At 39.7% G+C, this 237,834-nt stretch overlaps 2 protein-coding genes across 11 annotated transcripts; one reads left to right on the top strand and one right to left on the bottom strand.

Annotated features, from left to right (window-relative positions):
- Positions 1-38,733: 38,733 nt before the first annotated feature.
- DOK6 (docking protein 6) lies at positions 38,734-211,359 on the top strand. Its single transcript, XM_083450221.1, has 8 exons — positions 38,734-39,523; positions 113,014-113,121; positions 133,983-134,097; positions 149,827-149,946; positions 158,034-158,223; positions 168,582-168,720; positions 177,861-177,978; positions 205,601-211,359. The coding sequence occupies exons 1-8, from the start codon at positions 39,458-39,460 to the stop codon at positions 205,738-205,740; spliced, it is 996 nt and encodes a 331-aa protein (XP_083306347.1). The 5' UTR covers positions 38,734-39,457; the 3' UTR covers positions 205,741-211,359.
- On the bottom strand, positions 208,759-229,216 carry CD226 (CD226 molecule). 10 transcript variants are annotated; one of them, XM_083450218.1, is made up of 7 exons: positions 228,914-229,216; positions 228,304-228,624; positions 222,697-223,044; positions 220,233-220,344; positions 216,965-217,028; positions 215,627-215,724; positions 208,759-215,184 (listed from the first exon to the last, which is right to left on the bottom strand). In XM_083450218.1, exons 1-7 carry the CDS (start codon positions 229,023-229,025, stop codon positions 215,142-215,144), a joined length of 1,098 nt encoding a protein of 365 aa, XP_083306344.1. In that variant the 5' UTR covers positions 229,026-229,216; the 3' UTR covers positions 208,759-215,141. The 10 variants fall into 10 exon arrangements, with proteins under 10 accessions (XP_083306344.1, XP_083306340.1, XP_083306343.1 ...); XM_083450214.1 differs by having other exon boundaries at positions 215,638-215,724; positions 216,965-217,031; positions 228,914-229,215; XM_083450217.1 differs by having other exon boundaries at positions 222,697-223,047; positions 228,914-229,215.
- Positions 229,217-237,834: the final 8,618 nt, after the last annotated feature.

Consider the following 237,834-nt stretch of genomic DNA (forward strand, 5'->3'; position numbering starts at 1 on the left):
GATAATTTGGGCATAGGCAGATCATCAGGTAACCTAGGCCTGAAACAACAAGGTCAAATCAACACCTTGAATGGGGCCCAGAAGCATGCCGGTGACTGGTGAAACAAAAGCATCATAATATATTGAACAAAAGCAGCTATGTTCTGTACCAGCTGAAGTTTCTGGATCCTTTTGAAAGGGAGCACCATGTACAGCATATTACAGTGCAGTAGTCTAATCTGAATGTAATTAGTACATGCATGACTCTAGGCTAGGTCCACTGTTTTTAGATAGGAGCTCAGCTGGCATATCAGCCTAAGCGAGCAAAAGACATTCCATTGCCACCACCTGTGCTCCCTGTTCTCATCAATTGGGATTTTCACCACCGGAAGGAGGTGATCACCGAAGCAAGACAAGAGACTAGTGGAACTCAGACAAGATCAGGACCATGGACAAGGACCAAGGTGCTGATTCAGAGTTCAGCATTTATAGCCTGGGCTATGGAGTCAAGATTAAAGCCCAATTCTCTGGCATCTAGCAAGGGCTGGTGCCTTTTTTACACAACTGCGGCTTCTTTATATAAAGTGGGGTTTCAAACTGCACATAGCAGAAACAGGAATAAAACTGTGGAAAGATTATTCCACTGCTATGCTTTTAAGGCTCCTCTAATGCTGCATTGTAAAGAAAGAACAATACACTTTGATTCATGTCCCAAATGACCCAGAGGGTCAGTGATTCCTATTGATTCATGCCATCAATGCTACCTTTTCCAAGAACATTCATTTTGTTTTCCTGCATATGGAAGTGGTGTTTGGATTTCACCCTCCCCTGTTTTCCCTGGAAGAAGAGAACAGAGAATTAGTGAGTTTGTATTGTAAACAGCAGCACTGCAATAATGAGATATTTCACTTTAGGGCATTATGACGGAGTAGCTGCAACAAGTAGAACAGTTAGTCTCAGGCATGGTGTATAATCTATGCAGGACTTTAAATTAATTATCTGAGTAGAATGCATAATTATAAGCACATTTATGCTGGATGGCATAGAAGACAACAAAACTTGCCTGCATGCATAGATATGTATAGATATAGGTATTTTAAATTTCATATAGATTAATATAAAATAAAATCTCTTGTTTTACATGTGCCAAATGAATTAAACGTTCATTCATGTTCACATCCCCCCCTTTTTCATTTTAATTAGGAACAGTTATCCATATAATCCTTGCTGATATTAAGATTAATCTTGTTTGAAGGCTATTCACTAAATTGGGAGCCCTTTATGGAGCAAAAATATATAAGGTTATTTACTTTCACTAATGAAATAATTTTTCATAGGTTTGATTGTGGCTCTTCTTTCTTAAGATTGGGAAAGCAGTCCAGCTGAGTTGTGGAATGCAATCACTTTTCAGTGGAGCAGAACATTCAATATAGATTGTCAAATGGCAGCAGTAAAGTAGTCATATGCAGCAAAATTCTATGCCCAGAAGTTCGTCCATCTTCAATGGGACTTTCTGAAATATGTATGCAGAAGATTACAGCCTTCAGCATGAAACACACAGAAATAATGCAATCCATATTTATTGTATTTAGCTGATTTTCGTCATTTGGACTGTTTTTACTGTGTTTATTGTATTTTGTGAGTTGGAGTTTATTTTTTAAATTAAAGGAAGATTTGCATTTTTAATGAATCAATAAACATACAAATCTCAAGTCTGCCATTACTTTCTCAACATGATACCTGCATGCATTGAAGTTATTTATATGCTAAGTATTGCTGAGAACAAACTGATCATGTTCTCATTTTAATGTGAATAGGTATTATATCATTTCTTTTCATCATGAACATTATTTGGAGCTGCACGTTGGTAACTTAAATTTGTAAACTATAATGTCAGGCATGGTCCTGTGTTAATTGGTTCTATTGATCCCATTAATTCTCTGTTAGAGGGTAAGTAGTTGGGGTTTCAAGGTCAGTGGCAATACAAGCAATGACTTGGACAAAATATCAGCATGTCTTAAAAGTAGAGAGGCTGGAATTGACTAAAACATAATATCATCTCCACCCCTCCCAAAGCCTGGGCAAAAAAGTTGCATTTTGACTTGCTGAAGAAAGATGCACAATATTGGTGCAGAACATTTTGGAGGAAGAAGCATTCCAAACCTTAGGGACTACCACTGAAAAGCCCATCACATGTTCCACTGCTCCTTGAGCCATGCTCAGCAGTGGCCTAATGATTAGGGCCTCTCTCACATATCTTAATGCTTGGTCAGGTCCATGTGGCAAAATATTTGGGGTCCAAGATGTCTAGGGCTTTACATGTCAAGAGAAGCGCCTTGAATTGGGTCTGGAAACAGATTAGCTTCCAGTGCAGATGTTTCAAAACTGGTGTAGTATGCCTCCAGACAGTGGTTCCTCTCAGTGTGTTGGCTGCCTTGTTCTGTCCCAGTGGAAGCTTATGAACCATCTTCAGGGGTAACCCCACATAAAACAAATTACAGTAGCACACCCAGGACATGACAAACGTATAAAACTGTGCTTTATTTGTCCAGGATAAGCCATGCCTTTGGGACATGACAGATGCTATATTGTATCTTCCCTACTCCTGTTTTGCACTCGTAACACTGGAAGAGAGGCCAGGTAGTTGAACTCATGAATGGCCTTTCCATAATAAAGTGTTGCCCAAATTCCCAGTAGGTTGCTGCTAATATGGAAAGTGTTGTGGAATCCTCCCACATGCTTGAGATAAAATCAAAACACCTGGGTTAATGGGTTCCACTTCCTCCTCAGTCAAATCATCTGAAGAATCATTAAGGGAGGCAAAAAAGAAAGTTTTGGGTACAACTAGCAGAATTTGTCATGCATCACTAAGGAGTGTCAAATGTTGCTGATCTTGACATTGGCTTTGTTGACTGCTTGAAGCATGAAACGAACTACTGAACACATGAAACAATCTTGAACGACATGGAAGTCTACATTTTGTCAAAGTACAAGCAAGATAGTAGATAACTAGAGACAGGTTCCTATGACTAGCAATTAACATTCAAATGTGCAGGACAAGAACTGTAACATAGATAGATGGTGTGATGGAGAGAAGTACTAGAAAGTGACATGTTGGTAGGAGGGACGCAGTGTCTGAAGACAGTAATATTCAGTGATAAAGATCCAAATGTCAGTGCGAACCTACCCATGTGTTCCTTCATAGGAGTTTATCGTCACAATAGTTTTGAAGCTGCTTCCATGCCATTCTTGTAAATTAAAATGAATCTGACACTATCTTTTAGTGACAATGGTTTCTGCTGAAATAAAATATTTGCACATAATTAGGCAGTCTGCAATGAGCAATTGCTAACCAGTTTAATGCTCTGTTTCTTTGTGTGGATTAAGGCAGCCCTGGGAATAATGTATCAACCAGCTCACTTCTGTGGTTGTATTTTCCACATGGCTGTGTAAAATATTTTGAGCACATTCCTTGAAAATAACCGTTGGCATAACTATCTCAGTATATCAGTTTGGCCTTCACACCAAATAATCTGGCTAAGCTGTTGTGACAGGCTCGGCTGGCTAAATTGCTTCTGCCTTATTTTGATGTTTCAAAATCCATGCATATCACTAGGAGTAATTTGAGAACCTCTTAGCTATGGAGCCTTAAATTCAGTTCAGCTCCTCTCCGCACAAGATTTACAGAAGAGCCTGACCTGTCAGCAGTCTCACCACTAGGGATGAGGAAGAAAATCAATGCAGTTTGCATCTAAAGGCAAACCTACTCAATTTGCACTTCTCAAAACAATATGTGGACCAAAACTCTCACTTCTCCAAATTTTGCAATACAGTTCCCCAGACAAGTAGTGCAACAACAAAAAAACATATTCTAGGGTAAAGTGGGTATAAAAATGCATACATTATTGAAAATAACATTGTCATATTGTAGGAAATCTTGCAAAAATGTGCATATTAACCAAATTGCATACAAAAAAATGTGTTCATTGGAAGAAATTTGCAGGAAAATGTTGATAAATTTTCATGAGTATTTTTTTAAAAGAAAATGCAAATTGGTGTGGAAAAACAGACAACTGAATTTAAGACTGGAAAAGTGAGAAACGCAGAGAACCAAAATTGACAGATTTCTCCATTCCTACTCATCATTCATCAGATCTCAGTCCAGTAATTATGTGATATGAATGCACAGGCTCTAAAGTGCACATGAGGTTCATAAGCACTTCCAGCATGTTTAAGGAGGGGTTCTATGTGTGTACACATGAAGAACTCCTCAACACAAGGGAGAATTGATTGACCCTGGATCCCACATTTCACATATGTGAAATGCATGAGCAATGGTGGTGTGTGTATTTGTCCAGTGCAAATATTTCTAGCAGGGCTGTGTGGCTACAAGACATTATCCCACTATTGTAAAGAGATGTGTATGTGAAACAGCCTTCTCATTTGTAATGACATAGTATCACATTTCACTCTGCAGTTCACCTTAGCCTCTGGATTAGGGTGTCTGGTGCAATGTGTTTTCTTCCTCCCTTTTTGCAGACACGAGTACTATGGTGGAATGAAACTGTTGATTCAGAATGACTTGGACATTAAAAAAAAATCCTGCTAAACGACGTAATTAGGAGAAGCATTCTGTAGCTCAGAGGAAGCCATTGATATCCCATTCTTAAGGCCAGGGTCCCTAATGGGCTCTAGGCCTCTTTTGTACAGCCAAAGTAGCTGTATGCTTGTGTTCCAGCAAGCTTTTGGATGAACAGACAAGCAATTTGGCCCACTGGAAGGATGCATTGTAATACTTAGGAGATGTTCCAAATTCCATTTAGTTGGAGATCACTTTGGGCACAATTGCTCAACATTGCTTCATTCCACTCCACCAGATTGCCTCCTGATAGTTGGTGTGTTTTGCATTGAAGCAGCAAAAGTCAACAACAAATGTAATTTTAGCTTTGAGCCCACCAGCTTTCCTGGCACAAGAACCTTAGCAGCTACCATTTGGTACGAGGAATATGTGAAAGAACAAGTAGCAGCAGGAGAGTGCTATTGTGCTCGGGTTCTGGTTGTGGGCTTCTCATGGACTGGTTGACCACTGCGAGAACAGGATTCTGGGCAAAATGAGGAAGATGGGCCAGTAGGCTGGTGATGCTTGTGACAGCAATGTTCAGCTCTCTTTATGATCAACATTATTTCTCATCTTCAATTATTAATTTTTGAAAAAGTTGGCATTGCTATTTGCCACGACTAGCTTAGCAGATGTTAAGTTAGATATTAATGAGCTATGTGCCTTAGGTATGCTTATGTGAGTTAGTTCAAGCAACATTAATTACCCCTTTGATGTTCTTTTACATTTGAGCCTAGAATATCTGGATTGCTGGACGTGACCCCCACATATGTAACTAGTCTACTGCCTGCTATCAAGGCACATTTCCAGCAGATATTAGGTTTATAAATATTATTCATCTTTTTAAAAATATACCAACATTAATTTATCATCAGTTTCAAACACTTTCAGTTAATGAACTTTTCACATTCTGCCGTTTTCACTCAGCATGTGTATTAAAACACTGCCACAAGTTATGATGAGGCAAATGTGTCAAGTGTTTATTGTATGATGTCATTCAGCAACCAACTAGACTAAATAATCTACATTATGTCATTAGCTAGCTGAACATGACTCATAGTTTAAAGCCACTTTGACATAATTAACCGTAGAGATGGATTTTTCCTTGTTATATATTTTGGGTTGAACATATAGTTATTCTTATGCCTTACATAATCTACCATGGTATTGATGTAATTGGGGGAGATCCCACTAAAAACTATGAAAGCATGTTTCTCTCTCTTTTCTTTTCTTTTCTTTTCTTTTCTGTACTTTACACAGGCATCTTCCAACAAGTCCATAGGGGCACACAAGCTTCGCATTCCATTTTGTGTGTGTTTCCACCCCTCCCATTCAGTGCTTAACCTTCCCCCTGCTGTATGGGAAGGTCTATGTGGACACAAATGTGAACAGAATTTTCTGTGTGAGCAGGAACTCTGATAAATATCAGGGAATAGAGTGGGGCGCGCACACAATCCTGTCCTTAATCCACACATTGGAATTTGCATGTTCTGGCAAACACCAGAACGCACCTCCTACCACATGATTGCCTTCTCTGAAGTCTTCCTGCTTTCTGAGATGAATTTCCTACTGCTATCACACTGGCCAGAAGCTACCATGGAGAACCATTTCTGGAAACTCCCTTTCTTTGAAAGCTGTTGTAGATGACAGTGATTCAGTGGTAGGAATTCTGTATATACATAGCCCTAGAATAATTCTGCATGGAATTGGAACGCATGCACATAGCACCAATTGGTGCATGAGAGGATGAATATATCTTACCTGGTATGGCGGTTAATATATTCTACTTAGGATACTTTTTTCACATTGAAATCATTGACTATAAACAGACATGTTAAAGACAACATGAGACATGTTAACTTTAACCAAGTTCTATCGCCTTATGTCCATGGTTCTTGTTATTTACTGAGTTGAATAGGATCCAAAATGCAGCAGTCTGATTGGTCCTAGAACAATAGGATTCAGAATGCAGCAGTTTGATTGGTCCTAGAACAATGCAGCAGTATGATTGGTCTGCAGGAGCCACCCAATCCGGCTCCAGATGGAAGTGAATCCACAACCTGATTGGCCTACAGGAGAATTCCGGAATTAGCCAATCACGTGCAGCCCATTGTGTAAATAATGTATATAAAGCAGATACTTTGAGGGGACTTTCATTCCTCCTCACCACTATGAGCTGAATAAAGAGCACGAAATCCACTCTCAACTCTGAGTATATTTCAGTTCTGTGCACATATTTTTTAATATACATAAGCTACTGAAGTCAACTGTTTCTTGCACCATCAAGGTAATATTAGAAGCTCTGGGGCCCATGGGGGAGGACATGTTACAGCTCCTCCTGCCCACACCAGTTTTCAACAATGTGGTTTGACTACAAAGTGTGCAAGGGCCTATTTTAAATATCAAATGCCCCTTTCGCTTGAGCTGACTGTGCTTTGCAGTACATGTGAAAATAGTGTCCACACATTGCAATATGCACCCCATTTAAAATGGCAAAGGTCTGAAATGCATGGGTTGTGTGCTGCAGGCATATTTGCCAGAGAATTTTGTGTTGGGAAGATTATCTCCATTCTATGTGGGTCATTGCATAAGGATATCTCCTACATTTAATTGTTGTTTAAATGCTAATTGGTCTAGGGGAAGATTTATAATTGCATTTAATTTGTCAAGTGCTGCAATGTAATTTATATATTAACACAGTCCTTGCCATAAGGAGAGGTTATTAATTATAGCACAGTAGGTGGGCTGTGGGAATTGCTGTGCCCTTTTGTACATTGATGGTGTTATAAAAATGCTTTATCTGCCAGCCTAATTTCTACAATCTGATATTGGCTAGTAAAATAGCAGCATGCTGCAGGCATCATTTAGTTGCTGAATTAATATGAATAAAATGAAGAAGTTGATAATGACTGCAATCTTAACTCTTAAAAAGATGGATAAAACATTTTAGGAGTGAAATATAGGAATACTTTGGGTGCTGAGGGAAATTTTAATTCATATAAATATCTGCTGAGACTGGGAGTGGGGAGGTTACTACAGCACAAAGCTTTAGTGTTTCCAGTTTAGTTATTATAAATCCAAAATTCCAATTTAAAATAACACACATACACACAGAGTGAAAAATCTTTTGTCCATTTCCATACCAAGAGAGTCCTGCATCTGAAAATCTGCCAGTGCAACAGATGCTTGTGCAACATTTACACTGATAGTAAACTAGCATGACGTGTTGGCACAGGAACTGCAGCTCAGCTTTACCAATGTTCATACTCCCATTGTTTGTTATCTATTTCATTTAGCAGCATGAACGGCACAATGTTACATATGGCTTGTCAGAAATAAGCTTCACTTAGTTCCCTGTGATTTACCATGGTACTGCGGTCTAAGAGACATTTTGTAGCAGGGTACAATGAAGGAATCAAGATATTTTAACCTTGCCACTAAAAATCCTATTTAAAATGTTCTCCAACCCCCATCCGACTTAACAGCAACAACAACACACACTCCAGTGGAGACGCGTGACTCAACCAAAGTAGCCAGACTGTGAAAATGAACCAATGTATTTTAGTCGGCTAGTTTCTCCAGTTTCCATATTTAAATAATTTCTGGCTCTCACCATGTGTTGCCAATATTTCTATGGTCTCCTTCAACTTTTGTTTCATTGTTGAGGAACATCAGAATGTCTCACAAGAAAGCTAAAGTTCATTTTATTATGACTTTATGACTTTTACTTGAGGGGTGTTAGATTTGGGGTTTTGAGATGACTCATGTCAACACTCAGACACTTCTAGGCACAGGGGTCAGCTTCCATTTGTCCATATTTTTTGCACTCAGAGAAAGCTTACAAAGAGAGTGGGTCTTAATTCAGAATAATTGTACCTTTTCAGAACTATCCTCATCTTGCTTATGGTTATATGAATGACTCGTGCCCAATTTTTTAAGTATAAGCAATTCAAACCCAACAAGTGTTGGATTTGAGAGAGATCATCTTCCTGATTCTTGGTACCAGATTATTTTGTGAGCTCATAATGAAGTTATCCTTTGGTCTTTTTTTGTCTCCTTTCCAGAATCAGTTATTTGGTTTTTTATCTCTTCTGTACAACTAATATTTTACAAAGGAATCAAAGACCATGCTAATTCATATCAGGAATCTGATATGAAGTTACTTCTGTTAGTTCCAACAGGAATAATGGAAGCATAAGTAAGAGTAGAACTTGAATACTTTCCTGTTCAGAAATAAGAAATCCTTTTGCATCCCCAGAAAATGGCTGCTAACCCTGCTCAGGGATGGGAAGCGGTTGCAGCTCATCATCACAGGCTCCCCCTCTGCCTCTGGGGGGGGGGTGAGAGAGACATCCCTTCACTGCCAAGCATTGGGTTTTCCTCTGGCCGGCAGCTTTGGATGGTGGGATAGCCTGCCAAATCTAAAATTTGAACTGCCCAATCATAGGCAGGCAGGGAGGAGGAGACTGGGTGATGGACCAGAGTTAGGAAGTCTTCACCCTGGAGAAATTAAGTTATTCATATCTATAAACTCCTGACCGTTCAACAGAAATTCCAAGGCCTTATAGGTGAGGGATGATATTAACAATCTTCTTATTAAACAAGCTTACAGTGTAAATGAGCTATACAAGTCAAAGTCAACTGTACAGATTTGGGGCTCCTGCAAGGTTAATGCCCTGTTCATTAGGATATGATGTGAACATTATAAAGGAAATATATTGGCATTCTATGACTTCAGGATGACCATATTTTCTAGGAGAATGCTTTCCCATAATTACCTGTAACTAAATAAGCACTGAATTAAGATGAAGACCCTAGAGGCAGAGCTTCATGCCTGACTTGAAATCAGCAGTGCGACACTGAATGAGCTTTCTGTGCTTCCTAAATTTAAGTCCAAGATGAATGGAAGCCTTTCTTAGCTGAGGGATGCTTACAGGTGAGTAGCATTTTCTACAGATTAATTTTGTGTGCTAGTCACATTAACTAAGCAAAGTTAATAATTCAGTTAAATCTTAGGGGATCCTCTGCTCTGAGCAGATTCACATATTCCTCCCAGCTATTTCAGACCCTCAGTTTTATTCCCTCTCCACACACACACCTTGGCTGTATGTTTGGTCAGTCATATGACCAAAGGTGGACAACTGGACAATCCCTCTGCTACTGCATGATCCCGTTCTGGCTTTCCTGGTCCTGTACTGTTATTTGTTAAACAAAGGTCCATAAGACAACACCAAACTGCATGGCAAATATCACATTTAGCTGGGCTCCAACAAGGTTTGTAATATATTGTGCCTGAACCAAAGTGAAAGATCCCAAAGGCAAGTTTTATGTGACATATTTGGGTTTTAGGGAAAGCAGTTCTCTGCAGGGATGTTTTGCATAATAAAAAACAATGTTGTAAATTCAAATGGCTTCAACTGCAATGTAAGGATTTCTTTTTTCTGGTTTTGAGGAGTGTTTCTTTCTCCTTCTTTTGTAGTATGATAAATATTTTATTCAACATTAGAAGACCTTCTATTTGTACTACAATAACTGTCAAAAGGAAAACATGAGGGCTAATGCCTGATCTCTGTGGTCAAATGTCTGCTTAAACATTCCATGCAGCTTGTACAAGGAAGGATGGAATTTTCAGCTCTTAATTGCTTTTACCAGATGCCATCTGTTCATTGATTTCTGACCTTTCTTTCTAACTTCAGTATACATGGAGTGTCCACAGGTGAGCCAATTAGATCAGAGATGTTTCATGCTGACAAAACAACCCAATTAATGCCTACCTGTCGAAAATCAGTTGGGAAAAATTAATACTGATGGGACCATGACCTTATGCAACCCTTATTTCGGCATATGATACATTGGATTATTTTCTCTGATATGTGACATAATTCATTGTTCATTTTTTTGTTAGTTTCCTGTTTTCTTCCATTTTTAGGCCTGCCCGTAATCAAATGAACTGAGGGCAGATTTCACATAAAACCACTAATAAAATCATTACATTCAAAATATCAAATGGCAACTTATATAATGAAATGATGAATAGCAGACACCCCCAACAGATATTTCCTCCTACCCAATTGTCTCCCACAGCTAACACTCACAGAGGTGTATAAAATGGTGCCCTTCCATGAATAGAGGGATTCTTTCTATTTGCAGAACAAGATATGATCTATGGAAGCCTCCATTAAAAAGAGGGGGGGGAGTTGGGGAGGTGTTTTTCACCAATCCTCCCTTCCCTAGACAGCCCACATACCACTTTCCACATTGCTCAGAAGAATCCTGGAAGAGCTTTCTGGAGAGCTCCAGGAAGAAGGACTCAGATACTATAATCTCTTCTCCCCTTTCATTAGTAGAGATACCTGTGACGTAATTAAGATGGATTATGTGACAACAATAAAATACAATAGTTTAAAAATTCTAACCTTCTGCACACCCAGTCTAAAATCTAAGTTAAAATTGAAAGAGGTCAAACTTCATAACTTCTTGTGCTGAGCCTTGAAATGCATATTGAAAAAGTGTTTAAAAAGAAAAAAGTGTGCTCTTTGTTATATTTCTACATTTTAAAATATTCTGTTACACCTTGTTCCAAATCTGCATTCATGGAACAGAAATACCAAAACTTGGGAGCTAAAAGATACAGCCTTCGCAATTTGTTCATCTTTCCAATAGCCAATAAAACAACAACAAATCCTGCCGAACTGTGTTTAGAACTGGAGGTCTTAAATGACACCTGCATTAATTCCACATCTTGTCGACACCAAATTTGTTCATTCAAAATTTATGCTAATAACTAAATGATTAAGCAAGAGTCATTCACATTCATTATCGCCCCACACAATCATTTCCCCAGGAGATACCTCAGTAAAACAAATACATCAGTATGTCACAATTAACTAGCGTGTGCTTATCATAATATTTGAACTTTGCACATTTTTTAAAAGCCACATCTCAGATTAAATAAACTCATCATTGCTGAAATACAGTAATGTTTAGGGTAGTTTGCAGCACAGAACCTATAGTATATATGTGTCTACTATCTAACTATGAAGAGGAATCAAAGTGATACCACAGTCAGACAGAGGCAAAGTTTGAGCTTTCAGTTCTGGAAAGGACATTAGGGCTATTTCTCTGGAGGTTCTGATGCAGGGCAGTGGATTTGCTGCTGGAATGTTAAACTGTGCACCTTCCATATGCTCACTTTGTGTACTTCTAAATAAATTCAATTATTGCAGAAGGCCATAAATCTCCAGTGATCCCACCTTCCAAATTATCATAGAACTTCTCACAAGTAGCAGAAATGGGAATATCATTTGCTTTACTGTGTTCTGTATAGCATACCCTCCAACATTTATCTGCTGAAAATAGAGATGTCCTATTCAACAACAACAAGAAGAAGTTTATTATTTATACCCCACCCATCTGCCTGGGTTGCCCCAGCCACTCTGTGTGGTTTCCAACTTATAGAAAAACATAATAAAACTTAAACATTAAAAAAACTTCCCTATCCAGAGTTGCCTTCAGATGTCTTCAAAAGGTTGTTTAGTTATTTATCATCATCATCATCATCAACATCATCATCATCACTTTAATTTGTATACCGTCTTTCTATCTTACAATACTCAAGGCAGTTTACAAGCTGAAGAACAGAAGAATGTACATCTTATAACAATCTAATGCAATACAAAAATGTAATAATCAAACATAGCTTTAAAATAAGCAACCTATATCAAATAAAGTAACATTCAACCATCATTAGAATAGTATAGAATAATAATATCAGCATATAAAAATTAAACAAAAATCCACTCTTAACAATTACAATAAATAATTTATAAACTATATCAATAAAATAATGGTAAGCCACAGTGCATAAAATAATACAATGCAAATTGAGAAGCAGAGATTGGAGGGTGGGGCAAGGCAGGTGGAAGAAGGCCTTCCTTGATGAAGTCTCTCCCCTCACAGTTTTCCTCCAGGCACAGCTCCCTTATTTATCTCTTTGGTTTGTGGGTCACTTAAGTTCATATCCTCCAACAGTTTTCCAATGAAAATAGGGATGTCCTAGGGGAAAGCAGGACATTCCGGAATCAAATTAGAAACCAGGACGGCGTCTCTAAATTTGGGACTGTCCCTGGAAAATAGGGACACTAGGAGGGTCTGGTATAATTTAGAACAGCTAGCTAAAACTGGCTTTTAGAGAGCACCTATATATTAATAAGCAATAAGTGGCTTTCTTTTACAAAAGCCTAATTTGAAAACATTTTCACAATGAACTAGCCTTTTAAACATTTAAAACTTGTTATTTGTTCTAATCCTTCTAACATGGTTTCTGTTTGAATAATATTGTGGGCTACACAGTTCATACTTGCAGAGAACCTATTCTTAGTAAAGACAAGGCTACAATGCTGGATCCGACTTGCCATCAGCACCTCCTAGTTTAGATATGAGCAAGCTCCACTTATCTTCCAAAGAAAAGATTGGTAAGAGCAGAGACATTTATACTTCAGCTCTTCAAGATGATGGATCCTGTATCCCACTGCAATTCTATACATGTTTATTCAGAAGTCTAACTTTGTTCAGTGAAACTTTTCCAGTGGAAATGTGTACAGATTGCTGTGTTAATGTCAGATATTCAGCTATGCCTAGCTGTTGTAGTTTCCAAATCACCTTCAAAGGTAGCCCCACATAGAGCTCATTGCAGTAATCCATACAGAAGTTAACCAGAGCCTGTACCACTCTGGTGAGACATTGCGCAAGTTGGTAGGGGCTCAGCTTGAATACTAGATGGAGCTGATAGATAGCCACAGAATTAACCTGCACCTTCATGGACAGCTGTGAGTCCAAAATGACCCCCAGACTGTGTCCCTGGTCTTTGAGGGGCATAGTTATCCCATTAAGGACCAGGGAGCCCCCCACACCTGCTTGGCCTCTATCCCCCAGAAACAATGCTTCTGTCTGGTCAGGATTCAACCTCAATCAATTGACATCCCTCTCTCTGTGTGTGTGTGTGTGTGTGCGCGCGCGCGCGTGTGTGTGAGCGCGCCCGTCTGTCTGTCTGCCTGTCTTGTCCTGTCCTGTTTTTTAACTGTTAGGTTCCACAGCTCATAAATGATGCCCATCTCTATGAAATCTGTTTCTATAGCTCAGGGAAAACTTGAGACAAGACTTGTAGCCGATGCATTTGCAGAGAAAGATGTAAGTTATTCATAAATGTGCTTATCTGGCCATGGATCTGCAGAATAGTTTAGCCCTGCTAGCTATTTTCCTAGCAAAGTGATTCTGACTGAAACCATTCTTAACCATCAGCTAGAAAGCTGTGAAACTAGATCCATTTGATAGGAGAAAGAAAGAAAGAAAACAAAAAAGGTGACACCTGCTTTGTGCATTTCAGAATAGTGGCTAGAACAGTTTGAATAAGCAGGTGCTGAATGCATTATCAGAGATAGCACAGAGAAAGGTTATCTGCATGCACTGCACATTAAACATTGATTCTACTGCATTTAAGTTATGTGAAAAATTGTCTCCATCAGCAAATGATTTAGCACATCAAAGCCTTTGTTTTTTAAAAAGTGCATTTTAAAAGTCTTTAAAATGTTGAAGCAGGTTGAGAACCTTTATTTACTTCCTTTTTGTGTACTACCTCTTTTTGTCACCCTATTCTCTATGCCAATGAATTTCCTGGTTTCGGGTGTTGAGTTATGACCACTCTGCAGGCAAAATGAGAAACTGAGAAACAAAATAAATTGTCAGTGTGTGGGCGGGGTGTGTGTGTGTATGTGGACAGCTCCAATGTTTTGCAGCAGTGGGGGGGGGACCTTTAGTGTGGGGGGGAATAAGGGCAGAACCCCAGCGCAGTTCATTGGAGATTCAGCATTCTCAACGGCAACAGATTGCTGAGTTTTTCCTTGGTGGAAAAACAAACAGAAAACAGGAATGGAGTATGGGAATGGAATGGAGTATTCTGAAAGAAAGTGGGGTTGGCTGACAAATGCTGAACAGGACCACTTTATGCCATGTCACAGACTGGTTTGATCCAGACTCAGAGAGTGGTGGGAAACCCCCAAGGAAACGGGGCTCAGAACCAGGATATTAGTGATGGGAAGACAATGAGTAGTCAGAGGGAGATGAGAGAGAATCCTGCAAGGAGGTGCCAGAAGCTGAAGAGGTAACAGGATTTAGTGAGCAGGAAGAGATTGTGGCAGAGAGCAGCCCAGAATCAGAGGTAGAAGCTGCAGCGGGAGAATGGGATGAGGGAGGCCAAGAGACAGAGATGAGTCAGGCTGGTGAAGAGTCATGGGTGTCTTCCCCTCCTGCTGTGACAAGCTCCCCTAACTGCTGGTCTCCCAGAACCAGGAAAGGCATGAAAAGGGCAGAGGAGAAGTTAGCTTCACACAAGCACAGTCTCACATTGCTGGGGGGAAACCCTGGTGAGAATGGGACTTAAGCAGCTGTGGGAAGACCTTCAGTCTCCGCAACTGCTTCATAGGGGCAAGACCTACCAAAGAAGGGTTGCTGTGCTCATTAGGTCTGATCCTGTTTTTTCTAATAAAGAGTTAACACCACTTTGTGTGATTTACTGCTGGCTCACTCCTGTTACATGCTGCAACATTTTGTTGCAAGTTTCACTTGTATATACTAATAGTGTAGCCAAAATAAAGCACCATGTATATTTTTTAGAGATGGCTATGTAAAGAAGAAGAAGAAGAAGAAGAAGAAGAAGAACCTGCCCAATGAGAACTGACCATAATCTGTATCCACAGACTGCTGAGTACCTGTTGGGGAAAAAAATAAAACTGTAGTGTGATGAACGGGTAGGAATGATATGGACTATCCTGAAGGAAGGTGAGACTGACTGGGAGAGTCAACAGGAGTGCTCCACACTACAAAAGTAATAACTCTAAATAAATAATAAACATTTTGCTGTAGGTTTCAGTTGTATTCAGCTAATATCTGTATATGTGAATATACCATTGTTTGTAACCATGTTCATTTCAGGGGCCATACTAGTCCTGCACATTCATAGGCCTGCTTAGAAACCTGCAGATCTGCTATCTGAAATGTCAGAAATCTGGGAGTATTAAGGTGGGGTGCCAGATGACAACCAGTATGAGCTGAGAATGAACTCCCCCTAGGACACACACTGTTTTCTGATTACTGCACCTTACTGGACGGAAGTAGTGGTCATGAAAGATGTCTTATGTGGGAGCTGGTCCACCATTACTAATTTTTTCACTGACGAACCCCCGATAAGCTTCTAGAAGACCCTTGGAGCAGTTTCTAAACCACTGCTATAACCCATCACTTCAGCACAGCGTAGCAATGTATAGAATTGGGCTGGACTGAAGCAGGAGCTTACTTTTATACAAGTAGAAGTTCAATATCAAAAATCCTTTAGCTCATGCTCAGGCAAACCTGCTTGCAAGTGTTTGAATGTGGAAACATTAGCTGCTTTTAAGTTGTTCAGATGCAAAGCATGAAAATGAGTAAGCACTGATTTATTGGGCAATTTAGGAGTACTTCACAAATAAATTAAATCTATCTTCCCAGGCTTCAAGAAAACAAATGACTAATACATAAGCACAAGTATGTGTGTGTGTGTGTGAGAGAGAGAGAGAGAGAGAGAGGGAGGGAGGGAGAGAGAGGGGGAGACTAATGGGGGAGATTCAGAAGCAGCAGTGGATTTGCAATTGGAATTGGAATAATTTTACCTATAAAATATACCAAAGATAAGTACTGTAATTTTACCTCCAGTTATACATTTGCTTAAGTATATATAATCATAAGAAGAGCCCTCATGGATCAGACCAAAGTCCAGCATCCTGTTCTCACCGTAGCCAGTCAGATGTGTATGGGAAGCCCACAAGCAGCACATGAGTGCTAAGGACGTGGGTGGCACTGTGGTCCAGCCTACTGAGCCTCTTGGGCTTGCTGATCAAAAGGTTGGCAGTTTGAATCCCTGCAACAGCATGAGCTCCCATTGCTCTGACCCATCTCCTGCCAACCTAGCAGTTTGAAAGCATGCCAGTGTAAGTTGATAAATAGCTACCGCTGAGGTGGGAAGGTAAACAGCATTTCCGTGCACTCTGGCTTCCGTCACGGTGTTCACTTGTGCCAGAAGCAGCTTAGTCATGCTGGCCACATGACCTGGAAAGCTGTCTGTGAACAAATGCCAGCTCCCTCAGCCTGAAAGCGAGATGAGCGCCGCAACCCCATAGTCACTTAACCATCCATTTGTCCTTTACCTTTTTACTTACCTACATGAGCGCAATAGCACTCTCCCCACATGTGCTCTCCAGAAGCTAGAATTCAGAGGAATATTACCTCTGATACTGGAAACATTGCACAGTCATATGACTAGTAGCCACCGATAGCCTCATCCTCCATGAATTTGTCTCTGAGCTGCTCAGGGGTATCTAGTCCTGTTTCACCATTGAGGCAAAACAGGAATATACCACTGCATTGCACTGCCGCTGCTACCATTCCCACCATGCTGCCCCAAAAGATTTCACTGGAAGCTGGTGCCACCACACAAGCCAGGTAAGGGAGGCATCAGTAGGCTCTTACATAAATCTTGATAACTGGAACTCTGTCCTACCGATTTGAACTGTGTACAAATGGAACTGCTAGGAGAGACCAGAAAATGGGCACTATAGTTTAAGATGCCGTACTACCAGTGGTGGCTTCCAATGAGATATTGCAAGATCTTGCTGAAATCTCAAAATTTCAGCAAGCTCTTGTGAGATTTCAGTGTGATCTTGTGAGAGTTTGGTGAGATCTCATTGCTTCTCTGCTGCTTCTCTGGTGGAGATGGCAGGACAGGCAGAGTACTCATGGGCTTCACCCTGCCTCGTGGGTAGGCCAGCCCTGGAGTTGGTGGCCATCATTACATCCCATGGAGGCAAATTCTATACTTTAAAGTAAGTTATGCATGAAGAAGATCATATGGGTTGCTGGGTGGATTACATGTATCCTCCTTTTATTCTGCTGTAGTTCAAACAGCATATGAGCTCTGTTCTTCTTAAGCTATAGTATCTTAAACTATAGTGCCCATTTCCTGGTCTCTCCTAGAAGTTCCATCAACAGAACTACCTGGGCTGTACACAGTCAAATGTGCATTCATTTCTATAACCTATAAACCGTACAGCTATTCCACTGAAACTTTCTACCCGCTATCTCTTAATTTCTACGAATAAAGCTGAACTTTCAAAAACTTCCCATAAAATATACAAGGCAGAGCAAATCGGTAGGACAGAGCTCCAGTTATCAAGATTTATGTAAGAGCCTAGTACAACTTTTACAGCCGCTGAAATCTAGCCGTTGAATAATTTTTCAAGATGTACATTTCAACATAAAATTAAAGGATCTCACTTATTTTTATAATGATCCATACTCTTCTGGAGAATAAAACATAGATCACTACTTTGCCAGCAAAAAGAAAGGGGGGGTACTCTTGTGATAAGAAAAGGAGAGAGGGAAATGCAACCATCTGCTTTTATCTGCAGTATGACATCCCCAAAATGACTTGACTATAAGCTTCATTCTTGGTTTTTTTTAAAAAAGAATGCACAAGCACAACTAATTTATCCATTAGACTCAAATCCTCTACATTTAAGGACATGGGCTTAGGTATACCAGAGGTGGGGAGCTATGTTCAGCCTCCTGGGCAATGCATTCCAATGATAGGTGGATTAAAAGTGGGTGGGGCAAATTGCACACATTCAACCTAACCCAAAGACCTGTGGCTAAGAAACAGAGGGCAATAGCCAACTAAGTTATACTCAGAGTAGTGCAGATCCATTAAAGTACAGTGGTAGCTCAGGTTACATACGCTTCAGGTTACAGATTCTGCTAACCCAGAAATAGTACCTCGGATTAAGAACTTTGCTTCAGGATGAGAACAGAAATCGTGCTCTGGCGGTGTGGCAGCAGCAGGAGGCCCCATTAGCTAAAATGGTGCTTCAGGTTAAGAATAGTTTCAGGTTAAGAACGGACCTCTGGAACGAATTAAGTACTTAACCTGAGGTACTACTGTATATTGGTTTCAAAAGGTCTACTCTGAGGATCACTAACATTGGATAACACTCAGAGCCATGGCTCACCACTTAATGAGTTTTCTGTTTGTTGAAGCAACTGTAATGCACTGTACTGCATGCTTTATGATTTTCTATTGTATTTTTGCAGATATGCCACAGTCCACCTGAATGAAGCTCGGGGAACATGGGTGGTTCACAGGGCATGGTTTGTGAACCCCTGATCCAAAGCATCTTGCCTAATGTACACACCCATCCATGTCACAGTGCAAAGACAACTTTAGCTTCACTTTGTTTGAGCAATGGTGCAGAAAGTTCCATTGATTTACAGACACTCAAGTATGTGCACATAAAGTTCCTTCTTGCTGCTTGCTTGCTTACTGTGCCTGTTCAATGGGAAGCACCCCTCCAACAGAGAGAGCTCAGAGAGTCACACCAAAGGCTGTTACTGAAAAAACATGATGTTCCTAGGCAATGCACCTGTTTTCCAGAAATGTGGACAAGCAACAGAAGGACATCACCTTTATACCTTGCCTTCCAGAGCCATGGTAGATGGGTCACACTAAACGGATCTCACACGAAGATGACTATTCAGATACTTATTCTATTATGGGGTCTTTTTATAAAATACTTGGCGAAGTCCAGTGTCAGTCATACTCAGAGTAGGTTCATTGATTTCAGTGGGTCTACCCTGAGTAGAATTGTTGGCTTTCACCCAAAGTTCTTTTTTTAAAATAAAGTCTTTATTAATTTCAAATCAAAAGCAAAAAAAAACCTTAATCAAAGCTACAAAACATAGCAGAAGCACAGAGATTGTATTTTCAAGATAATGCAGAAAATTAAAAAGCAGCAAAACACATCATGGAAGCCAAATTTTGCAATTTCTTGGGAGAACAGAGTTTCGTACATTTGAATTTGACACTTAAGAAATGAAATCCAACCAAACGGCATAGAAAGACGTAATTTGTGAGTTATTTTCTCTGCAATGATCAGAATCCAAATATTCTTTAAACAAGAGGTTTAATTCTGGTGTCTTCCATTTCTGAACCAAATGAGTTTTTACTGCAGCCAGCATTCATATGATAAGTTCCTTAGATCAGAAGGTCATTGTTTTATCATCTCACAAATTGAAAAGGGCAAGTTGTGGGGTGGGGAAAACAAACTTTAAAAAAAAAAATTATTGAAAAATATCAGTCCAGAGTTTGGATGCCAGAAGGCATTCTTACCATGTGGAAAAATGCCCCTCCTACCACAACCACACCAACTGTTTTGTGGAGTAGTTGATGTCATATGAGAAACCTGCACAGGAGTGGAGTGCCACCTTTGCAGAATTTTTGAGGAATATTCCCTTAGATAAACTGAGGTTGATTTAAAAGGCTTAGATGCCCAAATTTCATTCCGCTTAGAGTCATATGTTTTCATTTGTAAGTCCTTCTCCAAGGTACATTTAAAAGCTTCTAATCAGCCTGCAGAAATAAAAAGTACTCATAAAGAACAGATACCAATCCACTGTCCTACTGACCCAGATTTAATAAAATCACCCAGTGTTTTTCATCTATGATTTACTTGCATGGAAACTTAGACGACTGCCTTACTTCTGAAAAGACATGGTTAGGATTGTGCTTTAAGTCTTTGGAAGCTGGCCTGAGAGCTTTTATAAACCATGCTGGTAGAATATTAAGTTTAGGGCATTGATAAATAAAATGCACCCATACAGAATACGTACTCAGGATGTTTTTCTAAACTGCAATAAATTACTGCAGATTTCTGGTTCATATGGCTTTTGACCAGCAAGTTGTGCACATGACCTATTTGCACAAAATATTGTCAAGCATGTGTACTAATGATTAAATTTGCAGTCAGCCTATTGATTCAAAATGGTATTCTCACTGCCTCAAATGAGATCTCTTTAAATTTTACTTATAACTTTTGGGGGGAAATTAAACCTCTAAAATAAATAGGATTTCATTTGTTTTTCCTCATGAAAGCATTACTTTATGTACAAGCAAGGGTGCTTATACATAATGTCATTCTTCGCCTTCTGCAATGAAGTAAATAATCAAGTTGCATTAAGTTGAACATAAATTAAGAACAATTAAGTGCACTTTAGAAAGATCAATTAGGCTGCAGTGCAATAGAAAATAGTGGATGCAAAGGCACTGTTAAAAACTGAACCAAACAAACAACCATGCCCTAGTTTATTATGCCTCATAAACTGGTTTTTATACTTTATTTGTAACAATGATCCAAAGTAGCATATAATAATCTTTTAATGAAGAGTAAAAGGGAAGGATTTTTATAGTTCAGAGAGAGAGAAGATAAGTACAAGGATGCTGTGTGAGAGAAAGACTGATGGTGAATGAGAGGGGAAGGGGAGATAAATGTCTTCTATCTAGTTTTTTTAAGGAAAGCTTTCATGCTCAGTAATTGGCATTTGAAGTTTGTAGACACTGAAATGAAACAATCTCTACACAAATTAATTGTTCCTGCCTAATGAAGGAAGGAAGGCAGCAATATTTGTGTATCCATGTGCAGGTGTATTGGGTGGTGTGTGAAGAATTAAAAAGTGAGTGGAACACATGCCTGGCAAATGTCTTCATATGATCCCTGTGTACCAATTTCATTGAAGATGACAATAACATAAGAATATAAAAAGAGCCCTGCTGAATGAAGCCCAAGTCCCATCTGCTCCAGATTCTCTTCTCACAATTGCTAACTAGATACCTTTGGGAAGCCTTTTGAGCAGGAGCATTTTCCCACCTTCTGAGCCAGCTTTGTCTGAGACATGCCCAAGGAAAGAACTAGGATGTAGGCTGGGGCACCCAATGTGGCATCTTCTAGATTTGTTGGACTCCAACAACCATCAGCCCCAGCCAATGGTCAGGAATGTCGAAGGGCACCTGGACTACTGGAGGGTACCACGCAGACTACCCCTAAGCTGAGTGTTTCAGCCTTGCTACTTGCTGCAGACACTGTCAAACACTGACCTGAGTTGTGGCTGAGAACTCAGACAAGTTGCTGGACAGTCACCTGTATGCAGGTTGAACACAGTCGTAGCCAGATCTTCTTTCCAAACTTGTACAACCAACTGAAAGGCACTTCCAGATAAAGTGGTCTGGAGATTGCAGCATTAAAGACTGTAGAATAACTATAATATGGAATCATGATAGTAAGCTGCACTGTTTCAGCTAGAACCTCTTCTTCTTCTTCTTCTTCTTCTTCTTCTTCTTCTTCTTCTTCTTCTTCTTCACACCAACAACCCAGCCTCCTCCCTGTCTTTCCTAATCCATTTATTTTAAGCATAGGAGTGATGGTAACTAATATGGGTAGAATATTAAGGTTTATTTTGCATCCTCACATTGTAACATTACAGTGCTTTTAATATTGTAATACAATATTGTCTATTTGGAGGCAAGACAATAAATTAGAAAAAATAGGAAAATCAGTCTTAACTATTTTGCTAAGGAGTAGCTTTTGTATTCATTAAGCAATAATTACAAAAGTAATCAAGGAATCTATATAAAATTGTTGGCTTGGGCTGTAACAAATTAGGCTGCATCCTTGAGACAAGACAATAATTTACTTATATTGAAATATGTGATCACTGCTCCCCTTCCCCCTTTAATGTCAATACAACTAGAAGGATGCTACTTGGGAGCATCAGTGTGTTAAAAATAATTTATAGCCCAGTTATACAAGGGCAGTTTAATTAATCAGATCAAAATTAGAATTCAGAATGTGCAATGTTAGGCCTATAATAACGTTGGTGATAATTAATCTCCATCAAATCTCTGCTCCTCTTGATAAAGGTTGTACTTTAATTAACAGGTTAGTAGTGCAGTTAGTTTAATAGCTGATTTGGAAATATTTATTCTTCTGAAATGATATCAAAAGTAATATTATCGGTGTGCCAGACTGTGCTAGTTCCAGAAGACCACCAGTGGGTTGTATCCAACAAAGTCCATCTCAAAGCCAACCCTGGCCCTGTCCTTGGGCTTGTCTCAGGCAAAGCTGCCTCGGAAGTGAGCTTTTTCTTGTGCATGTCTGCTGCTCGATGTGTCATGAACCCAAGCATGGCTTGGGTTGTGGTTTGTTGCTCCAGGCATAGCCTGGCAGAGGAGTGAAGCCGGGACCACGCTGCTCATTTGCATCAAATCACAGTTCGACATTAACTATAGTTTCACAAGACATACAAACCAGGCCGTTTTCACACAATAGTAAGCTGTTTCTATGGTTACAATTGTAATATAAATGTAAAATAACAAAATCAGCAATCATGAATTATTCATGGCTCCAAAGTGTGTTGAGATTCTCAAGTGTGTGAAGAATGTGTGGGCATGAAAGGCACTGATTAGTACATTAAAGCTACAGGCTCAGTACCAACAGCCACAAATACAGGCTTGACACATTAAAAGTGAAAATCACCATATGCACACAGAAAAGGAATTTTGTAAGCTGAAGCAACTATCTTTATGATCCAGCTGGAAAAACAGCTAACAGTTTCATCAAGTGCCTCTGGATCCAGCGAGAGGAGGAGCAACAAATGAAAATGGATATTTCAAAATCCTCCAGGCATGCCTATTCAGACATGTGATTCTATATCCCATGAGGAAAGTGGAGGCGAATCTCTGCAGTGGAGAACCTTCTGTGGTACCTCGGGTTACATACGCTTCAGGTTACATACGCTTCAGGTTACAGACTCCGCTAACCCAGAAATAGTGCTTCAGGTTAAGAACTTTGCTTCAGGATAAGAACAGAAATTGTGCAGTGGCGGTGGGGCAGCAGCAGGAGGCCCCATTAGCTAAAGTGGTGCTTCAGGTTAAGAACAGTTTCAGGTTAAGTATGGACCTCCAGAACGAATTAAGTACTTAACCCGAGGTACCACTGTAGACTGATAATTCTGTGTCACAAATAGCATGTGATGCCACCACAAGAAAAGGAGTTTCTTCTGGCAAATGGCAGCATGCATGGAAACAGGAAAGAGTATGTGAGGCTAGAGTAGACATTGTGCCCTCACTCTCCTTCCAACATCCAGAATCACAGGTGTAAGGTGATCATCCAAAAAAGGCTAGAGAACTAACAGGCCTTAGATTGTACATGTCTGTTCTATCTATACCTTTCTTTTATGAGTGCATATTAATGAGTACATAAATAAGGGTTTTGTATCCATCTATGATATTGATAGGGAAACAATTGACAAAGACTTTATACAAAAGCTACCCACAATGGCAAACTTCAAGAGGAAAGTCTGCAAAAGAATCTATCTAATGATTAAAAAGGTATGTTGTTCATTAAGTTATTTCTGGTCTTTTGAGTCGAGTTCAGTTTCTTCACTTGTAGGATTTGTATCACTCTTTTAATGTAGAAATGGCTTAGTTCTTGCATTAATATAACAGGGGAAAGATCACACCCCATCTCCATAAAGCAGCTTATTAAGTATGCAAAGACCTTTATGCACTGTAATAAATTTTAAAATGAATTCTATATTACAAGCATGATTTAAAGGTTCAGTGAAGGTTGCCATTGAAGATGAAATGTGTTAACAGCCTAGCCTTTGAGGTCTGACTCATATGCAGTATTTCTTAATGTACTGTACTTAAATTAGAGCAGTAAATGAATAAATATTTTACAGCATCAGCCATTATTTCAGTGGAATATTCTAAATGGGGTTCCCAACACACATCCATAATCTATCTGTATAATAAATATTCTCTCTAAGGCAATAAGAAATGGGAAGCCATCATATTAACACAATGTAAATATGGAATTATACCCGCTTTCAAAATGTGAGTGTGCATTCTTCATACTTAAGCAGTGATCCACAGCCCAGTGAAATCAAAACAGTGACGCCCAAGCCAATTTTGTATTGTTTTTCTCAACAGGACAACAATTTGATTATTGGGTGCCATTTTAGCTGCAGATTCATTTGGCATCCTCTACTCAGTAAATGGATCAAGGCGATTTCCCCAATTTTGTATTGTTTTTCTCAACAGGACAACAATTTGATTATTGGGTGCCATTTTAGCTGCAGATTCATTTGGCATCCTCTACTCAGTAAATGTATGGAAGTGAGAGCTGGACCATAAAGAAGGCTGATCGCCGAAGAATTGACGCTTTTGAATTATGGTGCTGGAGGAAACTCTTGAGAGTCCCATGGACTGCAAGAAGATCAAACGCATCCATTCTTAAGGAAATCAGCCCTGAGTGCTCACTGGAAGGACAGATCGTGAAGCTGAGGCTCCAATACTTTGGCCACCTCATGAGAAGAGAAGACTCACTGGAAAAGACCCTGATGTTGGGAAAGATGGAGGGCACAAGGAGAAGGGGACGACAGAGGACGAGATGGTTAGACAGTGTTCTCGAAGCTACAAACATGAATCTGACCAAACTGCGGGTAGCAGTGGAAGACAGGAGTGCCTGGCGTGCTCTGGTCCATGGGGTCACGAAGAGTTGGACACGACTGAACGACTAAACAACAACTCAGTAAATGGATCAAGGCGATTTTGCTTACTCCATTTAAAATTCAGATATATTATTTAAATGTGTTTGTGTGTGTGCAATTCTATGATATGCTTTTCTGAGCAAAGCACCTTCAAAGAAGTTTACGGCAATTAAAAAAAATACACAGAACCAAAAAGATAAAACCTATCCAAAACTTTCATAACATAATGGTACAGTCTCTATCCAGACAGTAGGACAAAATTACTTGAAGGCCAGTCAAAACAAATAGATATCTTTAAGGCTTCTTGAAAATTATGGAGTGCAGCAGTCAGCTGCAGTTCTTCTTTGTTCCAAAGAAGCGGAGTTGCCACAGAAAAGGTACACACATCACACACCTGGGGTGTGAGCTCAGCAAGAAGGCTTCAGACTGAGATCTCTATGTGCAGGAAGGATGGTACTGGTGCAGATGGTCCACCAAGTAGCTCAGGTCCAAACCCTTTAGAGTTTTAAAGGTTAAGGCAAGCACTTTAAAATGGCCCTGAAAATGCACTATGAACACCTCCCTTGTTCTCTTATAATGACAATGGCGCCTACCTGAGAGGTGTTGGAACTAAGTTTCAGTGAGTTCGGCTGGGGGGGAAAGCCCTAGGCATAAGTTATTTTCCCCTAAGTACATAGCAAAAACGAGTATCATTTCTGAGAGCTGAATAACCAAGATAAACTAGCTCAAAATAAACTCTCCTGCCATAATAGTATTTTTCTGACAATGTGCAGGATGCTTTTTAGAGCTTTATATTGGAAAAAGAGAGACCTCTACTTTCTTTCATTAAAAATGCATGTTAGTGGAACATCATTAAAAGCACATGGATTTTCCTGGCAAAGTAGATTTGGGACCTCAGCCAGGGCATAATAAATAGCCTGTTCTCTGGTTTTATGGAAGAATTTGTCAATTTACCGCTCACTTACTTTCGTGCAGTCATACTGAAGCTGACATTGTCCCTGATTCAGTAATCAATGCATCAGTCCATTGGATAGTTTAACAAACACTTATCAGCTCTTGTCAGCCTCTATGTCGAGTACATTTTACTCTCCCACCAAGTCCTCAATATGATGGACAGGGAGTTTTGCAGAGTTTTTCTTTTACATGACGCTTCCCCACCCACCTGCCCTGCCCAACCAGTCACCGACTCCCAAAGAGCCCAAACTTATTACAAGTCTCAGTTGACAGATATTGTTCTGGATGTTAGAAACCATGTTAAAATAATCTTATAAAAACAACAAAATAGGAAGGAATTGTATCATTCAGATAAATCCTGTTGAATTAATGCTGATGATGTCTCTTCGTGACAGATGATGTGGCCATGTCCTTTGGTGTCTTCATTTTGGTTAGAAAATGTTGTTCCAAACAACTTGGTTTGGGGAAAATATTTGACATTTGTATGTGCTTCTGTGCTTTTACATTATGTTCCTGTGATGTGGGGACTAACAGATTGAAAAAGTGAAGATTCAGGGATATATGAAACATTGAGCAGGATAAACAAAATTTCCAAATTTAGGCTGCAACAGCATGCACACATTTCTGGGGGAAAGCCGCATGAATCAGAGTAGGACTTGCTACTAAGCAACCTTGCATAGCATTGCACAAAATCCAACCAATTTAGACCACTTTCTTTGTTTTTTTAAGCAATACGATTTATACTGAGAACCAGAAACAATCCAAAATGACTGCACAGGGTAGCATGTCACTTAAGACTACCACAAACTCTTATGAGAATTTATGCTACAGTTTTATGCCATCATGGAGAAGCAATACTATCATATGAACATAAGGGTTCTGCTGGCTTACACCAAAGGCCTATACCACAGAATACTATTACTTGAGGTAATATGTCACCATCACGACAGGTGATCATGTGAGTTGTAATTTTCCTGGAAGTCAGCATTTTCAAAAGAGTGTGGATGCAATTCCTGTAGTCTTTGGAGATGGAGTTCCTTCTGCCATTTCTTCTCACATTGCAGTATAGCTATGGTTTAACAAGATAACTTTTTCGCGTAAGTGATCTGGACACTTTTCTCTGCAACCTATTTCAAATCCCATAAGAATTCGGCATCATCATCAGAAAAACATTAAAATCCATGCTTGATAGTGTTGTGAAGAACAAAAGTATGTTTGCATTTTTGCTTCGTAACAACCCCAGCAGCTGAATCATAATTTATTTTCAGGCAAATGAGAAAGACAGTTTACCTGAAGATGATTTATCTCTGTGACCTCAGGAAGATTTATTTGAGCCATTTATCCAAGTTAAACTTTATGAAATGATTGTATTTCTTAATATAAAACATGTTCTTAATGTAACAACTAAATGCAACATCTTACCTCCACATATATAATTTCATAAACAACAGCCTGATTTTTAAAAAAGATTTATATAATCTCTACTTACTTTTCATAAGAAGGTGATCCCTTTTTATGTGTGCTTCTAGTTTTAATGTGCAGTGCAGGTTAACAAAAAAGTATTATCTTCTTAAATTAAGGGAAATTTAATCCAATTGTGATGTAATGTTCAAGATCAGTGGTTCGTAATTAGGGGTCCGGGAACCTCTGGGGCTCTGCAGAACGTACCCAGGGGGTCCAGGGCCCCAACCCTTGCCTCCCCCACACTATTTTTGTCATTTTTGCATAGTAATACTACAAATATTATGGTCTGTTTTAGCGCTGCATGGTTTTTCAATATATTGGTCGAAATCGGTTTTGAAATCACACCACGATAACGATTTTGACCTGGCAATACGCAGCAATAGATCACTCCTCACATGAGGGAGAACAGGGCAGCCAATTTCAAGGCACTGCCGATATCGCATCATGATATCAGCCGATAATGCTGCTGATCTGAGCTGCCTTCCCTCATGCTGAGAGAGACCAAGGCAGCCAATTTCAAGGCGCTGCCTTCCCCTCATGCTGATGGTGAACAGGGCAGCTGACTGACCTCACTTCAAGGCACTGGCACTATTTTCCCCTGGCAGTGAGGCAGAGCAACTTTTCTCAGTCAGCAGGAAAGCAGCAGCAGCCACAGTGGACATGCATCTTTGCTGGCTGCCCCATTGATGGCAGCTTGATGCACCCCCCTTCCCCATCCCTTCTCACCAAGCCATGCCATAGAGGGGACTCCATTCCCTCTCCTTCCCCCACCCATACGATCTCTGCAGCTGCTTCTTCCCTCATCTCCATGCCTGATCTCCAATTTCAGACATTGTGATATATCAGAATATCTCTATGTTTAGCTGCTGATATATCTCGATATTGAAAGCCAGATATTGCTTAGCCCTAGTCTGTTTTTTAGTATGACTAAAATATTTTCTCAATAGGGGCTACCCCACATTTTGTTCAAACAATTGCTTTCCATAGGAAACTACCATAGAGTTATCAACATTTTCAAAAGTAGGGGGGCCGTGGCTTGGCTTTTGAAAAATGTGGGGTCCTCAGTAATTAGCTAATTGGGAACCACTGTTCTAGATTTTATACGTTGTACTCATGACAGTTAACAGTGCAATCCTATATGTATTTATTCAGATATACATCCCATTAAGTAAGTGCAGCCTTTGACAGTTTTTTTTGATGCAAGGGAACTCAGCATGCAGCATAACATATTATACATTTTCAAGGTTTTTGTGGGAGTTATTCTACTGCATGTTTAATAATCAGTAAGCCCACAAAAAATCAGCAGAGTTGGATGTAAACAAATCCTTAGACACAAACATAATTTAAGTCCCATACCACTTTGCTTTGTTAAATCTGACAAGCACAAAGATGTTTGGCTGTAGTGATAGACAAGCCTCAATCTCTTTTGCCTTGCAATTTATGATGTCCACACACAAATCAAGTGACAGCTATAGGATGGGGGATACCGGCTTGGCAGTAGTACATGAAAGCGAGATCTTGGTATTATAGCTGATCATAAGCTGAACATGAATCAGCAACTTCTCATGGCTGCAAAAGAAAGACCAATGCAGTGTTAGACTGTACAGTACTAATAGAACTATAGTTTTCAAGCCATGAAAAGTAATTTCATACTGATCAGAGATCGTCTGGAGTGCTGCATCTTGTCCTGGGAATGAGCCTTTCAAGAGGATGCAGATAAATTGGAGAAAATGTTTAGAGGACAGCAATGAGTATGGGATGGAAAGCAAGTCCTATGAGGAATGGTTGAAGGACCTAGATAAATTTAGCCTGAGGGCATGGCAGCACACTTTAAATAACTGAATGGCAGCCTGTTGCATAGAAGAGGACAAAGACTTGTCCTTTGCTGCAAGAGGGCAGGCCTAGACCTAAAGGTCATAAGTTAAAGGAAGGTAGATGCCAACAGAACATTTGGTGAACATAATAGATGCAATTTGATAATGGGACCAATAGAGGTTGGTGCCCATTGGGACTGGTAGGGCAGAAGGCAGAGATGCCAATGCTTAGAGAAGCCAGAGCTAAAGCCAATGATAGGTATAGCCAACTTATTCTGGTTTTGTCCCTACTGTCTTCCTGCCTAAATTCAATAAGGGCAACTCTTAGAATAAGGAGGAGAAAGCTAACAGCCAGTGACATCCCATAAACCAGTTGTAGATAAAGAGGTAGTCAGGTGGGCACTGGGCAATGGCAGTTTCAGCTTGGTAAGGCAGTGCCCCAACTTACTTTAATGAACTAACTTCCACTGAATGGGATCAATTACCTTAGGGCTAGTGGGCTCTCCTTCCTAGAGATCTTAAATCAGAAGCTGGACGGACAAGAGTTGGAGGATGTCTTTTAGGCTGTCTAGATTCTAGACCAACCCTCTGATAAACGAAGGAAATCAGAGGTAGAGCACCCGAGCACATAGGGATCTATGTTTCCCATTCCTCATGGGTGAGATACATTTATGTTCAGGCCACTTCAGGATTGATTCTATTCATGTTGCAAAGCTTGGGAGGGCATAGATTTTCCCCAAATTGCATTTGATTGTAATATCAGTAAATTCCCACATCCCCTTTGGACGGTCCTGTTCAGGAATCTTCCTGTTGTCTCAACCATCTCAAAAGTTAACTTGTAAAAGTAGGAAATTTTCCAGAGAACTACAAGCTCTGTGCTGTCATTTCCGTTAAGTTAAATGTCTGGTCTCACTGCTGTGCTGTTTCTCTGCCTGCAAAAGGATAAAACACCCACACACCCTCAAGGTCATTGTGTCACAATGATGTGAGATGCAAACACTGCTTTATTTCAGTGATATCTCTTAGATGAAAGAGCTTGCTTGCAAATCAGTTTGGGCTTTTTTTTTAAAAGCACAATGGTGCTTTTTTGCTTTGAAAAGTGAGCTGTCCTTTGCAGCAAGTGAGTAAAGGCAGGGTCATCAAAGGTAGGTTGAACACAACTGATTCATTAAAGCTTCCTGAAGATTTATTTTAAAAGAAGTTGTAAATGGCATCCACTAACGTATTTTCTTTCTTTTTGCTCTGCTACAAACAAGTTTGTTTCACATTAAAAATACTAATGTAAGAAAATAGCAGAGAAATAGTGCCAGGAACTCTAAATGAAATGTAATGTTTTGGACTCCAGGGCTTGATTTATTTGGAGATTAATGCACTTCTTGGGACCAGAGCCCTGAACTTAACAATGCACTGGAGGCATATGTTAATGATCTAGTAAAACATCTCCTGTTGTGTCTCAGTGCTGTGTTTTGAAAGATAATGGAGTGCACATATTCTTTGCTGAAATCTGTAAGATTATTAAGGGCGTGTTGACCTTGAAAAAGGTCCCCTAATCAAAACCAGCCTATTACATTTATTTTTAAAATGAACAGTAACACTATCCTTCTAATCTTGTAATTATGCCTGATGAAACAAAGCTCTACAACAGCATTATATACCAAGATCTTCATTTTTTTTTCTCCCAACGAGCAGCAAAAGGAAATGTTAAAAATAATACAATAGACTATTTTGTTGCTGTTTCATTGCTCTTAACAATTTCTGTTTTGTTACCTTTGGAAAATTCATCTATGTTCTTGCAGCCTTTTCAGAAGCTTGATGGGGTTTTTTCATCCTATTTTAAACAATCAACAAAATCACTGAGTGTAGTGCTGATTGATTCATTGCCACATGTCAATCGGGGGGGGGGGGGTGTTACGATAAAAATATTCCCAATAATAGGGGGCTACCATCCCTTTACAAACAGTGCCATTTTTAAAATCTGCATGCACCAGCATCTTGCTTGTTCACTATGATGCTCTTCATTAGCATATGGTACTACTCATTAGTGTATTTGAAAAATCAGCCACTGTGTGTAAACAAAGATAGGAGTGCCTATCTTATGAACTGGTCCCTGAGAAATGCACAGGCACGTTAACAGTGCAATCCTGTGTGTGCCTACATATACTTCATTCCCATTAGACTAATGGTTTACTCACAGGTAATTGTGCATAGGATTGCAGCTTTAGTGACTACACCTGAGTCCCTGGAGACCATGTTGACTGTGAAATGACTTGATTCTTTATAGAAATGATATTGCAACTACCTATTGCAACAAGTTCCATGGAAACTTCATTGTGTATGTTTTTTTTTTATTCCACAAACCTACTATTCTGTCAGTAAATCTATTTGAGATTAAGCTTTACAGTTTGTGTCATAATGTGTTAAAATCATTGATCAGGTTTATTGAATGTCTGTTTACACTAATATTTTTAGCTGAATACTTGGCTCTTCCACTTATGAACCTTAGAATTTTCAGATAAGAAAATGCCTGGAACTCCACAAATATATTCATGTATACATAATTCTAAAGATCTATAGCAGAAAAAATATTATTATGCCAGTGAAAATGTTATTACATGATGAAGAGAGAAATGGTACTCCAAATCTATTCTCAAATGCATATTCTTGATTATCCATGGCATATCCATTTGAGAATGTATTTGGCACACCATTTTTATTTTCATCACATTATAACATTTACACTAACACTATGGTCAAATGCTCTTGACACTATATAGGTTAAGAACATGTAATGCACTTTGTAGTAATCATACTTTTAAAAACCTACCCCCCAAATCCTGATGTGTTGTGATCAAGGAGTCTATTTCACACCATACTTCTTTAGACACCATACAGGTATATTCCTGTGGTTCCTAATATGTTTTGGCAGCAAACGTCACAGTGCAATGGGGTGAAATGAACTTATCCTGAATCAGCTTTAGATGGATAATCTGGAACATCAAGCAAATAGCCGCTTAAATACAACAGGTGAAAGGAAATTGGTGTGATCAACGAAGGAGATTATTTCAAAGTGTTAGACACCTTATAATGCCATCTACAGGTGACAGTAAAAAATCTGTAAGTCAGAGAAACCCCATATGATTTCTCTTTTCAGATTTGTCTTGTACATGATAGGTGGAAACAGCATAATTTCCACTGTAAATCAGGTAGGTGTATGATAAATTAAATAATCCATCAAAGACAATAAGACACATTAGTACTACAGAAACGTGAGAAATTTAATTTCTGAAATGGTAACTTGGAAAACCACTATATTTACATACTACTCTAGGCTAGGATTCGTGTCAGGGGCTGGCAGGATGCCAAGAAAAGCAAACTGATTGACAGTGTTATCCAATATATGTCTACTCAGAGTAAGGCCCATTAAGTTCAACAGGCTATTCCTGGGTAAGTGTGTTACTATGCTAACAGAGAAAAGAGCTATCTGACTCTTGTCACTGGGACTGGGGCTGCCATGTTCAAATGGAGGTATAGAATTAGTCCATTTATCTGAGAGCTGCTTCTCTTGATATGGTTTTATCTGGTGTGCATATCTAACACACACACCTTTAAGGTAGTTGTAGATTCCTATAACCAGATTAGAAACCCCTCATATCTTGCAGATGAAAAATAATATTGCTATAGTATCCTTGCTTTTACTGGTCAGAAATACTTGCAAATATTGCTGTACTCAATCTGGGTTTTCTTATAATCTTTATATGGTCACAACTTTTCCTAGTTTTGAATAAGGCAGTTTTCCTTGGAGAATTGTCCCTTTGGACAATGGCCTGGTTCTCACATCACATTATACTATAACTGAAAGCAAATGATGGATTAATATGAGCAAACATCATACATGTGAATGCTATTTCCAAGATTACTGTGCCACTCCTCCCTTTCCAGAAAACAAGCTAGATTCTGCCCCAGGGCTCATGGTTTGTTTCTTTCCAAACAAACCATGAACAGTAACCAAGGGATGTTCTTAGCTTACTGCCTGAGTTCAAACAACATGACAAGTCAGAGTTTAGCTTGTTTTTCTGGTGGTGTGGCAGCAGCAGGAGTGAGGTAAGACTAGAATGAGAACTTTAAAGTAGTGTGAACCAGCAAGCACACTGCTCATTCACTTTAAGCAATTGTTTGTTAAACAATGTGGCATGCAAACTGGTCCTTTGTTTGAAACTTACCCCTCAAAGATATAGCACACCTTTTTTGCTTTCTATTCCAAATCCTTAGGCAAGTGCCATATATATTTTATGAGAATTAAATGGATTAATCATTTCCTAAGTTGCATATCAAATGTACCACAAAATAAGATTCATGTGCATGCCCTGTTGAGAGCAGAATAGGCCTCCAGCTGCATGATAAAATAGATGAAACTCTAATGGCACTCTGCAGGGTTCTTTTAACCTTTGTGGGCTTGAGACACATTTTCACTTGCTGTTGTACACCTGAGCACTAATGAGCCATGATTATAAGGTGGATGGGATGACGCATATGTCACATTTAAATGCATAATTTTCTTCAAATGCATCAACAACCGCAGTAACTCCGTTCAGGGAAGAGGGGGGAAATAGGATTTTAAAAATGATGGAAAAGAATATGAAAAACTTTTGAAGTGTCTTTAGCCCATTGCTATTTGATGGACCAGTTTTGAATGTAAAGGGTGCTGTTTACACTGGTAAGCATTCAGACATTCAAGTAGCACAGTCGAGAAATAAATGTATCACATGTGATGCTCCTGTCAATGCGGGATACACCACACAGTGAGAACAGGAATCCATTCCTTTAGATTACAGAGGCTGTTCTCACACCCCTTAACCATTCCCACCATCCAGGATCAATTTGAATTGCAGCAATTAAATGTCCTCAGCTAAGTGTTCTGATCTCACAAATCACAGCCCTCTGGAGATCCCAAAAGGCTCATATAGGATTTCCTCTATCCTAGACATCTCTTTTCATTTAGCCATACCACACACAAAGTAAGTGTGTCTCACAGCGCTACATGCACACCACTACTGGCAAAATTGCAGCTTTATTATGCATGAGTATTTTTCCAGTGCTTCCCTATTTTCCTGTGATGAACCACTTCAGCAATAAAATTAGTATCTGAAAAGACCCATTCCCCCCCCCAGTGAAAATGTATGCAATTTCCCATCCACGCTATTTTAAGGCGTAAAAGCTCTGCTATAATTTATACTGTATTGCAAGCAGAAATATAGGAAAATGGTAAGAACTGCTTTTTAATGCCTGGCTCAGACTCCTATCAGCATTATTTGTTCTCTCCCACCAAATTGGCCAATGACCTTATTAAGATATGAAAAGGAATTTAATTGGGAGGCTGCTGATTTAAAACAATCAGCAATAAAAACAAACATTGTTATGGAGAGGTGGGTAGGAGTAGAGGAGCAATACATCCTGCAGCCATAAATAGTGTTCAGAATTCTGCATCAGCCAGATCATAATTCTGAAGATAACATAGCAATAATTCTGTAGAAAGAACTTGAATCTAATTGCTTTTGAAATATAGGCAAGAACTTTGAGGGATGAATCCACATCAAATAAACATGACATGCTGTAAAATAAAAGTCAAAACACATTACCAGGCAATAATTAATTTCTGACTAGTTTTGTATACAAAACATTCACAGAACAGCTCTTCTGTTGCTCATAATGTACGTACTCAAGCAATTTTTGATTGTCCAAATACTTAGGTACGTGAAAACAGCAAGCAACTTTCCCAGCATCTATTTTCTGACCCACCTACTTATGTCAGCACAAACTGGGCATTCTCCGTCTCTCTTTTCTTACCACCAATCAATAATGGATTTTTGCCTTCCTCTTGAAATGTTTCACTGCTTAGCACAGAACTAAGAAACCTGAGCCAAAAAAAGGCATTTATTCATTCCTTACAGGCTTTGACCATGACTGACTAGGGGCGATCTCTGCCTGCACTGTGGCTTGTCCCCTCCAGCACCCTCTAACACTAACAGTGCTTCAGAAGCTTCTTTTGAAACTGAGATTTCCCAAAGTAATTGCTGATACATATGGAGACAGAATTCAAAGAACTCAGCTTACCAAGCATGTATGCATCAAAGGGGATTGTGCCCCCAGCAGTTAATGTCATTCCCAGGAATTCCTCATCAGCCATCCCAAGGAAGCTCACAAAATTAAAACATCAAAAACAATTAATGCATAATAACATTCCCCTTTAAAACAAACAAACACTGAATGCAGACTGAAACAAAAACATATTCAGAGAATGTTTAATGGGAAATGATACGTATGGGGCTACTGCTGTAAAGACTCTGTCTCTGCTGCCCGCCAGCCAGATGTATCTTTCTTGCATCTTCCCTTCACCTGATATATCCCCCCTTCACTACCATAGTGCCTTTGGCACACCCAAATATTTCCAGGCATATCTCAAACAAATGTCCACATTATGAACCACATTCCAAATATTGTTCTCTCATTCAGTCGGATATACACAAAAATCTGGAAGTGTGTTAGAAGAAATCTAACACAGTTTGAGAACTATCTAATTCCATTCAATATTTCAAGTAATAGTCCAAAGTAATATATTTAGATAATAGAAATATAATGTTGATTTGCTTCATCACACACACTGAAAATTTTCTCTCTCATTTTTGCAGCCTGTCAAAGCAGCCTCAGCCTGTCTCCGCCATTTCACAATCTGTCAAAGTGGTTTGGCCCAGAAATATTAGCAATACTCATTGATGTGTAAAACTCCTAAGAATTATTCCATGTGGGTGACCTGTAGTCTGTTCAAAGAAAACTTGTAGAGGTTGCCCTCTGGAAAATGTGCATGTGTTTCTACAGCAATTTTATAGACCAGCTTTATCCACTTGCTGATACACAGAATGTTTTAAATATAAATACATTAACAGATGCATTAAATACATTACATGTATTTTTATAAGTAAGTCCAGTTGAATTCATTGTGACTTTCAAATTGCAATGAAACAGCATTAGAAAACAACAGCATCCATATGAGTGAAAAAATATTCTAAATAATAGTGGATGGTGCCAAATACTATATCCATCCAGTACAGCCAAAATGTCACTTGGCATTATCCATATTAGCATGAGTAAAAACAAGGTGTATCATGACAGAGGTTCATGAGACCTATGTTTAGCAAATAAAATAGTTCAAGAAGAAAATTAGCAATTTAGATAACATGGTTTGGCAGCTTCTTCAGCTACATACCAGGTGCAAAGCTATGCCACATTTCTAGATAGAGTTGCATGTAACTGATGCTATTTGAACATGATTTTAATAAAACTGGAAAGTGGAAGACTAATCTGTGGTTGTACAAGATGCTTCCAAAATGGTTCAAGATATGAAATGGGATGGTAATCACAGGACATCCATGAGACAAATGCAACTAGGTATTGCAAGGCAAACAGTGTTGTTCCTCTTCTACCCCATCCACTCCCACATCTCCAAAATATATTCAGTATTGCAAAACTTGTTCTCTCCACATCTGCCTAAAGCAGCATTATAATTAAAGATGTGTTTATGACCGGGCAGAGTACAGTAGATATATGAGTGATGCTGCTTAAGAGTTCCATGTTTCAACCCCAGAGGGATTCATACATTTTAGCTGTTTTGGTTTAATTGATAGTGTGCTTGAGGGTGTTTGGTGAATGGAACTAATATGTATTCATGCATATCTCAAACTAAATAAATAAAATTAGGACTGAATTCTCAAAGGCAGTCACAATTCAGCTTCCTTTGGGCACCATTTTCTTTGTCTTTTCCAGAGAGAGATCACTATATCTCATGTGCATTTTGCGCAGATTTCCCAAAGGTTTTTAAATTAGATTTAGCATGACATAGTGAAGAACTCTGAAACTCTCGCTCCCTGCATTGGTCTTGTCCAGTATCCATTTCAATCCATGATACTTCCACGCCCGCTTTCTCTAGAAATTATACCACTTGCCCACTCAGATATGTTGGAGACAATGTCACCCACAAGCCATTGCAATCCTTTGTTAACCATTAACGGTGCTCACTCAGGCCCATCCTCACATTCATTCACTATATCAAGGGGCATCAGGAACTTGGCCTCCATCACCAACATGTCCCAATGACCCTTCCTTTGACATCTGTGAAATCCGTCTGACATTTGAACTGGGAGCCCACAACCGTAGAGATCTACATGTGCAAGTTTGAGAACCCCGAAAGCACACTGTTCCTGATTGTGTGGAGGGGCTCCAGTGAATACCTCATTGTTATCCTGCCTTGAGCAAAGGAGTGACACATGCAGTCATTTGACTGGCAACTGTTTAAATAAAAATACATAAATGCCATTCATTGGGAAAGTGTTTTGCTTAATATTTCTATAGAATTTAATAGAACTTAAACATTTAAACATGCATTTGTGTCCTTTGTTTTAATTAGACTATCATATTATTTCATTGTTTTATGGTATTGTTTTACGCTATGAGATGTCTTGCAAGTGGGCAGCAAAGTGGATTACAAATATTTCATTTATATCCAATCTTTCTTCCATGGATTTTAAGGTGATGTACATAAGAATTCCTATGCAATCTTCTATTTAGACCAGCAATGGGCCCTAAACCAATGATGGGCTGCATGTGGCTGCAGTGAAGGAAGTGTGGGTGGAGTGAATGTGACCTGTGCAGTATAACTTCTTGTAAGAGATAGTGAAAATCACAGAGCTGCATTTTTTGCATCTTTCAGAACCTAAGAAGTGTCTTGCTGGATCCAATCAATGGTCTATACAGTTCAGCATCCTCCCCCACCCCCAGCAGTGAAGCAGATGCCTATGGATAGTCTGTAAGCAGGACCTGAATGATACCCTTGGGTTTCTCCTTGCAGTTGCAAGAAATAAAGGCTGTAATCCTGTGCCTACTTAGGTGGGAGTAGGCCCCCCCCCCACTGAACTGAAGTAAAGATGCGTAAGTAAGAACACGGCACATCTCTTTCTCAGCACATGTCTGCTGTACTCTGGAAGATGTCCATTCCCAGGAGCCTAATGGTGCAATGCTGTGCCATTATTCAGAAGGAAGCCTTATTATATAGTCAGCGGGGCATGCTTGCGAAGGTGTCCATGGAATGGGATCTTTCGGCTCCTACTCAAAACTTGCTTTCTAGAGAGTAAGTTCTGCGGGAACCCAGTGAGACGTACTGTTCACAGGAAACAATCTAGGGTTGTGTTGTGCCCCTCAGCTGCACTTTTCTAACAGCAGCAACACCTGCGTGTGACTCTCGCAGCACTGAACTCACAGGTGGAAAGGAATGGATCGGCTTTGCCTCTTTTTATGCAGAAATCTCTCTCTCGCACACACCCCTCAGAAGCCAGGTGGGGTGAGGGGTCCTTCGTGCTTCTCAACTGACTGGAGAAATGCGCCGCCCCCGGGGGGAACAAGGTTCCTCAGGAGGAGCCCAGCCTTGGCGTCGAAAAAAGAGGAGGCTGGCTGGCTAGCTGGCGTGCCAGGGAAGAAAGCGAGCGTGGGAATGGGAGCGGCGGACATTTCCCCTGCTCGCCCGCCTCGTCTGGCGTTGTTGGGGAGCTGAGGTGTGAGGCGGGAGCAAGAGGGAGGGAGCGCGCGCGAACCCCTCCCCCTCCCCGCTCGCGCTGTAGGGGGGATGGCGCGGCGGCGCGAGCAGCTCCACAGCCTCCGGGTGCCGGCAGAGAAGCAATAGCCGGGGAGGGGGAGAGAGCTGGCGGAAGAGCCAGGGAAGCAGCAGCAGCAGCAACAGCGGCGGCAGCGGCAGCAGCAGCAGTCCTCTCTCGCTGGCTGCTCCAGGCAACGGCGCGGCAAGAGCCTCTCCCCGTCTGCTCGCGCTTGGGTAGAAAGAGCCGCCCGCTCCTCCGCTCCTGGCCGTTCTCGGGCTGCGCGTGGCGCCCCGCAGGAGGGAGGGGGCGGGCTGCGCTGGGCCACGGCGTGCCCGGCACGCGCAAAAGGAACCGCTCTGCCGCCGGTGCCGCCTGGATGTCAGAGGCTCCTCGCGAGCCGGCGGCCAAAGGCGCTCCGCAGCAGCAGCAGCAGCAGCTGGAGAGAAGAGGAGGAGAAGGCGGCGAGAGAGGAGGCGACCCCGCGCACGGAGCTGGGACGCCGCAGCCGGCTCGCCCCGGCCATGGCCTCCAACTTTAACGACATAGTCAAGCAAGGCTATGTGAAAATCCGCAGCAGGAAGCTCGGGGTGAGTGGAGCCTGGCGCGCGCGCGCTTGCTTTGTTCCCCCCTTTTCGCCCTCTCTCTTTCTCGCTCTTGTCTGTCAGCGCCTGGGCGGCGGAGTTGGAGGTGGGGGTCGCCTGGTCAAGGCGGCGCTGCGAGCCAGCAGCCCGCTGTCGTTCCTGCGGCGGTGCTTTGGCAGGCGGCGTGGGGGGTCGGGCGGGCGGGTGGGTGGGTGTGCGGGGATGGCTCGGCGGCTGCTGGCAGCAGCAGGCGCGCTTGGATGGAGCTGCTGCTGCTGCTCTCGACTATTGTTTGCCTCCCGTGCGTGTTTGCCCGCTTGCCTGCCTGCCGAGGTAGAGGCGATTATCTCGCTCCTGGGCGGTGCGGCCCGATCCCTGTCCACGTTTACTCGGGAGTAGATCCAGCAGATTTCAGAGACGCAGGGCTCCCAGTTGAGGGTGTTTATAGGGTTGCAGCCTGCTTAGTGGGAAGAAGCCCATCGGGAATAGCTGTCGCTGCCCACAACCGATCTCGTCTGTGTTAGAAACAATACCTGCGCGCATAAGCGGAGAGACAATGGAAACCCATCACCTGTTAAACTCGTTGCCGCCACCTTTATAGGCGGCAAGCCTAACGACTAAGGAGTAAGTCACACTGAGCACAGCGAGACTTGGATCTGAGTCAACATGTGGAGGATTGTGCTGTTAATCACACACCACTCCCCTACCCCTGCTGTGGCGTGGCTGCCTTTCCCGCAAACTGGGGAGAAGGGCATCGTTCCCTTTAAGCATTTTCCCCAAGCCCTGGCTCACCTTCTTTCCGATTCAGCTGAAATCTATAACAGGTTGAAATTGTGGCTGTGTCGAAGCTTCCGGCACTGTGTTAACTTTGTGACTGTTGTATAGTGTGTGTTGGATGCATTGCGTTGAAAGGTGTGTTCGAAGGCACTCTGTCAGAAGAAAAGCTTTGAAAAGTCTACAGGTTTCAAAATAGCTCCTAGCGGCCTAGAAGTAGGAGGAAAGGTAGACAAAATAGGCAAAAGTAGCTGCTGAGTAGAGTGGCACACAGGTGATGATGGTAGGTAGAAAGCATCTTTTGAATTGTATGCTTGATTTAGTATTGTTGGTGGAGAGGATACAGACTTAACTAGACTAGGCAAAAGGATAATGGTACATTGAGCAGATGGACAGGAGAGTTGGCACAGTGATGGATGCTGCTGTCCCCTGTGACTAGACTACTGTCCAATCTCAGAGTTTTTGGAGGCAAGGTTGGCTTCAGACAAAAGGTTGGAATCACCTGGAAAGGTGTATGAGAAAGTTGAGATAATTATTGGTAGAAGTACTTGCTTAACTTTCAACATTCACACATGCTTTAGAAATGTTTCTTCTTCCTAGAAGCTGGCAGATACTATGACAGTTCCAAAAAGTAGTAATGATAACTGTCTGGTTTTGCTCTAAAGTAAGAACCTCTTTAGAAATTTGTTAGGAAGAAAAAGGAGTATTGACCAGCTTGAAGGCAAATGTGGAAACCATGCAATGAACCTCCGATTTAAAGTTTAATTAGACTTATAGTTTGAGAGCAATACACTGAGATTTGATACGATACCATGGACAGAACCAGTCCTGAGCCATGCGATTAGGATATTAGCCTGTGCCAAAAGGAAAACAACAACAGTGCAATTAAAACCAAGGAAATATTGTGATGCCTGGAAAGCTGCTTGCTTTGGAAATCATGTAAACATCTGTCTGACATCTTAGTGGTCACTAAGGCTATGAGTGGAGAGCTGTACTATGAAACACTGCTAGTCATTATGGTTATACGCTGCCACCAGGATCAGTGGTACAGTGCTCTGTTTGTCAATCTTGGCGAACAATAGTGAGACAAGTCTCTTGCCCTCATGTCTTGCAAGCCTAGCAGATTGACCATTGTGGGAAATGGCTGCTGGAGTAGATGGGCCTTGGTCTGATTCAGGGAAGGTCTTCTTATGTACTAACACCCATATGAGATCTCCTTTTTATTTTATCTGTGTTCTTTTCTTCTTCTTCCCTCCTTTTATCTGATGGGGAAGAATGTAACACACTTTAATAAACAAGTCTTGATAAACAATTGCCACCTCCTGCTCACTAAGCTTACTGGTTTTGATATATATATATTTTAAAAAATATTTTTATTGATGGTTTTGTGCAATCTCTCTCTCTCTCTTTTCTCTCTCCAAGTAACATTTTTTACAGATCAGTTTCATTTGTTGAGGCATTAGGAAGAAAAAGGGGAAAGAGGTGGGGGGGGAAGGTGAGTGGGGGGGGGTCGGGTGGCGATGTTTCTATTTTACTTAATATATGTGGGGGTTTGTGTCAGCGTCACTTGTGCAGGTTCTCTGCTATTCACTTGTGTTCCTTTGGTGGTGCGAGAGGTTGGGGTTGGCCTAGGGTGTGGTTGTTTGTTTGTGATTGGCTGTGGTGATCTTTGATTTCATGTGTGAGTGGGGTGGGTGGGTGTTTTGGATCAGGTTAGCCATATTGATTTGTATGCTGTTGGTGGATTTTTGTCAGTCTTGCTGGGCTGTGTATGTGATAAAGGGGAGCCCTACCGGGGTGAAGGCGTCTTCTTCTGTTTGTCCCCGTATCAGTTTCAGTTTATTGGTTAATTTTTCTAGTAAGGCTGTTTCCCATACTATTTGGTAGCGTTGGTCCATTCCTACTCCTGACAGGTCTCTCCAGTGTCTGGTTATGGTGTTTCTGGCTGCTGAAAGTAGGTGGGTTATGAGTTCTTTGTGGTGTAAATGGCCATTATTGTCTTGGAAGATGTTTAGTAGGGCTAATTCTGGGGTGCTTAGTTATTTTACATATTTCTCGTATGGCTGTTGTCCAGAATAGTTGGATTTTGGGGCACGCCCACCACATGTAGAGGTATGTGCCTGTGGAGGTGCACCCTCTCCAGCATGCTGGTTTTGATTTTGAAGGTGTTTTATGATGGTCAAAGGCGATTAATATTGAAAGGAAAAGTTCACTTTTGCATCCAACTGTTTTTCTTAGTCCTTTGCTGAATGACTACCATTTGAGTTGGCTTGGCTGTTTTATGATGACATCCTTTTCTGTTAGCTTTGTACTGGAAGGAATGTGTTTTTGGGACACTATTGTAGATAGGCTCTCTCCACAGGTGTCCTTCACTACAACACACACACAAAATCTGAATGAGACTTTTCGACTTAAAACCCTGTAAAACATGTAGAATTGTAGCTTTCAAATACAAATGGCATCACTAATCAGCCCAGTTATAATATATAAGGTTATAATGTATATACCAACTCATGGCTACATGGTATTCACAGATGTTCCTAATAAATAAGTTCCTTGCTACATTCCATACTCTTCCTACACTAAAGATTTCCATGCTACTGTTTCTTCTGTTATTACACATCCAGTTTCCGCTACAGGTAAAGTCTATGGTGTTACTGTAAGCCTCTTAATGTATTTGTCTTCTGGAAACATAACTGCACAGACTTCCATGTAGCAAATTCAGCTTCTGTTCGCCAAATGAGGAACATGTGAATAGGAAATGCAGTCACTATTTCTTCTGAGGTACAAGTACTGCTATACAGAAAGGGAAATGCAAGTCACAACTGCTGTTCAATACGTTTAGTGTACCACTATGTGTTGCCTGCTGTACTGTCATGGAAGTGAAATGGTCCACATTTGTAGGTGGGTTTTGTTCAGTACCATGTGAGGTACAATCATGTTGTGGAGAGTTATTTGATGGTAGGAGTTTTATACCCCTTATACAATGGGCCTGCACTGGTCCCAAACTGAACCTGTCCCAGGTGAGAGGTGGGAGGGAAGTATTTTGTGGTTCATTGGCCTATTAGTGCTGCATAGTCTGTTCTTAAATGTTTGGCAGTGATCTGTTGCAGGAAGGATATACATGTTTAGTGAGTGTATGTGGGTTGAAATATTCTTTCGGTTTGGTGTTTGTGTCATTCTGCATAGTAATTTTGTCTGATCTTAGTTGTATAGATATGGTTATGGTTATGATTATGAATGTGGACATTGTGTATTTATGTATCTGCATTTTGCTCGATTGAAATTGTGATTGTTGTACGTCTATGTACTTCAATTTGATTTTCCTTCTGGTAAATGGCTTTGCGATTTGAGGACAGTATGCAATAGATAAATGGACTTAATACTTAAATAAATAATATAATGTTGATAATGTATAGTAGTGTTTCATCTGCCACTGTGGATGTGTCCTAGAGCATTTGGACAGCACCTGTCAGCAGTGCTGATAATGTGGGGCAAATGACCATTGGATGTGCCATCAATGTTGAACATCCAACCAGCCTTTGCTATATTAAATACGCACCAAGAAGGGTTTTACAGTATTAAGAATATACTGTTTGTAAACAGTTGCCCTAGGAGCAAAGAACCTTACTGGAGTGAAAGTAACATTTAATGATATATTCATTAGTTAATCTGGCTATTTTTGTGTTTTCAGCTGTGATCAAGAATGTTTTTCTTTCTCCACCTATGACTATGGACCTTTTTGTCAATTCATCTGGCTATCAGGAACTCTCAATCAGGGTAATATGTTGAGGGAATCAGATGATATCAGAAAACTTGAGTTGGTGTGTGGTGGGTGATCATTCTTCTCTGCATCAATATTAAGCATTATGTGCAGTTGTTGACTTTTAGCAACTGGCTTTCTGGTACCTTCCAAATGTCCATTATTACAACACAGACCAGGATTATTCAGGCTTTCAGACTTCAAGGTGCTTCCATCCCTACTCCAGGATAGGAATTGGCACAGTGGAAATGCTAGTTCCTTTTTAATAATTCTATATTTGGGGGGTACTGTTTTAGGATCAATCAGAAGATTTAATTTACAACCTGGTTCCAGTGTGCCCAGCAATGCAGCAATTTCTTTTATATAGCCACTTTTAATATTTCCCCGCTCTACATGAGGAGAACATATAACAGACAGCAAACTGCATGCTTAAGCTGAAACTGTTATCTCGAGGGACTGTGTCTTATATATTTATATGAATGTGTTCCCCTTCCGAAAGAGATAAGAGAGAGGCCATGTGAAATTTAAAATTCTACAAGTGGCTAGAAGCTTATCACAGTGCTAATATATATTATCTTTGCCCTGGAAGCTGTGCTTTTCTTTGCAGAAAGGGTGTTCAAGGCTAAGGGAAGAATAATCATAAATTGACCTTTGGAACATTTCGCTATCTTGACAGGGCTGTTAATTCTGAGAGAACACAGTGGGCTTGTTGGAATCCCAATTACAGACTATTGCGGTACAGCTGACATGAATGTGTGTGTTTTTAAGCAGCTTAAATCGAGGTAGAAAGGTTCCCTCATGCTCTTTGGCTGGATAGACACCACCCCCAAAATAATGTTTTAAACTGAATGGCAGTGTCAAACAATGTCTTGGGAAGTAATCACTAAATCTCAGCAGGCCTTAGAAGGTTAGTATTATTGCTGCTTGATGCCAGGGCAGGATGACATTAGTTCAGAAAACCTTATTGGGAACACAGAAAACCTTATTGGGAAGCAAGAATTTTTCATACTTCATAAAATAAGGGAAATAAATCTGATAATGCTTTATATTGAAACTAGATAGGACATGGCACAGAGGAAATATTTGGGGTATGCTCAATATTTCTTTACTCATCATGATATTGCCTTTTTCGTGTGATGGAAAATAGTGATGTATTAGGACTTGTAAAGCTTTTGAAAGAGTGCAGAGATTTCTGTTGCAAGTTGGAATTCTGAGATCCCATTCTCTATATATAGTTGTGTGTGTGCGTGCGCGTGCAGACACAAACACACAAACTGTGAAAGAGGCCATAACCAAAAACGCAAAGGCCAACCCCCAAAGTCTTTTGTTAACAGGTGGTAATGATGCCAATCAGTGGGCCAATCAGATAAATCTGTATCTTTGGTGCTTAAGCCCATACAATCAACAATAAAAGTAATGGTTCTGTATAAAGTATATTTTGTACACAATGCTTGAACTGCCTTGGAATGTATTTTATACCATTTATGTTAATGGGTGTGAAGAGAAATTGGAAAAGAGGCATTGTAATGTGAATGAACATTTTTGCCAGTGGCGGTTGCGATGTAATTGAATGAAGGGCTAATTTGTAATGTCTGAAAGCAACAACATGTTTGAACTGGAACAAGTTAAAGCTATGCAATGACTCTCAGGGTCCATCAAAGCATAATTCTTATTTATTTATTTGTTTGTTTATTTTGGGGGGCAGTCTGGATACCTTTCATCTAGATAACACTTCTATTGAGGGGATATTATGTCTTCCCCAGTACAGTTTCCAAACAGCTGCCATAACGTTGTTGTTGTTGTTGTTGTTATTTATTGTATTTATATACCGCTCTATACCCGGAGGTCTCCAGGAAGTTCACAGAACAAAATCAAAATATAAAACTACAAAATATATAATCAAAACAAAAACAACCCAATACCCCCCCCCAAAAAACCCCACATATTAAAAGTGCATAGAACACTGGGAAAATTATATTACTCTCTCCACCATCCAGTGTGATTATTATGTGAATGTTGCTGTTTTTCTTTTAAAGGAAGCAGCACTAGGCAATTCTGAAGATCTAATAGATGGCCAGTAATAACCGGCAATCAGTGCTGTGAAAAATGATGAGAGGAAGGAAAGCTTAAATATGGTTCTCACTCTTCACCTGATACATGTGTTTGCAGGATTTGCCCTGCCATAGAGCACCATGATGGAAGGGTGGATGAAAGCAGGAACTGGTGTCAAGTTCAGCAAGACTTTTTTTAGTGTCAGTCCTAACAGAGTAGAACAATTGGACACTTCAGACTCCAAAATGTCTTGAACCAGCACAGTGTGAGTGTGAATGCATTAGAAAATGGAATTGTTGGGAATAAGGAGCTGATTCAGTCTCCCCAGGTGCTGGGAAGGCCATTAATTCAGGAGGGCCGAAGACAACCCTCTGAAACCTGAGTTTTAGGACCCAAGATCAGCACTGTGTGCAACTGTAGACAGAGAAGTATGTTTGGCAGTAAATGTTTCAGAATACATTGGGAAGTCATGTCATTATACACCATATGAAAACTTGGTGTTTATTTGCCTTGATAATTTAAGAGGGACATTTGGTGGTAGAGCAGATACTTTGATGGGTAAGTTGTGTGCCAGGTTCAATCACCAGCATTAATGGCTACTTGGAAAGGTTCCTCTCTTGAACCTTGGAGAGCCAGTGCTGTCAGTAGAGACAACACTGAATTAAATGGACTTTGTATAAGGCAATTTCCTATATTTCCATAACACATTTCAAATGCTGAATACAGAACTTCATTCAGATGATTTCAGGAATGGCTCATCTATAAAAACAATCTTCCAATCTACACAGTTATACCTCTAATACCATGCATTCGTTCAGAAAAATGAGAATTCGGGGGGGGGGGGCGAAAGGCTAAGGCTTGTAGTCATAACATGATGTGTCAGTAATGCTTATGAATTAAACAAACTGCCATGATTTCAATATTCTTTGAGAAGGTGGATTCTATCTTTCAAAAAAGTAAAAAGTTCATGTTTTAAAAATCAACATTTTTTTGTGAAGCAGATATGAAGAAAGTAGTCCCACAAAGGCTCATACAAGTTTTAATATAAATCTCATAGAAAACATAGCTGCTTTTGCTCTCTTTCAGGCAGGTGGCCAATCCATTATAGAAATTCCTTCAGTGTTTTTGTTATATTCCATCTTTCTTTATGGTTGAGTAAACCTTGGCTGGGAATCAAATTAAAGGTTTTCTGATCTAATGCAACCCATGGACTGACTGTTAAATGATCACTTGGGTGAAAGTGTTCTAGTACTGAAGGAATAATAATGTTAACTTTCTGAAAAGCAAGTTAGGGGGGGAACCACTGAATGCTAATAGAAGTCTTAATATACTTACTTCCTCTTTTTGTTCTAATTTATATACCTCACTTCTGGAGAAAATGGGATAAACCTATCTTTTGGATATATGACAAGATGGTAGGTATTCCTTGGTTTACAGCTTGTTGAATTCTTTACTCCGTGTTTGGATGCAAGTGTTTCTTCCTGTGGTAGAAAAGGTAACTTCTGCCATTTCCCCCTGCAGCCCCTTACACCCTCTGAAAATTTAGTCTGCATTCTGTAAGATCGTCAGAAAGGTTGCAGAGAAAAATGGCAAAAAAAATGCTTCTTCCTGCCTTCAGCCAGTGGGATCCTCTGCTTCAAGGGTACCATGGCTCTGTGGTGTGTCTGAAAAAAAACAGTTAAAACTCATGCATCATATAGCGCAGTGCATTGCAATTGCTACAACAGTCAGAAAAAAGTACTAAGTGTTCTATCAAGGCCTTCAGCAATTTTCAAGTGATTCCTGGGGTAACATTTGAGGACCCCTGTTCTCCTCAAGGCGATGTTCCCACTCAAACCCAACTCTGCATTTAAGACAGAAAGTATTACATCAATTTCAAGGTACCACTTCAAATGTTCATTTCTCCTACCATCAGTTCTACCAACATGTAGGACTAAAGCAGGAATGACAGAGGATTTTTAATACTACACTCTATGAAAATAGGCTTATCCTGCAGCAGGGAGAAGGAAAGTTAAAGAACAACTTGATACTATTTGTCAACAATTCAGAGCAGTTATACGATGAACAATTGTTATAAATACAAACTGAAATGGATGCAAACTGAAGGGAGCCTGGTTCACATTGGGTACAGTGGTACCTCCGTTTGCAGATGGGATCTGTTTCGGAGGTCTGGTCGGATCCTGAGGTTTCCGCAACCTGAGGACTGCTTCTGTGCATACACAGAAGAAGCGAAACCCGTTAAAATACTTCTGGGTTTGCCACACGCACATCCTGAAGTTTACATAACCAGATGGTTACGGAGGTACAACTGTATTGCAAACCAGCTCACATGTCTATCTGCCTTAGGGACATACAAGAGTATATTCTGAAATATTAGCCTTTGTTGGTAGACTCCCTGTTCCAAAGAGTTACAAGCACTCAGGTGCCTTATGCATGTGTGAAAGTCCATGCTAATTATGATAGCAATGGCTGCCTGCATAGGTTTGTTTTCTTTAGGTAGATTTTTTTTCATAGAAGTGAATGGGGAAGATTATCTGGACAAGGACATTTTGTTTTAATGTTTTTGGGAGCCAGCATATGAAGGGAAAGCCAGAAGGGCGGTCTATAAATACTGAAAGAAATATCTGAAGCGGATTACTGGATCAAGTTGCATTCATAGCATACCCTCCAACATTTCTCCAATGGAAACAGGGATGTCCCATTCTATAATGATAATTTTATTATTTATACCCCCACACATCTTATTGGGTTGCACCAGGCACTCTGGGCTGCTTCCAACATGTATAAAAACATAATAAAACATTAAGCATTCAAACAACTTCCCTATACAGGATGGCTCTGGATAACTCCATACTCACCAACATTTCTCCAATGAAAATAGGGACATCCTAAGAAAAAGTGGGACATTCTGGGATCAAATCAGAAACCAGGACAGCTTCTCTAAATCAAGGACATCCCTGAAAAATAGGGACACTTGGAGGGTTTTTTTATATATAATGCTTTTTATTAATTTTTTAACATACATATACAGTTTTAATCCAAATTTTCACAAATTCCACACTTTTGGACTTCCTTCAACTTCTCTGACAATCATCCATATTTAACTCTTGCTTACGCATTTCTTCTGTTCTATATTGCTATTAGTCCCCCCTCCAATCATCCATTTTCTTCTAACAATATACCTCAGTTTTTACAGTGCTTCTTTAAACCCCACTAGCGTTGTTTGTACTTCACATGTACTTTTCAGATATTCCACAAATTTCCCCCAGTCCTCAATGAACTTTTGGTCTCGAAGATATCTAACTTTCCCTGTTAAGTTGTCCAATACTGCATAATCTGTTAATTTCATCCTCCATTCTTCTTTCGTCGGTATTTCCTCTTGTTTCCACTTCTGGGCCAGTAGAATTATTGCCGCTGTAACTGCGTATTGAAAGAGTTTACAATCTTTCCTTCTTATTTCCTTTCCTGTAATCCCTAAAAGTAGGGCTTCTGGTTTCTTAACAAATGTATATTTCAACATTTTTTTCATCTCATTATATATAATCTCCCAGAAGCTCTTCATCTTCTTACACTCCCACCACATATGATAAAACGTTCCTTCTTTTTCTTTACATTTCCAGCACTTATTACAGGTTTTATACATTTTCACTAATTTTACCGGTGTGATATACCATCTGTAAAACATTTCCATGACATTTTCTTTTAATGCCGTACAAGCAGTTTTCCTTCCATAATTTTTCCCAATCATCAAATTGTATATTATATCCAAAATCTCTGGCCCATTGTATCATTACCATTTTAACTTCCTCATCTTTCGTATACCAATCTAACAATATCTTATACATTTTTGACAAAATTTTACAATCATTGTTTATTATATTGTCATGGGAATCTCAGAAGGAATTAAGAGTATATGTGTTTTACGTTTGATTAATCCTACGGCGGTTGGCGGGGATCTGTCCGTTTTGTCTTCTCTCTCTCATTTTTCCAATCTTAAGTTCATTTCTCCACATTTCTACATAATGATACATTTTTTTAAAAGTCCTCAAGAAAACCCAGCAGGATTTTAGTGCAGATTTCTCCTAGCAATCGTATGTTTGTATGCAGTTTTGCTCAATATACTCAGTTTTGCATAGCAATTTCCCCTAACATACGAAAATGCAGTTTCATATCTTCATCAATATATGCATTTGTAAGAACACTCTACCCCAATATATATATATTTGTGCACATTACTTGGCAGGAGAACAGCACTTGAAAATTAGGGAAAGTGTGGATTTTGAAGAATGCCTGTATTTCAGTAAGTGTGAACTAGGGTGGTGCACCTTTAAATGTGAACTGAATCTAATTTCTCCCCCATCCCCTACTGCTACATAAATTTACTGAATTGTAAGCTTTGCTTTCAGATTTAAAATTCATGTATCACATTTTTATCAGCTAAAAATTCCTTTGCCGGGATTGGATTCCTTGGATTGTTGTACACCACGCTCTAAAGATTCAGGGCATTATTGAAGCTCTTGTTCCCTAGAAGAACACAAAAATTTCAAGCTGTTAGTTAAAAGCAGTCAGAAATATTTTTATGATTTACTTCTGTATGCCAGCTGCCTCACAACTTTTCTTTTTAGTGGCATGCTGAGTGAAAGTGTTATCCCTAGAGGCAAATGTCACTGAGTTTTGAGTAAGTCCTTCTGCTTTCATTTACGGAGAATTATTAAAACGAATACAACAATCCTGTAGGCCTAGTAAAAGGCAGTGATTGGTCAGTAAATTAGATTTTACCAAGGGCCACCCCACTCCTTTGTATCTCTTACTACCGACATATCTCATTTTTTTCATCATGACAGCAGTGCCCCCCTCCAGTTTTTGCTGCTGCTGCTGCTGCTTTAGTATAGCAGCTGCACCTAGTGAGGTGCTTCACCTCTGCCTTCTCCCTCTCTGCCTCACTATAGGCTAGACCTAGAGAGTCTTCCCTCAGAGAGAGGCATTCTGGGTGGGGTGGTCATGAAAGTGCCTTTGGCATTGCGGCAGTGACAAATGATGCTTAACGTTAGGGGGGAAGTTTTAAAGTTACAATTTGATGGCTGGTTGTGGAATAGCAGGCACCATGTGAAGGAGTCTCATTTTGCCAATGAAAAGGTTGTCCCTAGTTTTACCATAGACTAATACACCATATGCAGTGTAATTACATTCCAAGGCATTTGTCAGTAAATCATAGCCTATTCTTTTGAAATCTGAGTGCTGTTATTTTTCTTGCTGATTTTTTTTTTAAAAAATGCTGACTGAGGTGTATTCACATGTGCTCCCAGCAGAATCGGAGCAGACTCTCTATGGTTATAATCATATGTTTAAAGCAGCTTGTTGGTGAATAAATTTATTTTCCTCCTGGCGGAGTTCCGATGAGGAGAAGCCTGATTGACCCTGTCCATGTGGTCATGGTATTTACATCCATGCCCCTGGAGCATATGTGGAAGTGACTTCCAGGCTGCTGTCTGTTAGTGTAAAGAGTTCTTGATTGACAGGAGTGAAAATCAGATGCAGCACAATCTCCGGTCTTTAACTTATGTCATGCTGGATGTTTCAGCAACTATTATGAAAGGAGCAATATCTGGAGGATAATCCATCTATGGTTTTGTGTGCTTGGATTACGTGACAAACTGGGGAGTTTCCTTAACCACAGATTTGTATGGTTGATCTGGGTGTGATTGTTTTATTTATTTATTTATTATTTAAATATGCACACGATACTAGAGTAAAAATGGCTCACACTTGAGTAAAAGCTGGTTGTCAAAGACTTTCAGGTTTAGAAAGTCTTTTTGAATAATGCAGTTTTTAGAGATGTCTGAAAGCAAGCAGGGATGATTCCTACCAACTCCTCCATTGGCAAGGAGTGCCACAAGAAAGGGCCTACCACACCAAAGACCCAGTTTCTAGTAAAGGCCTGCCAAATCTCTGGGATTTTGAGATCTTGCAGGGTTGTTTTCTGTTGCTGTAAATCTGTGCAGAAAAACACAGTCTCGTGAATGTTCAAAAAGCAAAGCTGACTTGCAATTATGATTAGAGGCTGCTTACAGCAATTTGAGTTTCTTTGGTGCTTGTATTCCTGGATGGTTTTTTAGATTATACATACCTCTAGGGCTATTTAAATATTCTGTCAGAGTAGTAATCATGGGGCAAGCACCTAATAATGTGCAATCCATGGACTGACATCATGCCTTGCTGTTCAAACCTGTGGCTAAACATGCAGGTGCCTGTTCAGATGGTAAAAGGTGTGTTTGGGCAGAGATTGAAATAGATACTGACATGGGTGTCTCTGAGTGGAGTTTACAGCCCTGCAAAATTGTCTGCTCTTTGTTATTGCTGCTTGTATTGCTATGTAGCTGAATGTGGTGTTGCCCATTACCATGAAACCTAGAGGACTGATAGTCTGTGTGCTTAGACTTTTAGCAACATTGTTTTAAGTACAGTGAGCCATAGACTGCAAATTATTTGGCTTCTGGGTCTTGCAACTTCCTTTCCTTAATTTATTTTGCAAAGAGGTTTTATGGAGTTTCTCTATTGCATTTGATGTGCAATTGTGTTGCACTTTATGCTTAAAAAAAACCAAAACCCTGAAAACAAAAGTTACCACAGACATCCCCCTCAGTCCATACTCAAAATGTTTGTGTTACTCACAATTTGGCCATTTTGCCACATGCAGAATGTGGATGAAACTCATTCCGGCAGACCCCACAAGACAGCCAGTTGATGTAACTGGCTGGATATGTTTGTGTTAAGCAGAAGCAGTTTCATGGATTGAATTAAGGATAAAGGTAAAATTCCACATGAAGGTAATTTCATTTCTTGCGACAATAAAACAAAAAGTCTTAAAGTATCTTTTAAAAAATCCACAAGTTTATTATAGCCTATTATAATCTTTCATAGACTACAGTACACTTCATCGGATACAGGAATTGCTATCCTGAGTACATAGTGATGTCCACCACCAAGAGAAAACCAAGGATCAAGCCACATAGTGATTTGTAGATATGGGGCTTTGGAACAAATGGGAAAGTAAGGCAAGGCCAGGACCTTGGATTAGGACCAAGATGCTGGTTTCAGATTGCATTCACTGATCCTAGAGCTGAGGCAGAAAATGCAAGCTCTCTTAGTAATTATCTTGGAGCAACTGGCAGAGCTTTGTCTATGAGTTAGGCAGTCAAAATGTAAGCCCCTCCTTCTGTCCCGTAAAAGGGTCACTACCTTTGTCTGCATCCACTGGCTTTTTCTACTGAGTGGTGTTTGAAGATGTGGGGAGCGCTCTGAGAAAAGCATATTAGGAGGCATCTATGGAGTATGTGGTCAAATCACTGGAGCCTGGGAATTGCCTCTTTTTTGGCTTTGCATGGGGCTCCAGCAATTATTGACTACCATGTGTGTGTTTGCACGCATGCACAAACACTGTCATTTTATAAAAAGCAAACAGTGATGCAATCTGAGCATTTGCTGGCAAAAGAAAGGCATGGCTAAAGCTGCTCGTGTGCGACTTGGAAGTAGCTGAAGATTTATATGGTGCCAAGCAGTCAGAATATCTTTTAACATTGTCTGAACAATGGCACACCAACTGACTGCTGAGCACCCATTGCAGGAGCCATGCCTAGGGCACATGTTCTGTCTGTCTTGGTGGATGAGTGAGTCCTGATCTCTTTATTGCTACAGATGTGTAGTCAAATGAGTTGCCGTGTCTATGCATAAAGGCTTGTTGTGTCGTGCCTTTGGAGCTGCCCGTCAGCCACATGAAACTTCTTGCATATCAAAAGTATTCCAGCGATGTCACATTATGACAATCTTACTGTTCCAACATCTGTTCTTTTGTTATCTGTAAGCAAGAAAATAATTTAACCAGTGTTAAATAGATGTCCCTTTCAATATGTCAACATTAATTATGCTTGCATGTTTTATTCAAAATTGCAGCTTTTGTTAGCATAGTTTGCCTGCCTTCTAGGCATTATTCTAGAATTATAGCTAGAAATAAAGTTGTGTGTGTGTGTATCTCAAATAACATTAACTTATTGGTCTGTTTGTTATGGCAAAATGCAAGAAGATGTGTAAAGAATACTGTGGATATTTAGATTCTAGATTCAAAGGCTATACACTTTGTCAGTTATATTATCGTAACTCCATTGTAAAGCTACAACACTAGATGGCGCTGTAGAGCAAAAAACTTTATGTGATTTTACATAGGGGTTTCTTTTATTTTCTTATAACGATCCACTTTACAGCATTTTTCCCGTGTGTAGATTCAGCCCAAGACAGGAAAAAGAGCCATTGTATCAGCCCAATCTGATAAATTACTTGGCATTTTTAACTGCCATGTGGAAACTTGTTATTTGTGTGGTTTCTAGCAAGGCTAGATTCAGTCCTAGCATATAGGGACAATTCTGTCTATATGTAGAATCTTAAATGTGACCATACTAGTTACAGCTGCCATGAAAGACTATTAGGGTTCTGTCCAACCAAGACTTAGATGCACTGAAATAGACTTAAGTTAGTCAAGTTTATTGATTTCAGTTAGTTTACTTGGTGTATGACTTAGTTGGATTTATCCTGTAGGATAGTGTAAAGGGGGTCATACTTGGCCAGTATGCTTGTGCAACACTTGTGCTGATAGTGACTGCATCACCGGCACTTAGTTTTACATGCTTTTCTCCCAATCCTATGCACCCTTGACAAAAGGATATAGATAAGCCAAAATGCAGCCTCCATGCCTGGAAGGCTGTAACCGTTGAATTACAGGGCAGGTGCTATTCAACTGACATGAACCATCAGGTTAATGTTTGAGTGAAGAAATAATTTCTGAAGCAGGTCATATTCCAATGCAGCTGTAGATGAAACAATGATTGAATTCGTCCTACATGGATGTTTGTGTGAAAAAGAAGTCAAGCTAATTAATCAGTCCACATTTAAAACTAAGGTGTGGGGATAATCAGAACTCTCCCCAGGCCACACTCCTCACCAGCCCTGCTCTACACCCTCCCCAGGACTGTAATGTAATTTCCCCAGGACTGTAATGTATATTGAACTTTTGATCATGCTTCCCACTTGCCTGGGTGAAGGATAGTGTGATTGTGTAGCAACTAGAATACTGCACATTTGTTGTTCTGACTATTTATGCATGTGCCCTCTGCCCAGACACAGAAATGCTGCCCTTGGGTGGAAAGGGGTTCCTTAACACTGCCCTGGACTGTGGTTAAATAGTACTGATCCTAGTAGAGAACTCTATTGTTTGTGTTCTTTTATTATAAGACTTTCTATCTCCACCTCCCAACCACCTTTGTTAAGAAAGGTGAGAGAAAGTTGGGAAGCAAAGATGAATCAATATCGTATGTTATATTTTAATATATTCTGACCCTAATTAATGACTATTTCTTCTAGCTGAAGGTAATTATTTGAACAGTTCTCCATAGTGTAATACAACTCTTTGGGACTTCATTGTCTAATCAAAAGAAAATCAATGGAAGCTTAAGTTAAATGAATGTAGTCAATTAATAGTGAGTCTTCACTATTGATGAAATGTTTTTTAACTTAAGTTTTTTAAAACAATAAAAGCACCTCTGATTTTCAGTAAGAAAAGTCTTCCTTTGACTTTGAACTTTTCAACTGCTACTGTTGGAAAGCTCTGTTGAAAGATTTTACACATGGAGATGCTCAATGGCTTATTTGCACTCTTGAAACATTGCTTTCCATTGAAGGCATGTCATGTGTTTACCTAATTTGATCATCAAATTACTAACGTCTCAGAACTGCAAAATGCAGTGCTTAGAAAATACTTCTGACTGAAATAGTTCAAAAGCTACAAGAGAGGCCGTATTTTTGTTTGAGGGTTTTACATTATACTGTTGTTTTTGTTACCTTTTCAGGTTACTCTGTGTTTAGAAGGAATCAGAAAAAATTAGGATCTACAGAGCAGAGGGTGTTTGCAGACAGAACCAGTTTCACATGTGGTTATTCATATACCTGTTATGTTCCATTTAAACATATACTTATTATGCCACGGTTGTCACAGAAACACAGACAGCAAACCACAATCTGCAACCAAGGTTGGACATTGAATTGTTAATCTTTGCTTGTGTTAACTGTGGTTTTCATGGCATCCAGACTTGGTGTTCTGGCTTAATCCTACTTTGTTGCATCATTCTACCTCTGTCACCCACCAGGCTAGATTGGAGGGAAGAGTAGTTACATGATGAAACTGTGAAACTAAGACGTTCCCTGTTGCTTCTCAGACCTCTGCATCCTTCCCTCTGCTTGATAATAGGCTCCTTTTCCTTCACCTCCTTGCTGACATGCTTTCCACTATGACTGCCTATTTCTGCAGGAACCTTGTGAAATCATTTTTTATACCTCTTCCGAGGCATACTTGGGTTATTGTCAGTCCTAATCAGACTCTACCAACAAATGCACAAAATGGTTCAAAAAATGGGACCCAGCCACTCGCTTTCTGCAACAATCTACCTACACCCTTTCCTGAAAAACCTAAGTTTTGCTTAAAACCATTGTTCTGCTTATTGTCAACAAAAATGTTAGTGCTGGAAAAGGTTTTTTTCACTGCAAAAAAGTGGCCACAACAAGAAGGATTTTTGTTTGGAAAAATTGGAAGGAAATGGTAAACAAAGAGAACGTTTAGGATTGTGAGTGAGATGTCCAGGATTTGCTGAAAGTAGATGAAGGTCTTGAAGGGGTGAGTGTGTTCATGTTCTCTCCCCCCCCCCTTTTATTTTTATTTTTTGCTGCTGGCTTATGGCAAGAGAGCCAGAAATGTGATGACGCTTCGATAGTTTTTGTCTGTTGCAAAGCACTTTGGTATAGCAGACAGAGATTTGAAGAGGAGGCAGGAGAACAACAAGCCAGCACTAGTATTAAAAAACAACAACCACAAGCTGAGTTTTGTTTGATCATCTGCAAATGGAATGTTATCTTCATCAACAAACCATGGTTAAAGCCAAGTATGCGTAGCTTAGGTCCAGAAGCAGCCTTTGCCACTGAGTGGCAGCACCTCTGAGAAAACATACCTAGTTGCTGATTCAAATGCAAAACCCTGCATTCATTGTTGTATGCTTTAATTCTCTGGACTTAATAACCTGACAATTGATGCAAGCTTCAGGGCAGACAACGGAAGCTCACTTATTTTGAATTCTATATTTAGTGGAGTTTTATTCAAACTCACAATTGCTGTAGAATGTGGTACTTCCATGCTTCCATGTGCATATTAATATTTATGGCTCCAGTTAACATTTTAAAAAGCTGAAATACAACAAAACATCAGGGTAGCAAACCTGAGCTGGTTCTTGCCTCCCCCATGCATGTTATACAAAAGCAGAGATTTACAAAGTGGTTTAAAGGAGCCTGAATTACTTCATTTCTACTGAAATAAAAATAGTCAGATGTGTTTGAACATTTAATTACTATTGAGAAAAGGGGAAAATCTGAAGTGCGGAATAATTGTAGATCCCAAGCTTTTACAGACTTCTGTAATCTAACAAGCTTCAGTGGGGAAGCAGGAGGGAGGGTGTATTTTTCTGTTGCCAGGATACAGAGATCCAAATATAAGCAGATGTGCCATTGCACTATCATAGGAAACCGCCTCTAGACAAAAATTGTACAGTAAAGAGCTGTTAATTCTCTGTTAACTCTTCTCTTGATTTAAGCATGAAATTCGACCCTGGTTGTAATACTTTATGCACACACACACACACACACACACACACACAGAGAGAGAGAGAGAAAATCTATGATAAACTAGGCTTAGACAAATGAAACACATGGCCACTTCAAAACTGTTGCATTAATACTGTTGTGGGGTTTTTTTTGTCATTATTATAACAGCAAACTTTTAATGTAAGCTTAGTGCTGTCTTAAACTTCGGTATTACTTTGTTTGAAATAAGTGTTTTTTTCCTTAGCTTATAATGCTCAGGCCTTCAAACGTTCTTTAGCTCATCTGTAAATGATGTTTGCACGTGTGCAGAGTGTCCTTTTTGATTAAACAAACAATCCCAAGTGAGTTATAATCATTCCAGCTATAATTATGAAAAAGAAGGCTCATTTAGCCAGGAAAGGAGTCCTCCTTTGTTTGTATCCAAAAGGATGAACAGGAGGAACAAAGTCACCTCACCTATTGTCAAAGAAGATCAGTCAGTGGGAAGATTTACTATCAGCAACTCCAGAGATTGTGCAAGGAAAATTCAAGAGGCCTAATCAATCTACTGCAGTTCCAAATAAAAATTTCCCTCCAGATTTAGCAGACTGGACAGTCCCGGAAGAAGAGGATTTGCTGAGTAATTTTATTAACCTACCAGATAAAGAGCAAAGTGACATTCTCACCAAACTAGCTAAGTTACAATCCAGGTTGATCCAAATACAACAGCATGGACAACAAAACATGGGTGAAACAATTGACAGTCAAGGAATTGGGGCTAAACCTGATGTCATGGGACATAGCAGGCTGGTATTCAAAGCAGAATAATAAACAGCTGATTAACTATTTTGAGCAATTTGATATTATTCTGCTACAAGAAACATGGCACAATGACTCTATAATGCTTAATGGATACAAATGTTACTCATTGACAGCCACTCCCTCAGCAAGGGCCAGTGGGGGTCTAGCATGTTTCATCTTCATAAAGTTTAACGCAACTATAATTCCATGTAACCCATTTGCAACAGCTGTGTTGGTTATAGTTTTGAAAGTATGCTTAATGCTGATTAACATCTACATAAAAGGTAAAGGGACCCCTGACCATTAGGTCCAGTCGTGGCCGACTCTGGGGTTGCGGCGCTCATCTCACTTTATTGGCCGAGGGAGCCGGCGTACAGCTTCCGGGTCATGTGGCCAGCATGACTAAGCCACTTCTGGCGAACCAGTGCAGCGCACAGAAACGCCGTTTACCTTCCCACCAGAGTGGTACCTATTGATCTACTTGCACTTTGACGTGCTTTTGAACTGCTAGGTTAGCAGGAGCAGGGACCGAGCAACGGGAGCTCACCCTGTCGCGGGGATTTGAACCGCCAACCTTCTGATCGGCAAGCCCTAGGCTCTGTGGTTTAACCCACAGCACCACCCGCGTCCCAATGTCTACATACTGCCTTGTAAAAAAACAAAACAACGAAAAACCCTACTGTAAATACTACCTGGACAATGTGAGATTATTTCTCTCCATAGTACACCAGCAAGAAGTGGTTCACCTGACATCGGCAGGACGTTTACTCACACATGGAAAAACAGAATATCAGAGGGATCAAGCAATTTGTGGAAGTGTTGGGGGACAAAAAATCCAGGGTACACTGCAGATGCATCAATAAATGTCTGGTCAGTGCAGGGAGAGGGGAGAGAGTCTGTTGCCAACAACCTAGGGAGAGGGTGTCTTTTAGGTTTTGGTATATATGACCCATTTCTCTCTTCCTTCTGTAGACAGTACTGATCCAGATGTACCAATGGCCTGATTTGGTATGAGGAAACTTCCAAAATCCTAAACTATGTACAGTGGTACCCCGCAAGACGAATGCCTGGCAAGACGGAAAACCCGCTAGACGAAAGGGTTTTCCGTTTTTCGATGCGCTTCGCAGGACGAATTTCCCTATGGGCTTGCTTCGCAAGACTTGCGAGTCTTGAGATATTTTTTTCACTCCCCACCACCTTTTTCTAAGCTGCTAAACCGCTAATAGCCTTTTAGCAGCTAATCCACTAATCCCTTAAGCCTTTAATAGCCGCTAATAGCTGCTAATAGCCGCTAAACCACTAATAGCGCTAATCCGCTAATCCGCTAATAGGGTTGCTTCGCAAGACGAAAAAACCGCTAGACGAAGAGACTCGTGCAACGAATTAATTTCGTCTTGCGAGGCACCACTGTAATACCAGAGCTCGACCAGCCTAAGCACTTTGGATCACCACAGTCCAATTATGCATAGCTTTTGCAAATATGTTTTTTAAAAAGTACTGTTGTGTTTTGCTTTAATTTTCCATGTGTGTGTTTTTACCCTTTTCAGCTTATGAAGAAGGGGTAAGAGTTTCTGCCCAGAAGCTTTGATGTTTGAAATGGAAATTGGAGAATATGCATTTCACACTTGCTTCTGGGAGGAAATTACTCTTTGTTGTCATTATAAGCTTGCTCATTACTGCTTAGATCAGAGCTTAAGCACAATTCTAAAACTTAACTTGTTTTCATCTTTAAGTTTCTGCTGTTGCTGCTGTGCTATCAATGTTCTGACTTGTTCTGTTTTTGACACTGACCAGAGCCAGCATTTAGAGCTAGCTTTCCTATGTGACATTAATTGTTGTAAAGGAAGATAAAGGCAGGATGTTAATACTTTGCATTTATATAGAGCTTTTAGTAGTTAAAGAAGTTCAAATCAATTCTCAGTAATCCTTATATGACTATTGCACAATAGGTGAGAGACTAAGTCTCCCTGGCATATCCATGGCTCACGAAATACTGGAACTGGGGACATCTGGTTCAAAGCATACACCTTTAGCTGCTGTACTGGTTTTTATTTAAAAAGCATAGAAGAAAGATGAATGTAGTACAAGGTATTGTAGTTAAAAGGGAAGGCAGGTTTTAGAAGAATTGGGTGTGCATCTGTATACCTGCTTTTATTAAACCAGATTGTTCTGGACCAAACTCACCCAATGCATTAGACACTATCATTACTAAGTGAGATCTAGTGATATGTCGATTTTTATTTTATTTCTTGTGTGTCTCCCTCTTGTTTTATTGGAGAAAACAAGGAAGGACTGGAAAGTTAAGACTTCCTTTCAAGGCTTATATAAATTGTTCAGCATTCTGTAACTCATTCCATAATTCTGTCAGAGTGGAATGCTGCTTATTGTCAAAATTGTGTAGATGGGATAATTTTTTCCTGTTCCTAACATTTACTTAATGTAACCTAGAAGGAAGAATGGACTCTAACAGTTAGAAGGATGATAAGGTGAGAGAAGCTTCCTGGAATGTGATTGTATCTTCCTGCTGCAGGGTATACTGAGGTCAATGCTTTTTAGTATATCAAAACGTATCTCCAAAATGGATTTCTGTCTTACAGACTGAAATGAAGTACTGTACTGTATCTGGAAAGATATTCTACCTAAAAGAGCAACTCTGGGAGCAAAAAACAACAACAAAAAACACCCCTCCAAAATGTTATATTATGTGTTGGTTGAGGATTATTCATATTTAGAGGAACAGGGTTGAGCTTGATAATTCTTCCAAATTTATGGTTTTGTAAAATATTATAGTATCTTAGCTTTCGTTGGTGTTACCTTCAAACCTAGTTCTCTGTGTTACTTTGTTTTAAACTCCCTCCTTGTATTTTATCATTTCATTTTTGTAAAGCTGTGCATATCAAATGTTGCTTCCATAGATACATTTCTTTGCATACATTGTACAAAACATTATAGCATTTTTTTAAAAGATGCTAACTTTGTTAAAATATTGTTTTTACACACTTTTATGGCATATTCTTCTTTATAAGAGTCAATATATGAAGAAATATGTGTTCCATCTCCTTTGTTGTATACAACTATTCTGCAAAGGAGGAAGGAAAAGTGTTGAAATTCACACTGTTGAAGAAGTTGGAGGTTAGCATCTAGAACAGCTACCAACTGCCAGAAACAACGTTGTTGTTGTTGTTGTTGTTGTTGTTGTTGTTGTTCTTCTTCTTCTTCTTCTTCTTCTTCTTCTTCTTCTTCTTCTATTTTTAATCACAAACCACCTTCAAGACCTTGGCCAGTATATAGATTTAGTTAAGTAAATAAGCAATGACCCTTGACTACTGAGGTCTACTACTGTAATCACAAGCTGCAATTTTTCTGTTTGTTTAAGTGCTTAGTACTTTTTATAGGCATCAAGACAGCATTTGTTAAACTTATATCCCAGTCGCAATTAATACAAATAATTAGAATAAACCATATAATTTAGGAAGGGGTTTGGTCCGCTGGCCCTGTCACAACATGATTTGTTCAGTGGAAACACCCAAATGATCGGACAATATTTCAGCTGGATTTATATCTCCTCGTTCTTACACTTCTAGAATATTTATGGCAGTTCTTTTGCCATAAAGGTTCTGTAAAATCCTTTAGAGACAGAAAGGAAGAAGAGAATTGTACAGAGCAGAGAAATAAATGACATCCCATAGCAGCATATTTTTGATAAGTTGTCAAGTATGATTTAATCGGTATGAGCAGCAGTTTGAAACACAAATGTATCTTTTCTACATCCTTCTACAGAGGATGTCATTCCCTATCTAAGACTCCATCTATCTGAGGCATTTCAGAAGTGCTGATCACTGTAGTAACTAGGTGCTAAATCTCCTTCTATTTCTAATGTGTGTGTGTGTGTGTGTGTGTGTGTACACAGAAGAAAGCAATCTAAATTATTTTATACACAATAGTGCAAATGTTGCCCATGTCAAATGACCACACACAGAGCATTATTTACTGTGGGTTGGTAGTTTCAGACCCACAGTCCCTGAGCCACTGAGTATTAAAATATAGTTTTGAAGTTTAATGTTGCTAGGAACATTGGAATAAGGCAAGGAGGGTGGTGTTCATAAGATGCTTAAATTCTTTCAAAGATACAGTTACCTGGCCCTTGGAAAAGGCCTGAAATCAAAGATAAAACATGCTAAAGGCACTTCAGTAAATGGAAGTCAGGACCGGGACTAGAATGAAAAGCAAACTGAAACAAAGCAAAGATTTTATGTTGAGAGACCAGAAGAGGACAGCATTGAGGTCAGGCACATGTATCCTCGCACAGATGCAAGAATAACCCTTGTTCCTGGGGCACATGTAATTTTGGTTTATTTTATTTAATGCTTTTATGTGTCACCTTCCAAGTACAAATAGTTCACAAACAGGAGCCAGGAGTTACCAGTAAAATAGTTGTGATAATGTCTGGGGTTGTCTGATTAACCTAGCACTCCAGGGTGGGCACTAGAGTAGGCAAACATAAACAGCAATTTTTTGTCATCCCTATCATTAAACTAGTATCCCAACAAATTAGTAGCTCCCATCATGTATTGAATTAACATAATAGCGGGACTGAAGGAACAGAACTGATGGAGGATATTGGATCACCACTCTGAAGGCTCCCGCTGATATCTGTTGGAATCGGAGGCTGTGGCTATGGGAGAAGCCGGACTCTTTTGGCATGTTAATGCTGTGAACCCTTCCATCATAGGCTCAGGTTGTATATATATGGTATATAAACCATACATCATAAAGACACGACAGTCTCCACTGTCCCTCATTTCAAAGGAGGAACCCGCGGAATCTCACACCACTCAGAGATGGGGGTGGTGTGCAGCAATATTTTTGTGTTTTTTTAAATTGTAAACTGTCCTTTGATCCTTGGATGAATGGTGCTATAGAAATTAAATAAATAAATCTGTCTTTTCCTTCCTGTGTGTTTCTCTGCCCTGGAAGGCATAATCCAGAGCACAGGATTGATATTAAAAAGAGAAAAAAAGAAACCTCACAAAAGATTTGTTTCCTCAGAGCCGCTTTCTCTCCACTAAGGGTTAAGTGTACAATAACAATATTTTTAGTCTTGACAGCAGATCAAGATTTAATGAGTATGAACTGTTTTGGAAGATGGACTGGCTGTAACAATTTCAACTACAATATAATTAGAGGCTTTTTGTAGTTGATCATTTAATGTCATTCTGTTTTTTTACATTCTGTTTTCTCTTGTCTGTCAGGACAGACAAGAAGAATATTTCATTGAAAGCCTCTTACTTGAATATTGTTTCTGTCTCTTTCAAGGACAGAGAGGCATTTATGGGATTTTTTTTAAAAAAAATGACACAAAATTTAAATGCCATCAAAGTTTGTTTTTATTTAAAATGTATATAAAACATGGCTAACTATTTGCCGATGTCACACATTGGGTCAATATTTTCATCAAGCTATTCACCACATCCCCAAGATCTCATTCCTCATCAGTCATCACCAGTTTAGACCCTATTAGCATATGTAAAGTTAGTATTGGGCCTTCCCTCTCCTTGAATGTGTCCATCACTTTACATTAACTTACATTGAACGTCATATGCCATTTTTGATGCCCATTCATCTAGTTTGGAATTATCCTTTTGGAGCTCTGCACTGTCCCTTTTTGTTGCAACTACCCTGAACACTTGGGTATCATCTGCAAACTTCGCCATCTCACTGAACACCCGCTAACTCTAGGTCATTTATGATGATGCCCAAATGTAGCCAGGGTCTCTTGAGCAGTTTCCTGTTGGGTTTTCAAATGGTGAAGTTCTAAAGGCTTGGAAATGTATTTGGATATTTAAGTTATGTGTCTAAACTCTATTATGATGAATGATTATTATGTTTGTTTTATTTTATAATTATATAAAAATGTGTTTTGCTGTGAATTGCAGGGAAAGGTCTTTTTCTAGCTAAGTGAAAATGGGGGTAGTTGATTTAAAATTGTTAACAACTTGAATAATTTAATTGGTATGATTTGGTTTCTATGATCGTTCCCATAATTTTGTTAAATAAGACAACAAGTGGCCTATCTGAACACTAGCTTAATTTTTATTTTTTGGATGATGCATAATTTCATAGAGCTATTTCAGACAAAGAGTGTGGGGCTATTTTATGTTTTGTAATTCTACTTATTCACATTTATCTGTTGGGTGAGGAGCAATTACAGACTGAGCCACTTGAATAACAGCTTTTCAAGAGCATTTTGCTTAAATTATTGCTAGATGTAGTTGTGTTAGCCTTAGCCCTAGCAGCTCCCAATGTCACGGGTATTTAGACTTTATTTATTCAGTAAATCATCTTGCATGGTGGAAAAACTCGGGCTTATTCATCCTCTATTTTGATTAAAGCCTTTACATATATTGCCATGGTTGTATTTTTATACTTTTTTGTAGAACATTTTATGCTAGGTATTAACTGATTAATCCTCCTGCCTGAAGATTATGAAACCTTCAAATCTGTACACAATTCAACAAATCCATATTAAAAGGCTTTAAGAATTCAGAATCGCAGATTTCTTGGGGACTTGGACAAATATCCATCTTCTGTGTGAAAGAAACCAAATTATTACGCATCATGTGTGTGTTTAAGTTCTTTGGACTGGGAGAACTGATTAGCAGTCCTGGCTGCTTTGTTTGAACATAAGCTTCCTTTCTGATTCTGCAGTGGCAGCGCTCCCTCATCATCACCCCCCCCCCCAATTGCATGCTTAGCAGTGCATGTTCAGGAACACACATTTGAAATCATGGTGCTTTGAAGCTAAATGTAACTTGCCGTGAGCTAACTGCTGATTTGGTTAAAAATCTGCATATTGTTTGACTCATAATTATAAAACCATTTAGCAATGAACATGGGGCACTTGGTTGTGATCTTGCCATAGAGAATTGGAATCTGGTGGTTCATCCAAGGCACGTCCAGCTCCCAAGAGACTGCGATCTACTCACAGCTTCTTTGGGTGGGTGGTGACCAAAGGCAGTCACTAAACTTCATACTACCTACCTAGGACACCCCTGAGATCTATTGGTAGATCACAATCTACCTGTTGGACATGCCTTCAAGTTACATACACTTCAGGTTACAGACTCCGCTAACCCAGAAATAGTGCTTCGGGTTAAGAACTTTGCTTCAGGTTGAGAACAGAAATCATGCTCCGGCGGCACGGCGGCAGCAGGAGGCCCTATTAGCTAAAGTGGTGCTTCAGGTTAAGAACAGTTTCAGGTTAAGAACGGACCTTCGGAACAAATTAAGTACTTAACCCGAGGTACCACTGTATACCACTTAATAGTAAATAAAACTTCTAAGTGGCTTAGAAACAAGGCCATTATTATCCTTTGTCATTTTCAACAGCATTCAAATGGCAGGCATAAAACATTGTCTAGCCTTGACAATCTTTCCTGCAGTGTACATATCTGGATTTGGGGATCGGGGCAAGGACAGCCTCCCAAGTTAGAAAGTATAGCTATGAAACAAGCTATGAAATACCTCTTTCAAACTTAACCTCTTCACTAAGACCTGAGGTGCTTCCATAGATTTAATGAACAATTTAATGCCATAATTTAAGAACTATTTGATGTATGGATTGCTGCTTTGGGATTATGCAATGAGGCTGTTAATAATGCCATTTGCCCATGTTTTAATATATATATATATATATATATATATATATATGTAGGTTTTGGTGTCCTCGGGTGTCTTCCCGTGTAAAAGTTGGGGTGTCTAGGCGACGTTTCGACGAGGTCTCACTCGTCATCTTCAGTGAGACCTCGTCGAAACGTCGCCTAGACACCCCAACTTTTACACGGGAAGACACCCGAGGACACCAAAACCTACATTCCTGTACCCGTGAAAATCTACGAAAGCAAATATATATATATATATATATATATTACTGTTTTTGTAGCCTGTCTTTGTTGAAGTGAATGTAAATGGTGTTCATAGATAGTCTCCCTACGACCCATGACTAGGGGTGGATCTATATAGAGGAAAACCCCACTATAAATAAGTCAGAAATTAAATTGTTATAGGGGGGAAATGCTATGTAAAAATCACATGGATTTTTTCTTTTGCTCTCTTGCACCATCTGGTGTTGCAAGTTTATCACAAATTCGAAATGCTGTTTCTTGAGTAATGTAACAGTCCTAGAATGATATGTGTTAAGATTTAGCAAGGTGGTTTGGCCATTGTGTTCAAACCATGCTGAGGGCTGTGGTTTTTTTCTATGGAAGAATGGGTATCCCCACTCCCTGAATTGAGGATGCATAAACACATTTTTCTTTTATCGTGTTTGGTTCAAAACTACCATTGCATTGTTTAGTGATTTTTAAAGTAAATTGGTACAATTCTTCAGGGAAATATTCCTATCTGAAACTCTGGAAAGCTGGTCCCAGACAGTGTTGATAATACTGAGTTAGATGTACCAATGGTCTGACCTTGGTATAACGCAATTTTTTTACACAAATTTATCTCTTGGACACAAAACTTGCCTTTAATGATCAGTATTTCAGCTAAGGACAAATGAATAATTAGGGAAAACTGATCCCACAGTCTTGTTAAACTAGAGTGTATTAACTCCAGAGTACTGAATATGGATTTTGTTTTTGTGTGTGTGACTCACCAACTTCCTTACTGTGTAACAATCTGAAGAAGAGAAATAAATGAGGCAACTACCCAAGAAAAGTGTCAAACATGCATCTTGCTTTTCTGCCTCTTGCGGTTTTCTGTCAGCTTGATTACTGCTAATCTTTTATCTTCAAGAATTGCTGGCCACTTTTCTATTTTCCTAAGGTTTCATCCTATTCATTCTGAATATTGAGGAAAATGACACAACACACATTTTTTGTTGCTGGTCCTGCTTGAAAACACACCGAAAAAAATCATCTGTGCTTTTACTTTTCCCCATGCTTGTGGTTTTTACAAGAATGGTTGCTAGAACCAGCAGGAAAAACAGTGCAAAGCCAGAGTTGTAGTTGCAAGCAAAAACACTACTGTGGCTCAGTTAAAGCATGCAATTTTGGTCTTTGAAGGCTGTACAGGATCAGGAATGAACTGAATTCACTGGCAGGATTTGAATAAACTTTCACAATTTCATTTGAGTAATAGATATTTTAGAGAAATGATAAGGGATTTTATTTTTGTGTAGGAAAAACAGGATAAAATAAGTAAAACTAAATAACTCAGCAGAGGGAGAGTTGAGAGATGTCCAGAGGAGGAGAGTGAGAATAATTGTATATAACATGATGAATGAGAATTGTATCATTATTTGTTATAAAATTCAATCAATATTCATATTTTTTTTTGAAAAAGGAATGGACTGAATTTTAACAATGGTCAAATCGAATCCTGTCCAAAGGGAAACGGTCTTTAATAATTTAACTCCATAATATTTTTAAACAACAACAACAACAACAACAACAAAAACAGTTTAATCAATCTCTACTATTTTGGTGGTTTTCTTTTTAAAAGCTCAACAACTCTCAGGGCATCCTGGTTTTTACTTTTTGAAATTCGGCAACCCTAATATAGAGTTGCAGCTTTTTGTTATTATTCCTTTATCTGAAGAGCTGTTTTTTTTTGCAATCTTATGTATACTGCACAATATCATTTATGGCTCTTTCTCTGATCATATAGCATGTCGCTAGGGTAATTATTGTAATACTGTAAATTTTAATACCTCGTATCTTGTCATTTGTTAAAATTAACATTGAAATATTGTGACTCAGAAAACTGTTCTGGACTGTAATTAAGAGTTCAATTCTTTTAGATCCTTTCTATAGAATGGTTAATTAGAAGTATGGAGGAGTTTCCCAACCAGTAGTAATCCTAGTGATTGTACATGAGTCATACTGCACACAAAAATCTGTTATGTGTCCCTAGAATAAGAGTGTCAGTTTTATAAAGCCAAGAATAATGAATTAATCCCAGCTTCATAATGGAATTCCATAATCAAGCCATTAAAAATAATTGCTGGCAGACTTCTTATTGAACTTAAAAGCTGGAAAAATATTGACAGTTCAAATATTTGCTATAATTATCTCCTTATATAAGCTTAAAGAGCACCTAATGTTGTTCTCGTTAGTATGCCACACATAAAGAATGCTTTTGGGTTAGAATATGGTAAAATAGTAACTGGTGAAATGACAGTAGCTATTGTAACAAATGTCTGACACTTCCTTGGAAATTTTCTGTCTCGAAGTTGCAAGGACTAAAGTTGTCTGGCAACGTCACACTAATTTGTTATGTCTTCAAGCTTTACAGCAGCAATAGTGTCATTTCACTGGGAAAATCAAAGATCAAATAAAGATCAAATATCATACTATTGATCGTTAGAATATATTACTTTGCATTTTAAGGTGAATTTTAAGTAATAAAATCCGAACAAGAAGAAGGGGTGAGGAGGAGGAGGAGTTTGGACTTTATATCCCGCCTTTTACTCCCCTGAAGGAGTCTCAAAGCGGCTAACATTCTCCTTTCCCTTCCTCCCCCACAACTAACACTCTGCAAGGTGAGTGAGGCTGAGAGACTTCAGAGAAGTGTGACTAGCCCAAGGTGCATGTGGAGGAGCGGGGAAACGAACCCGGTTCGCCAAATTACAAGTCCACCACTCTTAACCACTACACCACGCTGACTCCTACCAGGAAATGTGAGTGGATGATGTGTGCAATGAGCTCCTACAATGTATTGCACCAGATACTTGGTACATGCACCACTCTCCTTGCAGGGGAAAATGCATTTTTCAGTTCCACCTTTACTCACAATGGAAAATGGCAGAATTGTTCAAGCTGTCCTATAAATCAAGTCTGTGGGAATTCAGATTTGTAAGCATTGTGGCATCAAAATCAGTATTATTTCCATGTTTACTGATCAGTTGCCTCCTCAGAACTAAACTTTACACATAGCAGTAATTTTCAGCTATGATTTTCACAGTAAGAAATGGCCTGAAGGGAGACTTTCTTTCTCTGCAATGTATTTGCATGCTTGGCTCCTACTGCATGATAGGGGTGAAAGGGGGCTTTGTGTTTGTCCTTATAACATGGCCCAAAGAACCCCACATTTTCCTAAAATGTACTTATTCTGAGATCCTTTGCAGGGTCAGTAAGGCAACCTAAATTCCCCAAAATTCACCTTCTCTTAGGATAACTATATAAACAGTGATATACCCTCACCCATAAATTCCCCTGGACCTTGGTTTTGTACCAAGGCTAGTTACCATCATAAAATGGGATATTTTGCCTTGATTTGGGGAGACTTGGCAAAGAAACAATGGAAAAGCCATGAGACAGAAAACAGAATAAGATTATCAAGTAACCCACAGAAATGGTGGGGAGTTCTGTCATAAACTGTGAATGGCTACCACAAGCTGAGAAACTTCAGATGCTAGCTTGTGGTCTTTATGATCCAAGGTAAATATTGACAGTATTTAATTTGATGGTTCAAAAATATCTTCTAATGAGATTACTACTGTACCTCACTTTTGTTCATCCCTCTTCACCTGCCCTATGAATGGTATAACTGCTCTTTGTACCTAAGCTGAGAACTGCAGGCTTGATTGGTTGATTATGGCTGCTGAAAATATGAGATAATGTGAAAGTGAGAAGTGACTGATTGTTAGAATGTTGGCTAGATAATGATTCTGTCTTCTTTTTATGAGAAAATGTCTTTTCACTTTCCCCTGTTTCACTGATTTTGAAATATGAACATGGTAGACTATTTATCATTAATATCTGCCGTACTCATAGAATGCAGGTCTATATTTAGAATTTGGATTGTGTTTCTGTGTGAGAGACTGTATTATCATATTTCTTCATGCGGTATGGCGTGCAGAATTGATAAAATTTATTTACAATGGCCTGGCTGTATTTGTACAGTTGTGGGTCTTGTTAGCAATACATATAATTTCAGTAAGACTTGGTGATCAGATTGCGTTATTGTGTTCTTTAAAACTCTAAAGCAAAAAGCATATTTTGTGCCTCCTTTTATTGCATTTTCATTTGTAAAGTGGTCTGCACAACTCCATCTGGAAATACATGTGCCAACTGTACATATCCCTGTGGCACATGTATGATATGACTTTTCCAGAACATATGGACACATGCTTTGTGTTTCAAAATGCATGAGAATAGCTACTCTCTGAGTAAACTTCTTAAAAGTAGCATTTAGCTGAGTGCTGTTTCACATAATTTGTTCTTTTGTTGCATATAATACTATATTATAACTTGACACTAGAAGATCTATGCTTCCTCAGACCAACTTGACAGAACAGCCATTCTAGCAAGCCCATAACCAGAGAATGAGGGCACAGCCATTATCCTCTGCTCTACAACCTACTGAAGAACTGCAGTTTAGAGGTGCATTACCTTCTAAAAGCTTCAGCCATTGCCTTATCTTGTAGCAGCAAACTCAGTTAATTATTTGTGTTATTTGAAGAAGTGCTTTCTTTGTCTGTCCCAAATCAAATGTTAATCAATTTTATTGGTTGATCCAGAGTTCCTGTATTCTTTTTTTGGGAGGGGTGGGGTATGTATTAAATTTTCTTTCCTCTCTGTCTATGTCATTTGCAATCTAATAAGTCTCTATAATGCCCCATAGTCATTCTCCCACAACTTTTCTTTAAAATGCATCTATTCCCTTTCTTGTATGTTCCAGCCTGTTAATCCAAGTGTTGTGATATGAGCAGTGTTGTTCTCAGTTCATTTTCTAGTAATACCTACCATAGAATACCACCCCAACTGCCCCACACTAGGCTGACTTATTGTTCAACTATCACAAGCCCAATATCTCCTCCTTGGTAGTCACTGCCAGATCAGATCCTATTGTATATATATGAAGTTGGAGTTGCTTTGTGTGTGCGCTCTCACACACAAAACATTTACGGTTACTGTCTCTGAGTCTCTACATTGTCTTTTGCATTATTTGTTTGTAGGTTTAAATCTGTGTATGTCATCCACAGATGTGGCTTGCTCATGAATAGGCCAGGTTTCAATAGATTCTTCAGGGATCCTACTGCTTACTTAACTCCCATTATAAGAACTGTCCATTTATTACTAATCTCTCCCTTCTATTCTTTAACTAAGTGTCTCTCTGTAAAACTGCCCATCTTACCCCCTGTCACTAAGGAGATTTTGGTAAGGACTGTTGTCAAAAGCTTTTTCTTTTTACACAAACTTTTGAAAACATCGGTGTGAGGGTATAGATTACTACCATCTGCATTTTATTGAATCTTAAGAATAGTAAGGTACAGTGGTACCTCTAGTTAAGAACTTAATTTGTTCTGGAAACTGTTCTTAACTAGAGGTGTGCTTTCGCTAATGGGGCCTCTTGCTGCTGCTGTGCCACCGGCACACTATTTCCGTTCTCATCCTGGGGCAAAGTTCTCAACTTGAGGTAACTCTTCCAGGTTAGTGGAGTTTGTAACCTGAAGCGTTTGTAACCTGAGGTGTTTGTAACTCGAGGTACCACTTTTTTTGAGAAGCCTTGCTTGTTCTTCCCCAGCAAACATTGCGCAACAAATTATTTGGGACAGATAGCTAGTAAGTTCTTGGCTTTTCTATATAGAAAATAAAATGAATAAATAACAGAGTGAATATGGGTTTAAAGAAACAGATGCCTATGTGCATTAAGTAAGGTAGCTGTTTCTGTTCTCTAGTATCCTGTTTGATGGATTGTTTTCCTGCTGTATTGAGCTATATCCCAATAATGTATTTTTCTGATATATAAATATGTAACATTTTTTAATCTTGCATAACAGAAATGGCTTAAGGGATTACTTATAAATTAACATAATTAGTGTGAATATATATATATATATATATATATATATATATATATTCCTGCTGGAAGTGTCATTAAACAAGTTAATCATTTAAATGTATTCAAGTTGGTTGTTCAAGACTACTCTAGCAAAACAACATTGTCTGGTTGACAAAGCTGAACTTGTGTTAAAGGAGACATAGATACAAGTAATGGAGGTAAATGAAAAGGTTGTACATGTCCTGTTTTTCCTGAAGTTATCTTTTCTCTTTCCTGAACCTTTATCTGTTATTCTCATGTGACACATTTGCTGTCACATAGCCATGACAGCTTACAAATGATGGCTTCACTTGCTTCTCAGTACTAGTCAGATGTTAGATCTTCTTGACCTTCAACAATACGTTTGTGCTTTGTGGTAAAGTCCCTGCATTAACTTCTTTTCAGAAAGGATTAATGAAACTTGCCAGTGACATTGCTTAGGAAAAAAAAAATTCTTACTTAAGCTCCTGCCAGAAAATTCAGATATGCTTCAGCTCTCCACACGCTATCAGATACAGAAGAGTTTTTCTTTTTAGCATACATTCCAGATGAAACTTCAAGAAAGGAAGGGAAAGGCTCTTGCATATTATGACAGCTAGAACAGAGCAAGTGGGAGCTGCAACAAACTCTTGTTGTGCTTAATGCTTCCATTCAGTGCTCCTGTCAGCTGCATGTTTTTTCAGGAAACTCTTAGTGGCAGCAGAAGCAACACTGACAGTGTACCTTGGGTGAGAACAGAGTCTCTCTTAATCTGTTGAAAGCTTCATGGTGGGTAGATCCTAAAATGAGTGATTCACAAGGACTGCAGTATGGGAATATGAGAGGGGGGTAGGTTTTCCCATCTCGAAGCACTTTATCCATCATGCTTGTAGCAGCTGTTATATTGGACCTGGAAATGAGAAGAAAAGCCCAGAGCTCATGGCTATTGCTCACTCACCATCCATCATACAACAGGTGTAATGCCATGGGCTAAAAACACAGGTAAAAAAATGGCAGTTGGTGTAGTTATTTGGGTAAGGGGCTGTGGGTTAATGAAATTGATTGGAGTACTTCATAGCTGTTAATGACTGGCACTTTGTTGTGCAAGAAATTGTGGCCAGTTTTTCTCCTGAAAATCACACCTTTTCATTCTGAAAGCAGGCATGTGTGCAATTTCATGTCATATTTTGTCCCCAGAATATCCCCCTAATTTTAACAAATTAGCAAACTGTTGAAAATGCAACTCAGCCCTATATGACACTACTAAAACTATAATCATTGATGTGTTGTGCCAAGGACATAGTTGGAAGGCTGTTTTGTTTTGATTATCTTTTGTTGTCCTTTAATTTCTTTTTGTTTTTTATATAGTGTAATGTAGTTTGCTGCCATTTCATTACTGTGGTAATTGTTTTATTGTTTTTATGATGTATGTATTTTGAGGATGGTGTTTTTGTCTGAGTGTGAAAAGGTGGGATAAACTTTTTTTATAAATAAAAGGATTAAGTCTCTCTGTGTTTGCCTCTTCAAGTAGCGTACCAGCCAATAATTGATGACTTAGGTGTATGAATAGAAAAGGCCTATCTACTGAGGAACAGAAGCCTGAGACACAAAAACTCTTGTTTTCTTTAATTTTTAGAAACTCTTATGCGTTTTATATAATTTTATGCTGCTGTTTGTCAACTTTTAACAATGTATAGAAAAAATATTTAAAACCACATTAGTTTCATTTGTACTAAGGTTTTGGTATTAGAACCAGAATTTGACATTGTAATGTGCTAATCTTGTAAGTTCAGAGGGCTTTGTTTAGTAAGAGATTGTGTATCTTGAGAAAATAGGAGCTTTTATACACCTGCTCTTTTCAGCTTTTCAAATTACATTTCATTCAAGTGTCCCCTTAAGAGTTCCACTATGAGTATATTTCTGTCACAAATAAACTGTTGGAGAGAAGATGATTTACTGTGATTAGCTTTGGGACTAAGATTTTCCTAAAATATTACCTTAGCAATTAAAATATTACTCCTTTCTCTTTTTTTGCAACTGCCTACTCAGTGGGATGATTTCCATATACAACCTGTGCTAGCTAATTAATTTAGTTGCTGAAGGATTAAAAGAGTATTGGAGTGTGTTAATAAGTTAACAACTTCTGATAATGACCTACTCCCTGCTGATACACCTCCAGTATTATCACCACTTGTGATAATTAAATTAAAACAAAGCAAATATATACCCCAGAGATTAATTAAAATATGATTAATAATTCAGTGACAAGTGTCATTTCCACACACTTCTTTTCTATTTCCCCACACTCCTCCCCACTTCTGACAACACTTTTATGTTTATTGCATTATGATGTGTTGAGCTTTCTTTCCCAGGTGGAAATCAGAGTATTCTATAACATGAAATATGTTCCATACAATTTATTATTTTGAAATTCAATAATTAATAACAAGAATAATTTTATTTATTTATACTCCGCCCATCTGGCTGGGTTGCCCCAGTCACTCTGGGCGGCTTCTAACACATTAGTAAAGGGACCATTAAGTCCAGTTGTGGTCGACTCTGGGGTTGTGGCACTCATCTTGCTTTATTGTCTGAGGGAGCTGGCATACAGTTTCTGGGTCATGTGGTCAGCATGACTAAGCCACTTCTGGCGAACCAACACAGCTCACGAAAACACATTAAAACAATATAAAACATCAAACATTAAAAACTTCCAGTTGATGTTGGATTAAAAGACAAAACTATGCCACTTGTTAGTTTGTAATCTATTTTTCTGTTCACTATGCTATTCTCAATTGTTTGAGAAAGAATGAAAGAAAATTGTATTGAACAGAATCTGGACCATGTTGAGGAATAAACATTGTTGACTTCATGATCTCAAAATTATTCTGCACTGAACAGACACTTAATAACTGATAATTGTGTCATTTTCTGGAAACATTACTTTAGTTGGTACTTATGAGGGCCACAGAAGTACCTATCGTTTATCCTTTTATTATCCACTGACATTTTAAATTGCTTACAAGCATCTCACACATTACAGAAAAATGGGGGAAGCAGCAGCATTTGTTGTTCTTTTCACATTTCTTCCATAATTCACACCTGTAGTTTGCCTGCTTAAGCACCTGCTCAAGGCTGCCTCATGGTGCCAGTGGACCATGTAGTCAGTTTTGGCTTTCTGATGCCCATATGATGAAATTGGTGGTCAACATGTGCTTCCTACTTTTATAACAAGCATATACTGTAAAAGGTTTTGTATATACATCTTAAAATGTCTCCTAGGCATTCACAACCTTAATCCAGTACTAGGCCAACTAGCCACAGCCATTTTCCCTTCTTCAAGCTTCTTTTGGGAACAACGAGAAGGAGGAAATGTCCAGTTTGGCCCATGGAGGCTAACACAGATGTGCCAAAGCTCTGATTTTGACCATGGCTTGAGCATAAATGAATTAATTTAGGCCTACTTTGACTAGATCTCAGGAATACCTATTCACTAGCCTGGCACCCACAAAGACCTACACTGGCACCCCCAACAGGTCTCCAAGCTTTCATTTTTTTACAAAGTCTCCTAGAAAGTTATGACAAAAAAAATGTGAAGTTACCCTTCTAACCAATTTCTGTGAAATGAGCCTGCTTGCCTGCCTCTGCCAGCCAGTGATTTTAGCTGTTGAGAGCTTTGATTGATAAGTGAATTGTTTGGACTCGGTATGGATCTCTGGGGCCCTAAAAAAATGGTATTTCTTCCTCCCCCTTTCCTGCTTCTGCTTTATTTTCTAGTTACCGAATCTACCTGTTTTCTGTTCTGTTTGCTTTGTTTTGCTGCCTGCTGGCATGTGGAGCAGGCAGCTGCTTAGGAGGAGCTTCAGCTGAACACAGGGATGGTGGGGGGACGATATAGCAACCAGTTCTCTTTTCTACCACATGGCTTACTGGAGAAATTGTTCCAAAGTTGTTGGGAAGGAGGAAATCCAGTATAGATGCATCATAATGATGGTGGTGATAATAGTGACCACCTTTTTCCTGGTTGTTCCAAGGTTATTGTTTCTTTTGGTGGGGGAGGGGCACTTCAGGGGCAACATTTTCCTCATCTTTTCCCTCCTGTCTGTCCCAATATTTTTGGGGACGGGGAGAGCACAATGTAAAGGCAGAAACATTGTTGTCATTTTTCAAGAAGCTTCAGTTGACATTCAGTTTCAAATATCAAATTTCTCTGGGCCAGTAATGATCAACTACTAATATGAGATTTTCATATTTTTTCTGTGTATTTTTTTGTATTTCTATTCCATAAAAATAGTTTTAAAAATACTTGCCAGCCAGCTATGTCTCTTTATTTGTGACTTTGCATGTGTATTTATGGCTGGCTGTCATAATTCCAAATTATTCCTAGATTCAATTATCTTTTATTTTCTAACTGTAATCTACAATCACACACCAGGAACGGAGAACCTAGACTAGTGCCTGGAAAAGTTTTTCAAATACTTTTTGTTAATAAAAAAATGGAATAGATGTTTCCATATTTGACTTTATTTTCTTTTTCTGCATTTTTGGGAGCCATTTTGTGTTAGTTTACATCTGTGGTGGCATCTATTTTGTGACTGGCACCGTCTCAAAATTCCAAATGTGTCCCCAGACCCAAAAGGTTTGGTGACCTCTGCATTATCTGAACACCAGCATTTTCAACTAGAGCTGTGTTCATGAAGAATTGCTTAGTTTCTATCTGAGAACTGATTTTACCATAATAGTTACTTGATTTAGTGACAGTGATACTACTATGCTGTGTGTTGTGACATTTTAAATAGACTCATGTATCATCTGTAATCTTGGAGAGTGGATCTCTCATTACCTTCGCAGTTTGAGGGTTTGCAGAATATGGCATTAGTGTATCTAAGGAAAGGTCTATATACTTAGTTTGGATGATAACATTAGCATGTATTCATCCCTACATTAAATGTCTCAAAGCAATTTACAATTCTTATTGTATACAGAATATAAAATTTAAAGGAACATCCAAATGATAGTCACTAAAGGTGTGATATTGCAATATTATAAAAGGACTGTCCTGCTCCACCCCACTAAAAGATGAACGAGTACGAGTAAGGCGAGTACAAACCCATCCAGTCTAGGGAACCACCCAAAAACAGTTCCTCATTTTTGCATGGATGGGCTCTCACCCAATCCATTGCCGACGGCAGACACTGGTCTACCACATCCATTTCCACACCTCCCATGAGAAACAGAACCTCATGTCATCTCCATATTGATGGCAATGCACAATGAATTCCCAGATGAACTCACTCATTGGTTTCATGCAGATGTTAAACAGCCCGGGGAATGAAGCAGACCCCTGTGGAACCCCGTATTGGGTGCACAGAACCAAGCAGCATCCCCCAAGTACCACACTCTACCTACCAAAAGGGTTTGGTACCTATGTTTATAGAATAGCAGCTCTTGTATCTGCATAGCAAAATATATTTGAAACTGTGAAGGGGAGTAGCTGTGTCAAAATCAGCCCTTGATATAGGATGGAAGGTGGGTTTGGGTGTTGTCGGTCAAAGGGAATAATGTTTTTTTAAAACTCTGCCTTGTGATTGCAAGCCCTTTGAGATACTGAAAATAGCTCTTCAGATTTTATAATTGGAGTTTCAGTCCCACTTGAAGCTCCACCAACTGAACAAAAACAGGAAGAGGAAAGAAAAGAGAGTGATTTAATGAGATGACATTGGAAAGCAAATTATGTGTGCCTTTTCTGTGGCTTATGATTGACTAGGAAACCATGAGTATGTATTTACCTTGTACATTTTGTACTTTTGTTCATTGACAGTCCTTTTTGTTGTTGACAGCAAAGATCTCAAAGCAAATTCATCCAACATTTCTAGGAATATTGAGAATACACTGAATAATTATAATCAAGGACAGTGAAAGCACTCTGTAGTTCCAGTCATTCTCAAGCCATTCTCAAGTCCCATTGCTCTGAAGAATTTATTATGGCCAATTCACCACCAAGGAGGGAAAAATAGACATTTAAACATGAACTGATGAATAAGTTTTAAGTTGGATGTAAGGATATTGTAATTAAATTTACTTATTTATGTTCTTTGGTTGTATTTTGCATTTTGTTGATTTTATAAATTTTGTAAGTTGCCAAATGTACTTGTTTGATGCGTGGTATACCAAGCCATGGATAAACAAACAGCTTTGACATGTTCTATTAAATGCAGATACTTAATTGTAGGTACCTAGGCAATCCAGTAAAGATAAAACAGTACCAAGAAAAATACTAACACATAAAATATGAAGACTCTTAGTTGTAGTAAGTGACCTTTTGTACTTGAGCTGATTGTGGAAGTTCACGACAAAGAATTAGTCACTAATTTTCTTTCATGCAGTTTTTGAAAACTTGTAGACCTTGCAGAGGATGAGCAATCAAGAACTGCATTAACTGTCATTATTTCATCACCATAATGTGCAAGCAGCTGTGCTGGTTTTCAAAAAATAAAAAAAAGTTTAGTGGAGGCACTTTTATAGAAAAAATATATCAGTGTATGGCACGAACTCTTATCTTCATGATTTTGAAGCTATTTTTTATAGGTTTCAATAGTTGGGTGTGGGTTTATTTTTCATGCCATGTTTTTAAGATGCAGATATACTCATGTGGAGCACTTTGATATCTGTACATTCTAAACCATGAAATGTGAGAAGAACTGTCTTAAGCAGCAGGGGGTGTTGTCATTCTCAGATTTTGCATCTGCACATTTATGGGGTGTTTCCCCCCCCCCCCCGGGATATTGAGGCTAGTCACATCAGTGAACCTGAGATTTCAAAAGGCAATGTGAGAAACTTCTTCTGGGACATGCCCATTCTTGTGCAACAAGCCAAAGCCTTGCACCACAGAAACACATGAGATCTCCATTTTCAGCCTTTTCTTTTTGTTTTGTTTCATTTGACAGCTGTTCCATTGCAGCTCCTTATCATAGGAATGTTGCAAACAATATTCAGAAAGCGCGTTCAAAATAATGCATGGAGCCTCTTTTCCTACCAAAGGTGATGGAGTGCCCCTTGATCACCAGCAAGAGATGACAAACACCAGCAAGATGATGTATCTCTTACTGGCAACAACCACAGCAAAACTATTCAATAATTCTTATTGGCTGCAAGTGATGTGCATAGCATTCCCTCCAGAAATCAGGGGGATTGTATGCACCTCTCTTGCATACCTTTCCTCATTTACCAGGATAAGGAATGACCTGGTGAAGGAGTGGCTGTAGGAAAGAGTGGCAGCTAAATTGTTATTTTCATTTATTCATCTTATGCAGTCGATAATCTCTTCAAGGCTTTCCAAGTAATGAACAGGAACACTTGAAAAATGTAAGTTAATTTTTAGATAAGGTGGTGCAATCAACAACTAGAGTTTTACAAATGCAGGTCAATCAGTTACCTTTTCTTTTTCAACAAAAGGATTGAGCCATGTCACTGTGACAAATAGTCACTCAATGCACAGGACCCATTCTTCCTTTCTCATGTCCATTTAATCACTGGAATATTGATTCCCTCCCATGTATAAAAGGTAAAGAGACCCCTGACCATTAGGTCCAGTCGTGACCGACTCTGGGGTTGCGGCACTCATTTCACTTTATTGGCTGAGGGAGCCGGCGTACAGCTTCCTGGTCATGTGGCCAGCATGACTAAGCCGCTTCTGGCGAACCAGAGCAGCGCACGGAAACGCCGTTTACCTTCCCGCCGGAGCGGTACCTATTTATCTACTTGCACTTTGATGTGCTTTCTAACTGCTAGGTTGACAGGAGCTGGGATGGAGCAATGGGAGCTCACCCCGTCACGGGGATTCGAACCACCGACCACCTGATCGGCAAGTCCTAGGCTCTGTGGTTTAACCCACAGCGCCACCCACGTCCCCTCCCATGTATACTTAGTACTTATAATTGGTACTTCCGAAAAGTGGTCACCGTTGCATAGATTTCCCCTGATCCTTGTAGTGTGCCGCCTTCTTGTGCTATTTGTGCCATTCATGTTGTGGGTGTGTAAATGGATGGGGAATGCAATACATTATCTGTATGCAAAACTGTGCTTCAGGATAAAGGCTAGTGTATCTTCCCACCATGTCAAGACCATTAAGTATTTTCCTTCCTTTCCCATCCATTGCTGTTGATTACCCTCCCTACTTTCAAAGCATCTGCTTTATGTATGTTGATAGCACCTGAATTGCTTCTGCTAAGCTCTGGTTCTATCTGGACATTAAGTCCATCCTTCAGCTGCTCCAGACACAGCTGCCAGGTTCTGTTCAGGGATAACCTGCTCTATGGATAATGCATGAACAGCATGGCACTGATCCCCCCCACACACACACATCTGAAAACTATCAATTACATGCATGTGAGCCCTAAGTTAGAATGTTAACTGCTTTGAACAGTTTCGTTCATTTCCATTTATTATATTGTCAAGAACGGTGTTGTTCTTTTGCCTATGGATATTGGCAGAAATCGGGTTAGTTTTGTGAAGACTTGTCAAGAAATGCGTGAGACATTGGAAGTGGCAGGAATTAAATCTGCATTATTAAAGAAATGCTGTATTAATTCAATTTCATTTCAAGTAAGCTGTTCCTGTAGGAAGAGATTCCTTGGAAACGAGAAAAGCCAAAATACTAAGTCATTTGCAAAATCTTACACATTTACATTGGCGGCGATTAAGTCCCTTGTGGAAAAAAAAGCCTTTTGGGTAAATCCTCCACTTAATTTTTTGTCAAGAAAACTGTTACATAAGTCAACAAATGCTAGTGAATAGAAAAGAGATACATTTACCACCTACCTCTGATCCACACAGTTTCTTGTTATAAGATGGTAGAAATCTCCACCATATATTTGGAGATTTCTACCATATATAGGTCGACCAGTTCATCAAATTTTGAGAGGAGGGGGTGGGTGGAGGAGAAATTCTCCAGCAGTTTAAAATGGAATAGGAGTAGCGCAGCTTTCTTCTTCTTTAATTAATAGAAGGTTTTGTTTTTTACCCTGCCACTACAAGTGGCAGGAGCAGCAATTGTGTTGGCTGCCTGGACACCATTTTACACCATCCACAGTGCCCCAGAATACCTAGCATTGCTCTGGGTCCTTGTGGGAGACAAAATAGTGGCTCACACACACACACACACACACACAGAGAGAGAGAGAGAGAGAGAGAGAGATGTTGCATATTTGGAGAAAGTTCTGCAAATATCCTTTTTTCTAGGAAGTGGAAGGGGAAGAAAAATCAGGAAATTGTATTTTGGCTGGGCTGTAATAAAAAGCAAAGATTTTATAAATTAGCATGCATATGTCTGAGGCACAATATTGATCTTTTTCCATTGTGGCTTATCTAGCAGGAAGAGACTAGGTGGGTTCAGGGGATGATTACTATTTCACTGAAGGAGAAAGGCATTGATGCATCCCCTCCTGAAGAGGCGCTCGCTGGATCCCTATTAGATAACTACTGCCCAGTCACCAATAACAATTTCTTGAGCAAGGTGATCAAGAGGGTGGTGGCTGGCTACCCAAATGAAGCAGATTAAATTCTAGACCCATTTCAGTTCTGGTTTTATGCCTGGGCATTGCACTGAAACAGTATTATGAGCATAACTGATAACCATTATTAGGAATAGGCAAGAGTGCTACTCTGTTGCTTCTCGTAGCCCTCTCTGTGGCTTTCTCTACCATTGGCCATGACAACTTCTTGGAGTGGCTCTGCGGGTTGGGGATTGAGGGCACTGTGTTACACTGGCCTTGCACTTCCCTGCAGGGCCACTGCCAGAGAATGGCATTAGGGGGGCTTCTGCTCAATCCCATGGCACTCTGGTGTGGGGTACAACCAGGTTCTACCTTATTGCCAGGCTACTTTGTATAAGTTTGAAACCACTGGAAGAAGTGATTTGGGGATTTGGAATTGTCACCATATGCCGATGACACGGTCTCCACATCCTGTCTGCACCAGGAGAGGCTATGCAGGTGCTTGGCAAGGGTTTGGGTGCAGTTATGGACTGACACAGAATCCTGATTAGATGGAAGTGCTGTGTGTAAGTGGTTCTTGAGTCTAAGAGTTAGGGTTCTGTATAGATGAGGAAACAGGCATATAGCTTGGGGGTAGTCATTGCTAGAGGTCCAGGTGGTTTCAGTGGCAAGGAGTGCCTACACCTACTTCTGGCTGTTTTACCAGCTACAGATGTTCCTGGAATGGGGCAGGCTGGTTTCCGTAATCCATGCTCTAATAAGCTAATGATTGGAGTACTGCAGTGCACTGTCCAGATGTTGCAGCTGGGGTATATGTCACTGCCAGGCAAGATGGGATTACCTGACATTGATCTTTTAAGCAATGCACTGGCTGCCTATGGGCTACTGGGACCATTTTAGATGATAGGACTAGTGTACAATGCTTTAAAAGATTGGGGCTCAGGCAGTTACAAGATCACCTCTTTCTAATACCCACCAACCTGAGCATTGAGTTCAGCAAAGAAACCTCTTCATTTGGCCCCACCAACAGGTATAACCATTGGCACAGAGATATAAGACAGCAACTTTTCAGTAATGGTATCCTGGTTGTAGAACTCCCTTCCTGGGAAAGTTCACCCTTCACATAGACAACTTTTAGATGTCAGCTGAAGACACAACTCTTTGCTAGAGTCTAGAGACCAACAGTTTTAGTGCCACTGTCTGCTGCACTATGTTCTTTGTTTTTGGATATATAATTTTATTTCAAAATTCATTTTACTACTTCATTTGTAGACCAAAAAGGTACTTTCTATACAACTTCAACTAGCTTATCAACATATGGGAAGTAAACAATAAAGGTCTGCTGATATAGTGAAATATCAAAACATGCATTTTTTTTTTTTACGGTATTCAGTTTGTCCACTTATTTCCTTCTAATACACTAATATTGATATTTTGAATGATAATGAGGAGGTAAACACCATATGTGATGTCTACACCTGGCATCTTCAGAAGCCTTGCATGTTTACAGCATCATTTTAAGTTAAAACAATAAACAGCTGATATGCAAAGGCTGCTGGAGAAAAGAAATGATTTGTGATCAATGAACTTCTGTTCTAATCTCATTTCACCTTTCAATACTTGCCAGAAAGGATGCCATGTGTGGGCTGTATTATAAGAAACAACTGAAGAAAAATATATATTGAAAAGCGGTAGACAGACATTCTCTAAAAATTGATAAATCACTTTGGGTGTTTCATGAGAAGTGATTTATAAATGAATTGAAGTAAAACATTGGCATTTTTTCTTCAAATCGTTGCTGGTTGTTTTAAAACATGTAAGTGGCAGGCACATGAATAGAATACTACTGTAGCTTTTGATGTGATTTGAATAGACTTATCATGGCATTGTCAGTACTAAATTTTATGCAGGTTGTTTGTATACCCTGCTTTAATTTCAAACACAGTTCTTAAATGCATGAATGTTGATGCTGAGGAATGTGTTAAGATGCACAGGTTGCACAATTCATTGAAAGCCAAATGGCCAGTTGAGTCAATCGGGACGAGGTTTGCTGAAGAAGAGCTAGTTGAGTGTGGACAAATTTAAGATACATTTGAATGGTACTAGTTACATTGCAAGGACATATTTGAAAATTCGAATGATTTAAATATTTGCTGATGTTTCTGTATATTTTGATGAAGGAATTTGGAAAGCTTCACCATCTGTGCTTATAGAAACTAATAAGCCATGACAGTGACTCAGTGTCTGAAAAGGTCATGAGGCTTTCAGCACTGTGTTTGTTCTATGTTTCAGTAAGTACATTTTCAGACAGAGAAAACTGCCTGAGTCATTTTAAAATGTATTATGTTTCAAAATAATTTGCAGTGTCACCACTAGATGAAGGAGGTCCATAAATAAGCCTCAAACTGAGACTTATTTATTAAAGGTTTTACTGCTTGGTCGTTTGTCTGTCCATTTAAGAACTGATTGCTTGTCAAGATTGTTGCCTCAGAGAGAAATTTTTGGAAACACATTATACACTTTCTCTGTATTTTGGAATAATGAAAATAAAGTGAGCCAATCCATATTTTAGAAGCAGCAGAAAGAGCTTCTCAAACTATCATCTTTTTGATAGATAATAATAGCCTGGATGTAAAGTAGAACATGAAAGATTCAGAGTAAAACAGCAACAATACAGAGGAAAGGAAGTTACACAGATATATTTTACATATACAGTGGTATCTTGGTTTAAGAACAGTCCTGTTTACGAACGATTCAGTTTACAAACTCTGCAAAACCGGAAGTAGTGTCCCGGTTTGCAAACTTTACCTTGGTCTAAGAACAGAAGCCGAACGGTGGAAGGGCACCGGCGGTGGGAGTCCTCATTAGGGAAAGAGCGCCTTGGTTTAAGAACGGTTTTGGTTTAAAAACGTTTTAAGAACGGACTTCCGGAACGGATTAAGTTCATAAACCAAGGTACGTACAGTAAGTTTACTTTAACCAAACATTGTAGATAAGACTTTCCCCCTCCTCTTCCTTTATAAACTGCCCAGAATGTTGTACCTAGATTAAAAACAACACAGCAGGTTTAAAATCTAAAAGACTGAGCCATCTGAGCCAAGACTAGTGGAACTTAAAGTGGCATTAGCCCTGAAAAATGGGTGATCTGCAGGAGTGATAGGGGTGGGACCAGGCAGGGGCCACTAACTTTGGACCCTCTGTTCAGCTTAGCCATGTGGCCTGGCAAACTGGCAGAATTTGACTGGCAAAAAAGGTGATGGAAAAGTTGCTTTTCCTCTATCAGGCTTACGCCAGCTCATTGAATTGTAGCCCTGCTCTTCAACCGGGTTTGGATATGCTGTACTCTATATTAACTTAATTTAAGATTATGAAATTATGCTGGCTTCTCAAATTTAGGATTGCTCCCTCACTCTAAATAAAACTTTTTTCAAAATTATAAAAAGACATTACTGCTATACAAAATTTTTACAACATTTTCTTCTGCATTCTAAATTGACTTTGAATTCTCTGCTGCTTGTAATGCATCTTTAATTTATTCCTGTGCTCCTGGTCTTAAAGGTTTTAATCAATAGCTTTGTAGAAATCAATCCTAATTGATTTACTGTTCAATAGAAGGCAGTGTAAAAATCCAATATTGTGTTTTTTTCTGGATAGAGGTAACTGCTTGAGTTCAGTGCAGATTGCCCATTAGATCATCATGGCATTGTCAAGTTCAAAATTTCCATGATTTACTGTAGGCCAGATTAAATTGTTTATGACTGTAGAATTAGCATGTTGCTCAAAGAAGCAGAAATGTTAGCCAAGTGGTTCAATAGAACGTTTATGTTCAGATCCATAGGTTCTGAAGCAGACATTAAATACTGAAGACTTGACCAGCACGTATGCTTGTGGGCTGTGTTGTGGCTCCTATTCTGCAAGAGCTGTATATATGTTATGTATATGTGATATGCAGAACCTTTGGCTGTCCAGACATTGCTGAACTGCAACACCCATCACCCCTGGTCACTGGTCATGCGTTCTAGAGCTGTTGGGAGTTGTAGTTTAGTAACTGGAGAGCAAATGTTTCTCACACCTGCCACATGGTTTTAAGAATAAAATTCTGAGCCACAACAGCCTAAATCATTTGTCAACAACATACACTTTCAGAACTCATACCAAAATATTCCAATTAAAATCTTCCCAAGGTTGGGTGCAGGATATCAACTACCTTGCATGTGTACTGATAGATAACGTTTCCAAGAAGATCAGCAGCTAGGAATGGGTCCTATTAGTTTTCCTAGACTTGGCAAAGACCTCTGATATTATCAATCATAGTATCATTTTGGCAGGTTTGAGACTAGGGACTCTTGTTTTATAGTTTTTCTGTTACTACTTGTTAGGTATAATCTAAACAATGATAGTGGGCAGTTGTTTAAATATTATCCCTCAATTTCTACAAGAAGCTGCTGAGAAGTCTTGAGTCACCCTGCTTTTTTCTACATGTTTACAAATCAAAATGAGGTTGGCCTTTACCTTGAAACTTTGCTTAGAGCCGGTAGAGGGTTTGAAGGGAGGCCAAAAACTGTAGCTAAATCCAGATCAAACTGAGTCACTCATAATGGATGCCCAGGCTGTCCTCAGATCCTATTCCTGACCTTTTCTGAATGGAGTTATACTCCCTTTGAAAGCTCAGATTTGCAAATTGGAAGTGCCCATTGGCCCTATATACTGGTAATGTTAGTGGCCATGAGTACCTTTCCCCTCTGTTTGAGTGGCAAGTGAACTTCTAGGAAATGCAGACTTGTTATACATGTCTTGTCAACATCAACTAGACTAAAAAACTGAAGTACAGCAGTTGCACATTTCTACCGCACTACAAAATTCAGACTGATGGCAAGCATCAGCTAGATTGGACATGTAACTGTTTGGGAACTAAAGTTAAATTTCCTACTATTGAGTTTTCAGGTCCAATTCAAAGTGTTACTTCGTAAATACCTAAGTGGTCCTGTTGCTGAATATCTGAAGGAACAACACACCCCAATATTTCCACACATTCCATAGGAAAAAACCTGTTATAGGTTCCTGCCTTTCTTTACTATATGGTGCACTTTCTGTGACAAGCTGAGAGAGCTGGGCTGGTTATTTTCTTTCCTCTGTTCAGGATGCTGGCAAAGAATGCTTTATAACCTGTTTTACCAAAGCTGACTGTTTTCATGCTCCCATTGTTGCTTTATCTTGTGCTTTTATTTAAATTTGTGTTTTACAATACTGTATGCAATTTATTTGTTTGATTTTAAGATGATTTGGGGGCTTTTATCTTGCTTAGAAAATGGGTTCATTTAAACAAATAATTGTGTTGATGATAGTAATAATAATATAGTAGGAGGTATTCAACTACATCCTACTCAGAGTAGACCCATTGACCTAAGTTGGTCATGGCTGTTAACTTAAATGGGTCAACTCTGAATTGGATTAGCATTGCATACCACCCAGTGTTTCAGAAACTGTCTCCTGCTTGTAGTCTGCTGTTGTGTCTTTGCTAAACAGCATTCCACTTATCTTTCCCAGCCATAAACTTTATTAAAATGTAAAAATATCTCAAGAGAACGAGGAAGCTTATGGTGTGTCTTGCCAGAAATGCTGGCGGAGAGCCATCCCATTTTTCTGCTTACCCAAGAGGAGAAGAGGAGCGCTGGCAGGCAAACCATTATGACGGCTTGAAGAAGCTTGTGAGAGCTTTGTTAAGAAACTGTCAGTTGTCTTAATATTGAAATAAAGGATTAAACTGCAAACTGTAAATACTTCACAAAAGGAAGAAAATTGGCTAATGGAGCATTTTAAAACATAGCTAGGCAATATTTTGCCAAATTATAATTTGGTTTGAAATGTAATTTGGGGCTGAATAATGTGTTTCACACACAAACAAGCTTTGTAATAGTATACAGCCATCTAGATGTTGATGTGGCATCATTAATATTATTAAGAGGTGCCAAAGTCCTCTTGGGTTTTCAGTGTCTCAGGTGGCTTCATCATTCTTACACTTCCTGGAGAAATATTGAGTAAGAGAGTTATGTATATACTCTGAAAACCTATGCTTCTTTCCTGCTTCTGAACTTGGCTGGAAATAAAGTTAATGGTCTGTCCACAATGACGGTATTTCTTTCCCATTTCTAGATGACAACAACCACAAATTGCATGGCTTCCTTCTAGACCTTTAAAAAAACCAACAGTGAAGCTCTATTAAATGATAGCATTATGTCAGGGGGGTGTATAAGCCCAATAATGAATTTGTAGAATGGCATAAATAACAACCCTCTTTGGCAAGGTCTATGAATATCAGTTAGAAAATATGTCGCTGCTGGATATTTGGGAATATATTTGTGCCAAGTGCAATGAACCAGTTGAAAGGAAACTTTCATTTAGACCAAAAATATTGCAGTGTCTCATAGCCAGCATGTGTGTGCTATCTTCTGTCTTCCATGACTTGCGTTGAAGGACTATTCTGATGACCCTCTCAAAATGGAACAGCTGCTAGTTAACCTTTCCCTGCTCCAGTCATCACTGCCACACACTTTGCCAGCCATATGAATGCTGATGGGTGTGCACTGGAATCAAAGATAGGCTGGAAAAGGCGAAGCATGCATCTGATCTATATAGAGGTCCCTCATTGCAGGCATAGCTATAAGAAGACAGGGCTCATTGAAAAAGGGTCATGCTTTTCACCTGTTACATTCCAGAATTCATAGAAATTGATGAAATGAGTGTTGCTTCTGAAAAATGTGTCTGGTCCAGATACCGCATGTAGCGTTCCTTGGAAATGGTCAGCCTTAGCCTTAGTCCAATATAGTGGCAACAGCCTTGGCATGAGCCATCTGATTTGGTCTAACAACCCACCTGTGGATCTCAACCCACTGGTTGAAGATCTACGGTATCTGTGCAGCTCATTTTATAAGCACATTTTATAGGTTTTTGGTAGATCCAGCTGTTAGTTTTGTAAAACTTTTTCTTCTCAACTGTACATACTTCAGACTGGTCAGGGCAACAAATTCAGAGAAAGCAGGCTGATTTCAGGAAAGGTTAGGTTTATAAATAAAAAATATGGATTTTTAAAAAAAGAACATGCAGTTAAGCTCTAAACATGCACCACGTTCCAATACTTATTTGAAAGTTGATTTTACGTCATGAGAAAACTCAAATATAATGTGGAAATTGACACTCAGGGGAATGCTGTGGAAATGGGATAAACTGCCGTGTGAATGCAGGCCTAATTTTTTTCTTAGCAGAAGAAATAAAATTTGATAAAATTTGCTACTTCATCCAGATTGGTCACTGAGATCCTGTTAAAGAGTATATACTCTTACCTGGAGCTAAGCATCATTGAACTCCAGGACACCTGTTTCTAAGCCGACATACTACTGTGAAAACTTTATCCTTTGACGTAAATAGATGTTTGATTGGATAATTCACACCATAAAAATGTGTGTTTTGAAGAGGACTATTTTTAATACCCCCCCCCAAAAAAAAAGAATATTGAAGCTATGTAAAGGAAAGCAGGAAACCATTGCTAATCAATTGAGATAATCAAACCATGACTGTGTTACAGTCTGTTTCAGAAATACTTTGTGGCTTCTGCATGAATGTCTGAAGGCCTACTAACTTATGCATACAGATATGTTGCCTTCATGCAAGTAACTTTCTTGTGTGACAAACAAGTTCATGCATAAATTGTACGGTCATGCCCTTGGGTTGACTATAAGAGTGGAAGGAATCTAAAATTTTAATTAACATTGAGTCATGATGTTGATTTTCAATCTTATAGATGAAAATACTATGAAATATCTGTAAATTGCATGTAATGATATTTATTTCTCCAGGGATGTTCAGCTGAAGCCTGACTCAGTTAATATAAACAGATTTTACATTACAGAATGGAAAATGGTCGCTTCAAAAAGTGTAACTTTTACTTGAGTGATTTTCTTATCGTTGAATTGCCTAAAGGGAATTTTGCAGCTGGCTTTTAGTTCTTATTGCAAATATTTTTTTAGCATAACCATCCCCACTTCCACACATGTATTTATGCATAAAAGCTAAGGATACAGTCATTTCCCCCCACGAAGGTTTCAGTGGATTATCTCTCATATTCTAAATTTAAGGGAGTAAAGATGAATTAAATATGCAGATCACTTTTACAAAGGCTTTTGCATTGGTATTTTGATGGCCTCTGTATTATGTTCAACTGCCAAAACCACTAGATAATTGGGGTTAAATTATATTTAAAAGTTCATTGTCTAATAGAAACTCTTACTTAACTCACATGAATAAATTCAGTTTTACTCTTATGCTTTATTATATTAGTTACTTTGGTCACTTCTATTGCAGGAAGCAAAGGATATTAAGTCTCCAAATAAATTTAGTTCAAATTTATGCGATGCAATAGATCAGGCTAAATCTGCACTTGCTCAATCTGGGAGTACTAAGAGACTGGAATTGCCTGGCAAGAAACTCCCATCCATCTTGGACTCCCTTCTCTTGGAGTATTTCTGACCATGGGATCTCACCCAGTAGTTCCTTAAGCTTTTTGAAATGTGACTACACTCAGCTTTCCTTTGCCTATCTTGAGCCAGTCCTACTTGAGAATTACAGAATTAAGGAAATGTATAATGAAACCCAAGAGGACATGATCACTTCCTTCCATTATTTCCACTTCCTTGATCAGTTCCCTGTTGGTGATGACCAGGTTAAAGATAAATGATCCCCTTGTTGCTTCTTCCACATTCCGGGAAATGAAATCTTCAACAGGCAGTTGAGGAATTTGTTGGACCTGGCAGAGTTTCAACAGATATAGGAGTAGGTGAAGTCTCCCATGGCTACTATATCACTCCTTTTTCAATGTTTGGTAATCTAATATACGAAGGCATCATCCAAGTCTTCAGTCTGACTTGGAAGTCTATAGCAAACATTCACAGGAAGGTCACTCTTGTTTCCTTTCCTACAGTTTTTACCCAACTGCCTTCGATGCTCTAGGTCATGGATCTTTTCTCAAGTGTACATATCCTTTACATATAATGCTGCTACTCCTCCCTTTCTGTTAGGTGTACTCTTTTTGACCAGATTATACCCCTCAATTCCTACATTCTAGTCATGAGTCTCATCCCATTGATTTCAGTAATCAACTCTTAATCTGAACCCAAGTCAGTGTCTAACTGAAGAAAGCAGAGAAGGTCAAATCCTACTCCCCGGGGGGGGGGGGGGATCCGTTAAACTGCTCCCATTAAAGAGTTGTCATCCTAAAGATAAAAGATGTGTTGATTAAATGGTATTTTTTGCTACAGAACCTGCAGGAAAGTTGTTTTAGGAAGCTGCTGATCCTTTAACACTCATTCTTTTCTTCACCTGGTCCTCCTTGAACACTAATAGCCATGGTTTATAAAAAGAAAACAAAGAAGCATAAATGTGAATACTGAGAAATATGTAGGTTATTGTTTGCCATTTACTTCCCTGCTTTTAAAAATTAATGCACTTAGCCCTGGTTGCCCCTTCCTCCATATATCTGAGAAGCAGGGGGATATCTGTTTTCAATCTAGAAAAGAGGAGAATTAAAGAAGGGAAATTAAGCTGCTGGAATGCATTTATTTAGGGAGCCATTTGGCTTTTATTGGAAAGAATTTCCACCCAATTTAACAAAATAATTTTCTTTACAGAACTGTAATTGGCAATTAAAATTATGTTGGATAGACACTAGTACACATTTTCTGCATAAACAGAGCCAGGGAAATAGGCTTTGCTCAAATAGTTTGAGTGCCTCTGCATGGTGTGTTCAAGTGTCAGCTTGATGGTCTTCAAAGAAAATAATGGGAAAATGAGGCTATACCTTTCAAATAATTGGCCTTGAGAGTGTGGAGGCACAGCAAGCAAGCAAGTAATCAAAACTTAAAATACAATCACCTCATTGGCAGAGTCTCATAGAGTGTAAACAACTAGCTAGATGACTTTGATTTGATAAACTACGCTATTATAACAGTGTCTGTGTCATTTACTTAGAAAGTAAACTGAAGGCAAAATAGCCTCTTAGATTGAAAAAGCATAGGGGTTGGCTCCACCCCCCTCCCCATTTGAACCATTTGTACCACTTCAGTTTTCTCTTTCCTATAAAATAAAATGAAACATTTTCTAGAATGGCAAATGCTAACATATTCAAGCTAAATGAGAGCATATAATTTCAAAAGCATTTGTGCAGGTTTCTGCCTTTACATTTTAAATAAATTAACAAGGTTGGCACAGAATTTCAAACCAAACTGGCATTTCAAGGGGCAGATTTTCCCTTAAGTATATTGTCAAATATTATTAGTTACATGTTAACCTTTTCAGATTACATTAGAGACAGCTTTCAGATTCTGCTGCGCAAACTCTTAGCAACATGGCTTTCTGTCACATGGAGAAGAAACAAAAGAGAACAAAATCAAGCTTCCTTCTGGGTCATCCAGGGGCAGCAAGCTCAGAATTCCATTGTGCTTTGCAGAAAAAGAAGCAATCCCATCATGATTAGGGCATAATTACCGAATACCTGCTTTTGGAAAGTCATGTTAACAAGAGTCCCCATCTGTTCATTTCCATGCAGCTGCTTGGGTCATGTTAACTTGAGTGTTTTATCACAGCGCCTGCTATTGTCTAATAGTCTATTCATGAGACAAAAGAGATGAATGGAACTTCTGTAATTTAGCTTACAACTTCAGCATGAAATAATTATATGTAAACTGTCAAATCTGCACAATCTTCCATGTTCTTTTGATTATTTGAGCTGAAAGATAGATTTTTTCCCCCTTGCTAGAAACAGAACATTTTGCAGGTTGTAAATAATGCATTTCTACTTAATCACAAATACGCTTATCCTTAATTGTAATACCAGGATCTGATATTGGTAGTTACACTGATTAAGCCTAAAGGAAGTATGTAATTAAATCCTCTGCAATGGTATTCAATTTGGAGTTTAATATTCTGCTATTTAAATTTGTTTTCTTTTGCCTTCCATAAACAATTTGAATGTGAAAACATAAACATAAAAGCTCCCTCCACATTCATTTCAGTGATATATGTCTCTTATCTTTATTCAAGCACAAAGTGAAATTACATTTATTCTGTCTTGGTGTGTTAGGGCCAGACTAAATAATACTTTCAATATGTCATTGCACTTGTGTTTCTTTCTTTCTTTCAGAACACTGTCCACCTGCCTTGAAATTCACCTCCCCTGAATTTGCTAGTTACACTGGAAGGGGGAAGCTACTGTTTGTGACTTTGAGGGTGATTACCATCAGAAAAATAGCACAGGGGAAAAAATTAACTCCCATTCCCCTGTGTCATGGTCCCAATACAAATTATGGCCCCTAGGCTGTTTGTTTGTTTTCTAAATCAAGATGTACAAATGCAATCACACTTTTATCTTGCTGTCTGGTCTAGCCTTTATTAACACTGATTGTATTGAAGAACAAAGAACAAAAGTTGATGAAACACTGTGTTTCATTCTCTTTGTGTATAAGGATGGACAAAGAGAGGATGGGTTTAATTTAATTTTACCTTTACTTTTTCAATTTGACTTTATTTCTCTAGAGCTTTTAAGCTGTCAGTGCAATGAAGAATAGGGGGGAAAGTACTTTAGTGTAAGACATTGCTGATGCTCTCATTGCTATAACGAAAAGAGGAGTGTTTATCTCACCAAACACAAGCGAGAGTACATTATTGCACCTACTGTGTGTCAGTGGAAGCAGCACACTTACTTTTCTTCAACCATTTCATCTTCAGGTAGCCATCCAGTGGAACTATTCTGCGTAGAAAAGAGGCTTGTAAGCATTGGGCCAGTTAGGAGGATCGTTTGAATTATTGGAAAACTGTTGTGGCACTTTTGAAATGCACTTGAAGGATAAAATCACTCAGATTTGCATGGAGTTTGAAAACAGAGTTAGAGGAAATCCTAAGATGTCTGGCAAAGTACCATTCAGTCTGATTGATTGTGTGGATTAATTTCAAATATTTCAGCCTGAGAATGTGCACAAGTGCTTGCAGACCTTCAAGTGACCACTTGACCTCTCAGCCCTTGGTCATCATGGCTTATAAAGACATGCCAAATGGAATTGACTGGATAGGTCCAGGAGTTTACTAATAATTCCTTGCAAGTGAGAAAGGTGTGCATGCCCTTGATGTGGTAGTACAGTGGTACCTCAGGTTAAGAACTTAATTTGTTCTGGAGGTCCGTTCTGAACCTGAAACTGTTCTTAACCTGAGGTACCACTTTAAGTAATGGGGCCTCTCGCTGCTGCCGTCATGTGATTTCTGTTCTCATCCTGAAGCAAAGTTCTTAACCTGAGATACTATTTCTGGGTTAGCGGAGTCTGTAACCTGAGGCGTTTGTAACCTGAATCGTCTATAACCTGAGGTACCACTGTACTTCCTCTCTTTAAGAAGAACTTTCTTACCCAGGAGCACTGAATAATGATTGCCCCACTGTGAATATCCTCATTTGGAGCAATGTGCTAGAGAAAGAGGTGCTGCTTCCGCTGCAGGTGTCCTTGGAAGAAATGATTATCTAGACTGTTTCAGTCTAACTTTAGGCCAGGATTGAAGCAACCTTGGTTGCCCTCGTTGATCACCTTTATCAGGACAGAGATGGGGAGCAAAACCCTGCTGGTTATCCTTGACCTCTCAGTGACTCTTGATACTATGCACCACTGTGTCCTTGTTTTTCTTCCCTTTCTTTTTCATTTGCTTCAAGTCTTCCTTGAGTTCTGTGTCTTCCTGTCCACTGCCTACTTCTCTTAGTTGTTTGTCTTCATTTGGTTGCAGGCCCAGGTAATTAAAAGAAATAATTAGCTTCCATTTGTGTGGAGGCAGCTTTAGTTACTCCTTTATAAGTTATTAGGAGTTTGAATGGGTAACCCCATCAGTACCTTATGCCTGCTTCATGGAGTGTTCTGGTGTAAATTTTAAGTTCCTGTCTGCGTTGCAGCGTTCCTGCACAGATACCTTGGTAGATGTTTATCGCTGAATTTTCTAATATGATTTTTCCAGTGTTCTGAATTTTTGAAATAAGTCCTTTTTAATTATGAAGTTGCTAAAGTGAACAATAATATTTCTTGGGGTGGTCACCTTTTTTTTTTGTTTGGGACAGAGTGCTCTGTGTATCCTCTTGATATGGCCTGTTTGTATAATGGTTTCAGGATATATTTCCTTTATCCAGGATACAAAATCCTCTCATAGGTTGGTGTCTCCAAAGTTCTCCATCAAAAGGCGTAGATTCTGGTGGTGGTCCCAATCCTGCACATCCACAAGCTGCAATTTGATGTTTTTAAAAACGTCTTAAATCATTATTCCGTTCTTCATGCTGAGCTCCATTGCTTCCTCAGTTGTTGTGGAAATGTTTGGGTATGAGGTCAGTGCTTGGAAGTGGCTGCAGCCTGGACTTGTGGTTCTCTGATGATCTGAAATGGAGGTGAAAACCAGTTGTCCAGAGTGCTACTTCATGATCTTCTGATTCTACAGTTTGTGCAAGTCTTTATTTTGGAGCAAGTTAGGCTATTCTTGCTTCTGGGGAAGGAAGGAACAGCAGATCAAAACACCATATTGTCTTAGTCGCATAACTGCCCCCACTTTGTTATTTTGTAGTAGACTCTGTGTAAGCCACACTGGAAAATTTTGTTTGAATTTATCTTTATTAATGTATAAATAGAAGTGAAATTAATGTGATCATTGGGTGATTGTGCAGTGGGCTTAACAAGAGTGCTGATCATAGTGAGGCCATTTTGATCACAGGAATTGTGCTCTCTCTCATAGTGACTATTTGGGTCTTGTGAGGTAAGAGTGGCTGGCAGTGTTATGAGGAGATATGAAATGAAATCAGTGTGAAGAAAAATGGTGGCTAGCTTATTCTGTCCGCTCTGTCCTTCAGAATGAGTAATTGCTACACTTTACAAGACAGGGCCAAGTGAGAGAAAACAGTATTTTTCTTTCTAGCTCTCAAGTAGCTTCACTTGTCCTTAACCTGTCTGCCACTTTAGAACTAATCTCTTACGTCTTAGGTCTCACACTAATTGATTCCCCAACCTCAATGTGATTCTTTTAAAGCATTATTCCACAATATGATTCATTGCCCTTACATTTCCTTCACCTGAACCCTCAAAAACCCTTCCTTGTTACATCCTACAACCCACACATCAGATTGGAAATCTATTAAAATGGTATTTAATGGTAGTTTTGAAAAAGGTTTCTCTCAATAATTCTGCTTCTAAGTTTGTTCTGAGATAAAATTTCTAGTAAGAGCTTTTGATACTTTGACTCCTCTGTGTAGAAACAGTAATAAGAGTCTGCTGTGCATCATATATTAGAATGTAGAATCTTTTTGATCCTGTGATCCATCCTCTGCTTTCAAGGAACAAATCTATGGGGTGAGTGAAATCATGTGGTGTATGAGTTGAAATAGAGTTACAAGCAAGACTGACCAAACCCAAAGAGTGCTCGCTAATGGTTCCTCATCATCCTGGAAAAAAGTGACAAGAGGGGTGTTGTAGCATTCTGTCTGGGCCCATTGTTGTTCAACATATTTATAAATGATTTGGATGAAGGAATTGAGGGGGATGCTTATCAAATTTGCAGATGACACCAGACTGGGAGTCTAGCTAATGCTGCAGAAGATGGAATCAGAATTCAAAGCAACCTTAACAGAGTGGAGAACTGGGCCCCAACTAACAAAATGAATTTCAGTAGGGACAAATGAAAGGTTCTCTATGTAGACAGGAAGAACCAGCTGCACAAATATAAGATGGGGGATGCCTGACTTATCAGTAGTACATGTGAAAAGGATCTAGAAGTCTTAGTAGACTACAAGCTTATCATGAGTCAAGGGTGTGATGCAGCAGAAAAAATAACCTTTAAACTTTTAATATTAAAGTCAAACTGAAGTTCATAAATGGGATAATGTGTAGTATCTATCGCAGAGGAGTGTATCCTTAGGAGTATCTAGAGAGGAATATATCTTCAGGCAAAATTATTCTTCCTGTTCATTACTATAAAGTACAAAATCATTAAATGTATGGCATAATGCTCTGAAATCCTAATCTAGGCCAGTCCTCTGCCACTCTGTTAAAAATACCTTCTAATTACATTAAGTGAAAACATATTGTAATAACTCTTGTTGAAAGCTGAACCAGTAAATACATTACTGAAATCTCATGGCTGGTTCACTGAATCGTATTTTTTTAATTCTGTTCTGAATGGAACATGTGAAAGATATTTCACTATAAAGGGGATACAATTAGAGAGACTTGGTGGCTCAAAGGATTAGTCATAGGATATTGAATATTTTACATTTAGATTGCCTGGAAACTTCCAATATATAGCTGGCTGTTTAATAACATCTCGTTAGTGTTTCATGGCAGTTTAGTACCCCCATTTGATATGAACAGGTGACACTCATGAATTCATTTTGTGCCATGTCTTAATAATTTTAATATCTGTAGTCATGATGCACACGTGTAAAACAGAGAACCATGAAGACTCCTTATGTGTATTTTCAGGGGAAATGCAGTGTTTTTAAGTTCTAGGTTATCTATATCAAGGAATTCCCTCCTTGGTTTTGTTTGTTTGGTGGTGGTTTTCTAGAGGGAGATGAATTTAATTATCTTTTCTCCCATTTTCAGTATGAAATAGTGTCGCCCAATGTATGTTTACTACTTCAAAACTTGGTTGTCAAAAGATACTTATATAAAAAAGAAGGTTACATATGCATTTCTTCTTTTGACCAATACATCCTATTGTCCACTGTCCATTTTACCTATAGCAAAATGCATCAAAGTGACTATGCTTTGATGCTAACACATATTATAAAAGCAATTTCTTCATTTTGTAGCTGCACATATACTACATGTACTTCCATGAGTTTAGAAGAAAGCACCAAATGCATGCTGAATACAGCATATATTTATCACATTGGGCAGATTTCAGAAATGTGGTGAACCAATTTGATGATGCTAAGTTGTTTTTGTTGTTTTGAAAGGTACAAATAATACAAATCTACAGCCCCATAGGATTTGTGTAAACCAGTGTTCTAGGAAACTCACACTAGTTTCTCCACAATATGAAGAGCTTTCTGCTTCAGCTTTTTTTCTTTTACTCTTTTAAAAGATCCTATGGTGACATCAGTGATCTGTGTGGCAAGCTAGAATACATTAATAGCTCCCTGCATTTATAGCTCCCTCCGCAAGGCAGCTGTATTGTGAGCACTGTCCTATTAATACTAAAAGTCTGGTTAATTCTCTGTTGACAGGCTTGGTGAGCCACATTAAGGAGTAGATTTATTAAATACTCTGAAGAGCAAATCATTTTAGAGTGCTATTTTTAAAACTTCAGAAGTAGAAGAAATGCATTTGCTCTGTGCCATTCTGAAGCTTGATTTGCTTTATTTATTGATGCACTTAGATTAATGTATTGAGGTCACAGGCAATACTTTTCATATAGCATTGTGGGTTGTAAAATGAAAATTTAGTAGAAGGATATTAAAAGTAGGTGGTGAATGATTAATGCCTTAGAGCTTGCTTTTGCATGGTATATATTTGAACAAATCCTGAAGTCCATGGCTACCACTACAGTTTTAGTCTGCAGCATGAAAGTCTCCTTTTTTCCCTGTCTGATTCTATGTTATCAGTGTTGCTGTATCATGAACAATTATGCCCTTTTATGCTGTGACAATTCCAAAGAAATAATGGGGGTGTTGGGGAAAGAGCAGATACTGCTGTATCATGTTACTGATTACCAATATGATGTTTGAGATTGCATTGTTCTCTTTGAAATAACGTGCTTGTGTGTACTTCCCATAGGCATCTTGTTGGTCACTGGGGGAAGAGATTGCTGTACTAGGTGGGCCAATGGCCTGATGCAGAAGCCTCTTTTTATGTTTTTATGTACTTGTGAGGGGTTTGGTAAGGTTTAGGACAATGGTGTGTAGAGATGGATGGTTAACCCTTATGCTTTTCATAATTCTGTTCACTCTGTAGATGTTCAGAACTTCTTAGGTGAAACTGAAAAATCATTGTAGGTTGCTCATCTCATAGGTCACATAAAGCTTCTTGTTATCTGCGTCTTCTCAAAACAATGCTAAGTACTGTATGTTATGACTTCCTCAGCTACTCTACATTTCCTAGTCTCTTCTCAAGCACAGTGGGTTTTTCCTCCTTATGACTGCCAAAGTCACACCCTAACTTAGCAGTAATTATAAGCACCTTGTGATAATCTCATTTGATTCCATCAAGGCTGCTCTAGTATTTGCTGAATCTACAGTTGCTCTTTGGGTCTAACATGTCCAAATCAACACTGCTTTGGTCTGGTTTAAAATCATGGAAATCACCAGGGGTGTGATGGACCAAGGAACCTTGGTCAATGTGGTTCTCCTGTGCCCCCGTCTTCCATTTCCCCATCCTGGACAACTGAAGAATGGTAGAGCCCCAAAATTGTCTAGGGAAGGCCTAGAAGGAACTTGTGCACAATTTGCATAAAACCACTGCAATTTACAATTCTCCCCAAAGGTCCCCCCCCCCAATTTATCAAATGAAAAGGGGGGGGGACTGTAAAACAGGATCATTAAATAGACAGGATCCATTGTCCAAGCACAATTAACATTGTTTTGATTCTGAATATTCAAAAAGGTTTCAACAACACAAAATAATTTTCAAAGTGATCTTACATTCATCGGATTGTGGTAATTAGCACTTTGGGTGACACTGCAATAAAAATGTTAATGGTTGGAAGTGAGTAACATATTAAGGCAGATGTAGTTTATGCTGTGAACAACTATGACAATGTTTCGTACTCTCTTTTAAATTGATGTATAATCCCTGTGTGAGTGCTAAGAATTCAACAGCTGTCTCTCTAGAAATGTTATATTCCTGCATTTAACCCTTTGCTAAGGCAAGCATTGCTGCTAAATGTCTGCTAAAAAATAAAACAATGAACAGGGTGGTGATACAATCACTACTGCAATCAACACAAGATAATATAACCAAGGCAACTATCTGTAAACAAACAATAAACATTCATAAAAATGGCAAAAGTAGTTTCTTTCCAAAATTGTTTTGATCTTAAACAATTATAAACACAGTAAATAAAGAGTTCACTTGTGATATACCAGTGGTCCAGTACTTGGACATCATTCTGGTAATCAGACGTTTTGTCGCTAAAGAGCTTAGTCATTGAGCTGTCAGAATCAATTGTAACAGAATTGCACCGAATTAACAAGTAGAATAAGGAAAATTAAAAATACAGTACATTAACTAAGGCATACCTTTGTAGTAAATAATATACGAGAGAAGACAGTATGCAAATGACTTAAAGTAGGGGTATATCTACAAGAATAAAGGTGAAACAATAACTAGTCTAATCACACATACATAGTTAATACCTCCAGTCCCACTAATACAAAAAATCTCTATAGAAACTTACCTGTCCCCTTGATTGCAAATCTCTGCTAAAAGCACAAGCTGTACATTTTCCTAAATAAGCAGTGGACAAAAAGGGGGTCCACACCCACCAATAAAACCCTCAGAAACCTTGAAAATGAAAGGAGACAGCTTTCACAGCAAGAAAAATATTAGTATCCATATGTATTTTTGTGTTTTTATATTTTAAACCGCCCTGTGATCCTCGGATGAAGAGTGGTATAGAAATTTAATTACTACTTGTAATAGTTACTATGTACAATCAGAATCTATAAACTCAAAATATGAACCTGTGCACATTGCCTCTGATGGGGCACTTCAAGTGGTTCCCCATGCCCCAGAGTTTCAATTGGTCTTTTATAGGGGCCAAGCCATTCCTGTGGAACTCCTGGGCCAGTAAAGACTGAGCAGACATCATCCTGCATACTTTAAGACATCTCCCGAAAGCTGACTTATTCAAACAGGCCTTTGAAATATGAATTTATTTTCCCCACCAGTATTTATATTCTTACTGATCTTTTTGCAACTTCATCAGTTGTACGTATACCTGTTTGCTATATTTTCATGAAGTGTGGTTGATAAATGGAATTCTAAGTGCAGCTGTAGCTGGAGAGGGCAGACTGTGACATAGGAGAGTGGGCTTAACTCTCTCTCCTGCTGACTTTACAGATCACACGTTCTCCCCACCACCACAAACCCAGTGTCCAGAAGTTGCTATTTGGCTTGGTACCAAAAGCATGAGCACCCAGGCTGCCTCTGTATATTTTTTCCTGATAGGGGAAAATTCACATTTACAGGGCAGGAGTGACTTTCATCAGGAAAAAAAAATGTTGAGAGGAAAAGAGGTAAGCACACAGCCCCCTTTACATATTTGAGTTGGTCCTGAAAAGTGAATATTTACATTTAAACCATATATAAAATACATTGTGTCGCTAAAACTGATGCTATTGTTATACTTTTACATTTCCATTAGTTTTGACTGTATTTCGGATGGTTGTACTTGAGAAATATAGGAATAGATTTTTTTTAAAAAAGAACTGGATGCTATTACTTTACCTAGCTAAATAATTAATAGAAACACCATGTTGCTGAATTCTGTTTTCCCACTTGCTCTTCTCAGAACAGGGGAAAGTAGCCAGATGGAATTTACATTAACAAGGTTGGTTGTTGAGAAGAAATGGCTACATGTAAACATGCTTAAGCAGGCTCACAGAAATACAACTTTTCATGGAAAGAATAAAATGCAAGAGACGTTAAATAATGGTGGATTTGTATGGCCATGGCAACAGAAGGATGAAAATAGAACTTTTCCAAATGCACCTAAAATGGAAAAAGCATTTGATGATGCAATTCTTTATCTCTCTGAACTCACAAGGTTGGTTCAGATATTTGAATGGACTCTCCTCATGGTATTGTGTCAAGAAATGTGTGTCTGAAGAGCTGCACCTCAAAGGAACTGGCAGCCATTTCTCTGCCACTGCAACAGCAGCTGATAGACCATCCTGCCAGGGCATTATTTCACATAATCCTGTACCCTGGACAAGGGATTTGGGTCCCTGTGAGGAGCAACTGTTCAACCATCTATCTGGATTAGGCTTGTTATCACTGAGTTGGTGCTCTTCGTCTTCTACACTGAGAAGAAGAAGAGAGATGTGCATTATCTCATCTTACACATATATTAGTATTATTTCCCTATTGTGTTGTTTTGACCTCAGCCCTTCTAAAGGACCTTGTAAAATGCATATTTTCATCTTTCGTGATGATTCTTAATACCGTATATTTGGGGTGATAGTATCCTCATTATTTATTTATTTATTAATCAACCATCATTTATGTCTATGTATTTTTTTATTATCATTTATTATTTAATCATGGTTTATTATCTATTAACCAGCCTTGGGCAGGTTGCAACAATTGAAAACAGTTAACACAAATTACAGTGTAGAGTAGCATAGTAAAGAAACAGTTTCTTTCCATTCTAGTTCCAGTGCAGTGTGGTTTTCAGCCTGTTTTAAATGAAACACAGGCGGTCTGAATGACTTTTAAAGGGTTGACAGTGCAGGATTTCAGTAAGATAGAAAATGTATTTATTTTATATGTAGAATCACAATTCTTTGATTCCACATAACATCTCTGAAGGGACAATTATTGTCTACCAAACTTACGGTACTTTAGGAAGATTAAAGCTTCCCAAAGACCATTGACATATTAAACTGCAAACATTCTAGAGGATTTTGATATGTCTGCATGGTACCAAGAAGTAGCAGATAATAGCTCACTATGAGATTTTTACTTTTTACCTATTAAATTCAAAGGAGCACTCCTAATTCACTGTGGTTAAGTGAACATTTTTTCCTTCTTTGAAGGTGAGGAAAGGAGGGGAAAGCAGCAGCCAGAATTATGCATTCTCTTAGAAGCATATTCCTGTGAATATTTCAAATGTGATACCTGTAAATGTATATGGCTGCTAAATGAGAGGTTTTAAATCTGACCAAGTCCACACAGAACTGGTTGGAAAAATACCGTCACTGCTGCTCAAATATATAGTTTTGTAAGAACCATGACAGCTAGCCAGTACAGCTTCATTATTTACTTGGACTTCAAAAACATTTGACAAAGGACCTTCCTGAAGATTTCTAAGGTAACAGTCATTGGATAAGAGAAGACGGCAAGTCAACAGCTTTAGTGTTGGACCCAGACCAGGATTCAAATCCCCACTCAGCCATGAAACTCACTGGGCGACTTGGGGACAGTCACCAATTCTTAGCCTAGTCCACACCACTGGGTTGTTATGAGGATAATATTTGGGGTGCACAAATGGCACCTTGAACTCTTCAGAGCGAAGGTAGGATATAAATGCAGTAATAAATAATTGGTTAATTATCAGGAAATAGAAAAATAAGGACTGAAAAGAGAGATAGAGATTAATCTCATATTTTTCCCTTAACAGAGCTTTTTAATGAGAGATACCTGAATTTGCTCTCTCCTGCATCTGTCTAACAAATGAGACTATGATATAATTTAATTTTACATCATTATCAGTTATTTAAAACCCATATTGTTTCCTTAGCAATGTCAGATTTGCTGTTTCCAGTGTAGATACTAAGCATACTAAGCTTCCTGTTAAACACTCTTGCACTGGAAAGGTCAAAGGATTGTGTCTGTCTCAAGTCCTCTGCATAATTTATAAAAAGAAAACAAATTGGGCAAATATAGGTTCACTTTCATTCATCTAATTTATTTGTGGGCATGCATTTCATTCTGATCTCTGTGGGTAAGATCCAGCATCATTTCAGTGAACATGATGTGCACTGGCGTAGCGTGGGAGGTGCAGGGGGGCCGGCCGCACCGGGCGCAACATCTGGGGGGGCGTGCTAGCACTCGCAGCTCTCTGCCCCTACTAAAATCCACGGGTTGGGGGGCGCAAATTACTTGCCTTGCACCGGGTGGTGACAACCCACGCTACGCCACTGATGATGTGACATAAAGCAGTAAGCTTTCATTACCATATGTTTTGTTTGTTTTACTGGACATTTTAGGAAGAGGAGAGGAGAAAATGTCCAGAGCTGTTTTTATCAATAAGCACCCATCTTTCATAGTGGCTAGTTCTATCCTTAAACTTTGGTTTACAGCTTAACCCTGAAACCTGTGTTTAGAAATATAAGATTATTTTATTCTTGTTCATTCGCGGGCTGTAATTGTTTACTTTTCTTCTCCCCTGAAAGATAAAGAAAAACAACAAAAAGCAAAACTCTCTCTCCCAAGAGTCTGAGTTGAGTTCTTCTTATCTGGGATTATTATTTTTTAGCCTTTCCTGTGAGTTCATTCATAACTCCTTTTTACTGTAAAATGCACATCTCCTTTGGAAGCTTTTTAAGCACTATTGCCTATTGTGAGCCAGTTGACTCTTGCCTTATAAATAAAGCAGCTCAAAAGACACGTCAAAAACTATCTGATATATTATTAGACTTTAAAGATAGTGCTGAAGCAGTGACATTCATGAATGTAATGATCCCTCTGGGCCAAATCCTCTTTCCCTTATCTTTTCTTTTTCAGCTCGATTGGTATCAAATAGGATCTGAATTCTAATAAGGATTCCTCCAGTTCTGCATGAAGAAGTGTTCACTAAAGCAAAATTCACTTCCTATAAATGATTAAATACAATGGATTGTAGCAGATTTCTTACACAACCCCAACAGGGTCAGGTATTCTGACTTTCTAATTCACATTATTATAGTAAAGATACTGGCTATTGTTGTTTATGAGGATAATCTCAGAAGAGATACCTACAATGGAGGAAATCCATTCTGCCCCCACAGCCTAATTAAGACACAAGATGATATACGTATTTGGGATGAACCAGACCAACAACCTTATTAATGTAAATGCCTGCAATAAGAAATCAACTGTTTCTCCTCTGTTTGAAACCACCAAGTTACTATTATTTAAAGCGAAGACTAGGGTAGCTCCGTTCTGCCATAATTATGGTTGGGGTTGGATGACTCCCACCCTGGCTCCATGCCTGAAATCCACAACCATATGTTCCTCTCTTCACATCCATTGCTGCAGAAAGATTGAAGGAACTGGAAGTAAAACTGGGCTGGCCTGAAGTGGTCTTTCTACACTGCCCAGCCTGAAGTCCTTCTGCCCTGCCCAGCATTGAAGTGGGAAGGGAAATCACCCTCTCCAATCCTCATACAATCTGAAGAGCAAATTATTTTGCACCCCGTCATAGCGCTGATCTGGGCAGAGGGATGGAGAGGAAGTGATTTCATGATGCTGGACCAGGGCCAGCCCACCCATCAGGCAAGATGAAGTGGCCACTTCAGGCAGCAGGATCCCCAGGGGCAGCAGATCTGAATGTAGTTCTTCCTTCCCCCGCTTCTTCCTTAGGTACTTAACCCTTTTTCCCTGGTGAAGAGAGGAGTGCCATTTTGTGGTCTTGTAGTTCGCTTCAGATGCCAAAAAGTATTGGGAGACCCTGTGCTGCACTGCACAAATAAGTTCCTCTCCAACCAAAACAGTACCTTGTGGAGAAGAAAATCACTTGTAGAATACCAGGCATGACATTACCATAAAAGGGGGGAAGAGGAGGTCTAATGACAATAGAGGAAGGTAGCAATAGCTTTTGGGATTCAGTATAATAACATATTGAAAAAGGCATTATCTTGCTCTTGGGAAACCCAGCCAAATTATTCTTGTTGTTATTATGCTTTTTGGAGTGTTGCTTCTTCCCATTCTTGCCACCTTCACCAAGAAACAACATTGATGCCCCCTTCCTTCCCCCAAATTCATGTCCCTCAATGTTAGTTATTGTTGTGATACAAAAGGAAAGAGCATCGTCTACTTATCCATTCACTTTTACCAATGTATTATTACGGAATATAAAGTGGATTGAAGCACTCTGAGTCAACAAATGTACTTTTTGTGGTTAGGCAAGTGATGTGGAAATGAACTGAAAAGTATGGGATGAACATCACAAGCAAATCAGGATGAATTATCATTGCGTGTCGAGGTCCCCAATCCACCCCCCAAATAACTCACAACAGACACGTAATTTTTGTTTAAGATTTTTGGCATGATTTTGGCCACAACTTTATTCAAATACAAACCGTGAGTGGTTGTTTAGGCATTGGTTAAGACTATCTGTCCCCCCGCCTGGGGACAGAACTGACTTCCGGGCACCACCGAAAGACAGTGCGGGGGAAAGCAAGTCGGGGAGGAATTGGAGCTGAGACACAGACCCTCAACTCTCACCCGCCTGCTCCCCGAAGGCTTGCCGGCCCTAGTCCCATTCCAGGGATTGGACGAAAAGATGGCAAGCCCCAGGATTCCTTTAACGGAATTCCCTTTCTGCAGCAACCATGGAGGGGCAGGCACAGCCTATCCTGACCCCTCCTCCAACGGAATTCCCTTTCCGCAGCAACCATGGAGGGGCAGGCACAGCCTATCCTGACCCCTCCTCCACCAGATTTATAACCAATGCCTAACCACAACCTTACAAGTTGTGATGATTTGCTACGCAGTAGGCAAAAACCACCCAGCCAGCCAATTTGCCAGGTGGAAAAATTCCTACCAGGCCCCTGCTCAAAGGCAGACGACCCCATGACAGGCAATAGCAAGGTCAACGCAACAACCCCTTACTCTAGGGCGGGTGGGCGGGTGATCCGTTGCACGCAGCAAAAGAGAAAGTACAAGGCTGCGTGCAGAGTATTTAAACCTTTTTACCCCTCCCACCAAAATTGCAACATAACTTTTACCCCAGCAACCCAGTGAACCAATCACTGCCCCAGGCCATCTTTAGAGACCTTGCCTGGTAACAGAGGGGTGGCTCAGTAGACCCCACCGCAACACGTGCTCTCCCTGAAGGAGAACACGCTTTGCTGTATAACTTCCCACCAAACAAATCAGCATGGATAATTAATAAAGCCTGGACATAGGACTTGCCCACACTTGTGCTTGTCCCGCCACTTTCCCCAGGAGAAACCTGCTCCTTACTGCTGAATCAGAGCAAATGTCAATCGAGTTTTCCACAGACTGATGTCTGCCCTGATTCAGCGGCAAAGCACTGCTTTCCCTGGGGAAGGCAGTGGGGCAAATGAAAAACTACTCAGATTTGTGGCAAGAAAGCTGGGGCAAGTGGAAAACTTAACAGACCATGCTTTCTAGGTGCTGGAAAAGCAAAGTGTGGACGAGCACATAGTCAAACCTCTGCCTAAGTTTTCTTCAAGAAAATCAGGATGAATGCTCAACAAAGATGTCTGGAGGAGCCATGTTGATTATGATCATGTTGATTATGATTTTGTTATCTATGCAAAAAATACTGTAACAAATGTCAGTGTGATCAAACTCATACTGCAGATGTGAGGCTGAGGCTTAGGGAGACTGAATTACCAAGTGCATTCAAGGCAGAAAGAAGGACTTCCTGATATACAGGGTTTGAGGACTTATTTGACACACTATGGAAACAAGTCAATTGTGCCCTATCATGATATAAAAGTATTGGGAGGTATTAAAGTGGGGACTGGGAGACAATAAACTTGCTTTGTACTATAGCTAGCTTTCATATTCAGTTTTCATTTTCAATAAAAATGTTCAGGCTTTAAAATGTTGTTGTAGGTGATGGGATTTACTAAATCCCGTAGTAAACAGCCTCTATTTCCACCTATCTTGTCATTCTAAAGACCAGAAGATGACATGATGGTAAGAATACTGTCACTGAATAAAAGGGTTCAGTATGACAGGACTCGCGGAAATAAGGTTAGATGTGCAAAGCACTCTTGTACCAGCTATTGTTAACATAAAAATAAGTTTATTGGCCCCAGGGCTCATTTTAAGCTTGTAACTCTCTAAATTAGAGCTGTAAAAGTGATTGAATTTTTGTCCTTCAGTGGCTTAGAACAGGTGGCTGTGATTATTATTCCATTCAGAATCTCTGCTTTGGTTTAAGATATTCTGATGCATGGTTTGGATAATGTAATATTTATTTTGACAAATCCCTTTGCTCCCAACATACAATACTTGAGATTTAAGTAGATAGCTACCATCTTTCAGCATAAATATTGTGTTTTACTTTGCATGTGAAGGTCAGCATTTTCAATTCTGAAGCCTCAAAAGGAGGAAGCAGTTTCCCAATAATTATGTGTTCTCATAGTATGACACACTTTCATTGTGGTAAACAACATTTATCTTGTCAGATAACAGGTGTCCAATATCATGCAAATGTATTAAGCCTTTATAACAAAATAAGTGCCATTTCACTAGAATGAAAAATGGCATTGAAGAAGGAAAAAATACGATTTTATAGATGGGGGAAATATTCAAAGCACAAAAAAACTGGAACTAAGAACATTGGAATTGTATGGAATTGTGAACACTGTTATTTAATACAACCATATTCATTTTCTTGCAACTACTGTCAAACAAGAAGGAAATGCAATTGGGAAAGGTTCATGCATAAAATAATTTTAAGGTTCAGGATTGACAATAGTTCTTCACACAGTGAACCATTATACAGGCGACTCCCCACTTACATGGGGGTTACGTTCCGGACCCCCTGCACGCACGAGTGAAAATCGTGTAAGTGGGGAACACCCTCTAAACACCCATTAAATGCCCTCTCTGCCACTCTCTCTACAATCCAGGTCAAAAATGCTGTACCAAAAAATATCTACAACTGGAATTGAAGCTCTGGGGCTAGAAGGAGGCTGGAGGGTGCATGGGAAAGTGACTGCTGATGCTGCATTACCATAGACATCAGCTGTTAGGCACGGAGGCTGAGCAGCCTAAGACAAAGCCCCACTGTGCCTCCAGTCTCTTCTCAACCCTCATTGTTGTCCTCCCTGTGAGCCACAAGGACTCTCCAGCTCTCTCCCTCCATTTCCTGGTATGGATTAAATTATTTAATGATTTTCTGGCACCGTGCATATATGTGGTCATGCACAAGTCAATCATGCATAAGTGGGGGGGAAGGGATGCCTGTACTATAGCAGGCACATCCAACAGGTTGATCGTGATGTACTGGTAGATCACTGAACGTCTGTGGTAGCTCACTGGTATATCACTGGCTCCCCACAAAGAAGCTCAACAAGTTTGACCTGAACCCCCCAAAACAGGGCTCTCCTACCTATAAAAAACAATTTTGACCTGAACCCCCAAAAGGGGGTAGATCACTGCCAGTCTTTAACTCTGTGAGTAGATTGCAGTCTCTTGGGAGTCGGCCACCCCTGTACTATAGAATTTACTACTGCAAGTTGTAGTTTTAGGCAATAACTTTGGTGACTTAGAAAATTCCTGGAAAATGAATGAATGTTTCAAAGCAAGCCGGAGAGAATTCCCCACTGGGGCAACTCCAGGCTTTGCAGAAATAAATAAACTTCCTAAAAGCTCCCCCGCTTCCCAAAAACCCAGTCCATGTGAACTTGGCACGCTTTGTAGCTACAAAATGCTGGCTGACCATTAGGTAGATGGGAGGGGAGGGAAAGATGGGAAATAAAGGCCAGGACTAGAGGGAGGCCTAAACAGGGTCACTCCACACTGAAGCAATTGGTTGTGGGTTGTTCTTTCTAGTTAAATATCCATTAAAGGGATTTCATGTGTGCTATTACAAAATGTAAAATTTTTGTGGGGACAATCATTACAATCCACGTGTAAAACATCTTTCAGGAAACATAGCTAAAAGGGGTGTAGTTGCAGCATTTCTCTTGCCTATTTAAAGGCTGAAACTGAATTCTTCTACAGTTGCTAAACATTATCAGCAATCTCCCACAGTATCTGATCTGTATTTGATTACAACCAATGGCAGCTAAAACTAGGCCAGGGATAAAAGAATAAGTTAACTGTTCCTGAATAATTAAGCAGGTTTCTGTGTGACAACAAGATGTCTTGTGTAAAATACGCATTCATTTACTATGTATCAGTGGTGCCTATCTTACTGGCCTTATTAATTATTTATTAAAGTTTACAAAAATTGCCTGTTCAAAGCTCTGAGATGTGTTCTTTTCTTTTTAACAAACATTTAGAACTTATTTCTCAGCTGAAATCAATGAGAATGAACTTTTATTAGAGCAGGAATTTTTTGCATAAACACACTTGGAGAACATATATTCAGCATATATTCTAAAAATGTAGATCTTTTTGCAATTTGCATAGGAGTGCCTATCTATTCACACTGCATTGCTTTCAGTGGAATGTACACTTGAAAAAGCATCTGAGCGTAAATTTTCTTTAAAACTGTTGACATCATTCATTTTTTCCCTTCCTTTACTCCCAGCAGTTCAAGGCAGCATATATGGTTCCCATTACCTTACCCTCACAACAACCCTATGAGCCACATTAGGTTGAGAGACGGAAAGTCACAAGTTGAACTCTGTGCCTGAATGGGGAGTTGCTTCTCCCCTACTCTACTTCAACACTCTGACCACTACACAATACTTGTTCTCAGTGCATAGTATGTCTGAGTACATGTGCCAATATGTTACATTGGTTGAAAACAATGCAATTCAGATAGCCTGCCTCCTGTGGGTCTCATTCTCTGGTATTTGACTTGGAGAATCTGTGATTAAGGACAGATTTTCTATGAAACCAGTTTCATTTTCTGTGGTCCTTTAAGCAATGAGACAGTAGCTCTCTGTATCGCTTAAAAACAGATGTTGTTGAACTACAACTGTCATCATGCTGGCTGGAGCTGATGGGAAGTCCAACATCTGGAGGGCCATAGGTTCTTCATCACTGGTTTAAAGGATTGGCCACAGCCTGGTAGACTGCCACACCCTCTTGCTTGGCAGCTCTGGAAGCTTGGAATATTGTTGCCACCTGACAGTGACTCATCTTGTTCTGTGGCTCCATTGTACCAGGAAGACAAACTAGCTGGCAGCTCAACCTTGAGAGCTCACAATATGGCTGACAGGTCCACAGGGCCAACAAGAAAGAGAACTTGGCAAGGCTCTGTGGATTGTGCTCAGTTTACCTACAATTCCTTCCCCCTCCTTTAAGCTATGAAGGGTCAGTTCTCTTTGACGCTTATAGGGTATGGAGAATTTATAATTATATGATTTATATGAAGATTCTGTTGAGGACTTTCATAGAGTGGATATAAGATATCAGACACCCTAAATTCCATTAAAATATATCATATACACAAGACTGCAGTATCAGGTTTACTTTGAGCAAAGTCATGCCAAGGGTCAGTCCCAGGATAAGAAACATGTGAAAAAATAATAAAAGTGTACCTGTGTGGGGGCAGATATCATCTGTTACCAATGTGTAACCTCAAACACTCAGTTTATCTGGTATCAGAGAGCAGAATTTATTGACCCAAAAGTTTTCACATGTAGGAATGAGTTCCCATAGTTATCATATTAAGAAGTAACTGCTGGTAGTTTTACACATGCATGTTCTGGAATTTGTATGCCAAAAATGTATCCTGTCACTTGCGGCATATAGTTAAAAGAATAAGTGGGCACACTGCTGTTCATAGTTTTCTGCTGCCAATTAAGTAAAATATTATCATGACACAGAAGGCTTTCTATCTTATGCATAAAGAAACCTACAGATCTTACATCCTCCAAGCTTAGACAGAAAGAGAGTAGGTAACTAGAAAAGCAGCTTATGTGGCCGTTTGTGGTTATTTGAACACAGCTTTCTACACTTGAATGCTTCTGGAGGTGTGATACCGTGTGTTTAATTCAGACATATGCTCATTATGCCTGTAATAAGAGTGTTGCTCTTGATAAAGCTCTCTATTAGATTATCACATTTCTCAAACTCTTCCAGATAAACAGAAGAAGTAGGTTAAAAGAGAACAGAAGTTGAATAAAAAGATCAGAGTTGACAGCAGTGAGGTAGATTAACAAAGAGGAAAGGAAACAGAATTCTAATCCCTTGGAGACTGGGAACATAAGAGGAGACTGTTGTTACTCAAGGACCAGTGAAACCGCTGTAAATTAGGTATTCATTGCGTGAGCCCAGTAGATATCAAAGAACATAAGGAGTGGTACCTCAGGGTATTCACTTTCTCTTCACTTCCCTGGAAATCTGCCATGTTGTAACATTATTTCTAGGAGATAAACTTGTAGGTGAAGTTACCATTACCGGAAGAGTTCAGTGCAGTCTGCTAGCACATTTCCTGTTTAATCGGGACAGCTGCCTAGTCTGTTGAAACCTCAGACTTAATTTAGATTCTGTTAGGGACCGGGCTGGTTTTTTAACACTTCTTTGTTTTTCAGTGCTCTGAAAATGGCTTGTTAAGCCAACTGCAAAGCAGGGGAGGGGAGGGGATATCAAGTAGCCACCTGGACAATTTTATTAGCAACTCATTCAAAAGCATTGACATAAAAGTATTTTTAATGGACAAGACTAGTATTTCTTTTTCTCTGTATTTTGTTTATTTTAAAGGGTTAGGTGAAACAAATCCATAATGATAGCAATTTCCATAATGCTCAAAACTGTTAATCAAACCAACTTTACTTGATTTAATGGAATTTGATCATTAGCTTCCAAAGAACTAACTCTGAAAAGCATTTGTGTGTGTGTGTGTGTGTGTGTGTGTCTTTTCTAATCTGTAGCATATCTGAAGAAAGAAGCTACTGTCACTGTTGTGCTTGGTGTAATTTGTGTAAATATCAAACACCACCCAACCCCTGTTCAGTTGTTCTGCAGCAGTAAGCGAGGAGCTTTCTTGAATGTGCCAAGCTAGCCCTGCGCCTTATGAGTTAATATGTGCATAGCCTTAATTTGAAGTGGGTCTACAATATACAGATGGGCACACATAGGGCTGTCTCCATGGAGCTTTTGCCCTCACATGAAAAATCCTGCATAATCACACATCTCCCATGGATCATGGCTGGCATGTCATAGGCATCTAAGGTGTAAGTCTAGGCAGGAATAATTGGAACATGGTCAAACTGACTCAGCAGATCTTTAGTTAGGATCTACCAAGTTGTTCTTACCTTAGAGCAATGTGGGAGGGACAGGAAAGCAATTTGGTGGGGGAGGGACCAAGAAGACCAAGAGGGTTTTGTGCATTTATTTGACATTTGTATGCTAGTCCATCGCATGAAGCTTTCTTGTGTTGGCAACTCATATTCCAGTGATTGCAGATATGTTAGTTTCTAAGAATTATACTGCCCTGTGTAACCAAAGGTTAATATAATTAATATAATTCATTAATTTTCCTTGCAGATTTTCAGAAGGTGTTGGTTGGTTTTCAAGAAAGCCTCAAGTAAAGGACCCAGAAGGCTAGAAAAATTTCCAGATGAAAAGGCAGCATATTTCAGAAATTTTCACAAGGTAGGTCATAATTATCTGCATAAATGTGTAGTGTGAGCTACTGCGGAGAAAACTATTACAGAGAATATTTTCATTCTCTGCTTTTGAAGCTGTTGAAGTTGACAGCAACATTTCATGATGCTGTCATTATAGGCTCAGACTAGAGCCATCTTTCCAAATTAAGAACCAGATTCCAGTTCTTTGGGGTTTTTTAATGTTCATTTTTTTTTACCATTGTGAAGAATAGGATTCTTTTTGTTTTAGTAATTACCTAAAAATCAAATGAAGCCTGAACAGAAGGTGTCAGTGTCTAAATGCCTGCTGCCGTATCTTTACTAATAACAACAACAATAAAAGATTGACGGACTGACATAGGGATGCTTTAGATTGCAAGGATTTTGAAGACTTAAATGTGTAGCAGTCACTTTGCTACAGTTTAGGCTTTGGACAGTGATTATCTTACATCTGCAACTCAATACATGATTATATGTTATTTCAATGGAACCTATCCTTTCACTCATACTTCAACAAAGCAACTATAATTGATTCAACCTTTTGTGCAGCAATCTTGAGGAGGTGTCTCTTGATAGCTGTTTACTGCTACAAAAGAAGACTGGGGCTCTTCCAGGACTTCTTTGTTCAGAGCTGTAGCAAAGTAACTTGCTGCAAAAGCCAAGATATGCAAACAGCTTTCGGTGGACTGACACACTTCAAATTATAGGCAGGATATTGAAAGTTTGAATATCTCCATCTAATTAAGGTCACTGTGTATATAAGTTAAGGTAAGTTCATATAAGTTCATATGTTGTGGAAAAGGTTAGAACCCATCTCACCGACATGCATATTTTCTATATATAGCATTAAAATATATATACAGGGAACATTCAAGTGCATAGGGAGGAGAATGTGGCCCTTGGGACTCACCCAGGCAAGATATATCCCCCACTAGCTCTGTTTCATACTTTTTGGGTATTTTTGCCTGGCTGGAATGTGTCCTTGAACTGTGCTAATGCTGCTTAGTTGCCTGGATAGAAGGTGGAGGGGTATGTGCGTGTGCATGCATGTGTGTGTGTGTGTGTGTGTGTGTGTAAACTAGTCTACTGTACAAACAGTGCTATTTTTCTAGAAAAGGTGCTGGGACTCACTATGAAAGCCTCCCTTGTTATCTTATAATGGCAATAGCACCTGTCAAATTCCAACTGGAAAAAGCACTGTGAAGAAAAGTAAAAAAATGTGTTCTTGCCTCTCTCACTTTGCCTCTTGCTCTGTCCACCACTGTCAGTGGGCCTGAGCACAAAACCAGGTAAAGCTGTGCCTGCAAAAAGACAGGTGGTCCACAAGATTTGTATCTCATGCCAGCAGGGGCCGCAAACTCTTAACATTCAGCTGAAAAGAAAACTAAGCCAATTTGACATTTGAAAAGAAAGTTATAAAACAAAACATAGGAACAACTCTATAAGCTTTGGCACTCGGCAGGCAGCACCATTGCTAAGGAATTTTGCTGTAAATATCAGGACTATGAAACATTGTAGAGCAGGCTGATTTTCTGGCTTTCTTTATGAATGGCATTACGTAAGAACAAAAGAAAGGTTTTCTGAATCAGGCCACTCTCCCCTCCTGCAGTTTTCAACAACTGGTATTCAGAAGCCTCCGGCTGAGGAGCTTAGTCATTGTGGCCAGTAGCCACTGATAGCTTACTCACAAGAAACAGATGTAAGGCAAGCTGGTGTAGGTTAAACCGGCTTAACATTAAACCAGATCCAAGCTCCGTTCTGTAGTGGTGGGACTATTGCTCGGTGAACCAGTTTAAGCCTGGTAGAGTAAAACAAGAGTAGTCTAAGCCAGGTGTCCTCCATCTTACAAGTGTGCATCTAGTTCTTATATTTGTCCCTATTGAAATTCATTTTGTTAGTTTTTGCCCAGTTCTCCAATCTGTTAAGGTCATCTTGAATCCTGATTCCATGATCAGTAGCAGCATTGGCTACCCCTCCCAGTTTGCTGTGATCTGCAAATTTGATGAGCATCTTCTCAATGCCTTTATCATATATAAATATGTTGAACAAGACCTGTGCTTTGTGTTTTCTATACTGGCAAATAAATATTTTAAGATTGTAACACTATGCCTGGACAGCACCATCAAACAATTACGTTTTACTGGTGTTGTAAAGATGTTTTCTTGGGTGCTCAAGGCAGAAACAAAGTCATAAATCAATACAATTGTAAGAATATGTCAGATTTGTTGAAAGTCTTAAATAACTTGTATCAAACAACATAGTGATTTTGAGTTGTGTACACAGAGAGAGACTGCTTTTGACAAATGATTACTGGAATTAACAGAATTTACAGGTCCTACTATCCTATATCTAGTATATCTAGTATCATACTATATCTAGTATGGAAACTCAATGGACATATAAAAGGTGTGAGAGAGAAATAATGGCTTATGACTAATTCTGTATGCTGAAATGAGTTTTGGACTTGTAATTTCTCAAATAGTAAGATATACACCTCATACCTATATAGCAAACCTCTCCTGAAACCATTGGATATTTCAACAGCAGGTATAGGGATCTCTATATGGTAAAAAAAAAATATCCACTGGGGTTACATGATTCTTTGGCCATGCCTAAATTAACCCATAATCCTGAGGCAGGTTTCTGTTGCACTGATGCCATAATAGAAAGCAAGTAAGGGAGCAGTCCTGTAGCAAGATCTGCCCAGATGAATGTGATTAGGATCCATTGGATCTTCAGCTAAACTAGGAGAATCCCAGTGCAGTTGGGCTATGCCGGTGTAACTCCCTATTCTCTACTTTGCCAGAGATACAGCAGCATATATCCCCTGTCCTCAGTCTGGTTGGCTTAGTGAAGCCTAGCAGATTTTAAGGTGGTATAAGTCCTGAAAAAGGGGCATGGTGGGAGCATGATGAGAATGTGACAGGGTGACTTAGGATGGATTCTAAACCTGCTCAGCATGGTGACATGATCTGGGAACCCAGCGTAAGGTTAGTTAGAGATAGATGATAGATAGATGGATGGATGGATGGATGGATAGATAGAAGGATGGATGGATAGATAGATAGATGATTGATAGATAGATGATAGATATAGATAGATAGATAGATAGATAGATAGATAGATAGATAGATAGATAGATATAGATAGATAGATAGATAGATATAGATAGATAGATAGATAGATAGATAGAGATAGATAGATAGATAGATGATAGATAGATAGATAGATGATAGAGATAGATAGATAGATAGATAGATAGATAGATAGATAGATGATAGATAGATAGATAGATAGATAGATAGATGATAGATAGATGATAGATAGATGATAGATAGATGATAGATAGATGAGAGAGAGAGTATAAACATACAACAAAAACAGTTTAAAATAAAAAATCGAGATTACTCTGAATCTCATGACTCCGGCCCCATTCCTTCCATGGGTCCTAATGATAATATTTACAACTGCATATCAATACTTATCCAGATTTTTATCCTTCTAAATGATCCATACTTTGTGTTTGTTTATAAGTGTGGTTAAAATCCTGCTAGTGTTTTAACCTGCTTACAGTGGTCTCATAGATAAATTATAAACTTTTCCCAATCTTGTCTTCTTTATTTCTGAGCTTCCCAGTTAATTTTGCCATCTCAGCAGTCCATCAAAGTGGTTTGCCATTCTTCTCTGGTCAGGCTTGTCCCTTCCTTCCATCTCTGGGCATATGGCTGTTGTCGGATACATAAACAGTCTTTTCTGATCCTTTGGTATCTCAGTACCTATAATTCCTAATAAGAAAGCTTCGGGGGGGGGGGGGGTTAACAAAAGTTATTTTAAACATTTTTTCATTACATTACATATCATCTCCCATTAATTTTCAATTACTTTACACATCCACCACATTGTTATCTTTAGATTTCCAGTAAGTATTTGTACTTCTTCTATACATCTTTGCTAACTTAACATGAGTCAAATAGCACCGGTATATCATTTTCATATCATTTTCTTTCAGTGAACAACATGCCGTGAATTTCAAATCTGTTTTCCATAGCCTCTCCCAGTCTGCCATTTGTATATTATGTCCCAAGACTTTTGCCTGATGTATCATCACTGATTTGACCTGTTCGTCTTATATATGCCATTCCAGGAGCAAACTATACATTTTCGACAATAATTTTATTTTATTTTCCAAAGCATCTTTTTGAAATCTTGATAACTCATAACTAAAACCTTTCTTTTTATCTGTCTTAAAAATATCATTTAATTGATGATACTGTAACCAGTCTGTTACCAGTTCTCTTATCTCTTCAAAGTATTTTAATTTTACCTAATTTTCTACTTCAGTTAACAGCCCCTCTATATGTCAGGGAACCCCGCATAAATTAAGCCAGCTAAAAGGGTGGTGAAACTCAAACTCTATTTAAAGGCTTGTTTTCCCTCTGCCAGCCTTAGTTTAGGCTGGCTCCAGTCAACAGTAGTCCTGTTCCAGAATTTAGATATGGTGTACTTTACCCTGCCTTAACTTAAATTTAGCACAAGCTTTTTGTTTATAGGATTATCCTGCCAATGTACCAGTCTTTTTATGGGCACTTTCAAGGTTGATAAAACATTTGATATGTTGACTAAAAAAAAAAGATACTTGCAGAAAAAATAAAAATAAACATTTATTATGACAAATTTTCTAAAATCTATTCATATTTTTGTTTTAGTTTGTTGCAGAGAGAAATTTAAAATGCAAATCATTTGCAGATGGAAAAAGTTATTAAAAATGCATTAGGCTTGAAAATGGATCTGTACACACTCATAACATATTCAAAACAAATTCATCCCTTATGACAATTAAACTAAAAGAATTTTCACATCATCAACCAATAAATCTCACTTAATTTGAAAGCAGGTGAAAAAAGAGACAATTGAAATGACTTGTACTAAAGCAGCCACCGTTAATGGCAATTAAAGGAGGAGCTACCTCAAAGCATCAAGCATATTTAACTCTTTCTGGTTGCATTTTTCAGATTACATGCTTCATTTTTAGTTTTTGTCCCAGCAGGTCTTGAACTGTTTTACTGTAACTAATGTATGAGGAAGACAACCACAGAGGCTGCAGGATCATAAGAAGCTCTTTGGGGAGGTTCTAAATCATGGGTAGGCAGACTAAGGCCCGGGGGCCGGATCCGGCCCAAATGCCTTCTAAATCTGGCCCATGGATGGTCCAGGAATCAGCGTGTTTTTACATGAGTAGAATGTGTGCTTTTATTTATAATGCATCTCTGGGTTATTTGAGGGGCATAGGAATTCATTCATTTCCCCCCCAAAAATATAGTCTGCCCCCCCCCCACAAGTGGACTGGCCCCCTGCTGAAAAAGTTTGCTGACCCTTGTTCTAAATGAACCTGGTTCATGTGAACCAGTGCATACATATGGAAGCTATATTTGTGGCTGTTGCATTGCGTACAATTAACTGTGGCTTAAAAAAAAATTACTGTGGCCGCAAGTATAGCATAGCTGTCTCATGTCCTGAACTGGTGCATTGTGTGACATCAGTGGCAGATCTTGGGGTCTCAAATTTCAGCAGCACCCTCCGCCTCTCACACGCCATTCTAAATCATAGTGGTGACATCTCCAAGGCTCTGCACGCAGTGCGTCCAAACCATTTGCTCTCTCCTAAATCCGCCTCTGATAGCATCATAAGAACCATCTTTCTCACTGGTGGCATCCTGACTGTGGAACATCCTCTTCTTGAATGTTCAGCTGGTGATCTATTCAGCATCAGCCCAATACTGGTTTATTTGTCAAGCTTTTAAGTGTTGAAATGCTATGGAGCTACCCACAGCAATGGTTGGTTTTATAAATTTTAATTGATATGAGTATTAGATTTATCAGGTGCTCTTTTGTATTATTATGTGTTGTGTTTATTTATGTGCTTTGCAACTTGACCTGGTATCAAGAATAACTGGATCGGGGGGGGGGGGGACCTAAATAAAAAAATATATGTCTCTGATACGGTTTTTGGTTAATTGAGAAATCATCAAACCATTTATGCAGCCACCAGAGATACCATATGCTCTTCAGTTGTTCACATTGGAGCTAATGTCTGTGGAGATCATTGTTTTTACCATAGCACATTAGTACATTATAACCAGCAAGGAGGGGAATCTGGGATTTCATTGTTTCTTTAACTCAGATCCTGATGTAGGCTACTGTTTTGTTTTTAATGAAGTCTAGTTACTCATTTTGGGGACGCAGGTGGCGCTGTGGGTTAAACCACAGAGCCTAGGACTTGCCGACCAGAAGGTCCCCGTGACGGGGTGAGCTCCCATTGCTCGGTCCCAGCTCCTGCCAACCTAGCAGTTCAAAAGCACGTCAAAGTGCAATTAGATAAATAGGTACCGCTCCAGCGGGAAGGTAAACAGCGTTTCCGTGCGCTGCTCTGGTTCACCAGAAGCGGCTTAGTCATGTTGGCCAGATGACCCAGAAGCTGTACGTTGGCTCCCTCGGCCAGTAAAGCGAGATGAGCACCGCAACCCCAGAGTTGGCCACAACTGGACGTAATGGTCAGGGGTCCCTTTACCTTTACCTTTAGTTACTCATTTTAAATTACAGATGTGTTTTGCTGTTGGCATGCTTACTAAAAATGTATTGCAGATTGGTAGCTTGTTTCACAATTGAACACACACAAGTATACAGATTATGTCACTAGCTCTCTGTGTGTGATAAGTGCCTTTGTATTGAGTTGTCTTACTATATTGTTAAATTATATTCAAATATTTCATTTTTCAAATTTGCATGCTGCCTTTTCACCAAATCGCCCTCAAGATAAACAACAGTAATAACAGAAATATGTTTATATTATAGTTGTGTATACTGTTGTACACTGCCTCATTAATTTGGGTGAGTGGAGTGTATATCCAGGGCAGCCATTGGCTTACCAAGGGCACTCCATGCGTTGGTGACATGGGGCCTTCAGGTTGGGTGGGGTTCCTCCTGCTGTGGCAAAGGGGGTATCTCCTGCTAAGCAAAGCACAGAGTGGCCAACTGGAGCAGGAGCGGTGGTTATGGAGAGTGGCCTCCACTGTCACCTGCCTTGCTGCAGGTGTGATTCTCCTGAATTGAAGCAAGTGGTGGTACAGCTGCTGCCTCTTATTTAGCTGCAAGGCAATCAGATAGTGAAATGTCAATGAGGGCTAGTGGTTGTATGTGGCTCCCTGAAACTGGTGACTTTTTATGTGTCTTTTGTAGCAAAGCAGTTCTGCAGCATGCAGCACTCAGGTTTGGGAGGTGGTGTTGGATGGTCTTGGCATTTCCCCACCTTACAGAGGTATCCATCTCTGGGGGTGCTGTTGGGTTGTGTAAGTGGGGTGGGGTGGGGGTGTTTGTGGCTGCTGCATTGCATTTGGAATGGGCAAGTTGTCAGGGTTCCCCCTGGAGATCCCGCCTCCCAGACTCACCTTGTTTTCTGTCTCTGAGGCTGGTTCCTTCTTTTGCTGGTTTCCCAGAGTACAGCTCCTGCTGCATTCCTGGTGGAAGGAGAAGCTTGAGAGAGAGATGTGGCCATGGAGTTTAGTTGCAGTTTCTGGGGTGCAGCAGCGGAGCTAGCCACTCGGGCGCCCAGAGTGGTGCACATGCCGTGCACCCAGGGGTGGAACGATCCACACAGCAGCGATCCGCCTGGGGGGTGCGACTGGCATGGCAGTGATCCGCCCAGGGGTAGCAATTGGCATGGTGGGGATCCACCTGGGGGGCTGTTTGGCACAGCGGTGATCCGCCCAGGAGGGATTTTGTCACCCCCCCCTCAGGGATGACACCTGGGGCAGACTGCCACCACTTTCTATGCCCCTGCTCTGCGGTACAAAGGTTGTGGTGGAAACATAAGTGAATCCTACGAGTGAGTCTACAGCATTCTCATTTTATATCCTGTTGCTGCTTGGGCTGCCTGGGTTTGATTTGTGATGATCAGTTCTTTCCCATTCTCCCATTGTGTTGATCTGCTGGAACCTAAGCTGCTCAACCCACTGGATTTTAACTCAATATTTGCATCTGAAGCAAATATTTATATACCACTTAGTTACCAATGTTTCTAAGCAAACAATTTGAAAAGCATACAATGGATGAGATTGATTAAAATAATTTGTCAAAACAGAAAAAAATCTTTAAATTGTCAACTGAAATATATAAGTCTTGCCAAGTGTCTGAGGTTCAGTAGGAAAGGAACAGCTGTAATCTTGGTGCAAAGGAAGGTCCACAGAACTGGGCTACAGTACTGAATGTGCAGTTTGTGGTGGATATGAGTCCTGCATCTGAGTCTTGAAAGGCCAGCTGACAGGCTGCCTGAAACCCCTAGGGGTCAGGAAGGAATCCTTAAGGTACCAGGACACAAGCTGTTAAGTGTCTTATAAATTAATACAAGAACTTTGATCTTGTACTATGGTGGACAGAAATGACAACCCTGCTTTATGTGATATTATTTCAATGTAACCACATTTTCATTAACATCAACAGCTGGCAATAATTTCAAGGACATCTGCACATCTGAGTAATTTTAAGCTGTTAAATAACTGTTTTGTTAAGTAGCTTTTGATCTGTATGCTTGTGTGTGTGTGTGTCTATATATAACTTTTCTCCTTTCACGTTCCAAAAAAGAGAGAAATATATGCACACAAGAAACATGCATTACATTTTGGCTTTTCAGCTGAGCTGTTGGCCAGGGGAAAGTAGCCTCACTGTGCTGGCAGCCTTTATGGATGAGGTAGCTATTCTTCGGTTTTGGCAGCATTATTGCAGTCTGTTTCAAAAGACAAAGTGAAATAGCTTGACGAGGACTCTGCCTTACTGCTTAGTGAAAGGTACCCAACATGCATAATTTGCCCTGATCAAGCTTGGCAGTCTTGGCACGTAGAGACTATGGAATGCTTAATGTATGTTCTAAAATAATATAAATACTAGAACCAGTATAGATGAGCCCCACCACCCAGGCTTTTAGATTTCATAAAAGAGATTTCATAGGGATGCAGACAGGCCTGAAAACCATTGTTTATACGGTGCAATGGGATGACCATTCTTGGCCACTGTGTAGTATCCAAAAAAATATTTATCTCTAAATTGAACAGGAAAAATAACAAGCACTTAGAATGTAAATGTTTAATGTTTAAAAAGTAAAACAGTGAATTTGGTAGATAGTTTAGCTATCAGTAGAGAAACTGACTTGAGAAATAGTAAAAGGGCATAAAATACATGTTGTCACCCCTGTTGATGTAGCATGTTGCCTCATCGAAATACAGTGAAATGGCCCAGCAGATCAAATCAGCTGGGGAAAGGTCAAGATAATGGTAAGGTTTTAAGGCCTATTTCTGGATGCATCAAATATTAATTAAAACAATGACTTCACAGTGTGAAGTAATGAGTTGCCAAAAGTTGTAAGCACTTCTGGGAACAATCATCCCACTAAAACCCCATGAACTGCAACAGCTATAACTATCTGCCTTACCATCAGTAGCTCGCTAACAGGATGAATGCTTATAGCAACTATCATACCAACAAAACCCAACCCTACCAGCATACCACTCTCCATGAAGCTATCCACCATAGTCGTAGCTGTGCTAGGAGCACTCTTCGCCCTACAAATTGCAAATGAAACAGCAAATGAAACACCAAAAGTTATTGAAGCCAATGAGGCTTTTTTAACCCAACACTGCACCACCTGCTGCCATCAACCTCACTGACGCTAGGAGAAAGCATAGCCGTACACATCAATGTAATATGGTTTCAAAAATCGGGACCCAAAGAACTAGTTGCCTTGGACCTCCTCAACATCAAAACAAACACCCTAGTCCCAAAAGGACTTATAAAATCCTACCTAACAGTGTTTATCATCACCCATCAAGTTTAGATGGTAATGACTATTACAAAATGTAACCTTTATGCATTTCTGCAATTTGGAAGTGATGCATGTATGACCGGGTTTCTATAGCGTTCTCCACCTCGTGTTACTTCATGTTAACATGCTGTTCATCCTTTTCCTGGTGAAAAATTCCTGGTGTGTTTGTGTGGCCATACAGTGGAACCTGGGTTTTCGAACATATTCCGTTCTGGAAGACTGTTTGACTTCCGAAATGTTCAAAAACCGAGGATCAATGGATGCTGCAAAGTAAATGCAAAGTTAATGGGGGGAAATGAAAAAAACGTGCCTCGGAAGCCGTTCAATTTCAGAGGCATGTTCAAAAATGGAAGCAATTACTTCTGGGTTTTGGCATTCGGGTTCCGAGATGTTCCACTGTATTAGTCAAATGTAGAAGCAAGTAAGCAAGGAAAACAAGAAGAAGCAAACAATCTTGCAGCATCTTAATGGATATATTGTGGCATAAGTTTTACATAGTAAAGCCCACGTCTTCGAATGAAGTGGTATTTAGGCTATGAATCCTTATGCGGAATAAATCTGTTAGTTTTAAGGGTGTCATAAGACCTTGTTGCTCATCCTCATCCTGTTTATTTTTTGTAGCACACTTCTCAGAAGCATCCTTCAACAAGCTTTATGTGGGAAGTCTTTCCTGACATACTGAGTAAAAATTTTAGAGGAATACATACGTCATAGCTCAGGGGTCAAGAATCACCAGAAGATCTCATAAAAATAGAATCTGAAATCCTTAATAACTCCAGACAGATATAGTCCTTAAATGGCACAAAGAACATAGTGGATTTTAATGTGCTGTTGGTTCATGCAACTCTCTCCTCAAAAATGTGTGTTGTGCAAGGCCAGCTAGACAGGCAGAGTTGGGGTGTAGTAATTGTAAAATGATGCACACTGAGGCAAAAAAAATGCCAACTTCATAGATACATTGATGAGTATTGGATTGACCAAGAAAAGGTATCTTAGGGTTGTGCTGCATAGTTTACTGAAAATGTTAACCCAGAGCCGAAAAAGTCAGTGGAGGAAGAGTTGTTGGTTTGGTTCTGCATGGCTCTGATGGCTGTTCTTTGGACGTCTTCACCATTCAGCTGCTGAACAACCTTCTGCCTAATGCTGGAGTTAAGGAGGTAGCCAGCATCACCATGCAGCTGCTCAGAATGGCCTGCTTCAATATTTTAAATAAATAAAATATCTCTGCAATTTCACAGTTGGGAGGGAAGCAAGTTCACCAGGACAGTGTGCCACATCCCTTCGCTCCATCCCTTCATTTGCTGAAGCCTGCATCTAATAATAATAATAATAATAATAATAATAATAATAATAATAATAATAAATTTTATTTATATCCCGCCCTCCCCAGCAGAAGCCGGGCTCAGGGCGGCTAACGACAATAAAACAGTACAACAGTGCAATGCAACACAACACTCTAAAATCATTCATTATAAAATTAATTCAAATCAAACCAATGGCAACCATTGGGCCAGAGCTCCGCGAAGATTGCCGAAGGAGGGAGTCAGGCTGTGCCCTGGCCAAAGGACTGGTGGAACAGTTCTGTCTTGCAGGCCCTGCGGAAAGATGCCAAGTCCTGCAGGGCCCTGGTCTCTTGTGACAGAGTGTTCCACCAGATCGGAGCCACAGCCGAAAAAGCCCTGGCTCTAGTTGAGGCCAGCCTAACCTCTCTGTGGCCTGGGACCTTCAAGATGTTTTTATTTGAAGACCGTAAGTTTCTCTGTGGGTCATACCAGGAGAGGCAGTCTCGTAGGTACGAGGGTCCTTGGCCGTATAGGGCTTTAAAGGTTAAAACCAGCACCTTAAACCTGATCCTGTACTCCACCGGGAGCCAGTGCAGCTGGTATAGCACCGGGTGAATGTGATCTCGCAGCGAGCACCCCGTAAGGAGTCTCGCTGCAGCATTCTGCACCCGCTGGAGTTTCTGGGTCAGTCTCAAGGGCAGCCCCACGTAGAGCGAGTTACAATAATCCAGTCTGGAGGTGACCGTCGTGTGGATCACAGTGGCTAGGTCAGGGCGAGAGAGGTAAGGAGCCAACTGCTTAGCTTGGCAGAGATGGAAAAATGCCGCCTTTGTTATAGCTGAAGTCTGCGCCTCCATGGAAAGGGAGGTGTCGAAGATTACACCCAAACTCTTAACGGACGGTGCTGGCACTAATTGCGCCCCCGCAAGAGATGGGAGTTGCCCCCCCAATCCCATATCTTCCCGTCCCAGCCAGAGGACCTCTGCCTTCAAAGGATTTAGCTTCAACCGGCTCCCACGTAACCATCCAGCCACAGCTTCCAAACATCTGGTCAGTGTGTCTGGGGCCGAGTCAGGGTGGCCATCCATCAACAGATAGAGTTGGGTGTCATCAGCATACTGATGGCAACCCAGCCCAAAACTCCGGACAAGCTGGGCGAGGGGGCGCATAAAGATGTTGAAAAGCATTGAGGAGAGTATCGCACCCTGAGGTACTCCACACACCAAGGAGTGGCGCGATGACAATTCACCCCCAAGCGCCACTCTCTGTCCCCGACCAGAGAGAAACGAGCGCAGCCATTGAAGGACTGTTCCCTGGATCCCCACGTCGGCAAGGCGGTGGTCCAAGAGTTCGTGATCGACCATGTCGAAAGCTGCTGACAGATCTAGAAGAATCAGCAGCCCCGAACCGCCTCGATCCAGCTGTCTATGAAGATCATCTGTTAGGGAAACCGAGCTGTCTCGGTCCCATGACCAGCGCAGAAACCGGACTGGAATGGACCCAGAGCTGATGATGATAAACTGCTCTTGAAAAATTCTTTATTACTTAATGAAGATGAGATGAGTCAATCCATATTTATTTAGTTTTCGGCTAATTTTTTTAAAAGCCATATATGAATGACTACTTTTAGTCTCGCAGGGGAAATTCCAGAACTAACTCATACAGGAAATGCAACAACATTAATAATTTCTTACTTGGATGGACCCCTGGAATGCAATACATCATAAATGTTGCTTGGGAGGATAAGGGAGGATAAGGAGGATTTTTAAAATAATTTTTTTACCTTTATAATATACTTCACGGAAGAGATTGAGCCAAGAAAAAGTGAATACTGCCGCCTACAGTTTCCTTTTGTGTGGAACTGATAGGGCATGGAAGGGGGCTAATTGATTCAGGAGGAGGCCCTGAGATCAGAGAAATAAAGCAGGCAACTATAGCTGCTTTTTCCTGCTCACAAGGAATTTGTGTTTGGCCTTCCCAGGGTCTCTGGTGTAGACAGCAACCGAAGGATACCAGTTCCTGATGCTGATTGTAGATGTGCTTACATCACTTTAGCTCTCACCATATCCCGTGTGATTTTTATGAGTTACCTAAAGCTTGCAGGTTAGGAACTCTGGATTGTGTGTCAAAATTATTGGCACCAGACCAGATGGAGTTTCAGATGGAGTTAAGTGACCAGGTTTGTACAGGTGTTTGATTGGTTGTCTGGATTTGCTGCAAATACCACATTAAAACTGTAAAAGGATGCTCATTTCATCCCCGAGACACCTCTGCTTTCAGGGTGTGTAGACTATTGCTTAAATACCGCTAATCTTGTGCTAACAGGATCCTATCTGTTAAATCCTGAAAAGGCAAGTGCAGCTGTAAAGAAATGAACAGCGATCAGGAAACAAATATTTCAAGTTACTGTGTATCTATCTTTCCTTAAGAAAAACCTCACTAATTTGAGTGTTTAATTGCCTTTCACCTCTGAGATAATTAAGTGAGCAGAAAAAATACACTTGCACTGTGTTTCAATTGGCAGGTAGATGGTCTCAGTTACCACGGAAGTGAACTGATAACAAGGCCTTCAGTAGACTCTCAGGATATAGGTTATGCTGTTTGAATGTCTGCTTCAGCATAGATATAATCTTATGTGTTATTTAAGCATTAAATTGGTGATAAAGCATTGCATGGAATAGGGCAAAATTATGTACAAGTGGTACCAAATTGGATTTTTTTTAAGATGGGAAACTTCCACTGCTTTTTAAAAAATGTTTTAGGTTTTTGCACACTATCCTTGGGCATTCATGCAAATACTTGTGACTCTTTGCCATATGAGTAGCCATATATTTTTGAGTGTGCATGATTATCCATAATTTCTGCTTTATAAGAAATATAAGGTTACTTTAGGCTTCAGAAAATATGTGGCTCCCATGGCAACTTTAAAGATTCCTGGAGATCAACTCTTCAAAGAAGAAAGAGAACGTATGTGTGCAAAATTTCACACTTGCTTTCCCTGGAGGACTCACTTTTCTTTCCTATTATAATCAATAGCAAGGAGAGGGAAAGGCGATATGTATTCTTTTTTGGACATTTTTAGTAGACAAAAGTTTATTAAAAACACTACTAATGTTGTGTTTTGCTAATGAATCTAAAACTGCACAGGAGGCAGCAGTTAAGAGATCCTTGTCTCTGCTGCCACAGCAGGTGCTGTGATTCTTCAGCAGTTTGACTTCACCCCTAGAGGCACACTCCATTGTCTCTTGAGACAGATGGATGCCAACAGAGGAGGTAGATTAAATTTCATAGAACTGTGGAACTAATTTCACCAATTCTGCAAAATTTGCAAGTTCCTAAATGTGTTCTATATATGAATACATGCACTAATAAGGAGAGAAAAAACCACAGTAACTAAGTTAAATATTGTAAGATTGTGGTGTTTTTTTTAATTCAGTGACAAAGGACAAAGCTTTAAAATTAAAAAGCATAAAGTTGTCAGTGCCAGATGGCCTTCACTCAAAAGTTCTTAGAATCTAAATGTGAAATTGTTGAACGATTAACTAAATATGTAATTGATCGCTAAAAGCAGGCTTCATTCCAAAAGTGTTGAAATATGGCCATTAGCCAAGATAGCACCAGTGTTTAAACAGATTTGAGGGGAATCCAAAAAATTATTACTCGTCGGGCTATCTTCAAGCCCAAGTAAATGAATGAAAAACATTTTTTTTAAGACAGACTAGAACTCATAAACATATAGAAAAGCACATTTTGCTAGGGAAAAATCAGCATGGCTTTTGCAAAAGGAAGTCCTTCTTTTAGTAAGCTTTCAGAATAATTTCACAGTCAACAATTATGCATGGTATAACTGGTCTATATCTATCTATATCTATCTATCTATCTATCTATCTATCTATCTATATCTATCTATCTAGCTAGCTAGCTAAAGTCTCCTTCACATGCTAAACCCAACAGAAGGGAACTTCATCTGTAGAATTCCCTAGCACTACATTAAATACCTTCCCAAGTATCCATGCATTGCATATAGTTATCTGAATAGCAGCAGATTATACATATAGGCCTCTATGCAATCTGGAACTCTGCATGTGGAACTGATTGATGTTGGTTTACAAGTCTAGTTTGTGTGGAGTGCTCAGGTCACAATTTTCCTGGTTTGGACATCACAGGAAACAGATTTAATAAAGCAGGAAATCTTTTCTGAAGTCAGGAGTAAACAGTGAGAGGACCAAGTGCTCACTCCTACTCCCCCCAAAAACATGGTTTGTTTAACTGGGAGCATTGCTACTGAACTGGGTCTGTTCTTCAGATTAGCAGATATAGTGGTACCTCCGGTTATGAACTTAATTCGTTCCGGAGGTCCATTTGTAACCCAAAACCATTCTTAACATGAGGCATGCTTTCGCTAATGGCGCCTCCTGCTGCTGGCGCACCACCGGCGCACAACTTCTGCTCTCATCCCAGGGCAAAGTTCGCAACCGGGAGCATCAACTTCCAGGTTAATGGAGCGCGTAACCTGAAGCATTTGTAAGGAGGGCAGTACGTAACACGAGATTTCGCTGTATAGGTGACCAAAGGGGATGATTCTGAACACAATCTTTGCTCTGTAGGAGCATCTGCAAGGAGTACCAATGCAAATGGTATCTGATAAGATTCAGCATCACCAGGTTTTTTAAAAAAATTATAATATTCTGGAAAAAGTTTACTGCAAAATGATTTCAGTAATTTCTAAAATTCTAATAATAGCCATATAATACAGTTTTTATCACTGACTGACTGAAATGCTACTTTTAAAGTTTATATGTAGCTTATAGTTCAGATCTTTGAAAGATTGTGATCCAATCTTTCTCCTTTTTTTCTATTCCAGAGAGAATTTTTTTCCTATATGAAAGGGAGATATGTAATGGATTTGGTGCTCACAGATGAATACACACACTCAATTCTTGTTCCTGTTCTTTGAGTAGCTAGGAATCTTTCCTTTCAAAAAGAAGTGAGACTGTACTGCATGGGGTCGTTGGAAGACTCTTGGCATCACACGCCATCATGTCTGCTTGATCTTTCCTTCCTAGAAACTGATTAGCGGGTATTCAGATGCATCAACTTTGTTTGAATGGGAGAAGGAAATAAATGCTCCCAGAGACAACCAGGTTCTGACCCAGGCTTCTGAGCTTTCCTCTTGTCACTGTTCCGCTTGCTGCCTCCCTTCCTGCCCAGTTTGTAGCCCAGCTGCACACTTGGCATTTATAGTTACAGCTCTCGGGCTAAGCTAATCCCTTCCCTGCCTCTTTTCTGTATTCCACAGTTGTTTGCAAACAAAACCCACAATTTCTTAAATATAGGGAAAGTCTTCATTGCATTTCAATTTGGGCAGTCTTCTCTCTCTCCCTCTCCCCCAGTTTTTCTACATTTGGCTATGGGAATTCCAGTTTAGATTTCAGGAGAGAGGATTAGCAGGGGGTGGAGAGAAGGAAACACACACACACACACACACACAGAGAGAGAGAGAGAGAGAGAGAGAGAGAGAGAGAGAGATGTAGAAGTTTACAAACACATTCCTAACTAATATGGGTACATCTGGATTGCATACCTGCTATCGTTCTCCAAAGCAAAGGACTCAGCATTTGCAGCTGCTTTATTCCTTTGCCCCTTGTTCTTAGAAGGAAAGCATAATCTTTATTGCTTAAAAAAGTGTGAAACAGCAGCTGCCCTGGGGCAGCTCTGACCTTTCTTTATTTTTCTACAGCAAATAAGAAATGAGTAGTTCTCTAGTTCCATTTTGTCCGGCAATATTTCTGTTCAGGCCAACTGACGATGCTATGAGGCCTTTTCAAGTCTGGTAAATGCAGCTACTGCTGTAAAACTTTAACTGGCACTTATAATGGCAATGGAGAGGGTTGCAACTGGGGCATTTAACTCTAAACAATAGGTTCCATTATTTAAGTTCCAAAGGGCCCAGACTTCCAAAGCACTTGGCTATCTGTGTTGCTAGCATCATATTGCCTCAGTGGCTTTCTGCAACTATACTACCTGAAGCAGTTTCCCTGGAGCAGTGAATATGGGTTTGACCTTGGATAAGGGAGGCTTATGCTAGCATTACTACTCAGTCCAAATACTCACTTGAATTGCCCTAAGCATATCGCTGTTTCTCAGTTCCTACACATGACTGTGGTTGTTTCAAGGATAAAATAAGATGAAATATTATCGTATACAACAAAATGATACTCCTCTTGGAATTTTATGGTATATACTTTCTTGCTCCAATGTGTACCCATCTAACTGTGTGAATATTGTGGTTGATTTCATGATGTTTCTCACAAAATGAAGCATGGAAGCATGAGCTCCCCTATCTCTTGCACTTATCCCACCTTTCTTCATAGGCAGTACACTAGGGTTCCCAGAGTCACCCAGCCAGGCACTGATAAAATCCAGACTGCCTTAGCTTTAGCTGGGTTTTGGCCTTACGTATATGCCATTAGATCATTATCTGAGATCTGTATTTAATACATTATTTCAGTGCCGCAGATGCTGCCAGGAAGTTGAATGATTAGCATGTAGTGCCACCCACATGGTTGTGCTGAGAGGAATTCCACCAGGGAATGCCTCAAACAATATGTGGTTTTCCTAATGTTTGTACAGTTTATTTGCTTCAACCTTCACTTCTGTGAAAGAGCTCAGGGTAGCTTAGGTATTATTCTCAAGTTGTCTCCTGGGCAGGAGGTTACATGGTTGTACATGCTTACATGCACAGTTACTGCACCACGCACCAGCATTCTGTTGTCCTCAACCACATGGGCATCCCCATATGATTTGGCTTTCAGGTAACAACTATGTTGTTGGGATAACTTTCTAAAAAGTTGTGTATGATGGCCCCTGTGAAGTATACAGGTTTACTGTATTTTCCAGCCAAATGTTTACTCCATGCATCAATGCAGAAGTATAGACTAGCATCACAGATCCACCTATAATATATATATGAGGAGAAACAATGACTTCTGAGAGACCCTTGCTCATTTTGCCTTTTTTCAAGAAAGTAAAAAAGCTAAGCAATCTTTTAAAAATGTGGAAGTAGTATTAAAAATCATAAATTACTTTTAAAACATTTATTTGATAATTTGCTCCTTTCGTGTGTTTTTTTTAATGTATTTTCCTTCTCTATAATATACAGAAGCAGCTAACAGCCATTATGAAATAAAGGTGTATGTCCAGGGGTGGCCAGATGAGACATTTTGTCTCTGGTGGTGGGTGCGGGTAGGGCAGTGGGTCAGGGCTGCCCTACATTCTTGCCACTCACCTCACTGAGATGACTGTTGCTGCCTCTGCTTTACTTGCCACTGTTGTTTTGGTACCTGTGAAGACGACTAGCATCCCTCCATCTGAGACCTCTATGCCACCACTATGTCTTCTTCACCCACACCCATCCCCACCACTAAGTCCTCCCTGCCCTGGCTTCTCACTGTCTGCTTGCCATGCTGGAAGCCTCTGGCAATTGCTGTCACTTGAGCTCTCCTTGAGGACGGGAAAGAGGGGTTCCAGCCACCCAAACTACACCCCAGCTGGAAATGTAGTTCACTTTAAAAAAAACAATTAAAGTATAATAGCTGCTTCAGTCCAAGGGGATTACCATAGCCAGGCTCCATGACTTCAGCACCATTCCTTGATCCTTTGCAGGAAGTTGGGAAGGGAAGTGGTGGAGGAAGAGGCAGAGTGAGCAGGAATTGGCTTTTTACACTTTTTCTTGCTCAGTTTCTTTGCTTTGGTGCCGCCAGGCAGAAAGAAGAAATCACTACAATATGCCCAGCTCAGGAAGTAATCTTTATCTTCAGTGGGAGCTTCTGCCAAACCCTCCTTGCCACTTTTAAAAATGTTTTAGCTAGCGGTCTGAACACAGAGCTTCTGCGCCTTTTGTGTTAATATATTAAGGCCCTTATGCTTTGTTGTCAGTGTTTGCAGGTGTCCACTGGCTCTTCCATGGCTGCTAGGGAGTCATAGGGATGTACCTCCTCCTGTTCAGACTCTCCAGTCTCCACTTCTGTCTCTCAGCACTCCAAATGCTCTGCACGCTTCTGTAGCCCTACACCTTGTGCTGGGCATGCATACATACTCATAAGTCCAGTCCAGTTCTTTTCTTCCTCTGCATTCCCTTCCCACCACATAGTAGGGATGGGAAGGGGGCTTCAAAGCTACACACAAAGCACAGTCCTCTTCTTTTTAATGTTTTTAAATGTGCTTTTGCCCAGCTGGAGATTCAAGTCCTGCACCTGGAGGGGGCCAGGCAAACCTGGAAATTTCAGGTCAGACCTGAAGATCTGGCAGCTGTACACCTCCATGCTTGAGGAGCCTAGACTAATGAGAACCGACATCATGCACAACAGCTTTAAAACGGAGACTTTGGGGTCAGTCTTCCGCAGCTCTATTTCCCAATTCAAAAGATATGCAATGCCTAAGTTTGCTCCTAGTAAGTGACAAAGAGGTTTAAGCAAACAAAGCAGCAAGTGTACCTGCATCCAGTAAAACTGCTTTCCAGGTGTTGCTTGCTTCCAGAATAAATATTGCTCACTTAAAATGCAGTCTGGTAAGTGCTCAAACCCTAGAAATATTGACCAAGAAGCAGTTTAGCTAACTGCAGGCTGTATTGTGACATGTGGAAGGACCTACAGCAGATGAATCTGTTGGGCACCCCAGTACCTTCTGTCCAAGGCAGAACACTTTAGAAGCTAAATCATGTTTTTTTGTTTTGTTTTGTTTTTTACATAGCAGAACAAAGTTGGAACGAAATGTATCTAAACTTGTGCAAAGGTACTATTGGGTTCATAAAGCTCACGTCTTTGAGGGATTAGGCTCCTAAGGAAAAACTGAATAGTCTGTGGGAAGCCTCTAGAGAGCCTGGAAAACTAATTAGATCATACTTCAAGGTGTTTTTTGTTTGCTACAAGCCAGACACAAATTAGTCCCCAGTGTATACTTAATATCCATAACCCTATTTTCTGAGCTGATCCATTCTTAAGATTATTAGTCAAACCCTGATCATTGTGTTGTTTCCTCCATTCTTGATGCTAATGTGAAATATTTGTGTAAACCAAGAAAAGCAGAAAAAGAGCTTGCTTATTCTGCAGTTAATACATTTTGGTAACTTATTTCTTCACCAAATCCATAAAACCCATGCTAGTTTTCTTGGCTGATCTTTGCCCTTGGAATATTTCAGATGAATGCCAAAGTTGCATTTTCTGGTTCAGGCTTGGATATCCCTAGAATTACCATTTCACTTTAAAGTGAAAGAACTCCACATCAATGCAAAAGTATGTGGTGCTAATTGGCATGATGGATGAACTACTTTCTTCTTGCTGATGCTGTAGAGTTTTCTGAGATGGAAACTTATTTGCTGCTGCTACTGCAACAAATTTGCCAATTTAGGAATTCAGACAAGTGGCTTGTATTATGAAGTAATTCACAAAGCCAAAGCAGATGAAAATGAATAGGCTCTATCGCTCCAAGGTTCTCGAAGTATAATAAAAATAAATAAATCATGTGTGACAGAATGGTTATTCTAGAAACAATTCTGCAGCTCCAACACACACACACGTGCACACACACATTGTTTGATAAAGTCCATTCCACTGGTCATCAGAAAAATGTGGGGACTATGATGAAAATTGAACATTTGGGGTTTTTCTCCTCCTGTTTATAAACCAAACTAAATTCTATATCTCTTCATTTTAAGGTAACTGAGCTGCACAACATCAAAAACATAACCAGACTGCCTCGAGAGACAAAGAAGCATGCAGTGGCAATTATCTTTCATGATGAGACATCAAAGACATTTGCCTGTGAGTCAGGTAAGCAATTATTACCACATCTTCAGCCTGAGTAAATTAAGCTGCTTATGAAACAATGCTTCAGATGGATTAAGATACAGCATTTAAACAGGGTGCCTTATCTTAATGAGAATATGCTATAATATCTTTTTTTAGCATACAGAGATAAATGTGCCCCTCCCCCTTTTAAAAAAAGACTAGTTTGGGTGCTTGTTTCTTATTTTTCTCTGTCTGGACTTGGCTCCTAGTTGGATACAAGACTCTTGAGGCTTTCATCTAAAATTCTAGAGCTGAGTAAACAATGCCAATGGGATGCTATTAAGACAAGCGTTGACGTGAATTATCAGGGGTTGTTGTTGTTTTGCCAAGTATTGCTTTAGGCACTTACTAGGTTAGTAATAATCCTGTCACTATAAGAGAGTAACAAAGAACAGCTAAAATTCCAGGACACAGAAGTTCAGCTTCAAATAGTTTATGGCTAGCTGCTTAGACCAAAGTTATGATAGATCTACAGTACTCTGTACGTTTTATGAAACAAATCATTACCATTTGCCAGTCATCCTTTCTTACAAGATTCAGTATTCTGGAAAAAACAAATTATGTTCTCTGTATGTGAATTCAATATTAGTATTAATTTCTCCCCCTTCACAACCATTAAACTGGCCTGAGCTGCATGTCATGCAAAACCAAACCATGGATGATGATGATAATGATTTACATTTCTATACTGTACCGCCCTTCATCTGAAGATCACAGGATGGTTTACAATATAAAAATACAAACATGCATAACAAGCAAAAATAATAGCTCCCCTGCACACAAGCAGTTTAAATGCCATAGCTTGTTTAATTAGCCAAAGGCCTAATTAAAGAGAGGAAAGAGGAAAAAGAGGAATGTGGTTCCCTGGCAGCTAATGATATGCAGTGAAGGTGCCAGGTGAGCTTCTCTGGGGAGAGCATTCCACAAGTAGGAAGCCACCATTCTCATGTTGCCCTCTGAACCTGTTGGAGATGTGCCACATGAAGAATGGCCTCTGATAATGATTACAGGGTCTAGGTTGGTTCATATGGAGAGATGCAGTCCTTGAGGTGTTGTGGTCCTGATAAACTAACGAAGAGAGTCCATGCCCTGAATGATATATCAGATACTGATGATTTTGTTGACATTTGGAACCCCTTTATAAAATAACCAAATGAACACCCTGATGACTGGCACTCACCTAATACACGCATAGATATATGGGAAATTTTGATGCATTGGTCTTCTGTTTTGGGGAAGGGAGTTCTTGGAATTTTTTCTTGAAAATTAATAAAATGTTTATAAAAACTGTTGCGGTCCTGAGCCATTTAAGGCTCTGTAGGTCAAAACATCTCTTTGTATTGGTCCCGGAAACTAGTTGGCAGCCAGTTCAGTCGAGGAGGGATCTGTGTAATATACTCAAACCATCTTGCCCTGGTGAGCAACCTGGCTGCTGAATTCTGCACCAGCTGAAGTTTCTATACCATCTTCAGAAGCAGCCCCATGTATAACGTGTTGCAGTAATCTAACCTAGAGGTTACCAAAGCATAGATGACAGAAGTTAGGCTATCCCTGTCCAGAGAGCAGTGCAGCTGGGCCAACACCCAAAGCTGATTGAAGGCTCTTCACACTTTGGAGCATGAATGTGTGGACATGTCAAAAGATTGCAGCCACTTTGTTCCTCCCTGGTTGTTCTGCTGCTGCACTGTGATGAGCCAAACCATGGTTAAGACGAACCATGGTTTGGCTCATCACAATGCATGTTGCCTGAATCGAGGCTTGTGGTTTATCTCTCCTTGACTAACCACAAGCTGTAATGAAGGTTTGTTCTATAGTTTATGGTTTAGGGTAAAACAAGATTTTTCAATGTTTGAACACACATTTGGAAGTGTATATGGAGTCAATCAGGGCACAAGTATCCACAACACCTTTAGTTTTATTATTAAAAAGAAAGAAATGATGTCAGGACTGGAATTCTGGTGTGAAATTGCTGCATTGTTATTTGCTAAAGAAAGGGGAATCTCTCTCTGCCCTTTATTAGGTACTTAAGTTAAAAGCATCATATATTTGTGAAAGCCAAAATGCTGCTTTTGAGGTTTAAGAATATGTAGAACAAAAATGAAAATACCAAAACGCAACTGGAAGCAAAGGAAAAACAAAACAAAACAATGGGGTAAACAAGAAAGGTCTGGGACATGGGTGGCGCTGTGGGTTAAACCACAGAGCCTAGGACTTGCCGATCAGAAGGTCGGCAATTTGAATCATTGTGATGGGGTGAGCTCCCATTGCTCGGTCCCTGCACCTGCCAACTTAGCAGTTCGAAAGCACGTCAAAATCCAAGTAGATAAATAGGTACTGATCTGGCGGGAAGGTAAACGGCATTTCCGTGCGCTGCTCTGGTTTGCCAGAAGCGGCTTAGACATGCTGGCCACATGACCTGGAAGCTGTACGCCGGCTCCCTCAGCCAATAAAGTGAGATAAGCACCACAATCCCAGAGTCGGGTCCCTTTACCTTTACCTAAACAAGAAAGAGATTTAATGATCCAAAGCATGATTATGCTAAGAAACAGAAGAGGTAGCATATTAGAATTGTGAATGGTTGTTCTGGTTTTCCCTCAAGAAGGATTAGTAGAATCTGAAATGTATTGCATCCGTAAATCTCTTTCTTGTCTACCCCAATGTGTGTGTTGTTGTTGCTGTTGTTGTTTATTTGTTAATGGATTTGTGGACAGGGAACTTTGGGGGGATTTTTTGGTTTGTTGCTGTTGTTTTTCAATGTAGTTTTTCTTAGCAATTTCCTGGCCACTGGCTTAGCAGCTTTTGTTGTTCCATCCAGGTCCCAGTAAATGTTAGTTTCACACCTTCTCCCTTCACCATGTGCCTGATCAGACAATAAATATGCAATGTTTTAGAAGCACAACACTATCATAATTTTATGTCATAATTTTATGTCATACTTGGCGGATTTGGGTGGCAAATACTGCCTCCTCATGCATCTTCCCTTGAATGGCACAAGCTGTTTGTCAACTACATTCTCATGTGTCATGAAACATTGTGTCCACAGGTAAGCAAGCTGCTCTGTCACAGAGCTTGGCCCCCAAAGTGCAAGAATTTTTCATTAGATTAAAGGAATGGAGCTAAACAGCCCTCCTCATAGCTGATGACTCTTTGGAACATGCAGCTGTGGAAGACTGATACAAAAAGCTTGTTTTTTATTCCCTTGAAGTTTGTATTCCAAAGTTTTAGAAAGTTTTCTTAAAAATAATAATAATGGAAGTGGAAACTTGCTTCATATAGCTGGCTTCCTCCTCTTTTTGTGCATGGAAGTGCGCATTTATTGTGGCCTTTGTTCTCAAAACAATTTGAAATATTTTTCTTCATACCCATTGTTATCCTGCAATAAAAGAAAGCAAACATTTCCTGAACAGATCTTGTGCTGCTTTTCTAGTAATTTAGCTATAAGAAGCAGTGTACTTTTCAGTTCTTGCTTCTCTGCTTTGCTGCTTTCTCTGAGAAAACGCAGATGACTCTGAGAGAAGCAGATGACAGATCGCTTTGCAAAGCCAAAGCAATTCCTAGGGATATAAATGGCTAGGGAAGGAAGCCATCTAAAAAGCAAAAATGGTATTGTCAAAGTGCTCCCAGTGGGTTAGATTGTGCTAGGTCCCATGTGGTAACCAGTATTTCAAAGTGCAAGAGCAAATAGAGTAATTTTTCACAGATATGTATCCCTGTTCACAGATGAGCTAAGTCCATGGACTCCCAAGAGAAAATTACCCAGGCACTATGTTATTGCAAGACTTCCAACTCCCATTTCATTTTAAATCCTTTTAGTGTTGTTCCAGGTTGGACAGGGTGACCTTCTAAAACCTCCTTCCCTGTGGCTGCCTTTCTATGTTCCATCAGTAGTGTATGAAAAGACTAATGCTTAGATTACATGAGTGGTTCCATAGCACCACTGTATCTGTATCTTGACAGCTGACTTTAATGTGGAAAACCCATGTGATTTGAACATTTTTTTGCACATTACATATAAAAGTGTTTGTGTAAAGGTAAAGGGACCCCTGACCATTAGGTTCAGTCACGGACGACTCTGAGGTTGCGACACTCATCTCACTTTACTGGCTGAGGGAGCCTGTGTGCAGTTTCCGGGTCATGTGGCCAGCATGACTAAGCCACTTCTGGCGAACCAGAGCAGCACACAGAAATGCCGTTTACCTTTCCGCTGGAGCGGTACCTATTTATCTACTTGCACTTCATGCTTTCGAACTGCTAGGTTGGCAGGAGCTGGGACAGAGCAACGGGAGATTTGAACCATTGACCTTCTGATCAGCAAGCCCTAGGTTCTGTGGTTTAACCCACATTTTTTGCACATTACATATAGAAGTGTTTTGTAGCAGCTATCAAAACTCAAAAGGTAATGTGAATGTTGGACATACATGTTTTCATGGAGGATGAAGATGTCAGTGACTACTAACCCTTTTAGCTATGTTCTACCTTCTCTGTTGGATGTAGTATGCTTCTGAATACCAGTTGCTGGAAACAGGAGAGGGTATTGTCTCACTGGCCACTGTGAGAACAAGATGCTGAACTTAGGCTACTGACCTGATCCAGAGGGCTCTTATGTTCTTGTGGACTTGTGAGAATTCAGAACATACTTACAGTACTTACTTATAAACCACACTTTAGCTAAAAATGTTCCCAGAGTGGCTTACAAGAATAAATAGAAAGATAGCCCTGTCCTCTGCTTTCCTGCTTGATATTACAAGGCAGGCATAGAAAACTTGCTTCATTCTTTGATTCATTCATTCAGTTTATGCCCTGGTTATGATGGAACTGTGTGTACTGTGTATTCTTGGGGCTGTTGATCAGACCTAGACCAGTTTTCATGTGTGTATAGCGTACGTTGGTACTTTCGACATCTTTATGAAACCAATCAGAATATTTTGCAGAAATCTAGAACCTACCGGTATGTCATAGCCGATTAAGTAAAGCACCATGATGATGACATAATCTTTCACAATATTTTCTGCATCTCAGGAGGAGACATTGTACCAACTAAAAGTATTATTATTTCCTAAACGTAATTTGCTTGTTTCTTGTGTCTGTTAAAAAGTTAATTGATTACCCTAGGCCAGCCACTGTCCTTCCTGCCTTGAATTGTTGAGCAGTTACTTTTGCATAGGAAAGAACAAAAAGAATGAAGATTACATAGAGCAATGATGTCTGTCTATATATACACACAAGCATATATATTGAGCTAGGCGACCCCTGAAGTTTGCAGTCCAGATGAGCGACATTTAACCAAAAAGCAATGCAAATGCAAACAATGGAGCTTAATTATTATACGCAAACAGAATTGTTAAGCAGGAAAAAAATAAGAAAGACCTTAGGTCTCGTGTATGGCAGCAAAGATGGGTTCTACAATCTTTGCTTTTAAAAGAAACAAATGCAGTCCAAAATATGCTTACTGTGACATGAAAACACTACGATTTGATGCAAAGGAAGAGATCCTTTGTATTTTCTTTGGTGTCCTTTAAACATAGCCTGGTCTAATGGGAGATGCATTTGTATGAGCTAATTCCTTGTGGCTAGAGGCTTTCTCTTGAGTGATGCAAACATGTGGGTGGGACCAGCCGGCATCTCTCCTCCCGCTTGCCACAGGGAATGTTATTACAGAAAAGAAGTTTCCATTTGGTTGTAGCTTCAATTAAAGGGCAACATTGTCACAATCTAATCTATTAGGAAATTGTGAGTAGATATTATGATGCCTGTATAAGCAAGCACTTCCTGTTGTGTGGCTACAGAGGCTTAATTTAACTCAAGAGGCAGCATAGTTTCATTTTTGATTAAAATTATGAGGCATACCTTTTGGCAAAGATTGTGTGATATTTTTGAAATGCTATGGCTCATTGGGGTAAATTCATGAGTTTTCTAACTGGAAGGTGGTACGTAATGCTCAGACATACAGTGGTACCTTGGTTCCCAAATGGCTTAGTTGTTGAACAAATTGGCTCCTGAACGCTGCAAACCTAGAGGTAAGTGTTCCGGTTTGCACATGTTTTTTGGAAGCTGAACGTCTGATGCAGCTTATGCAGCTTCCAGCTGAGTGCAGGAAGCTCCTGCAGCAAATCAAGGAACTGTTTCGGAAGTCAAACGGATTCCCAGAACGGATTAAGTTTGAGAACCAAGGTACCGTTATATATATATGTGTGTGTGTGTGTTTACTATTTTCAGCAAATATATGTTCAAGGTGCAACTTGGTGTTACACAAGGCCTCTACAGGTGACCTTCTATAACATGTTGGCAGTTGATATCTTATTTTTATCATTTGGTAGGATAAACACAGTGGGACAGCTCAGTCTTGAGTAGTTCAGCATAGCAGATGACAAACTGCATTCCAGTTGATGGAGAACCTGCGTGTCCCCAACCCCCAATCTTCCTTGGTTGCAATGTCCATTATCTCTTGACTGTTAGTCATACTATCTGGGACTGGTGGCAATTTGAGTCCAATAACATCTGGAGAGCCACAGATTCCCTACCTCTCATTAAAAATTTCCTCATATCTCATAGCTCTGCTGCTGCAACTTCTTGTACATATGGGAGCCCTGATGTGCACAAAGCATGCCTTCCCTGATCCAAAGCTACCATGAGGATGGCTGACCTTCCCTATGTGCAATATATACTTTACATCTGGTAACTGTAAACATTTTATCACTTTTAGTTCATGCTAGTTCATTAATTAGTGTCCCCTTTTAATTAGGCAGCTGGATATTGATGGTTCCAAATGGATTAGTTTGGTTGGGTGAGGGAATGTCACTATGGTTCTCATCATTTTCAAAAGAGCCAAGGCTTATGCATATTTGTTTTCCTTTGTCCCTGTTATCTCATGCTTTGTGTAGCAGCTTGCCTGAGAGCTGGGTTTTGGAGAACACAAAAGCTTGTTGCTATTTTGTGACATTTTGGTTGGTCCTAAAGAATGTATTCTCCAACTGTGGGTTTTGGAATATTTTGGAATATTTGACTCAGTTATATCTCTGATGTGTGGTACTTTCAGCTTTGCAATTGCTCAGATTTCATTATTGACCTTTATAAAAGTACAAACTATTGACATTTTACTGTGTTTGCCAAACATTTGTTAACAGAATCATTGAATTGTCAATCTAGTTGACTGGGACCCTCAATCTTAACATATGAGGGGGGGGAGCTAAACTCTGTTGTCTAAATTTTGAAAATGCTGTGAAAAACAATGTCCATTTCTTTTCTGCAGCTTTCCCAAACTCACTTTTTTTCACTGTTTCCTGATATTTTAGACTTCTCTTTATTTCTATTTTCCCATACATGTTATGTCTTTATATAACAAGCCTTCAAGTAGGCCCCAAAGAAAGTACTTAATTTTAGACTGTGTGTGTGTGTGTGTGTGTGTGTGTGTGTGTGCGTGTGTGAACTAAATTGAGTACTGAGTATACCCACCCACCTCAGCTTGGTCTATTTATATTTCAGTTACTCTGTGAAAGCACCATCATTTGCTTTAATGTCTCAATATTTCTTCATTCAGTTAATCAGTTTGGAAAGTTGGGCAAAGTGAACCTAATCCACCCAGACTATCTCAGGGTAGAACACTGAGTCCAGAGAGAAATTCTTTAAGGTGGTATAAAGGTGTGCTTCTGTGGTTGTCTGTGATTATGATGTATAGTTAAAAAAGCCTTTTCGTAAGTTAGCTTTGCATGAGATCTTTTGGTAAGCTGGATGGGGGAAATACAAAAATTAAGTACAATAATCTGGACCCCTCTCAAATTAAACTATTTAATGCTATCAGTCCATACACGCTACAATCCTCCATGCATCTGTGCAAGAAATATAGAGGTGGGCAGCTTGATCGTGTGGGTTGGACTTAACTGCTGTGGCCATTTGATCTATGGCAGCTAAAGTGGTTATCGCAAGTGTGGACATGTCTTGCTACATTTCATTTCCTATTCTCCTATAACTCATCCTCAGTTCCAGGACTGATAAACATCACATTTAATGGAACATAAGAAACTATAATATATCCTGTCCTCTTAAAATATATCCCCTGACACACCCTAGATCACGCCCTGCATATAAGCCTTGAAGGAGCAACCCCAACCAGCGCTGACTTTACAGCACTGGCACTTGTGGGTTGCTATTAAAGCACAGCAACTGAAAGAACCAAGCCTTGACTTTTGCAGCAGATGTATTATAAACGCAATCTGGTTTTTAGTTGGAAGTCCAGCACTGTGACTCATAGTGCCACAGATTGCTCAAGGTGCACACATACTTGTCATTTTCAGAACTATTCTAGGATGCTAGAACCAGACTTACAGTAGCTGTCAGCTAGTGTAGCATCAGGGGTAACAGCCTGAGCTCAGCTACAGAAGCTGCCACTTCAAATCCCAGATCACTATGAACTACTTTCTGGCTCTGGGCAAGCCAGTCTTCTCTCAGCTTTGTGCCCCCTCCATCCTAATTACAATCAGCTAAGGAAGCTTGCCCCATTCTAGTTTAAGGCCCCAAGACCACTATACTGCTCTGTAGCACTAAAATGTTCTTTGAAAGCCCTTGGTGTAAACTGAGGTTGTAGCGTTTTATTGATTAATCAGTCGGTCGATAGTCAGGCAGAAAAGTTATATTATTTTTAGTGGAAAGCACCATTTTAAACAGACACACACACATTCTAAGAATTTTCTATCTGGCCATTTAACATGGTTGGTCATCATTGGGCTTCTTTTGTTCTCCCCCCCCCCTTTTTTGGCACAGTAGGTGCTTTTTTGAGGGTAATCCTAAAAATGTACTTTTGCAAACCTTGGTTTGCAATGCCGATATCTCACTCTTGTTTTGCAGTTATCTGGTTTTTGCTATATAACTATTGGCACGCAGCACCTGAGTTTGATATTAGAGGGAGCAATTGTGTTGCGTGCCACTATTAAATATAGCGGTCATTTTAGCAGACTTTCAGCTAGTCAGAGATGCAGCATTTCAGAAAATTCATAAAGTGATTAATCTATTTACAGCTGCATGTACTGCAAATACAACATAAATTGCCAAATGCAAGTGAGACCAAACAGTGACAGAAAACAGAAAATGAAAAATAGACCTGGTATTTCAGGTTAGGTGCAGTAAATTACCATGTTATTCATTGAAATCTCTCGAGGCCCAGCTGCTCATATATCATCTGTCAATAGCCTAAATTCCATATATAAATTTATGTCATTTTTGTGTGCTGTCTCTAAATGTGCATTATTCTCTCAGGATGCTTGGAGTTGCACAAGTCATGTGACTCTGCAATATGGCTCATACTTTCACAAATCCCCCTACAGAGCTAACCTACATTCCAAGGAAATGAATAGAGTACCCAGTTCCACCACTGGTGAAATATTAATTTGCAGGGAAATTTTTATCCCAGCATTATGACTTTAAACCAGTGGGGCTAAACAAGAATTCATGGTTTGTGGATGACTGACATCCGCAGTAGAGGCTATTGCACTAGGGCTGTTAGGCACAGCCCTCCCAATGAGAAAGTCAAGCAATTTTTATGGACCCCCTCCCCCCCCAAAAAATATCAAAACCACATACTCTTTCCTGCCCCAACTCATTTTATAATTTCTCGAACTTACAGAAGCCTGTGGAGGCTTTCTTTCACAGGAATAGACCCACCATTTTACGACTGTAGCTTCTACAGGTGCGCCTGTCACTGGAAGTGTATTTCAAAGGTTCTGCTGAGGCTTTTTACTCCATCTCAGGGACAATTGGCTCTCGCCAGTACTGTATAGGAATATTGAGAGTTGCATGGCAGGCCGCATTTTGGATGCTTTTCCCCACAAGCCAAGTAGAGGGTGAATAACACTTAGGACATTGGTGTGGGTGGAAATAACAAGTGTTATTGACTACAGTGAGGCAAGGGGGTGACATGACATTTGGAAAGGATCCATTAGCCCCCAAGACTTCCAATCTCAAGCCCAATACACCATCCCAGCACACCTGCTGGGGACTGTCCTGGGAGTTGACCAGTGTAGAAGGACCCAGTGTGGCACATGCCATGGGGCTGGAGACTCACTGGTAACCTGAGATGGGTGGTGCCAGGCCCAGCCCACCAGGACTGGGAACTGGTCACCTTCTCAAGACCCCTTGTGTGGGCCTCCCCCATGTTTATATCCTACCCATTGCTATATCCACACGAGACATGGCAAAAGCTATGTGCAAAGTGCCTAACAGTCATGTGCTATCCACCAAGAAAAGGCAAAAACCCCTCTATCGATGGTCAATGGGTGCTGAGAGGAAAATTCCTTTCCAGCTCTGAAAACCAGTGGCCACTTAATGCCTTAGAGAAAGACTTTAAAACCAAGGGAGGGCTGGGAAATCTGGTCCATGTACAGTGATACCTTGGTTTACGAACTTAATCCATTCTGGAAGTCCGTTCTTAGACCAAAGCATTCTTAAATCAAGGCGTGCTTTCCCATAGCAGCAGGGGACTCAATTTACAAATGGAACACACGCAACAGGAAGCAAAACATGTTCTTATTCTAAGGCAAAGTTTACAAACCAAAACACCTACTTCTGGGTTTGCAGCGTTCTTAATCCAAGTTGTTCATAAACTGTTCTTAAACCAAGGTACCACTGAAGTGTGTGAGAGAAATCAATAGTGGAGCTGACCAGTGCTGTTAAAGGATCTGACATTCCACTCCCTCCCAAGAGCTCACCAGGCCCTATGAAAGGAGTAGTTCAATCAGTAGACTGACTGAAGGGATAGCCCAGTCAGTAGAGCATGCGACTCTTAATCTCAGATTCGTGAGTTCAAACCCCACTTTGAGCAAAAGATTCCTGCATTTCAGGGGGTTGGATGAGATGACCCTAATGGTCCCTTCCAATGCTACAATTCTATGATCTATGAAATGAGAATGCCTGTGAAATCCCAGGTGGGAGAATTGGGAGACACTGGCTATTGTGGCATTGGTGCTGCCCCAAGGACTGGCACCTGCTCTTAATTCTTTGCTGGGCCACTCTTTCTATTTGGGATCTTCACACGGTGACACAACTCTACATGTTTGAGTTGTTTGCAGTTCATGGCCCACTTTGAAAGCCACATATTTGGTTAACTGAGTGCAATATAAATACTGCAGTCAATAAGTTGTTTCAGAAAAAGAGGCATTCATGATTTAGGACTATCTTGTCCACAGAGTGTTTATTTATTTATCTCATAGGATTTATATACCTCTTGATTGTGAAAAAAAAACAAAAAAAAACCTGAAAGTGGTTTACAAAATAGAAAACTGTAAAATCAAGAAAAATTGCAACCCTACTTTAAGATATACCAAAGTTAAAACACTATAATAGATTAAAATTGCATCAGCTTTCGAAGCATCTGGGTAGGCTTGTCTAAACAGTAATGTTTAAAGCAGGTGCTGAAAAGAGTACAGTGAAGGCACCTGCTTGATTTCACTAACGTGTAGGCATTGCCACACTGAATTATCAAATTCTTACAACGGTGATTGTAATAGATGGTTGATTATCATTCAGAGATTGCTATCTGGTCTTCTAATGCATACACATTGATCAGAATGGCTTACTACAATCACAATGCCATAATCCAGAATAAAACAAAAACATACAAAAATCAAGGATATAAAAGCAGCCACAGTAGACACAAAAACAGGCTATAAAAAGCTGGGTTTTCCCCCATAGAAGCTCATCTGTGCAGCACAACAAAAACATATCAGAATTTGGAAGAAGTCAAACAAAGCTCCTGATCATAAGGATCTGGCAGGCTGGCGAGGGAGGAGATGGCTCCTAAGCAGCATAGTGAGAAAATAATTATCCCAGTACCTTATTCATAATATTTTAATGTTATGAATATGAAGCTATCGATTATTAAAAAAGGAAACAAAAATGTTATCATCCGTTCAGTAAATAGGAGGAAAGAACACATAACCTTTGCAACAATAGAATAGAATTGAAATTTTATGGCAAATTTAGTGCTTCTTCAATAATGAAAGAAAATCCAGAAGCAAATCTTCCTGTATAAATATATACCTGGATGAATGGAAAATTGAATCAATTTTTGCAATTATGAAAAGCACAAAAACACATGTTCTGTTTACCTAATGAAGTTTTAGACTATTTTATAAGAATGAATGTATTTTTTGTGCTAATCAACATTTTTAATATCTTCTACAGTATTGTTTAGATATTATTCAGTATTAACCAATATTATTCACAGACACAGCAATCAGTGCAAAAAATTAATAAAGCGAAGTTGTTTCATACCACTGGCTAAATTATTAAAAATGCTCCTTCCTCCAGTTGTAACTCAGAACTGTTGGCTGTAATTTTATTGTTCTAAATCTAAAGAGAAACAATTTTCTCCCTTGCTTACTGCAGTTTAATCCAGGCAACAAAGCTTCTTATCTATGAAGGATACAGTAATCTGAACTACGTCAAACTCCAGTGGCATCTGTCACATCTTTTAAAAATGAAAAAGCTTGCTGAGCTGGCGACTTTGATTTTATAGCAACAGGCAAAGCAAAGGACAAGCAGCCTCGCTCCAAGTCCAGTATAAATGGCTAATTGTCCTGGATAATATTGCAGTAGTAAAGAATAAACAAGCAGCCCCTTCCACTGAGATACTGGAGTTTGAACACAAAGTCTTATTTTTTCAGGGTATCGTATCTTACATTCTATGAGAGCAAATCACATGCCTTTTTTAAGGGGAGCAATTGGAGAAGAAATGCCCCGGATGGGAACAGGGGTGTAACTAGCTGCTCTGGCACCCAGAGTGGCAGGGGCAGGGAGATCCACATATGGGGGCCCCACGGTAAGTGCCACCCCCGCAGTGTGCCATTTTGTCACCCCCTCAGGGATGACACATGGGGCGGACCGCACCCCTCCTTCTATGCCCCTGGATGGGAATCACAGATGGAGGGGCTTCATCAACACTGATAATGAATATTTATAGATAGAGATTTCCCATTAAACAATGTTTGCTTTATTTTTGTAAGCTGCTTAGAGGGTCTATTTACAGTCATTTTGTTAAATAAACAATAAAATAAAATAGCTGTCCATTGTTGACAGCTCTCCACCCAAGAAACACAATCCCACTTACCGGTACTTGTCTTATGTAATGGGGAAATTCACAGGGCAAATTCCGCTATAGGAAGGGTTAGGGTTAGGGTCCTTTTGCCATGAATTAGCTAGATTAAACATACCTTAAAAACACAATATGCAGTTGGTAGCTAGTGCATCACCAATTACATTAATGTTTCAAAAGTTGAATCAGCTACTCTCACACCTCACCCCCTGCTTTAATTCTTCCTGCCTTGGCTTGATAGAATTAAGTGGCCAGGCCAAATAGATTGTCTGAAAGAGATAATTGCAAATCAACTTTGGGATCAGTTGCTTCTGTTTGACTGATCCTGCTTGGGTTCTTGGCCAGCACCTGATATTTCAGGCTGTAAGTTTAGTTTCAGAGTGGTTGAAGACAATGAACTGAGGCCTGTACAGCAGACTGTATCCAGTCTGGGTCTGAGACACAGACGAACAGAAATTGAGATGGGGGCTGCCTGGGGTTGATCTTACTGAATAGGCTTGATAGTGGGCATGAATCCCCCCCCCTTTTTTCCATTGATCCTGCCTTGTTTTATAGATACGCCATATGTTGATTGTTTTTGATACCATCCTTTTCTCTGTCTAGTTCATACTTGTGTACTTTAAATCTTGATCCAGTCCCTCCTGTCAAAAGAGATTAGTAGATTTTGGCATTCCACGGGATGAGAAGATACTCACTGATAGCTTGTTTTCCCAGATGAGGGTGTATTCTTTATCCCCATCAGAAATGTCTTAATCAGGTCAGATAACAACAGCTGTCTGGACATCCTCTCAAGAGACAAAAGCTTCTGCTCAAAATTCTGTCTGCATCAAGAAAGAAATGGTTGTTTGATGCTTGCAAAGGTTACAAATTTATTATGAAGGGGGGGGAGGTAGTTTTCAAAATTTAGATCCAAGCCACATTTGATTAACTTCTGTCACCTAGAAGCAATTATCGTAATCGGTCTCAGCTCCTTTTGCTAGACTTCAGGATGCACAATTTTTTTCTATTTATAAAAGTATTTCTCTACCGCCCTCTTGCAAAACATCAGGTACAACAACATTTTTTTTTAGCGATACAAAGCATCTATGAAACATGTAGTCAGAGAGACTATATATAACTATAAAAGATTCTATATTCTTTTGGGAGCCAGAGACTGGTCAAGGTCCAGAATGACCTACCACTACCAACTCAGTATGTGAGGACACGTGGCAGCCTTCCTCATATACCTCTAGAACAATGATGGACAGATAACCTTTGGCCCTCCAGATGTTGTTGAACTCACATCAGCCCCAGCCAACATGTCCAGTGACCAGGGATTATGGAAGTTGGAATCTGACATCATCTGGAGGGCCACAGGTTCCCCATCCCTGCAATATCCCATTGCGAGGGTGGAGGCTTTTGCTTTTAAACAGTAAATAAATAGTAAAGAGTACTTAATGTAATTGTTTATAAGGAAACAGTTGAAGACAAGGTCAAAACCAAGTGATTTACTTTAATAATCAGGACCAGAGGATTATTGCAGCTATATACTATATTGATTGGACATAAGCACCGTGGCTTTAAAATAGGGAAAAAGAGAAGAAAATCAGCTGTAATCAGGTCAGAAAGTTGGTTATGGGCCAAATGGCAGCTCTTGCATTCACATATACATATCATAGTCTAAGCAAGATGTTTTGGATGACTAGTGGCAAAAAGCACATCCGTTTATTAACACTATAATATAACAAATGAAGTATTATTTTATATAAATATAGGTATAGATATAGATATAGATAGAGACAGAGATATAGAGATATAGAGATATGTAGGCACCTCCCTACTTCCAAGCTCCCACGTGCATAAGTGAAATCATATAAAGTGGGGAGCAGCCTATTTAATACAGGGGGTGCATGGGGAGAAGAGAGAGACCCTGGAAATTGGTTAGGGCCGCTGCCCAGCCTTTCCTGAACCTGTTTGCCTGGCTGCAGGGAGCCAGTGTGCATGGTGGCAGCTGGCCATGGAGGGCAAGGGCTTATAAGGGCACACAGCAGAACTGGTGCTATGACCTAGCATACAACACTGCCTTCCCATATATAGGATTGCTCCCTTGAGCCATTTTTGGGATTTTCAGCATTAAGGAAACCTTTCACGTTTCTCATCAAAACAAACCATCAAACCTTAGAGTTTAGTACTATCCTTCTCTCTTCTACTCCCATTACCTGTTATGTCACCCATGCAGCAAACAGATTGTACATGTCACGGTGGCAATTAATAATATCCTGTGAAGGCTCCATACTTCCACTGCAAAAGTCATTTGGGCTAACAAAAATGGATAATGTGAATTCATCTTCACAGACCAAAAAATGATGTGCCTTAATGTCCCAAGTGATCAGGTTTCCAGTACAGTGGCTGCAATTAATTTCCACTCACTATTAATCAATTTAAAATGCATTTGATATTTTTAACAAAAGCAATCATAAATCAAGATTAGTGTGTGTGTTTGTTTACTTTCTTTAAACTGGAAGTTGTTCCATTACTACCCCGTAAATCAAGTGCTGCTGTCATTATGTACCTTCTTTTAAATTAAATCAAATATTGCAGACGCTTCATGGTAACTCCTGGTAGTTTATTTGTTGTCCTTTTTCTTTCAGAGCTTGAGGCAGAAGAATGGTGCAAACATCTTTGTATAGAATGTCTAGGAACCAGACTTAATGATATAAGCCTTGGTGAACCTGATTTACTTGCTGCTGGAGTACAGAGAGAACAAAATGGTAAGTGTTTAGGTCATCTGGTCTCATTTATCTAGGCTACTCTAAACATTCTTGCCTCAACTTGTAGTAATTGATTTGTGGTACCTCGGCTTGGTATTTTTTTTATCTCTGACAAGATCTTGGTATGTTCAAAGCCCAAATAATTTTTTTAAAAAAAACCCAGTATATTGTGTGCCTATTCGTTGCACATGAAAATTGCACTGCAGTATAGGATTTGTAGTATTTATGACTGACAAAAAAGGTGATGTGGGATATCATTAGCTTACAGCTTACACTAAAAAATATTTTCGAAGATTATTAGCATTATTTAAATTTGTATACCTTCCTTCATCCAAGGATCACAGGGCAGTTCACAACATAAAAATACAAGATGAGAAAATGAAAACAAACCAATCCTCCCCTCCCGCAAACACAAACCATCTTCAAAGGCAGCCCCACATATAATGCATAGACAACAGAAGTTAGGCTATCCCTGTCCATGTAGGAGTGCAGCTGGGACGCCAGCTGAAGTTCATGGAAGGCACCAGAGAGGCTATGTTAGCCTCAAGTGACAGCAAAGGATCCAAGAGTGCTTCCAAGTGATGTACCCAATCTTTTAGAGGGAGTGTAGCCAACCCCCAACTCAGAAAGTCATCCAGGATACCATGGTCATTGGTATCAAAAGCTGCTGAGAGGTCAAGAAGAATTAAAAGGGGCATATTTCCCCAGTCTCACTCCTGGCAGAAATCAGCATACAGGTTAGCCAAAGCAGTTTCTGTGCCAAAACTTCGCCTAAACCCTGATTGAGAAGGATCTAGGAAATCAGTTTCATTCAAGAGTGCCTGGATCTGGTCCATGACCACCCGCTCAAGAACCTTACCCAAGAAGGGAACATTGGCAACTAGCTGGTAATTACTTAGATTTTCCAAATGCAGGGAAGACTTCTTAAGGAGTGGTCTTACCACTGTTTCTATCAAGCAGGCAGGTGCCACCGTATCTCACAAGGAAGCATATTCTGAATAGATACCACTAAAATAGACGATGGTCATTATATAGTGTTAAAAAGAAAACCCTTCCTGGATTAATGTGCAGGAGATACCATGTATTTCAGAAATGCTAGCAGAATTTTCACAATAATGTTTGAGGTGTAGTCGCTGGAACTGAAGTACTGGGCCTGAACTTTGCTCTTTGCAAACTATGGAAAGTAAGTGTGTCCCAGAAGGGATCTCCATGAGCTATGACTATCACAGTAGCAGGTAAGCACTGATGGAGCTGCTGGTCACATAAGTGGTCTGAACTGAACGGAAAGCCAGGTTTGATGCTTCAGTGCACCATTTTACTACATTGACAGCTGACTACTAGTAGAAATGAACACAATTAGCATGCTTATTGTCCTGTGGTAAATAAATGGGACGAAACAAACATGATTAGGCCAGCAGACACAAGGTCTCTGTGCAAGGCACACCCATAAGGAACCAAAGAGGTATGATTAGTGGCATCATTTAAAATGTAAGGAGTGAGTGAAATTGATGTTTCAGTAATATTCTGTGATGAATCATTAGGTACATTCCCTCAGACATTGCAATTTTGATAAATATCCCCCAGCGTAGAAATTTACATTTAAATTAACAGAGCTAAATCTGTCACCCTAACTCTAGAAAGCAAATCAGACATTGTGCTTGTATGTAGCAAGAGGACATGATGTAAACTGTTCATTAATAAATTCATTAGCTATGGGGAGAAATAGCATCTCTATAATAGGAATATAAATTTGGGTGAATCAACTTCAATGTATTCACCTGTACAAGTCCTATTTAAATGGATGGTAGCTTGTGCAGAAATTTCCAATGAATTACATGTCCTTTGCTTGTTGTGAAACCCATAAAGAAAAGATTGTTCTTAACATTGAATTCCACCCTGTATTTTTCAGGGTTGTAAATATTCTGGTTGTAAATTGTTTTAACTGGTATTAATATTGCATTTTTATATTGTTGCCGTATGGTGAAGGGCAGGAAAGAAATCTGATAAATAACAACAGCAACAGCCACTCCGTTTAATTAATTTAATTTAGACAGCTGTTCATGCGGCACAAACCTTCACAGTTGTTGGAAAATGAAACTAATGGAGCAGTTGAAATGTGATGAGGGCAACTTGGGAAGAGGTGGCAAATAATATAAAGCCAGGACCTAAGCTGAACCTTGAATTATGCCTTTCATTGTTCTTACACAAATATTTTGGCCTCACTCTAAGAACATAGCCACAACATTTCCTTCCTCATCTCTACTAACAGCATCTGCCTTTTCATTCTATTTGCACATCAAAGATCTGTAATGCAGCAGCTAATGGATGGTTAGCTGTGCTTTGTATCCAGCTTTCCATCTGGTATGATTTATGCAAAATGATATGATTAGAATCTGAAATCCTTTTGGTTTACAGTTGTTTTGCTTTATTGAGGTGAAATGGTATACATGGGTATGGGATTTAAAGAATGAGTTTGTGTTTTTCTTTTGTTATTTAAATGATGATTGCCAAGTTTTCTGCATAATCAAAGTGCTTCATTTAGGCTTTGCATTGTTCATTCATTATGGCCTATACCATGGTTTAGGTGGTCATCTGAACTGGGCTACAGTCCCTGCAGAACAGTTCCATGTGTACACTTAAAAGCATATTTGAGATACACTATTTTTGTTTTTTATTTAGAAAAATATTTCTAAACTGCCTTGTTAAAAGATGTCATGATGATGTGCAATAAACATCATAAAATTATAAAATTATAAAACATAGAACAAATGACCAATACAGAATCAAGTTAATTGTCTGAAAAAGCTTGGCAAAAAAATAAAAAAATATTCTCAGTGCAGGATTAAATACCAAAATTGTAAGTATTTAAATAGGAACAGTGTTCTAAAGTACTGCTGCCATTGCACTAAAGGCCTTAGTTTGTGCAGAAACTAAACACTGGGACAATCAGGGCTTTTATAGATAAGCTCAGTGATAGGACTGGTATGTAAGGGACAAATGGTCCTTAGAGTAACCTGCAATTAGCTGCAATTTCTAAACCAACCACATAGAGAGAACTGCAATAGTCCAAACTAGCAGATTGCCAAGGCATGCACCACTGTGGCCAAACTATCCCTGTCCAGGAATGAGCATAGCTGGTGTACCAGCCAAAGCTGTAAGAAATCACTCTTAGCAACCTGGGACACTTCTGCCTCCAGTAATAGTGATGGCTCTAAGAGTAGTCCGAAGCTGCAGTGCAGCCCTGTCAAGAAAAGGCATCCTACTAATTTTCCAAACTTGGGAATGACTAACCCACGGGTTTCTGTCCTACTAGGATTGAGCTTCAGTTTCACTACATCTGACTAGATATGCTAACCAGCCATTATTTAACTTGCCTTGCAAGTAATATAATGCTCTAGCATGTAAACAGGTATCAGAGGAGTAAACACCAGTAACCTTCAGAATGGTCCTTACAAGAATGGTTTGAGATGGAGCTGTTATTTTCCATCCATGAGCTGTCAGGTGTATTTTATTTATTTTTTGTTTAGGCTGTATCTCTGATCAATCATATTTGGCCTGTTTATCTTCCTGGGTTCTTCCCAGGAAGCCAGTATTTGTTTATCTATTAACTTAGCGATTATATATATGGAATTGGTTTATAGAGAACATCCTATTCCAAAGCAATTGCTAAATAGTCCAAACCAAACATAGGATCTCATTATCTGTCTCCCTCTCCCTCTGTCTGTACCACAGTGATTTCATTTTTCTAAACAAATTCTGTCCCAACAACTTTGTTCTAAATTTGTGTCACTCCCTTTCTACAACTGGAAACACATTTGTTAGCAAGATCCAATATGTTTTGTGTATGTCCATTAGCTTTGCTGAAAAACCCAGGGAATGGAACAATTTTCTATAGAATCTTTTCAGTGCCTTGCATCATTTATGGATGATTATTTTCTGTTAACTTTTTAGCCACTTGGTTCTATTCCTGTAGTGTACCAATGCTTAACTTTTTGTCTCAAGTCCTGAGTAATCGCTGTTGCTTCTGTTTCTTTGCCTTGCAGCTGATGTTCAATTTAATCATGAACATTTCTTCTTAATCCATGACACCTCACCTTAGACACTGACCTCCAATGCAGAGCAGACAAATATCTCTTGACATTTTGAGTATATCATGTTGCCTGAATGCCCTTTTCCAATAACATGCTCGAATAATTAAAGGAAGCTATGGGTTTTCTTCCTTTCTGTTGAACTTTTAGGTTTTGACTGTATTTTTTGCCCCATACCCAGAACGAAGACTTGATACACGGATTGGTTAAAGGTTATATTTATTGAAATATAACAAGGAAGACTTGTGCCAATACAAACAGAAGTGTAAGCTGGTATAACCTATGCTAGCAGGCAGAAAATCTCATGCTTGCTGCTAAGCACCAAACCGTCTCAGAGCAACTCCATCACCCAAACTGAAGGGAGGCAAAAACATATTCCCATAAAGGGAAACCATATGTGGATTGATTGACAGGTGCCAGCCACACCCGCTTCTCAGCATTCAGAAGGTAGCACCTATGAGGCTGCAAGACCACCATACCAAGCTGCCCCCCCCAAGCCATTCAACAGTGGTGGTCCTTAGTGGAGTGCTCCCCACTCAACACTGTAAATCTGGTTACAGATGGAAGACCTGAATAATCAGTAAACAAATGTGCTGAAAACTGTGAAAATCAGAAATACCATATAAAATCAGAGTATTCTGCAGTGGAGACATAGCCTTTCATACTTGGGATTTAGTTTTAAAGTACTTGTTGCAAGACTGACACCCATTAGTGTGATTAATGAGAAATATAGCCTCAGAGGAGAGGATGGATAGCCGTGACATTGAGTGAATCAGCTTAGGAGGTATCACTGGGACAAAAATTAAATGGACTGAGACAGAAAATAATATTGAGACTAACAAATTTACTTATAGCCATATGGGAGCTTTAATCTTTGACATATACATAAGAATTCTTTGGCCACATAAATTTCTCAAAAAAACTTTTCTCAGTTTTTCTCTGGTTTATTTCAGGCTTGTTTTTCTATCACCTGTCAAAAATTGCATATCATTTTGGAGTGATATGCAGTGAGTTGCAACTCCTTTGTAATCCCTAGCACTGGTTTTGCTGATTCTGTACAAGATTAGATCTTACATTGAATTTTAAGTCATTAAAACCTCACTTTTTTAAGGATAATCCTGTTAAATGCTAGGTCATATATGACCTCAGTATCCAGAGATCAAGACACAAGCTAATGCTTAGTGGTTTGCATGTGGGAGCCAGAGGTAATATATGTGCTAGGATTACAGAAAAGACTAGTATTAGATGAGCTGAAATCAGTAATGGAGGTCCATCTAAAGACACAAGTGTTGTCAAAGATAAGACAGTTGTTGGTGGAAGAGTCCATCTGGAAGAAAATGACAGTTCTGAGTGATGAACAGCTATGCAAAGTTGCTGTGATGCTGGATCACAGCACTACTAGACCAAGCCTGTAACCAGGATTGAGAAACGGAATCCATGTGGGTCTTCCAACAGTGAAGTCACTTGTTTAAACCCTACATTCTTAACAAAATATGCCTCTGCATTCTGAAGCACTAACACCACATCACCCAAGAGAAGCAAGCTTTTTAAGCTCTAAGTGTGATGCTTGTTTTTTAATCCAGTCAAATACAGTAGCAGTGCTATTATCTTTTACATTTCTGCCTTCAAATCTTGGGTTGAATAGATTTCCAAAATTATGAATTGGGTGGCAACAAAATTCTGCTGCTGTGTTCTTTCTCCCACTCTCAGCCTTTTGAGGCCTAGATCCATTTACTATGACAGCAAGAGGAAGTCCACAACTTAAAAAGGGACCGAATCCTTCTTCCTTCCTTGGTTTTTTTTTTTTTTTTTTGCTTCCCCTCTTCTCCCAGCCCTAGGCCTTCAAACATCCACTGCCAAAATCTCTATATTCACATATTCTTGGGCTTCTGCTGCTCCACATGTGCATAGAGTGATATGTCAACCAAAAATTCAAGAATACCTGATAAACATGGCTTCTAAGACCATCACCTACTGTTACATCTGAAAAAGGAGCCGTCACAGATAGTGCATCTGAGTTATGTGATGTGACAATATCTCCCAAAGTGGAAGCATTGGGAGGCAACTGGTAAAATCACAGAAGTGGAAAGAATGTGACCTTCCACACCCCATCTGTGAAGATTAATTAGATGTGATGTGGAAAACCTGTGGATCAAGGTTTCGGTAGTGGGGGCGGATGGAATAGCCAATAGTAAGGAGACAATTTGGTTGTGACAAAAGCATAGAGGAGGGTTTAACTCTACATAGTATTCTTGATTAACCACTTTCCTCCAAAGCTTCTACTGGTATCCAAATGAAGGCATACAGGTACCTGACCAAAAAGAAAAATTAGTTCCATTGTGCAGTTTCATCTTACATGTTCTCAGATTTTCTTTTTTAAAAAAAAAAAATTAGATTTTCCAAAATTATAACAAAAACCACAAAGCAGAATGACACACAAAAACAGAAAGGAAAAGAAGAAGAATACATTAATGAATGAAAGAAGAAGAAAGGAACAAAAAACAAATAAACAATAACAACAAACTTCTTCTGAGTTTCCTTGTAGTTAAAAGTAACAGCTTTCCAATATCATTATTAAACTAGAACAATTTCCAGTTATAGTCCATCTTATTCACTTTTCTTAATATTCTAAATCCCATTTATTTAATTATAACTTAGTTTAAGCCTAGGCCTATTTGTTTCTTATTTATTCAAATAGTCCTTAAGTTTCCTCCAGTCCTCTTGAAACTCCTCTTCTTTCTGGTTGCGGATTCTTCCAGTCAGGTCAGCTAGCTCCGAAAAGTTAATCATCTTCATCTGCCAATCTTCCACTGTTGGTAGTTCTTGTGTTTTCCAATATTTAGCAAGTAATAGTCGGGCGGCTGTTGTGGCATACAAAAATAATTTAACATCTTTCTTGGGCAATTCCAAACCTGTTATTCCAAGAAGAAAGGCCTCTGGTTTCTTAATAAATGTATATTTCAACATTTTTTTCAGTTCATTATAAATCGTCTCCCAGAAGTCTTTCGCCTTGGGTCAAGTCCACCACATATGGAAAAAAGTACCTTCTTTTTCTTTACATTTCCAACAAAGGTTATCACTATTGTGATAAATCTTTGCTAGTTTTACAGGGGTCAAGTATCATCTATACATTATCTTCATAATATTTTCCTTTAACATTGTACATGCAGTGAACTTAACCCCTTTCTTCCATAGCCTCTCCCAATCCTCCATCATTATATTATGTCCCACATCTCTTGCCCAATCAATCATAACCGATTTAACTTGTTCATCCTTTGTATGCCACTCCAACAACAAATTTTACATTTTAGACATATTCTTAACTTTAGTATCTAACAACTGCGTTTCCAATTTGGTTTTTTCTGTTGCAAAACCATTTCTCTTATCCATCTTATATAATTCATTAATTTGATAATATTGCAACCAATTCACTTTATCTTTAATTTGTTCAAATGGTTTTAATTTAAAACCTTCCTGATCCTCTAACAACAAATCTGAGTACCTCAACCATTTGTTTTTCATATTTAACTTTTTGGGGGCCTGTGCTTCCATTGGTGAAATCCATTTTGGTGTTTTTCTTACTAAGAGATCTTTATATCTAGTCCATGTTTTCAGATTTTCTAATGAAATATATTGATGCTTTGTTTGGTTTTTTCCCTTTGGAATAAAAAGGTCCATCACAGTAAAGAAGCTCTTTCAAAATAGCTTGCTAATTGAAATTATTAATGCAATAAGAAGAAGCTAATGATATCATTTTATGAAGGTCACTGACAACAGACAGTGTTTAACTGTTACATTATACCATTGAGCATCTGTTACTAATGATAAAGAGGTCTCAGCTGTGCTTCCAGATGTACTATGAGCTGTCTTCTGAGAGAGTTGCATTGATGTATTTAAATGGGTTTATTATTTACATGCTTGTCACTAGGCTGAAAGGGAATTATCATCATAATGCAAGCTAGCTCACTATTTTCACCATGATTTTCCACTCCTTTTCAGAGCGCTTCAATGTTTACCTAATGCCTACACCAAATTTAGATATCTACGGAGAATGTACAATGCAGATTACACATGAAAACATCTATCTCTGGGATATACACAATGCTAAGGTGAAGCTGGTGATGTGGCCTCTCAGTTCTCTGAGAAGATATGGGCGGGACTCAACATGGTTCACTTTTGAATCTGGAAGGTAAGAGACAATTATGGAAATATAGTAAGTAGATTGACTCATATGGAATAATGTTTTATTATTGCCATGATGGGACATGAAGCATCAGTGGACACTTTTAAGAGAAGTTGTTATTTTTCTGTCTGGAATTTGATTTTTTTTAAAATTTCTTTTAGTGAAAGAAGTTCTAATTTAATGAAAGAAGTTCTAAAGAAGTTCCAAACTTTCTTTGACTTTTCCCATCAAGTATACATACCTGACAACTGAGCACCAGACTTCATGCACTTGATGAAGCAGAATTTAGTCCATGAAAGCTTGTCTTGCATCTAGTAAAAATGGAAGCGTGTCATCATGTAGGCCCTACTGGAGGATTTGTAGTGCCTCTTCACAATCCTGGATTTGCATTAAATCAGGGAGGGGGAGGGGAATCAAACTGAAGGCAGGTTGCACAACTGCAGTGGCCATGGCATGGAAGCCCATCCCTCCTCCACCACCACCCTTGCTTTACTCAAACTTCTGTTATTGTTTAAAACAGCTACTTTTCCCCCTTTCATTGACCTTTCCTTTTCACTGTTCTCAAACTTCTCCCTCTTCCTTTCCTGCTGCCTCTTGTCAGAGAGCCCTGAAAATTCCATAGTGCCCTCACAGAATGTATTTCACTCCTTGTACCATATGTTATCTCCACCATGAAGCTCCAGATTCCCTGTTTCTATTTAGAACATATATTTCATTAGGAAGCGAATGCCCATATATTTACAGCATCCGTCAGCTGAACTTCACCTTCTCTAACTGAACAGCCTGAACTTGCCATTAAGATTCTTTTCATCTTAAAGATACAGTAGCATATATGATCATGGGGTATGTTTGCAAAGGGGGGCTGCAGAGGGAGAGAGAGGAGGGGACATGGAAATTGGAGATGTCTGTGTCCAAGGGAGAGTTGAGAAAAGGAAGGAGGAAAAAGGGAATAAAGGTGAAAATGCAGGTAAAGGTAAAGGGACCCCTGACAGTTAAATCCAGTCACGAACAACTCTGGGGTCGCTTTACAGGCCGAGGGAGCCAGTGTGTGCCCACTCCGCATACAGTTTTTCCGGGTCATGTGGCCAGCATGACCAAGCTGCTTCTGGCGCAACAGAACACTGGCACCAGAGCAGTGCTCGGAAACGCCGTTTACCTTCCTGCCGGAGTGGTACCTATTAATCTACTTACACTTTGTGGGGTGCTTTCAAACTGCTAGGTTGGCAGGAGCTGGGACCAAGCAACGGGAGCTCACCCCATCACAGGGATTTGAACTGCTGACCTTTTGATTGGCAAGCCCAAGGCTCAGTGGTTTAGACCACAGCGCCACCATGCAGGGGAAGGTGCAAAAAAGGAGAAAGTAGGAGGCACGGAAACAGAAGTGAAAGTGGGGGTGTGAAAAGAGCTGCAAAATATGAGGCGATGGTGGCTTAATCACTGGGTAGAATGTGAAAAGAGTGCTTTGTAGTTGCAATGTGTGGGGAAGAAGAAGCAGGAGGTTGCCATACTAAATTTGTTATAAAGTTGCAATAGGAATGCTTGCTGTTTTTGCTGCAACACAGCTACCCTCTGGGAGTTCTGACACATAAATACAGAAAATACAGAAAACTCCATTAGTCTGTGTGCTTTCCAACTTAGCGAATGGTAGTGTACTTGCCATAATAAAATGGAATGAAGTATAAGACATTTCAGGTTGATGAATAAGCAAGCATGCTTAAGTTGGCAGCAGACATAAATTCTATATGTTGTAGTTGTTGTTTTGAACACACATTATCTACGCTGACTGTGCAGCAAATGTGTGTCAGTTATCCATATTTAGGTGAAGAGAGAAGAGCCACATGCTTGTTTTGAGCCTAGAAGGTGTGATGCCAAATGGTAAAAACCCCTTTCAGGCATTTAAAACATTTATAATAAACTTTTGAGGAATGCAGCATGTTGGTGGCAGATTTGACCATCACCACAGATGCATTAATTAGAATGTCTGTGGACAACCCAAATGTCCAGCCGTGGAGTATTCTTTGCAAAGGAGCTGCAGACCCTTTTGCATCTGCATACGTAGGCCATCTACAGACATTATAAGCAACATGCTTAGGTCAGGGTCAGACTCTTCAGTCCACATTTTAAATGGCTAAAATGAGCTTTTTCAGAACATAACTGCTCAAGAGCAGGAATCAGTTCTGTTATTTGGTCTTCCCACTGAGTGTGTCTAACGGTTTCATTACCAAGAAGGGAAGGGAAGGATGATAAAAACCTAAAAATAGGCACAAGAATATAAATTGCAGTTCCCAAGCCATGAACTTTTTCGTATCGCAATTGGTGTGCCTGAAGTCAGTGTGCTTTGGCTCATAAAGATTCAGCTAAAACTTTTGTGAATGATAGAATCTGGGAAACTGGCCTGTTAACATGAGCCAAAAATATTAGAGCAACCAGTAGCACAAGTAAGGGTTATCATGCTCAAGTTGAGGAATACCTACCTAAGTTTTCAAAAAAATTAAAAAAAAATCTTACAACAATTTGTCATAAGACTTTTATCTTTCCAATTTGTCACTTTTGTTCAGGAATTGCTTGTTCAGGAATTTATTGCTTTGTTCTGGAATTTATCACATGGTAGCAGCTGTTTCAAACATTCCTGGTGTCAACAGAACTCGTTGGTGATCTTGGGGCAGTCACTCTCTCTCAGCCTAACCTACCCCACAGGGCTATGCTGAGGATTAATTGGGGTAAGGAGAACCATGTACACAACTTTGAGGTCCGTTGAGTAAAAGGTGGCATATAGAAGTAATAAATAAATAAGAATTGAATTGATCACCCATCTCTAGCAATATCTAATATGTGTCATACTCAGAACAGACCTATAAAAAGGAATGGAGATGACTTTTTGAGATTCCTGCATTGTACCTTCCAGTTCTACAATTCTGTCCTTCTATAAACTAGCAGCAGCTTCATGTGGCATTGCCACATAAACTGTGGGCATTTGTATACGTCCATGCAGAGTATGTAACCAGATGCTGGTGATGAGCTTTCAGTCTTATAGCTGTCCATGGTGCTGATAAAAGGAATCTACCAAAGATGAAAGCTCTAGTGTCAGATTTAGTTTGGCCCTGATTATGTTTTGTGTGTGTGTCGCTATTGTAAGTTTCTTGCTGTGGATTGCCATCTATGGTAAATTGTATAAAGTAATAGTTTTAAGTAGTTCAGACAGATAAGCAAAGATTAGAGTGACCCTTCTGATTTACCATTTAAGCAAAATGTGACATTAGCTCTAGGGATAACATTTAGGAGTAATACACAATCCTTCTTAAGCTCCAGAATCAATGTGTGAAAAGAGGCAGAGGAGACATATGTGAGCATGGGGACATTTTTAGTCTTCAGAAGGGACCTCCTTATATGTACATAAATGTAGTAGGTTTTGTGAAACTGTTGGTTGTTGGCATCCACGATAAATGAGGGTTGAAATAATGAGCCTGTCTTGCTCAGCATTAGGCTTTGGAGAGAAAGACTGAAATAACATCTTTATTTTGAGGTTTGTTGAGTGTAATTTGCTTTACATTCAAGGTCTCTTTGCTATATTAAAAAACAAATGTTTCCTAGATCCGATTGAGATTGTTTATTGTGATTTGTTGCCATATTGTCTTAGGTCATTTCCTTGAATCACCTTGGTATAGAAAACAATGTTTGCTCATACTCTTCGCTTGCAATCTAAAATAAATTGGAATACTGTAGAGAGAAATGCAGGGAGGATCAAGCTTTGGAGCCGGGAGTTGGATTGGTAAACTTGCAATAATTTAACTGTATGGTTTTTAAGCAACAGTAAATGGCAAGAAGTAAAATTTCAAAGTGTTATTTAACAGCACTGTATCAATTGTTGCTATGAGTGTTTGTCAGGTAAACTCTTGAATATGGAGCTTTGGTTCAACATTTGCAGTCATGATGTTGATGCACCTTGTTTTGATGACAAGCATGCCCAAACATTTTCTATTCCATTTCATGACAGGCAAGCTTGATATTATTTCATTTCAGTGGTTCAGAGCTTGGTTTGGAGGTAGTGATACTGCTTTCAGGTGGTGGCAAATGTGTAATGTTATATGTATACCCATATGGGATAATTTGTGCATAGTTCTTCAGTTAACATCAGTCCTAGTATTTCCCTCTCTCTGTCCCCTGCAGAATACCCCATATGGTTGGCATCTGCTAGGTGGAAAAACTAGAGGAATGAGCAGACAGTGCTGGCTGACATCCTTAACTGGTCCTCAGGGACTTAAAGGCCTAGACTGCAAAACCAGGGTCGTGAGACTGTTAGGGCCCTGCTGTGATCAGCTGCTTTGGGAATTAGAGCCATGGCTAAAGGCAGGGCAGGTTGAATGATAAGTTTATGCATGACATAAAAGGATTGAGAGACTCTCCGTGGGCATCCATCTTCTGCTGTGTGCAGTCAGTATCTTGAGATTGCCACTCTTGAAAGTCAGACAGCTGCTGATATCTGATAGCACAGTTGGCATAATATATAGGGAAGTTTTTAAACGATTGCTATTTCCATTTACCCTAGGCAGCACATCCACAGAAGACTAATGATATATCTAGATAAGTGGTTGTACTCCTCTCTGTTATCATGTTCTGATGAAGGTTAGAAATGTTAAAAATAAATATAAATAGATAAATTGGTTTGTTTTGCCTTGTAAAGAAAAAGGAGTGGAAAGGAGTACAACATATATAATCCAGCAAAAAAGAAACTGGAACAGATGAAAAATATAAATAATGGGAAAAGATAATCACAACTTTTTCCCCAAGGTGGACCAAGAACTAAAGATGTCATTTCAGTACCATAAACATTTAATGCAGTATGTTCACTTTTAAACTTGCTGTGTTATCATATTTACCACATTTCCTCCTACAATCCTACAGAGAAAATTGAGCGTTCAAGTTAAGCTAAATTCTGCCCTAGCATATAGCCATGCTCTGGTCTGTAGGGCCACAGGTTACAACCAGGTCACAAACAGATTGCAGCTTGTGATAATTGAGCTGAAGCCAAGTAATTATGCCTGGGCAGGAGAGTGAGGATGAAAGGACAAGCCAGGAGGTAGGACCAAATAACTACCAAAGGATACAGGAACATGCCAAAGATCAGTGGATTCACTGTCTGGCATGAATGGGTGGTGTCAGCCTAGACCCTCTTAAATTTGCTGTTTGGGTCTGAGGCCATTATAAAACGAATGCCCACTGTCATTTCCCTTTCTGTGTGGAAATGCAGTCATATGAGCTTTGTTTTGTGCATAAATTCAAGTTCAATGTGTTGCTATTAGTATCTTAACAACTTGGGACTATTTTACCTATGAAATCACCTTACCTCGCATGTTCCCACTCAACCACTTCGATCAGTGGAACTGACACTGCTACAGGTGCCACATAATACACATTCTGCATTTGTAAGAACCTGATCGTTTAGTGTGGCAGCACTTTGGAAGTCCCTGCTGAATGATATCAAGCAGGTGCCTTCATTCTAATCTTTTCAGTGCCCTCTAAAGACATTATTTTTTAAACAAGCCTGCCTAGATGCTTAGGAAGGTAATGCTTAGAAGGTTGATCTGAATTTTAACCTGTTTGGTATTTTAACTTTTTGTATTGTAATTTTTCCTTGATAATTTTATTGTTTTATCTTTTTTGTAAACTGCTTTGAGGGTTTGTTTGTTTTTTTACAATTAAGCAGTGTATAAATTTTGTGAAATGAAATAAAATAAATTCACCCAAGAAGCAAAACTCATCACTTGTTCTGGCTTGATATCTGGTGTAGGTGAAATCCCTGTTTCTTGCTTCCTTACATGTTGAACTTTTGAGGTACCCTACAATGTGGTAGACATGGAACTGTTTGCCTGGTGTTATCATATGTATGAATAATAATTTTAATAATACCCCACCCATGTGGCTGGGTTTCCCCAGCCACTCTGGGTAGCTTATGGCAAATCTAAAAACATAATAAAAACATCCCTATGGTTCTTAACCATCCTAGGATGGTTTTATTTCCTATTTGAAGTTGTAACATTGGAGGTAGATAAGTATTTTATTTCTTATCATGAGATTCTCTTCATTTTTGAAGGAATGTAATTGTCATATTTGTGGTGAGAAGGATAAGAAGGTAACAAGGATAAAAAAAAAATTCTTGTCCAAATAATACAATATTTTAAGACTAATATAAGCTTAATAAATGATTGCTCCAGCATAGGAAAGAAGCTCAGATTTTGGAATATGCCATTATGACTCCTAAATTTGTGCGTGTGTACTGTTATTTTGCCTTTGTTAAGCAGAAGCACCAAAGCCAGGCAAGGTGTGCTAAATAATATGTATAATTCATTCCATTGCACTGGGTTTTATAATTCTCGAGGATTAATTATCTGACAACATGTTAGTTTGCTCCACTGCTTCCATCTCTGGAAAAGGTGGGTGCATCATTAAAACTGTATAGATAATTAGCTTCACCAGCCTGCTTTTGTTTGTGTGTTTATATTATTATTCAGTGCAGCATGTAATATAGATAAGTTTAATACGGTTTCTTAATGAATACCTGATGGTTCGGGGGGAGAGCCCTCCTCAGTCTATGTTCATGTTTTATTGCAAAGGTGTTGTGTTTTTAAGGTAAACTTCATGTTTTGAAGTTGGTGGGCTCTCTGAATACTTAATTTGTTCATAAGCATGCTGTATCTACCTCCACAGTCAATACTATTCCTATTGGGGGAATGGTATAAATAGCACAATGCTCAATGCAGAGTTGTGCACCACATCTGAGCTGAGAGATCTTTCAACACTTCCATAACCTCAGAGACCTTTGAAATAATTCAGAAATAATTCCTGGGGTGTCTCTCTCCACAGTGCTAGAAAGACTAAAGGGAGGCTGGTCAGCACAGAAGTGGCACATGACTCTGATCTGTTTTGACCTAAGCTGAACTACTTTCCTGACCAAGCCTGTAGTGTAGTGTTGTGTAGCCCAAGCAGAGCACCAGTGAATTTGAAGGCACTTCTAAGATGGCTGTCTAGTGATCTCCTCAGTAATTACAGTGCTGAGGGGAGGAAAATCTCTTGTGGCTCTTTTCCAGATAGAACTGTGAAGGCTGAGGACCATTGAGTTGGCCATTGAGTTTTGAAGTTCACACTGTGCTGACTGACAGATCAGTAGTATGCAAGTGCCATTTCTGAGCTGGCCAGGTTATGGGAGGGCAGGGGGCATTATGTGGTATATGAAATGCTGTTTTAGAAGAAGTAAGTGCAAAATATAGAGCGATATTAGCCACAAATATGACATGGATCCATCATGCAAACAAATAAACCCATGCAAAGATGTCCTATGTCCGCATCTTAATATTGTATTACATACTTCACATCCTCTCCTTACTGTAGTTGGTTTCTTTTCCATCTTCAGTTGATATTTCTGAGAGGGATTCAAGAAACCTGCCAAGTTGGCATAGTTTTTAGATTATCCAAAGGAGGGTTTAAAGGTTAGCATCTGCCCTCTAAAAACCAGATTGGGAAATGTCAGTTCAAATTGACTAACATCTGTCTCATGAAAACTTTCTTAGTATAACTTTAGGTTTTGTAACTAACCCTTCAAAATAAATCTATAGACTAAGCCCATAGCTATTAAAACAACAACAGTAGATAAAACCATTATTAAAACATGGGGCCATAAAATGTTATTTTCTATAATAAGTATATTTTAAAATTTCTGTTTTGCATGGATAGAGAAGGAGTGATGTGAAGATGAAACTACCAGGCATAGAATACTTTACCCCGGTGAAAAGGAAAACTCTTTTTACACATTGCTTTATATATAATATCCTGTAAAGTGCACTAGCTGACCCATTTGTACCAGCAGGTTGTTGTTGTGAAGTGCCCCTTTGAACATTCCTCATTCAGGATGGAAGGCGTTTGTGTCACTGCCCAGCTTTGTGAAAAACACCCAAGCCATGCTTGTGTTTGGAGTGGGGGGGCTGGTCTACGGTTACTATGAACTTACAAAGAAAGACTGTAGAAATTGGATTTTATCCATGAGAACAGCATTATATTTTTCTGGAACACTAACAACAGAAAGTAAGCAAGACAGAAGAACCTTGCTATTGAGTAACAGAATTGATCAGCCCACAACATATATAACCAGGAGTACTCAAGATTAGGAATGGTTGCGCCACACAAGTACAGTTGAACTTTTCTGCTTTTCATCACCTAATAAGGGGTTTATATTGTTAGTTCCATAAACCCCAAGAATCATAGTTTTGAACAAATAGAATAGCTGTGAAACCAGCTTCCAATGGTCCTCCCACCTCTTTAAATATTGCCTCTGTCAACTTCAGCCCGATGAACTTCAAAGCAAGAGGAATTCATATACTGAAGTCCACAAACTAATGAGTCACAAAAGCAGGACCAATATTTACTATTGAGTTCACTCCTGAATCCAAGATACATGTTTTTAATCTTTCTTGGAAATTTCAAATGTGTATCACATGGACAGAACCCTCCTGTGAAGCAGTAGAACTTTTGGACCTTGTCAAGTACTTCTTGAGTTTAATGGATTGGAGGCAGCTGAGAATGACTATATCACACCTTTTAGAGCAGACCAGACACTGAACTACTTAGATCTGTGTGTTCTCTTCATTGCCCTTTACTTACTCCATGTTCTTCCTGTTGTTAATCTTTGTTCTGTGTCATCACTGATTTACAGGTCTTCTCTACTTTTTCTATGACCTTTTTTTCACCTATAGGGCTTGTCTGCTGTCAAGATATGCTGCTTTGATTAATTGTATTTCCTGCTCAACTTTGGTTGGCTTCACTCTCATCTTTACTTGTTAACCTTTGCAAGCTTTTATTGTGAACTTTTATGTGCTTTAACCTTTTCTTTATTGACTATCTCACCCTTCCAGCACAGCCTCAGTGCTCTTTGCTGTTTGGTTGGGGTTTTTTTGAAAATTATTTTCCTTGTATAGCTCCTGGCTTTTTTCCTATCATTGTAGCAGTATAGCACTGGTATAATTGTGTTTCCACAACAGTGTAAGTGGGAAAATTCCAACTGGAACTTTTTTATTTTGGGTGCTCGATGACATAACAGGACTTGGAAAATTCTTTCACATGCCAATGGAGAATATGCAGGCAAATGGACTGGGGCCACAAAGCTTCCCTCTGCTAAATCTATGCTAACCTGAGTTTTTGTGGCAACATAAATCTTACCCAAACTATGAGTAATTAGAGTTTTTCCAGTTTAATCATGGCTAGCATGAACAGAGGAAGGGACAGGCAGTGTACATGGGTCTCATGCGTATATGGGTTGACTAAGATGAGGTATGATTGTCCAAACAAGTTGCACTTACAGGCAGCAATCTTCAAATGCACTTTTCACAGTCACTGTGGCAGCTACCATTTCCTATTCCTTCCTTCCTTGACTCAAGTGAATGAGCCAATTGCATTTTTAAATAATATATACAAGGGCCAACAACCTGGCACATGTGCCATCCTTGTTCTATAGATATGGTAATATAGGAAGCTGGTCACTCTGAAACTGAGTGGGGTGAATGATCTGGTCTTTGCCCGTGGGAGAAGCTGAAATTCAATATGAAAAGCAAGGAAGGTAGGCTGGAAGTGGACCTTGATCTCCTTCTTTTTAAATATGCAAACTCCTCCAGGCAAAAGTTAGACAGATAATTCTGATGTTTGAAACTGTTATCCTGAACTGCCCACCTGACTCCAGTTTTACAGCAGTCTGTAGCTGATAGCATCATTTTTGTTGGCCAGGGCATAAAATGGTGGATGCCTGAACCTTAAAGAACTAGTTCCAGCATCAGACTGCCAGTGGGAGAGCGAGAACAGACATCAACCCAGACAAATAAAGAGATGAACTCTGACATATGTTTGCCCATACTCTGTGGCCTTTTACAGTGACTCTGCTGCCTCCTTGTAGGGTTATCATCAGCCCCTGCCTAACTGTATCATCTTCCTTGGCCAGGAACATAACAGGAATGCTGCCTTGGGCAGCAGGCACACCATCAGCAAGGTTGTCACCAAAAAGGAAAGACCACAGGGGGTTGTCTCTTTGAGGGTGACATAAAGACCACAGACTTTATTTTTCTGCCCCTTTTAATTTTTTATCTTTATTTTTGCCACACATGTAAAGCTGAATGTGCACAAGTTAAATGCATGGATTTCAGGTTCTCAAAGCAGCTTTAATGTCAAGACTAAATTTTGCCTATGTCATTAGAAATCCATTGGTCTATTGACACCCATTGCCATAATAATTCATTAGCAGTATGAATACCAGAAGAACCCAACTATGCATGTTTATTTTATCAAGGCTTTATAAAATAAATAAATTAATTTAGAACTTTTTCTAGGATGTGCGACACAGGAGAAGGGCTGTTCACCTTTCAGACAAGGGAAGGCGAGATGATCTATCAGAAAGTCCATTCTGCAACGCTGGCAATAGCTGAACAACATGAAAGATTGATGATGGAAATGGAACAAAAAGCACGGGTAAGGATCTCACTCCAATATTGCAAAAGGCATTTGCTGCATTAAGAAGGGAATAATTGTTAAATTAATAAAAACAAAATCAGACTTCTTTAAGAAACTTAATACCCATGGATACATTAACATGATACTGAAAAATGGGTTGTGACATTAGTTATTTTAGGCCATACGTTCCCTCAGAGTCTATATTTAATACATGGAGTTAGCCCTGATAGGTAGATGGAACAGCCATCAAGGTGTTATTTTTCTGAATGTGGTGTCCATGTGTATATGCCTTTATACATCCTCTTTTCCCTAATGCCAAACATTAACCATGCCACATTGTAAGCTGCTTTTGAAGCTTCCCAAGTTTAAATAGTAGTTGGATTGTGGCATGATCTTTGTTTAAATGAACAAGGTGTGCTCTTTTCTGGAGCATGGCCAGTGATGTTATGCCATGAACAATATTTGCTCTCAAGAATTCCAGTATATGCTCTTCTCTTTGATAGATCAGGCCTGTCTTTAAAGAAGCAAAACCAATGAAGCTTATTATAAAGGCAGCGTAAAGGTTAATAAATGTCATCGTACAGTGGTCAGAAGACTACATTTGCCTAAGTGCCACAAGACAATCTTCATTCCCCCCCCTTTTTTTTAACTTACCTTGTTTAGCAACATAAATATTTGACTGTTAATATACACATGAACAAACTCTGGTTTTTATTCATTTTTTTTTAAACCACATTTTGAGAGCATATTATTATGGGGAAAACGTTGAAGTTATGAAGAATTTCCATCATAGCATTCTAAATCACTTTGTCCTTTGCTTAGGCCACTTTCTTTTGTGCAACAGGCAGCCTTGCAGCAAATTGAGAACATGCAATATTTCTCTGGTTGACTCACACCAGCATTTTCCTTCCCACTAACTTGAACTGAGTGCATTAATTTTTAGGCAACAAGATGTTCAAAGGAAGAGCCTGTTTAGGGGGACGGTCAATATTCTCAATACATTTGATTTATTTTAGTTTTCCTTTTTCATTTTAGGATATTATCTAAAAGGACCGTGATAGAAGAAGAAGAATATATATCAAACACTGATTTCAAGTTCACTTACTTACAGTATTTAACTCTTCTTACCAGAAGAGTTCTGTTTCAAGTAAAATGTTTTGCCCAGCACCTTTAAAGATCTACACTTGCCTGCTTTCAACTGAGCTTTAATATGCTCTGAAAGGATTAAGTATGGGCACTCTAGAAACCTACTGTGAGTCATGTGGTTCAAGTTAGCATTTCCATCTTCAGCGTTTGTCCATACCTAATACCCACCTTTTATTGGAGGACAAATGTGTGCACTGAGGGCCTCTTGTATTCACATAGACACCCCCCCCACACACACACACGATTTGCAGTTCTAAATCTTGTGCAAAGACTATGTAAGGTGAACAGACTCCCTACTGCAGATGCTAATCTCCAACATATGATAGGCAGCAGGAATGGGATGCTGATGTGACAGAGGGCAGAGTCTAGCATGATTATCCTTAATCTCTCTCATGTGATGGGACGCGGGTGGCGCTGTGGGTAAAAGCCTCAGCGCCTAGGGCTTGCCGATCGAAAGGTCGGTGGTTCGAATCCCCGCGGCGGGGTGCGCTCCCGTTGCTCGGTCCCAGCGCCTGCCAACCTAGCAGTTCGAAAGCACCTCCGGGTGCAAGTAGATAAATAGGGACCGCTTACTAGCGGGAAGGTAAACGGCGTTCTGTGTGCGGCTCTGGCTCGCCAGAGCAGCGATGTCACGCTGGCCACGTGACACGGAAGTGTCTTCGGACAGCGCTGGCCCTTGGCCTCTTTGAGTGAGATGGGCGCACAACCCTAGAGTCTGTCAAGACTGGCCCGTACGGGCAGGGGTACCTTTACCTTTTACCTCTCATGTGATATGAATTGTATGAAAGAAACTCACATCCAGACAGTGCTATTTTTGATACAAAATGTGCAGGTTTGTAATGAATTCCGAGCCACAGATGATGTGTTTTTCTTTTGATAGTTTTTTTCTTTTGATAGTGTCTTTCTTTTGATATACAGTGCTACCTTGGTTTAAGAACAGTCCTGTTTATGAACGATTCAGTTTATGAACTCCGTAAAACCGGAAGTAGTGTACTGGTTTGCAAACTTTACCTCGGTCTAAGAACGGAATCCAAACAATGGAAGGGCACCGGCGGTGGGACTCCTTATTAGGGAAAGCACACCTCGGTTTAAGAATGGTTTCAGTTTAAGAACGGACTTCTTGAATGGATTAAATTCCTAAACTGAGGTACCGCTGTACTCTGTTTTTAGTTTAAAATGGATGAAGTGTTTTATCGTACCTTGGGTCCTTTTCCTGTGGGTTAGATATCCCAACAACTCAAACTTAACATTAGTAACTTGTCTTGTTCATATTCGTAAGGATAGTCACATTAATTGTGGGAAAACCTAGGATGCACCAGGACTGAAATAGTGTTCTTTTTAAAAGTATGGAATCTCAGTATTACAAATAAAATTACATGTTACATCTATGTAAAGAAAGGCTAGCAAGTTTAGAAAAGCATGGAGGTGGTTTATAAGTAAATGGAATTCTAAACAATCTGACATTAAAGATAAACCTTCCTCCCCCTAGGATTTTGGGTTATAATGGCAGAATGCAATTCATTGTTTTACCTTTGAACCAGGGTCACAGTTGTGGCCCAATTATACTCGGTATTTATTTATCAGCAGTATATGGGTTTTTTTATTTCCTATATTTATCTTATCTTTATCTTCAGTTGTCACTTTTTGTGTAATTTGGTGAATAATTTTTATTTCTTTATTTCAAAGACAGTTGAGTCAAGCAATTGGGAGTGCAGGCAATCTATTCTCTGGTTTGTTAGCTAATCTGATGTTCTAGTGTCTTGTCTTTAGGTTTCCTATCCTAATTACATGAACTGCAGATTAATTTATTTTAAATGGAGGCCGAGATCCTTAGTGAGGGTTGCAGGCAATGCAAGAGTGTCTTTTGTGCTACAGTAGAAAGCTGCAGGGAACACACTTGTTCTGTGTTCCCTATTTCTGACCTAAGGCTTCCTCTTGATGTGATAAGAACTGAAGGAGCCACTAGGGAAAGCACTGGGCTAAGATGATTATATTTTCAGGAAACATAGGCCTGCCTTGAAGCCCTTTCTCCTTCTCTTTGAAGATTTGAAGCTGACTAGAGTTAATGCTCTCTGAACATGCTCAATAATGCTCTCTAAACATGCTCAATTTCCCCCCCCCCAAAAAAAATTATGAAGCCCTGGATATTTAGACTACAATCCTATACTCTGGGAATCAGGTACATTGAACTCAATGAGGCTGAAGAGACATGTATTGGATTGTCCTGTTTAAATAGACCAACAAAATAAACAAGTCCGTTGTAAGAGAAGAATAGATTATATGGGGAGTGAATATTTGTCACTGTCACCCCATACTGCAACTTTTAGTTTGTATCTCCTCAGTTAACTTCATGACTGGCTTGTAATGAAAGATGTTTGTTCCAGCAAGCATTCACACTGTCAGAATCCATTTCCATATAAGTGGCTAAAGGGCAAGTTTCCAATGAGATGGAGTGGCTGAGAGGGCAGTCCCATTGCGCAGTTTGTAATTCAGATGGAATCACATTGACAAGATAGCATGAGCTCTTAACTTCTCTCTCTATCTCTTCCTTTTCCTCATAGTTGTCTTCTTTGTAACTGGCTTTGTTCCTGTTGTGTGGAATAATAGCAGAAATTGTAGTAATGTTAGGTTTGAAAGGAAGCCTGCTGTTTCCCCCCTGTAAAATCTGCTATCAGATAATTTCGGCAATGTTCTCCATAAATGCCCAACTCTTGTCTATGTGTACTACATAATTTGTGAGAAGGAAAACATGTGTGAAGTGGTTCTCTCCATGGTTCCAGGTACATCTTTTATTCTGAAACAGAATGGCACAATGACACTGTTATAAGGATTGTAGAATTAAAAAACGAGCAATGTTCCTTTTTAGAAGCATATACTAGCCTAACATCTGTGGACTGAAAAAGACTTAATTATTTCACCATGTAGGTGTAAAATTTAGGGCAATAATATGGTGTATCCATTATTAAAACCATGGAAAGGGAAGGCAGGTATTTCTAACTCATTTTGCTAACTTCCATACCCAAGCTTATGTAGTTTCTTTAATATAGTACTGTTTCTTTAAAAGTATACAATTAATTAACATGCTACTGTCACTTTAAATAGAATTTATTTTACTAAGACAGTTTTTCAGAAGCAGTTCGTTAACCTATTAAAACTCTTTTGCCAGATGACCTTATTTGCTCCACTCCAATTAGGCCTCAACAAGGACTCTTGTTGAAGTTTCAACCCTTACTAACCTATTGAAGTGCAGGCCTATTTTTGTTAGAATATTCATCTGGTTCTCCTTCCAGACATCAGAGCCTCACATTCCAAACTGCCTCTCACTTCTTGTCCCTTGGTGCTTATACATAGGTTTATGTAGCCACCCTGCATTCTTTTGAGATCCTCTTCTGCTGTCGTCTTCTTGTGACTATCCACCATGAGGACTAAGCACCAACCAACATAGACTCACTAACAAGCATGGACTGACTCCTGGCCGACCAGCACTCAACTATATGTTCCGTTCTGGCACCTCTAGTTCAGGCTCAGCCAACCACAGTGTCTAACTGAACATTCTAAACTTGCAACCACATATCAGAAAATGCATATTTTCTATTCTACTTTTGCTTACTGAGAGTCCAATCTCCAACCCCACCTCAGCTCTCAGTTAAGGTCCCTCAGTGACAATTAAACCAACTGTCACTTGTCCAGACAGAAAACGTTTTCCCCATTACAATAAAAACAGCAGAATGCATTAAAGCGCCATTCATCAGGATTTCTTCATAAAGCTCATGGAATCTATGTTCAGAATATTGAAGATGCACTTCATTGGGCTAAAGACAGTCAAAGTCCAATGTGCAAACATTTTTTCTGTGGCCAGGTAGAAGTCAGTGGAATCTGTCATATGCAAATGGGAGCCAGATACATAGGTGACTTTTATCTCCCCTTTTTCTGTGGTATGGGTTTTCTGGTTTTCTTCTCTGAATAACTAAGTTCTTTCTGCACTGATGCTAATCATGACTCCTGTCTAAACCAGGGTTTGAATCAGTGATTGCCAAACACCCCCTGCTCAGGCTTAAAATAAGACTTTCAAAACTGAACTTTCTGCCAAACTCAATCTTTCAAATGCAATACCGCCTCACACACCCACTCCCTGAGGGCTCGCCCACTCTTCCATTTGTCCCATGCCTAGAAAGCATGGATCTGAGCAGTTTTCCACTTGTCGCACCACTTTCCCCAGGAAAACCCACTCTTTCCCCCAGGGAAATTGGAGCAAAATGTCAATTGGAACCTCATTGGCATTTGCTCTGATTTCCCTGGGGAGAAGCAGTGGGAGGAGCAGAAAAAGCACAGAACTTCTCACAAAGCTTCTATTCTGCCCTGCCTTTTTGTCCATTTTTGCTCTAGTGGTAGCAGCAGTGATAGGATGAGAGAGGACCTATCTCTCTTCCCTGCTTTCTCTAATGTCTTGCATGTTTTCATGACTGAGAACAACTACAAGGATCACTGGCTAATGAAGGTTTCATAGAACTACCATGTTTTCCAGTATGTCTTAACATCAGCATACAACCATCTCAGAATGCTATATATTAAGAGAGTTGGAGTCTGTGTGCATAAGGTTAGGAGGCAGAGGATGGTAGGTGACAAGGGCAGAGGGAGTATTTATCAAAGTCATCAAAGTTGTGCTTGAATAATATTTAGAGCCATGACAATCACTTTCCATATGGGAAAGAGGGATGGAGAAGTATATCTTCCTGAGGTTTAATTCAGGTTTGGATTAGGCCATGGTGAAATATAATTGGCTGACACAACTGCAGTATTGGGCTACTTTTTAAGGCAACATGAATCTGTCATTTCATTTCATATAAATGGTGCAAGCTGAAGAAATAGGCAGATATGCCTAGATGTTATAAAATGCAGTTATAAAAATGCAGCAGCAAAGGATTGCAGTAAATTTCACTAGCACTCATTAGACACAAAGGACTGGAAATAAATGAATCAAGGCCTAGCTGGGAAAGCTCAAGATTCTCACTTTTGGTTTGTTTGTTGTTTATTTGTTTGTTTTACTTTTCAGAAACTATTTTTATTGCAATATTTCTACAGTTGAACTCTAGCCTTGTTTCAGGTCCATTTCTACAACTGAGGCATTTAGGCAGACACATTCAGACACATTCCAGGCCATATGCAAGCTTTTCCATATATATTGTGTCTAGATCTTAATCTACAATGACATTCTTCCACAACTCATGTTGTCAGACGTAAGCCACAGCAACAATATATCTGACAGCATAGCTACACCAAATCAAAAAGTAACAACTCAAGCATTAGTTCCAACATTTCCTGTCCAGTACCATGCTGTTATGTTTTTTTACACAAAACCCATTGTGTAAATACGTGTAACTAGTCTAGCCTAATTTAATAGGGCAGGGAATTGTTGCTGGTCAGATTTGGTTCTGAGACAGAATTCCCTCTTTCTCAAGATAAAGTCTTCTGCAGCTTCTTTTGAAGGTTCTTAGAAGATTTTGTTTTTCTTTCTTAGAAAAGGGTCTTTTGATCTCACATAACATTTAGATAATGTGTGAGATCAAATAGCCTTTTTCCCAGAGAAAAATGCAGCTCTTAAAACTTCAAAAGCCGCACTGGAGGTTGAGGTACTTTTTACTCATTTGAAGTGAAACCCAAAGGGCATCCATGAGCTGCACTCCCAGTACTCCTGTACTTTACAGTACTCTCAATACAGGCTCTAATAAAAACTTGCAAGTGAGGTAAGCTATGTGAAAACATGTTGCAATAAAGAAATACCAATTGATACCCATAAAACTGCATCATTAGATACATTTTTTTCCATTGGCAGAAATGGTGTATTGTGCTTGTTTGCATATCTTTCTTCTTGCTGAAAATAAAATGTTGAAAAATGAAGAGGCGACATATATTTCAAAATTTTATGTTTGGATTTTTATCATATGTAAGAAATGGAAACTTTTCAGGGTTGCTTGAACCAAACGTAGTGGTCCAGTTCAACTCTGCATCCAGGCTGCTCCTAGGACACATGCTGCCGCCTTTTAAAAGTAAGGTTCACAAGATCAGCTGTTGAGCAGATTGGGGGTGGATTTGAGGTGGACTCATATCAGAAAAAGATCATTATTGAAACTGAAAAAATAGCATAAGAAAAGGGCAAGCAAAACGGCAGTGATTGCTGCTGGTGCATCTTCCCTATGAGGAATATCTGGAGTGTTTGGGCCTCTTAGTTCCAGAGAAAGAAAAAGACAATAAGGTAGAATAATAGAATTGCAGAGCTGGAAGGGAAGGGACCACACCCTGTAATGCAGGAATCTTTTGCTCAGCATGGGGCTCAACCCTTAGATTATGAGTCTTATGACTGAGCTACTGTATCCCAGTACTGTAGATCAAGAAAACTTTTTCTTCCACTCCCATTGTGTTAGAACTGTCGGTCATTCCTTGAAGCTGATTGGCTGTAATTAAGACAAAATAAAATACTTCACCCAGTGCATGCATATGGAATTAATGGCCACAAAGTGTGCTAATGGTCACTGCCTGAGATAGGTTTAAAAGAGAATTAAGAGTTAGAAAAACCCATGGAGGATAGATCTGCCAGTGGCTTTTAGACATGAGGTTCCGCTTAAAGGTGTTAAGTTCAGAGGCTGTGTGCCACTGCATTCCAGTTTGCAAGGGGCAGCAGGGTGGGACTGCTATGCTGCTATTGTTGTTGTTGCTGTTGTTGTTTTATTGAATTTATATACCACCCTATACCTGCAGTGGTTCACCCTTAGTCTGATCTAGCAGAGTAAGCAGAGTTGTTTCTTTGTTTTATGGGCTCACTCTTCAACAAGTTCCAAATATGGCTTTTATGCAGTAGAACATATTAAAACACCACAGTTTCAAAGAGTAAATGAAAAGCAGCATGCAGAAATAAAACAGGTCAGATTTATTTAAAAAATAATAAAAAGGAGCTTGCCTGTCAACAGAATGATTTCAGAGTTTAGTGTGTCCCCTTCCCAATTGCATTCCTCATTCCTCATCCAGGAACTGGTTTGACTGAGATGACTTGACTTAAATTCTGCCTCAAATGAAACAGGCTCATTCAGATTACAACTGAAATGTTTTTGTTTTGTTTTGTTTTCATTTTGATAAATACATTAAGTTAGAATTTAATTTGGAAGGGGGGGGTTAAATGTTAAAAAAAAAAGCAACATACAGTTTTGCTGAAGTGTTGAATGGAGCTGCATCAGATATCGTAATGCAAGAGAGTTGCAACTACAAACAAATTGTTTTCTCCAGACTAGTAATTTTATGGGAATCTAATAGGATCACTCTGGAGTAAGTATGTTGTTTGTGGAAATTATTTGTGTAATTATAAATATATCATCAAGGGAAATCAACAAGAATATCTCTAAATTTGCAGCAATTCCATACTCGTTAATGTAGTATTTTCTGTGGACAGAAATGGGAAGGCAGGGAAGGAACACATTGTTGTGATGTTCAGAGTGTGCTGTACTGCGTGTCCCTTTCTGACATGTCCCTGTTGTCCTTTAATCATTATACAATAGCCGCAGTACAGGGGCCACATGAGAATTAATGCTGTTTTTCTGAATCATTACCTTCTAATGAGATTGCTGCTTGCAAACCCATGAACTCTGCACAGAACACTGCCTCTCAGAGCAGCTGGTTCCCAGTTCTGTTCAGCCCTATTCCCCAATCGGACCAAGTCTGATGGGGGCGGGGAGTTCTTTTCTTGTGACACCAGAGTTGTCAAAGTGTTTTACTTCCACTCAGGATTTCACTTGCAATTTTGGAAGCAGCTTCATATGGATTCATCTGAAATATATTTCAATGTACTTTCCTCCTGTGTTTCAGTGGACTCTCTTCGTTACTGCTGTACACAATAAAAAGTAGTTAACTATGAGTAAAGTATGCTTAATTCACAACACTGTGTGTGATTATAGTGGTTTGAAACATGTAACACTGATGTGAACTGGGCAATAGAATTTATAACATTTTATTCATCTTTCAAGCTCCAGACCAGTTTGACTGAACCTATGACATTACCCAAGTCAATCTCGCTTCCTCGTAGTGCATACTGGCATCACATCACTAGGCAGAACAGCGTGGGAGAAATCTACAGTTTACAAGGTAAGATGCTTGAATATTAAAATGGTATGTCCATTAGATTCTCTCACGTTGAGCAAAACTCATGCAAATTGTTTTCATCTGCACTGGCGGTTGTGTCTCCATTTCAATTACTAAGGTGTGTCATCAGTAGGGATGGTGAGATATGCTTCCTCCTCACTCACCACTTTTAATAAAGAAAACACACACCTTCTTCTTCTAATGGTGTATATTATTACCAGAAATATTGCATAGGTTGAGAAGTCAATTTGACAGTTCAGGTTTTAAATGGAATATATGTATAATGTGTGGCTTCTCGGTATCTAACGAGGAAGGGTTGTATGGAATTTCTCAGAGGAAACAATTTGCAGTTAGAGAAGATTTGATTTTGTTTAAACTAGCACATTCCCCATACATTTTGGCCATTTCCCAGTGAAAAATAAATAGGCAATTACTGCAGTGCCTTGTCAAGTATAGAAGGAAACGTTCTGTATGCAGGAGACGTATCTTTGACAAAAGCCTATTGCTAGTCCAGGAGTTGTACATTTGGAAAGCACACTTTCTCTGACTGATAAAGAAACCATGCTGGTGGGAATGGTCTTCTGCAAGCAACTAGGCAAAAGAAACACTGCTAACTCTTCCAGGTTTACTTGCTACTCTTTGGGAATGAGGCATGTGGTAGCCAGCTACTGGACCACAATACCTCAAGGATTGCTTCTCTCCATATGAGCCTAGCCAGGCCCAGAGATCATCCTCTGAGGCCCTTCTTCATAGGAATGCTTGAAAAGTCATTAAGAAATATCTTGAATTCACCACTGGGTTGGTTGCACAGTAATCTGCTCTCAGTTGCTCCCTGGATTTATTTAAATTAAAATGGTTAACTCGTCAAAAGAAGGGTGCCCTATATACACAGTAACATCAACAATTCCTTCAATAATAACAGGTTCATGACTTTCTGGTGTGGTGATTTGATTTGATGGTAGAACAGTTGAGGCTTCAGTGTCCTCAAACCTGGCTTAAAAATTCACATTGTGAATGATTACTTATTCGCGATGAATTTTTTAAAAAGCAGTCTCCAAATTCTCCCTAAGCTTTTGGCCCTGTATGACAGTGTTGTGATTTGTGTAACAGTTGATGAAAATCTCTGCTCCAAAAAGGAATCAGGAAGGGAGTGCATGATCCCATGGTTTGCTAAATATTCAGGAGTGTTATATCTGCACAGGGATATAAAGAGAATGTCACAGATAAACCTTTCATAGAATAATAGCTTCCATGTAATTTCACAAATTGGTTATGTCAACACAGAGTTTAGTACTTTGCTCTGTTAATATACATGGTTGTAGTGTGTGTGTGTGTGTGTGTGTGTGTGTGTGTGTGTATAACCATTGGATAAAAACCCACTCTGCAAGACAGTTTGGAGACTATGATCAGTTACTGGCAATTCATGAAATACTCAATTTAAGCAGTCAGTTTGTTTACATTCTGTGTGCTTTCATGTGACTAGGCAAATCACTATTGTTCATGCACATTCTTTGTTCAATTCACATGAACTATGACAACGTACATATATATATGCTGAAGAAATGTTTATGCAGTCAATTTTTAAACCAGGGACTGGTTTCAGAAAATATAGGACATATGGGTTATGTTGCCCAAAGGAGTACTTAACTGTTTTTGATAGTGTAGTAGTGTTGTTTTTAAAGGATGTTTGTTTCCCTTTGAAAAATATTTTCCCCCTTAAATTAACCTCAGCAGGTGGCCAGCTGGTGAAATTGTTCAAAAGACAGCATGTATGTGTATGGTAAAGCATGTGGTTTTATACCATGAATTCAACTGATCATGTAACCCGCTGCATTTTTTTAGAACAGACTCCTAAAGTAAACACACTATGTGAGCATCAAGGCAAGTTAAATTGTTTCATTTTCTCTTCTCTGCAACTCATTTGAAATAAAACAATATTTCCATTTGGTGAAGAGGAATGATATGCTGATTCCTTGGTTTGAAAATTGGCCAAGATGACTAATTTAGGCTGCAATCATATATATATTTACCTGGGACTATGCCCCATTGATCTGTAAAATACACAAATCCTCTTTCATACTGTGTGTGTGTGTGTGTTTAAAGGAATGAAGCTCAAACTGATGATGAAAGGATTTAAGAGTCTTGGCACAAGGAAGTGAATAAATATATCATAATGACATAGAAACACTAACAGGCCTAGCTCACCACTTGTATGTGCCAACACCAGATATTTTATTATCCATTACATCAATCATGTAAGTGCAACTTTTTTTTCTGCACAAGAAATTGTTCAAATGCAGCCCAAACATTTGCATAAGTGCAATACAGGCATGTATAGGCATGTATACATTTTTTTTTCAATGGATAAATCTGTTGACTTGCCTTTTCTAGACAGGTTTAGGAGTTTTCCTGCAAACATTGAATGCATCATTGAGCTGCACTTGAATATTAATTAACCAGCTTGCATGCTATTTTCTTAAATGAGTGTAGTAATAAGCAGAAATAATCTTTCTCCATAGTTACCTACCTAGCTAGCTAGCTTTTCCACTCACTTGTCAAAGCCATTCAATTTCCCCCTTTGTGTTTAAAATCTGGTTGACTTTCTATGGCAGTACAATCATTTAGAATGCCAAAGTTGATGGGGGTAAGGGAAACTACCACCCATAGCCTGCTTTGGCCCCTATTTTCTTAATGAATGACTCTAAATTTAATGTTTTGAATGGAAAAAATAAAACAGAATGTGGATTTCTTTGGAGAAATAAATAAAAACTGCTTCATAGCCATTTAGATGAAGAAGTATTAATCTGATATCCAAGCCAAATTTCCTTCATGCTATTTGTATTGATTAGAGTACAGCTTAAACCCTTTACTCTGATATTTTTCAATAGAAATGTTTAATGAAATTAATACTTTAGGTCCAGCCTTAAAGTTTTTTATGCAAACAGTGCCACCAGGCAATTTAGTTGCCTCATATTTACTTAATATGAGGCAATACGTCATATTTGCTATGACGTTCTGCCAATATCTGTTCAGCTGGCTTAGCTCTAGCTGAGATAGGATGAGGGCATTACACTGGTGTATCTCTGGCTAAGCCAGGGTTGGGGGACGTATATCAGTACCACCTTGGTGAGCTGGGAATCTGCTGGCTGAGCTAGAGATCCACCACATCCTTACTTGTTCATGTGGCGTCCATACGGAGCCCCCGGTCGTCTCACGGACTATTGACCCGTACACCACTAATCCGCTGCCACCAACCAGGTCCTCCCTGGTAAAATCACTTCAGTCTCAGTCAGCTTTTCAATACATAAAGAAGAGTGTATTTTATTTCAGACTTAAAACAAAACTACTACAGCATTCCAAACAGTGTTCCTCTTTACTTTCTTAGTCTTATGTTCCTCTCTCTATCTCTGCTACCTCCCCCACACTCAAGGACCAACTGCCTTTCCCAACCAGTCAACCCATGAAATCCAACCAACTACCCACCAACAACTCCCAACGAACTAACCCCCAGAACTCCTCTCAGAACTAGTTTTATAGACCCACTGACTCCACCCCCCTGGGTCCTGTCTGAGCATCCTATTTAACTATTTCCCCTCCAGCACTCTCTCATATATGTTAACGTCACAGTTCATCCCTGTATATCTATGTTTAGGATCACACCCTTAGTTTTTAATTTCTGCTCTTCAAGCCGTTAGTTGCATTACTAAGACCTTTTCTTGTATTTTTGTAATTATTTCTGAAATTGATCATTTTGAAATCTGCTACCAATGCATGTAAGTGTTAATATAAGTTTCATTGTTGAATAAAATAAAATATAAGGTGTTAATGATTTCACCCAAGTACAAAATACAAAGCAGAATGAATAGTCGCTGCAAAATCATGACTTGATTTTTCTTTATTTTTTTTAAAGAAGCATTCCATTACAAAACATTAAAAAACTTGCCTGAGTCATTCTGTTCAGTCCTCGTGTAGGCTAATCCTGTGGGCATTTCCTTTGCGCATCTGTAGTTCTCTGCAAATTAAAGTGTGTTAACAGAATTGCAGGGGCATTCATCATTTTGGCATATCCACTGTGTGTTCATATTCACAGCAACTGCTAAATTTATTCCTTCATCCTACTGTGACTCTGAAACAATATAAAATGTTTCAGTATGGTTGCTTTTGGGCATTATGATATACCATGGTTCATTGTGATGGGCACATGTTTTCTTTTCCCCACCCCACTTCTCCTTGGAAGGAAGGCTTCAGATACTTCTGTTTCTATTCTTAGGTGAGCACAGCGTGCCGTTTCATTTGAACCTTTGATTGTAACTATGATTTCTTTGAAACAAGCTAATACCAAACCTTAAGTCAGGCATAGGCAAATGCGGCCCTCCAGATGTTTTGGGACTACAACTCCCATCATCCCTAACAGGAACAGTGGTCAGGGATCATGGGAGTTGTAGTCCCAAATCATAGTGACAGTTTCATAATAGTCTATGCTAAGTGAGTTCCAGCTGCTCAATCTCATGCCCTTGCCTCACAGGATTTTTTTTTTTGGGGGGGGGGGAGGTCTCCTCTGGTTTCTCTAGCCACTTAGTGAACAAGAGGATTATGGACTTAGTGGTCCAGCAGACCCTTGTTTTTAGGTTTTTACATGCATTTCCTGGTATCTTGTCATAATATCATCACTAGACAGCACATCAAAATGTGTTGTATCAAGTCTTTCTTTTCTTCACATGGTCTGGCAATGCTATTCCACATATTCCAGAGGACAGTAAGATACAGAAATGTAGAGTGAGACTTTACAGGTTATATAATATATTTTACAGCAACAGTAACAAAAAAGGATTCCTTAGATTCCCACCCACACTGCTATCACTAGTGGTACATCAGCCTGCCTTGCATGGCTGCATCAGTTGGGAGATGGTTCAGCAACTGGGCCTAATGCCATTGTACGACAGTTGTGTGACCAGCTTCAGATCAGAGGCAGATTTAGGCAGTGTGACTGGTTCCACTGCAGTGGGGGCACCAGGTCTAGGGGACACCGCAGGGCATCACTACTAAGACACAGTAAATTGAACAGAAAGGAAGGTGAGAGGCAGGGGTGCCAAATTTTGGCCGCGCAAAGGGTGCTGCTGAAATTTGAAACCAGAGTCCAGCCCTGTTCAGATCCAATAGATCTGAGGTCAGCTAGACCCTCCCTCTCCCCAGAATGCCCTGTTTAAGGCCTTCCATGGTTGCTGCCAGTGTATATCTCATTTGTGGCACTCCCCACACCACACCACACCACTCACACACACATTTGGCAGGTGGAAGGGGGGGATGGTGCAGTAATGGCTTAGCCTGAATAGCTGGGAAGAGGATAGCTATAACCAATCTAACCCCCTCCCCAAAAGAAACCCACAAAAGGGGGCTGGGATTGCGCTGCACATTCAGTAGAAAGGAAACTGAATAAACTGGTCAGCCTCTCCATCTCCATCCCATTTCTAGGGCAAGAGAGAAGTATATTCTCTGAATGGAGAAATAGAACATCATCATTATAGTCTTGTTTATCATATGTTAAGTAACCTGGAAACCAGCATCAGTACAAAAGGCACACACAAGGATAGGCCCAGTATTTTGGCTTAAGGATGATTTAGGAAAACATAATTAAATGAATTATAAACATAAAATAAAGAGCTAGGAGCGTAGGCGAGGTAGTATATTTGTCAAGTATAGTTGTGCTTATTTCTCAGGTTTGGTGACACAAAGTCTTGAGAAGCAGAGCATTTATTCAAGTTTGAGCTGAGATATAAATGACACATTTAAGCAAAATTGAATTTTTATGTGTGCATTGCAAGCTATACAGTTGAGGACATTATTTAAAGATGAATTGTTATAAAAGTGAGGTTATTCTACCGTATCTTCATTGGATTACCTTTTATCAAATCTTGTTTAAATCTGTGCATGTTTTATTTGTTTGCTTGGCTGGTTCCTTTCCTAAGAGAAAAATACTTCATTTAATTCTTAACATTGTGCATTTCTCCTACTCCATATAAATTTAATTTACAAAGGAACTTGTTTTTGTTTTATGCTAAGGTACATTGTCAAGTATAATATCAACAGGTGGTACCTGCTATAAGTAGTAAAATAGAAACCCACCAAGTATGACTCTAGTTGACCATGTTTTGCTACTTTTCCATATTGCCATAGAGGCCTGTTGAAAATGAAACATTTTTATTTCTGATCCCATGAGCAAAAGCTAAAGCTCAATGGCAGAGTGACTGCTTTGCATGCAAGCAAAGCAATTCCCAGCATCTCCAGAAAGGACTGAGAATGTTCCCTGTCTGAAATCCTGGTGAGCCACTACCAGTCAGATCTAGGTGTTCCATGTTCTTGCTATAGGTATTATTGTGCATGATGATAGTTCATTCCCAGGGATATTTGGGGGTGGGCTATGGCTGCCCATTGGCTACCATCTTTTTTCCCCACTTCAACAATGCTTCTGGGACAATGTTACAGGATCATACAGGCTTTAGTAGGCCTTTTCCACTGCTGATGCCCAATATATAATTAATCAGCACCTAAGCAGTTTTTGCAAGGCTTTTATTTGTAAAGAGACTTTGTGCATCATCCCTTAGTCAGCTTTTGATGTTGCAGATGGTTTGCCCTAGTTGAAATGATCTGTTTCAGGTTAGGAAATGGAAATCTATCATCCGTCTTGTCAACTGTCTCATTCTCCATTCATCAGAGCAGTATTTTGTTTTGAGAAATAGCACTGTAAGGCATGCTCCTCTGTATGCATTTCTTTTTATCTCTCTTTTTTCATACCATAACAGAAGTGCTTTGTTTTGCCTGTGTCCCACTTTCCAATGTATATTGCAAGGCATCCTTAAAAAAAAATGCTGTATTGATTTTTTTAAGCAAACCTGAATCAGTTCTCTTAATTATCACACGATGATCCACTCATTACATTCATAAATACTTATTACATTACTCAAAAGGACATTGCTAGGGAAAATGGATACACTGAGGATGGTTATGTTTTGTTTTTGTACTACCAAAGTCATGCAAATAAAAGACTGATCAAAAAAATTCAAATACATTTTTTGCACTGCTATGGTCTTTCCAGCTGGTAGCGCAAATGGCATGTTCATTGGCCCCAACATGTACAAATTAATTCAACTGACTTGCACCATGTACACATGGGTCCAGATCCAAAGCCAGAGCTTTGGTTCACACATACCTGAGCTGGACAACAGAATATTGATGCAGACCATGCAGATAACATTGGTTGTGAACTGGGTGCTTCATGTGAACTCATGCACTTGATTGATTCTTCTCAAATAAAAGCAGGATATTACTGCTCAAACTACTGGTCATCTATATGAAAGGTTTTCAACAAACTGGGATGTGTTTGCCTTACATGGCTATATTTGCTGTTAGTGAAAGGCTAATAAATAACAGAGATTTAGAAAATTACACAATAGATGCTGAGTAGAAAGTCTTATTGAGACTATCAGGAAAACTCTGCGGAAATGGTTGACTGTTAATGGTCCCTTTCCCAATATCATCTCCCAGCATGAAATTGCCCCAAGCATTTATTTGCTACAGTCTGGGTAATACCCACAGAGTTGGCACATGCTGTTGCATTAAAAGTCAGTAATATAATATTCAGATTCGTAGGCAGCAGGGGGCCATTATCTCTCTGAAAGAAATTTTTCAACACTGGGAGCTCTTAAGTTTACTGATGCATATAGTCAGCCGGAAATGAAAATTAGAACTCTTGTCTTTTCCAGCTAGTAGAAATGTTCGCTTTCTCTACCAAACACATGTATGCACCCCGTTCCAGTAGAAGAGATAGGTGGCCAGTTGTAACAACCATCTATCTACAAACAGCGTATTAATAGTAATAAACAACAATAAAAATCTCATCAAGTGCTACTTCCTAAACTTCATCATAACACACCTATTGAAAGCAAGCAAACAAAAATTACATTTCTCTGACATACTTACTAGATGCCAAAAATATTTCCAGTGTTGTGATGTTTCAGGGCTTCCCAGCAAGCCCCAGCTCTGAAAATCACTAGGAATTTCACTTGGCTAGTTACCAAGTTCAGAGTTCCCTTAATCTTCTCCCAAGAATAATGTATTGACAACATGTAGAGTTACAGGGAATAGTAAGACTTCCTCTGTATGGTTATCACTGTATTCACAGCTAACATGTAGGGTGAGACATATTATTCCTATTATCCACCCAGACTGGAGCACATTCATATATTTATGGAAAACAATAGTTATTTAGAAAAAAATCAAATCTTGTTTCTAATATCCTAAACCCAACATTCTATCATCACTGACTTAACTATATAGCAACTTGCCTAACCACCTTTTACCTATGTATTTTACCTCTTGAATCTCACTCTGTGAGAAATAAAATATTTGAGGGGATTAGGCCCCCTCCAAAGTTGATGGGTATTCCCATTGAAATGTTTTGCATACACCACATCATGTGATCAGTTGTGTGGGGTGGGGCTTACCTCACCCCCAAATATTTTATCCAAGTTGGCACCTCGTACAGGCCCACTCTCACAGAGCGCTATTTGTATATAGGATGCTAAGCATTGTAGGAAAACAGGTGCTGGGACTCAGGCTGTCATTCCCATGTTTGCATTCTGCTAGTAAATACCACATTTAACACATACATTGTGATTAGGGGCAGAAAATGACTGCAATAACTTCCAAGTCAGTGGACTTCAGTGACAGAGACATTCGATACATGGGCTAAGGCAAAGGCAATGTATCTGTAATACTGGTCTGCATGGGCGGCCTGTTGTATGCATGAATTGTAAGGTTTGTACACATTAGAAGTATCTGATCATAGTTAAAATAGTTTCATGCTTGTTTGTTTCTAGTTTCCACCTTGTAAATGTTTTTCTTTTAAACCGTTCTCTGTTATTTTATTTCATGCACCTCTTCCATCATCCTGAAAATATTAAAATTGAAATGAGGTGATATAACATGCCCCAGAGTATTGTAAAATTATAACCAGTCATCAAGATTTTTGAGGCTTCAGTCATAAATGTAGGGGAAAATGTGCCTATTGTGCTGGCTTTACAATGCAAGTTGATTATAGCTCTCAAAGGTGTGAAGTAACAAAACTGCTTAGCAAAAGGGTAGCCAAATTTTGCCCAAGTGATGACCATGCTGGCAATTTATGAGGAGCCTTAGAGAGAGATTGTAAATTTCCTCAGATGGAGCCAGTAAGAGACAATCTGTGTAGCTCAAGAGAGTGCACTGGGTATTGGCCACAGTGTTCTCCATTGGTTTCAAATGCACAAAAAAGCATTCATGATCCACAAAACAGGACTCTGTGGATTCCATTTTCTATTGTTACATATCACGTATGTCAGCAATCCATTAAATAACATAAAATAATAAAATCCAATGCATTGTCTCCCCTGAAATTTGTAGAAACCGGCGCTAGACTTGAGGAGAAACAATCCCTATTGCCAGCAGCAATCTTTAGCATGTGTAATGGTTTTAAAAATAAGAATGCAGAATAAAACAAACACTTTCTTGCTCCGTTACTTTTATAAATATTGCATCTTTTGCTACTTTTAAAGGGATTCAAGTAAACAGAAGCACATAAATCAAAATCAATACATTTCATCGTTTATTTAATAAGAAGAGAATATCACCTTGCGACATATGCAAGGTTGACAGAACACAAAAGTATTTGGTCCATTGTTCCTCTTGTGCTACCAATGACTGCTTCTGACTTTGTCTTACCTTAGATTAATTAGCTAGCCACAGAAATCAGGCATTTTCTGCTGAAAGCTTTCTTTCTATCACAAATGCTGTATGGTTTCAGTGCTCCCAGGTCCTGGGGACAGGAGGTACTGTGTATTGCTAAGCTGTTGGGGCGGGGGGGGGGGACTTTGAAAGCAACAGTAGCTATTTGGAAGAAATTGGAGGAGAGGACAGTGCTCACTTACTGATTCAAAATAATCGTATATTTTGGAGACAGATCTTATAGTGGAAGTGTTTGTGTCCATATGTGTTACTTCTTGCTTGTGCATTTAGACTTAGACTTATGATGCCCAAAGGGCTTGGGCTAGATGAGGACATTTTAAAGCCATGGTAATAACTGGATAGGTTATTCATTCAAAGTTAGGTTGGTTACAAGTTTGCATAATGCTTTGCCTTGATCAAATGTTTTCATTTCAGATTTGCTGTTCTTTCGTCATCTCCACGGACAATTATAAAGAATCTTTAATGTTGCAATAGCTTTGCCAGCCAAATAAGAAAATATAATTACTTTCAAATAACAAATCACCATTTAAAAGCTGCAATCCTCTATGATCTGGTAAATACCATTAAATTCAGTGAAACTTACACCTGAATAACTGTGGCTTTGACTCCACAGCAGTTAACTGTCTTCTCAAACTAGCATGAAGTTTTCTACCTAAAACTGTGGCATGCAGTTGGATGAATCACCCTAGGGTTGGACATTCTAGCTATTTTTCACTGTCTAGTAGATAAGTACAGTTCAGTGAATAGAAGGCCTGAATGGAAGATCGGGTCATATTTTTGAAACCATCTGAAGCAGGAACAAAAACAAAAGAAACCTCGACAAATAAGCTCAAATAAAAAACAACTTCACTTCGGTATCAGTTTTATCTGGAAAAGTATATATCCATTTGGCATCTTACCAAATCACAGTCAGTCATGACTAACTTATGTCCATTGATTTCAATAGGTCTACTCTGATGGGCAAGGCAATCCCAAAATTAAGTGAGCATAAGTTAACCCTACTGTAAAGTCCATTCAGAAGTGCAGATACTGCCAGCTGAGGCAGCCTGCTGCCTGGGAGAGGGAAAGTAAACCTTTAAAATAGAAATATATTTTTTTTAAAAAAAATTGTCCAGTGGCACCTTAGAGACCAACTAAGTTTGTTCTTGGTATAAGCTTTCATGTGCATGCACACTTCTTCAGATACTTCTTCATACACACAAAAGCTTATACCAAGAACAAACTTAGTTGGTCTCTAAGCAGCCACTGGACAATTTTTAATTTTTTTATATATATTTTGACTGTGTCAGACCAACACGGCTACCTACCTGAAACTTTAAAATAGAGTTTGACTTACACCAGCCTTTTTGCCTACATTAGTTCTATTGGGTAATCGGGTCACATGACTGTGCTGAAATATGTATAGGTCTCTTCTTGCCCCTTTTCACCACCCCTCACACCCCAGGAATGCCCCTTTCGGGGTATTTATGTCGGCACAATTTCTGTCAGCTTAAATTTCACTGATTGAGCCCTAACTGAACCAGCATAGCCTCAGCTCAGTTCAGCCAGGACAGCCCAAGTTACACCCATTTGAAACTCAATAATCCTGGTGGATTTTGGGTTTGGTTAGCGCTGTAACTATTGAACTTTACAGATTTGAATAATCTAATTTTGTTTACCTATAGATGTTTAAGTTAAAGTTTGACAAGCCAAAATTGCTGACAGAGCCCAAGTTTGGTGGTCACAAACTTCATATACAAGCTGAAATTTGTCTTAGGGATGGGTGGCTCTGCCATTTTTTGTTTCTCTTTTTTCCAATTCTCAGTTAAATTTACCCCATTTCCACAGCGGTTTGTGTTCATTTTTCCTAATATACACATTTTTGTAAGTAATTTAGCTCAATATAAAGCATTTTGCTTATTATTTTTACATGTATATATTAGATAAGTATATTTGTGCACTATTCCATAATATAAGAAAAATGCATTTTTAAAGGGTGAAGATTTTGAAAGATCACTGTGTTATAGTTTGGTTTAGGAAGTACAAGTTAAGTAACTGTACATTAAAGTGTGAAATGAATTGATTTCTCCCTTATCCTTAACCTCAGCACAACTTAACATGATTCATGGACAAGTGTGAGAGAACACCACTCCCTCTGAGCATTATGTTGCCTTGTCCTGAACAGTTAACATTAAAAAGAAAAGCAATAAATATACTTTTAAGTCATGATCCAGAAAATTTAAGCATTTTTTTAGTTCCATTGATTTCAGTGAGTAACAGCACAGTCCTTTGCATGTCTACGCATGATTTCGACTGGGCTTACTCCAAGGTTAGTGGGCATAGAATTGTATTTTCCTTCTTGTATATATTAGGTAAGAGAATATATAGCATAGACTTCCCACTTAATAAGTAACCTACCAGAATGCACTTTTGTTTTACATACCTTCCTTGTTTTGGTACCAGATAATGTAAATGGCTCCAGGAACTATATTGTGTTTGTACCATGCATCCTTTGTTCTACAGATAATAAAAAATACTCTTGAAGAACAACCATGATTGTTCCACATTTTTGGTCCTTAAGCTAATGAAAAAAAGGGGGGGGAAGGCCAGTGCTCTGTCCCCAAGGAGTTTGTTTAAATTTTTGACATTGGGCAGAAACGCAAGAAAAACTATGATAGCAAGGAAGACACATGTTCCAGTGCTGTTGCATGAATTTAGGCTTTGATACAGAATGTGCAACAGCATTTGCTCGCATTTTAGCTGATCTGTATCAGAGAACACGGAAAACAGAATGTCATACCAATTGTATCAGCCACTGGCAGTGTAAAGAAAGCTTGGTGAATATCTGGCTGGAATCTCAATTAATGAATTAGACAGAGCTTGCTTAAACTGTGTCTTGACTCTGCTGTCATGCTTCTTTGTATCAGTGGTTTGAGTGTACTTAGAGGCGAGTCAAGTATGACTCAACAGACAGTGCTTTGAAAAGTGAGTTTTTGATTGCTAGCAAGCACAGTATGTGTCTGTCTTGGGATGCATTTTTCTATCAGTTCATGTTGTACCTTTTAAAGGCGAGCTTTCATTTGTGCTCAAAGAAACGCACCAGAAATGCAGGGTTAAACAGCTGCCAAATAGAGGGGATGCCCTTTGTGAAGGAAGATGGATGGCTCCAAATGACTGCCACCTAAAGCTTAATTAATCATATGATATGGTACCACAAACAGGAAATGATCGTGCAGATCATGTAGCAGATCATGAAATTATACCATTAGGTTGGATCCAAAGTTGTTCACAAGTGGGTCCCATCAATCACATTGCTGTAAATGCAGTAACTTCCACTTTTACTACATAAGTTTGATCCTTCAAGAACACTAAAATTGTCAAGGAACTTTGCCTAGAGTAAAACCAGGTTGAGTTTGATGATACGGCTAAGACAGTGTTATCGGTAGGAATTTCCAGAATATATGTGATTCTTAAAGGTGGCGGCAGCTAAACATTCTTTATTTGTAGAAAGAAGGATGCCATGTCCTGATGGGGATTTGGTAAAGCAATTACCACAGAATCTCCACCGCCACCCCACATAAGACCCTGGTCTGGAAGTATGCCTCACTGCACTTGATGGGATTTACTTCTGAATAAACGTGCAGGGGATTGAGCTGTGATATACATCCAAGGTGGTACAAGCTAATCTAAGTGGCACATTACTAAGAAAGCATCAAATCAGTCATTATTGACCAGTGAATTTCATTACCACCATCAGGGCTCCAGGTCTGAGGAAACCCTGAGCAAAATGTCCTCTGCTGAGCCTGTTCCTCTGATGGCAAATTTCCCTTGTTGCAGTGGCCATGTTCGCAACTGAATCTGGCCACTGCTTTAAATTTCCCACAATGTTCACCAGAGCAGTGGTACGTTGGGGGCATTGTGAGAATGTAAAAGGGAAATTAGATAAATGGTTTGATGCCCAAAGGCACATCCTTCCATCATCTCCCAAGATGAACAGATGCCGAAAATATGGTGTGCTCATCTTTCAGTGGGGTGGGTAGGACTTGGTTCTTATTAATTTATTATTGGCGGAGCATTTTACATATCTTGTATTGTCAGTGCTTTAAATTGCTTTCATTTGCTGTATCTTATTTTTTGTCAAGTCACTTTGAGACATTCTACTGTAAAAGGTGACCAAAATGAAATAATAATAAAGTAATACAAGTGATAGGGCTTTCTCAGTGGCCTCACCAGTATTGCGAAACAACTTGTCTCGGGAGCTTTGGATAGCCTCGTCTCCGATTGCCTTCCACCACCTTATGAACACTTTATTGGCAAGCTTTTAATTTGCTACACTGAAGTGATTTCATAGAAGTCTGCATCTTAGCTATCATGCTGTCTCTTATTGCCTATTTTTTATTGTTACTACATTTTTATTTTGTTGCTGTGCTGCAGTAATTAAGTCACTGTGATTTTAATTATTGCAAGCCTCCTTGAGTGATTCATATGCATTAGAAAGGTACAGTATCAATCGCAGAAAGAAAGAAAGAAAGAAAGAAAGAAAGAAAGAAAGAAAGAAAGAAAGAAAAGTCAGTCCTGGACAAGAGGGTACTCTGGTCTGGCACCTGAGACTTCACTAAGAATAACTGATTAATGAATCATGATACTAATCTGTAAATATTAGAATTCAAAGTAACAATAATGTTGCCACATTTGTAGGAAGACAGGACAAATGGGAATTACTTGTAAGCAGTAAAAGCACGAATAAACCAATGCAGGCCCAGGAAGACAAATTATAGGTAATAAAATGGTAAACTGTGTGTCACATCTTAGCTCTATGTTCATATATCTCTTCATTATCTAAAAGTTAGTATATGCTCTATAAACCAGGCTCTCCTCTTCAGGGTCTCTTTTTTTAAGTGTCTCTATGAAGAGTCATTTGAGAAAGCAACACCACCAGGAGAATTGTGTCTCTTTCCAGCCTAGGTTGGATTTGTCAGCACCAAGCAATAAATATAAACAAGGAGAAGCTCTAGGAAAAATAGCTTGGCCTCAGACCCATGTATTAAAAATGTCCAGATTAGGCTACTGTAATGTGTTATACTTGGGGCTGCATTTGAAGATGTTATGAAAGTACAATTAGTCCAAAATGTAGCTGCAAGGCTATAAACTGGGACTGGGTGTTACAATCTCACATTTTGCCTGTGCTTTGTCAACTCCACTGGCTCCCATCTCATCATCATACTCAATTCAAAGAGCTCATTTTCATATTTAACACCCTTCGTGGCTGGGAACAAAGATATTGATGGACTCATTGTCTCGCCATGTGATTTCCTCAACCCATATACTTTTGGGTGCCCCGTCATCTGCGGTGCAGTGGGTGGCTACCAAAGAAAAAGCTTACTTAGTAGTGGCACCTACATTGTAGGATGCTGACTCCAACGAGTCTTGCCTAGCAGAGACCTTGATATCATTTTGGTACCATCATGTTTCATGCTGGAAGTAATCCCCCCCAGGACAATTATTCAGTTCTGATAGCCAAATACTCTTCATTACTACTTATGACAATGGGAGGGATAGAAGACATTGAGAAGCAACTCCACATGGCCAAAAGTAAGTGAGAAAGGGGCAGTAAGTGGTATAAACCAAAGTAGTGCAGTAGTGTGATTGCATCACTAATGGACAAGACATATTGGGTGGCATGGAAAAACAAAGGAGGATTGGGATAGGATAGGAAAGGAACAGAGAGCAAACGGGAGATGACATACAACACTGAAAGCCTTTCAACAACAATGGAATCATTTATGTTATGGATCTCTCTGCACCTGAGAGACTGTAGTGGTTTGTTCTACAGCAGGCATTGATGACAGTCTTGTAATATGAATGACTCTTGACCATAGAAAAAGTTGATGTAGGGTCACAACTGATGATGGACAGTCCAAGAAACCAATTGTGGGTGGACCTGCAGCAAAGCAGGGTTACACTTTTTTTCTTTTTTTTTTCTTTTTCTGGGCTACTCCATCCCAACTCTGCCTCTTGCATTGAAGAGAACAGTTCCCAGAGAGACAGTGCATGAAATAGGAGTTAGCCTATAGAGCTGGGGGCTGGTGAGAGACACATGACTGGCCTCAAGCTTCATTCAGGTTCTCCACCTTGGTTTTAAAGGGAGTGCAGGAGAGTCATGGTTCACACATTTGATGTGATTGAAGCAATGCTGTTTTAAGTCACTGTTCACACCACGTGTATAGGATCAGGCTGCATCTAACTGACTGAGCGGCATATTTAATTTTGTACTGAAAGAGAATTTGCAGATAACCTTTCTGAAAACCCCACCAGCTTCAAACCTCACTGCTTAAAAATACACTCGCATTTGAATGTTATGCTAAGTAGTAATTGGATTTTAGCATGAAGAAGTGCTTTGTTAACAGTCAGCTTATCTTCATATAATTATATACCTAAATACATTACTTTAGTTGAAATAAAGGTAATCACACAAATTGATTCATAATCAGTGAGTGGATACATGATAAATATTAATTTCTGAGAATTATTGCAAGCTGCTGTAATAGCAAAAACCAAAACATGTCATTGTATCCTCTCTCTCTCCCTGGTCTTTCAAAATACATATTCTGGTTGTCAGTGGGTAGACAAAAGCATTTAACAGATGGGCCATCTTTTTTACTTGTGACTGCTGTGGAAGAGGCAAAGACGACATATTGGAAAGAAGCAGGTGGCAAAGGAAAATGTGGACAGATTCTTAGGAAATTTATACTCAGGACCTGAAGGTTTCCTTATTGAAAGCCATGAGGTTAGCTTAGCTTATCAGACTGTAGATTTAAAAAATAAATCTAAGTAATAGAATAAGACAAAAACAGGCATCCAGAAAAAAGCCCAGATATAATGTAAAACTATTTAATTAGCAACGTTCTCCCTCAGGGTAACCACCTGAGAATGTATAGTTGCATTATATTTTCAGACTATTAGAAACAGTCATCTGAAACCCACTACAGGTTTGCTTTCTCAAATGTCCCTTGAGGGGACATCTGATACTAGGGTTTTGGACAACAACAACAAAAGGTGCCCAATTTAACTATTTATATTACAAAGTCTTTTAGATTCTGACAGTCTGAATTCACATCATATATTCTCATTTATGTTTATATCTTAGTCCATGATTCCAAATGAAAGTTTCTACTGACAGGCCTATGCAGTTGTTGTTGTTGTGTGTGTTTTTCTGGCGTAGCAATTGTTCTGTGTTGCTTTTAAAGGTTTTATTTTGCTGTAAATTGTCTTGATGTTTTGCAAGAGTATATAAATACTTCTATAAGTAAATAAGTTTATTTCTTGATAACAGTAACAATTCTGTAATTCTGTGTGTGCCTGAATTGCTGTTTCATTGTTTCAATCTGTTTGACACAATTTGCTGTTTAAACTAACAGCTTGGGTCTCATTGCCAATGGCTTTTCCCCCTGGAAACCACTTACTTCCAAATAAGGCACTGAAGTCCTGCACATCCACTGGGTTTCCAGCATCACCATTACAGCTGAAGAGAAAACTAAGGAGAGACATACTATACACAAATTGGTCCCCATATGCAAATTGCTGCCGCATAGAAGGAAGCAAATACTTCTTGTGTGCTATTCCAGAGGGCAGGACTACATCAAATAGACTTAAATTACAAAAGGATAGGTTTGGGCTGAACGTTGGGAGAAACATCTTAATAGTAATAGCCAATCAACAATGGAACCATTTACCTAGAAAGGTGGTAGGCTCTCCTTTTATGGATATTTTTGTCATGACTTGTCCCATGATCCCGAATGGGCTGACTGCTGCTGTATAATGAAGAGGAGCAGGACGTGGGAAGTGCCACAGACAAGGAGCAGGCCAAGAGGGAGGATGAGGGAGCCATATTTTACTTAACCTGTCATTCCGCACAATATGATTTGGCTCAAGACTAGGAAAGAAATGAAAATTGCCCTACAAAAGTCCAAATAGCCTATTGGCTTCTAAGCCAGTGGAGAACCGACAGTTGCAGAGTAAGTGACTATAGTACACAGAAGGCAGAGCAGAACCCTCAGTAATGCATAATAGTCCTGGGGCTATGCTGACTCTCTAGGGTAAGAAAAATAAAAGTAAATATCTGTAGCAAGAAACTGTAAAAACAGCAGTCACTAAATGGTAGAAGGTTGGAAGTGGGATGGTTTTGATCATGCTGAATCAATGTCCTGAGTAATCAAGGTGGTTTAGTCATTATTGGGCTGAGTTCCATTATAATAATTTCTCGGTATTGTTTCAGTAGAAATCATTTACGCATTATCATTAATGGCATTGTTATCCCACACTTCAGCTGTTTCAGCCGCAGCCTGATGCATTCAGCTGAGTACACCACTTAGCTTTGTTCTCCGATTGATTTGGCTTTAACTAAAAGTGAAATATGGTTATTATAGTGGAATTACTTTTAGACAGTCTTATTTTCCAAGAAGACAAACTGTAAATGCAACTGTTGCTCATTGTGATTTTGGTGGATTATTGGTTATTTCTCCTTTGTTACATAACTGACCTTCCTTATGCTCTGTAGTTTTTGTTTGCTTTTAATCTTGGAGCAAAACTGGCATCCATAAAGTATACTGGGTATATATGCTGTTGTATCTAGTTATTTATAGCAAAGGATAAATTACCATTTTCTTCTTTTTTACTATTTCCTAACGTACTAAAACCATATTTGAAAACCAACTTTTCTTTGAATAGGAAACAATTCCAAATTTGAATAACCATGCTTGTTTCAAATTAATAATAATAATAATAATAATAATAATAATAATAATAATATCCCTTCCATCTGGCTGGGTTTCCCCAGCCATTCTGGGTGACTTCCAGCAAAATATAAAAAATAATAAAATGTCAAACATTAAAAGCTTCCCAATACACTTCCATTTAGAAAGTTGCTTCAATTCATAATAGGAAGCTATCCTGTTTATATCAGCAGCCATAACCTTCTGGGTCTTTTTTTTAACATGAAACCTGCCTGCATGAAACCTGCAGACATACAATAGAATTAACCTAGCAAAATTTCAGACAGACAGATCTAAGGGCGTTTCTGTTTTACAACAACAAAAATCAAAACTTTGTAAAAGGGCACTGCATACAAAAACTAAGAAAACTAGGCCCAAAATTATTTTACCATAGAAGTTATTTGCTATCCTGCATTTTAGAAACAGAGGAATTGAGTTTACTGTTAAAAAATATAAACCCTTCATCTCTTTAAGACCTACTCTTCAGATTCCCAGTTGAATGCATCACAATAAATTTATAAAGAACAGGATATCCCTGCAGATGGCAACATTAAATTGGAAATTAGGCACATTGGTAATTCAGATCTGTTATTTAAATTGTGAAGCCGGAATGGGGAGTAAAGAACCTGCCGTAATGTTGGCTTGCCTTCATCCTCTGTCTGCTTAACTGTTCAGCTCTATAACAGGTTACTCAACTACTTTGTTTGTTTTAGAATTCCTAACACTACTAGCTAAAGACATTTATGACTAGAAGAAAAACCACTCCAAGGACTCTCCAAAGCCTGAAGTCCTCAAAAAAAAAAATTAATCTGAAAAGGGAGAAGTGTCTGGGGAGAAGTAGGAGACATTTTTAATTGGTTCCATTATATTAATGCTGATGCATATCTGCACCAGCCAGTTCTGATCCATTTCATCACACACCACAAACATAACCATGTTTTCCAGGAAACACACCAAAAGTTTCTGTTTTGTGCTAATGAAATCAATAGGGTTTTTAAAATTATTGCACTATACTTTTGAATGGTTTTAAAGTAGAGCTGTTTTAAATAAACAAGCAAATGATATTATTTTAATAAAGTCCCATTGAAGTCAGTAGGAATTTCAGGTCAAGCATGTCTAAGATTGCAACTATATTTCTCCAGGAGTAGCTTGTGCAATCAAACCCTTGCAGCATTTCTGATGATGCAGATGCTGAAAACCACATAGCCCAATATTCTGTTGCCACTTTGGTCTGTCTGCATCAGGGTTACAAATGAAGCTAATTCGGCAGTTGGGCAGGACAGGAAAGAATTTCTGTCACATCCTTGGCTGAAATAGCAGCCCTCTTCTCTCCCAAGTCATAAGATCCAATAGTCAGGGGACAGATAGTAGACAAACCTCTCATTCACAACAGCGGCCAGCACACGCACGCACACACACACACACACACACACACACACACACACACACACAATGGTAGATGTGAGAAAGGAGGAAGCTAAGTTGATGTTTAAATATACAAATGCCCATATATCTGTTCCTGAGCTAGATCAGTCCCTTTTTCCTCTCTGTTTGAAGTAGAGAGAATACCCCCTCCAAATCCAAGAGGCTAACAGCAGCAACACATTTCTTGGTTGAGCCTCTCCTCCTCCCAGAGGGGAAGAGTTGTGAGTGGGAGCCGTTTCCCGCATTTGGCAGGGGGCCTTCCGGCCCCTGCTCAGCTGTCCCTGCTGCTGCGCCGCGCCCCTTGGCAGCCAACCAATCTGGAGGAGGCTCGGGGGCGGGGTTTAGCTGCTCAAATGCGACTGCGGCAGCGCTTCCCCCTCATTGCGCTTCTGGGTTTCGACAGATCACCCACCCTCCCTTTAGTTCATTGCTTCATTCTTGACCTTGCTATGGACCTATGGTTGGTCACCTTGGTTGTCCAAGGGGCCTGGTAGGAATTTTTATCCAACTGGCAAATTGGCACCAGCCACTTGGTTTTTCACCTACCTCATAGCAAATCGTCACAACTTTTAGGTATTGGCAGTTAGGCATTGGAATATGTTTGTGTATTGGAGGGCAGGGTGTGGCCATCGTCTACCCCTCCACTTTATGGGTATTCTGTTAAAGGAGTCGGCAGTCGTGGATCCTGTCTGGTGCCCTTGCTGGTGGCTAGGGCCATGGCACAACCCCTGGTGACATCAGGGGGAGCTTACAGTTGTATTTGCATCAACAGGCTCCTCCTACTAGTGGTTAACCCTTGTTAGACTCACCCCTTCCAAAGGGGATGGAGTCACGCTCTGTTGTTTTATCCAATGCTTAAGCCAATACCTCTCACATGCTGTAATCAATAAAGTTGTGGCCTTTTTTAGCCCATTAACCTAATATACTGCATCCATGTGTCTTTCTTATCCTCAAGCGGGTGGCGGGTCCTTGAATCACAACACTGAGAAGGGAGGAAAGGGGCAGCCAAAACACTACCTTCCATCCATAGCTTCCTAAGTCCCCACTTGAACTTGCAGGAATCCACCACTAAAGCTTCCTCGGGTCTTCACTATGTAATAAATAATTTCCAGCAGAGAAATATTTCGCAGATCACATTAGTATGTTAATATTACATCCACCTTGCAATTTTATTCCCACAACCAACAGGGAGATCCAATAGGATAGATAAGTATTTATATAGAGCAGTTGATAAGGGTGCATCTGATTAATTACAGTGGCATGATTGGAGACAAGAAGGGAACGTAATATGAACTATCAGAACAGTAAATCAAAAATCCATCACTGCTGGTAAAGGTGCCTATTGGAATGCAAGGTACTAGAGGTAATTTTCAAGGATATAAAAGAAAATTATCTTATAAATCTGCTTAGATGTGAAATCAGTAATACATTGATTCATATAACGTTTTCTTGGTGTATTGCTATTGCTTGGGTTGTGCCTGGGCACAACAATCACTTTCTGTTGGTTGGTTGGTTTGCGTTTCTTTCATTACTTTTATATCTTCCTTCACATCTCTGGTCATTCGAGGTCATTCCAATATAAACTATTTTTCCCATTTTTTTATACTTTATCTTATTTGTTCATGCCCATAAACTGAAGTCCCTAGGCACTCTCACAAAGGGTGAATCATTATATTCCTACCAGAGCGTTCAATAACTGTCTTCCTCTTTTGCCTTTTCATGCTCATTTTACACCACAGCCACATTTTGTACTTCAGACTAAAATGCCAAACAGTTGTTTTAATGAAAATGAAAGTCTTCTGCATTTCCTTACTGTTGAATCTTACCACTAGCCATAAACAACCACATTTAATCAAATATAGTCACAATGCAGGCAGGCACAAATGGATCAGTACTGAAAATGAAGAGGATCATCAGCAAAATATAAAGCAATGAACAGCTTAGGCTATTAAGCAAGGCATCACATTTTCATGAGCCTTAGACTAGAAAAGAAAGGCCAGAAAGCATCAGATAACACGTGCATGTATATCACATGATGATTCAATATCAGCTGAATGAATGAACTTATCTTTAATAAATTGTATATTGTTGATATGAAAGGTTTCTCACTGATATTTGATTCATAATAACCCCCAAACATACGCAAGCTGCCACTTAATGCTTCAAAGGAGGTTACAGGATGTTGACCAGATTTCAGATCTTGCTCATTATGCTATAGCTGTGGTCAAAAAAACATTTGAATCTGGATACATGGCAAACTATTATTTCATGTGCTCTTATTCTGAGTATGTTGTTCTGAAAACTTTCTCATATATATATATATATAGTTTTTTTATGTCCTTAATAGCAGCAGCAATAATAATTGATTTTCTGAAAATAAGTGTTTTCATTCGTCCCAGTGGAAATTAACTGTGGGCATAGGACTTTCTCCCCACCCCCCATCCCCTTGTGTCACATTTCTTCACAAAATGACTATAAAAATAGAATTTGATGCACCTCTGAAACACACTTTCTCCAAAGTGTAGCAATGCTATTTCCATGCCTTTCTGCAAATATATAGGAATTTGCAGTACTAATGGAATTTTTTTTTAAAAAAATTATGAACTTTTCTGATCAGAAGGGATCACTTTCACAATCCAGAGAGATCTAAGTGATTGTATGAGCAGTAGCATTTGCTCTCATCTTATTCTTCAAATATCCATTAATGTTCTTCTTTCAGCTCCTTAATAGCATGTAATCCAAATTCCCCATTGACTCTGAAGTTGCTACAGATCTTTCTTTCTTAGTACAAATTCACAAGCTATGAAAGGAAAAAAAACCTACTATCAGCTCTTCAGATAAAAATGACACTTTACCTTACGGTGCTTTGGTCATAAACCTGCCCCCCCCCCCCAGCTTTTATAAATTGCAAGAGACCAACTTAAAGAGAAAGAGAAAGAAAAGATGGCAGCCAAGATATTACCCAGTGGAGCACACCCACCTCCAAAAAAACCTATTAAATAGCTGTCTAGGTGATACAAGTAGGCTGATAAACTGACAAGCACTGAAATATATCTGTGTTCCTGTTACATTACAATAGTAATAGCAAAAGCTGCAAATTTGCAGGCTGTTTACAGTATGTAGGATCAAGGCCGACCCAAGACATTTTGGCACCCGAGACAAACCACAGAATTAAGTTCCTTTCCTCCAGTTTAGTGATATGGAGGTGAAAGCGTGGAAGAAATTTAGCTTCATCTGAAAAAGTACAAAACCAGACTTCCAAACACAATTCCAATACAAAGCACTCTGGGGCCCCACACAATGAAACACACAAAAATCAAGCTGTGGTGCTTTGTGCCCTCTGGAACTTTCAAGAGGTTACCTGCTTTTAGCATTCCAGTTTTGATACCAAGCATCATTGTATTGCCCCCACACAGCCTGCCCAATGCACATAGTAACACACTCAGGTATCAGGTTCAAACCCCAGCTTCCCTGTAAAGCTCACCTGGTCACCTTGAGCCAATTAAAACCTCTCAACCTAACCTACTTTACAGGCTTGTACCACACCTTAAACAGATAAGTGGACTGAAATAAAATTTAGTTGTAAGCTGTGTTGAGTCCCTGTCAAAGGGAAAAGGTGGGATATTAATCAACAACAATGTAAACTGAGAATGATCAGGCACATAGCAGAAAGTCCTATTCAGCGAGACTCTCAACAGACATGCAGAGACTTGCAGTGTAAGGCTCAACAATAAAGGAATAAACACTCCAAGTGTTCTCTAAAAATGGATGGCAACTGAACCATTGCAATTAAACAACTTAAAGTGGATTGGTTACATTTTCCTTTGAAATCCCTTTGAAATTATGAGTGATAAATACAAAGTGCTTTGGAGGTCAGCTTCACCATTTCCTTTGTTTGGTGCAGGCACTTTATTTTCAATACAAATGTCCCAGACTCTGGCCTACCTGGCAGCAAGTCAGTATTGTAAAGTCTCCAGCGCAGAGTCAATCCATGTGTCCAGAGTCCAAATTAAAGCATGGTCCTGGAGCAGCCAAGTCAAGGTCCATCAGCCTGGGTAGTTAACCACACCCAACACTTGCTCTGCTACCCTTTTATGCTTTGCATGCTGATTGCAGCATCTGGGTTTGACAAGGCATGTGACCCTCACCTGTTCCAAGCCTACTCCAGCTGAGAAATCACACCCCTCCACTCAGAGCTAACAAGCCCCACCTGGCCAGCTAGGGATCTGGCTGTGGGCCCTTGCCTGCCTTAGCTTCCTGCAGTTCCCCTTCCATTATTACAATTACTATTGTCGCTTTGATTAGTTGGCTGTTTGTTATATAAATTCCTGCAGGGACTGAGTGTTATCAAAGTGTACATAAAAACAGGAGAAACTGGAACCAAGTTTAGAGCCCTGGTGACCTACCAGCCCCAAATCAGCCCCCAGTGAAACAATACGGTCTTGAAAAGGAACATTTGTCTCCTGTTTGCTGACTACAAAAGTGCTGTTCTCAATTGGAACAAAAATCCTGTTCCTAAATACTGCTAAATTATTGACAAGATCTAAACTATCTGTCACACAAACTCATGAATCAAGCATGTATTACATTCTCCCTTTATATGAAAACAGTTGTATGCATTATTTATAAATGGCTTGGCTGCTAGAAGCGGAAATTTTACACTGGGAATGAACTCGAAATCACTGTAAGTTGTCTACTAACAGGTTGTGTTATAGTAAGTTTAGCCAGTGCTATTTTTCTAGAAAAAGAGGTGCTGGAACTCACCATGAATGTCTCCCTTGTTCTCTTATAATGTCAATGGCACCCACCCAGTTCCGGATTTACGTATAAGCTAAACAAACTATAGCTTAGGGCCCCACTCTCTTGGGGGGGCTCCAAAAAAATTTAAAGGGGAAAAACTGGATGTACATTTCCAAAATATAAGATTAAAAAACAAAATAAAACCTACATACAGCAACAGTGTTTTGTGTTGTGAAGGCTCCTATGTTGTATTTCAGTTCAACAATTACTTTGATAAAATACATATTTTGTTATGTGCAAATGGCTTTAAATACCTATTAGGTCCATAAATTACCATATAGCATATATTCAACACAAAAAACCAGCGACAATTTGTTGTTGACAAAGGACAACTGGGCATATAAAGGGCCACATTACCTTCAGTTGCTTAGGGCCTCATCAAACCTAAATCCGGCCCTGCGCCCACCTGAGAGGTGCCAGAACATAGTTCCAGTGAGTTCCAGATGAAAAAAGACCTGCGTTTATCAGTAATCTGTTGGGAATTACTAAAGTTGAACAGCACCATTAGTTTGTCTGTTTGTTTGTTCTTGTTTTAAATTGAAGGTCATTTGAATGAGGAAGTCATGGGTCATGGAGTGTACACTCATGTTAACTGTTGCCAAACAGGTTGCATTGTTGCAAGCCTGAACAATATGTTTGGCTACAGGTGACAGTGGAAGAAAAGATCAGGGAAGAGGCAACCTATAGCCCTTCAGATTTGTAGTCTTACAACAACTGGAGGGCCACAAGCTCTCAATCCCTGCCCTGACAACAAGAAAAAGCATAAGGCAGGGTGATAAACACATCAGTCAAGTGCAGAGAAATCATGTGATATGTGAACAATTACCATGGCTATGACCTACTGCCATTTCTCCCTACCATGCCTCCACCACCACCCTAGGATTTGGGAACTTTTTTTTCTTTTTAGGTAAAACCAAATACACAGAGCTCTGTTTCAGATGTTTATAACTACTTAATCACTACCAGATTCTGCTACTACTATTCTTCATAGAACTTTTGTAGGTGGCGTCAAATAATTTCCCACTTAAAAATTATGGCTAGGCATTGTAAAAATGTTTTGTGACGAACTGAACCAGCCTGCAATATATTGAATGTGCATTTTTGTTTTTGGAGGGAGAGGAATAAAAAGTTGCTTGTTTCCTTATGAACTTTATCAGTACAAATAAAACGTCTGCATCAAGAGTCCACTGGGGAACATTTAAAAAGTCAGGATGATGGGGACAAGATTTACATCTTCAGGACGACACTGGCATTTTTGCAGTAACAAGCACAAAAGTTTAGGCCAGGTGGCATCTTTCTAAAGGAGGCATCATCAAGTTCACAGTGTATTCTGATGCAACCTCTGGTGTATTATAAGCACAGCAAGTGGAATCTGGTGGGAGAGTAATACCTATTAGAAGCAACTTATAATCAGCCTCTCGTATCCCAGCAAACTGCATAGATTGATGACTTCCCATTCATTAATCATCTGCTGGTTTACATTTTAACACAAAGGCTTCCTGAAGCCAAAAGACATCTAAGCCATGATATTTCATTGAAGGTTTCAAAAGCAAAGGTTAATTCACCCAGGTAGTAAACTGTTAAGACGCATGTGTATTCTCATTTGATGTGTAATATATTAACGCTGTCTGATTATTGCAGTCACTGTACTGTCTCTGGTTTAACTCCCTGATACCACCGTTTTCTGTTGTACTTTTTCTGCTCATAACTATTATTGATTGGTCTCCTTCTGTGGATTTGATTGGCTTGCCAATTTCAGTGGATTTAAGCAGTAATTATATGAGATTATTATATGGCCTACCAGCATGAGTTTGACCAAACTGCGGGCGGCAGTGGAAGACAGAAGTGCCTGGCGTGCTCTGGTCCATGGGGTCACGAAGAGCCGGACACAACTAAACGACAAAAATATGAGATCACCTTTTCTATACTGCATTTCCCCAGCAGATTGGATCAAGATGGTCATGAGATGTTTGTAGAACCAGCCATACCGGGCTTCCTCAACCTCGGCCCTCCAGATGTTTTGAGACTGTAATTCCCATTATCCCTGACCACTGGTCCTGCTAGCTAGGGATCATGGGAGTTGTAGGTCAAAAACATCTGGAGGGCCGAGGTTGAGGAAGCCTGAGCCATACTAATCCAACCTTTAATAATTCTGTGATCTGAATGCAGGGGAAGCTGAACACTAATATTGCATTAGAATGCCCTGTCATCCTAATCACCCAAGCTTCATGCTATAGATGTCTTTGCTCCAGACTAGAGGGGAAACTGCAAAAGATTCTGTGACTGTAATTTGTTCTGAGACAAATGTAAAGGGCTGGCATGTACCTACCGACAAGTTTAGAGCAAACTGGAGAAATCTATGTGAGATTTACCTTCGTTTCCCCATTCATTTGGCATGCTTCCAGCGTTGTGTTTAAAAATACATGGTGACAGGTGGAGCAAGAATACACCCTTTTCCAAATCTATCGCAGTCTGTAACATTACAGAAACAGGTCCAACAAAAAAGGTACAAACTATACTTTTCAAGCACATTTAGAGCACATGCCCCCCAAAGTATTCTGAGTACTGCACAGTTATAATTCCCAGCAATCCTTAACAAACTACAGTGTCCAGAAGTCTATGAGGGGGGATATAAGCTGCAGGAGACCATATTATTATACATATTTGAAGCCCAAGATAGGTTGTATAATTATTGTTGACATCAGCTCTCCCTTTACACATATCTTACCATAGTCTTTTAAATGAATGATAAACCATTTCTGGAATATCAGTGTATCTTGTTAACATCAAGAATATGTGCAATTTGCAATTGTTAAAATATAACAATATTCATGAGATTTGTCTCCTTCCCCTCCCCACTCCTTTCCTTCCAGGTCACAGCCTCAGCTCAACAAAAGTGACTCGTGCACAGACATTTCCCAGCTACACCTCAGAGCAGGATGAGGAGCACGGGCCACGCATGTCACTGTCTAGCAGCTATGGATTCAGCTACAGCTCAGGCCTCATCCAATGACACACACCCTGTGTCTAACCAGAGAGACAGTCTAGTGTGAAACCTGCCTGTAGGCCCTGGAAGCCACTTGCCGTTTCCTCGGTGTCCACAGAAGACAAGCCGTAGTGAAAACTGAGGACACATGTCTCCAGGCTGCAACAGTGAAGGTGAAATCTTGGATCACTGCTTCCCTGAGGCAGAGTCTAAGTGTTTTATTTATTTAACTTTTGTATTTGGTTTTGTCCATATGTTTTGTTTTTTAAAAAAAGAAAAATGTGAAGAAGAAGAAGAAGAAAGAATTTCCTTTGCAGTACTGATGGTGTGCAGCTGAAGTTTCTGCACAACCACAGACACTGCCTGTTTGGGGGAGCGGGGAGCAAAACATTACGTCTTCAATGTGAGGCTCTTGCTGATCAATTAAGCTGTCAAGCTTGCTCATCCATGACAGTAGCCATCTTTATATCCTAGGCATCAGTCTACCAACTGAGTCATTCTTGCAGAAATGGTACCAGACATACAAAATTTGAAATATACTTTAGAAGGAAGTATGCAGTCCTATTACCAATTATGCACAGTTTATTCCCATTTACTTCAATGGGATTTATGCATGGGATTTAGGACAGTAGCCCAAAGTGGAATTTCTGAGGAGGCACCAGTGACTCTTAATCAGGTTCTCATCACTACAGTTAATACACAAGATAGATATAGAGATAGATACTGTCAATGGGATGGCATGGCGGTGCTTAGTAGCCTTTCAGAAAATAGATTGTGTTGTGTGTTAAGAGGTCATATGCCTAGAATATTTCCCACACTGAATTTTTATGCCCAGATTCTGCTGTTGTGTACTCTGAACCTAATAATCCTAAACTTCCCATTGGGGAGATATCAAGGGAAGACTGTCACAAAGCATTGTCAAAGTCTTCCCATTGTAGATAATATTTAAATAGTGAAGTCTGAATTCATAGTCAGTATACTTTTAATTCTGTATACTGTGCAGGTGAGAAAATTGATACGACATTGCTAGGCAGCAGCCCAATTTCCATATAGTTTTATAGGACAAGATGCTTGGGCTGGAAGAAATAACTACAATTTCAAGTTCTGTTCTTATTATTCAAGTCTTCTTGGTTAATATGGATTTGTTCTCTTTGCCAACATTAATTTTGTTCTAGATTCCTTGTCTGGTGTCTAACTCTGCTACACAACCATAGGCTAGTCATGATTAAATTTCACAGCCATTTGTCTCATTGCAACGTTGATTTTTTACAGTCTCCTACAGTGGACAGCCACATGAAAATGAACTGAACTGTGTGTTTTTTAGTCTTCCTGAAATCACAACAGCTCACTGTGCCCAAAACTTTCAGTCTTTTTCTAAAGATCAAAAAATAAATGGCAGCACCTATGAGTAGAATAAATGTGAGACAACAGGACTTCAACAATCACTAGGAAACTGTACGTTCTGAAGTAATGCTAATGCCTATTGCATTCCAGGACAACACAATTTATTCAGCTAGGTCTTCAAATAACAGAGATCTACTGTAACTTAAGAAATTAAATAATTGATTGACTGCTGGCCACTACTGGTGCCATTCTTATACCTCTATCATAGTATCATTTTCTAAAAATAAAAAGCTGCTTTTGGCCTAGCATTCCCCCACCTCCTCCCAAAATTATGCAGTTATGACTGTGAGTAAGATGATAAAAAGAGCAACATCTTCACAAGGCAGCATGTAAAGTTAAAAACATCAAGCAAAGTTCAAAAATTAAAATGCATTGTTAAAATATATAACCAAAGATGAAAGGAAGTGGCATAAAATAATAACTAAGTCTGGGGAAATGAAAAAATACCTTCACCAAAATGGCATCTGCGCAGGCGTCAGGCAAACATCTTTGGAAGAAGCATTCCAAATGAAGGGTGCCAACACTGAGGAAACAAACCCTCCCATCAGATAGCAAGAGAACCCTGGGATTTCTCTGCCACATACCTTAATATTCAGGCTGGCCCTACCATTAGGCAGAGTAAGGTAAATGCCTCAGGAGGCAGATGTAACAGGATCAGGAGCAATAGCCTATCTGGTAGTTCCTTCTGAGCTCCCTGGACAGCCCCCTCTGTTGTAGGACTTGGCTGTATATATCATATGGCTTGTCCTGGGGGCCCTAAACTAGCCTGTTGCAGGTATGATGGAAGATGCTGCCCTATTGCCAGTGTTGAAGTGAAATTCAACTCCCAGTCCAGCTGGCTTTTTAACATGGGATAGGGAGGAGGTGCCCTATTCTCCTTCACCACAAGCAGCCAAATTTCTTGGACTGTGCCTGCTGGGTGGGTATGCATGAAGGCAAGCTGTCCTTCATATCCCCTGGCCCTGAACTATGAAAAGCTCTAATGGCCAAAATCAGCAGTTCAAACTGAGTCCGATGTACGTGGATTGACTTATCTACCAAATGTTCTTTAGACATAGGAGGGTCATGAAGCAAGGGTCGGCGGCTGACCTCTAAGGGGAATCAGAAGCATTCTAGAAATGACAGACCTTTCAATAACCCAGCCGCAAACATTTTAGGCTTTAAATGTAGTAAGCCGTTAAGAAACAAGCTAGTTTAGTGTGAACAAAAATGGAGGCACATGCTCCAAATAACTTGACCAGAGTTGCAGTTTCTGAACTGCACCATGAGCCTTCAGGCTGGGAGGGGTTCTGCTTCAGCCCTTCCAATATTCAGTTCCATATGAATTTCCACTGCAAGGTACTGGGGGAAAAAAAAGTCTTCAACCTGCATCATTGGGAAAATGGACAACTGAATGCCCTTATAACTAAAGTGTAATTTCACAAAAGTCTCAGCTGTGAAACTGTTTGAACAGCTTTGGATCACACTTTGAAAATTGTAAGTTAAAGACAGGATCTCTGAGCACATATGAAGTACGTGCCCCCTCTATTTCAAATTAGGGTTCAGGATGTAGTAATTAGAGAATACTACAGTCAAGGAGGCCTGGACTACTCATAATGACTCACGAGTACGTCTTCTAGAAGGGCACCAGATAGGTGTTCCTAATAAGTCCACAACAAACAAAATGAGACATGTTAGAAATCAATAAAGGGACAGACACAGTGAAAGGCATAAGCGTAAATGCACAAAAGGTCCCGTCCCCCCCGCTCATGTGCTTCAATATTCATAAAGCTCATTGTAATGAATGTGTAGAAAACAATTCTCATAACACTTGAAATTTTAGGGAAGAAAATTCACTGTGAGCAGACTGGGTGTTTTGTTCCGTTGTAGAACTGACAGCCTTGTTTAGCAGTAGAGTTACCTGCCTTTCGTTGTTTTATGAGGCCAGCACTGGATGTGTTAAAAGAGTCAGAATCTTCTCCCTCTCCCCACTACCTCTGTAAGATCAAGTTTTATCTATTGCAATTTGAAGACAGAAAGAAAAGATTTCTTTAAAATGGTGTGAAAGAAATGTCTGCTTTGATTAAACATTTATTGATACATTAGGGTGGGAGATATTACTTCCCCCAAGCCATTCCTGCAGTCGTAATAGATTGCAGACTTTTACAACTCAGTGAACAGCTGCTGAATGAAACCAGTGTGTGATCTGATGGAATTAATCACGCCCCCTGTCTCTGTCACTTACTCTTCTTTTATCTCACTCACCGTGTTTCTACTGCCCAGAGAGACCAGATTTCTCTGTGGAGAAGTGTTGAGCTACCTACCACCACAATGCAGAATTTCTGTTTCTGGCTGTTGCCCCCTGTCTTCTTTTGAAGCCGTGGTTATTGACATTTGTCATTTTAAAATAAGGAGTTGTATGTAGCATGTGAGAAATCCTTCCCTGGTAAAAATTATTTTGTATACAAGAACCGGTCCTTGCATAACATTAGTGATACAAAGCTCGATTTCACTAATGCAGCTCAAAAACTTCCCATATTTCCTCCAAGTCAGTTATTATACAACACTGATGCATGTTGTACATCCATTTGGCTTGGACTGTGTTCTTATTACAATTTAAGTAGATTAGCATTCTTTGATATATATTTTTAAATGGAAACCACTTCTTTCCCCCTCCCTCCCCCCCCCCCCCCGTTTTATTATACGTTCTGCTAATAGGAATGCCCACATGCATCATGCTCCAACACAGAGCTTTTTTTTCCTGGGGGTACTCATGGGTACGCAGTACCAGTATCTCCTTTTCTAAAAGAAAAGCACTGGTTAAAAATGTGGCACTTGCTGTAACAACTTCATTGTTTCTGCTGTTCTCAACCAGTAAGGGTCAGTTGAAAGAGAACAACTTTCCATGATATGTATTTACCAATGTACGTCTTACTCACAAAAGCTAACAACCATTGCTATTCATGATTGGTCAGAAGTGAATAACATTAAATTCCATGGGGTTTACCTCCATACACCATTCCATATATGTACATATATGTACATTTTCTTAAGTCTGTGTAATTTAAGCCTGCTTCAGTCTACCCACTTCTCACACTTTTAATAATTGTAAAAGCAGCTCCAGTTCAAGAACAGTCAACTTCACCTATAGTTCAAGAAGGAAGGAACAAAGCAATCAACCAAGTAGGAGCAGAAAAATTCAGATGCCCATAAAGCAAAGCTGTGTTTATGTTGATATATGTACATATAAAATGGCCCTTAGAGAAATAACTTTTTCTTATTCATAGCCTGTAAAAATGGCATTTCACAAAGACAACTGTGCACCAATCCTATTGGCTACTGAAACCCTTTTGGTTTTCTTATGTGAGTTGCACCTTAAAGAACGTAAGGTTCTTTTGAAACCTCTCCTTTAAAATGAATTTCTGCACTGAAAACAAAAAGTGTGCACTAGGATATAAGTATGGCAGATGAGTAAAATAAACAACAGCATATACCAGAAGTATCGTTAGCATAAATTTTGAAGTTTTAATGTGGTACATTTTATGCACAGCCTTGCATGTCTAATGCAGTCCTGAAATTAGCCATTCAGGACTAGAAATTACTCTTCCAGGTCAAGTAGGTTGCCAAGCCAAGTGCCCAAGCAGAAACAGTCCAGATAAAATGTGTGTTTGTGCTGGTGACATGAAAGCTGTTCTTACCTCTTTACCCTGCCTGATCTTTGCTGTTTCTTCACTGTGCCAAATAGTGGAAAGTCTTCAGCAAAGCCTACCTGTTTTTCACCTCATTCTTCTAAAGAATTGCAAGATCCATGTGGTCGCCTCCTTAATTCCTGCTCTCCACTTTCCCTTGTATGTTTGCTTTTGAATCAGTTTCACTGCCTTGGTGAAGCTAGAACAGTTCCCCCTCTTCTTCTATTTAAAGAGAATCTCACTCTGCAGACAAAGTTCTCTAAGAAAATCATATGTAAACAATTTGAAAACATGGTGATACATTTTTCTATGAGATGCTGTTGATATCCCCAGTTGTGTGGTGGACAAAACGTAATTTAAGTGTGTACAGGGCAGCCGTGGTTTTTAATGGTTTAAAAACAGCCTTCAGCTACTGTTCACTGACGCTCTCTTTTGACTGAATGGTACATTTACTGTTGTTTCCTGTTCTATTTAATGGAAAGAATTAAATACACTGCTCTGTGTGATGTGATGATCCAGTTTTCCCTGTGAACCAAAGCATCTATGAAATTTGAATTAAACCAGATTAAACAAATACTAAGATGTGCTGTATAATTTCCCCTCTACCCCCTCCCCCTGCTTTGAATGTGAAAAGTTTGCGGCAGAACAGAATGTGGAAGCATCTGAGATATGAACAAAAAAATAAAGAATGCTTACTAGATAAAAAGCAAACTAATTAAAAAAAATACAAGACAACAGTAATCCTTTTCATTCTGTTTAGACAACATGCTCGCTTTCTTCCAGTATAAAGTTATTCTACTACAAAAAAAAAAAACCTCAGAAACACTGATTGTGTTACATGAAAGAGCTATAAACTCAAGTCTTAAATAAATTAGTATAAGGCATTTCAAGTTCCAGCTGGGTAGAAGTCAAATTACTAAGCACAGCCATACCCTTACATATGGGAACAAAACAGCTGTGTGTACTGACTGCTGTACCAACATAATTCACAGAGGGGGAGCGGGGGTGCATTTCAAAAGGAGGTACATTTCTGGGCTATCACCAGAAACTGGTAACCTTCCTCCAGTGTCCAGTGCAAGTCTGCAGATCCCAATCAAGCCACTCTTACATGCTCCCCAGTCCACAAAATACAGCCACATATGTACAAATATGTACAAATGCCTAAGCCAGATGTTTACAACCTTTCTGAGCCCACAGCTCAACTTAACCAACTGCATTCTTTCTGTGGCTCCTTGGTGGGGAAACGAGCTTCGAGCCTCAGAAGCCCAGTTATGTCACCCCTTGTCTGTAGAGCTAGCAGTTCCTCACACCCTTGTGAAGTGTTCCCTCCCCCCCTCCCCTCTCCATGGGAGTCCTCTGGGCAGCTGCCACAGCTGCCCTTGGTCTCTGAGCTGTCCACCCCACCCCAAAGAGAGCTGCCTTCACATGCTGCCCCTTGGCAGCCTGAGTAGAGGATTCCCCCAGACTTAGCAGCCCGACAGAGACTGGCCAAAGGTGAACATGAGGCCAGCACTTACTCACCTTGCGAGGCAGCAGTGATGGCAGCAGGTGCCGGGGCTGCTGCAACAAACTGCGCAAGCCTTTGGGAGGCAGAGACACAAGAGGACATCAGAGGAGGCAGGGAAGGAAAGAGGGCCAGGGCCAGTGCTGCCTGCGGCACCCTTGACCATTATTCAGGCCAACAGCACACTGGTTGAAAACCACCGGTCTAAGCAATAGCTGTAGCCACTTTTACCTAGATAATTCCCCCAGCTACTCCCTTTCAACCTCCACCACAGCCTTCCTTTCCCTCCATGTGATTAACAATCTCCACGAGTGAGAATGATGGGTGCCACAGCATGTCGTAGTACACATGGCAGCCTCTACACTCCGCCTAAAGTGCTGCCACATGCCCATTCTCCATTGACATTTACTTAGCAAATGGAACTCCTGATCGTTGGTAAATATTGCAAATTTCTTTACTCTTATTCTTTGTAAATTTGATGATGCAGTTGATATGTCAGACAAAACAGAACATCATTGACATAACAGAGTTTTATGGCACACACTTCCAATACATCTCCATTTCCTGAGTTCTTTGCTAAAACACAACAACATCCATTGTAACATATGTGACTTGGATAAGGAGTCACAGATGCCCAAAGATGGTTTCTAATCATGGCAGGCTCTTCATGTCTGGGTGAAGCAAACTAACTAACTGTTGTAATTCCATTTGATTTTGCTGTAAAATAAATAAAGCTGCACAATGTCCTAGACTGTCCATGTAATGCTGGAAAAACGTTCCTGATCTCCATCTCATTGGTTCAAAAATTACACTTTTAGCTACAAGCAGCTCCTCTCTCTCTCTCTCTCTCTCTCACTATTTGTTATTACCTATAAATTAAATGAAGCTGATGCTTAGTGATAAAAGTCTAGAGGAAAATACCTCTTTAAAAACAAACAAGGTAGTAACACTAATCAGTAAACTATCTGCTCGTTGTTCAAGAAATAAGGTAATCATCTCTGTTTCAGGAAGAACTTGAGAACTCCTAAGCATTAGAGCAAAGATCACTTAATGATCTTAACAGATATAGCACAGGATTTGTTCCCATGTGAATGCAATGCCTGAGTTGATTCTAATAGTGGTAATATTTGCTACTTATCTGGCCCTAGATCATCTTTCACAGCCCCTTAAATTTCCACTGGTTATAACTAATAGCACTGAGATTGGGCTAACTCCTTTATAGTTTCTGGTCTGTGGGCACTGTTAAAGTCATGTCAATAGGAACTACGTAGCCCATATATGTCACCATATTATATTTTAAGGTGGTGTGAATTTTGAAGTTCAACAGCGTCTGATTTTACCTTTCTGAAAGAGATGAAACATTGTAATCCTGGACACAACATTTGGATTCCTACAGCTTTCCTTTTTCTTAATGTTGCTATTTCTTTTGGCTTTGAAGATAACATTTGAAAGCATACGGGCAATGTTGCTGAAATTTCAGAATGCAGAGAGGTGACTGAAGAAAATGGCAATAATTGGGTACAGTCCAACAACATATGGAGAACAACAGGTTCCTCTTCCCTGCCTTAGGCATTCTGGATGCCTGAAGGAAGTGTGTTTTGAGCAGTGCTTTCTTTTCATTCCTCCCCATGCTTATTCATGAACAGTTCTTGCTCTCAATTAGAGTTTTCATTTCTAGTTTTCATATTGACAAACTGGAGCATGTGCAGAGGAGGGTGACCAAGATGATCAAAGGTCTAGAAACCAAGGCTTATGAGGAACAGTTGAAGGAGTTGAGTATATTTAACCTGGAAAAGAAGAGACTGAGAGGAGATATGATGGCCATCTTCAAATATCTCAAGGGCTGTCACATGGAACAAGCCTGTTTCTCCTACTCTGGAGCATAGGACTCGAACCAATGGCTGCAAGATCCAAGAAAAGAAATTCCGACTAAACATCAGGAAGAACTTTCTGACAGTAAGAGCTGTTCGACAATGGAATGGTCTCCGTCGGGAGGTTATGGACTCTTCTTCCCCAGAGGTTTTCAAGCAGAGGTTGGATGGTCACCTGTATGGATGCTTTAGTTGCATTGCAGAGGGTTGAACTAGATGACCCTTGGGGTCTCTTCCAACTCTATGATTCTATAACTCAACCTTACAATAATTTATTCTAATTGTTTTCTAGAGGTTGACAGGAAGAGTCCATGTGTTTTTGTTTTCACTGGTACAGTAGAAAAGGAAAGACTTGGCATCTGTTCATTTGCTTTCTATTCTCTGCAAGCTTGAGTAATCATATTACAGCAATGGGCAGGAACTTCTGCTCAGGCTGCCTGTTCTGGGCAGAAGGAAGGGTGTGTGTCTGTGTCCATATTGAATTGTGTCCAGAGGAAACATACCTCACCAGGAGCCAGCAGCAGCTTTGTTATGGAAAGTGGCATCTGACCTACTCAGTGCTTGGCTGCAAGACAACTTAAAGGCTATTTTCAGTCTCTTATTTCAATAGTCCACTTATATTCAAATTTGTATTAGCACAAAGCAGCTCTGCTGACATTCCAAGTCGCATCACAGCCTATTTGTCTTCCTTGCTCAACTATTAATCTCTTGACCCCTATGTAAATTATCTCTTCGTATATACCTACAGTCTTCACACAATTCAATTGTATGTGTGTGGGACTTCTTCAGTCATGGATGAGTGAAATGGTAGTGGAATGGGTTTTTTCTCTCTCCAGTCACATTCCCAATGTAAAAATTGTTGGAACCTTGGCTATAGGTCATTCACATAGTAGACAAGAGGTCGTGTTCACATATGTATGTGTGAGCAATTTGTGCAGTTGGCATAGACTGGATCTTCTGTCATTTGTCCTCTGCTAGTATTTACTGCACGTTGACAACCAGGTCTTCCATATTTGTTTGAAGGCTAGAGAGGAGAAAAGTAGAGAGCAGTGAGGAACACTGAGGACTACCACCCTATCAGAGATGCTTACGACAGAGGCAAATTTGAGGCATGTAATGGCTTTGGACGCTGATTGCAATGCCCATACACGTTGTGTCTGACTGAGTATTCTGGAAACAGCTTTTCAAGTCTTGAGTTGGGAAGGGTGTTTGAGGCATAACACCCCATGGCCCAGTCCTACCTCCTACCCCAAGCCAGAAGCCATCCAGTTTACGGTGTACAAAAAAAGCAGAGAACAGAGGCAAAATAGGTTTCTTTTGCCAAGAACAGCTGAAAAACTTCACAAAACCATTCACAGAACTCAGCGCCTTATTCCTCCTATTAGGGCTGCATCAAATGCTCTCCCTTTTTCTTTTCTTTATAATTAACATAGTTGAACAAATTACTGGAAAAATGGCCATCTCACCAAAGGATCACCTTGTTTTGATGCTTCTTGTCAATCTCTTGTTCTCTTGGCTGCTGCACCCCATTTGCCTTCACTCTTTGCAGTCTCATTTGCCTTTGCTGGCAAGAGAACAAAGTGTACCAGGCCAGCATCAGAATAAAACAAAGAAGATGTTGTACGTCAAATAACTGCTAACAGTGGGAACTATTTGTGACCCAAAAAAATAACACAAAGCTAGGTACTGTAAATGGTTTTGGCTTGCCCTTAACATGGTTAGTGGTAATGTATAAAACACTTAAGATGCAGCTTATGCATTCATCCATGCAAGCTGTTTGCACATGTTTGAGAAATCATATATCAGCCCATGCCTTTGAAATGTAACATGATAAGCAATTCCTATTGAAACTTTGGCAACTTGGTCCTGAAGCTGTTGGACACCATCTCCTAAACAATACTTCCACAGACCATACCTAATACACTCTTCATATGCCCTCTGTCCTACACCACCAGCCATTAGAAAGAAACAGTGCTGTATCAGCACACAGATCAGCAGTGCTTAATAGTGCCTCTACAATGGAAAAGAGTTCTCTGTTGTAACTGACTGATCCACCTTTCCCTCTGCTGGAAATGAAAAGGATGAATAAAAAACGCAAAACCCACAGACTAATAGAGTCGTGTGGATACACATTAGCCAAGCATCGAAGGCCACATGTTTAAGCACATTCTAAGAATGAATCAGGATGAGCTCAGCCTGCTTTGGAGGTGGGAGGACCCAACAAGTCATATGGCATTTTCTTTTTAACCACAACCTGTGGCTTATCACCATGCTCTTCTATGGTTAGGTAGGAGCAATACCTGGTTTGTGAGCATATTTTAAAACAGAATCACAGAGTTGTAGAGTTGGAAGGGACCATGAGGATCACCTAACCCAACCTCCTGTAGTGCAGGAATCTTTCACCCACATGGGTCTTGAACCCACAACCCTGAGATCAAGAGTCTCATGCTCTACCAACTGAGCTAAGTGTTATAACAAATCTCTGGTTAGTCTGCAGAGCATATAAATCTTTAAAAGTTCAGAACCCTGCTTTTAAAATAACAATACCTCTTTCAGAGTGGTGATCCTACGACGTAGCAAATCAACTGGCCCCAAACCCATAGTTTGTTTTTATGATATACAAAAGTATCCTAAATGTTGTAACTGTTCACAAATACTGTTTCCCCTCCCCAAAAAGTGATCCATGCTTTTAATAGGCAAGTTGCTTCACTCAAAAAGCTTGAGAGGCACAGCCATTAGACTTATTGCATATGGTGAAGATGCTCCTCAAAAGGATATTCTGTAAGAAAGGAGGCTTCACCTACATTTGCTTGTGTGTGAGCAAGACGAAAGGCTTTCATCATCATCATCCTTTTCTTCTTCTTCTTTCTGCAGGCACATAAAAAAACCGCTGTTGTTAGACTTGACCCACAACCAGGACATAGGAATTTTGAGGTTCTGTGCAAAATATTAAGGTGGTTTCTGGAAGGTAGAAACCCTGAGCAAAATTTGCGTTTAAATGCCTGACCAACTATTCATTCACTCACCTATGAGATGATCAAAGTGTTCAGTCATGCTCTGTATGTCTGCTAGGAACTAGCTGCAGCCCAGCTTGAGTCACACTTCTACATTTGCAACTGCCTCATATCAAGGAGTGGGAAAGCACTTTTCCTCCACGGGAATCAGAAGGATAAGACCTCCCTCTTTCTAAATGCTTCCATGCCGGTTATCAGACAATTAATGAGAAAGGAGCATTCACGCATATACAGTGGTACCTCGGGTTAAGTACTTCATTCGTTCAGGAGGTCCGTTCTTAACCTGAAACTGTTCTTAACCTGAAGCACCACTTTAGCTAATGGGGCCTCCTGCTGCCGCCTTGCCACCGGAGCACAATTTCTGTTCTCATCCTAAAGCAAAGTTCTTAACCTGAGGTACTATTTCTGGGTTAGCAGAGTCTGTAACCTGAACTTTAAGCGTATGTAACCCAAGGTAACTTGAAGCGTATGTAACCCGAGGTACCACTGTGTGTGGCGAAGTGGTTAAGGGTCAGCCCAAGTCCTAGAGACCAGGGTTCAAATCCCACCTTAGCCACAGAGCTCTCTGAATGACCTAGGGCCAGTCACTGTCTCTTGGCCTAACACAGTTTCCCAACTGGGGGCCATACGGCTCCCAGGGGGCAGGATATTCCAGGGGGGCACAGATGAAAATCACAGAAATGGGGGAGCACAGCACAAGGCTAGGGGGCCACAGAGGGAAGTGAGAAGTGAAGGGGGAAAATCATTTTTAAAAAATTTAAAAATCCTGATTGGCTCATTATCCACTTGGCCAATCACAAGAGGTAAGGGGGTGGCCACCAGAACCTAATGCTCCTTTTTGCCACATGCGTTTTCTTGGAGCAGTTCTTGTTTGTTTCCAGTGGAAAAGGGCAATCATGGAGGCTCTTGTTTTGACCAGTAGAGCCTTTGATCCAGGACCCCTAGGTCAGGTAAGTGTGGTGGTGGGGTGGCAACGGGTAGGGCTGGGAGAGCCGGAGCTGCTTGTTGTTGCCAGCAGTGCTGGGCCCGGTGGCAGCCTGGGCCTGACTCTGCAAGGTGCGGGGTGCAATCCACCACAGCGCCTAGCAGATCAGGGCCTTTGGATGCTGCCGAGGGGCAAAGAGCCTGTTGGCACCATTGGCTTAGCTCTGCAAGGTGCAGAGTGAAATCCACCCCAGCATCCAGCTGAGCAGAGTCGTCTGGTGCTGCTGACTTGCATCTTGTAAATAGCTAAGTGACTACTCACTGACTTCAGTGGGCCTTACTCCTAGACAAGGGTGTGGGGGGCTATAGTGTTTCATCTAGGCAGCCAGGGCTCCTCCGGATGACAAGATCTTTTTGCCCAGGTCAGTGAGGACCAATTGCTTCTTAAAATTCTCCCATAAATACACCACTCCCTGTGCACCTTTTGGACAGTATCTGTAGGTTTTCCCCTCTGTGTCAAATAACTGGGATCAAATAAGTGTTGCTTACTTTTTATAATACAGTGGTACCTCGGGTTAGGAACTTAATTCATTCTGGAGGTCCGTTCTTAATCTGAAACTGTTCCAGATGAAGGTTATTGACTATATGGAATTAGCAGAAATGACCGGCAGAATCAGAGACCAGGGAGAGGAGACGGTGAAGGAAGACTGGAGGAAGTTTAAAGACTATTTACAGAAGTATTATAAGATAAAGAATGTTTGAGGACATCAGATTGAATTTAAATGAATATTAGTATAAAATTTTATGATTAAGAAAGACAAATGTTTTTCAAGATAAATGGAAATGTAAATATATTAAGAGATTAAGATTAAGTTGAACCAAAGATATGCCAGAGGGAAAAAGAATTTACTGTCAGAATATAAGATCTAGAATACAGAGTGGGAAGGTCTGGGGAAGTCGTAGACCCAGGTTAATGTCAAAAAATGCAAAGACACAATGATTGTTGTTTTTTTTAATCTCTATCTTTATTTTTTCTTTTCTTATACACTATATTTTATATTGTTTGTATGTGTTGCTTTTACTTTCTGTTTTGTACTTGTTTGTTTGTATTATTTGTTTACTGGATGTTAAAATAAAAAAAATTATAAAAAAAAGAAAAAGAAAGAAACTGTTCCTAATCTGAGTTACCACTTTAGCTAATGGGGCCTCCCCCTGCCACCGCGCAATTTCTGTTCTCATCCTGAAGCAAAGTTCTTAACCCGAGGTACTATTTCTGGGTTAGCGGAGTCTGTAACCTGAAGCGTCTGTAACCTAAGGTACCACTGTACATGGAAGCTGAATCTCCCTCGGGAGGTTCTGGACTCTCCTTCCTTGGAGGTTTCTGAGCAGAGGTTGGATGGCCAATTGTCACGGATGCTTTAGCTGAGTTTCCTACATTGCAGGAGGTTGCACTAGAAAGATAACCCTTGGGGTCCCTTCCTATTAGTCTCTGTTTTTTCTGCTTCCACGAATATTTCATTATGTTCCTATCATTTTATGTGATTGTATTTTGTATAAATTATAAAAAAGCAATAAAACATGTTCTATTTATAAACAAAACATTTAAAGAGTTCCTTTTCTACCAGCAGGACGATGGGGGGGGGGCATGGAGGTAGTCAGGATTTTTGTTAGGGGGCAGACTTTTGTTGAGGGGGACAGAACCTCATATTTGTATTGATTTGTGTGGATTTTTACTTATAGGAGGCAGCTGCTCCCCCCCCCCCCCGGCTATGTCCATGGGGGGCCACAGGAAGGAAAAAGGTCAGAAAGGGGCCATGGCAAGAAAAAGGTTGGGAAACACTGGCCTAACCTACCTCACAGAGTTGTTATGTGGATAAAATGAGGAGGGAACCATGTACACTTAGCTCATCAGACAAAAAAGGTGGTATATAAAGTGGTATAAGTGGTAAATAAGTGGTATATAAATATATAATAAAAAAGTAAAATGAATTTTTCAATCCATTTGTTTGCACATTCATCACTGCTAATTTGAAGATCACCATTAATTTCAGCTGGGCATATATATGGATTAGGTTTTAAGTAGGTATCAAGTCAGTGAACAAATATTAGATAGAGTACAGAACAATTTGCTTACTTTTTATGATGACAAATAAGCGCAGTAATGATGAGGATCATTATTAATGATAAGACAGCAGCAGCTCCAGCAATAACAAAGATACGCTGATCAGAATGACTCTCCAAAGAAACTAGGAAGGTAAATGGTAAATGTTATTACTATTGCTCAAGAGGGAGAGAAACAAGACAATTTTCTGAGTGATATACAGTCAAATGAAATTCTAGTCAGTTTGTGATCATGAAGAGCAAAATAAATATACAAGTGTGTGTGTGCGCGCACACACGCAAGCCCATGTGTGCATGTGCTCATTTCTTCAGGGTTTCCCATTCTGGCTGCATGAGGAAAATCTAATCTGATATTCTGAAATCTGGAAACCCTGCTGGAATTTAACTAAAGCATAACAAGCTCTAAACAGTAAAGAGATCAATAATCTGATGTTTCATCTTCAAGAGCTTCAGCCTGACTCATTGTGTTATTTCGTCAGATGTAGGACTTGCTTCAGTAAGAATACCTGTTTCTAAAATTTTTAGAAAATCAGGCTCACATTAGTTGCTGTTTTGTTCAGAGTGAGCACTGACTGCCAAACTTGTAGCCATGAAGTGCTCAAAAATAGATGCTCATGATGAACCAGTGCCTTCCAAACAGCAGTATAATTTGTGGGATTGCAGTGGTCTGAAAAGGGTTCAATTCCAGTTGACTTTGTTCACATAGCTGAAGACATCTGACTGCATACTTCTACGGACTGCCTTTGTACCATACTCATTCAGGATCTATGCATCTCAGTAAAAGAATATCAACAGATTTAGCTTTTAGAAAAATACCAGAACCTGGAAGCTCTTAGCTTCTTTGGAGCAGTTTATGCTGTTCTGCGCTTCTTCAATATTTCATGTCTAGCATAAATACCCATAATTTCTTAAGAACAAGGTGTACAAGTCAGAGACACATCACTTGTCTTCTAGATCTGCCCTATTTTTTGAGGGGAGTAGGTTGATAGGACACTATTAAGTGTGTGTTGGAGTCTGTTCATTTCCCTAAAGCACTGGCAAAAAATGCAAGTGATTTTATATTGACACTTTTTCTTCACGGGAGTCCAAAATTTTTGAGGGTGAGTGCTTTCAACCTTCACTGCCCTGACTTTAGGTATATGGGAGAAACACTGACAGGCTTGACAGTTTACAACGCACTAAAACCTAACAAGTGGTTTGAACCGCTTGTCATGCGCCTTGCCACAAAGGGTTTTACAACATTTGCTAAGCACACACGCACTGTACAGGAAGAGGTCTCTGACAGTGAGAAACTATGAAGACACTTTCAAATGGGGCAAAAGAACTTTGCACCTAAGCAGATGTTGCACCTCTCATGCGGTTTCCTCCCACTTGCTTGTTTCTCAATTAAAATATGCCATGTGAAGAGCTTGCAAACATCTTCCCAATGTCACTGAAGCCTGAGCATCCAGTTTTGCACCAGAAAGACAGGCAGCCTCTGGAGAGCACACAGCTTCACGTGACACAAACCAGATGGAGGATGCAAACATATCACAATGGCCACGTTGAAGAGCAGGTGTTTGAAATCAATCATTTTCCTGAACAAATTCAAAGTATGGCAGCAACAACACTGGTGGGAAAAAATAGCTGCATGTCCCTGTAAGTCAAATAGGGGTTGGTAAGCAATATGTTGAAATCCAGGGCTACCCAAGAATTGTTACCTGCCTCGTGTGCGGAGCTGGAATTTCACCCTAAATTATTGTGACAAATGTATTGTGGGTTAAGACAACTTTCTTTATTGATTTAATCACAGCAGACTAACCTGTCTATTCATCTGGAATAAACTACCTGGAGCAGTGAAATAGCCAAGTCTGCAGATAACACCCTGTTCAGGTGTTGTTCCTGGACATTGAATGGGAACCTGAGATCCACACCAGTCTTCCAGAGCTGAGCAGAAAGGCCAGAAGGGGATTTCTAAGCATTCTCAGTTAAAGAAGCTTGGAAGTTCTCCTTGAGATCTGGAACTCTAACCACTGTTGAAAACAGTATGTTGGATGGGATGGGAGTAGATGATGATGATTTTCTTTATAGGAAGATTGCTATATAAGTGCTTCTGGATCCTCTAACACCCTCTTATAGAAGGAGATCTTGGGGAAGGAAATTGATTCCCTCCATCACTTCATTTTATCTGGACTGCTGGCTGCTTCCCTCCTTCACCACCATTGCTGGGGGGTGGTTATAGAGGGGCGGGTTGTGTCTATCATTTCCCACCTTCAATCTTTCCTCTTTAACACCTATCCATCCTTTTCTTTTCTTGCTACTTTTTATCTAGCCAATCCAAGCCCAACTAAGGTCCATTCTCTTTCACTCTTTCTCTCTCTCCCTTTGCCTTGCAAATGCTTTTCAAAACAACTATTCAGCCTCTAATTTTACATGTGTTTAAATTAATACAAATGCCTACAAACAACTGCAGAATTTTGTAAATTCCCTTTACTTACTGTTGCCATCGATGGTCAATTTTGTCCAGACTGTGGCATTTGCACCATTCGTCCCAATGTAAGAACAGCTGTACATCCCAGAGTCAGAAGCTGTGACATTCCGAAGTACAATTGTGCTATCCACCCGGGCGGCACAGTCTATCACTACACGGTCTTCGTAATCTGAACCATAGATTGCTATACCAGGTGTATCACATTGGACTATGAGGTCCACATGGTCTGTATAGATCCTTTTCCATTTCACTTGATAAAGTGTTGTTTCGGAGTCAGGCCCATAGGTAAAGTTGACATTTGCTCCTGGTTCAGCAATCATATGACGATATGACAAGTTTCGAGGCTCAAAATCCCCTGCTTAAAAAAAGAAGTTGAGGAAAAAAGAAACACTGTGTAAAAAAATAATAATAGATTTAACAACCACCCCCCCATCTCATTTTGTTTCAGCAAAACAATTCATTGATTGGGCAGCATGCTTACTTGGGAAGAAAGTCCCACTGAAGTCTGTAGAGTTCACTTTTGAGGGTAGATGCACATTGGATTTCATTATAAATCTCTTATTTTCCTCACCTCAGCCAAGAAAGATGGTCTGAATCTCCCCTGCTGGTTACAGTCAGAGATTACTAGAAGACTGCCCCCCCCCTTTTGAGATTCATGTTTATCTAGCCCTTCCTTTACTGTGGATCATTTCTATCTGTGTTAAGAGGGTATGAACAGCCTCTTTCTGGGAAAACAATTCTTCATACACGCTGCCACACACCTCCCTGGCTTAGGTGCTAATGGCTATAAAAGATGGAAGTCTAATTAGATGCTCCAGATGAACTGTTAGCAATCGAGACCTTTAACATTGAATTTCAGATTTCTCAAGTTTGCTTCATTTTTATTTTTTTTACATACAGTATCAGTCATAGTGCCTTTCTTTCATTTCTGTGCTGAATATATCCAAGCCTGCTGTTGTTTTCAACATTTTGGTTGGAATCTAAATACCAGGAGAATTCCTGAATAATGGGTATACACTATTTTCCAGAAAATGCAATGGAGTCATGCTTCACAGTTCTGAGGTTAAGAACAGGTCGTCAGCGGATAACATCATAAAAATAGAATTTGCAATCCTTAAATCATGTCAAATAGCTCAAGTCCTTAATAGCATAATCCACCTAGTAGATTTTAGGATGTTGCTAGACCGTGCAGTCCTGAAGCCCAAAGTCAGAAGTTCAGAATGCAACAGCTGGACTCCCTTGTCCCACAGAACTAAGATTGCTGGAAATGGCGGCCCATCATCCTGAATGATCTCACAGAATCGTGCATCCATAAACCCTGTCCTCAACACTGTCTTCCTTCTGTGTCATGTCTTTTAGCTACTGACATTACCCCCCCTCTCCCTCTCTTTGGTGTGTGTGTGTGTTTGTGCATGTAAGGCTAACAGTGCAGCTGCAGGAAGGAGATTACATTCTGATGTTCCTGCTTTTAGCAATACAGGAAGCAAGAGAACACCAGGAAGCCTAACAGAGAGATGTTCTAAGAAGCAAGGAGCTGCTAGGAATGACTGAGGTGGGGGAAGAATCTTCTTGCATCTCCAAGAGCATTCATTCCTCTCCCCACCGCACCCCACTCCCCCACCCCGCCCACCCTGTTCCATGCAAGAATCCTGCTAGGGAGATCTTTTGCAGCTATTAAAGATAAATGCAGTAACAGAGCTATTACAAAGGTGACGTGCTTTTATTCTTCTTCTTCATTGTTCTGCTACAGCTCCGGTTTAGTTTCTTCATGAGCAGATCATTACAATAGCAAGCATTTCCATGCCACTTGTTCCTCACTCATCTGAAAGAATGTGTGTCATTTTAATGGCTACCTATCACAGGTTCCCCTAGTTTCAGATTTACGGCTTCGTAAGCAACAGATCGGCTCTCCATTTTCTCTCCTGTCATATAACTACCTCATTTTTCGATCTTTTTTTTAAATGCCTTTTAAAATGTAGCAATTATAGCGACTTGAAATGCTGACATACTGCACATAAAGCTATAACTTCATAAAATGAAGAAAAAAAGTAGAAATTTTCTGGATACTGTATGTGGCCCCCCTTTGATTTTCCATATGGTAATAGAGATTTAGCTGTCATTGGCACTTACAATCCATTTTCATATTGCCATATTTTACGTGATAGCTTATTGGGCTTCATTTTCCAACAGTATTGAATCTGTCATAATGTATAAAGCATATAGGATGTATTTAGCATGATGCAGTGCTTTTATGTTAGATGAGAGAAACCAAGTTTCATAACTCTGTTCAGCTAGTGCCAGCCTTATTTATTTTTGTTTATTTAGATCATTTGTTTCCCACACTCCTTGGCCAAAAAGGCTCCCAGACCTGCCTACATACTGGTACATGACGTTCTAATCTCTGAGCGTGTGAGATCCCAGGGGTTTACCTAGGGTTTGGCTTCCTTGGAATGAGGGACATTGGCGAGTGTGGTGTCTTTGTGATATATGGCTTATTTGCACATGTATACAACCCAAGCTTATGATGGAGGAGCTTACAGCATCAACACCCCAAGAAACTCTTGTCTCTCCCAAAGCCAAAGCCTTGGATTCAAGCAGAAATCAAGCATGTCTCTCCCTATCAGGCTTCTGCCTGTCTCTTGTGTCTAGCTCAGTTCACACATGCATGTCTCTGGCCCTTGTCCTTCTCACCAACAGGTGAGGGAGGGGTGCTACCCATTTGCCCCTTGGCACAAAGCCACTTCCTCTGTCACCCTAACAACCCATAATTAGGGGGCCATTAACGTGTCAATGGGAGTCCCATGGACTGCAAGAAGATCAAACCTCTCCATTCTTAAGGAAATCAGCCCTGAATGCTCACTGGAAGGACAGATCCTGAAGCTGAGGCTCCAATACTTTGGCCACCTCATGAGAAGAGAAGACTCCCTGGAAAAGACCCTAATGTTGGGAAAGATGGAGGGCACAAGGAGAAGGGGACGACAGAGGACGAGATGGTTGGACAGTGTTCTTGAAGCTACCAGCATGAGTCTGACCAAACTGCGGGAGGCAGTGGAAGACAGGAGTGCCTGGTGTGCTGTGGTCCATGGGGTCACGAAGAGTCGGATACGACTAAACGACTAAACAACAACAACAACAATGTGTCAACAAACTTGTCTGGCTATCTCAACAATTGAACTTTCCATTAGATTTTAACCATTGCTGAATACAGGAATTAGAAGGGGCTCAGGCATACAGCCTACACACACACACCCCTCCAAAAAAACCAAACCTCACAAAAATGCAATCATTCTAAACAAGGTAGTCCCTGTCTGCAGATCTGCAATCTAGAAAACACAGCACAAAATAAAAAAGGGACAGGGAGGGAAGAGGACTAAACAAATCACAGTCGGCCTTGAGCAAGTCACAATCACTTACAATCACAAGGGTTTAAGGCTCAAGCTTTGAGGCTACAGAACAAAGGAAGAATTACAACTTTTTCCTATAACAACTTGGCTACAGGACTGAGGACTTCTAGGAAATTTAATTTTAGTTTCTCTATTCTACCTTTTCCATCCACTCCCATTCCCTCAGGTGTGTGTGTGTTTAAACCTGGCTTATACAGCACAGCTTGTTAATGTAGAACAGGCATAGGCAAACTCAGCCCTTCAGATGTTTTGGGACTACAATTCCCATCATCCATAGCTAACACAACCAGTGGTCAGGGATGATGGGAGTTGTAGTAATAATCATTGATTCATTGATTCATTAATGGCCAGTTACTGCCTCCTTTGATGCAGGCAACCATTTTAGTTATATAACAACCCTTAAAAAGAATAAAGGGTGAGAAAACCTCATGTTTCTGGTATTGTGTCACTCCAAACTTGTGTTTCTATGGTACCCTTGTGCTATCACTGAAGAGTCTTTTCAATCATCTCCCAACCAGAGGCGCAAGCTATGGCATTGTGTGAAAACCATAGGCTCTGTAACTGACTCATATTCACCTATTGTGTGCTACCTTCTGGAACACCAAGAACTCAGCACACTCATACACAACGTGAATATCTCTGGTTGCAAAGGAGTGTGATGTGCTCTGTGGAGGATGAAAACTGCCATGACATTTCCGCAGGCCTTTCTTGTGTTACTCTGGCTACAGTTGAAAAGAGAGAGAATACAGAACTCATTAAACTCAACATGACAGGGATTGCGCCTGCCAATCAGAAGACATCAGCTATGGGAGGCAAGTGTCAAATTCCCACTGAATTTCACAAACTGGACATCTAATTGCTTTTTATTCTACATGCAGACACAATATGAACCTTCACTTTGAAAACTTTTCACTGGGACTTATTAACAATCTGAACTGGGGACTCAGTGTCCAAGTTCACTTATTCAAAGTCCAGAATGAGAGGCAACAAAACTTTCAAGCTAGACAGGAAATCATGGAATAAAAGGTTCATTTAACAAGGGCTGCTAGCTTCAAGTTGGTAACATACGCACAGCGGCATCCACAATTAAACACTCCTAGCAGCAGGTGGAATAATTGGATAGCTAGTGTAATTCACCGCTGACAGCCACACAACAAAAGCAGCAATTCCCTTAGTGCAATTTTTCTTCTTTAGCTAAAATAGCTTTGGGAGGAAGATAATTAGTACACTGAAAGTCACAGATTTAGTCAGAGTTTCCCACAAAACACCTATATGTACTCGGTTTTCTTGAATCTCTGACTAGCAAAATTGAGAAAAGTCACCCGTCTGTCTTGAAAGAGCAAAGGTGCTTGTGGGCGATTGACCTACTCCTCTCATTGTAAGCCAAACACAGTCATTTAAATGTTCATTTTTAAAGGGGATATGGGAGACCAATAGTTGTTTTTTTTATTATTATTTAGAAAAGTCAGAATGAGGGAATTTAGATGATAGAAACTCTTTTTGCCATTTGACAATTCTCATTGCCAAATCTCTTTTCTAGCTGTTCCACCACAGGGTTTCAAAAACATTTCTAATCCTGCATACAGGAATTCAGAATTCCATGGGGTGGAGGAAGATTTGGAGAATAGAGGAGATACTAATATTTTAACAAAATTAGTTATGAGGTATGCATTCATTCTCTTTTAGGTGGTCAAACACTTTATATTGCTTCCATTAATGGTTACTTGTCCTTTTGCCACATGGAGGTTGCATCTGAGCCACTTTGGTCCAGTATCCGGAGCAGTGGGAAGGGGGCAGTGTCACAAGAGCAAGAGTTGCAGGACTGACATTAATGGAGGACTTTGGCAACTCCAATTTCAGCGACTCCCTGTGCAATGGCAATATTCACGCCCCACCCCCGCCTCTTGCGTTCCATTCCACCCCATCATTGTGGCATCCTCTGAGGCACCCTGAGGCTCTGCACCCAGTGCAACCAAACCAGTAACACTCCCCTCAATCCGCCTCTGCTCACATTGCAGCCGCATCCCTGAAAATATCTACTTTATTTTTAATCATAGCAGCTGTTTTCTTGCTGACAAATATGTAGGATTTGCACTTACCATTGATTTTATTATTTATTATTCTATCATAAGAGGCTAATAAATTGAATTTATAATGTATACTGTAATTTCCATTAATGTATAAGGCAGTACTTAAAACTTTTACCTTACCTGATTGGACAACCTGTATTCTCTTTTCCCAAATCCCAAGCGGGAAGGTATGAAAAGAGCATAGATAAAAGCCAGTATCTTCCCCAGTTGTGCTGTTGAACACCAAGGACTTGATGTTCGAGGTATTGTTAGTAACGCTGACTCTGTCCTTATATTTGCTGGAAATATGCAATTGGTCAGGCAGTTTAAAGACTGCAATGTTCTCTTTGCCCTCCTCCTTCCGCCAAAACATATGGGCTATATTTGCAGCCTTCGGAAAGACACATTCAAGAGTCATGGCACTGGCAAGTTTCACAGTAGAATCCACATGTTTTCCTTCAACTGTGACAGAAACAAGACAGAAAGAGAAGAGGGGGAAAATGCTGTTATCTTCATTAAACTCTGAACCACAGTAACACCTGAAGCATCTAATGATCAAGCTAAACGCTTCCAGAACCAACAGCCCCCCTCCACCATCCACACTGAGTACAAGTTGACCAAGCTCAGGCTAAACAAGGATCTCCAAAGGGTGAAATTATTTCTATGGAACTTACTACAAAACATGCTTATGATCTGTAGGCAAAGTATCCAGAGATTAACCCCAGGATGCTACTTAATAAACTTATCTTACTTTGATATGATTGCAGAGCAGCAACAATGAAGAAGGCAAGGTAATCCATCTCCAGCACTACTAAAAAGACAGTCGCAAGAACTTCATCTAAGTGTCTATTTCCTGACCACATGGTGCATCCTGTTGAAATGAGTAAGCAAGATGAAAAGCCATTTCCACAGTTTTGTAGAAATAGCAAATGAGACTAAATGTCTGCATGACCTATGACAAGTCTGTGAGAATCTAAGATGCTCCCCTTCTTAATTTAAGTTACTTTCACACCCATCCTAGCTGCTTAGGTTAGCAGGGCTGAGCAGTATCTGATTTTCAGCATCACAATATATCACCAGGTAAATATCATGATAGCTTGATATATCATGATATATATCTACAGCGGCAGAGGGTCTCGCCGTACCTCCCCACAGCGGTAGGGGATGCGTCGCACTTCTCCGCCACAGCTGAGGGCCTTGACAAGACTCCCCGCGGCGGTGGAGGGCCTTAAAATGCATAGTGGCAGATTTAATAAAAATATTAAATAAACTTCCCGATAACATATTTTCAACTAATATAAGAGTAGTTTAAGTGATTTACCAGTCAAGTTGCATCTGCTTCCCCACTCAGAGTTCTAAGTGGAATCTGTGCATACAAAAGCCCCACTGAGCTCAACTAAACTTACTTCTACTTACCTGGGAGTAAGCCTCATTGAATTCAGTAGGGCTTGCTTGTGAGTAGACACACATTTGCTTGCACCGCTTACCAAAAAACACCCTCCCCATCATTCTCACATAGTACCCAACCTACCATTTCAGCATAAGGCAGCCAGCTAAATCTTTTCCTCTTCATTCCCTCCCCACCCCATAGAAGGCCCTCGTCCCACCAACCTCTCCCTTTTTATCAAAGGGAGGGAGGGAGGGCAAGGAAGCAAAAAGATAGTCTCCTTTAAATAAATAAATGAAAAACCCTACTTTTTTTTATATGGAGGAAAGCTGAGTAGGGGGAACCAACAACATAAACACCACCAGAAAATAAAAAATAAAAACTCTTCCCCCTCTTTTTTTTCCACCAGCAGGGGTGTGTGTGAGGAAAGAAAGAAGTGCTTTCCAGTTCTTTATGTTCTTTGGTTACTTTGCTGAAGTGTCCACCTTTTGTTCCCTGGTATATTGCCTTGTTGAAACACTTTTCACAATGTTATTTCAATACCAACGGTATGATGAATTTATTTGCACAACCCTACAGGTCAGTTTCAGATTTGTACAACTTATTAGTGCCCGTCCCTGTCCCCATTACTCCTTGCCTACTTTCCCACTGCTAATAAATTTCAGTAGTTAATGGTGTTGGGTTAGGGACCTATTGCTACACTTTAAAGCCGGGGGGAGGGGGCTAAGCTGATTTGGTCTGCAGGCCATATTGACCCATGGCTAAGCTATGGTGGGAGGAGGACAAATTGGGTGTGGCCAAATGTAAAAGGAGATCTGGGGGGAAATGGGGGGAGCATGAAATGACAAATTTGCAGGGTCTTGGGAAACCACAAAAATCTTTAGCAACACAGAATCACACCACAGGGCCATAGGGCAGGCCAGTTTAGAAATTTATATTATATTATATTATATTATATTATATTATATTATATTATATTATATTATATTATATTATATTATATTATATTATATTATATTTTTAAGTGGACAACTTGGGGGGCAAGAGGCACACAAATAAATCTTTTGGGATTAAATGATTACATCAGAAGACATATAGGAGCAGCCAGTAATGAAAACATTTTTTATGTGAAAAATTAGAAACGAGAGGCTAGGGAGGGCCCAAAAATATCACAACTGAGTAGGAGGAGTCATTTTTCAAAATGTTTAAGAAATAATAAATTGGTGGGGGAATTGTGGGCTACACAAAAAACAAACACCCCACCTTGGGGGAACACAGGTGGCCCATGGACCACAGGTCAGCCACCCTTTCTGCGAGACACTGTGCCTACTGATGGGGCATATCCTTGGCCTGCTACTAATTCCATGCTTACCATGCCAAGGTCTTACTAAGCAGGATGGCTTGCCACTCTAGCAGAGTAAAAGGTACGTAATTCAATTTGTCCTCATCAATTTTGTTGAATCAATAAAGCCTAAAAATATTGGCCCAAGTGAGCAAGCCGCGCTGTCACTTGAGAGACAAAAATCTTTACTCTGTATTCATTAGCTTCGGAAGGAAAATATGTGTTATACCAAATGTGATTCTAAAAAGGAAAGAGGGGTGTTTCAGTGTTTGCTTAACAATTGCACTAAACTTTCCAATTTAGCTTGAATACATACATTTATTCTCTTGGGTAGGCTTAATCTCTGCAGAATTGCAAGTGTATCATGTCCTTGTGTTATAAAATTATAAATATTTAGCAAGTCTATCCTTCGCCCACTGGCCAGTTTAACAGTCGGATTGCATGAGCTACTGTATAGACATGATAAAAGTTTTAATTCTATCAGTGATGTGCCAGTACTCTTTCAGCAAGTGACTTATTTTAGCATGGGCAAATAAAATAGAGAATAGCAGGGACATGGTGATTAATAGAGAACGATTCTAACTCTATAGTTAAGAAACATAGTGTGATGCCATTTTTGTGCTCATTCATTCAGCCATGCACAGTATGGGAACATATATGAACTATTTTTGGTGTGTTAATAGCAGGTGGTTTGTTTGTTTGTTTTAAATAATTTTTATTTGCTTAGCATTGGGTGTTGCATCAGCTGATGTCAAACACATCTCAAAGCTTCATAAAGCCCAACACAGCTAAGGTGGCCTTTTACAGTTGCTCTCCCGGATTACTTTGGAGATGCTCAGTCAGTTCCCACCCTTTGAATCTGGTGGACTTTCCTGGGAAACTACCCTTCATTATTATTCAGTTTTAATATGCTTTAAGAGATAAACTAGCATGGTAGCAGAAGGCAAAGAGGGTCACTGTGAACATGGCAGGTGCTTTTCAAATTCTTGTTAAGCCAACTCAGTGGTTTTGGTCAAACCATTCATTCGTCCACAGCCTGTATTCTGCATCTATAAAATGGGGTTGAGAGGAAGAGCAAGATGAAGATTGCAGTTTTCATGCTGAACAATGATGGCTGCAATACTCCAAGGCTAGCGTGCAACATTTCACCCGATTTAAATTGGAATTATGTACACAAAATGCTGCTTGTGACATTTGCCTCTGAGATGGCTCTTCTTAAATGGGACAACAGTAGAATGCGTTGGCTACAAGGAACAACAATGGCACTCTTTCCTTTAAATCAGATGAATTATCCAAGGGCTGCAACACACTTGGCCAACATAAATTTAACTTTGCAATGTACCACCGTGAGAGGTGCACAGTTATTTTGATTTAAAGAGATGAACAAACTCCAGTTCAGAAGCAGTGCGAAGACTTGGCTGTAACTTACAGAGTGTTCAAAACTGTGCAACATTTCATCCACTTTCCCCATCATTTATGTTTTATCATGCTTAAATCAGATGACTATCCTTGCTTTTAATTTCTCTCTGAAAGATCTGATTAAACCCTGCAATGAGTCCTGATTGGAGGCTGCAGATTTGCTGAAAAGGGAAAAAGCCTTTTTCCTGCTGAGATTTATTTCTTAAACGTTCAGTCCCACACAGGAGACCACAGTAAAACTGCAGTTTGATAAGAGATGTGTCTTAAAACAAAGGGCTGTAGACAAAGCCTTAAAAAGTTAAACAGGAACATCTTCTTGCCAATGTTTTGCTCAGAAAGAAAGCACTTGCAATCCCAGTGACAACACTGGTTATGTATTGAGAAGTTTAGATAGACATATTGCATCAAAACATGGGAAATTACCTTATATTGAGTTAAGTCACTGGTCTATCTAGATCAGTATTGTCAACACTGGCCAGCAGCAGCTCTCTTTGGCTTTCAGATGAGGGCATTCCCAACTATACATAGAGATGCTGTGAAATGAACCTGGGGCATTCTGCATGCCAAGCCATTGAGCTACAGTCCTTCCCTTGTTTTGTTCCCATTGTCACTCAACATATCAGTGGTGCCGAGTCTCTGACCCTCTACAGCTCCCCATGTGGCCCAACAGGCCATTTAGGACAAACCACTCCAATCTGCTGCAAGAAGATCAAACCTATCCATTCTTAAGAAAATCAGCCCTGAGTGCTCACTGGAAGGACAGATCCTGAAGCTGAGGCTCCAATACTTTGGCCACCTCATGAGAAGACTCCCTGGAAAAGACTCTGATGTTGGGAAAGATGGAGGGCACAAGGAGAAGGGGACGACAGAGGACGAGATGATTGGACAGTGTTCTCGAGGCTACCAGCATGAGTCTGACCAAACTGCGGGAGGAAGTGGAAGACAGGAGTGCCTGGCATGCTGTGGTCCATGGGGTCACGAATGTCGGACACGACTAAACGACTAAACAACAACAACTCCAATCTGCCCTACAGCTGTGAAGTGTGAGGCACATAGAACATATATTTTGCAAGTGCAAACTGTCAGCTGATGGTTGATTCTTTCAAAGTGCTGTGCCATCACAGTGATGTCAGTTGACTGACAGGTCGGCAGCCATCCCCACCTGTCAAAGCTGGCCAGCGTGGCATGGTGCAGATAAGAGTGCGACCCAGATACAGTTCTCCACCCCTGCTGCAAACAGATAAATGGCAATTTACAAGAACCTCCTGATTGATTCGTTCTACACAAAACAACATTTTTCCTTTTGTCTTCAGAGATGGATGTTCTATCCTTACCCATTCTTCAAAAACTCATCATAGACTTTATGAGCCCTTATGGCAGTTAAGAGACTTGTGTTATAAGACCAAAAGGACAAATAGCCACCATCTACTACTCAGTGCTCAGATCTCACCATCCTTTTCTATCTTCAGACACATGACTTGTACATATCAATATCACTGGATATTTGGATATATGTTTAAATTTGAACTGATGGAATATTCTTCTTGATAATGTCAGCTGACAATGTTTCAACTTTTCTTTCTTTTCTGTTATACTGTATCTGCAAAATTTAAACACCTTTTAAAAAAAATCACCCTCAGAGCTCTAAATGTCTTGAGATCTAACAATTGGATTGCAGAGGGAATAATTTATTATTATTATTATGCATTTAATGTATTTCTAACCCAAGATAAATCTTTAGTGAAATTCTTATGGGGGTGTTCAGGGTGTTTTATTGTGTTTATCATACTTCCAAGGTGGCCAAGGCTTTCATTCTACAAATTATTATCCCCAGTGATCTGCACTGCGCAGCCTTCCCAAGTGCCCTTCCTTGGTGAAAACTGTGGGACATGCAAGGCTGGGATGTACTGTAAGTGTAGAAGGCAGAGATTCTGTTTTTTAGTTAAAGTCTGTTTACCTGCAAAAAAAGGGTATTTTTTTAATTTTTAAAAAAGAGAGAAAAGAAAGGAAATCCCTTAAGAACAACAAAAAAAGCAAGCACACCAGCCTCACGCATTATGTAGACATCCACCCCAGCTTCCCAAATTTAAAACGGAACTTGGGGGAAGACATTGTGAGGCAAGTCCTCCCATGGGGCTTTTTCAGATCAGTAAGCGTGAGAAGCCAGGGCGGCTGCAGAACTTTGAAGAAAAGTTGAATGGAAAGAAAAACATGCATCATTCACAGCCCCACGTCTACAATAAAGTAAGTTCAATCCCACACCCACTAAAATTATAAACACATTCTAATTTGTTCCACACAAGAGATAGAAAAATGAAAGCCTATTTTACAGCCAAAGAAAAAAAAAATTTTTTGGGGGGGGGGGAATGGAGTGCAGGCTTTGGCATGAGACTCAATATTACAAAACACATTTAAGTAAAGCAGCATTCTACCATGGTTATACTCCTTAGGGATGAGAAATTACGTCCATTACAGTTTCTATCAGTTTCTCATTTTTCTACTCTTAAATTCTTCATACTTTGTGATTTGTTTTAAAGAAGTCCACAACAAAATACATTAACATTACTCCTAATATATGTAGTTTTGCCTAATGCAATTCATTTTTATATTATTTTCACTAAAATTGCATTTTTATGCATACTTTTGTTTCATCGGAGAATTGCACTGAAAACTTCAGAGAAAAGTGTGAATTTTGAAAGAGAGCTGTGTTTCTGCTGTGTATTGTTTTGGAAAGCGCAGATTAGATGGGGTCGCACTTTTAATTGGGAGAACCAAATTTCTCTCCCATCTGTAATAATCACAAGTGATATTTAATTCGCTATTTGATAACTGTGTGTCATCCAGCTTCATGGAGCTAGCTGCCCTCTTTATTTACTATATTTCTCTTCTTTTCTACATGGAACATTTGCTGTTTGTGCTATTACTGTTGCAATGGATGGATTATCGTCAGATCTGTGGTTTTCACAGAGCAACCCACACATATTTCCTCTGTACATGGAAATTTCCTCCACAAGATGCAGAATATAGCTCGTTTTCACAAAAGAACATCAGAACTTGCCATTTGCCTTCTTAAATTAGGAACCCTGGCAAAAAGACAACAGTAACACTATATTGTTTGTTTGTTTCTCTCTCCTTACCTCTCTCTACTTTCAGTAAAAAAAATATTAAAAGCTACAGTTTAAAATGAGAGCTAATAAATTTTTGACCAGGCACCAAAGAGGATAGAAATGGGAAATTAATGCTCCGAAACCAACTTCCATGTCAGGTAAAGATGCTGAATATCTCACCTACTAACTTACAAACATAAGTTCATGTAACCACACTTTGAGAGAGGGGCCATGTGTGCAGACAAGAGTCCAAAAGATGCAGCTTTCAGAATATGCTACACAGGCAACAATTTTATATCTCATTTATCCATAAACCCCAGGGCTAAATTCACAGGGAGCCCCAATGAGCCTCCCCGCTTCATACAGCCAGTCTCCAACTCTTGGAAAACAACAGAAATGGCATTCCAGGGGGAGCAGATCTGGTTTGGTCATTCCCATGCTGTTGCCGTCACTACCTTCACATACACGTTTAGTCAGCTCAGCTTCAGAATGCCTAGAAAGGGCTACAGCTTCCACCCAAAATTCCTCCTACCGAAGTACCCTGCGAAATCTCTTCCTTCCGTCATGGCACTGATATTAGGACCTTGCCGCGCTCACTACTGAGATTACCTGAGCCCCCGGTGACAAAGATGGATGGAGGAGCACGTATGTACCTGTTTCTTCAGAGGGGATGCAAACCCTTGGAGAATCAATGACAACTCCCAGACCTAGGAACCACTCGCCTTCTTATTAGGATTCAGTCTCAGTATGTTGGTCCTCATCCATTGCATCTAGGCATCAGTTCAAAACAGTCTCAGCCTTTCCAGATTCAGATGGCAGTATTCTCTGAACCCGGCCCTGTACGTAGGCCATGCTTGCTAGGGTTGTCAGAAGTTGTAGATCAGAAACACCTAGAGGGTCAAAGGTTCCTCACACCTGATATATGGAATACTTGGAAAGGGCATAACCAGATTATTTTAGCAAACTAGAATTGATTTTGGAGTAAGCTTTATTTCAGTTCCTAAAACTCGTTAAAAATCTCAAAAGTGCTTTCAATTCCTGTACCAATCCAAAATTAGTTGGGGGAGGTCACCCATCTCTCATTTATTTAGAGCCATAGGATAAGAATCTAAAATATAAATCTAAACAACTCCTAAACACATAGATGACACAGACATTTCCCTCCATTTTTAAACCTGCTATCTTTTGAGAAGTATCACTCTTACAATGATTTTCTCAAGTTTCTTCCATGGTACTTCACATTTCCTCAAGTACACTTTTCTAGAAGTACTTTTAACAACCCGATGTGACAAAAATCTAGATCTAGGTGCAACACATTTTTCAGCTGCCTCAAAAGACATTTAACAATATCCCTCCAAGGCCTTTCTTCTCATTTAACACTCTATTTTATTAGTTTCCACTTACCTCACCATATGAGAAGGATAGTGAAAGAAGTGAAAGCTGGAGTGGGAGGAGGGGATAAAGAGGTAACATTTATGGTTATTTGGCATGCAACCTAAAAAATAATACAAACAAAGCCATGAAAGTAGAATATGGATTTGCAGTTGATGTTTGTTTTGTCAGAACATAGGGATGGCGAACATCTGAGACAGAACTGCCTGCTGGAGAATCAAAGGAAAGCTAACTAACTATTATGTGGCATTGTTGCTATGGACACCAGTGATTCAAAACCTACTCTGGACAGATCCAAGACAGGCACACAATACTTAATACTCCTGAAAGGATTCTTAGTCATCGACACTTTGTTCTCTAAAGCCATTTGGAACATAACATAATAAAGGGAAGCTGCACTTCAATTTTTTTAGAATAATATGGAGAGTTAAAATATAATTTATGTTAAAAATGAGACCCTCATAAACCTCTTTAAAACCTAAATGAGAGCATGAAGGAAGATGAGTTTTATGCTCCCTTGGTATCTTGATCTCCATTTTGCCAAAAGGTGAGCTAGTAAAGGACTGTTTAAAAAGGAAATATTGTATTAAAAACATACACTAGCCAGTCCTATATGAATGCTGCACATGTACTTATTCTGCCTGTCCTGTTCTTTTTCATTTATTCATCATGAGGTGCATATCAGAGCACACACAACTCTGGCTTGTCGTCTCATTGCATGTTCTATCACCTCAAAATGCTACTTTTTGCTGTGGAGAATCAGGATGCTTCACTAAAAGGTTCCAACACGTGGGGGAGGGCCTGGCATATGAGAAACCCCACAAGCAGGATTCAAGCATATTCTCCCCTTCTGTGGTTTCCAGATAATGGTATTCAGAAGCATCACTGTCTCCACCTGTGGCGGCAAAGCACGGCCATCACAGCTAGTAACCACGGATAGCCCTCTCCTCCATAAATTTATCTAGTTTAACTATCCACAGCTTTACTGAATGTCCACAAGTTCTAGCACTATGAGAAAAAAAACT

The sequence above is a fragment of the Podarcis tiliguerta genome (assembly GCF_965153285.1).
Source record: "Podarcis tiliguerta genome assembly, chromosome: 7".
Lineage (NCBI taxonomy): Eukaryota > Metazoa > Chordata > Lepidosauria > Squamata > Lacertidae > Podarcis > Podarcis tiliguerta.

What these genes read in the sequence shown, in the direction of transcription:
- DOK6 (XM_083450221.1), top strand. Translation starts at nt 39,458, where the DNA reads ATGGCCTCCAACTTTAACGACATAGTCAAGCAAGGCTATGTGAAAATC. An exon ending in AGTACAGAGAGAACAAAATG is followed by an intron (nt 149,947 to 158,033) that starts GTAAGTGTTTAG and finishes ACTCCTTTTCAG; the next exon opens with AGCGCTTCAATGTTTACCTA. An exon ending in TTCACTTTTGAATCTGGAAG is followed by an intron (nt 158,224 to 168,581) that starts GTAAGAGACAAT and finishes AACTTTTTCTAG; the next exon opens with GATGTGCGACACAGGAGAAG.
- CD226 (XM_083450211.1), bottom strand. Translation starts at nt 229,025, where the DNA reads ATGTGGTCAGGAAATAGACACTTAGATGAAGTTCTTGCGACTGTCTTT. An exon ending in ATTGACCATCGATGGCAACA is followed by an intron (nt 220,345 to 222,696) that starts GTAAGTAAAGGG and finishes TTACCTTCCTAG; the next exon opens with TTTCTTTGGAGAGTCATTCT. An exon ending in CTTATTTGTCATCATAAAAA is followed by an intron (nt 217,032 to 220,232) that starts GTAAGCAAATTG and finishes TTTATGTGCCTG; the next exon opens with CAGAAAGAAGAAGAAGAAAA.